This window comes from Sphaerodactylus townsendi, linkage group LG09 (genome assembly GCF_021028975.2).
Source record: "Sphaerodactylus townsendi isolate TG3544 linkage group LG09, MPM_Stown_v2.3, whole genome shotgun sequence".
In the NCBI taxonomy this organism is placed as follows: domain Eukaryota; kingdom Metazoa; phylum Chordata; class Lepidosauria; order Squamata; family Sphaerodactylidae; genus Sphaerodactylus; species Sphaerodactylus townsendi.
The window spans coordinates 75,957,629-76,245,986 of record NC_059433.1 but is presented as its reverse complement, the minus strand read 5'-3'; the positions used below and the strand labels follow the sequence as shown (position 1 = coordinate 76,245,986).

Here is a 288,358-nt window from a genome sequence, read left to right as displayed (position 1 = left end):
GGAGATCTCCAAGGAGCTCCTCCCACCCAGGGTGTCCATGCCTCAGAGCTGGAGCTACAGGGGAGAGGGCCTGGGTTCTGGTTGATGAGCCATTTATAAGAGGTGTGATGACCAGCAAATGGCTGTTAGAAGACTGTAGCTCGTGCTCAGGGACTTATGGAAGGAGACAGCAGCTTCCACTGGTTCAGTCAAAAGCTATCAACCAAAACAGAAACTTCTTCTTTACCCTTCAAAACAACTTTCATAAAGAGCTGTCAGTTTACAACAGAACTGCCAAATGACAAATGTCTATCTAAGCAGTTGTGATTTATCAGTTTTATAACAAAACCAACAGAGAGGAGCCCTTAAGTGAGCAGGGGAAATAACAAGGCCGCCCCTGTTTCTGGAGGGTACCTGCCTCACTTTTAAACAAGGGCCTGTTCAGATTATCTTATAGCAGATGCAGGAGTATTTTCAGGCAACAGGAGACAGTCGAGCCTTAGTTGAAGGCTTTTTTTTTAAAGCAACAAAAGTTGAGAGAAATGGCAGGCCCTGAGGTCAGGAAGGAGGAAGTTGCATCTGTTTAGGCAATATTTGATACCTGCAAGCATGTTGAATATTAAAATATATTATCTCTCCGTTCCCTTGTGATTCTGAAATTGCGGAGGGAAAAAATAGCGAATTTTCAGACCTACAGTATTGCCCAAGGAGGGTTTTACGTTTGCGAAAAGCCAGAATCACTTTTGAGACGTTAACCTTTTCTGACATGAGCTTCTTCTGTGCCTGGAGTTGGAAAGAAAACTTCTGGTGTATAATTGCCTCATTAGCCATGCTATGGATTGGAACCAGCAGAAGCTGATTGCCGACATCTTTGCTTGAGACATATGTTAATTTTTTTCCTGCCATACTGTGACTTTCAGATTTTCCCTTCCCCACAACATGGGAAGGCTTTGTGTCTGAGGCACATTGAACTATTTGACTGCCACCAGCTTTCTGTCTTGGCTTTTCCTCACTAATGTATATAAATATATGGTTCTCGGCCTTTGGAATTTTGCCCCGTTTCTCATCTGGAGTACCTTACAATTATGCCGGGAGTATTTGCCCTTGTTATTAAATAAATTGGAATATTTATCCCATCTTATCCCAAAGGCTCAATGTACTTTACAGAACTGTTCACTGTATTAATACAATATAGTCAAAGGAGATTTAAATTCTTTCCTCCATGCTTGGCTTTCTCCTGGTTTTCTTGGTACCCTGTTTCCCCGAATATAAGACATCCCCTGAAAATAAGACGTCGTAGAGGTTTTGCTGAAGTGCGAACTATAAGGCATCCCCCGAAAGTAAGACGTAGCAAAGTTTTTGTTTGGAAGCATGCCCGACGAACAGAACACAGAAAGATAAGACATCCCCTGAAAATAAGACATAGCACATCTTTGGGAGCAAAAATTAATATAAGACACTGTCTTATTTTCGGGGAAACACGGTAGGTGAACCAAAATCATTGGAATCAGTTTGGAAACAGTTGTCCTGCACATCTGCCCTCCCTGTGCATTTGCACAGTTGTAGTGTCAGTTTATTTTTTACAATGGGCAAGCCAGCTTGCCACAGCTCCTACCCAGCTCCTACCCTGCAGCCATACCCTGCAGCCATATCTAAGAAGAGACAGAGTTGCCAATTTCCAGGTGGTACCTGGTGATCTGCTAGCACATTTGATTTGAGTATAGTACTATAGAGTCCACTCTCCAGAGCAGAGGTGGGATCCAACCAGTTCTCTCCACTTCTCTAGAAGTGGTTACTAATTTTTTCTGAGTGCCGAGAAGGGGTTACTAAAGCAACCTCCCTGCCCAATAGGGACTGGAGGGGCGTGTGTGCGGCGGCGCCACTGTTTGAATCCCACCACCATCGGAACCTGCTATTAAAATGTTTGGATCCCACCACTGCTCCAGAGCAGCCATTTTCTCCAGGGAAACTGATCTTGCTTGTCTGGAGATCAAATGTGCTAGCAGGAGGTCTCCAGGTACCTCCTGGAAATTGGCAACTCTATCCCTTCTTAGATATGGCTGCTGGGTAGGAGCTGTGGCAAGCTGGTTTGCCCATTGCATGGGCAGGGGCTGGCTTCTTCTTTCCTTCTCCATCAGGAGGCAGAAGGAGAGCAGAACTGACTATGGCCGAATTCCCACTGAAAATTTAATCTAGATACAACCACATTTCAAAAGAATCGGCACTTTTTCGTCCAGGTTCCAACATCCTCACTGCAGCATGTTTCTAGTGAAGAAATCTAGGCCTGCCCCAGGGCTGTAACGAGGCAGCCCTGGGCAAACTGTAGCCCTGGGCAAAACCTGAGTTGGATGCCCCCCCCCAGGGGGGGCCACTCCACCATGACCAATTTTTTTTTGCACCAGGACATTGGTGCCATATCACCAGGAGACTGTCCTTATGCTACTCCCCAAGTTTGGTGAGGTTTGGTTCAAGGAGTCCAAAGTTATGGACTCCCAAAGGGGGTGCCCCATCCCCCATTGTTTCCAATGGGAGCTAATAGGAGATGAGGCTACAGTTTTGAGGGTCCATAACTTTGCCCCCCCCAAGCCAACCTGCACCAAACTTGGGGGGGGGGGTGCCATCATCTCCAGATGATACCCTGAAATTTTGGTGCCGATACATCCAAAAATGCACCCCCTGCAGGAACATCCTAGAAATTTGCCCAAGAATCTTTGTTCTGCATTGAGTTTTCTGCATTGCTGTCAATGGGGTTTGCAGACTGTGGGGGGCACATTTCTGAAGGCACAGTCTCAAAACTTTCAGGGTCTCATCAGGAGACTGCCCTAATGATACTCCCCAAGTTTGGTGCAGTTTGGTTCAGGGGGGAAAAGTTATGGACTCTCAAAACTGTAGCCCCCAGCTCCTATTAGCTCCCATTGGAAACAATGGGGGATAGGGGCACCCCCTTTGGGAGTCCATAACTTTGGACTCCCTGAACCAAACCTCACCAAACTTGGGGGGTAGCATAGGGCCAGTCTCCTGATGATACGCTGAAATTTTGGTGCTGCTAGCCTAAAAACTGCACCCCCTGCAGGCCAAAAATGGAAAACCACTAAAATACCCCAAAACGAACCCAGCATTTTGATGCCCCCCACAAGGTGATGCCCTGGGCAGCTGCCCACCTTGCCCAATGGGCATTACGCCAGTGGCCTGTCCCTTGGGGGGGTTGCCTGCTGTTAGGAGTGCAATTGTTAAGCTAGCAGCACCCTCCTGATGACACCACCCAGGTTTGGTGAAATTTGGTTCATGGGGGCCAAAGTTATGGACCCTCAAATGTATAGCCCCCATCTCCTATTAGCTCCCATTGGAAACAATGGGGGATGGGGCACCTCCTTTGGGAGTCCATAGCTTTGGACTCCCTGGACCAAACTTCACAAAACCTGGGTGGTATCAATAGGAGTCTCTGTTGATGACACCACCCAGGTTTGATGACGTTTGGTTCATGGGGGCCAAAGTTAGGGACCCTCAAATGTGCCCATCTCCTATTAGCTCCCATTGGAGTGTTTTTTCAAAAAGGTGTATATACAAGCAGGTCCAGGAAAATCCTGTGATTGGAGGGGGGGGGGGCGGTGTGGAGAGTGCCTGAAACGGGAGTGATCTGTGTTCTGCAGTTTGACAGTGGGAAGATCGCGAGGAAACCTGGATATTTCGGGTGACTATCCCAGGATTAATTGCCAGTGGGAAATCACCCTATGCCTCCCAGCTCACACCTGCAAATGGCAGTATATGGAAAAAACAACCTTAGAACTGTGGATGGTGGTTTCTAGCAAAGGGATGTCAGTCTTAAGGAAAAAGGCTTTTTTTAAATGGCAGGATATAATTTACTATTCTAACAACCAGCCAGCCCATATCTTCGTTTGTAATCAATCAATGAAACTTCTGGGCCAGATCGGAAGTTGCTTCATTTAAGCATCGGTTGGCTGAAATCCCAGGATGCAAACCAAAGATAACATAGAAGATGAAAGCAGCTGAGTAGGTCGGTTCCAAAGTGAAATCTTTGCTAAAGTAAACACACTGGATTAAAAAACAAAACAAAACTGTACATTAAGAGAATTCAGAAACACTTTTCGTTGCGTGAAAAAGTCCCAAGATTAATCACAGTGTGGTTATTGTGTAGTTGCGGAATCCCTGACTACACATACAGTTATTCACACAGTTTGCATGGTTAGATCCTTTAATGTATACTAACTGCCAAAAATGTATTCATCCCAATCCTTCTAGGGGCACCCACAAAGCCCTACGTGATCTCAGGTTCACAGTTAACTTTGCCAGTCTCTAGGTGGGGCCTGGAATTCTTCCAGAATGACAACTGATATCAATATTACAGCAATGGCGTAGGAGATTAAGAGCTCGTGTATCTAATCTGGAGGAACCGGGTTTGATTCCCAGCTCTGCCGCCTGAGCTGTGGAGGCTTATCTGGGGAATTCAGATTAGCCTGTGCACTCCCACACATGCCAGCTGGGTGACCTTGGGCTAGTCACCGCTTCTCGGAGCTCTCTCAGCCCCACCTACCTCACAGGGTGTTTGTTGTGAGGGGGGAAGGGCAAGGAGATTATCAGCCCCTTTGAGTCTCCTGCAGGAGAGAAAGGGGGGATATAAATCCAAACTCTTCTCTTCTTCTTCAATCAGTTCCCCTTGAAAAAGATGGCTGCTTTTGAGATGACACTATACCCCACCTTCTCCCAAATCTCTTGGCACTTCCCAACCTGGATTTCACAATGTTCGTCCATTTGCCTGAAGGGCCTTATCTCCTGATACGAACCCAAGCGGCAATTGTGTTCCTCACAACACAGTTTCCAAACAATTCTCTCCCTCTCACAAACATAGACCATGACAAGCTGGGCTGGAACATTTTCGGTAGCCACCCTGTTCCTGGGAAACAGCCTCCTAAAAAGGTGAGTCGGCTACATTCTCTTAGAGTTTTCCAGCGAGGCTGGAGAACAAAATTATTTAAAAGAGTAGAGCCTTTACTCCTCTTGGAGTAGAGTTTTTCCTCTGGGAGTAGAGCTGACATTGGAGGTAGGTTTCAAACCTTGCAGAACAGAGTTGTAGGCTACCAGCTACTGAGCTTGGTGAGAATGACCTGAAGTAAAGAGAGTGAAGAATGGTTGGTATTTAAGCATCTATTCCTGCAGCCACTGCAAATATTTACATGTGTTTTTTGTTCTTTGTCAGGTGAAAATCCTCTCCATTTTGTTAAAAGGTTCCACTCTCATGTTTCAGAAATAACTTGTGGCACTAAAAATTAATCTCTCACTGGAAGAACAATTCCCTATTCAGTCATAGCCACTGAACGGCTGCTGATAAGAAGCCACTAAATAGCACCGGGTAATATTACACCACTACAAATATTCCCAATTGGAAAACCTGCCTATAAATCTCCTTGAATTGTTATTATAGCATTTCATTCACAGTATGACATAGTAACGACTATTAAAATAAGATTTTTAAAAATAAATGCAACATTTGAGAAACACATTTTGCTATCCATCTCCTTTTCAGGGTAAAAGTAACACCAGATTTGCTGGACCATCCTTGTCCCAAAGTGCTCTATTTGGGCCCCGATCAGAGGTGGGATCCAGCAGGTTCTCACAGGTTCCCGAGAGTAGGTGACTAATTGGTGATTTTGCCACGTGATTTTTGCCTTAGTTACGCTCCTCCTCTCAGCAGTAGTGCGCAGATCTTGAAGCAGTCTAGCAGGAGGTGCACCGGCGTGCGTGGCAGTCTGCGCCTGCGTGCATTCATTTCCTGCCCAAGGACCGGCGCAGCGGCTGCGTCCTTGCCACAGCCCCGCCCAGGAATGCCACGCCCCCAGAATGCCCCGCCACGCCCCCATCGTGCCCCGCCCAGCCCCATTGGCACTACGCCACAGTTTGAATCCCACCACCATGGGAACCTGTTAATAAAATTTTTGGATGCCACCACTGGTCCCGATGCCTACCTAGTTCTGTCTCCAAGGCATTAGGACTCAAGCGGAGCATTTTAGAACAAAGACGGTCCAGGAAACAGTGGATGAATTCTCAAATCTGGGGTCACCTTTATCCTGAAAAGGGTATAGTAAAGAGAAAAAAAATAATTTTGCATGGACACTTGCCCGTGACATTTAGATGAAAAGCCACTAGGGGGCAGAATTGCATTCCAAATTAACTTTGGTTTGAGTGTCAAAACTGCAGGCTGCCTCCAAAATCTGTAAGGCCTGCAACTTCCTCGTTGCTATAGAAACCGGCCAAAGCAGAGAGTAAATAATTTGACAATCACCAGAGACAGTTTTAATTTTCTTCCCAGTTTTTAATGCTGTATTAAACAAAGAAAAACTCCTCCCTGAATTTTCACAGGCTCTGCCTGCTGGCCTGCCGGTAACGGGATCCTTCTCTAAGTGAGAGTGCCTGAAGTATACGGCACACAAGATCCTCATTATAGCCAAATGGGATCCCAGCATATCGGTCTGTTGAGACAGTGTGAGCAATGCATTATAAAAGACCTGGCGGCCCAGAGGGTCATAAAAGCCTCTTTCCCCCCCCTTGCCTCTCGCTCCATATTAAAAAGAACAGCTGTATTCTTCACATGGGGGCAGCGCATAAGGCTGCCTGTCTTTGCCTGTGAAAGACTTTCTAAGGTCAAATGCATTTCAAAAAGCAAAACTGAGGCTCGTTGGCATGGAATTAAAATTTAGAAGACAGCAAAATTTTGCACTCAAAGTTAGGAATGCAGGAGTGGAGAAACAAATCCAGTTCACCAGATAAGAGTCTGCCACGTATGTGGAGGAGTGGGGAATCAAACCAGGTTCTCCAGATTAGAGTCCACTGCTCTTAACCACTACACCATGCTGGCTCTCCTTTAGACAGCTGAAACAACTTTCCTGAAAAGTCTGGGACTTTTCAATTTAGAAAAGGGATGACTATCGTTCTGTAGATAGAAACTCATAGACTAAGGGTGGACATGAAAGGGATTTATAAAATGATGCATAGGTGGAAACTGCTGACAAAGGTAATTTTTTCTCCCTCTCCTGAAATATTTGAGGATATCCAAGGATTGTCAGTAGATTCAGGATGGGCACAAGGAAGGACTTCTTTACACAAGTGACTACAATGTGGAATTCACTGCCAGAGGATGGAGGCCACAGGCATTGACAGCTTGAGAAGGGGAAGGGGATTAGACAGATTCACGGAGGCCAGGTCTATCAGCGGCTACATGGGGAACGAAGGGAGTCTCCATATGCAGAGGCGGCAAAGCTCTGAATGCCAGTGCCAGGAAGCAACATAAGGTGAAGGTCTCAACTGTTGTTCAGTCTCCAGAGGAACTGGTTGATCGCTGTATGAGACAAGATACTGGACTAGACGGACCACTGGTCTGATCCAACAGAGCTCATTTTATCTTCTCAAGGAAGATGGATCTTTATGCACATTTGGTGCTCCTGCATCCTCCAATGATGGATCGCTCTGTAGATAGAAACTCATAGAATCATAGAGTTGGAAGAGAGCAGAAGGGTCGTCAAGTCTAACCTTTTGCCAGGCAGGAACACACAATAAACACACTCCTGACATATGTTCATTCAGCCTCAGTTTAAAAACCTAGACTCCACCACTCTTCAAGGCAGTGAATTCCACTGTCGAACAGCCCTGATGGTCAGAAAGTTCTTCCTAATGTTTAGGTGGAATCTCTTTTCCTGCACCTTGAATCCATTACTCCGTGTCCTAGTCTCTAAGGCATCAGAAAACACCACGTATGTGCTTCGTGCGAGGCTGAGACTTTGAAATAATTAGCAGTTCAAGCAGGTATGGCATGTAACAGGTATGGGATGTCAATCAAGGGATGTAACAGAAACTGCCAAACTGTGGTTTGCCGCTAGCATATTTACACCCTGTCAAACTCAACGCAATAGATGTACTGGCTGGGTAAATGTACAGCCATCTTTCCCTGCAACAAAACATTGTGATTGCTGGGGGACCAGAAGGAGAACCATAATCAATAAGAAAAACAATTCTTTTTTTTTGTACTAAGCAAGGCATTTGGTTGTGAACGCGCAGGTTTCAACAAAGGAAGCCATCGGTTTTCTAAGACAGTCCCAGTTTTCAGTTGGTGAGAGATCTAAGGAACCTTTCTGACAGCTCCGGGCAAATTTTACAGTACAAACACACCCGCATGGTCTGTGTTTCAGTCCGCTAATTATCCAGTAATTATTCCCTCAAAGTGCCTTGGAAACGAAACCAAACCTTTGACACAGAAGGATGTCGGCCTTTGACCGCGTCAGCGCCTCACTTCTGAGCGGCAGAACAGCCCAATTATGCCTTATAAAGCAGGGTCAAAGCACTGAGCTGGTGATACAAATAAATAAGATCCTGTTTTTGGTTCTGTCTTGACACGTTAATAGCTGAGCACGGCAGATGCCACCTTTTTCACTGGCGATGGAAAAGGCAACTCAGAAGAAGAAGAAGAAGAAGAAGAAGAAGAAGAAGAAGAAGAAGAAGAAGAGGAGGAGGAGGAGGAGGAGGAGGAGGAGGAGGAGTTGGATTTATATCCCCCCTCTCCTGGGCCCAGGAGGACTCAAAGGGGCTTACAATCTCCTTGCCCTTCCCCCCTCAATAAACAAAGCACCCTGTGTGAGGTGGGAGGTGGGAGGCTGAGAGCGCTCCGAGAGAGCTGTGGACTAGCCCAAGGCCTCACCCCAGCCTGAGAATGTGTGTGTGAAGCCAAAGTCAATACAGAAAAGGCTAATCTGAATTCCCCAGATAACCCTCCACAGCTCAGGTGGCAGAGCTGGGAATCAAACCCAGTTCCTCCAGATTAGATACACGAGCTCTTAACCTCCTACGCCACTGCTGTAGTCTAGTTGGATCATGGGAACAGGATTTTTGTCAGCCAGGACATTGAAACAGGAAGTATCTCCAGGATCCAATTCATATTTTTATCATTTGATGGCTGCAGCCGCTATGGCTGAGTTCCAAGTGTGCTGGGCTAGCCGGAGTACACTTTTGGTGGCCCAGGATAGCCAGTAGCACCCTCCAGCTGGGTGGGCATAGATCCATCACGACTTAGGTGCACTTAGGTGCACTCTGAGCTTTGAGCCGCTGCAAAGGAGGAGCACGGGAGACCCAGTGCTCACCTACTCATTCTCCGACTCTTCCTCCTTTGTGGGGGTGGGGCAAGCCGGGTTAGTCGCTGCACCTGAAGCCTCCACGAAGCAGGAGGGAGACAGCACAGCAGGGCCGTTGCTTTATACCACCTGTACACTTGGAGTCTCAAGCACAAAACTGGTAAATAAATAAAAAGCACAAGTAAGTAAATAATAAAGAAAATAAAGAAGGATGGGCTGACAACCACTGTACTCATTTGATCCCCCAAATGAAAAATGTTTGCAGCACAGTGGAGCTGGCATTTGCCTGCCCTCCTTCCCTCCTTCCCGTAGAAAGGTGGGTGGGGGAAGCAAGGTGACCCAGGTGACAGTGTGGAGGCAGGGCAGAGGCGGATCTGGAGAAAATGTAGCCCTGTGCAAAATCCCCCCCGTATGGGCCACCATCCTCCCACCCCCCACAACCAAACAACTTTTTTTGCACCAGGTCTTGAAGTCAGTGTATGCAGTGGTGGGATCCAAAAATTTTAGTAACAGGTTCCCATGGTGGTGGGATTCAAACAGTGGCATAGTGCCAATGGGGCTGGGCGGGGCATGACGGGGGCATGGCCGGGCATTCCTGGGCTGGGTATTCCCATGGGCTGGGTGGGCAAGGATGCAGCCGCTGAGCTGGGGTCCTTGGGTGGGAAACGAATGCATCGTGAGAGACAGGCTGCCACTTACTGGTGCACTCCATAGACTGCTTCCAAGTTCTGCTTACTGCTGAGGAGCTGGAGGACGCATGAACTAAGGGGGAATCACTTGGCAAAAATCACCACTAGGCAACCCCCTGCAATAATAATAAATAATTAGTAACCTACTCTCGGGAACCTGTGAGAACCTGCTGGATCCCACCTCTGAGTGTATGGACCCGGGGGGGAAGGAGGACAGATGTGGGGGGCGATTTTCCATGACTAAATGGCTGCAGCCTGGGGACATTTGATCCCATATGTTCCCCTGGGTGGTACGCCCCTGAGGCAGGGGCACTGCTTGGGGATGCCCCTTCAGGGGCGTAATGAGGCAAACTGGAGCCCTGGCAAAACCTGAGTTGGATGTCCCCCTTCCCATGGGCGGCCACCCCACCACGACCCAGAACAATATTTTGCACCAGGTCACTGCTGCCTGCAGGGAGTGCATTTTTAGACAAATCAGCACCTAAATTTCAGCGTATCATCAGGAGACTGTCCTGATGCTACCCCCAAGTTTGGTGCATTTTGATTCAGGGGGGCCAAAGTTATGGACCATCAAAAGGATAGCCCCCATCTCCTTAGAATGGAGGATGGGGCACCCCCTTTGAGGATCCATAACTTTGGCCCCCTTGAGCCAAACTGCACCAAACCTGGGGGGTATCATCAGGGAAGTCTCCTGATGAGACCCTGAAAGTTTTGAGACTGTGCCTTCAGAAATGTGCCCCCCCAGTCTGCACCCCCCATTGACAGCAATGCAGAAAACTCAATGCAGAACAAAGATTCTTGGGCAAATTTCTGGGATGTTCCTTCAGGGGTGCATTTTTGGACGTATCAGCACCAAGATTTCAGGGTATCATCTGGAGACTGTCCTGTTGGCACTGCCCAAGTTTGGTGCAGTTTGGTTTGGGGGGTCAAAAGTTATGGACCTTCAAAGGTGTACCTCATCTCCTATTAGCTCCCATTGGAAACAATGGGGGATGGGGCACCCCCTTTGGGAGTCCACAACTTTGGACTCCCTGAACCAAACCTCACCAGACCTGGGTGATAGCATCAGGAGAGTCTCCCGAAACATCTCTGAAGTTTTGGTGCTGCTAGCCTAAAATCTGCGCCCCCTGCAGGCCAAAAATGGAAAAAAATACTGAAAATAGAAAAACCCACAAATGAACCTGCATGTTTGGCACCCGCCACAAGGGGGCGCCCTGGGCATCTGCCCACTTTGCCCAATGGGAGTTACGCCACTGTGCCCCTTCCCCCAGGAAGTGCCTTTGGTGCTCTTGGCTCCTCACTCTCTAGCACCCGTGTCTATGGCTTAGGTCTATCCACTGGGAAGCCCACCCCTGCAAGGATGGCTAAACCATCACAGAGCGAAAACATCCAACAGAACATTGGTTCTCTTTGCATCATCTCCACTGCAGTGTTTTTCAGTGGTGTTCAGTTCTCATATTTAGCTTGGAACCCTCCGTGGCTGAGCAATAAAATGATAAGCATCCATTTGGCACCGCTGGAATCATGGGAGTTTGGATCTAGCATTGTTGATTTTGAACCCTCGTGGTTGCCCTAGCTCTGTCCGTCCTGGCTAATATACTTGATTGTAGGGGGTGCTGATTCATGGAGCATGGAGCCAAAAGCCGAGACAAGGGATGGGACAGCTGGTTTGGAAGCACCATCGGAGCAAAAAAGTTACAACGATGGCTTGTATCCAATTGGCTTTTCTGCTGGTGGGAAAGGAAGGAAGGAAAGAGTCCGGTCGTGGGACCTGCCTGGACCAGAGGCTTGTGGGACAGGGCCACAGGAAGGAGGGGAAGTGGGTGAGCTTGAGTGAAAACTCTGGCAGGAGCTCTGATGGAGGTAAGCTTTGGAAGAAGCACAGAAGTCTTCTTAAACCGTAGCTGCCTGAACCAAAAGAATAGCAACGGTTTCTATGGCTTAAAGACCCCACACAATCTATTCGATCCCAGCCTAGCAAAGCTGAGAATTCATTCAAAGCAAATGAACGGGAAGGATTGAAAGAGGAAGTAGTGGGGTTACAACTGTCTGATCATGCTGGAAGGCTCAAGTACGTCATTTGTTCTCCACCTCCACCACTCAAACACGACGGAAGGAAGATTGGTTAAAATGAATGGAAGTAATTGTTTCCCCTGCCATGATATAGAAGGAAAGAAGAAGAGTTTGGCGACCACCAAGGGAGGCTCAGCAGAGGAAGGTGATGGCAAACCACCTCTACTTCCACTTTTCCTGAAAGCCCCCTCATTGGGAACACCATAAGTTGGAAGCCATGCTGGTCTGCAGCAGAACTAGATTTGACTCCAGTCCAGATTTCAGCCATATATGAAGGGAGCATTGACTCTTGAAAACTTATTCCCAATTATCAATTAATCTAGTTCATTATGCATGGGGTAGAAAATTATGCATAAAATTATGCATGGGGTAGAAAATGTTGACAGAGAGAAATTTCTCTCTCTTTCTCACAATACTAGAACCAGGGGGCATCCATTGAAAATGCTGGGGGGAAGAATTAGGACTAAGAAAAGGAAACACTTCTTCACGCAACGTGTGATTGGTGTTTGGAATATGCTGCCAGTGAGGTAAGGTGGAGATGGCCACTAACCTGGATAGCTTTAAAAAGGGCTTGGACAGATTTATGGAGGAGAAGTCGCTCTATGGCTACCAATCTTGATCCTCCTTGATCTCAGATTGCAAATGCCTTAGCAGACCAGGTGCTCAGGAGAAGCAGCAGCAGAAGGCCATTGCTTTCACATCCTGCAGGTGAGCTCCCAAGGCCACCTGGTGGGCCACTGCGAGTAGCAGAGAGTTGGACTAGATGGACTCTGGTCTGATCCAGCAGGCTAGTTCTTATGTTCTTATGTTCATAGGTGTCAAACTTGCAGGCCTCCAGATGTTATGGACTACAGTTCCCATCATCCCCTGCCAGGATCATGCTGGCATGGGGATGATGGGAACTGTAGTCCATAACATCTGGAGGGCCGCGAGTTTGACACCTATGATCTAGTTGTTCATAAATTAGTTGCAACACGACGCTGCATCCATGTGTAGACATGCGCATAATCCAAGGTTTTTTTAAATGAAAAATTGAAGGTAGGACAAATGCTTGGGGGCAGAGAACAGGGCGAGATATTTGCTGGTGCAGACAGTGTGGATATAGCAGAAAAGTTTGTGACTTTCCCCCCTCCCAGTTGAGATCTTTATTGTTTCCGCAGACAAAGAGAAGAAAAGAAGGCACTGCCTTTCTGCTACGAAACCTGGGGCGTGGCCTAATTGTTGCAAGACGTTCGACAAGATGATGCTGTCACCAGCCAGAGTTTCTGGTATAAGTAGCTGGAGAAGTTGCTGTTGCCAACCGCGTCTTTGCTTTGGACTTGGAGGGTCAGTCTTTAGAAAAACTTGAGGAGCTTTTGGGACAGGGACCAGAAACCCACCCTTGCAATCTGGTTGAGTTTCTTGTACAGCTGGAGCCAGGAGGTGACCTTTACTAAGCACTCTCTTGAGGGTTGCCTTTCAGTTAGTTTGTGAGTCAGAGTGTTATTAGATTAATATTAAAAAGCGCCCCCCCCTCCCTGCTTTGACGTGTTTGACTTGGGAGGCCAACAGGGTGTCTTTTTTCTCTCCAGCACCAGCTGAAAATTCAGACATTAAAGACAGACTGGGAGGGGAGGAACTTGAAACGTTGGGAGATCTTACTTTGAAAGTGATTTCCTCCCCCCCCCCCCTTTCTCTCTCCAGACCCTGCCTGGGAAAGAAACAGAAAGGAAATATAACCCAATCCTGGTTTGTAATTTATGGGTGTAATCCTATTTGTAATTAGCAATAAGCAGTCCAATTAGTTGGTTTCTGATGGCTGTTTGGTGGGATTGATCACAGCTTAGTAGGACCTCCACTGACTCTTTCTAGCCAGATTGAAATGCTTGTAATTATTCAACAGGAGCTATCATGTTTGGGTGTGTACATGAACAAGATGATTTAATCATGTCTACCATCTGTGGTTCTGGGGTAGATCAGTAAATGCATATGTTTATGCTGTGTACAAATCCAGCTGTATATGCTGTGTGTGCTGAGGGCCCACGTTTGGAACACTGAAGTGCCCCAAACTTCTCCACATGCTAGAAATGCCCTGTAAGATCAAACCAGAGATCCATCTGGCCCCACAACTTTTTCATACAGTGGTCAACCAGTTATGCTTGAATGCCGATGAACAACCATAGAGGCCAAGGACTTCCCTTGATGCTGATATGCCTTAACAATGGGCCTTTCCCCACTTACCTTAAGCCCCGCGCTACTTGAGGAGAGTAGTGCGGGGTCCCCCGGCACTCCCCATGAGAAGGGCGGCGACAGCGCAGCCACCCCGACGCTGCTGCTGTCGCGCCCCCTCAGCGCGCGGCATCCCTGGAGCTCTTGCAAAGGGCACCTTTTGATGACCCCGCGCAGAGTGGGGGGGTCGGGGGGATGTCGGGGCGCGCGCCAGGGATGCCGCACACTGAGAGCAGCGCGCAGCATAGGGGGGATAGGGGAGAGTGGGGAAAGACCCATAGTCGCTGGAGTGTCAGACTATGGGCTCTTTCACACATGCTGAATAGTGCACTTCCAACTTCGATCCATTTTGCACGTGGAGTTCACTGTGTGAAACAATAAACCCACTAGCAAATGACTGTCAAAGTGCATGGAAAGTGCATTGATTGTGAAAGTGCCGTGAGCTGGAAGGACAGTGTTTGAATCTGCACTCTCCAGTGGTAGCTCACTGGGTCACTGTGGCCCCACCCTGGTGAAATTCTCTGTCAACTATGGCTCAAGTCCTGTGGGATCTGGCTCAATTCTCGGGGCCTGTAAGACGGGGATGTTCCACCAAGCCTATGATTGAGGCAGCAATTGTGATATCACTGCAGGCCTATCCTTCTTATTTGCTTTTAATTATGTGAATCCTGTAGCTGGTTTTGTTTTGATTTGTTTTGTTTTGTTCTCTGTCCCGTTGTCCTTGGTTGGTCATCCTGGGAACTATGAACGATTGACAGAATTGGAGTGCCAATGGGCATTTCTAAGGATGGGTTTTTAAAAAATTAATTTATGTACTTGAACTGATGGTGTTTCTATATTGTTAGCCTCTCTGAGTCTAACTTCAGTTGGGAAAGGGTGAAACATCAACCTAATTTTGAAAAGTTAGCAGAGAGAAGGCCTTTTCAGTGCTTTGGGGAGGGGGAGGGAGGACATAACTCTGGCCAATTAAAGCTGCCCCCTCCCAAGCTGTAGATTAAACTTGGGGGTATCTCTTAGAGAAGCTGAAGAGGGGGTCACCCATATATATTCCACAGCACTCTCGTAAGAAACAGCTTCGCCCCTGAGCATGATGAGGTCTGAAAGTATAACCGTAATGAATGTTTTTCAGCTACAATGCTACTTTCCTGATTTAAATCTCGAGTATTTCCAACAGGCCTTTGAACCTCGCTGCGAATCCTGCCCCCACCTAAAATTCTTTGCTCCCCCTTCACTAGATCTAAAATGGCACCCTCTCTTAAGCTACCGATTAAACCAATTAAAGCTTGAAAGTCCAGCTGTTTGGCAGTGTCAGAACACATTCCAGGCCGATCTTCAATTGGGTGTAATTAGTTCATCTACTGAAATGCCGCAACCAAAAAAAAAAAGCCACATGGAAAAGAAAGTGTGGAATCCTATCAAATAGAGAAGCCATTTTAATTCTGTCCACAAAAACCTGGATTATAATAGATGAATGCAGTTGGCATGAAAAGACCGTATCTATTTGGCTAAAGCTCTTCAAACATCATCTCTCTTTCCCCCCTGTCTCACTTTCTTATTTCTGCAGCTCGGTTGCAAATTGGTTCTCATCTTCCCTCTTCATGTACGTAGTGCTGGGTCTTTCCCCTCCTGTACCTTGATTGAAGGACCATGATATCCAAACACAAATAATATACAGTTTGGCACTCCCCTCATATTTGTCTTTCATGCTAAGATGAAAGGATAGCCAACTGTGCTCTTTTGAGCTTTTCAAAGTGAGCAGAAAAAGCCCTTGAGTATCTTGATGGCCAGATTTACTATAGCTTTAATTCAAATCTGAAACTCCTATAGAGCTCAGGTTTGAAGTTTTCCTATTCGTTAACCTCTTCATTGAACCGAATATTCCTCTGATTCTCTAATTAGTTACAGTCTAAGCTTAAGTAACATTTAGAATTTCCTCTTGGAGAGAGCTAAAGACCAAGGTTCAAAGAAGGAGCCGGAAAGGATACCTTATCTAGCCAGAGTTTGATTAGAGGACAGAAACTCCTACCTTGGCGGGTAGAATAGTGATTTTGCAAGATAAGATGTGAAAAAGTCTTGGAAGTTCCATTTTAACAGAGGAATTAATCCTTTCTTCTATGCAGAATTTCTATAGCCATTCAATGCTGTTATCCAGTCTAATATAGGGATGTTCATTTATTGTTAGGACTTTTTAAAGACAGAAAGACTTTTAAAAGACCATAACAAACACAAATGCCATAATAGAGGGGAGGGGGGGAAGGAAAGGGAAGGCTCCTAACTTCCTCTGCGCCACATATAAACAAAATTAAAAAAAATTGCCACTTGCTCTCTAGCTACAACTATTCTTATTATTACTAATAAGATTCACACTTATCAGGGTTCTTTTGTTCCTGAAATTCACATATCATCAGTTCATTTTTTTCCCACTGTTCTTCATAAAAATATATATATTGGGATTTCCAATTAGCAGTGAATTTAGATAAGTTATTTTCTCTAATCAAAGTATGCTTAGCCATGTCTGCCAATTGCAGTATATTTACAAGCCATTTTCCTATTGTACATATTTGTGAAGTTTCATCCTCCATCATTAAGAGCCAGCGGGATGCAGTGGTTAAGAACAGGTGGATTCTTATTTGGAGAACTGTGTTTCATTCCCCACTCCTCCACCTAAGGGATAGACTCTTATCCGGTGAACTGGATCTGTGTCCCTGTTCCTACACATGAAGCCTGCTGGGTGACTTTGAGTCAGTCACATTTCTCTTGGAACTCTCTCAGCCCCACCTACCTCACAAAGTGTCTATTGTGGCGAGAGGAAGGGATGGAGTTTGTAAGCTCCTTTGAGTTTCCTTATGGAAGAGAAAAGTGGGGTATAAATCCAAATTATTATTCTTTTTCATCCTGAGTAGAAAGCATGGATGGCAGAAATTAGACTTTCAAACAGAAACAGTGTGTTCATGAAATTTCGCAACATACCTTATCTGAAAATGCCCCATATGTGACCACCATGCATGCTGAGTGTTTATAGATGTGCATTTTAAAGTTCACAAAACTCTGACCCATTAAGTGAAATGTTGGCCATTTGCCTTTTTTTTCATGGTTTACAAGTTGTGCCTCTGCTTAGCTTAGCTGAAATAATCTCAAGGTCTGATCTGACAATCTGCTGGGAGTTCTACAAAGCAGCACCCAGCCTTAAAAAAAAAATACTTTCTAGGCATATGGGGACTACATTCAGATTGAGAACATGCCTGCATCTGAGGCTAAATGGGTAGCAACTGAAGGAAAAGGATTGCTCAGTCCTGGCACCAAAACTTTGGAACCACCCCCACAAGGAAATGTGCCTGTCTCCATCTATCAGTGAATTCCACTCACAGATGAAGATTTTTTTTTAATTGTTCGGCATATGCCGAATAATAGTTATTGGCCATCCTCCCAGATTCTGGTGTAGGTCTATGCATTTTAATTGAATTATTTTATATTTTTAAATGTTCTTTTCAATTGTTCAAATGTTTCCATGAGAAACTGCACACTTCTTTCTATTGCTAGTTTTTCTTTCATTGAAATTCCTCAGATTATTGGCGGCAACTATGATTAGGATGCTAACAGTGCAATCCACTGGGGTGGGGTTGGGGAATGATGTGGACATCAGTGCTAGTCCACTCAGCATAAGTGGCACTTCCACCAGGGAAAGGGACATCAGCACCGGGGAGCTGTTTGCAGAGGTGGGATCCAGCAGGTCCTCACAGGTTCCCAAGAGTAGGTTACTAATTATTTGTGTGTGCCAAGAGGGGGTTACTAATGGGTGATTTTGCCACGTGATTTTTGCCTTAGTTACGCCCCTCCTCTCAGCAGTAGCACGCAGAACTTGAAGCAGTCTAACAGGAGGTGCACCGGCATGCGTGGCAGCCTGCGCCTGCGTGCATTTGTTTTCCCCGCCTTTAATGATCATGAGCTGCCGCGTCCCTGCCAATAAGCGCCCCCGCCCAGGAATGCCCTGCTCTCTGAATGGCTGGCCACACCCCTGTCGTGTCGTGGGGCTCCCTCGGCCCCAGCCCCATTGGCGCTACGCCACAGTTTGAATCCAACCACCATGAGAACCTGTTACTAAAATTTTTGGATCCCACCATTGCCCGTTTGGCTCCATTTTGCCCAGGCACCTCAGGTGCCACTGCACAACTACACTACACTACATTACACTACAACTACACTACAGTTGCTCCTCTGCCTATGGGGGCATTCCCTGGGAGTAGAGCTGACTTTGGTCTGCTTCCTGAGGGTTTTCAGGCTGGGAACATTCTTTTTTGGTTCTGGCGACTGAAGCCAGCTAAAAGTGAGGCTCAATCCACTGAATTGTATAGGAGGCTTGCAGCCTACCTTTAGGATTTCCCCCATTCCCCCCCCTCTTTTCTTCCAGCCCACACCACTGGGAACCTCTTTAGAGGCAGTGGGGCTGTGCCAGACACCCCCCCCCCACCCCCCAATGGATCGGGCCGCCTATCATGCTTCTTACCATTTTTCACATATGGGAAGGGGAAAAAAATAGACACAAAATCAAAACTTGCCTCACTCCTTAGTGACTTGGCAAGGTATGTGTCATCTGTAGACCTTCCTCTCCTTCAATTGCCCAGAAAAGAAAATATCCTGTTGATGATGCCCACAACACTTAGCCCTGAAAAAGCCTCAACCGACATGCATGCTTGTATTATATGTCTGTGTATAACTGAATACATTTATGGCTCTATAAAACACAAAATATCTTGGTTGACCCACCAAATATGATTTACAGCCCCCAAATAACAGAATGTATATGTCAGTTTTGGTAGCTTTTCCCCTGATAGCGTTAACTCTGTTTATAGTCAGGATCTATTAAATAAACTAGCTTTTGAGGGCTCGCCTACATTCAGCACACTGTGTCACACAGAGGAGCAAAATCCCAGCTGAAACTGAAGCAAATGGAATTATGTTGAAGAAGAAGAAGAAAATTGTAATGTTGTCTGGGGAAGTTTAAAGAGTTATCTGGGGGTCTTTTCGGGGCCATCGGTGGAGAAGGAAAGTCTCATAAAAATGTGAGTGCATTTTGGGGGACGCTGCAAACTCTGGAGTTGTCATCAGTGAATCCTTTCATATTGGTTGAGGCCTCCTGCATGTTTCGTATGGAGGCTCACCTTTGCAGAGGATTGTGGGGCATATTTTAAGGTGCATGATGTCATGATGGGCATATGCTAGTAGGTCCCCTCTCCCACCCCACATGAAGTGAGAACAATGCCAGAAAAAAGAAACCTTTGGACAAATGAATTGACCGTTATAAGAAAAAGTATTAAAGGAACAGAATTGAGAACAATGATCCTACAGCAATGCTCATACATCTGTCTGTTGCAGGTTAATATAAGGTTAAGTGGTCAGAAAGGAAGGCTTTTCCATTTAAGTAATACTTGAGCACTACCAGGGTTCCTTGGAAATGTATCTGTTAGGCCGTTTCTACACAGTCAATAACACCATTGTGCCGTCGGTGTTATTGGCAGCGCTGCAGCCACGGAGCGTTCGCCTGGGCGGGCACTGCGTGGACAGGTAGCGTATTGGCTGAACCACGGTGCTTTGCACAGCTGCGCTTTGCAAACGGCGTTCTTTTTCCTCCAGGGTAGATGTCATGCACGTTTGGCGCCAAGATTGGCCGCCATTGTGGGGGCAGGCTCTGCAGCACCGATTCCTGGTGGGCGCTTCGTACGACGCTGGCTGCAGAGTGCTGTTGTGAAAAGACTTGCTCTGTGAGCAGTTTTCGAATAGACCATTGTGGGGCCGCTGGAGCACTGCTGCATCGCTGCATTGTTGTTTCTGCAGTGGCGGACATGCGAACTCTCCGCCCATAATGCTGTTTTTACCGTCCTTTTACCGGCTTTTCTGGCCCGTGCTGAAATGGCCTTAGAATAATTACATCTTAGATCTGGCATGAAATCTATGGTTACTAATTCCTTTGTCGCCATCAGATTAAGAAAACAACTGAACGACAGGTAACATATTAATAGGTAATATTTATTGGAAGAGACTGTCCTGTTGTAGTTGAATCTTGCATACTAATAATTTGTATACCACGACTTAAGTTTAAATTCTGCATTTCTGCTTTTTCAAGGTCATTTTCTGATAGCCGAATACCAGACTAAAGTTCCTAAACTCTGAACTAAATGTGACATATACTGTACAGTTGCTTCACATATTGGAAACTCCTGTGTTTGAGTTAACACAAAATCTACATGTGGATTGTAATAAGTACATGTGTTCTACCTGTATCCTAATTCAGGACAGGGGATCCCAGTACAGAGACAGGCTTCTACACATAGATTCTCTTGATGGATTGAGAACCCTGGATGTGGATTGAATGCAGATGCACATCTGGATGTGATCCACATTGCATCTGGACATAAAACGTCTGATTCATTCCTCACGTGCACTGCAGGGTATGGACGGAGGTGTACATTCTCATCTATTATACATGCAAATTGCATCCTCCCCACTGGTTGCCTAGACTACTGGTTGTGCGCAACACAACAGATGTGCATGAGCATCTCCAGATTAGGACCATGCTGGAGAGCTGAAGTTTCACCGAGGACTTACACATTGTGGAAAAATTCATCTGCAATATACTATGCAAGAATTTTACGCCATGAGTTTTTGTTCCATGGAACACACGACCTTTGTCCTTTCAGCTAGCTAGAGCCCCTTTCGCATTGTTTCTCGATGCGGACGCCCAACGTAAGATCCAGACCACCAACTCCTCTTGCATTGTGCAGCACATGGATCTGTATGGTAATTATGTTAGTTCACTACCTAGTGGTGAAAGACCCTATATCCTATTACAGATCCCTTGGGCTGTGGCGTCTACTTGTTTAGAATTCTGTCAAAAGAAATCAGGGATGTTTTTACAATACGGAGGGGGAGAGCGGTGGGTGTAAAAGAAAAACAGAAGTGCGCGCAGGATCTGGCATGTCCTTTCCCCAAGCTACTATTAGTTTTGGAACAAGGCCAAGAAAAGAAAAGATTACCTACTTACTTAACATCTGTGAACAAGAGATCATACTGGGCCCAAAAGTGAGGGGCTGAATTATGGCCCCTTGTGGGCGATGCTTTAGGTAGGTCTCCCTGTTGATTTTAAACGACACAGTGGAGCCTGGCAGATGTTGTGGCTCCTTTGAGTGGGGAGCAGAGGGCTATGGGGACTGTGCGTGTATTCTAGGGAAATTACCAAATTCAGGGTCAGCTTGAAATAACAGCAGTGTCATCCTAAGTGGAGTCACATCTTTCTGAGCCCCCTTGACTTCAGTAAACTTAGAAGAGTATAACTCTTCTAAGTATGGTAGTGCAAGTTTGTTCTGTGGTCGCTCATCTCTAGATGAAAGAGCAACGGCATTTCCTAACTGCCTCAACCATATTAACAAAATTCAAGAGGCGTAGTACTGTTAAAATTGATTCCCGTTATTTTGTCAATTGCAGGAAAATAGCATGTTATATATACAGGGTAAAAATGGTGGGGAAATATTGATGGCGTAAAAGGGGCGTTAAAATGAATGAAATTGGGCAAGTAGCAAAGAAAATAGGCAGAATGAGAAACTAGCAAAGAATATGCACAAGAGTGAAAAGCAACAACCGTAGATTCATATACCTCTGACCTAAAGCCAGGACTGGAGCGAGGGGAAATTGCGGCTGGGGCAAGCATGCACCCTATGCCCCTGCCACACCCTACCTGCCCCCGGAATGTCACGACCCCGCACCAGCATGTGCCCTGTGCGTCGTGCACCCCCCCGTCCCCTTGGTGCTACGCCACTGCCTAAAGCTGACATCCAGTTAGCTAACAAATTCCCCTTCATCTCTTAATGTGGCTTCTCAGAGAGCTTTCAAACGAGTAAAATATTTAACATACTTTATCTCACTGTAATTCTTACAAAAACTCTGAAAGGTAGGTCAATAGTTTTATCCTCTCCATATTGTGGTTGAAATGCTGAAGTTAAGAGAGAAAATGGCTTCCTTCAGGCCTCCTAGGGGGTTCATGGTGTTACTAGAATTGGTGATCTAGCTTCTAATAAAGGAAGAGCTGAAACTTGAACCAGGCTAAAAAAAAGAAGTAGTCAGGGATTTCCTGATATGCAGAGCCGTGCCTTACTCACTTCGTTACACAGTAGTTTATCACAGTTATGTTCATCATGACTGAGGCTAACCAGAATTGTTGCTCAGATGGATCCAAAACCATGGTTACTGAAGGTTGGCTCCCCGTTTGTTGACCATGTCTATCTGTTGCATAGTGCCAGAGCTTACTTATTCACTTATTTATCTGTGGTCTCTCAATTTGTAAAGTTCCTTCCTTGGAAATCATCTGTGACAGTTTTCGATTGTGGGAGCAACTTCCCTTGCCATGAATGCTGAACTCAACAGAGCCTGTGGCTGCTGTTCTGAAATGGTGCAACAAAATCTACACCTTGCACCAAATCTTGAGCCTCACTCAAAACCAAATCTAGGGTCACTGTCCCTCTGGGTGGCTCTGTGACCAACTGATCCAATGCATAATCTTGGTTGTCCTGCCTACATCTTGGGACATTTATCATCTATGCAACCCACCGTTCTTCCCCCCTCTCTGGGGAGGGTTTTTATTGAAATTTTAATGTCAGACGCTGTATGTAATGTTGTAATGTTGTATGTATGTAATGTTGTACTTATTGGGGTTTTAGTGATTTTAGGACTCATGGAGCCTATTATTTATTTCTAATTTTATTCTATTTGTGCTCTATTTGTCTGTTTACTTTGTTGTTCACCGCCCAGAGCCCCTTGGGGAAGGGCGGTATATAAATTCAACAATCAATCAATCAATCAATCAATCAATCAATCAATCAATCAATCAATCAATCAATCAATCAATCAATCAATCAATCAATCAATCAATAAACAATCACTTATAATATAATAAATAAATAGCCATCTGGCGATTTTGTAGAATCATACCGTTGGAAGAGACCACAAGGGCCATTAAGTCCAACCTGCTTCCATGCAGGGATATATAATCAAAGCATTCCTGACAGATGGCCATCCAGCCTGTTTTAAAACCTCCAAAGAAGGAGACTCCACCACACTCCGAGGTAGCTCATTCCACTGTTGAACAGCTCCTTCTGTCAGGAAGTCCTTCCTAATGTTTAGGTGGAATCTCTTTTCCTGTACTTTGAATCTATTACTCCTTGTCCTAGTCTCTGGAGCAGCAGAAAACAAGCTTGCTCCCTCTTCAACATGACATCCCTTCAAATATTTAAACATGGCTAGCATGTCACCTTTTAACCTTCTCTTCTCCAGGCTAAACATACCTAGCCCCCTAAACCACTCTTTATAGGGCATGGAATCCAGACCTTTTACCATTTCGGTCACCCTCCTCCAGACCCATTCCAGCTTGTCAATATCCTTCTTGAATTGTGGTGCCCAAAACTGGACACCGTATTCTAGGTGAGGTCTGACCAATGCAGAACAGAGTGGTACTATTACATCCCTCAATCTAGACACTCTACTCCTATTGGTGCAGTCCAGAATTGCATTGGTTTTCTTGGCTGCTGCACCACACTGCTGACTCATGCTCTCAGTTTGTGGTCTGCTAAGACTCCCAGATCCCTTCCACGTGTACTGTTGTCAAGCCAGGTGACACCCATCGTATGTCTGTACATTTCATTTTTTCTGCAGCTCAAGAGATGTCGTCAGTTCTTTTCCGCTTCCACAATGAGTTAGGCCAGATATTGCCACAGCTCACTTACAGCTTTTTGGCCCCGTCATTTACAACTGTTCCTCTATACTCATGTTTTTTATATATCTGCCAACTGAGGACAGTTCTTTGGGCATTTGACAGAATGGGCTTTGGCTGATGAAAGCGTCTGCTGCAATGAATCTTTTCAGTGGAGAGACCTTTAGCTTTCTTTTGCTGCAACAGACTACCTTTCTGGAATTTCAGAAGAGAACCCAGATGTTTTCTGGGTTAGTCCCTGGCAGAGTCAACTTTTGCGGAATAAAGGTCAAGAGGATGTAAGGCTATCTCAACGCAGCTGGAGCAGATTGAAGGCCAGCGAACTTGTGTGGCCTAGCTGAGGAACACAAGCCAGAGCTCAGGAAGAGGGAACAGCAGCTCAGCCCACAAGACTCATAAAATATAGCGATCCGGAAGAGGCAACGCTTCAGGGGGACAATGCTGAGCTCCACAGAGAGCCTTGCCTTGCAGTGTTGGCCTTCTCACACCTGGTTAAACTCCTCTGTGACACCCTGGCCCTGTTCAGTTCGCACTTGAGATGGGAGCGTGTTTTAATAACACAGAGAAGGTCTTTTATGTGAGGTTGCCTAGGAAGACGGTTCAGAAACTTCTGATGGGTCTGAATGTAGCAATAGAGTTATCAGCTGGCATTAGGGTTATATTGCCTGGCCTGACAAACATCAGGAGACCAGAAGGCAGAGGCGTAGCTCCAAGGGGACAGGGGGGTGCACGACGCACTGGGCGGGTGCCCCATGGAGGTGTTCCAGGGGCATTCTGGGGGTGTGGCGGGGGCAGGACAGGGCATTCCGGGGGCATGGCAGAACGTTCTGGGGACGAGCCAATCCAGGGGCTTGGAGGGGTGCGCGGTGTGCGCGTGCACCAGGCGCACTTCCCCCTCGCTCCGTCCCTGCCAGAAGGGTAGTGACACGGGGTGAGGCCATCAGCAATGGCGATTTTTCTGGCAAAAATCCAGAAGTGGCATGGCTCCTCACTAGGAATTAAGATTCCCAGCTTTCAGGTGCAGATCTTCCACTGCTACAATTGATCTTCAGATGACAGAGATCTGTTCACCTGGAGAAAATCGCTGCGTTGGAGGGCGGACTATATTTGTTTGTTTGTTTATTAGATTTCTAACCCACCATTTCCTGATAAGTTGGGCTCAGGGCAGTTTGCAACATAATTAAAATACATTGTTTGTTTACTATGACGTTGTACCTTGCTAAGGACCCTTTCCTCCCAAAACTCTACTCTCTTCAGGCTGCAGTCCCAAAATCCCCAGGTATTTCCTTACCAAGAGCTCACAACCCTACTAAAATTTATTGTCAAAGGCTTACATGACCGGAATCAACTGGGTTTTCTGGACTGTGTGCCCATGATCTGTGTGTAGGAATTGCCAGAAACTCTAGGGTAAAACAGGTTTTCCCTTGGAATTGATGTCACACCGTCAGACAGACAGCCATTTTTAATAAATGAACAAATGAACAAATGAATAAATAAATATTCTACTTCCAGAGACGTGGAGGTAGATCACTTCTCTGATCAGCAGCAGGAAACAAGAGTGGGGGGGGGGGGGAGAGCCTCTTGCCCTCCTGGGGGACCTGAAACCTTAACAGGCATAAACATCAGCCAGGAAGTAGTTTCAAAAGAGTATCTTTGGTAGTTTACTGTAGTAAAGTGAAACAGAAATCAATTGGCACCCTTAGCAGCAGTGGCGTAGGAGGTTAAGAGCTCGTGTATCTAATCTGGAGGAACCAGGTTTGACTCCCAGCTCTGCCGCCTGAGCTGTGGAGGCTTATCTGGGGAATTCAGATTAGCCTGTGCACTCCCACACACGCCAGCTGGGTGACCTTGGGCTAGTCACAGCTTTTCGGAGCTCTCTCAGCCCCACCTACCTCTACTGAGGGTGTTTTGTTGTGAGGGGGGGAAGGGCAAGGAGATTGTGAAGCTCCCTTTGGAGTCTCCCCTGCAGAAGAGAAAGGGGGGATATAAATCCAAACTCCTCTTCCTCCTCCTCCTCCTCCTCCTCCTCCTCCTCCTCCTCCTCCTCCTCCTCCTCCTTCTTCTTCTTCTTCTTCTTCTTCTCATGTAGTGACCATTGATCCATTTAGCAGGTTTTAAAAGGTGATATAGAGAAAGTCATGGAGGCTAGGTCTGTTGATGGCTGTTAGCTGTGACGACTGAATAGGCACTACATATTCAGAGACATGTCAGTATTAGAGGGCAAAGAAAGTTTTCACTTCTGTGCTCTGCTTATAGACCTTCCGCTGTGTGAAACAGCATGCTGGACTAGACAGGCCATAGTTCTGATCCAGGTCATGTTTCCAGCTGTTATACTGCATATTTACACAGATATTTTATCCTTTTAACTGCCTGTTGAGAGTTCTTTCAATGTGATTATATGCTGCTGTTTTAGTCATTTGTTATTGTTCAGTTTTTCATAATGATTTTTATTGATTTTATCTTATTTTGTAGGGTTTTTTTTAAAAAAAAATATTGTAAGCACCTATGGGGAGGCAGCTAAGAAATAGCTCAGATCAGTAAACAAGCAAAGAAATTGTGGGTAGGAACAGAGAAATCGCATCTCCTCTGGAACCTGCCACCCAAAACAACTACATCACATCACTTCATGCTAAGGCTGGCTGTTAGGAAAAAGTATTAATAATCATAATCATATTTAGCAGCATAATGCAATAAAAGCAAACAGAAGTGATACCAATGAGGTCTGACCAATGCAGTGATACCAATCATACATAATTTGGTCTACGTTACTAAATAATATTCGATAGGAAGGGAATACAAGGATAGAAAATAATAAGACAACTTTCTGTCTAGCACTGCAGCTTAACGACATAGTGACTAGTACAAAAGAGATCAGAAGTTAAAGTGACTGGGAACAAGGGTAATGAACTTTTACCAAAGTTCCCCCTTTCTGTGTATGTGACACAAGATACATTTTCAGGGATGCCTAATGGTCAAACAAGCATTTTACTAATTATGCTAGAGATACCTACATTCTAGAAAGGACTTATGCAGATGAGCTCCCAGTTGTTACAAGCTAACCTAACCGATCTGGTTAAAGCAAAGAAAAAAAACAAAACAACAGCAAGTTAAATCTTCCCTGACTGAGGGGGCTGGCACTCACAAAATCCAACATTGGCCCCACTGTAGCGCCCGCTTTACACAGCTGTGAATTAGGCTTGCCATTTGCCCACCCATGGTTAGTAAACCTATTATATCACTCCCGTCCCTCATAGTCCTGGAACGTGGCCTCCATAGCGACCCTCTAGGAATTTCCCCATGTCTCTATGATCTTTGCCACAGAGATTAGAAGTGACATTAAATTATCTGCAAACTCCATCTTTTCCGAGCACTTCCCTCAAATTTTCTCACATTTGCTGAGGTAGGGCTGGGGACCAAACTGTGAATACCTGTTTGCTTCTGCGTGCCCCTAGTTGGGAGTGGTGGCCCAGTGGCCTGCAGTAATGCATACACCTGACAGCCATGTCCCAATACCAATGATACATAATTTGGTATATGTTCAAAATACCCAACACACCAGGCATGCCAACCTCCAGGTGTAGCCTGGAGATCCCCCCTCGTCTTGCAACTGGTCTCTAGGCAACAGAGGTCAGTTCCTGGGTTAAAATGGCTGCTCTGGAATGTGGGCTTTATGGCATTATAACCGGCTGAGATCCCTCCCTTTACTAAACCCCACATTTTCTACACTCCACTTCCAAATTGCCAGGAAACTCCCAACCCAGAGCTGGCAACCTGAGCGCGAACAGAAATATAATGTGCAAAAGCTTGCTTTGTAGTTGTAGGATCAGATAAGCCTGGCTGGAGGAGCTGCTGCATCCGTTTCGGATGTTTACATGCTCACGTCCACCAGGTCAAAAGAACCTTTAGAGAAGATTGAAGAGAAGATAGGAGCCCCTGCAGGCCTCGGAAGAGCCAAAATGGTGTGCCTGATGCTTACACAGAACCCAACTCTTTTGGCCAAGAGGAAATGTAATACGATTACAAACAAAATTCTGCACAGATGGACCAGTATGTTGCACAGCGGCTGAGCTGCTTCCTATCCATATAGAGCGTGAATGCAATCATGCAAAAGGCCAGTTATGCTAAATCTGCACATTCCTTCTGCAGCAGTGGCTAAGAGGAGGCAGAGCTCGCGGTATCTAATCTGAGGAACTGGCTTGATTCCCCAGCTCTGCCTACTCCGGAACTGTGGAGGCTTTATCTGGGAATCGGTGATTAGCCTGTACACCTCAATAACATGCCAGCTGGGTGACCTTGGGCTAGTCACAGCTTCTTGGAGCTCTCTCAGCCCCACCTACCTCACAGGGTGTTTGTTGTGAGGGGGGAAGGGCAAGGAGATTGTAAGCCCCTTTGAGTCTCCTGCAGGAGAGAAAGGGGGGATATAAATCCAAACTCCTCCTCCTCCTCCTCCTCCTCCTCCTCCTCCTCCTCCTTCTTCTATTTTAGCAGTTTCATGCTGAAGACTGAAGAGTTTTTATTTTGTTGTTGCTGTTGTAGGTAATTCTCAGACTCCGTGACCTTGTTTGTGGAAACCACAGAGACTAAAACCTCCAATTAGGTAGGATAGCACTAAGCTTGAAAGCTTTTTAAAAAGCGGTGCCTCCATATTTAAAGGTACTGTACCTCTAAATATAGATATCCGGAGAGGACTTTTTCCAGTTTTCCCTGCTTGTTTAGCTTCTTGGAAGCATCTAGTGGAAACAGGGTACAGGATTGGAGAACAGTCTCTAGAGGCGCTCTTGGTTTGCTCTGAGGACATGAATACACATTTTGCATAATCAAGAGTTCAGTGAAACTCAAAAGCTTGCCCCATTTTTAACCTGAAAGTTGATTTAAGAAGATTTCTCCATGGCCAGGGGACCAACATAATGTCAACTCCAGACTTGGGAATTCCTGGAAATTTGGGGGTAGGTCCTAAGAGGGGCAGGGTTTGGGGAAGACGGGCACCTCAGTGTGGTAAAATTTCAAGGAATCTCAAACCAGCCATTTTGTGCAGGGGAACTGATGTCTGGGGTGCTGTGTGGTTTCCGGGCTGCATGGCTGGGTTCTAGTAGCATCTTCTCCTGATATTTCGCCTGCATCTGTGGCTGGTTTCTTCAGAGGATCAGACGGTTGTAAAGCAAGTGGAGTTTATATACCTGTGGAATGTCCAGGGTGGGAGAAAGGGCGGGAAACGGGAGGCGTGCGCCGGAGGCTGCTGCACTGCCTTGCGTCCCGGAAGGCAGTGCGGCAGCCTTCCAAAAATCAGGACACTTGAAAAAATCCGCGGGACAAATTGTTTTAAGGTGGGACTGTCCCGCCAAAAGTGGGACGTCTGGTCAGCCTAACCTAGAGACATCCTTTGTCTGGGTGGTGTTCATTAGTCACTGTCTTGATTCTAGTGTTTTCAGGACTGGTAGCAAAATTTTGTTCATTTTCATGGTTTTGACAATACACTGAACTGATGTCTGGAGATCAGTCATAATTTTGGGAGATCTCCAGGGACATCCTGGAGGCTGGTAACTGTAACTATTACGGGCCTGTTAATGGTGAAGAGGTTTATGGTCGATGATGCAAAAGATTTCCGATGTGCAACAGGCTAGCATGGCTGCCCAGACGCAAAAGGAAGTTCTACACTAGAGTGGGCCTAACTGCAGAAAGGGTACTTTCCCCTCCCCCAACTGATGGGGAAACTATAAAAAGAACTCCTGCCGACCTTAGCGAGAAGTGAAGGTTTGCTTTATTAAGGCATTCATAAGGCTGGAAGGTGTTAATGATTTCCAAAGCGCCCCGGTGCTTTGAGGGCTCTCTCTGGGCCCTCCATCTGTTTCCCTTCAATTTGTTAACACAGCTGGAAAAATTGATATGCACACACACACAAAAATTCAGCCAGTCCCCGAAGTCTTTAAAATCTAATCATGGCTGTTAATGGTGCAACTAAAACAATTAGCAAATGCCGTATTGGAAAAACAAAGACAATAGAAGCAACCTTTTGGCCAGCGGGAAAAATGTCTTGAAGGTCTTGTGTGATCAACCAGCATACAGAGAGTCTTGCCGACGGAAGGAGATTACTGACTAATTGGGATTTGGGAGGGGCTAATCCATAAAAAAGAGAGGATTAAGCAGCCTTATTTGCAATGTGGCTACAAGGATAACTTTAAAAAAAACCCGACAATGCCTTTTGTTTACAGTCACATTAGCTCCTACTGACTTAAGGCAGGGTCACAGCAACCCAGAGATCACTGCTGGGGGCGTGTGCCGTGTAACTCCTATGGCTTCAAGAGCAAGGCCGTGAAGCCATAACTGCCCATAATTAGGAAATAGGGCAGGCAGCTTCCAGTTGGTACCTGGAGATCTTTAGAATGACAGCCAATCTCTAGATGACAAAAATCAGTCCCCCTGGAGAAAATGGCGGCTTTGGAGGGAGAACACTGGCGTAATGCCCATTGGGCAAGGTGGGCCGCTGCCCAGGGCATCACCTTGTGGGGGGCATCAAAATGCTGGGTTTGTTTTTGGGTATTTTAGTGGTTTTCCATTTTTGGCCTGCAGGGGGCACAGTTTTTATGCTAGTGGTACCAAAATTTCAGCGTATCATCAGGAGACTGGCCCTATGCTACCCCCCAAGTTTGGTGAGGTTTGGTTCAGGGAGTCCAAAGTTATGGACTCCCAAAGGGGGTGCCCCTATCCCCCATTGTTTCCAATGGGAGCTAATAGAAGATGGAGAACTCTATGACATCATACCCTGCTGGTCTACCTCCCCTCCCCTCCCCTCATCCCACCCTCCCCAGGCTCCACTCTCAAAATCTCCAGGAATTTCCCAACCCAGAGTTGGCAACCCTATTGGCAAGCGAGTGTGCTTTAAAAGAAAGAAAACATCAACACCCTACACTGGGGGAAAAGTATTTTGTGAGCTTACTGTTTACGGTACGGCGGTGTTCTTTGCAGTCGCGTTGAGCTTATATGCTTAGTGGCCATTGAGATTTAATTTCTATTGATTGTTTCCAAATCGTTCAATGTTCTCTTAGCAATCCCAGGAATATGATACTACACAGGTATTGTATGCCAAAGGACCTTTTTGTTAGGCTGTGGCACAACACTATTCAGTTTCACTGAGTAGTCCTGAGTGCTGTGACATTGCAGAGGAGTAAAAATGTCTCAGAGGTCAATCTCTACATTGTTTGTGTAAATTTTAGATATCTTTAGTACCTCATCTGTTAACTTCCTTTCCCTATAAAGTATAAAGTCCTGATCTTATCTGCTTATTGGGGGAATGCAGTTTATTAATCAAAGAATGAAATGAAATGAAAGTATTTATTTATAGTTTATATTTGCAATACCGCCCACCCCTAGAACATAAGAACATAAGAACTGGCCTGCTGGATCAGACCAGAGTCCATCTAGTCCAGCACTCTGCTACTCGCAGTGGCCCACCAGGTGCCTTTGGGAGCTCACGTGCCCTGAAGGTTCTTAGGTAGCTCCTGGAATTACAAGTGGTTTCTAGACTACAGAGATCGTTTTCCCTGGAGAAAATGGCGGCTTTGGAGGGTGGACTCTATAACATTATACCCCACTGAGGTTTTTCCACTCTCCAAACCTCTCCCACTCCAGGCTCCACCCTCAAATAGTCAGGAATTCCACAACACACTGTTGGCAGCCCTATTGCTTCTCCTTTATAAGCCTTATTTAACTTTGTAACTCTGTGTTAGATCTCTCCTTGAGCAAAATTTAAAAAAAATTACTAAAACTTGAATTCAGATTTTTTTCAGGCTTCCAAATTATTGGGAGACCCGAAAAAAACCACACGAAAATATTCGGGTCCATTTAAGCCAAAGGAGAATTTTTTTGGCGTTTTTGGCGTTTTTCCACCTGTAAGGGGCGCATTTTAAGGTAGTGGCACCAAACTTGCAGGGTGGCTTCAGGAGACTCTCCTGATGAGACCACCCAAGTTTGGTTCAGGGGGTCTGAATCAAACCAGAAAAGGCTTTTTCAGGGTTTCCACCCCCCCGCCCAGATCTGGCTTTACCAAATCACCAAGCCTAGTTGGAACATGTAGAAAATTTCTGCAGATACAAGACAATCATTACCAGTTAATAACAAAAGACTGTAACAAGAGCCCCACTGAATCAGATCAGTGGTCCAACCAGTCCAACATCCTGTCACACATAGTAGACAACATGTTCCTCTGGAGCTCCATCAACAGAGTATAGATGTTGAGGCTTTCACCAGATATTCCCTTCTGGCTACTAAACATGTGTAGCTACTAGCCATGGTGGATACATGGTGAGTAAAAAGAACATTCTCATCCAGAGGCAATGGAGGTTCCCTTTACTCACCATGGCTAGTAGCCACTGAAAGACCTATCCACCAAAATATGTATTCCAGGGGTCTTCAAACTATGCCCCTCCAGATGTTCATAGACTACAATTCCCATGAGCCCTACCACTTGGCCATGCTGGCAGAGGATGATGGGAATTGTAGTCCATGAACATCTGGAGGGCCATAGTTTGAAGACCCCTGATTATACTAAGTGCTCACTTTAAATTGGGGGCTTGTGTTGTCTTTATAAGTATGGTGCAATTAGGATCAATTGTGTGATATCTTAGAAGACAGGCAGATATGAGAGAGAGAGAGAGAGAGAGAGTTGTAGGATATCCTTATGCAGGGCTGAGGTTTCAGGTACAAGGGGCAGCAGGGGAGAAATGAAAACAATCATTGAAGAAAGCAGACACTAAAAAGTCTATTAAGTAGCTAGAGTGTGATAGAGTGAGAGAAACCTTGCAAAAATATGACTCAAGCCAGCACCTTTTCAGTTTTTAATAGAGGGTAATGAATCGCTTGAGGGTAGGAAGGGAGGCATAAACCAAATTGCCATTGTTTAATTAGACTTTGACATGAGAGAAGCGTTTAGCTTTGAACCTGACCTGAGAAACCCTGTGTAATCACGGCTTCTCTTCTGTGAACAGATTCCCATGTTAAGATCACACACAGCGCTCTGGGGAGGATTAGCTCTCATCCAGTTGTTTAAAACATGATGGCATCCAGATTTATTTTCCTTGTTAATTAACAACTGCTCAGGTTTACAGCCATCGGGTGGACAAAGAGCATGGTGCCGTCAGCAGGAAGCATATGTTAACATCTGCTGGGTTGGGTGTGTTCATCATCAGGAAGACGTTCCTACACAAAGACCTGTGGCATCATAAATACTAACAAATGTACTGTGGATAGGGTTTGGGGCACTACTGGCCCACTTAGCTGCATGAAAGATTATGGCTGGTTTGCATATGGCTGGAACATAAAATCATGAACCTTATATTTATCTACCTGAATTGAGCAGGTTGGACTCCAGAGCACATTTGAAGTGGCCTAGGGAAGCTCAAAAGGGTCTGAGCAAGGTTAGGTCACCTCTTGGTGTTTTGAGGCAGAGCAGGGAACAGAGGAGAAGAGGGCTGAGCTTAACTCAACAAAGTGTGAAGCTGGGGCTATAAAAAGGGAGGAGGCTGCTGACAGCAGCAGCAGCATTTGTATCCCCCCTTTCTCTCCTGTAAGGAGACTCAAAGGGGCTTACAAATTCCTTTCCCTTCCCCCCTCACAACAAATACCCTGTGAGGTAGGTGGGGCTGAGAGAGTTCCAAAGAACTGTGACTAGCCCAAGATCACCCAGCTGGCTTCTGTTGGAGTGCACAGGCTAATCTAGTTCACCAGATAAGCCTCCACAGCTCAAGTGGCAGAGCGGGAATCAAACCCTATTCTCCAGATTAGAGTGTACCTGCTCTTAACCGCACCATGCTGGCTGTCATGGAGGCAGGCTGTAGCATTATCGTTCTTCTCCTATGTAACACTGTGTGGCCCTGAGGTGAGGTGAAGTGAACCACACCTTTAGTTGTCTACGGCCATTTATGGACTTGTTGTCCGTTTTGCATTGAGCGTCCATTCCCCTCAGGTTCAATTCTCTGTAACACACTCCCAAACTCACCTCAGATCAGAGAATCACTGTGGTTTCCTAATCCTATGGAAGTGTGACTTTTCCTCTTTTTTTGTAGAGAAAGTGAAGGGAGAAGACTTGCATAGGGTTTTGTTGCTTTCCCCTGTCCACCCAACAGTCGTTCCTCTCGTTCTTTGGGACAGCAATTCAGAGTGATAGGAAGAGCTCTCTCTCCCCCTCCCTCCCTCCCTCCCTCCCTCCCTCCCTTAAAAACTTTAACTGCTGCCAGGCCACAGAGTACCAATTCACGTGATATGATGTTGCAGTAGGAGCAGCAGTGGCGTAGTGGTTAACAGCAGGTACATTCTAATCTGGAGGAACTGGGTTTGATTCCCAGCTCTGCCGCTTGAACTGTGGAGGCTTATATGGGGGATTCAGATTAGCCTGTGCACTCCCACACACGCCAGCTGGGTGACCTTGGGCAAGTCACAGCTTTTCAGAGCTCTCTCAGCCCCACCCACCTTACAGGGTGTTTGTTGTGAGGGGGGAAGGGCAAGGAGATTGTAAGCCCCTTTGAGTCTCCTACAGGAGAGAAAGGGAGATATAAATCCAAACTCCTCCTCCTCCTCCTCCTTCTCCTCCTCCTCCTTCTTCAGTAGTTCCCTATAAAACCTAAAAACTACAGATGGGCTCAAAATATCTTGTTTCTGAATCAAAGCTTCAATATGAATGAGAGTATTAATATGGGCACAAACTCTTTACTCTTATCCATTTCCTATGAGAGATAATGCTATTATAAGCCATCTGTAAAAATCACTTTGTTCCCTCCATTGCCAGCTCACAAATAAGCAAAGTGACTTTAAAAGAAATAATAATGAAAATGGAATCAAACTTGCATTGGGGCAGTTGCAACAGGTGAGAGGAAAAATTAATTTAGTCAAATCTGGGGGTCCATGGAAACACAAGCAGCTTAGTAAGACTACTGATCTGGAAATTTAAAAAAAAGACCTCCTTGCAGAATAGATCATGTCAGCCAGACCAGAGAAAGAAAAATTAAACTGCTGTGTGTCAGGCAGATTCAGAACTATAGAGTGTGGCTCCTCTGCTTTGATACATAGGAAGGAGGGAGGGGGGAGAACATGCTGATAGACAGATGTGAAGAGGATGACACATCTGGATTGCATTGAACAACAAAGACCTTGCTCTTTCTCTCCCCACACTCCCAATAAGTCATGAGGAGTTATAAGTGATGAGCCAATAGGCATCTGCAGTCATAACAACGTCAGGTGGGAGTAAGTCCATGGAGTTCAGTGATGTTACTTCCCTAGAACTAGAGTAGAACTCAACTCAGGTCCTGGCTGTCAATGAGAAGGCTTGGACCAAATGCAAAGATTGGGCTGTCCATCAACATTTGGAAACTGAGAGCTTTTGTGCTACAGCCAAAATTTGATGTTAGAAGACTTCTTGGAATATTTCAGACCAGACGGATTTAGTTCTGCATATCTTCAAATTATATGTAGGTTTCAGCATTTTCTGATATGTATTTCTCTGGGAGTTTGTACATATTAAGTCCTGACCTGGATGACACAGGATGAACACAAGAACATAAGAACATAAGAAAGAGCCTGCTGGATCAGACCAGAGTCCATCTGGTCCAGCACTCTGCTACTCGCAGTGGCCCACCAGATGCCTTTGGAAGCTCACACGCAGGAGGTGAAAGCAATGGCCTTCTGCCGCTACTGCTCCCGAGCACCTGGTCTGCTAAGGCATTTGCAATCTCAGATCAAAGAGGATCAAGATTGGTAGCCATAGATCGACTTCATAAATCTGTCCAAGCCCCTTTTCAAGCCATACAGGTTAGTGGCCATCACTACCTCCTGTGGCAGCATATTCCAAACACTACTCACGCATTGCGTGAAGCAATGTTTCCTTTTCTTGGTTCTAATTCTCCCCCCACCCCCCAGCATTTTCAATGTATGCCCCCTGGTTCTAGTATTGTGAGAAAGAGAAAAAAAATTCTCCGTGTCAACATTTTCGACCCCATGCATAATTTTATAGACTTCAATCATGTCCCCCCTCAGACGTCTCCTCTCCAAACTAAAGAGTCCCAAACGCTGCAGCCTTTCCTCATAAGGAAGGTGCTCCAATCCCTCAATCATCCTCATTGTCCTTTTCTGGACTTTTTCTGTCTCCTCAATATCCTTTTTGAGATGTGGTCACTAGAACTGAACACAGAACTCCTAGTGCAGTCACACCATTGCTTTATATAAGGGCATGACAATCCTTGCAGTTTTATTATCAATTCCTTTCCTAATTATCCCCGGCATAGAGTTTGCCTTTTTCACAGCTGCCATGCATTGAGTTGACATTCCCATGGAACTATCAACTAAGACGCCCAAATCCCTTTCCTGGTCTGTGACTGATAGCACTGACCCCTGTAGCGTGTATGTGAAGTTTGGATTTTTTGCCCCTATGTGCATCACTTTACATTGAACTGCATTTGCCATTTCTGAGCCCACTCACCTAATTTATCAAGGTCCGCTGGGAGCTCTTCGCAATCCTTTGTGGTTCTTACCACCCTACATCATTTGGTAAAGATGGCCCGATCTTGCCAGATTTTGGAAGCTAAGCAGGGTTAACCTGCTTAGATAGGAGACCACCAAGGAATAACAGTTTTGTTATGCAGAGGAGGGCAATGGCAAACCAACTCTGAACATCTCTGGTCACCAGAGATTATCAGAAATTCAGAGTTTTAAACATCAGGCATTAGCGTTGTTTCCAGACATTTAATCTGCTACTAGCTGGGACTTGCTCCAGTTCATTCATGAATATAATCTGTCTGAATGTTATCCAGATTTAGAAACTGCTCTTCGAATATTTCTCTGCCTGCCAGTAACTGTGGCTTCTTGTGAAAGACATTTCAGTAAACTTAAAATAATTAAAAAGTACTTTAGATAATCCGTGGGTTAGGAGAGGTTAACAGACACGTCCATCATGAGGGGAGTGTACCAATAATTGCATCAAAATTAATATCAGCAACTAATATTAATTGTGATGCAATTATTGATGTAGTTGCTAATATTAATTTTAATATTAACTTTGATGCAATTTTGATATCATTGCTAACATTAATTTTAATATTAATTTTGATGCAGTTATTGATGTATTTGCCTCATTGAGAGAACCAAAAGCATAAAAAGTGGTCATGTCTCATATAGTTTTAATTTTGTTTTTTAATAATAAATTCTCTTACTTATGCATCATTTGATTGTGTGCCTGTCTCATGATTGAAATACATGTTGTGTTATTATTATTGTTCCTTGTCATTTACATATTTACTATTTCACAAAAAAAAAACTACTATGAAAGTATGTTGGGGGGGACGCAATTTTATTGTCTTGCCTTGACTGCAAAATTATCTAATTACTGCTCTGGCAGCCACGAAGGAGTTAGAAAAGAATCTTAAGTATCAGAATGTGTTGCTGTCAATTAGGACCAAGATAATTCATACCGTGGTATTCAGTGGTGGGATCCAAAAATTTTAGTAACAGGTTCCCATGGTGGTGGGATTCAAACTGTGGCGTAGCGCCAATGGGGCTGGGCGGGGCACGACGGGAGCCTGGCTGGGCATTCCGGGGGTGGGGCATTCCTGGGCAGGGCTGTGGCAAGGATGCAGCCGCTGCGCCGGTCCTTGGACGGGAAATGAATGTACGCAGGCGCAGGCTACCACGCACGCCGGTGCACCTCCTGCTAGACTGCTTCAAGTTCTGCGCGCTACTGCTGAGAGGAGGGGCATAACTAAGGCAAACATCACGTGGCAAAATCACCAATTAGTAACCCCCTCTTGGCACACACAAATAATTAGTAACTTACTCTCGGGAACCTGTGAGAACCTGCTGGATCCCACCTCTGGTGGTATTCCCCATTGTGATGCATGGGTGTGAAAATTGGAGAATGAAGAAAGCTCACAGGAAGGAAGTTGATTAATTTGAAATGTGGTGTTGGAAAAGAGTTGTATAGATACTTTGGACTGCCAAAAAGACAAATAAGTGAGTTCTAGGTCAAATCTAGCTTGAACTCTCCATAGAAGCTAACATGACTTACACTGGGACTATTGTCCTTTTGTTTACATGATAAGAAGACAAGACTCATTGGAAAGGACAATAACCCTGGGAAAAGTTGAAGGCAGCAGAAAAAGAGGAAGATCAGACGTGAGATGGATTGACTCAATGAAGGAAGCCACAGTCCTCAATTTGCAAGACTTGAGCAAAGAATGACAGGACATTTTGAAGGTCATTAATTCATAGAGTTGCCATATGTCAGAAGCAACTTGAAGGCATTTAACTCAGGCCCCTTCCGCACACGCAAAATAATGCGTTTTCAAACCACTTTCACAATTGTTTGCAAATGGATTTTGCCATTCCACACAGCTTCAAAGAGCACTGAAAGCAGTTTGAAAGTGCATTATTCTGCATGTGCGGAATGAACCATACACACATTAAGGGGAAGCCTCCCCTCCTCCTCCCCAAACTAGTTTGGTGAACTGACACATTTGCCACAGAAAAATGTTATATGAGACAGTGTTACAATACCAGCTATGTTGATTTAATGTATTGTCGAAGGCTTTCACGGCCGGAATCACTTGGGTGCTGTGTGGTTTCCGGGCTGTATGGCCGTGTTCTAGCAGCATTCTCTCCTGACGTTTCGCCTGCATCTGTGGCTGGCATCTTCAGAGGATCATCCTCTGAAGGATGATCCTCTGAAGATGCCAGCCACAGATGCAGGCGAAACATCAGGAGAGAATGCTGCTAGAACACGGCCATTCAGTCCAGAAACCACACAGCACCCAATATGTTGATTTACATTGTTTACCTGCTTTTCTCCTTTCTTGAGCTTTCCCCATTATTGTCCTTTCACCTACTTGTGAGGTATGTTCGGTTGTGTGATTGTGATGGGCTCAGGTTGTTATAATAACAATAGCAATGGATCACACAGAAGTGAAGAGGTAATTAAAGAGTTGTAAAGTTATATGTTGCCTAATAACTAATGGTAGACCGGACATTTCTTCTTTGTTTGTGTTGTGCTTGTTTCTTATTTGTTGCTGGCTGGATCTGTCGCAAACCAGGAAAGAGGTCTGAACTGTACCTATGCAGTTACTTGTTCTATGGGTCTGAAAAATAAGTAAAGTTTTTTTTATTTCTTGAAAGACTCTTCAGCTCGGACTCATGCTTATTTACAAAACAACAGCATCTATCAAGGGCCCCTTCCTCACAAGCAAAATAATGCGTTTTCAAACCACTTTCACAACTGTTTGCAAGTAGATTTTGCCATTCCGCACAGCTTCAAAGAGCACTGAAAGCAGTTTGAAAGTGCATTATTCTGCATGTGCGGAATGAGCCAAGGTCACTTCCACAGCAAAGGCAGATTCTAATCTGATCATCCCAAGTTTTAATTTAACACTCTAACAATTATGACATGCCACCATGATGCCGTGCCAGCCCCATACCTGACATTTGCTTTTTCAGCGTTTAATCCGTGAGAAGTTCTGAAGAAAGATATTGCTCCTATTCTAAGCCTTTAAAAAAAATCTACAGAATAAATTTGCTGGGCTCAACAGGTGTGTAAATCATGACTTTTATCACGAATGTACAAATTTACTAGAGGCCTCAGGTTAATTATGGGGTCTTTGGTGCTAGTGCCTACAACTGGCCCAGTGCATCTTCTCTTGAATTATACCCGGGGATTTTGTGTGCCCTCTGTTATCTCTTGAATGAGCATTTGGATCGTTTCAGCTCAGCCTCTGTTCCTGACAGCTCTCTGCTTCCTTTTATTCAAAGCAGGGTCATGACCTTTGGGCTATCTGCTGAAGATGTTTAAAATCGTCTTAATTAACCCGAAAGTGGCTTATCTGAAACACTCTCCAATATCAGCTTTACATTCAAGATAATCACAGAGGCTGCGTTTGGTGTTTAGAAGTAGAGGAACAGTAATCCTTCACCCGTAATGAAGGCTTCCCTTCCTTAATTGTCTTCTTTTAAGTCAAAGCTTTGTTCAAGCCAGTAGCCCCTATCACAAAAGGACACCATTGTGAGGGGAAAAAAGACTTAAGATCTACCGCTTTGTGTGAGGTCGCATTAGGTCAACAAGCCTTCCGCACTTACTTTGTGGTAAGGCTGTAGGAATCCAACCTAGGACACGGAAAGAAGAAAGGCTCAAGTATGGTCCAGTATAAAATGGTCAGCAGTGTGTGACCTACAATCATTGGGGGATGTAGAATCAACCCTATCAAAACATCTGCCATCCATCAGATGACTGAAGAGGAGAAGGCCTGTTCTGGACAATTTATCAAATAGTAAAACTTCCTGGGCTATATCACTGTGACTTGCAATTGAAGAGATCTGCATATTTGAAGGTTCCTGCTGGTGGGACACCATCTAGAAGAAGAAGCTGTTTATCTGATATGGTATTATCGTAGGGTTGCTTGGCAACTGAAAAGAGGGTTTTTGGGGGGGAGTGTCCCAGGAAAAAAGTTAAAAAGATAAATAAGGCATCATTTACTTACAGGAAGTTCTTATCATAGAGTTTGTGGTGTTTCCTAGAGCTAATGGGTCTAAGGGAACCAACACATACTCTGTCTTCCTTATGTATTATCTTGAACTGTGCTTACGTGAATTGCGATTTTTTGGCTCCGTCCATTTCCACCCAGCTGTGCTGATTTGGGCCCAGCCAATATGGCTCGAAAGAAGTTAATTTTTTCCCATCATCTTGTGCTTCAAGATGAGAGAGAGATAAGAGGGCTTAACAATCCAGTAAAATCTGAAATCTCTGTCTTCAAAGCTAAGGTTGCACTTCAATGCATTTTTTCATTGGAGGCAAGACCCACTGAACTCAATGAGACTTAAGACTGTCTGAAAGTTGTGGCGTTCAGCTTGCTTTAAAATAAGTCCCATTAAAATCACGGGACCAATTTAATGTGGGCCAGGGCGTCATGTGAGCCCGCTCTTGAGTACAGTCTGGAAAAACACTTTTATCATCTCGGTGAGGGTCAAACAACATACTGAAAAAGGATTCCCATGATTTGGACTCCAGATGGGTTATTTGACCCTAATGAAGCACTGGGAAGTGGGGAGGGAATACAGACTATGGAACATTTTTTGGAAATGTTGCCTTCGTGCTCTTCCCTTAGTCAGAAGGGTCCCATGTGGGCTGTTTTAAGTCCTAGTCAGGAAACAGGCTGTTCCCCTTGTCCCCAACTCAAAGACATCTAGTGATGACCACTAATTTGGTTGGCTTTCAAAGTGGATTAGACAAATTCAAGGAGAAAAGATCCACCAATGGCTATTAACTATGATGACTGAATGGAACTTCTGTGTTTAGAGGCAGAAACTCTTCTGAGTCCCCAGTGTTGTGGGATTATTTGGTTTCCTTGTCCTGTCTGAAGGCCTTCTGTAACATTTCTGGGACATAGATGAGACTCCTAGAATGAGGAATGGCTCAACATGAAAACCAACAAAAATATCTCTTAAGACTTCTTCTAGATGAACCAAGGTCATATGATCTTAGCACAAGTCCACAAAATTACCAAGTCCTTAACACTAAAATATAAGGGAATGTCTAACTGTTAAATTCTATCACAATTAGTATTTTGTAAGCAGTTGCATGAACTTGATTGCTGGATTAGATGTTGGTCTATTCCAGTACAGCTACTCTTAAGAGGTCATCACATACCCTGTCCCCATTTCCTGTGTTGCACCACTGCTTGGAGTGGTGATGAGAGAGAAAAAAAAATTAAAAATGGCTGACAGCATGATGTCACTTCTGGTAAAAAACTTGGTCATTACATTGCTGCTCTCTAGGAATTGCTGGAAACTCTATGGTTTACTTGGAGGCAATATCATGCCACCAGTGAGGTGTTCTTCTCATGTCCTTGTCCTCCTATTGGTTGCCATCCTGTGCTTGGAACCCAATCACATACCCAAATCTCATTGGCTATACAAATTTCATAGTGAAGCCAAATCACAATTAAGACAATCCTGTCTGTCTTCATTCAAGTGTGGGGAAAAATAGAAAAATGGCATCCCATAGCAGCAAGGAACAGAGCCAGGAACACATAATGGACATAGAAAGCAGTAAAATTTTCTAAACAGCACATGTTTTAAGCCTCCAAAGTTTGCCAATGAGCTTTTGGCTCTCCCCCAGCCTTAAAAGAAAGTGATATTCAGTGCTAACTGCCAGCATTTAATTGTTACTTTAGAGATTACCGCTTTGAAAAATGGTAACTTCTTATGTCTATGGGAACAGTTAAACCAGAAGGAAATATTCAAACAGAAAGTGCTCTGCAACTCAGTGACCGATGAGGGCTTTTTGGTTCCCCGCAATTGTTTCTTCAATGATTATTAAAAATTTAATAACACTTCAGTACAAGAAAACACAGTAAGATTTGGCTTGAACATGGAGTTATCAAATGCCTGGTGGAACCTGGAGATTTCGGTCGAATCCCCACTGCTGTCTTAGCCAGGTTTCAGAACACAAACGACACTTAGTTTGTGTTCTGAAACCTGGCTAAGACGGTAGTGGGGATTCGACTGGGGAGGTCGTCCCTCAAACCTGGTTAGTTTGTGTTCTGAAACCTGGCTAAGACGGTAGTGGGGATTCGACCTTTCTGGAATTACAACAGATCTCCAGACAAGAGAGATCAGTTTCTCTGGAGGAGAACGGTGCTTTGGAGGGTGGACTCTGTGGCATTATATCCTGCTGAGGTTCTGTCATTCCCCAACCCTCTTACCGTAGGCTGATTATGCAGGAAGCCCCCACGGCGCACTGGCAACAGAACTCCAGAGTGGCAAACTTCCTTGTACTGACGTACAAGGAAGTTGGTGCACGTGGGGAGCAGAAGTGGTGCACGGCAGTTCCTGCGTGCCTACTGCTCTTGCTTTCCCATGTAAAGCAAGAGCACTTCAGGTGCGTGCCTGATGCCATGGTGGGGCAGAGAGGAGTAAGCTCCCCCATCCTTAATTGCCCCTAGACTGTACTCCCTCGCAATTTCTAGGAATTTCCTTGTCCAGAATTGACAAGTCTAGGTGAACATCTACCAGTTTTCAGTGGGACATCTTTGTTAGTGCCTAAACTGATGTTATATCACACTCGTGTGCTCCCTCACACCATGACCTACCTACCTGGTACTGTTGACCAGATATGTGGTGACCATTCTGCTTATTCCTAGCTCTGTGCTGGCCACATTCGGATCAAGACCATTGTGTGTGGGGAGAAGGGCTTAACATTTCTGTCCTGAAACAGTCCCATGGAGCTACTATTTCCCCATTTGAGTAAATTTGCATTTCTTACTGCCCGGACATTGGAGGAGGGTGCACAAGGTCAATATTGAAAAGTTTGGATTTATACCCTGCTTTTCTCAACCACAAGGAGTCTCAGAGTGGCTAACAAACTCATTCCCTTCCTCCTCCCTCCCACACCAAATACCTTGGGAGGTAGGTGGGGCTGAGAATTGGGAGAGAACTGTGAATGGGCCAAGGTCACCCAGCAGGCTTCCTGTGGAGGAGTGCGGAAACAAACCCGGTTCACCAGATTAGAGTCCACTGCTCATGTGGAGGAGTAGGGAATCGAACCCAGTTCTCCAGATTAGAGTATACCTGCTCTTAACCACTACCACACACGGGATGATTTAGGCCTGAACTCTCCTGCAGCAGAACAGTGAAGAATCCTTGTGAGGCAACTTCAACTTAATCCTTTAGGGTTGCCAGCTCTGAATTGGGAGATATCTGGAGCTTTTTGAGGGGTGGAGCCTGGAGAGGGTGAAGTTTGGGGAGGGAAGGAACCGTAGCAGGATATAATGGCATTGTGTCCTCTCTCCAAAGCAGCCCTTTTCCACAGAGGAACTAATCTTGGTTATCTGGAGGTCAATTGTAACAGTGGGGAATCTCCAAGTGATTGGCAACCCTACTCCTCCTCTTCCTCATAATCTGTGTAAATTGGCCACGCTGGCAAGGGTTGATGGGAATTGTAGTCCACGGACATCTGGAGCACCATAGGTTGGCCACCCCTGCCCTAAAACGCGCTATTGTGACTTAAACATCCACTCCACAATAAATTTGTCAGTGTTTCATGTGTCTCAAAGCACTTCATTGTTTCCTCTTAGCAGAACTAAATCTTCATTTAAAAAAAAACCCAGCAGTACTCAGCTAGTAAATATGAGGTATATATTTTGATTCACAGCCCTCTCCTTTAACTTTTTGGGCATAATACACAACTCTTCAGCTCCTCCACCCTTCCTTCTGCCTCAGTGTTGTCCAGGACGTTTTCCGAGTTTCTGTGAAAATGTAACTGAATTTTTGGCTTGATGTATTGGACCACATAACTGTATCACAGGCACTCCCACCTTCTAATTGGGATCTAGCCTACATTTGGCTGTATTTTGATTGTAGACAGGGTGATAACACAGGTCAGAATCTCCTCTTATTTATTGCTGGCATCTGGATCACACTTGGCAACAAGATAGGTCTCCTCCCATGCTCTTCTGATTCTTCAAGCTTTGACAGAGTGTGAGATTTTCCCATTGCTGAGTTGACACACCAAATTAAATCAGTCTGCATATTGTCAAATCAGGAGGCACCTTTCTCATGACCTGGGATCCTTTTCCTGAGCATGCCAGAGATCTTGATAGATCAGGAGCCTTCAGCCTATTTGAGCCCGTGGGCACCTTTGGAATTCTGACACAGGGTGATAGGCACAATCACAAAATGGCTCCACAGGATATGGAGCCAATCTCAAAATGTCAGGATGCAAAGTTTCCTTTAAAACATATATCTAATAGTACCTCTTTAACACATCAGGGGAAAGCTCTGTTTAAACAGGATGGTTTTTAATCTCCATAGCCAATCAAAAGCCCTGCCAGTCTCGTCCATCTCCTGAAGTACTTCACAGACACGACAAAAAGTTCAGTCAGTGCCACATTGAGGTTTGTTGCTACAGAGCTTTCCTGAAGTTCATGGTACTTGTCAAAAAGATTATGTGTAGAAGCCACAGTATGGTATCTCTTTCAGAGGTGGGATCCAGCAGGTTCTCACAGGTTCCCGAGAGTAGGTTACTAATTATTTGTGTGTGCCAAGAGGGGGTTACTAATTGGCGATTTTGCCACGTGATTTTTGCCTTAGTTATGCCCCTCCTCTCAGCAGTAGCGTGCAGAACTTGAAGCAGTCTAGCAGGAGGTGCACCGGCGTGCGTGGCAGTCTGCGCCTGCGTGCATTCGTTTCCCGCCCAAGGACCGGCGCAGCAGCTGCGTCCTTGCCACAGCCAGGCCAGCAATGCCCCGCCCCCAGAATGCCCCGCCCCGCCCCTGTTGTGCCCCGCCCCGCCCCATTGGCGCTACGCCACAGTTTGAATCCCACCACCATGGGAACCTGTTACTAAAATTTCTGGATCCCACCACTGATCTCTTTGCATGTTGAAAGTCCCAGATTCAGTCTCTGGTATCTCCAGTTGAAAAGGACTTGGTAGGAAGTGCTGTGACAGACCTTGACTAGAGAGCCTGGAGAGTGCTGCCAGTCAGAGCAGGTAATACTGTCCTTGAGAAACCAAGGATCAGTCGAAGGCCGCTTGATGTGTCCATACATCCCTCAGTGCTGAGCTAGTTGCCTAAACCTCTCACAAAACATCTTGTGTTCCTCCAGTGCAATTAGATTTAAGAGTTTGGGCAAGCAGAGACCAACACAAACATTTTGACATTAGCAAAGATCCCACTGAGGTAATATGAAATAGCCGGCATTGTTTTGACTAGATTTCTCTAATGAGTGAAGGAAATGGGACACATGCTAAAATAAGAGTGTTTGGGGGACATGTCTGCCCTTTCCTTTACATTTTAAACAGGAGGAAAGCAACAATGGCCAGTGTGGTTAGGCACAGATATAAAAAGTAGGAGAGGTTCAAGATAATGTAAACAATCCGGCAAGGAGGCACACTGGGAAATCTGTCAAAATAAGCCAGAAGGAAGCTAAAAGGATCTTGTATTTAGAGAAGCATGGAGAAATACTCAGCGGTGACGTTTGGTGGATATCTCCAACAGCTGTAGTGGATTCGTTATATATACATATATAATCTATGCAGTAGTCCTGAGGGAACAAAGAGAAAATTGCTCCATTAAAGAAAAAAATATATGAAAGAATGGCAGCAGGGGCTCAAACAGCTGAAAAGGGAAAGGAAAGGAATTGTTTCTTTAGTTCCTTCTCTTCTGGCAGAATGCAAAAAAAGCCCTCTCAAATGTTAATTACTATAATTCGTAGTCAACAGTGAGACTATATATATATATATAGGGTTGGACCCAGCCACCTTTTCATTCTGTCTCACTGAACTCCTCTTCCCGTTCCTTCCTTTCCTATCCATTCCTGCCCGGAAATTAGGATTGCAGGGAGAGGTCCTCAAGACTGTCCCAGCAATCAAAGAAACTCATCTGGTGGGCGCCCGAGAGAGGGCCTTTTTGGTGGTAGCCCCTCAATTATGCAACAACTTTGCAGGGAGGTATGCCTGGCCCTTTCACCCTCACTCTTCAGGAGGCAAAGACAGTTTAATTTAGGACTGCAGTTGATTTATTTAGTTTTTATTATTGGCAGTCCTAATTGGAGTTTTCAAATCGTGTCTCTTAACTGGGTTTTATAATTGTTACTTTTATTATCTTTTTGAATCATGTTTTATTTGCATTGTTAAGTCACCTTGAGTTCAGCAAGGGGGAAAGTCAATTAATAGAGGTTTTAAATAAATAGATGGATAAATGACTGTTGTCTATGTGTATCCCATCATCCCAAACTTAGCTTGTTTGATGTTCAAAAGGAACTTGGTATACAGACAATCCAAGACATCACAGGGCTGTAGAAGTGTTCAAAAGTGTGCTGAAGGGAAGTAGCATCATGCTTTTCTGTCCTGATAAATACATTTTTGGCTGAATATGTTCAGAGAGCTTTACATGCATACCATTTTGCTGTGTTCCCAATTGCATTGAGGAAGGGATGATACCTGAACACTTGAATGTGTCATGGCTGACCTCCCTTTCTCCTCCTTTTCTCCTTCAATTCATTATCCTTAGCTAGTTATTGGTTACTGAGGCACCATAGTATGTTGATTGTAGGTTATTCTGTTTTAATTGTAGATCTACAGTTGTAAACCATCCAGGGGTGGGATCCAGCAGGTTCTCACAGGTTCCCGAGAGTAGGTTACTAATTATTTGTGTGTGCCAAGAGGGGGTTACTAATTGGTGATTTTGCCACGTGATTTTTGCCTTAGTTACGCCCCTCCTCTCAGCAGTAGCGTGCAGAACTTGAAGCAGTCTAGCAGGAGGTGCATTGGCGTGCGTGGCAGCCTGCGCCTGTGTGCATTCGTTTCCCACCCAAGAACCAGCGCAGCGGCTGCGTCCTTGCCACAGCCCTGCCCAGGAATGCTCCGCTCCCAGAATGCCCGGCCACGCCCCCGTCGTGCCCCGCCCAGCCCCACTGGTGCTACGCCACAGTTTGAATCCCACCACCATGGGAACCTGTTACTAAAATTTTTTGATCCCACCACTGAAACCACCCTGAGTCCATTGGAAGGGGGCCTATAAAGGAAACTGTAATACACAAATAAACGTATTGAACTGGATACACTGATGTGACAATTGTACCAACCTGAGTGATCTCGCTCCCTTCTACGTGTGATCCTGCTTTCCACACACGTATAGTACAAATGCTTTTCAATACTTCCATTGCCTTTAAGATTACTGGGCATATCTGAAGATGAAAAACAGGATATGTTTAGATGCTTTGTAATTGTATCACCAAACAATAACAACAGTACCTTTCACCACTTGCTCCAGACTAGGGTGGTCAGCTCCAGTTAGGAAATACCTGTAGTTTTAGGGGGTGGAGACTGAGGAGGGCAGGATTTGGGGAGGGGAGGGATTGCAATAGGTTATAATACCACAGAGTTCACCTTCCATAGCAGCCATTTTCTCCAGGAGAACTGATTCCAGTCACCTTTAGATCAGTTGTAATAGCAGGAGATGGCTGGCAATGCTACTCCAAACTCGTTAAACGAAGTCTGCCTTACAACAACAGTGGAAGAAATGTCAGAAATCAAATAATATGTTCATGCATCATTCATGGTGACAAACATAATATTATTTTTTTTAAATCTCTATGTAAATTCTTTGGTTTCTAAAAGAGAAGAATTCAGACTTTTTGCATTTGAGCCAAAGATAATCGCTGACCACTTTTAATAAACATTGCAACAGAATAAAGATTAGCATTCTTACAGCTGAGAAAACGTTATAAACTCATTAAACCTTTCAAGCAATGTGACATTTCCAGTTAGCCTGCAAGTATAAGCGTGTCTGGAACCACAACTGCCTGGCGGAATACGTCCACGAGGTTAATATTGTTCAAAGAGAATGCCTTGGGTTTTCTTTTTTCTTTCTTTGGGAGGGATAAAAGTGTGTTTCCTGGTTGTCCACATTCTGTAGAGAAAAATTAATCTTCCTAAGTTTTATCTTTTTGAGGTGATCAGTGTTCATTAGCCTGGCTTATGAATTTCCACTAGGCCCAGCTTGTAAATATCTGCTAGGCCCAATAGTCTACCAGGGTTACCTTGAATTGACCAAAACAGAGAGCTTTTGTATAATGGGTAGGTGTGGGTTCTCTCATTTCTTCTAAGTCGTTGACATGTATATTGGCAGATGAATTAACCCTCTGACGACTTGGTTACCCTTCTCGTTTCACTCGCCAAGCGGCATGAGGTATTATGTTGTCTTTTCCTCGAGGACCTATTTTTATAAGCAGATGACATGCTAGTCCAATTAAAAACTTACAGATTAACTGAGCATTCTGACTTCCAAATTCTTCTTGCGTGCTTCACTTGTTTAGATTCCCATGGAATATTTGATGAGGTGTATTATTAACTCAGTTTTATTATATCTATATACAATAAAGGAGTATTTTGCTACTGAATGGAAGTTGAAGGTTGCCGATAGAAAGCCAACTGAACTTGGAATACCTGCATTTGCAAAGGTGCAGGCAGAATTCATTAGTGGAATGTAGCAGTATAGGTAAACAGTATTTATCTCAAGGCAAAAAGTACTCAAACATCAACCAAATTCCAGCATGTAAGACACATGACTATATACTGTGAGGCTGAGTTCCTGTCATGCAGGGAAGTTAGTGTGAAGGAAAGAATAGGCTAGTCTGGTCAACACCTCTTCTCTTCTTCATTCCATACCTCATGTCACTTGGACACCTGAGGGCTATCACAATGCTCAATTCTTATTCAGGGGGCTCCAGTCAGTTGAGGCAATTCATGCCTCAATCATAAGCAAGTTTCTCCCTTAAACTGAGCTTGGTGCTGAAGTTACTGGAGCCTTGGGTATTTCTAAGCCAGGACTGCCAAAACCAGAACCAAGCTTCAAGCAAGTCCTCACTTCTGGTTCTCAGGTAAGTAGTTGAATGGACAGGTGTCCACAGGTTACAGGCTGCAGAATTTTCTGAGCAGGGTTCTAATTGAGGTTGCCAAATATGGTCAGGCAACCATCAGAAGTAAGGGGTGGGGAGACATGGCAGGTCCTGTTGGTGATCTCATGATGTCATTTCTGGGGAAACCATGGAAGTGATGCCACTATTCTGTAGGAATTTTGGAAATTCTATGGTAAAAATTTAGAGTTTCCAGCTTTTCCTAGAGAGGACTATCCACTTTGGAGGGTTCCTGGAAGTGACCTCATGCTGTCACCTGATGGCTGTTTTTCTAGATAAATTTTTAACACTGACTATGGAGGTGGAAAAGAGAAGCTGAAGGATTCTCTGCCCTGATAGTTATCTGGCAACCTTAGTTCCTACTGATCAGAACTGCAAGACCTGTAATTATGTTGGTCATTTTCTGTTTGTGACTCCTCAGGTTTGTCAGGAACTGCTGGTGACTGCATAAAGTTCTTTCAACTCTTCTTCTAAATGGCTTGCAAAAACCTTGTGGAATAAGTAAGACACTAGCCTCTCTGGTGGCCTCAGTTAATCTATGCAAGAGGGCTACTTTCCATCACAACAGACGATTGAAGGATTGGAGCACCTTCCTTATGAGGAGAGGCTGCAGCGTTTGGGACTCTTTAGTTTGGAGAGGAGACGTCTGAGGGGGGATATGATTGAAGTCTATAAAATTATGCATGGGGTAGAAAATGTTGACAGAGAGAAATTTTTCTCTCTTTCTCACAATACTAGAACCAGGGGGCATTCACTGAAAATGCTGGTGGGAAGAATTAGGACTAATAAAAGGAAACACTTCTTCACGCAACGTGTGATTGGTGTTTGGAATATGCTGCCACAGCAGGTGGTGGTGGCCACTAACCTGGATAGCTTTAAAAAGGGCTTGGACAGATTTATGGAGGAGAAGTCAATCCATGGCTGCCAATCTTGATCCTCCTTGATCTCAGATTGCAAATGCCTTAGCAGACCAGGTGCTCAGGAGCAGCAGCAGCAGCAGAAGGCCATTGCTTTCACATCCTGCATGTGAGCTCCCATAGGCACCTGGTGGGCCACTGCGAGTAGCAGAGAGTTGGACTAGATGGACTCTGGTCTGATCCAGCAGGCTAGTTCTTATGTTCTTATGTTCTTAGACAGTAACAGATTTTACAGACATGGTTGTACAGCACATTTGCATGTCAGCTTTAAAATGTAAGGTAATCTAACCTCCAGTTTGGACAGCGGGTAATATATTTCAGTGACATTCTGCCCAAGTCACAGGAATATTCCCAACTCTGAAAGAAATTCATCAGCACATGGAGAATTTTCTTTCATTTTCCACGGCTATGTAAGAAAATACAGTGTTTCAAACTTCTGCCAGAATCAACTTTCTCCAGCCAGATATTCATGCTGAAAAAGTTAGTATGAAAGATTGATTCTGGCGTGGTGGCCAACAGCATAAACCTGTCAGCTCTTCCCAACGTGCCCTTAGTATTGTGTGCCAGTCTTCCAGCCACGCCGGTTCTTCTCAGCCCGCCCCGCTTTTCCTATTGGCAAGGATACCGCTCAATCTCGACCCTACAGTAACAGACATCAGGAAATGTGCACATTCCAATGTCTGGATAATTTTGGGTTTTTTTACTATATGATGCTGGCATTACCTGCACTGAATCAGTTTCCTTTTTTTCCTTTAACTTTACAAAGAGGGTCTCGAGTGTAATAAGACATTTATTAAAACACAATTTATCCAGGCATGAATCATTAATCTAATAACTGTTGAGTAACGTTTGGCAGGCTAAGCTACGTATGCTTGTGCTATGTTAATTTCTCAATTAAATACTCTCTCATTCAGGGAGGAGCTGCGGCTATGCGGTGCAATGTCATCTCTGCATGAAGAAAGTCTCTGGTTCAGTTGCCAGTAAGTCCAATGAAAGAACATCAGGCCGCAGGCAATGCGAAAGATCTCCACGTGAGACTATGCAGAGCCAATACAAATCAGAATAGAAGGCCCCTTCCGCACACGCAAAATAATGCGTTTTCAAACCACTTTCACAACTGTTTGCAAGTGGATTTTGCTATTCCGCACAACTTCAAAGAGCACTGAAAGCAGTTTGAAAGTGCATTATTCTGCATGTGCGGAATGAGCCCATGTTATTGAGTTTGGTAGATTCAACTAAGTTCAACAATGATTCAACTAAGTCAGCTTGTTGGGATTTGCAAGGGTCTGTCACAATCAGTCATGAAAGTGTTAACTATATGTATGTGTGTATGTGTGTATTGTATACAGAATGTCGAGGTCACATTCTAACAAGCTGACCTATTTATTAGCTATTGGCCAGTTTGATGACCATTACTTTGAGCACATATACCTGGAGTTATAAAGTTAACTTGCTTTCTTTGTTCTTTGCTCAGTTCTTGCCATGTCCTGAGACAAGTGAAAATATGTAGCAGCACCATATAGTATTTATTGTTTTTCTCTATTTTACCCTGCCCTTTTAAGCTAGTAAACTTATATTAAGCATTTCACTAGTATCTAGGTCTTTATTAGTATCTACTAAACTCTGCTGCTAATGAAAATCTACCAACACAGTTTCATGTGTTTAAGTAGCTCATTGTAGTGGGCATGAATAAATGGTTTTTGTGTCATGCAAATGCAGTAAACCACCAACAATTCAGGAATTTTGCATGTTATTAAATTTCCTGCATGTGTGCTATAGTGTATGTTTTCCTAATGTCCAGAAATCACCTGTTTTTATACTTCTGTTGAAAAAATTAGTATCTTGCACCAAATTGTCTACGAATCAGATGTGAAAATATTCTAATTTTCAGGATTCTGAAACAAATGGGCCAACTGTGATGGAGAAACCCTTGTTAGATTATATTGGGAGGCTACCTCTGCCTTACCGTGGTTTCTATAGAAACCAGTGTTAAATAAACATCGTCCCAGGTCGCTGTTTGCCTGAATCAGGAAGATCTATGCTTGTACCCATCAAAAGTGCAGCAGCTTTGGGACCGTAGTGCAAGTGAAAATCTGACCTGAACTATGTAGCGAATATGTTGTGCCACTGAAAATCTGCCCTACCAAGAAGATAGGCTAGCTGCGTGTGTAACCTCTATCTGTGGGTTCTGTGGGGCAGAACTTGGAATGAGTTTGCAACAACAAATTTTAAAAACAAAATGGTTTACTTTCTTAACATATAACATCAAACATCAACATTTAACATCACACTTCAAGGTCCTGTTCAGGTTTCATTTCAAGTCCTTCTAGTTACAGTCTTCTGATATTTCCAAGTCCAATTCTTCCTGCAAGTGGGTTGGCTCCTGAAGACTCCAAGGGCTTGGTGAACAGGATTCAACATGATGAAGGTTTCCAGGAGAACTCTCATCCATTAAAAAAAACCCTTAACAAGGTGTTAAGGGCTTATAGAAATCAAGGTCCGAGTCTGGTAGCCTTGTCTCCTCCAAACTACATGAGCTCTGCAGCCTCCTGCTGCTTTGAGAATCCACCCCTTTTTGGGTCAACCCATTCAGAGCATGGGGGTTACACGTGGAGAAGCCCTGTGCATAAATGGCCGTTGACTCTTGAAATCTCATACCCCCCAAAACCTTGTTAGTCTCTTAGGTGGTACTGAACCTCGAATAACTGTCTTACTACAGACTAGTATAGCTACCCTCTGAAACAACCCCAACTCCTGCTCTTTATGTCAGGAATGAGAATAACTGAGAAAGCAAGGGGAGCAGCATTGTGTGCTAAAATAATAATTAATATCCCTCCACCCTGATCCAGAAATGCACAGAATGATGGATCAACCAGGCGCCTGTTGCTACTTGCTTCAGGCAAGAGTCTGCAGATGTTCACCCAAGAAACAGATGTTTGGAGTTCAAGGAAAGGGAGGTGGTCGCCAGAAGGTAAAGTAAGTTTAAAAAGGGAAGACTAAGCCCCCCCCCAAAAAAAATCAGAGAAGCAACAAATTAAACAGAAACTACTGGAGGTATTTAGCACGATCGTTATCTATTAGTATTGACCTTTTATACATTTTGTAAAGAAGGCGTAAACCAAGGCGAAGGAGAACGAACCTTCATTTCCTCCTGCCTTCCCATACCCAAGATGACCGGTTTCTCTAAATGAAGCGGGTGGCTTTCTGATTCCTCTCATGATTCGTTTAATGTCACGACCTTTGTGTCAAAGTGAGAGGCTGAATGTGGATTTCCCTTGTCCTTGAAAGCGACACTTTCTCCCGAGACAAAGAGTTCCTTTTAGATCGCTGTTAGGGTCTGCCCGTGAGGTGGGAGCGTGAGCCGGTGCAAGCCAGGGCAGTGAGCGTGTTGACATTTTTCATTCCTCATTTCATTCCTCATGTCTTTCTCTTTCAACGACTCTTCTGTGTGAAGGAGAAAAAAAGGAACTATTTTGTTAGTTCCAATCCATTTGAAAATCCTGACAAGGTTCCCAATTCCCTTTTAAGAAATTGCTGTGGTCATCCAAAATTATTTTTTTCACCTACCCTTTCTTCCTTCCCTTCCCTTCCCTTCTGTTTTTAACAGTAGAAAATACATATTGTTTCTCCCTGCCTACCAACGAATAGGACAATGAAGACGAATTTTCCCTACAGGATTCAGAGAAGGTCACCTAAGCTGTTTTGCCACAACAGACGTCTTTTGGGCCTACTCTTCAGCAATGTTCAAGTGGGCAGATCTAGTGCCCACCCCCAAATGAAGCATTTCAACCCCCACCCCTACCCTTTTGTAAACCCTAATGATCTATTCATGAGGAAAAGGGCAACGGTTTCAGACAAAAGGAACAAACATAGAGCAGACTGCCAAAGTCAGCAGAAGAAATTATGTAAATCAATTTGAGAGGAAATCAAAGACGTTTTGAAGAAACAAGAACGTTCTTTGCTACAATATGTGGACTAATTTGATTATTTATGGTCTTATGAATGGCACATCTCAATGAGCAGAGCGCTCAAAGTCTGAGGCAGACATGGACCCTGGAGATGCATATGGACTTGGGATGGAAGCAGAGGTGGGATCCAGCAGGTTCTCACCAGTTCCCGAGAGTGGGTTACTAATTATTCGTGTGTGCCGAGAGGGGGTTACTAATTGGGTCTGCTTTTCCGTTAGAAATTCCATTAGGTCCAAAAATCATAAAGTCCTGTTGTTTCCTATGTGGCTGGTTAGCGAAGGTAGAAAAACGGGATCATTCTCCCTGTTGGGCTGTTTTAAAAACATGAAATATGGTCAAGTTCCTTGTTTAAGGAAAGTATCCTTCTTTTGATTTCTAGAAACAAAATTAAGTATTTGAAAGTATTAAGTATTTGACAGGCAGTCAATTAGAGGAGAAGTAGTTGTTTCTGCTGGCAGTAGACGATAGGACTTGCTATAATGAGTTTAAATTATGGACAGAAAGATACCAGCTGGAAATTAGGAACTTTTTTTTACAGTAAGAGTTTTTTACAGTGACAGAGAAATTATTAATGCCCCGCCCCCGGAATGCCCGGCCACGCCCCCGTCGTGCCCTGCCCATCCCCATTGGTGCTACGCCACTGTTTGAATCCCACCACCATGGGAACCTGTTACTAAAAATTTTGGATCCCACCACTGGATGGAAGGCCCTTTTAAGCACTGCTATGCTTGACCTGCTCCAAAGGGTCTTTAGAAAGTTTTTCTACTCTCACTATAACCAGAGAAGTTCTTTGGCTAACAATCAGAACTGCATTGCTGCTTCCCCTATGGAAAAAAAAGCAGCAGGTAACTTCCCCAGATGGAGGCTGCACAGGAAGGACAAGAAAAATGACACATCAGTTCGACTAGGAACACTTTGCGGCAGGAAAATCCCCGTGTAATCAAAAACCCATGGAGAAAAACCCCCTGCAAAGCAAACAGTCTCGGGCTAAGTAGTGCATGTGTAACCTCAGACTGTGGGTTCTGTGGGGCAGTACTTGGAATGAGTTGCAACAACAATTTATAAACAACAAAATGGTTTACTTTTCTTTACAATTTACACTTTTAAAACATCAACATTTAACGTTACAATTCAAGGTCCTGTTCAGGTTGCATTTCAAGTCCTTCTATTTACAGTCTACTGATATTGCCAAGTCCAATTCTTCTTTGCAAGTGGGCTGGCTCCTGAAGACTCCAAGGGCTTGATGAACAGGTTGCAACATGATGAAGGTCTCCAGGAGAACTCTCACCCATTACAACCACAAAAGAAAACCCTGAAACAATAAACTCCAACATTTACAACATAGCAAAAACAACAACTACCTTCCCAGTAGTTCCCAACAATATTGCAATTACCTTAACAAGGTGTTAAGGGCTTATAGAAATCAAGGTCCGAGTCTGGTACCCTTGTCTTCTGCAAAGAGCTCTTGCAGCCTTTCTGCTGCTCTGAGTCTCCACCCCCTTACTGGGTCAACCCATTCTGGGCCAACCCATTCTGGGCATGGGGGTTACACATGCTCAAATGGCCAGTGTTTTTGTTCCTCTCTGAGTCCGTTCAGCATAAGTATCTGTGCGGTTAATTTCCCACCTGTTTCCTCATCCTTCAAATCTCATCTCAGAGCTCCTAGACCAATGCTTCTATTTCCACTGGCTTTTCAAGGCTCTAAGAAAGCATCACATGTTCCTCTGTCTCTGGCCGAATTCCCACTGAAAATTTAATCTAGACACAACCAAGTTTCAAAAGAATCGGCACCTTTTCATTCAGGTTGCAACATCTTCACTGCGGCATGTTTCTAGTGAAGACATCTAGGCCTGCCCCTTGGGGGGATGCCTGCTGTCAGGGGTGCCATTGTTAAGCTAGCCACACCAAAATTTCAGACTATCTTTAGGAGACCCTCCTGATGATACCACCCAGGTTTGGTGAAGTTTGGTTCATGGGGGCCAAAGTTATGGACCCTCACATGTGTAGCCCCATCTCCTATTAGCTCCCTCTGGAAACAGTGGGGGATGGGGCACCCCCTTTGGGAGTCCACAGCTTTGGACTCCCTGGACCAAACTTTACAAAACGGTGGTATCAGTAGGAAATTCTACTGATGATACCACCCAGGTTTGGTGAAGTTTGGTTCATGGGGGCCAAAGTTATGGACCTTCAAATGTGTAGCCCCCATCTTCTATTAGCTCCCATTGGAGTGTTTTTTTTTTCAAAAAGGTGCATATACAAGCAGGTCCAGGAAAATCCCATGATAAGGGGGTGAGGAGCGCCAGAAACGGGACTGATCTGTGTTGTGTGGTTCGGCAGTGAGGAGGTCTGGAGGGAACCTGGATATTTTGGGTGACTATCCCAGGATTAATCGCCAGTGAGGAAATCACCTCTGATCCAAGACTGCATTAAGGAACAGGGGAACAGGATACTGCATTAAGCATTTCTGTGTAGTAGGGAAACCAAGTCTGGATCTGCTGGTTACAGTTGGATATTTGGTGCAGAATCCCACTCACTTCGAAGGCTGGATTTGGGAAGCAGTGATCTGTAGGGAATCCTTTTTTTTCAAAGTAAAAAAGAAAGCCATTTTGAATGCTTTTCTGGTGTCAAATTTAGGATTTATACGCACACTCAACAGTGTGCTGGACTGTGGCCATACGTTACATTACCTCACAAGTGAAGATAGATGAACTGCCATGGACAGAACAATGGCTAAAGGTCCTGTTGTGTTGAGATAACGTTAATTTGTTTATAGAGTAGGCTTTTTTTATCTAGCGGCAATGCTACGTCGAGGACCTTTTTGCTGCAAAGTCCTGGAAGAATGTCCTCCAAAGCATCCTTCTGTGTAATATAATTGCACCAAACGTGCCAGATGTCAGGTCTATCCTCCTCTACATGATGGTTTGGAGAACAAGAAATGGAAACAACAAGGGGAAAAAATATTTTAGGTGCCAACGAGCAAAGATCTTTTCTAGGATTTTCCTGTCATTTTTTGACACTTGGAATGCAAGAGCAAAAGGCACATGTATGTATTTTCCAAAAATTGGTGTTGCCAACTTTCAGGCTGTGCCGGAAGATCTCCTGGAGTTCCAATAGATCTCTAGACTTCTTCTTTTCTTGTTCTTGGGCTATATTCCCCTTGAGGGCGTTAGCACTGACATTTTCTTAGCTCAATTTGGGGCATTTCCAGGGGTAAGGTTGAAAGCACGCATGTCTTCAGCAATGCTGTCCATCCACCATTTCTTTGGTCTTCCACATGGGCGGTGGCCTCCAGGGTCAAAGTTTAGGGCTTAGCAGACCAGGTGCTCAGGAGCAGCAGCAGAAGGCCATTGCTTCCACATCCTGCACGTGAGCCCCCAAAGGCACCTGGTGGGCCACTGCGAGTAGCAGAGTGCTGGACTAGATGGACTCTGGTCTGATCCAGCAGGCTTGTTCTTATGTTCTTAGGGCTGTTTTTTGCAACAGAAATCTCCTCCAGTCGCAAAATGTGCTCATACCGCCCGAGCTGCGTTTCCCTCATTTTCTTTGTTATTGGTGTAATTCCAAGTCTTTGTCGAATATCGGCGTTTGTAACACAATCAAAAAGTCAGGTCAAGCATCCACCGGAGCATCTTTAATAGATCTCCAGACTACAGAGATCAATCCCCCTGGAGATAGACCTGCTTTAGAGGGCGGACTCCAGGGACCACAGGCCAAAAATCTCCAAGGATTTCCCGAGCTGCAGTTTCCATTTCCATGAACTTCCATTTCACTGACATCCCGAACCAAGATTTGTGGGCGGTGTGGGGAGAGGCAGCATCCAAGGACAAAAATTAAAAATAATAAGGCCCCTATTGGTGGCTTGTCAGCCCTTCAAGAACCACATAAGGATGCAACTCCCGTCTCCCTTTACTCCCTAAACTTTCTTTAAAAGAGCAATTATTATTTTTCATAAAGCATGAAAACAATAAGAGAGATAAGGATGGAAGGGGAAAGATAATAAGTATGCAAACACCCAGTAGATGGATCAGTTATACTAAAGGAACATAAAATACTATTTAAAATAAAGGGTGGATTCTGGATGGGCCAAAAACAGTGGTGTGAAAACGGTGTGAAAACAGTGTAAACCCTTTTACACCGTTTTAAACCATTTTATACCAGTTTCACACCAGTTTCACACTGCTGTTTTTGGCCAGTGCAGAATCTGCCAAAGACAGACTTGATATATAAATTTAAATTCTGGGACGAACACTTGTGTTGTGGTTAAGATGGCTGCTGGATGCATTGCAATTAATATGTTTTCAGTCTCTGAAAACAGGACTGTTTGGAATCATCTAACCCGCCTATGTTATTTTAGTTTATATTTGCTGTTCTGTGGAACTGTGCTTGTTCCGTGGACTATCTATCAATTTATGATAGCCCTATATTTTTTTAATGGAAAATCAAGCTAACCAAGAACGTTTGCAAAGAAATATATCTCCTCAGCTGGGATGTCCTCTCTCCTGCTCTGATTTACATTCTGCTCCATCAACCAGCCCTGTCCATCCTACAGTGATGTGTGTCCCTTTGCACAGTATGCAGTTCCCATCTATTTCTTGTAAATTGGACAAGGCTTCATGTCCGGATATGATGATTCAACCCGAGAGAATTTTCATTTGGCTTTTGCAAGCTCTTGACATGTCAAGGCCTATAAGGATTGCTGCCTGGAGCTGCCAAAGAAACAACAGAAAGACAACCAAGGGTCTCAACAGCGTCCATGATGAAGAATGAAATGCGATGAGATTGTCCTTCCTCGTTACTTCTTTCCTGTCTTCTCCCATCCCTCTGGTTTCAGTTTACATGGGGACAAATGAAGTTCTCATACACTAAAATCAAACGCAAACCTTCAGTGAGCAATCGATTCATTCTGAATTACAATGTGCTGGGTGATCGCGGCTGACAGTGGCGATGAAGCTGTCAGTCTAACCGCTAGAAAACGGCTGTGGAGCTCATGGATTCACAGTCTTGGACTAAAACAATGAAGAACTGAAGGGCGGGAGATGGCAGACATGAAAGAGGAAAGCAAAACTAGTGAAAACCAGAGCAAACAGCTCCTGGCAAGTAGAAGCCATGTCTCAAAACTTCGGAATTAAGCGCAATACAAAATAATAAGACCAAAGGACCCAACCCCCAACCCAAAGGAAAACCTCCTGAAAAATAAACAAATGAAACAAACTGCACCCCCGCTGTATATTATGGGATGCCATGTAACTGATAGACAGGTGTAGGATAAAGAGATGATGTTAACCAATTAAAAACAATGCAAAGTTTGCTGAAACAATTTTCAGGAGAAAGGGGAGGGGGAGCATACAATTTTATGCCTGTCTTTGTAGATTTGCTGCTGTTTTTTGATATGCAGAAGACTGTTTATGATCACAAAGTTTTTATTCGCTTCATTCTTGATGAGGCACTCATTGGCTGAACAGCCACATCAAGTAAACAGAATTGGTACCTGAAAATTGGATGGAGGACCAATCAACATGTAACATTGGAGAGCTGTGATCTGAACCTTAAGCAGCAGTGGCGTAGTGGTTAACAGCAGGTGCATTCTAATCTGGAAGAACCAGGTTTGATTCCCCGTTCTGCCGCCTGAGCTGTGGAGGCTTATCTGGGGAATCCAACACACGCCAGCTGGGTGATCTTGGGCTAGTCACAGCTTTTTGGAGCTCTCTCAGCCCCACCCACCTCACAGGGTGTTTGTTGTGAGGGGAGAAAGGCAAGGAGATTGCAAGCCCCTTTGAGTCTCCTACAGGAGAGAAAGGGGGGATATAAATCCAAACAACTCGTCCTCGTCCTCGTCCTCGTCCTCGTCCTCGTCCTCGTCCTCGTCCTCGTCCTCGTCCTCCCATGGGGACTTGGAACACAACAAATAGGCAGTGCTAGCTAACATATATGCTCTGACTGGGATGGTTCAGATCAATTGATTGGAACGCAATAGGAGTGTTGCAGGTTTCGTGCCTTATGGACAATGTTTATGACATCCTATACAATGCCTTTGAGAATTTATTACTAAGTACAGTCCCATTACGTTTCTTAAGTTGCCTATGTGCCCTCATTATATGTTTTGTTATTACCTTTATATCCAGTTGAATATTACTTATCATATAAGCACAATATATCTTTATGAATAATCTTTATGAACGGTTTATGAATTATCTATTGAATTTATACTCAAAACTAATTGCAATATACCAATTAGCTCATTGCCTTGTAATACACTATATATACAGTCCATGTTTCTTAGGCTTGGCTGGCCTAACCCCCCCCCCCCCCCACCCCCCCCCCCCCCCCCCCCCCCCCCCCCCCGCCCCCCCCCCCCCCCCCCCCACCCCCACCCCCCCCCCCCCCCCCCCCCCCACCCCCCCACCCCCCCCCCCCCCCCCCCCCCCCCCCCCCCACCCCCCCCCCCCCCCCCCCCCCCCCCCCCCCACCCCCCCCCCCCCCCCCCCCCCCCCCCCCCCACCCCCGCCCCCCCCCCACCCCCCCCCCCCCCCACCCCCCCCCCCCCCCACCCCCCCCCCCCCCCACCCCCCCCCCCCCCCACCCCCCCCCCCCCCCACCCCCCCCCCCCCCCACCCCCCCCCCCCCCCACCCCCCCCCCCCCCCACCCCCCCCCCCCCCCACCCCCCCCCCCCCCCACCCCCCCCCCCCCCCACCCCCCCCCCCCCCCACCCCCCCCCCCCCCCACCCCCCCCCCCCCCCACCCCCCCCCCCCCCCACCCCCCCCCCCCCCCACCCCCCCCCCCCCCCACCCCCCCCCCCCCCCACCCCCCCCCCCCCCCACCCCCCCCCCCCCCCACCCCCCCCCCCCCCCACCCCCCCCCCCCCCCACCCCCCCCCCCCCCCACCCCCCCCCCCCCCCACCCCCCCCCCCCCCCACCCCCCCCCCCCCCCACCCCCCCCCCCCCCCACCCCCCCCCCCCCCCACCCCCCCCCCCCCCCACCCCCCCCCCCCCCCACCCCCCCCCCCCCCCACCCCCCCCCCCCCCCACCCCCCCCCCCCCCCACCCCCCCCCCCCCCCACCCCCCCCCCCCCCCACCCCCCCCCCCCCCCACCCCCCCCCCCCCCCACCCCCCCCCCCCCCCACCCCCCCCCCCCCCCACCCCCCCCCCCCCCCACCCCCCCCCCCCCCCACCCCCCCCCCCCCCCACCCCCCCCCCCCCCCACCCCCCCCCCCCCCCACCCCCCCCCCCCCCCACCCCCCCCCCCCCCCACCCCCCCCCCCCCCCACCCCCCCCCCCCCCCACCCCCCCCCCCCCCCACCCCCCCCCCCCCCCACCCCCCCCCCCCCCCACCCCCCCCCCCCCCCACCCCCCCCCCCCCCCACCCCCCCCCCCCCCCACCCCCCCCCCCCCCCACCCCCCCCCCCCCCCACCCCCCCCCCCCCCCACCCCCCCCCCCCCCCACCCCCCCCCCCCCCCACCCCCCCCCCCCCCCACCCCCCCCCCCCCCCACCCCCCCCCCCCCCCACCCCCCCCCCCCCCCACCCCCCCCCCCCCCCACCCCCCCCCCCCCCCACCCCCCCCCCCCCCCACCCCCCCCCCCCCCCACCCCCCCCCCCCCCCACCCCCCCCCCCCCCCACCCCCCCCCCCCCCCACCCCCCCCCCCCCCCACCCCCCCCCCCCCCCACCCCCCCCCCCCCCCACCCCCCCCCCCCCCCACCCCCCCCCCCCCCCACCCCCCCCCCCCCCCACCCCCCCCCCCCCCCACCCCCCCCCCCCCCCACCCCCCCCCCCCCCCACCCCCCCCCCCCCCCACCCCCCCCCCCCCCCACCCCCCCCCCCCCCCACCCCCCCCCCCCCCCACCCCCCCCCCCCCCCACCCCCCCCCCCCCCCACCCCCCCCCCCCCCCACCCCCCCCCCCCCCCACCCCCCCCCCCCCCCACCCCCCCCCCCCCCCACCCCCCCCCCCCCCCACCCCCCCCCCCCCCCACCCCCCCCCCCCCCCACCCCCCCCCCCCCCCACCCCCCCCCCCCCCCACCCCCCCCCCCCCCCACCCCCCCCCCCCCCCACCCCCCCCCCCCCCCACCCCCCCCCCCCCCCACCCCCCCCCCCCCCCACCCCCCCCCCCCCCCACCCCCCCCCCCCCCCACCCCCCCCCCCCCCCACCCCCCCCCCCCCCCACCCCCCCCCCCCCCCACCCCCCCCCCCCCCCACCCCCCCCCCCCCCCACCCCCCCCCCCCCCCACCCCCCCCCCCCCCCACCCCCCCCCCCCCCCACCCCCCCCCCCCCCCACCCCCCCCCCCCCCCACCCCCCCCCCCCCCCACCCCCCCCCCCCCCCACCCCCCCCCCCCCCCACCCCCCCCCCCCCCCACCCCCCCCCCCCCCCACCCCCCCCCCCCCCCACCCCCCCCCCCCCCCACCCCCCCCCCCCCCCACCCCCCCCCCCCCCCACCCCCCCCCCCCCCCACCCCCCCCCCCCCCCACCCCCCCCCCCCCCCACCCCCCCCCCCCCCCACCCCCCCCCCCCCCCACCCCCCCCCCCCCCCACCCCCCCCCCCCCCCACCCCCCCCCCCCCCCACCCCCCCCCCCCCCCACCCCCCCCCCCCCCCACCCCCCCCCCCCCCCACCCCCCCCCCCCCCCACCCCCCCCCCCCCCCACCCCCCCCCCCCCCCACCCCCCCCCCCCCCCACCCCCCCCCCCCCCCACCCCCCCCCCCCCCCACCCCCCCCCCCCCCCACCCCCCCCCCCCCCCACCCCCCCCCCCCCCCACCCCCCCCCCCCCCCACCCCCCCCCCCCCCCACCCCCCCCCCCCCCCACCCCCCCCCCCCCCCACCCCCCCCCCCCCCCACCCCCCCCCCCCCCCACCCCCCCCCCCCCCCACCCCCCCCCCCCCCCACCCCCCCCCCCCCCCACCCCCCCCCCCCCCCACCCCCCCCCCCCCCCACCCCCCCCCCCCCCCACCCCCCCCCCCCCCCACCCCCCCCCCCCCCCACCCCCCCCCCCCCCCACCCCCCCCCCCCCCCACCCCCCCCCCCCCCCACCCCCCCCCCCCCCCACCCCCCCCCCCCCCCACCCCCCCCCCCCCCCACCCCCCCCCCCCCCCACCCCCCCCCCCCCCCACCCCCCCCCCCCCCCACCCCCCCCCCCCCCCACCCCCCCCCCCCCCCACCCCCCCCCCCCCCCACCCCCCCCCCCCCCCACCCCCCCCCCCCCCCACCCCCCCCCCCCCCCACCCCCCCCCCCCCCCACCCCCCCCCCCCCCCACCCCCCCCCCCCCCCACCCCCCCCCCCCCCCACCCCCCCCCCCCCCCACCCCCCCCCCCCCCCACCCCCCCCCCCCCCCACCCCCCCCCCCCCCCACCCCCCCCCCCCCCCACCCCCCCCCCCCCCCACCCCCCCCCCCCCCCACCCCCCCCCCCCCCCACCCCCCCCCCCCCCCACCCCCCCCCCCCCCCACCCCCCCCCCCCCCCACCCCCCCCCCCCCCCACCCCCCCCCCCCCCCACCCCCCCCCCCCCCCACCCCCCCCCCCCCCCACCCCCCCCCCCCCCCACCCCCCCCCCCCCCCACCCCCCCCCCCCCCCACCCCCCCCCCCCCCCACCCCCCCCCCCCCCCACCCCCCCCCCCCCCCACCCCCCCCCCCCCCCACCCCCCCCCCCCCCCACCCCCCCCCCCCCCCACCCCCCCCCCCCCCCACCCCCCCCCCCCCCCACCCCCCCCCCCCCCCACCCCCCCCCCCCCCCACCCCCCCCCCCCCCCACCCCCCCCCCCCCCCACCCCCCCCCCCCCCCACCCCCCCCCCCCCCCACCCCCCCCCCCCCCCACCCCCCCCCCCCCCCACCCCCCCCCCCCCCCACCCCCCCCCCCCCCCACCCCCCCCCCCCCCCACCCCCCCCCCCCCCCACCCCCCCCCCCCCCCACCCCCCCCCCCCCCCACCCCCCCCCCCCCCCACCCCCCCCCCCCCCCACCCCCCCCCCCCCCCACCCCCCCCCCCCCCCACCCCCCCCCCCCCCCACCCCCCCCCCCCCCCACCCCCCCCCCCCCCCACCCCCCCCCCCCCCCACCCCCCCCCCCCCCCACCCCCCCCCCCCCCCACCCCCCCCCCCCCCCACCCCCCCCCCCCCCCACCCCCCCCCCCCCCCACCCCCCCCCCCCCCCACCCCCCCCCCCCCCCACCCCCCCCCCCCCCCACCCCCCCCCCCCCCCACCCCCCCCCCCCCCCACCCCCCCCCCCCCCCACCCCCCCCCCCCCCCACCCCCCCCCCCCCCCACCCCCCCCCCCCCCCACCCCCCCCCCCCCCCACCCCCCCCCCCCCCCACCCCCCCCCCCCCCCACCCCCCCCCCCCCCCACCCCCCCCCCCCCCCACCCCCCCCCCCCCCCACCCCCCCCCCCCCCCACCCCCCCCCCCCCCCACCCCCCCCCCCCCCCACCCCCCCCCCCCCCCACCCCCCCCCCCCCCCACCCCCCCCCCCCCCCACCCCCCCCCCCCCCCACCCCCCCCCCCCCCCACCCCCCCCCCCCCCCACCCCCCCCCCCCCCCACCCCCCCCCCCCCCCACCCCCCCCCCCCCCCACCCCCCCCCCCCCCCACCCCCCCCCCCCCCCACCCCCCCCCCCCCCCACCCCCCCCCCCCCCCACCCCCCCCCCCCCCCACCCCCCCCCCCCCCCACCCCCCCCCCCCCCCACCCCCCCCCCCCCCCACCCCCCCCCCCCCCCACCCCCCCCCCCCCCCACCCCCCCCCCCCCCCACCCCCCCCCCCCCCCACCCCCCCCCCCCCCCACCCCCCCCCCCCCCCACCCCCCCCCCCCCCCACCCCCCCCCCCCCCCACCCCCCCCCCCCCCCACCCCCCCCCCCCCCCACCCCCCCCCCCCCCCACCCCCCCCCCCCCCCACCCCCCCCCCCCCCCACCCCCCCCCCCCCCCACCCCCCCCCCCCCCCACCCCCCCCCCCCCCCACCCCCCCCCCCCCCCACCCCCCCCCCCCCCCACCCCCCCCCCCCCCCACCCCCCCCCCCCCCCACCCCCCCCCCCCCCCACCCCCCCCCCCCCCCACCCCCCCCCCCCCCCACCCCCCCCCCCCCCCACCCCCCCCCCCCCCCACCCCCCCCCCCCCCCACCCCCCCCCCCCCCCACCCCCCCCCCCCCCCACCCCCCCCCCCCCCCACCCCCCCCCCCCCCCACCCCCCCCCCCCCCCACCCCCCCCCCCCCCCACCCCCCCCCCCCCCCACCCCCCCCCCCCCCCACCCCCCCCCCCCCCCACCCCCCCCCCCCCCCACCCCCCCCCCCCCCCACCCCCCCCCCCCCCCACCCCCCCCCCCCCCCACCCCCCCCCCCCCCCACCCCCCCCCCCCCCCACCCCCCCCCCCCCCCACCCCCCCCCCCCCCCACCCCCCCCCCCCCCCACCCCCCCCCCCCCCCACCCCCCCCCCCCCCCACCCCCCCCCCCCCCCACCCCCCCCCCCCCCCACCCCCCCCCCCCCCCACCCCCCCCCCCCCCCACCCCCCCCCCCCCCCACCCCCCCCCCCCCCCACCCCCCCCCCCCCCCACCCCCCCCCCCCCCCACCCCCCCCCCCCCCCACCCCCCCCCCCCCCCACCCCCCCCCCCCCCCACCCCCCCCCCCCCCCACCCCCCCCCCCCCCCACCCCCCCCCCCCCCCACCCCCCCCCCCCCCCACCCCCCCCCCCCCCCACCCCCCCCCCCCCCCACCCCCCCCCCCCCCCACCCCCCCCCCCCCCCACCCCCCCCCCCCCCCACCCCCCCCCCCCCCCACCCCCCCCCCCCCCCACCCCCCCCCCCCCCCACCCCCCCCCCCCCCCACCCCCCCCCCCCCCCACCCCCCCCCCCCCCCACCCCCCCCCCCCCCCACCCCCCCCCCCCCCCACCCCCCCCCCCCCCCACCCCCCCCCCCCCCCACCCCCCCCCCCCCCCACCCCCCCCCCCCCCCACCCCCCCCCCCCCCCACCCCCCCCCCCCCCCACCCCCCCCCCCCCCCACCCCCCCCCCCCCCCACCCCCCCCCCCCCCCACCCCCCCCCCCCCCCACCCCCCCCCCCCCCCACCCCCCCCCCCCCCCACCCCCCCCCCCCCCCACCCCCCCCCCCCCCCACCCCCCCCCCCCCCCACCCCCCCCCCCCCCCACCCCCCCCCCCCCCCACCCCCCCCCCCCCCCACCCCCCCCCCCCCCCACCCCCCCCCCCCCCCACCCCCCCCCCCCCCCACCCCCCCCCCCCCCCACCCCCCCCCCCCCCCACCCCCCCCCCCCCCCACCCCCCCCCCCCCCCACCCCCCCCCCCCCCCACCCCCCCCCCCCCCCACCCCCCCCCCCCCCCACCCCCCCCCCCCCCCACCCCCCCCCCCCCCCACCCCCCCCCCCCCCCACCCCCCCCCCCCCCCACCCCCCCCCCCCCCCACCCCCCCCCCCCCCCACCCCCCCCCCCCCCCACCCCCCCCCCCCCCCACCCCCCCCCCCCCCCACCCCCCCCCCCCCCCACCCCCCCCCCCCCCCACCCCCCCCCCCCCCCACCCCCCCCCCCCCCCACCCCCCCCCCCCCCCACCCCCCCCCCCCCCCACCCCCCCCCCCCCCCACCCCCCCCCCCCCCCACCCCCCCCCCCCCCCACCCCCCCCCCCCCCCACCCCCCCCCCCCCCCACCCCCCCCCCCCCCCACCCCCCCCCCCCCCCACCCCCCCCCCCCCCCACCCCCCCCCCCCCCCACCCCCCCCCCCCCCCACCCCCCCCCCCCCCCACCCCCCCCCCCCCCCACCCCCCCCCCCCCCCACCCCCCCCCCCCCCCACCCCCCCCCCCCCCCACCCCCCCCCCCCCCCACCCCCCCCCCCCCCCACCCCCCCCCCCCCCCACCCCCCCCCCCCCCCACCCCCCCCCCCCCCCACCCCCCCCCCCCCCCACCCCCCCCCCCCCCCACCCCCCCCCCCCCCCACCCCCCCCCCCCCCCACCCCCCCCCCCCCCCACCCCCCCCCCCCCCCACCCCCCCCCCCCCCCACCCCCCCCCCCCCCCACCCCCCCCCCCCCCCACCCCCCCCCCCCCCCACCCCCCCCCCCCCCCACCCCCCCCCCCCCCCACCCCCCCCCCCCCCCACCCCCCCCCCCCCCCACCCCCCCCCCCCCCCACCCCCCCCCCCCCCCACCCCCCCCCCCCCCCACCCCCCCCCCCCCCCACCCCCCCCCCCCCCCACCCCCCCCCCCCCCCACCCCCCCCCCCCCCCACCCCCCCCCCCCCCCACCCCCCCCCCCCCCCACCCCCCCCCCCCCCCACCCCCCCCCCCCCCCACCCCCCCCCCCCCCCACCCCCCCCCCCCCCCACCCCCCCCCCCCCCCACCCCCCCCCCCCCCCACCCCCCCCCCCCCCCACCCCCCCCCCCCCCCACCCCCCCCCCCCCCCACCCCCCCCCCCCCCCACCCCCCCCCCCCCCCACCCCCCCCCCCCCCCACCCCCCCCCCCCCCCACCCCCCCCCCCCCCCACCCCCCCCCCCCCCCACCCCCCCCCCCCCCCACCCCCCCCCCCCCCCACCCCCCCCCCCCCCCACCCCCCCCCCCCCCCACCCCCCCCCCCCCCCACCCCCCCCCCCCCCCACCCCCCCCCCCCCCCACCCCCCCCCCCCCCCACCCCCCCCCCCCCCCACCCCCCCCCCCCCCCACCCCCCCCCCCCCCCACCCCCCCCCCCCCCCACCCCCCCCCCCCCCCACCCCCCCCCCCCCCCACCCCCCCCCCCCCCCACCCCCCCCCCCCCCCACCCCCCCCCCCCCCCACCCCCCCCCCCCCCCACCCCCCCCCCCCCCCACCCCCCCCCCCCCCCACCCCCCCCCCCCCCCACCCCCCCCCCCCCCCACCCCCCCCCCCCCCCACCCCCCCCCCCCCCCACCCCCCCCCCCCCCCACCCCCCCCCCCCCCCACCCCCCCCCCCCCCCACCCCCCCCCCCCCCCACCCCCCCCCCCCCCCACCCCCCCCCCCCCCCACCCCCCCCCCCCCCCACCCCCCCCCCCCCCCACCCCCCCCCCCCCCCACCCCCCCCCCCCCCCACCCCCCCCCCCCCCCACCCCCCCCCCCCCCCACCCCCCCCCCCCCCCACCCCCCCCCCCCCCCACCCCCCCCCCCCCCCACCCCCCCCCCCCCCCACCCCCCCCCCCCCCCACCCCCCCCCCCCCCCACCCCCCCCCCCCCCCACCCCCCCCCCCCCCCACCCCCCCCCCCCCCCACCCCCCCCCCCCCCCACCCCCCCCCCCCCCCACCCCCCCCCCCCCCCACCCCCCCCCCCCCCCACCCCCCCCCCCCCCCACCCCCCCCCCCCCCCACCCCCCCCCCCCCCCACCCCCCCCCCCCCCCACCCCCCCCCCCCCCCACCCCCCCCCCCCCCCACCCCCCCCCCCCCCCACCCCCCCCCCCCCCCACCCCCCCCCCCCCCCACCCCCCCCCCCCCCCACCCCCCCCCCCCCCCACCCCCCCCCCCCCCCACCCCCCCCCCCCCCCACCCCCCCCCCCCCCCACCCCCCCCCCCCCCCACCCCCCCCCCCCCCCACCCCCCCCCCCCCCCACCCCCCCCCCCCCCCACCCCCCCCCCCCCCCACCCCCCCCCCCCCCCACCCCCCCCCCCCCCCACCCCCCCCCCCCCCCACCCCCCCCCCCCCCCACCCCCCCCCCCCCCCACCCCCCCCCCCCCCCACCCCCCCCCCCCCCCACCCCCCCCCCCCCCCACCCCCCCCCCCCCCCACCCCCCCCCCCCCCCACCCCCCCCCCCCCCCACCCCCCCCCCCCCCCACCCCCCCCCCCCCCCACCCCCCCCCCCCCCCACCCCCCCCCCCCCCCACCCCCCCCCCCCCCCACCCCCCCCCCCCCCCACCCCCCCCCCCCCCCACCCCCCCCCCCCCCCACCCCCCCCCCCCCCCACCCCCCCCCCCCCCCACCCCCCCCCCCCCCCACCCCCCCCCCCCCCCACCCCCCCCCCCCCCCACCCCCCCCCCCCCCCACCCCCCCCCCCCCCCACCCCCCCCCCCCCCCACCCCCCCCCCCCCCCACCCCCCCCCCCCCCCACCCCCCCCCCCCCCCACCCCCCCCCCCCCCCACCCCCCCCCCCCCCCACCCCCCCCCCCCCCCACCCCCCCCCCCCCCCACCCCCCCCCCCCCCCACCCCCCCCCCCCCCCACCCCCCCCCCCCCCCACCCCCCCCCCCCCCCACCCCCCCCCCCCCCCACCCCCCCCCCCCCCCACCCCCCCCCCCCCCCACCCCCCCCCCCCCCCACCCCCCCCCCCCCCCACCCCCCCCCCCCCCCACCCCCCCCCCCCCCCACCCCCCCCCCCCCCCACCCCCCCCCCCCCCCACCCCCCCCCCCCCCCACCCCCCCCCCCCCCCACCCCCCCCCCCCCCCACCCCCCCCCCCCCCCACCCCCCCCCCCCCCCACCCCCCCCCCCCCCCACCCCCCCCCCCCCCCACCCCCCCCCCCCCCCACCCCCCCCCCCCCCCACCCCCCCCCCCCCCCACCCCCCCCCCCCCCCACCCCCCCCCCCCCCCACCCCCCCCCCCCCCCACCCCCCCCCCCCCCCACCCCCCCCCCCCCCCACCCCCCCCCCCCCCCACCCCCCCCCCCCCCCACCCCCCCCCCCCCCCACCCCCCCCCCCCCCCACCCCCCCCCCCCCCCACCCCCCCCCCCCCCCACCCCCCCCCCCCCCCACCCCCCCCCCCCCCCACCCCCCCCCCCCCCCACCCCCCCCCCCCCCCACCCCCCCCCCCCCCCACCCCCCCCCCCCCCCACCCCCCCCCCCCCCCACCCCCCCCCCCCCCCACCCCCCCCCCCCCCCACCCCCCCCCCCCCCCACCCCCCCCCCCCCCCACCCCCCCCCCCCCCCACCCCCCCCCCCCCCCACCCCCCCCCCCCCCCACCCCCCCCCCCCCCCACCCCCCCCCCCCCCCACCCCCCCCCCCCCCCACCCCCCCCCCCCCCCACCCCCCCCCCCCCCCACCCCCCCCCCCCCCCACCCCCCCCCCCCCCCACCCCCCCCCCCCCCCACCCCCCCCCCCCCCCACCCCCCCCCCCCCCCACCCCCCCCCCCCCCCACCCCCCCCCCCCCCCACCCCCCCCCCCCCCCACCCCCCCCCCCCCCCACCCCCCCCCCCCCCCACCCCCCCCCCCCCCCACCCCCCCCCCCCCCCACCCCCCCCCCCCCCCACCCCCCCCCCCCCCCACCCCCCCCCCCCCCCACCCCCCCCCCCCCCCACCCCCCCCCCCCCCCACCCCCCCCCCCCCCCACCCCCCCCCCCCCCCACCCCCCCCCCCCCCCAACTGGCAGGGGCTGATGGGAATTGTAGTCCATAACATCTGGAGTGCCAAAGGTTCGCCACCACTGTCTTAAACCTATTTATACTTGCTAGATTGCCAAATGTGGGTTGAGAAATTCCTGGAGATTTTAGGAATGGAGCAGGGGGAGGAGGGGATTAGAGGAGCGGAGGGGACTCAGTAGGGTTACCAGGTCTAGGGTGAGAACTACCTGGAGATTTTGGAGGTGGAACCTAAGAGGGCAGGGTTTGGGAAAGGAGGAACTCAGCGAGATCAGTCCCCCCCCCCCCCGCAGCCACTAGTGTGTGGGGGGGTGGGGGGTAGAGTTGCTAGAGCTCAGTTGGGAAGCTCCTGTAGATTTGGAGATGGAGCCTGAGGTTAGGGACCTCAGTGGGGTAAAATGTCACAGGCCCCTTCCACACACGCAAAATGATGCATTTTCAAACCACTTTCACAACTGTTTGCAAGTGGATTTTGCCATTCCGCACAGCTTCAAAGAGCACTGAAAGCAGTTTGAAAGTGCGTTATTCTGCATGTGCGGAATGAGCCACAGTGACATGGGAACATCCTCGCCCATCGTCAAAGCCCTCTCTTGGCTGGGGTGGGAGTCCGGGGGTGCGATACCTGGACGACCTGGAGATCAGTTGTAGTTGCGGGAGGGTCCAAACCCTACCTGGACACTGGCAAACCTAAGAATGAAGGAAAGGGAGAAAAAATGCACAAGCCTACATTTTATTTATTTATTTTTGAATTTTTACCCCACCCATCCTCGGAGGGGCTCAGGGCAGCAATACAACAGCATAAAACAATTATGTTTTATTCACATTGCACTAAAATATGAGTTGGCATCCCAGGTGAACTTAACTGAGTTGGTTACCCACTCGCCACGCCAGAATAATTTCCGCATAGCAAACATTAACATCGAGGGTGGGCAGTATAAAAGTGTAATAAATAACAACAACAACAAACAACAAACACCCTCATCGCAAGCCAAAGTATGTCAACATTCACAATTCCCCATGTCCAATAAATTTCATTACCACCTATAATCTAAACACATGAATAATCACAAATTGCCCATTTTGCTGGAGGGAGGGGGGAGGAGACTATTTCTACTGTTATGCACTGCTTGTACCCAAACTTAGGAGCATACCCAAGCATCGTTGCATTGCCAAATCACTTTCACTGTTCTCCAAACGTCCCGATTTTAGCTGGAGTTTTTCACAGTCCTCACGCGGATATCGAACCGTCTGCTTCTGCCCTCGGGACGTTCTTTGCCGCCAACAGCAAGAACGATGCACAAGTCCTGGTTTCTGTGCAAGCAAGCAAGATTTGGACGACTTCACCCTTCATTTGCAAAACACCCAACTCTGCTCTCCGAGCCGCCCCATTGCATTCTAGAAACTGTGTTGCTTTAAAGCTGCAATAATTGCGCTCTTTCAAATTTAAACCCTGTTTCTAACCAGGGGGACAGTATCTTTTATTGGATATTCAGGGCTCCAGCCATCACTTAACTGGTGATATATTTACACAATTGCAAGTCCTGTGGATTGTCATCCCAGTGTTTGTGACACAGAAGTCTGTTACATCTAAGGATGCCAATCTTCAGGTGGGACTTGAGGATTCCCCAGTATTAAGTTAATCTCCAGACTGCAGAGATTTGCTCCCCTGGAGAAAATGGATGCTTCAGAGGGTGAACTCTGTGACTTAGGGCAACACCATAGAGATAAACACAGGTGGTTTGCCTTTGCCGCCTCTGCTTAGCAACTCTGGACTTTCTTGGTGGTCTCCCATCCAAGAACTGGCCCGGGCTGAACCTACTTAGCAGCTGAGATCTGCTGGACTAGCTGGCCTTGCCTGGACTAGCTATCTCTTATCATACAATGCTCACAGTTTGCCTGTTCCGATATGATTGTGAAATAGGATAGTGATGGGAAAAGGGTCAGATGTTCACAAGATGTTTCCTAGTGTTGGGCCAAGCGGGGGCCTCGGAAAGTGTCAGTGACTTCATACCTGGAAGAACAATTGTTTTCTAGCCCAGGGTCCCTGTGTTGCTTTGCAAGAGCTGGAGTATGAGGCTCAGTGGGCAGAAGCTCAGGCAGAGACAGAAGGCTGGGATCCTAGTATTTATTGCCAGCAAGCCTTCATGCTGTCTGACAGTTTCAGAGGCTGACGTTGCAAATCCTTCTTCCTTTCTGCAACCAAGAAGGGCTTTGAGGCCTGAGCCCACACAGTCCCAGACAGCTCAATAATATAAGCCCCAGCCCGATACTATAAGCCTCAGCCATGACATTTTTCATCCGGCCTAGAAAACAGAAGAGACGGGAGTTTGCCATCTATAGTCCCTGCTATTAATTAGAGGTTGTAAATTTGTCAGAATGACAGGAAGACGCAAAGGGTCTATCCAGTCCAACGGCCTTGTAGTTTGGACTAGATTTCCTAAGCTTAAATCATTCTTAGCAGAGGTTCGTTCAGAGTTTTTTTTAAAACCCTCCAAGGAAGGGTAGTGCTCATTAATATCTTATTTATGCCTAAAGAATCTCCAGCTTGTTTTTAACTCTGAACTTCTCTAACACATAATGGGTAGGTAGGTAGGTAATTAGAAATGGGGGAAACCAGAGGTGGGATCCAACAGGTTCTCACAGGTTCCTGAGAGTAGGTTACTAATTATTTGTGTGTGCTGAGAGGGGGTTACTAATTGGTGATTTTGCCACGTGATTTTTGCCTTAGTTACACCCCTCCTCTCAGCAGTAGCGCGCAGAACTTGAAGCAGTCTAGCAGGAGGTGCACCGGCGTGTGTGGGCAATAAGCCTGGCGCACAGCGCGCATTGCGCTTCCCTCGCCTCAAGGATCACGGGCGCAATACTGCCGCCAAGGCCCCTTGCCACAGCCCCGCCCAGGAATGCCCTGCCCCTGAATGCCCGGCCATGCCCCCATCATGTTCCGCCCAGCCCCATTGGCACTATGCCACAGTTTGAATCCCACCACCATGGGAACCGGTTACTAAAATTTTTGGATCCCACCACTGGGGGAGACACATTTAAAAATTATGAAGGGACAGGAAGAAGTTTTTCTGTCCTTTAACTTTCCCCTCTTTACCACAGTCTCTCTGTGTGTATGTCAGTATGTTGGGGGTGCTTAATGTCTCAACCTTGCTAGTTCCTTCATGGGGCCTCTCTGGGTTGCTGAATCTTTCATCTTTCACTTCTCTCTCAGTGCTAGCACTTGTAGATAACAGTGGCATCTCTGGCCTTCCCCAGGAAGGGGGTTGGACAGATGGCTCTCTATCTTCCCAAAAGCCTTGGGGGATGGACTTTTGCTTTCTGCTTTTACTTCATGTAGCAAGGGGCAGGAGGGGGAGGAGGCAATAGAGGAAATAAAGCTAGGGTCAGTTGGGGAACGAGCTAGAACTCGATGTTCATTTCAATAAAGACTTCTAATTGCTGAAATCCAGAGTCTGTGTCATTGAGTGGGATCGTACACCTGACAGTATGTGTTTGTAAAGGGCTGTCAAGGCACAGTTGACTTATAGCAACCTCAGCAAGGGACTTTCAAGGCAAATGAAAAGCAGAAGTGGTTTGCCAATGCCTGGAGAACCTTCCAAGTAATAACTCCTCTTAGTTTCTGAAAATTGAGTTATAGAATGTTGCCAACCTCCAGGGAGATCCTGGAGGTCCTTTGGGATTGCAACTGAATTCAATCCTGCAGTGATCAGTTGCTCCGGAGGCTGGACTTAATGGCTTCACGTGCCTATTGAGATCTCTCCCCAAGATCCACCCGCAAATCTCCAGGAATTTACCACATTGGAGTCTGCAGTTCTTGGACTATACTAGAGGTGGCCAACCTATGGCGCTCCAGATGTTCATGGACTGCAATTCCCATCAGCCCCTGGCAGCATGGCCAATTGGCCATGCTGGCTGGGGCTGAAGGGAATTGTAGTCCATGAACATCTGGAATGCCATAGGTTGGCCACCCCTGGGCTATAGCATGTTGCCTTCACCAGACCACACTCTGCACATATGACTGCAGAGATATAAGTGTGGAAGACAGACTTCTGAGACCCACCCCACCAGAAAACTTTCCTGCTAGGCCCTTGTCCTCATTCTACCAAATAGTGAAGGAAAATGAATTACCTGCCTTGCCCAGCTCTGTGGACCCCCAAAGTGATCTGAGCCTAACCCCCACCCCCCACACACACCGGCTCTGGGGAATAGACGTTTTAGCATTTATCAGTTGCAGATCTAGAACTGCAGATCTTATCAGTTGCAGATCTGAAACTGAATCATTTGTGTATTTCATGTGAGGATCCTGAGCATGTCAGAAACAGAATGGAAATCATTGCTAGGGCCTTCAATCTTCCCAAGCATGCCTTCACAAAGCAAGACACCTTTCTCCATGTATTGGGCGCCATATTGATTCTAGGGCTTTGGCAAGTGCTCAAGACTACCAATTGTGACCACTGACCAGAAGTGATTCTATCAGAGCAGGACAGGTCATCATAACTCATTGATAAAAGCCCTCTCTTGCTCATATTTTCTTCTCATATTTCTTCTCACATTTTCTTCCATGTTTTCTTTAGCAGTTCAACATCTTATTTAAGCCTAAAGACTCGCTTTCATTCTTCACTGAGGTAACTTTGTCCAGGAAGTGTAAGGAAGATAATTATCAGAGTCAAAGCAGTATTCCAAAAGTAGGAGATGAAGCAATCCATGCATGGTGATCCCCTCATAGCTGGCAAAGGCTGAGATGTAGATGGTGTTCCTTGTTTGTGGAGCTCGTGGAAAAAAAAACCCCCAACATTGCTGTGCTTGTCTGCTGCCACGGAGCCACACAGAGCCGCTCTCAGCATGACATTGAAGAAGATAAATCAGTCACAATGTTTGGAAATAACAAGAAGGGACCTTTTTAACGTTGCACACAATGAACATTTTCCAAGCCAGGCCAACACAGAGATTCACAATGGACTGTTTGTTAACTTCCTAAAATATGATTTGGAATCGCTGAATAAATTGCTTTCTGCTAGGCAATAAACAAAAAGCAAAGCACATGGAATTGATTATATCCTGCCCCCACCCCCGAATGCTTGCAGATTCTTGACTCAGCTGCACCCTGGCAACCGTCATAGCGACGGTGCCAGTAAAGGGCCAGCTGTCTTGGCAGTAGCCACCATGTTGGACCAGGGCTGGCATATGAACAGCTGGCTCACTTGCAGCATTTGGACTTGTTCTTTTTGTTTGTGGAAGCCTTTGGGATGAAGAATGGGGCACCGTGACAAACAGTCTTTTGAATGAGGAGGAGGTGTGATAAAAATGACCATTGGGAAAGAGAAAGTGGGGATAAGTTTGGGCATGAATGACAAGATGTCAGACTGAAAATAGAGGCTGCAATGCTGGGAAAGGAGAGTTAGGACTTATTATTTCATTTGATCCTATTATTTTATTTGATCCTGCTTTTCTGATAATGATCTCCCTAAGTAGAAGCGCCATGGCACAGAGTGTGCTGCAGCCGAAGCTGCTGTACTGCAGTCGAAGCTCTGCTCATGACCTGAGTTCGATCCCCAGGGAAGTCAGTTTCAAGAAGATGGTTCAAGGTTGACTCAGCCTTCCAGCCTTCCTCCTTTCCAAGGTTGGTAAAATGAATACCCAGCTTGCTGAGTGTAAAGTATAGATGACTGGGGAAGCCAATGGCAAATCACCCTGAAAATATATTTTGCCTAGTAAACGTTGTGATATGATGTCATCCCATGGGTTGGTAATGACCTGGTGCTTGCTCAGAGGAATCATAGAATCATAGAGTTGGAAGCGACCACAAGTGCCATCAAGTTCAAACCCCTGCTATGCAGGCACACACAATCAATGCACCCTTGACCATCCAGTCCTTAAAATCCTCCAAAGAAGGAGACTCCACCACACTTGGAGGCAGTGTATTCCACAATCAAACAGCCCTTACCACCAGAAGTTCTTCCTAATGCTTAGGTGAAATCTCTTTCCCTACACCTTGAATCCATTATGTCTTCTCCTAGTCTCTGGGGCAGCAGAAAACAAACTTGCTCCATCTTCAACATGACATCGCTTCAAATATTTTAAACAGGCTATCATGTCACCCCTTAAATGTAAAGGATTACCTTTACATTTAAGTACCGGTAGTTCACATCAGTGGCATGGAACCCTGCACACAGATGGGACACAGATAGGGATGCCAACTCCAAGTAATGGCTGGAGATCTCCTGGAATTACAACTGATCTCCAGATTACAGAGATCAGTTCCGCTCAGAAAAAATGGCTGCTTTGAAAGATGGACTCTATGGGATTAAAGCCTTCTAAAGTCGCCCCACCCACCCACCCTTCCCAAACCAAGCCCTCCTTGGGCTTTGCCCCCCCCCCCCAAATCTCTAGGAATTTTGCAACCCAGAGCTGGCAACCCAATCCAAAATTGTCTTCCAATCTGAAAGTCCATTTGTGGGGTTGTGGAATTCATAAAGAGAAGGAAAAAGCATACAGGTTGGTAGGCTGAACACAGGAGAGACAAGGATGAACTCGAGAAAGGAGGTGGAGCAATTTCAGCTGTTGTCTTTCCTCAGTTCAGTGTCCCCTTGCGCCACAGTTCCTTTGTATGGGTACTGTTGTAATTTTGGGAGCAGTTATTGGGCACATCCACAAAAATGCCTGCCATATGGGCAGGGTCTGTCACAAAACATTTGGAGGCCCTCCTGTAATGGGGTCAACTATTTCTGAATGGGTGCTCCCTGCAGAGACGCCCTCTAAGCTCTTGTGAAATATTTCCTACTCCAGTGAGGTGGACAAGACAGAACAGGCTCTTTGGTATTGGAAAGAGATCCTGTGAGGAAGGATGTAGGTATCAAGAAACGCGTTGGCGTGTACCAAGGTGCCTGCACCAGCGATGTGCAACTTGAACTGAGAAATACTTGGAAGCAGAGGTGGGATCCAGCAGGTTCTCACAGGTTCCCGAGAGCAGGTTACTAATTATTTGAGTGTGCCTAGAGGGGGTTACTAATTGGTGATTTTGCCACGTGATTTTTGCCTTGGTTACGCCCCTCCTCCCAGCAGTAGCGCGCAGAACTTGAAGCAGTCTAGCAGGAAGTGCACTGGCGTGCGTGGCAGCCTGCGCCTGCGTGCATTCGTTTCACGCCCAAGGACCGGTGCAGCAGCTGCATCCTTGCCACAGCCTCGCCCAGGAATGCCCTGCCCCCGGAATGCCCAGCCACGCCCCCGTTGTGCCCCGTCCCACCCCATTGGCGCTATGCCACAGTTTGAATCCCACCACCATGGGAACCTGTTACTAAAATTTTTGGATCCCACCACTGCTCGGAAGTACTGAATAATGCTCATATTCAGAGTACTTATGAATAATTCTAAATCTGGATTTTATAGTTCTGGATATTCTGAATAATTCTTAATATTTGGAGTCCCATTGACTCCTATAAAAAGCAGTCTAGTCTACTTGTGGAGGAAAGTGAAACCTCAGACTTGGGCTGGCTTCTTGAGAAAGGAAAATGAAACACTCCCCAGGCCGCCTGGTACCAATGGTCGAGTAGGCTGAGAGCTCAGTGCGTCCTGATTAATCATGCCACTGTCTTGCTGTGGTGATAGAAATGAGTTGAGAACAAAGCTTCTGTCTGCACTTATGAAATCCTGAACAAGGCACAGACATCAGAAGATACTTTCACAACCGCCTTTCCAGCTGAAAGACAGGCATAGTGGCTCATACAATTCCCCTGAAGTTCCCTGACGATTTGCTTTGCCTGCTGAAACAGGGTTTTCTGTTTTCCTTGAGGCATTTGATTCCCTCTGTACTAGTAGGAATACATAAGGAATAAAATGGATTAAGTGGAATGAAGGCTAATAGGGATATTTTACATTAAAGTTAGACCCCCTCTGGGGTATATCAGACATAAGGTTTGTTTGCTAGATGTAGGTGGATGTTTAGATTAGATTAAGATAATAAATTTTGTCTGTATTTTTATTGACCAAACAGAACTTTCATGGGTTTATATTGGGGCTATGGTCTCGTGGTAGAATACATGAATGCTCAAAACCCTGTATTTTATCCCTAACCTATCAACATTAAAAATAATGCAATAGAAACACAAGGGTGTGTGTGGAATGGCATCGTATATCCCAATCTCATCAGAGAGGGCTAAGCAGGAAGCTAGGTAGGGTTGGTGCTTGAATGAGAAACCAACAAGGAAGACGCTGCAGTGCCAAACCACCTCTGCTTTTTCACCTGCCTTGAAAATCCTATGAGGGTGCCATAAGTCTCTCACTTGATAGCACTTGGCACAAAGAGAGAAGCACAGAAGAAGGAGGATGTTCCTCAGCCTGAGACCTTGTAGAGAATTTGCCAAGCAGAGTAAGTGATACTAAACATGATGGACCCGTGATCTGACTTGGCACTATGTCTGGTTAGGATATGAGAAATGAGATGCTCAAAAGCAACAGCAACCTAGAGGCCTTTTCCAGTTCACCACTGGAGGAGAAGCAGGCTGGGGGAGGGGTGAATCCAGATCTTTCACAGTGATTCTGTAGCAACATAATTAATCAGGAAATGTTCTCCAGAATGGAGCCCGTATCTTCCATTAGTTTCAGTAACACCAGGGGTTATCTGTGAAAGAAACAGGAACAGATATCCATTATCTCAAATGTGCTAGGAGCATCAGAGTAGTGAACACAGCACAGCCCAGTGAACACAGCACAATGTCTCTAGAAGAAGGAAAAGTTGTGGGAAGTCATCCCAAGACCACTCTGTTCTTATTTTCCCTGGCAAGGGGGGGACTACAAAGCAACATTCATCATGGAACAAAAATTAGAAAATGGCTAGAATATATCTGATGGTGACCTCTTGTTTATGCCACACTCTTGGGATGGGGACGAATGAATGGGAAAATGAGAATGAACTGCACAGTTCATATAAGTACCCCTCCCAACCAAGCAGACTCTAAAATTGGTCTGAAAAGAGCAGTTCCTCAAATCTGACGAACGACTCTAGATCAGTGGTTCTCAACCTTCCTAATACCACAACCCTTTAATACAGCTCCTCATGTTGTGGTGACCCCCAACCCTAACATTTATCCATTTTACAGATGGAGAACACTGATGCAGAGAATCTTAGGCGACCCCTGTGAAAGGGTCGTTCGACCCCCAAAGGGGTCCCGACCCCCAGGTTGAGAACCACTGCTCTAGATCAGGTCTGGATTTGCTCTAGCAGAGTTCTTTAAAGTGAACCCGCCTTCTCCTAAACAACAAACATTCCTTTACAAGGGTGTAGCTTAATAAAGTGGCATCCAGCCTTACCCAGGGCACTGTGTGCCCCCTGCAGCTGTGCCCCATCCCCAAGCTCCCCCCCCCAGTTTGGGATGGGGTGCAATCTCCATATGGACATGGGGAGCAGGGCCAGCCAGACTTGCCCTGCCCCCCATCATGTGGAGGTCAAGCTGGCTCACCTCACCCCAATCCCTGACAGAGTGTGGGGGGCAGAGTCAACAGTATAAAATTAGAGACTCCAGAGCACCTGCGGTCAGTCTGAGCCTGACTGAGGCCAGAGTTAAATTGAGCTATAAACTGCAGGGTGGAAGCCTGTAGTTTATAGCTTGATCAAAGCCTGGCCTCAAATGGGCCATTGTGCCCCCCCTTTCATCTGGGGATCGGGGGCGGGGGTGATCCTAGCTGGCCCTGTTTCTGATCTCCACATGGATATTGAGGGTGGGAAGAGCCCTTCTTACTGGCATGCCACTGTGCCCTGCCCCAAACTCCCTTGAGTTTCAAGAGGCATAGTTGCGAGGGGGGTTGCTGCCCTGCTGTGTGCCCCAGGAAGTGGCTTTTGGGGCTCCAGTCCCCTCACGCCCCCTAGCTACACCACTGTTCCCTTAGAGTGCCAACAGTTTACTGTAAGCTTCCTCGCATACTATGTGAAAGTTCTTTCCCTAAATTTTACATGAAGGTAAGATTTTCTCCCTTTCCTAAATGGCCACTGGGCAACCATACTCAGTGGCGGATCTGCCAGAGGGACATGTGTGGTCACATATCCCCGGTGCCACTCATGTGATCACATGGGGGGCACAAAAGCACTCCCCACACCACTCTGCCAACGTACCCCCTCCCTCCGCCCAGCCCCACTTACAGCAGCCCAGCTCCCTACACACTGCCAGGGGCCCGCAAGTCTGGCCAGGGAGGGGAGCGGTGCTTGATCCCCCACCAGCCTCCTGCTCTGGCCAAGTGGAACTTTCCCTTCTCCCAGAACCGGACCAGCGGCCTCCATACCTGCCTCTTCCCGCCTCTAGTGCTGCTGGTCACTCAATGCTGTATAGTGCTAGAGGCGGGAAGAGGTGGGCATGGAGGCTGCTGGTCTGGTCCCAGGAGCAGGGACGCAGGAGGCTGGTGTTTGGGCCGTCCTTCATCCTTAAGTTTAATTCAAGCATCTGAGAATATGAAATGTGTCTACATCCAGTGACCTAAATTAAATGTCAAGAAACTAAAAATCAGCCGAACACACACAGGCTCACAGAAACCCACCCACAAACTCCTCTCTGTCATTTTTCGGAAAATGTCTATATTTTCTAAACATTTGTCTCATGGTCCATTATAGGCTTCTTAGTAACGCCGTTTCACGCCATGCAACTACTGCATAGCAGCACAGAGTCAATCTAGATTGCAATATCAATATTTACAAAACATCGTTAGACAGTCTTTAAGGAACAATTGTGTAATGTTGTTACCAAACGCCGGCCAAAAAACAAAACAAAAAGTAATAAAGCCAACTCACGACTGATAAATAAAATCCTGTTGCCCTGCATTGTAAATTTTAATTCTTGTCTCGGTCGTTCTTAAGAGATGCAATAAAGTGCAACCACGATAGTGCTGAAGCAATATTAGCAGATGCCTCATAGATTGTGAATTTAAAAACATGGGATTGGATTCAATCAGCTCAGTGCTCGTGAAAAAGGGAGAAGAAGGGTCCCCAGTCAACCAGTGAAAAGGCTGTACTGGGGATTGCCCCGAAAAATTGGGAAAGAGCTATGATTGGATCACAGAGCAGAAGCATTGAATGCAAAAGTCCGGCCCCTACCATCTCCAGTTAAAGGCTATCAGGTGAAAGATCTACCTTTCTCTGCTTGAGAACCAGAGGTGGGATCCAGCAGGTTCTCACCAGTTCCCGAGAGTGGGTTACTAATTATTTGTGTGTGCCGAGAGGGGGTTACTAATTGGGTCTGCTTTTCCATTAGAAATTCCATTAGGTCCAAAAATCATAAAGTCCTGTTGTTTCCTATGTGGCTGGTTAGCGAAGGTAGAAAACGGGATAATTCTCCCTGTTGGGCTGTTTTAAAAACATGTTTTCGAAATATGGTAAAGTTCCTTGTTTAAGGAAAGTATCCTTCTTTTGATTTCTAGAAACAAAATTAAGTATTTGAAAGTATTAAGTATTTGACAGGCAGTCAATTAGAGGAGAAGTCGTTGTTTCTGTTGGCAGTAGATGATAGGACTTGCTATAATGAGTTTAAATTATGGACAGAAAGATACCAGCTGGAAATTAGGAACTTTTTTTTTACAGTAAGAGTTTTTTACAGTAACCGAGAAATTATTAATGCCCCGCCCCTGGAATGCCCGGCCACGCCCCCGTCATGCCCCACCCAGCCCCATTGGAGCTATGCCACTGTTTGAATCCCACCACCATGGGAACCTGTTATTAAAATTTTCGGATCCCACCACTGTTGAGAACTAATAATAATGATGATGGTGTGCCATCAAGGTCATACCAACTCACCAGTGACCTTTGGAGCATTGGGTTTTCAAGGCAACCAATGAGTGGAGGGGGTTTGCTGTTGCCTTCTGCATGACTACCCCAGCCACCCTTGATGGTCTCCCATCCAACTACCAATGACGGCAAATCCTACTTAGCTTTACAGCTTCAATGAGATTGATCTATTCAGGGCTACTGAGGATGCTTGAGCACTAGTACCACTCATAGTAAGAGTTCCGGGTCATTTTCAAAGCATTGGTATTGTTTGACGGTATTGTTTGATGGTCTAAGCATTGGTATTGACCTTTAAAGCCAGTGAGGCTATATCAGCAGTTCTTTACCACTGCACTATGCTGGCTTTCTCCTCACCTCTGGTGTGCTCTATGGTTTTGTAGTTTGTGCTCTGCCAACATTCAGTTTTACAGACTTGAGGAAATTGATGACATAGAATCGTCCACTCAAGAGGGCAAGCTGTATGACCCACAAGGTCCCCACCTCGTTGATGCAAAGGTTTATAGGAATACAATGGAATCGGCCAACTCTCTTGAAAGAGCATTGCAGGCGTGGAGAAGGGATGTCGATTTGTCCCTGGGAAAACATTCTGCTCAGGCCGTTTGGTTAAGCGTAAACATATTGTTGGCTAATTAATGGGACCAGATGTTTTCACAGTTCAAGGAAACCCATTGTCTGGCTGATTCTCATCACTGGGAATTGACAATCACATCCCTGCCAGAGAAAGGGAACTCTATGAAACAAGAAAGTGAGAAGTAGGGCTCCAAAAATCTCCAAAAACTCACTTCCAAAGGGATTTGCTCCCCAACTGGTTAAAATTTTGTTTTGTTTTGTTTTAAAAGAGGAGGGTATTTTCTCTTAGAAGGAATCACAACTCAACAAATTGTACAGAGGCTACAAGAAAAAAAGGAACGGTAATTTTCTTTTTACTATGATGAGCGGCTTCCCAACCTACGTCCTTTGATGTTCTTTCTCATTCACGTTTCAGACTCCTGCTCTAGGAGCAGCAGTGGCGTAGGAGGTTAAGAGCTCGTGTATCTAATCTGGAGGAACTGGGTTTGATTCTCCGCTTTGCCACCTGAGCTGTGGAGGCTTATCTGGGGAATTCAGATTAGCCTGTGCACTCCCACACACGCCAGCTGGGTGACCTTGGGCTAGTCACAGCTTCTCGGAGCTCTCTCAGCCCCACCTACCTCACAGGGTGTTTGTTGTGAGGGGGGAAGGGCAAGGAGATTGTAACCCCCTTTGAGTCTCCTATAGGAGAGAAAGGGGGGATATAAATTCAAACTCTTCTTCTTCTTCTAGTTCTGCCATACCCTCCTGACCTAGAATTCTTCTTCCTTCTTATTTGGATTTGGAGCTCAGTATTGCTCTGTTTTTTTCCCCTGCACATCACCTGGGATGCAGTTTGCATTAAAAAAAATACATCACACAATGGAGTCCTATAGAAGTAAGATGAGCTTTGCAAATTGATGCTGCTTTAAAAAAAAAAGTCCCTCCTGCCAATGTGATGCAATTTATTTATGCACTGAAGGAGCCAGATCAACTGAGTAGTAACTAAGAGCAAGAACATTCAAAAGTGATCTTCTGGCATGATTAAGGGAAGAGCGTGGTTTGTCAGACCCTTCTGTGTTAACTGAGTCTTGGCTAAAGAGAATGCCGTCTGTGGATTGCCAACAGAAACCCTCGAATGGGGCCAGATACTTTGCATGCTGTTTAGCACTAAGTAGTAAATATGGTTTAGTGGGGCTTTGAGATGCTTGTTAGAAACCTGAAAATATTAATGCGAAAAGAAGCAGGGGTCATGAGCTAGCCTATACTACTGGGGTTTCTTTTAAGGGCAGTAACGCACATGCAGAATAATACACTTTCAATCCCCTTTCAATGCACTTTGCAGCTGGATTTTACTGTGAGAAATAGCAAAATCCACGTAAACAATTGTGAAAGTGAATTGAGGCCTTACGGGGTCTGGGACCCTCGTACCTGCAGGACTGTCTGGCCTCATATGTCCCATCTCGGCCTCTGCGTTCAGCAGAGGCCAATTTGCTGGTGGTTCCCGGCCCCTCCATGATGCGGCTGGCTTCCACTCGGGCCAGGGCTTTCACGGTCCTGGCCACTGCCTGGTGGAATGCTCTCCCTCCAGCTGTCCGGGCCCTGCGAGACCTTAATGAGTTCCACAGGGCCTGTAAGACCAAGCTATTCCGCCGGGCTTTTGGGGAGGCTAGCCGCTGATGCCCCCCTCCCCCCTTTTTTAACAGCTGGGGCCCTGCTGTCCCCCCCTTTAGAGGAGTTTTAGCTGTTAGACGCCATCTATTGTTTTGAAATGTTATATCATGATTTGAACGCTGTTTTAATGTGCGCCAGTACTAAATGTACGGTGTTTGTTTATTTATTTGCCTGTTGTTTTGTTTGTTTGTTGTGAACCGCCCCGAGCCCTTCGGGGGAGGGTGGTATATAAGTTTAATAATAAATAAATAAATTATTCTGCATGCGCGAAAGTGCCCTAAGACTTGTAAGAATGCCTTTTTTCTGGCTATTGCACATGTAAACTAGAAATGGGAAACCATAACTGGCACTAACAGCTTGACAACATTTTACATTTAGCGCATACTTTCCATTTCATGCTATTTAAAAAAGATTTGTATGTGTGTGGGGGAGTGAATAGTCTACCTCTTCAAAGCCATGTAACTGTGGTGACACATGTTCATAAGTACCATATGGAATGTGAAAATATCTTAATTAACATTGCTGTGCAGTTTGACATCACCAAGTCCATCCCATGACATCACCAGATTCTACCCCATGAGTCTGGAATGCAGGAGACCCCTGGAATCCCCAATTTTCTTGACCATCTGCGCCCATTCACATCCATGGTTATAGCTTGCTGGTGATCTTAAACTGGTGAGCAGAATGATATCAGACGGTAAGTCTGACTACAAGGCAGTCAGTCAGCATCTGGAGGATGCATAAGGTTTGTCTCCTCCGCAAGACAAGAGGAAGACCCATGAGAACTTGCATGGGAAGGGACATCTTATTCCCAAACCCTCACTTCCTTCCCTCTTATTCCCATACCCTCACTTCCTTATTCCCATACCCTCACTTCCTTCCCTCTTATTCCCATACCTTCACTTCCTTATTCCCCAAACCCTCATTTCCTTCCCTCTTATTCCCATACCCTCACTTCCTTATTCCCATACCCTCACTTCCTTCCCCCCTTTCCATGACTTTTTCTCTCTGTTTACTCTCATTTATTGCCACTTCCTTATAATTTCTCAGCAGGTTTGGGAGCATTCAGGTTTGTGAGCAGGCAGGACAGAGTGAAAAGTGCGCTTCTGAGTGCTCTACGAATCAGCTGATGGGATTGGGTTGGAGGGGGAAGCCCCTCAACCTCAGACACTGCCTCAGCTGAATAGCACAGCAGTAGGCTTGGAGAGCGGGTGGGGGAAGTCAGAGAGAAAACAGCAGTGTGGGAGGGGCTTCTTTCTCCTCAACCCTGCCACCTCCCCTTTGTGTCCATAGTCTCTCTGTGTCTTTCTCCCTCTCCTACTCAGCCCTTCCCCTTCTATCTTGCCACCACAGTCTCCCTCCCTCCCTCTCCTTATCCCACTGTAGCCTCCTTTCCAGCTGTTATTGCTGCACTTTGCAACACTGTGTATTAGGTTGCTAGGCAACTCCCATGATGGAGTTTATGACCCTTTCATCATTTTTGAAGAGTTTTCAGCAAATCTAGGAGTTTGCCTTGGTTTTTTTTTTAAAAATCCCCTTTCTCTGAACATAGCCCAGTTATACAGGTTTTTTTATCCTTATTCTGTGTTCATAATTAAATGTATTGATGTAGAAACTCCAAACTGGGATGGATTAGTAAATAGTTGCTAAATTTGGCTGGAGGGGGAGAGACTGAGACCATGATTTTCTTCCTCTCTACTATTCCAGATACATAGAAATGACCATTCTGGGAAGCTATTGAAGAAGACAGTGTTTTTTTTCTGATATCTCATCCTTGATTGGGCACATTGGGCACAATCACCCTAGAAGTTCACTGTGACCCAGAGGTGTATCTAAACTAACTGGAGCCCAAGGACAAGACCTGAGTTTGGCACGCCCCCCCCCCATATGCACTGCGCCCCCTGCAGGCCAAAAACTGGAAAAACACTAAACAAATACAGAAAACACACAAACGAACCTGAAATTTTTGCACCCTCCACTAGGAGGCACCCGGGGTCACGGGTTACCCCATGTTCCCTAGGCAAATACGCCATGGCTGTGACCAACCACTGTCTTCTGCCTAGACTGTTTTGTCCCCGCTGGAGCCATGTTGATTCAAACCTTTGCTATAGAGGGGCATTAGCATTCTCACAACTGCCCTTAGGATCATGGGAGTCATCTGAGTACTAACAATCATAGTAAATAGCACACCCCAGGTATAATTCTAGGTTAGGAAAATAGGGAAGGGACCAGTGGTGGGATTCAAATAATTTAACAACCGGTTCCGGTGGCGGGATTCAAATAATTTAACAACTGGTGGTTTACGAGCACCATTTTAACAAACTGGTTCTGCCAAAGTGGTGTGAACCTGCTGAATCCCACCGCTGGAAGGGACCCTTAGCTCCTTCTCTCTACACTATGATCCTGATTTGAATCTGTCCCCTATGTTCATGGGAACTGAGTTCCCAGCGATGAACTCAAGAATTGTGAAATAGGGTCACATTGTACAAGCCTGTGTGGATCCTCTGGATACCCCAAAGGTTGGGGTTAGTTCCAAGTCTCATGGCATTCAGAAAATAAATCAAACGCTATTCCATCTCGGGTTTGTTCCTCCTGACGGATCATGTTTTGCCCAGCAAGATTGCTTCAGAGGGATATTCTGACAACAGGAAGCGGGGTGGGTCAGAGAAATGATGATCTACGAAAGCTATCACCAGGGGACCCTGAACACTGAAAGTCTGCAGCTCTTGCTCCTCTCGCAACAATGTGTTTCGCTTGCACACGGAGCAGTGCGGAAGCCTCAGAGAAATGCTGACGAATCAGTGCTACTCAAGGAACATTTTGGCAAGGGTGCGCTTCCAAATAGAAGGCTGGAGGCCCAGCTGTAGCAGCCTGTGAGGCTTTCCAATTTGCTGTTCTTCACTCTGACAGACCAAAGCAAGCCAAAGCCAATCATTTCAGAACATCCCAGCTGTGTGCAAAGACAAAAAAGATTAATGCTGTCTCTGCCGGATGCTTGATTAATCATTGTAGCCCTGAACTATGCTTGAGAGCCATTTCAGCCTGTGTTCTTCATCACCACAATAAGCTCATGGATCTCCTAAACTTTCTCATTCAGAAATCTAATCAGCACCTTCCGTCATGAGGACCACAATCCAATGTCCTGTTAGACAAGATATAGAAGAGGAGGAGGAGGAGGAGGAGTTTGAATTGATACCGCACCTTTCTCTCCTGTAAGGAGACTCAAGGTGGCTTTTCAAGTTCCTTTCCCTTCCTCTCCCCACAACAGACACCTTGTGAGGTAGTTGGGGCATCAAGAAATAAAAGAGAAAAGAGCAGGGATGGAAATATTTCCCAAGCGTGAGCCAAGAAACCGATGTGCAGAGAAAATGTACTGGGGTGCTGTGTGGTTTCCTGACGTTTCGCCTGCATCTGTGGCTGGCATCTTCAGAGGATCCTCTGAAGATGCCAGCCACAGATGCAGGCGAAACGTCAGGAGAGAATGCTGCCAGAACACGGCCATACAGCCCGGAAACCACACAGCACCCAAGTGATTCCGGCCGTGAAAGCCTTCGACAAAATGTACTGGGTTGGATCAGGTTCCCTTTTTGTTCAATCCTACCTATTCCTCCTTCATACCGTGCCTCCCATCCCACACACCCTTTTTGTCTGTGCTGGTACCATTATCCCCAGTGTGGCATTGTTTGATGGTCTAAGAGGGGACCCAGAGGTGGGATCCAGCAGGTTCTCACAGGTTCCCGAGAGTAGGTTACTAATTATTTGTGTGTGCCTAGAGGGGGTAACTAATTGGTGATTTTGCCACGTGATTGTTGCCTTAGTTACGCCCCTCCTCCACTCCTCAGCAGTAGCGCGCAGAACTTGAAGCAGTCTAGCAGGAGATGCGTGGCAGCCTGCGCCTGCGTGCATTTGTTTCCCACCCAAGGACTGGCGCAGCGGCTGCATCCTTGCCATAGCCCTGCCCAGCAATGCCCCGCCCCCAGAATGCCCGCCACACCCCCCCCCCTGTCAGTTCCCAGCACCATTGGTGCTATGCCACTGTTTGAATCCCACCACCATGGGAACCTGTTACTAAAAATTTTGGATCCCACCCCTGAGGGGACCCCTCGTTCCTTTTACACCAGATGAAATGGTAATTGGATCCAGAAGAAGATGAAGAGTTGTTGTTTTCATCTCACTTTTCTCTACCTTAAGGAGTTTCAAAGCAGAATCAAGGCAGTTCCCAGCAGGCACCTAGTGTGGTAGGTGGGGCTGAAAGAGTTCAGAGACAGAGACAACTGTGTCTAACCTAGGGTCACTATGCAGGCTTCGTGTGGAGGAATGCGGAATCAAACCTGGCTCTCCAGATTAGAGTCTGCTGCTCTTAACCACTACACCACACTGCCTCTCCAACCCATTATTTGTTTTTTTTTAAAAAACCATCAGCTGCAGTTTACACAATGAAGTTGATGCTGCTGAGATAGAGGAGCAATCACATTTTTAACTTTGGAGCATGATTGAATTTTTACAACCATAAATCTGTGAGACGAAAAGTTGGAGTGGAGCCTGTAAAAAAAATAAAAAAGACCTTTGGGTTGTTCTGGGATCCAAGAGTAGTTCCAGCAGCTGCAAATCTGTATCTGTAAGAAAGTCAGCATCTCCCCAAACAGCAGAGGAAGAAACAGCTGCAGGCAGGTGTTTCAAAGGGGAATCCTAACTGGGTAACCCTTTCTGTAATAAATCTTCCTTCTCCTTCACTGGGCAAAGACCATCCATGTGTGCTTTGGATGTGTCATACAGTTCTCGGGAACAGCATTTTATGGATATAATTTCATGGTCAGGAAAGGGGGGTAAATCTCCTGCAAAGAAGAAAAGTTTGGATTCATATCCCCCTTTCTCTCCTGCAAGGAGACTCAAAGGGGCTGACAATCTCCTTTCCCTTCCCCCTCCCCCACAACAAACACCCTGTGAGGTGGGTGGGGCTGAGAGAGCTTCAAAGAACTGTGACTAGCCCAAGGTCACCTAGCTGGCATGTGTTGGAGTGCACAAGCCAATCTGGTTCACCAGATAAGCCTCGGCAGCTCAAGTGGCAGAGCGAGGAATCAAACCCGGTTCTCCAGATTAGAGTGCACCGGCTCTTAACCACTACACCACACTGTAAGGAGGATGGTTCTCCCATTGATCTGAGCCATAAGGGCAAGGACATCCTTCTGATGTTCTGAGCTATAAAGTAGGTAAAAAAAGGCTACCTGTACTTTTGTTTGCTTGGGTTGGAGAGATTTCCCACGCTCCTTGTGGGATGGCTTGAAGGATTGCACAACACCTTTATGGTGGAGGCTCAAGAGCTTTTCTGAGCTTGACCCTTGTGGGAAACCCATTGTCTGAACAACTAGCTGGAACCTTAAAAGCAAACCTTGGGGATGTTACCATGCTGCTCCCTGCGAGAGGTGCTTTGCGTCTACAGCATGGGCAAAAAATGGCAGGATATGCTCCATTTTCATATAATTCAGTGTTTCTCAAGCTGGGTTCAGCTTCATGGTCCATAAGGATACTTCAGGATGCGGCCCGTGAATACTTTGCAAGAAATGAAGGTGAGTTCTTATTGTGGTTCACAACACAAAATATAATGTGCCAGTAATGTATAAAACTGATAATCTATATATATAAAAAGCTAACCGTGAGTTTATTACTCACAGTCTAACTCAGGAACTGCTGGAGCAAACGCCCTGAAACTTTCAGGGAACGCTGCTCATCCATCCAAGCGTGTTTGCCCATACTGAAAAGGCTCAGGTAACACACCTGAGCCAGGTAAAGACGCTTGGAAGGGTTGGGGTCCACTGCGCATGCCCCAAACCTTGGAGCTGCTCGAAACAGCCAGGGTGCCGGCGCTGGAGGAATGCGTGAACAGAGGGGCGGAATGAGGAAGCAAGCTGGCAAGACGCGGAAGGGCAGCCGATGGGCCCCAGTCCTGGCCCCGAGCAGAGTGGGGCCGGAGGGGAAATACCTGATATGTTGATCCTCCCCTGTATTTCAGATTTTGCACTGTCAGTTTGTTTTCGACTCTGTATTTTAAATACCGATTAAAGGTTTATTTGATTTGATTGATTTCCCAAATCTTGTATAATCGATGTCTCTGCGATTACCCCCCTCCATAAAGAAACTCACAGAAATGTTCACTAAGACGAGGGGGAATGGACAGTGAGCTCAGAAAATGGTCCGGAGAAGGAAATTCAGAGAAAGCAGAGAGGCATGGAAAATGTCTTTAAGTGTTTGTGCAGTGGTGAAGGAAAACATTTCAGCCTAAAGAGTCATTTTTAAAGGTGATTCGCTGAAAACATTTCGAGGCTGGAAATAAAAGTTTTCAGAACCAAAGGGAGGGGGGGGGAACAACGTAGAACTCCATGAAGGAAAAATTTTATTTCCTGCCTCGAAACGTTTTAAAAGGTTTGTGCGGAAAGGGCCAGAATCAACTGGGAAATCGTAGAAGACACATTATAGGGCCTTTCCCCACTTACCTTAAGCCCCGCGCTACTCTCCTCAAGTAGTGCGGGGTCCCCCTGCACTCCCCATGACAAGGGCGGTGACAGCGCAGCCGCCCCGACGCTGCCGCTGTTGCACCCCCTCAGCACGCGGCATCCCTGGCGCTGGAGAAAACGCCGCCTGGGGACGCCCGGGAGCGCGCCAGGGATGCCACGCACTGAGAGCAGGGGGGATCGTAGAGAGTGGGGAAAGGCCCATAGTCTTCAGGGGGTCACAACACTCATTCGAAACTTGTCTGTTTCATTATGACAAAGTGCTTGCAGAGCTGAGGTCAGAGGGAAAATTCCTTACTGTGTCCAGCTTGCTGCAAGAAGTAAAGGGCTCATGTCAAAGACATCCCTTCTCTTCTTACTCTGGATCCCAAGTGTCTCAGTTCTTGATTGACTGCTAAAATGCAAACTCCAACACAAAATCTGAAATTCACCGTGGTTCACTCAGGCTTAATTTGTCAAATGAAGCTTGGCTTACATTCTCAAGTGCTTCAGCTAACATTTAAATGTACTCCTCATTTACTTGAGATGAGCTGGTATGTTTTGTCCCGGTCAGAATAGTAACTCTATTTTTTTTTAATTTTTCATACTTTATTGAAAAATGTTAAAAGAAATACAAGTTATACTTTCGCATTTTAGTTTCATACATTCCATCTTAAACAATTAAAATTTTTCGTTTCCCTTACTTGGGAATTTCATGTAATTAAGTGCTTTAATCCAAAGACTTCTCTCCTAACTGGAGCATTCTACAATGAAATCAAATATGTGGAAATGATATGTTGTGAATCTGCATTCAATGAATCTCACGCAACAAACTATACATTTATCGTTTAAATTATCATTATTCAAACAATTATCTTACATAATCTACCTACTTGCTTATTTACAACATACAATATAATTCTTCCTATATTTCTATTTCATAATTATTCTATCTACTTCTATCTACTTGGTAATAATTTTGAAGTATTCTTCCAATGGTTTCCACTCCAGTTCTTTCTTTCTTGTCTCTTCTTCCTGTAATGTAAGTGAAATGCGTTCCAAGTCCATAAACATATATATCTTTTCAAGCCACGCCTCCATAGTTGGTATATTATTAGATTTCCATACCGACGCAATCAACATACGTGCCGCCGATATAAGGTAAGTAATCATTTTTGTATACATTGTCAGTTTCTTATCTTTAAATAAGCCTAACAAATACATTTCCGGTTCCATTTTAAATTGTACTTCCAGTATATTTTGTAAATGAATAGTAACTCTAGAAGAATTCTACAAGGTAAACGGAGTTGTGAAAAAGCCCCATCTACAAGCTGCTATTACAGCACAGGCTGTGTTTATTCCATGTTTGCATTATGGTTCGTTCAGGGACATCTCATTCAGAAAACAAGTATAAACATATAAAATCTAGCTGCTGGCTAAAGTTGACCTGTTCCAGCAACTCTACCTCCTTTTGTGGTTAGAACAGCTTGATAATTATTGGATGTTCTAAATAATATTTTTTAACGGTGCTACAATCAAATGCAATATTCACACACACACACACACACACACACACCCTGCCCTAAATTTCTGTTATAAAGGGCAAGCGTTCTCATGACATCATAAGATACATGAAAAGATGCATTTGTTTGTATTTCCAGTAAGATTTCCTTCAGCCTTCCTGTACCACAAGGTGGGCAAACATTGACATGTTATTCTCGGAGAGATGATTCTAAAACACCGGCAGATGCTGGTTAGAAAAGGGGCCGTATTTTCCTGTCTGAAGCCACACCAAAAAAATGTTCAGAGCTCCTGACTTACAAGGCCTTAATTGTGTTGATGCTTTACTCCGTGATGTTTTTGAGTTTTCACGCTGCTCACCCACAGGGATATTTTAAGAACTTGAATTTGGTGCCTCTTGGCTGGAAATAGTTTGCAACGGCTGTAAGGCTGGCCTTGATATTGTTTTAAATGAAGGGTGGGTTAAAAAGTCCACTGAGAGAACAGAAGAACTATTTTCTAACCTGCCTTCTTGAATTAGAAGAACTTCGTTTGGGATGAAAAAACCGCTGGCAACTAACTCTAGAAGCAAAGAAATCCTTCAGGAGCTCAGTCCAGAAACTTCTCTCAACCAGAGGGTGGCATGATAGGAGTTTACCAAGAGATCTGCCTCAGTCTGTGTGTACTGTACGCTGAGCTATTTGAGTCCTCTTCAGGAACAGGAAGTGTGTGGAATGATTAGCAGGCAGTATTGAACCTGTAGACTGACCAGGCTGGCTGTAATCAGTAGGGTACTAGGCCATGGGTCTGCAACCTGCGGTTCTCCAGATGTTCATGGACTACAAATCCCATCAGCCCCTTCCAGCATGGCCAATTGGCCATGCTGGTAGGGGCTGATGGGATTTGTAGTCCATGAACATCTGGAGAGCCGCAGGTTGCAGACCCCTGGCTAGGCAATATAATGATACCTATTGTGTGATGGACATCTGGCTCAAACCCTCTGATGTACCTTAGGCCTCTGTTTCAAGCACCCAGCTCAAACATCCAACTTCAGCAATGGACACTTAGGGAAAGAAGTTATACTCAAGGCCTAGATGTGTTCAGCCTCAACCAAACCCAAGCCAGAATGAGTGAGATCATTATGGATACTGGTGGAAAGTGCCTTCAAATCACATCTGAACCATGATGACCAGGTTTTCAAGGCAAGACGTGTTCAGAGGTGGTTTGCCATTGCCTGCCTTTGCAAAGTGTATCTTTCTCAACTTTCTTGGTGGTCTCCTTCTATCCAAGTGCTCATACGGGTGAACCAGTTTAGCTTCTAAGATCTGATGAGATTGGTCTAGTCGGGTCATTCAGGTCAGGGTGAGATCATTGTTAATGCATCCTAGTTCTGGCCATGAAGTTTGATTCTGTGAGGTGTTACACTAGCGAGGAATCAGTAAGCGATGTCTGGTGACTCTTGAATTGGGGATGCTACCACTGCTTCCACAACATCCACCTAACCAACCCTCTCCTCTTTTCCCCATCCCTGCCTCTGCCTAACCAAACCCTTGGCACTGTCCCAACCCGATGCTACTACATCAACAAACATTTTTCTCCAGTTGGTGGTTGTGGTGGGTTTTCCAGGCTGTGTGGCCATGGTCTGGTAGATCTTGTTCCTTAATAGCTACAGATCTGTGGCTGGCATGTTCAGAGGTGTTATCACAGAGGGAAGTCTGTTTCACACTGTATCTAATGAGAAGGGAAAGTTTAGTGGGATATAATAATTATAATTTCCCTACCCCGTTAAACTTTCCCTTCTCACTAGATACAGTGTGAAACAGACTTTTCTCTGTGATACACCTCTGAAGATGCCAGCCACAGATGCAGGCGAAATGTTAGGAACAAGATCTACCAGACCACAGCCACACAGCCCGGAAAACCCACCACAACCAGTTGAATCCGGCCGTGAAAGCCTTCGACAATACATTTTTCTTCAGAATTGTAAAACACTATCATATATTTCTCTGCCTGTATGTACTGGACTGGGATCTCTGTCAAACTGTTGGCACTGACACTTTACAGAGGGAAAGGTATCATGCAATGTTTTCTGCAAGCTGCGCAGCTGCGCATATACCATATTGGTGCGGCGCAGTTCGGGTGGTTGCCAGCAAGGGGAGTCCCAGTAGCTGGCTCACTTCCATGCAGATAGGGAACTTCCACGCAGTTCCTTACCATAGTTAAAGGGAGTGTCGATGTCTTTTTTTTCCATTTGAAGATCAGCTTGGAGCTCCTCGGATAAAAATATTTAAAAAATCAATAAGTGTCTAAAGAAAGACTCCAGTTTGCAAAAGTTTTTTTTAATTTTTGTAATCACACTGTACAATAAACAAAAAAGAAATACAAAAAAAGGTACATTTTCAGGTTATGTTTACATAATTGAAGACATATAAAACATTAAAGAAAATTATATAAAAACATAAAGAAAAAAAATAAAAATAAAGAAGAATAGTGTATTAAAGTGGACTTCCAGCTAGTAAAACATGATACACAATCTAATATCAAAGATACGTTAGTACATCTCAAGTTTCTGATTATATTTCATTTTAAGTTATAATTACATTAATTCTACCCTATTAGCTATCTCAGCCATTGATTAATCAGTTATATTTAGTACTTAATCCAGTGCTGTATCAGAGAAAATGTCCTCTTGATTATCTTACTTACAAGCTAGCCATTCTGATCTAAAAAGAAGAGAAAAAGAACGGATACAGTTTGCAAAAGTTGATTCTCTAGTACACAGATGTCAAACTCGCGGCCCTCCAGATGTTATGGACTACAGTTCCCATCATCGGCAGGGGATGATGGGAACTGTAGTCCATAACATCTGGAGGGCCGCAAGTTTGACACCTGTGCTCTAGTAAATCTGTTTGAGATGTGCTGTGATTCTTTTTTGTTTCTGCTACAGCGTAGATGCTGGGTGATTGGTGAGGATGGGTGTTGTATCACCCTTGAGAAACAGCTGAAAAGCTGTAGCTATTTTGGAGAATAGAACCTGCAGTTAACAAGGATGCCCTTTTTTCAAAGTTTGGTCACGCCGACTTCCAAAATCGTCCAGCGAAAAACGGTGGGGGAAATGCCTCTTTTCAGGCTTAAATTGGGGGCTGTGGAATTGCCTTGTCAAATTAACTGCAAGTGTTTACTTTAAAAAAAAACAGAGCTCAATTGAAGTGCTTATCTCTCTCCCCTCCCCGCTGCCCGGTAGGCCAGGATACTTTGTCAGTAGTCTATTGTCAAAATAATTCATTGGCCCTGGGGAATTCGTAGTTCAGAAGCAGAGCGGGCCTTCGGTTCAGCAGAGGTCAGCCACATCAAAGGGGGGGGCAGAGACATGTTCAGTCTCAGGGGTGGGGAAGATGGTCTTCGCTGCTCTTGAAGTTGCAGTCTTCTTTTTCAATAGAAGGCAGGAAATTGGCTTGAGAATGGGAATCTGGTAAAAGAAAAAAGAGGACAAAAGATAATGGGGTTTGATTCAGAATGTTTAATTGATAATTTACGGGGCTGAAAGGGGGGTTGACAGATCACCCTTGGCCACAGGCAGGGATGGGGAAGGGAAGTGTTGCTAGGTCCAGGTTGGGAAATTCCTGGAGAGTTGGGAACGGAGTCTGTGGGGCACGATTCCATAGAGCCCCCCCTCCAAAGTATCCATTTTCTCAAGGGGAACTCATCTCTGTAGACTGGGGATGAGCTGTAGTTTTATTTATTTAAGAAACATAAGAAACATAAGAACTAGCCTGCTGGATCAGACCAGAGTCCATCTAGTCCAGCACTCTGCTACTCGCAGTGGCCCACCAGGTGCCTTTGGGAGCTCACGTGCAGGATGTGAAAGCAGTGACCTTCTGCTGCTGCTGCTCCTGAGCACCTGGTCTGCTAAGGCATTTGCAATCTCAGATCAAGGAGGATCAAGATTGGTAGCCATAGATGGACTTCTCCTCCATAAATCTGTCCAAGCCCCTTTTAAAGCTATCCAGGTTAGTGGCCATCACCACCTTTTGTGGCAGCATATTCCAAACACCAATCACACATTGCGTGAAGAAGTGTTTCCTTTTATTAGTCCTAATTCTTCCCCCCAGCATTTTCAATGAATGCCCCCTGGTTCTAGTATTGTGAGAAAGAGAGAAAAATTCTCTCTGTCAACATTTTCTACCCCATGCATAATTTTATAGACTTCAATCATATCCCCCCTCAGACGTCTCCTCTCCAAACTAAAGAGTCCCAAACACTGCAGCCTCTCCTCATAAGGAAGGTGCTCCAATCCTTCAATCATCCTCGTTGCCCTTCTCTGCACTTTTTCTATCTCTTCGATGTCCTTTTTGAGATGTGGCGATTTATTTATTTTTAAATGTATAATTCAATTTATAGTTCCCATAGGGGTCAGGGCGGCAGACAACAAGCGATAAAACACTAAAACACTACAACAATAGCACAACAGGCATCCCTAGGCTGAAATTTGTAGGGCAGTACCAGTGTTCATGGTGCTTCATGAAGTTTGGTTTATTAGGTTTTTATGCTGCCCCCTCCCCTTTTGGGCTCGGGGTGGCTCGCATCATATCATCAAGACAACATAAAAAAAGTATAAAACAATATAAAAATTGAAATATAGAACAATGATGAACACATGTTACAATAATCACAAGACAGCGGTCAACAACCTTCCACACCCTCAAGGGATTGATGATGGAATTCAGTAGGAAAGGAGAGGGAGGAGGGGGAGGTTAGATGATATCATGGGGCAGAGGCTTATCTGGTGAACCAGATGTGTTTCTCCACTCCTACATTCCTGCTGGGTGACCTTGGGCTAGTCACAGCTTCTCGGAGCTCTCTCAGCCCCACCCACCTCACAGGGTGTTTGTTGTGAGAGAGGAAGGGCAAGGAGATTGTAAGCCCCTTTGAGTCTCCTACAGGAGAGAAAGGGGGGGATATAAATCCAAACTCCTCCTCCTCCTCCTCCTCCTCCTCCTCCTCCTCCTCCTCCTCCTCCTCCTCTTCTTCTTCTTCTTCTTCATTATTATTATTATTATTATTATTATTATTATTATTATTATTATTATTATTATTATTATTATTATATTGATACAAAAACAGTTATACACAGCAAACAAGATCAATATGCTGGATTTTGTATTACATCACACGTCGGACACTTCCCAAGCATCTAGGACTGTGTGATGTATTGACGAATAATGTGTGCAGAGCCGAGTAGGGTGGCCTTTTGCATTATTGTTTATTATTATTATTATTATTATTATTATTATTATTATTATTATTGATGATGATGATGATGATGATGATGATGATGATGATGATGATGATGGAGCCAAGGAACTAAAACCTTGAACAATTTCAATTTCTTCATTCATTCTCTTGATTTTTAAAAAAATGGTCACCACACCTCATTACTATGCTCAGTGAGATTTACGGCCACAGTGCAGGCAGTCAACTATAAAGCTAAATCTCAAAAAAGAACCCAGTAACCAAACCATCCTTGTCCCCCATCATTTCAGAGGATCCGGTTTGTGTAAGTGAATGATTACCCAGCACAAATGAATGATTACCCATGCCATTGTTTGGCTAAATCAGTTGTTAATTGGGATTTGAGGCTGCAGTCCTTAAACAATCCCCTGAGGTGTTTAGTGCTAAGAAAAGCTTTCTTAAAATGTTCAGAGACCTTTTGTGATCATTGAACTTACTGATTCCTGGATGACAATATTGTTTCCTTTTCAAATGGTTTTAGTCTATTTCAGTTCCAACAGCGGGTAGCCATGTTAGTCTATTGTAGAGAAACAAAACAGAAGTCCAGTGGGTACCTTAAAGACTAACAACATCCATTCCAGTAAGAGGGTTCATGTCTGAAGAAGTGAGCTCTGTCTCATGAGAGCTTGACTGGAATAAATGTTGTTAGTCTTGAAAGTACCACTGCGTTCCTGCTTTGTTATCCTGTTACCACAAGGCTACCAGGAGAAATCAATTGGTGGTAGTTTAGGAGATAAAAATTCAGAAGTCTTGCCCATGCATAAGTCAATTGAACTTAAGCCCTGTTTAACTTGAGCACTAGTGTGGGCTTAATCACGTGCTAGACTGCCCCCTGTTTATTTTAGCACCCCGACTGCATCAGGGAAAATCCAGGGATGAGTATAATTTAATAAACTTAATCCAAGAAGCAAGACGGTGGTGTCAAAATCTGAGAGATGTGCTGATATCAGACTAGGTGTATGATCTGTCCTGGAATAGCTACCTTGGGCCTCGAGTCACATAGTGTGTTACTCTGAAATGTGGTACAAAGGAGCCCCGGAAAGCGGCAAGATGCTTTACTGCAGTCAAAGCTCAGCTCATGGCCTGAGTTTGATCCTGATGGAAGTCGGTTTCAGGTAGCTGGTTTCGGGTAGTTGACTCTTCTAAGGAGAAAACATGTGCTGGTTCTGGAAAGGACCCAGAAGTGATATCCTCTCTCTCTCTCTCTCTCTCTCTCTCCTCTCCTCTCCTCTCCTCACCCACAATACTCTAGAAATTGATAAAATCGATATGGCCTTCACCATAGAGTTGTGGAGATTTACCATAGAGTTGTGTGCCTTGAGTCCTCCTAGAATTACAAGTGATCTCCAGACAATAGAGATTATTTCTCCTGGAGAAAAAAAAGCCATTTCAGAGGGTGGACTCTATGGAGTCACAGCCCTGTTGAGCACAGTCCCCTCCCCAAAGTCCCTCCCTCCCCAAATCCCTAGCAATTTCCCAGCCCAGTATTGGCAACCCAGCTCCCCAAAAATCCCCAGGGAGAAGAGGTGCAGATGTAGCATTCCAAGTGTCACCACTGTATAGGTAAAAAATAAATAAATCCCAAACTGGTAGAATTTTCTTCACCTCTGAGGAAATTCTCAAATTTGCAAAGAAATCCCAAAAAACTTTAAAAGGTAGGAATTAAAAATCATTTCAGAAGTTGCCTGTCGTGATGTCACCCATCTCCAGTTGACATAAGATGTACTTCTGGCTAATGTGTGAAATCTGTGTCCAGGCTATACCACTTCTGACTACTAGAGGAGCATTATTAATGGAATGGTCCACTCACGAGCAGTGGTGGGATCCAAAAATTTTAGTAACAGGTTCCCATGGTGGTGGGATTCAAACTGTGGCGTAGCGCCAATGGGGATGGGTGGGGCATTCCGGGGGTGGAGCATTCCTGGGAGGGGCTGTGGCAAGGACGCAGCCGCTGCGCCAGTCCTTGGGCGGGAAATGAATGCATGCAGGCGCAGGCTGCCACGTACGCTGGTGCACCTCCTGCTAGACTGCTTCAAGTTCTGCGCGCTACTGCTGAGGAGCGGAGGACGGGCGTAACTAAGGCAAAAATCACTTGGCAAAATCACCAATTAGTAACCCTCTCTCGGCACACACAAATAATTAGTAACCTACTCTCGGGAACCTGTGAGAACCTGCTGGATCCCACCTCTGCTCTCGAGGGAAAAAAACCCCCTTCCCATCGGAAACAGCCATGTTGGGACAAAGACCTTTTTATGTCTGTGGTAGGGATGGCAATGCTTTGAGCTCCCATCTGAATTAAAAAAAGGGTCCTTCCCAGAGACAATTTGGCAACTGAGCCCTGTGGGGATAGGGCAGGATAGAAATCGAATCAAATCAAATCAATCAATCAAATAAACTTTAGTGGGAAAGAGAATTGTTGTTGACTGTCTGAGATGAGCATTTGCCCTTCCCTTTATGTGGGTACTTGAAAGCCTGGTTGTGACCCGAAGCAGGAGCCTCTAGCATGAACCAAATGGCAGCAGCTGAAGGGTTCTTGCCCTTTGACCTCAGCTGGAAGATCTCAGCCTGTGGTCCTGTGTGTACCATGCTGACAGAAGCAGCACCAGCTTGAGTTATCCTTGTAACTCATTCCTGGCCTGAAATTTGTATTAGGGGCTTGTTGGGGGTGGGGGTGGGGGGTGGGCGGGGTGGGGGGGGGTGAACATTCTCTTCTATGTTTCCTTTTTGGAAACCGCTTCCAGTGCCCGGTGGGGGAGAAAAGCAAGACTCAGATGTTCAAGCAAAAGAAATAACCATCATATGCAGTGGTGGGATCCAAAAATTTTAGTAACAGGTTCCCTTGGTGGTGGGATTCAAACAGTGGCATAGTGCCAATGGGGCATGGTCGGGCATTCCGGGGCGGGGCATTAATAATTTCTCTTACTGTAAAAAAAAAGTTCCTAATTTCCAGCTGGTATCTTTCTGTCCATAATTTAAACTCATTATATTAACTTAAACTCATACTGCCAACAGAAACAACTACTTCTCCTCTAATTGACTGCCTGTCAAATACTTAATACTTTCAAATACTTAATTTTGTTTCTAGAAATCAAAAGAAGGATACTTTCCTTAAACAAGGAACTTTACCATATTTCTAAAACATATTTTTAAAACAGCCCAACAGGGAGAATTATCCCGTTTTCTACCTTCACTAACCAGCCACGTAGGAAACAACAGGACTTCATGATTTTTGGACCTAACGGAAAAGCAGACCCAATTAGTAACCCCCTCTCGGCACACACAAATAATTAGTAACCCACTCTCGGGAACTGGTGAGAACCTGCTGGATCCCACCTCTGATCATATGTGATGCATGTAAAATATATTGCACATGCGACTAAAAAACAAAAATTAAATGTAAGAAAGATCCTCCGGCTTCAGCTGTATGAGATGGCCCATTTTAGGCTTGGAGTAAACAAAGAAAATATGTTTTTCTTATATCCTAGCAATGGAAAACAAACTATGAACAACCTAAGCTTGTAGGTTCATCTCTTAACCCAAAATTAGAAACACAGCAGATTTAATTGATAGCTTTCTTTAAATTCTCACCAAAGGAACACAAAGTTGATTTAAAAAGAACTTCACTAAATACTTGCACTCTGGGGGGAAAAAAAAACCATTGGCAGGTCGAACATCCCTATTGTTTTTTATCCTTCCTCTGAAACTGTGTATTAAAATAGAAAGTACTTTTTTTTATATAGTGGATCCTTTTACATAATCCTGATTTGCATGCTCTGCCTAACTTTCCTTTCGCTCCTGAAAAGCGTAGAGATCAGAAACACAGACTCGCATGCAGAGGATTATAAATGATTGCACGCTGGAATACTTTTGGCAGCTGATGAATGATGGCATCTTTGCCCTCCCTATTAAAAAAAAAAGCCTGCTAAAATTAGAGGTTGTTCTCTTTTTTTTTAAAGGGCCCTTTTGCCTCATCCTGAGTTGCAGCTGAATGAAAGCACGCTGCAATTAGGGAGGCCTGAAAGCATTTGCTTCCTGTCTGCTACACCTGTTGTTTTCCCTGTTCGTAAAATAGGATGATGTATGCTTGGCCCTTTTTAGCAATATTCAAAACACGTACAAACTGCTTTCCACCAAGTCTAATATCCTGTCGGTTTAACAAGAGTTGCCAACTCCTGCTTGCAAAATACCTGGAGATTTGAGAGGTGGAGGAAATGACGCCCGGAGACAACTCTTTCTCCGGGTGCCCCCCCTGCTCCGACCACGCCCCTGAGTCTGCCCCACCCCCTGGCCTCCGTGCTTTTAAAAGCACGTCCCTGGAGGTCGGCTGCTGCTCTCCCCAGACTCTGGGGAGGGAAGAGGCTGGGCTGCAGGGAGCCTGAGGGGGCGGGGCTTGTGGGGATGGGTGGAGCACCACTGACCTTTGAAGCACCCTCCCCCCCCCACATCCCTGGAGGCTGGCTGCTACTCTCCCCAGGGTCTGGGGAGGGCAGAAGCCAGACTTCAGGGAGGCCAGGAGGGGGGCGGGGTGCCAAGGCGGGCAGGCTCATGCTGTTACGTCACATGACCGAAAGGTGGGCGCCCGGGGATATGGCTAGTATGGCCCTGGGTGGAGCCTGAGAAAGGTGGGTTTTGGAAAGGAGAGGGATCTCAGTAAGGTATAATGGCATATAGTTTGTCCTCCAAATCAGCTATTTTCTCCAGGGGAACTGATCCAAAAAGCCTCTCTTAAAGAGAAAGGATTTTTTTTTTCTTCTGGCCTGCTGGAAACCATAGATATGTAAGATGCATGATGTATCCACTTTGCTGAAACTAATCGAGTCAAAATCTGGTCCGTGTCTTGAGGAGTCTCTCGGGATCTTTACGAACCCTGCCTTTGCTTCTGTTCTGGAAGGAAGGCAGAAAGTAAATGAAATAATAATAAATGCCCTTGTTGTTAGCTTGCATGCAACAGGTCACACTTGCTCAAAACCAGGCTTCCGGGCTGGCTTGCTTAAGATTAATCCATGACTGTTTGGCTGTGCTGAACTTCCCAGTTGACAGCACGATGGCTTTACCACTGGGTCACCCCCAAATGACTCCATACTAAAACTGTCCCTGAACATCTGTCTATACTGTACGCTGCTGTCCTTCCATGTTGCTCTGGGCAGTAGAGACCATTCTTTATCCTTATAACAAATCTGTGAGTAAGATTCGGCTGAAAGAGTATGAATGGCCCAAGATAACCCAGTAGGTTTCATAGATGAATAAGAGATTGGAGTTTCTCCAGTGCTAGTTCAACAATAACTGCAGATTTCTTTATTAATCTTCCAGGGCAGCCGGTCCACTAGGCAGCCCTAGGTAATCAACTAGGGGGCCGTGAATTGGTGGCTGCCACCAACCAGTCGGGTTGCCTCCCACGTCCCAGCTCAGGGTAGCCTGCGGCTCTCCAGATGCTCAGGAATGGTTTGTCAGCCCCTACCAGCATGGTCAATTGGCCATGCTGGTAGGGGCTGATGGGAATTGTAGTTCCTGAACATCTGGAGAGCTGCAGGTTCCCTACCCCTGAACTAGCCACTCACCCACCGAAATGGGCTGTGCTGTGTGTTGGAAGAGAAGGACTTTACGCTGTTTCCTGCCTCGACCTACAGAGGGGGTTTCACTAGATAGCCAGTGGCTAGATAGGGACCTAGGGATTGACACCTTTACTCTATCATGCGGGTTCTATCCCTTTGATCTTAGACTGATAACTCTCAGGGACTTCCTTCCTTTCCTTCCGCCTTCTTCTCGACCTCTTCTCCATCTTTCTCTTACCACTGCATTGAAGGCCCTCCCTTCCCCAAGCCCCACCCTCATCAGGCTCCACCCCCAAAATATCTAGGTATTTTCCAACCCAAAGCTTTTAACCCTACTGGTGGGAGACAGGGTGAAGGGAATGGGCGCCATTGTTCTCCCTCATAGCATGGCAAGGTGAGAAGGATGGGTGACTTGGGTGTCCTATTTTAAGGCACCCAAACCTTTGGGCCAGTCCTGTTAGTCCTGATTCTTTATTCCTAATCTAGAGGCGGCTCAGTTTGGATTTGAACCCAGGTATCCCACAAGCCAGAGGTGGTGTTCTGTAGTGGTCAGTCAGACTAGGATCTATTCTAGGAGATCCAGGATCCAATCCCCACTTTGCCGTGGGATCTCACTGGGTGACCAGAGTTGTGAGGATAAAATGAAGGAGAGTCAAACAATATAAGGTGCTGTGAGTTCCCAGTGACAAGAAACACAGGGGATAAATGAAGTAAGTAGATAAAATAGCAAGCAGGTATAAGCCACATCAAACACATGGCCTTTTCTGAAGATCTCAAACTGTTTCTGGTGTGACTTGTGTCCTGCCACTCTGGGCCTTTCCCTACTTTTCCCTCTACCACCGTCGCTGCACGCTACTCACTGAGCGTGTCATTTCTGGCGCGCGCCCTGGCTTCCCCACAACCCCGCGCTCTGCGCGGGGTCGTCAAAAGGCGCCGTTTTCTCCAGTGCCAGGAATGATGCGCGTTAAGGGGCGGCAGTGTCGGGGCGGCTGCGTTGTCGCCACCCCTGTAGTGGGGAGTGCCCCAGGACCCTGCGCTACTTGGCCCGAGTAGCGCGCAGCAGAAGGTAAGTGGGGAAAGGCCCTCTGTTAAGGGGCCAGTGGTCTGACTTCTATCCACATAAATTATGCTTTCCATGTTCAAGCATTTGTGTGCAGCAATGAAAGGCTCTGCATGGGTCCCCCAACGTTGCTAAACTCGTGGAAATGTTTGGATTTTGAGGACAGTTAGGAGGAGACTCAGACACCTGGTGAGGGAGGTGCAGCTGAGAGAGTTCTGAACAACCTGTGACTAGCCCAAGGTCACCCAGCAGTGGTGGTGGTGGTGCGGGGTGGGTATCTGGTTCACCAGATAAGAGTCCACCACATGTGGAAGAGCAGGGAATCAAACCTGGTTTTCCAGATTAGAGTCCACCTGGTCTTAACCATTACACCATACTGACTGTCCATCGTAACTTGGCTGCCAAGGTGGGAGGTGTGCAGCCAACCACAAATGGCTCACATGGGGCCATGGCCAATGCAAATATGCTGGGAAGTTCCCAGCCAGGTGTCTTTCTATGATGGGAGGCAGCTATTTCCAAATGGGTGCTCCCTGCTATCACAAAGCTGATCTTCCTTAAGACTTTTATTGAAGCTACTCCTGCTTCAATGAGGTAGAGAAAAACCAAGATTGGCTCTTTGCTTTCAAGAAGAAGGCCCAGTAGTTGGCCCTATGGCATCCCCAGGTGCCATATCGGGGAATCACTGAGCTATCAGTTTGATGGGAGCAGATGAATATTTTGATACAGATGGGAATGCAAACCCAGATATACGTTTGTGTCAGTTGTCTGTGAAAAATGTGCATCTATGAGTAGATCTTCTCTGTAATTCTTTCTTTTCTTCCTTCCAAAGTAAAACAACAATACGATACTCAGGAAAGAACACAAAATGCTCCCAGTCTTATAAAAAATATTTTATTTATGAAAGTAACAATCGTACTAAACAACCTATACTTGAAATGCATTGAATAATTGCTAGAATAAATACAGGCAATTGATTCAATCTTTTATAGAATGTGGGGATTTCATTTTGACACTTGACATGGCATTACCCCCAAAGCTTTAACTTATACAATATAAATAGTTAAAAGGCAAAGTCAAGTTTCTTTCTTTTCCCATTTGTGTCTTTTGATTTTGAAAGTTTAATACTGATCCATTTGGTTATCAAAATGGACTGAAGGTCTGTTTTTCCCTCCCATTTGTGAACATACATCAAGGTCAGTATGCAGGCAAATGCGTTACCTCCACTTTCTCAGGGAGTAAACGGTAGTAGATGTGTTACACATTATACAGCAGGGATATCTAACTCATTTCTGCATTCTAAGAAAGTAAAGAGATCCCCCAGATGCTTTTAAATGTCAGGCGGACTTCTGATTTACCACAGTGGTTTTTAATGCAAGAATCCAAAAGGCCCTAGATTTTGTGTATGTTACTACTCGGTAAGTATTTTTAGGGATTAGTGCAGTTCTAAATAGAGTTACACCCATCGGAGCATATTAATGGAATTAGCAGGTTGTAACTCTACTTAGGATAACACTGCTGTGCTACTTCCCTTTAGCTCTGCAGGATCTGGGCCCAAAATGTTCATTTTTTGCTTTCCTGAAGAAAAAATACATTTTGGCTTATACATATAAATAGGTCACCTATCTGCCAAACAGTGTCAGCAGACAATAGTGATAAAATGGGTTGCTATAATACAGAACTGTAGTAATTCCCACTGTGTGACATACATATAAAACCTCTCCAGAAGCAAAGATATTACCATTCCACCCAACAAGTTTTTTTCCTCTCTCTTTTCTCCTTCTTAAATCCTGGTCCTTGTTCTAGGCTGCCAATGATTTCTTGGTTGCTAGGCAACTGAGCTGCTCACGGCCATATTTAGTTGCTTTGCCAATGCTGAGCATTCATAAAGTGAATGCCCATCTCTGATCTTCCAGTGGTAGCCTGCCCCCTTTTATTTTTGATTCCTCTTGATTCTCTCTCCTCATGCAAAATATTTTACCCTCTCTGAAGCTGCCTTCCTCTGCAGCAATGTGCGTTACCGATGCAGACCTATTGCTTGTCTTCTGACTGCAAAGTTAGTACCCTATCTGGAAAGCCAAGCAAAAATCTCAAAAGAACAAAACCTGTGTGGTGACGGAAAAGATTTGTAGTAGGGTTGCCAGCTCTGGGTTGGGAAATACCTGGAGAATTTGAGAGTCGAACCTGAGGAGGGCAGGCTTTTAAGAGGGGTATAATGCCATAAAGTCCACCTTCCAAAGTGGGCATTTTCTTCAGGTGAACTGATCTCTGTTCCCTGGAGATCAGAGATAGTAATGGGAAGTCTCCAGCCATCACCAAGTTCGTAGCCAGAGCTGGACATTGCCAATTTGATTCAAGAGGACAGGAAATGATGTCGTTACCGTGTTTCCCCGAATATAAGACAGTGTCTTATATTAATTTTTGCTCCCAGAGATGTGCTATGTCTTATTTTCAGGGGATGTCTTATTTTTCCTGTGTTCTGTTTGTCGGGCATGCTTCCAAACAAAAACTTTGCTATGTCTTACTTTTGGGGGATGCCTTATATTTCGCACTTCAGCAAAACCTCTACTATGTCTTATTTTTCGGGGATGTCTTATATTAGGGGAAACAGGGTAGTTCCCTGGGATTACTGAACATGCTGTTCCACGAGTCTTATACACAGGTAGAGTTCACTCCATTTGCAAAGGTTTCCCCATTCACTTCAGTGGCATGAACATAAAGAAGTGACTTGCCCACAGGACTGGATGCGGAAACCGATTTTTGTAGGAACACGGGAAGTTATAAAAAAGAGTGTTTTTGAGCATGTATTGTTCCTCACCCCTGCTATAACAATAAGGCCACAATATTTAAATTAACCAGGGAAAAGACTCATATTGCTGAACATCTAGTAAGATGGAACTCTAGGACCGCTTCATTTTAGAATGTAAACACTACTCTTCACTGTCAAAGGAGTAACTTGCAGTATCCACTTTAGATCTGTGGACGAAGAAGTAGTCCTAAAGCTAACCTCTGTCATCCAATGAAACCTGTTACCGCATTCAGGATTTCACTCAAACTCACAAGGTTTTGAAAATGGAAACCAAAAATGTTACTCTACAATGGAGCTCAAGAAAGAGGGGAAGTAGGGTTGCCAACTCTGGGTTGGTAAATTTCTGGAGATTTGGGAGCGGAGTCTGGGGAGGACAGAGTGTGGGGAAAGGTGGGCGGGGGGAGAGCCCAGCCAGGATATGATGCACGACAGTCTACCCCTCAAAAAAGCTGCCATTTTCTCCAGAGAGACTGATCTCTGGAGTCTGGAGATCTGTTGTATTCCAGGAGATTTCAAGACCCCACCCAAAACTTGGCAACCCTAAGGGAAAGTCAACGTTTTGTTGAAGAAAGATGAATACTGGACGACTCTTCAATAAAAACGGAAAACACTCAGGTTCTTAATATAATGGCTATTAAGGCCTATGTTTACTCCTCAGCTGCGCAGTGTCTGCCAAAATTTATGCTCTCTCCTACCAAATTTCAGGGAGGGTTGGGGAGGATTGCACGTAATTATCCCTTTGGCCTTTATGGGCATATTCCTCATAGACGTTCTCCTGAGCACTGACAAGTCTGGGAACTAAGCGCAAACACCTACACACTGTTTCCCGTTCACTTTGACAAAGGTCTCTTCTGCACATGCGGAATAATGCACTTTCAATCCACTTACAATGCACTTGGAAGCTGTGTGGAATATCAACATCTACTTGCAAACACTTGTGAAAGTGGATTGAAAGTGCGTTCTGCCTGTGCAAAAGGGGCCAAAGTCAGTGTATGAAAACTATTGGGGGGGTTGTGCTGTTTATACACATAACAGGGTTTGTCTCTGAAAGTTAACAATGGCATTGGATATTTTTCAAATACAAACTGAAACCAAAAGCGCACATTTTAAATACTTTCACAGAAATAACCATTCATCAGCTGAAAAGTACAGAAGACATTTTATTCTTTTGCATTGTGAGAAAATAATAATAATAACAACAAATCAGCATCCATGTTCACATTGTGGGGTTGACGGGGGTTTGTTTCTTTAGTTTGGAAAAGTTAGGAGTTCTTCAATGCCTATTTAGAAAATAGAAGAAAATGTAAAGAGTGGCAGGGGGATGGAGATGTGTACTTTTTTTTTTTGGCAGAAATATAAAATATAAAATATGAGATTTTTTAAAAAAAATGGTGTAAAAAGTAAACAAAGACAAAATAATTACAATTATAAAAATACAACTTAGACAGCAAAACCTCATAAAATTTGACTTTGGAATTACATTTGGCAGCCTAATGCATAAACGCAGACAAACACACTCGCGCACAAGCACACACGCATACAACCTTCCTAGAAAAAAAAATATCACAGAATGAGAAGTTCATAAATTAGGTCGCAAGGGTTTGCCAAATCCTTTGCTCGAGACTCCCTTTCTTCCCTGTCCATCCACATGAGCATGGCCAATGAGGTATATAGGACATTAACACTTTTGGGTGTATGCACAACAGAAGAAAAGTGCATCATCAGAGACCACCCACAACAATGGGTTGAATCCATGTAAAACAAATTTTCCAAAAAAAAAAAAAAAGGCACAATCACATTTTAATTGTTTTTCTCGTTTTTGTTTTTTGTTTTGCTTTGGCATGGTCATGAAATCTATCACGTGTTCAAGTCCCAGCAGCAGCGATCCTTTTACTTCGAGGAGATCTTAATTTCAGTGCCACAATCGCTAGAAGGTTCGTCGGGTCACTCGGAAAACCTCCCGCGGGCAGCGGGATAAAAGAAACAGTAGTCGAATCATACGTCAAGTACCATGTCGTACTGTTGCTCTTTCTTCCTCCGGCCGCACTTGGTGATGAGCACCAAGTACAAAGTCAAGAGCATCACCCAGTAGCACGCGTAGAGTATCGTGCCGATGATCAACACGGTCTGTTTCGATTCAGAAAATGGCTTTTTGGATTCCTTGTAGATTGTGAAGATCACCCCGCCTAAGAGGATTGTAAACCAAATGGACACTGGGATCAAGCCGATGAAGTTGACCACAATGGTTTTCCTGCCCGACGTGCCCCACCCGGCCTTGTTTATGGTGGCTATTGCAAACATCTTGGCCGGAAGTAAACTTGACATGTACAACACTGAGTAAAGGGACATGAACACCATGACCACGTTCCCTCGAAGGCAGCTGGCAAAGGAAGACTTTATAAGACCCACAAGCTGAACGGTCAGCAAGAAGAGAAGGATGTTCCACAACTTCCCTCGATAGAAAAGCTGAATTACAGTGGCAATCAGGAAAAATGGGAAGAAGCCCGTGATGACCGCCTCGTAAGTCATCCACAAGTGATGCTTATGGAACCACATAGCATTGTACAGCCACTCTCGGAAGTAGGACTTACTCCAGCGGGTCTGTTGGTTCAACCACCTGAGATATTCTATCGGCGTCTCCGTAAGGCACTTGGATCGAGCCGTGTATTTCGTTGCATAGCCGAGGCTCAGGACTCGGTTTGTGAGATGCCGGTCGTCTCCGAAGCTACACTGAGACCCCATGAACTCCTGATTGTACCAATCCTCTACAAACTCATGGAGCAAGGAGTTCCTGTACATCCCCAAAGGTCCGCTGATGCACTGCACACAGCCGAAATAGGACTGGCATGCTCTTTCAATGTTAAACGCCATCCAGTATCTCACGCTGCTGAGAAAGGAGATCCACGAGTCGTACTTGTTCAGTATCTGTAAGTGGCAGCAACAGAAAGGAAGTTATATTAAAATTAGTTCATAAGAATAAGGATCGAAGATTGGTTTTATGAAAAAGTATAACGCACAAAGTCATGCTGGTAATACTCATCTATGTACCTATCTTCATTCCGAGGAACATCTGACCTCCTTTTCTACTAAAAATTGCTCTTAAGACAGCTTTCAAGTAAACAAAAGGAAACAAATATTATCATCAAAGACGGAGCAACAGCTTTCTAAATCCAGCCGGGTACAACTCCAGTAGGGTACAATCCAGTAGGATACGACTCCAATTCAGGGTACAACTCCAATTCAGATTGCACAACAAAAACCCAACATAATGGGGAAACTGAGACACAAGCACCGTTACAGCAGCATGCCATAAAACAGTATTATACCTGTTTAAGGCCACCTCCTAAAAACATTTACTAGGGAATAAGTCCCATAATGCAGATATGCCCACTGCTTCATGGTTTTATTTGATTATCATACTGTTCCTTCAGCTTTCTCTGAACGTGTTTCTAATGTATAGGTATAAACTGAATGTGGTCTGGCTTTTCATAATTTGTTTTAAAGAAACAATAAATGTTATTTTAAGTATTGTGTTGTATGTTAGGGTTGTTAGTGAGAGCAAGCCTTTATTGGCATAGACAACAGTACAACAATAATAAAAAACGGATTAAAAAGCATATACAATACAGGAAATAAATGTTAGGTCGAAGGTTAAAACTGAATCCATCGAAGACGAAGATCCTTTGGCTGGGCCGCAGGGGGGAGGTAGGGGATTTTAAGCCGCCAGAGTGGGAGGGGGCTGTATTGGCACCGGCCTCCTCCGTCGCAGTCTGGGGGTCCACCTGGATTAGTCTCTTTCAATGGAGACCCAGGTGGCCCACACAACCTGGACTGCGTTTTTCCATCTTTGACAAGCCCGGCGGTTGGCCCCTTTCCTCTCCCAGGCAGACTTTGCCACTGTGATCCATGCAACGGTCACCTCTAGGTTAGACTATTGTAACTCGCTCTACGCGGGCCTCCCCTTACGTCTGCTCCGGAAGCTGAAACTGGTTCAGCATGCGGCGGCGCGTGTTCTCACAGGTGGTGCCTTCAGAGAACACATTCAACCTGTGTTGTGCCGCTTGCATTGGCTCCCAGTTGAGTTCCGAATCATTCATAAGGTATGGGTGCTTACCTTTAAGGCCTTACGCGGCCTGGGACCTTCGTACCTTCGGGACTGTCTTACCCCATATGCACGGCCTCTACATTCATCAGAGGCCAATTTGCTGGTGGTCCCTGGCCCCTTGATGATGCGGCTGGCCTCTATCCAGGCCAGGGCTTTTACAGCTCTGGCCCCGGCCTGGTGGAACACCTTACCACCATCTATCCGGGCCCTGCGGGATCTTGGAGAGTTCCGCAGGGCCTGTAAGACCGAATTGTTCCACTGGGCCTTTGGGGGGGCCGGCCGCTGATGAGCGCTCCTTTCCCCCGCCCCTTCTCTTCCCCTTTTACACTCTGGGTCTTAATACTTATGGGGGCCCTTCGCGCTCTTATCTTATTTTCTTCCAGGGTGGGTTTATGAAGTTTTATGCTGGACGCCAATGTAATTTTGTTAATTTATTGTTTTAATGGGGTTTTAATGTAATTGTTGTTTTATTGTGTTGTTCACTGCCCAGAGCCCTTCAAGGGAGGGGCGGTATATAAAATTAATTATAAAGAAAGAAAGAAAAATAAATAAATAAATAAATCTACTGGCTTTTAGTAATTTCCAGGAGAAAGTCTGCCACTATCATACTGAGAGAAAGATCAGGATTGTCCAACAAGTAGTGTAATCTAATTAAATCGGGGAGATTGGGTAAATGTAAAGGAGTAAGATTCACATACTTGGATCTGATTTCCTTGAATCTGAGACAGTGTAGTAATTGGTGGGCCAGAGGGTTGTTAGTAGTCCCTGGCCACCAGTGGGAGCTAGGGAAATAGGGTTGTCAGATTCATGCTGGGAAACACTTGGAGATTTCGGGGTTGAGGACAGGGTTACAGTGCCACTAAGTCCACCCTACAAACATTGATTTTTTTCCAGGGGAATGAATCGCTGCAGTCTAAAGATGAGCCATAATGCTGGGAATCCCCAGGACGTGTATGGGAACTGGTATCCCCATTGTATGTAGATCTCCAACAGATGGAAATGCTCCTTCATTTGGAAGCCTCAAATTTTGCAAACTTCTTCACAGGGAAATGTTTTATAGACACCTAGACTGCAATATTTTCAGCAGATATCAAAAGGCAGAATAGATTTTAAAATATGCATCTTTCCACAGTCAACCGTGCCTCCGATATTGCATTTCAGGCTGAAACCTTCTCAACTATCTGGATGATTTCTGTTTTGGTTTGTTTACGGAGCCTTGAGTAACCTGATCTCTTCAGCAATGATTTGTAAGTCAATGAAGGCACTTCCTGTGCAAAGCTTTCTGCTCCGACTAAATTAACGTCAGGTTGGCCGCACACTTTTAAGGCTGAGCAGAAACGGCACTTCACTGTTGGGTACTTGTGACCTATGCCACACTGAGGCCGATTACCCACTGCAGGCTGTTTGCCGCCCTCTCCTTGCTCTGGTGGGAAAAGTCGTGCCAGAAGTGCTCTCACTTTCCCCGTGGGAGGTGAGAAGCACACATGGGACAAGAGGAAGTGCATCAAGAAATTTAGCCCTGATGCGCCTCCTCTCGGTGTGCCACAAAGAGGAAATGCATCAGGACAAGCCTTTTACCCCAACATGCCTCCTCTCCTGGCACGCTGCAAAGAGGAAGCATGTTGGGACAAGATTTCTTGCCCCGCAGCCCTTCTGGTCCCGCCGTGCGCCAGAGCGCCGGTGGGGAATCAGTCTGATAGTTCCTTATATGGGATAGCACATGATTTGCAAGAGAAACTAGGCCATGTGACTTCAGTGGGAGGGGAGAAGAATACAAAAAGAATTAGGAATTTTTGATAAATAAAGGGAAGATAAACTGGTTCAATCACAATGCAAAACCACAGTTTATTGAAACTATCAAAGTGAAAATGGCTAGGCAGGAGATGCATAATTTCATTCCCTTCCGCTGCACTTTCCGTGGTCAGGGAGAATTCACCTGCTGTCGTCTTCCTCCTGCAGGGAGGCCACTTTATATTTTTTGCAGGCTGCATCTGCATATTGTGAGACGATCGCCATGGCGGTGGGGGTTCATTTCTGCACGCCTGCCTAGCTATGCAAGCGTTGCAGGAAATTTTTAAACAGAGAAAAGGGTCTCCCGTGCAACTGCGCAAAAGCAACCTGGATTGTTTTTTGTGGGATCTAATCGCTGCCTGCATGGTATGCAAGTGAATGGGGAAAAGAGCAGCTGCGACTTACCGCGGCCGCCACTGCTGTTGGGGAAGGGACAGCCTCCTCGGTGGCTGCTGCCTTCCCCCAGTCGCCTCGCGAGCTCCCATTTGCTTGCGAGGTTTTCTGTTCGAGGGCGCCAAGCAGTGACGCTGGGTGCCCTGACATCAGAGGGGAGGTGGGCCGGGCAGCCTATATAAGGCTGGGCCCGGCCTGCAACCTCCCCATTTTGCCAGAGCACGCGAGCACGGGAGACTTACCAGGATGGGGGGTGGGGGGTGGTTTGCTAATAATAATGCTCGTGTCACTTCTGTTACAACTGAGAAGTAATGTCATTGCATTGGGGCAACATTCTAACACTCACCAAACACTCTATGGTTAGGTGCTGTGTGGTTTCCGGGCTGTATGGCCGTGTTCTGGCAGCATTCTCTCCTGACGTTTCGCCTGCATCTGTGGCTGGCATCTTCAGAATCCTCTGAAGATGCCAGCCACAGATGCAGGCGAAACGTCAGGAGAGAATGCTGCTAGAACACGGCCATACAGCCCGAAACCACACAGCGCCCAAGCGATTCCGCCGCGTGAAAGCCTTCGACCACTCTATGGTTAGTTTAAATATCAGGGAAAGAAAATGAAAGGCGAGGGTGGAGAAAAGGAAAGCACATAAACTGGATGAGCTATCTCCAGAAAAACACTGCACTTCCCAAACAGTGTAAAGTACAAACAAAACTGATTTGCATAACATGAATAGCAAGTCTAAACACATTAATAGTATTATAAACACATTCATTATTCAATGACATTGAATTACCAGCTGGGAATCAAGTTCATTCACAAACGGGCTCCTTCAAGCGAGAGGAAGCCATTCATGAGTAGAAGCAACACTTCAATAGTCAGAATGGCCCCCCGTTTGCGGGATTTGTGAATGAACTTGATTCCAGCGTAATTCAATGTATTGAATAAGAATGTGTTTATAATACTATTAATGTGTTTAGACGTTATAAATTAGTTTAATATCAGAGCATCACCCCAACACAATGGAATCAGTTCCAGGTTGTGCCGGAAGTGACATCAGCATGTGTTGGCACTAGCAACCCCCTGCCCCCTCGTTTTCCTCCTGCTATGCCAGGGAGTGGCAGCAGAGGAAGAGGGATTTCAGAGAGAAGTCTTCCACTAAGCTAGGAGACGTAGCAGCCATGCCTAAATCCTGCCATTTTGTTGCACTTGAGTGTACAAAGTAGTTGGCACGACCAACATAAAGTGCTCTTAGGAATTTGTAACTGAAGTGTAACAGCAGTTATATTCTAAATAAAACCAAGTGTAACAGCAGATATATTCTAAACGTTATATTCACCTGCACGTCTCCTCCAACACCACCAACCATTGGGTCTTCTTCCAACACTTTCACCATTTCCACCGATGATGCTGGATCGAGCATTGTATCGGAATCACAAACCTGTCCATAAGAAGGATATAGGGAATTGGTCAAGTTAGCAGAGTTGGGAATGTCAAAAAGTAAAAGAAGAAACAATCAAGTGGCCAAAGATGATGACATCCTGTTGCTCATTTTTCAAAAAGTCTGGTTAAAAATGGCATGAGCATCACAACTGTTGAAATTCAAGGCAAATACAAGAATTCTTCTGTTCAGTCATCTACTTATTTATTGACTTCATTTGCATATCTTGCCTTTCTTCTCAATGTGGACTGAAAGCAGCTCACACTGTTGTCCTGGCCTCACTGCTTATCCTCACAACAACCCGATGAGGTAGGTCAGCATGTGTGACTGACCAACTAAGGTCACTCAGCAAGCTTCGATAGCAAAGGAGGGGTTTCATCTTGGACCTTCCAGACCCCAGTCTGACACTCTAACCCAGAGGTCTTCAAACTATGGCCCTCCAGATGTTCAGGAACTACAATTCCCATCAGCCTCTGCCAGCATGGCCAAGTAGCAGGGCTGATGGGAATTGTAGTTCCTGAACATCTGGAGGGCCATAGTTTGAAGACCCCCTGCTCTAACCACTGTACAACATTGGCTTTTCTATGGGGAATTATTGCTAGCAGGTGGCAAGACTAGGAACAGGGATTCTGTCACTCAGCAATTCTTTTTGATAGGCAGCTCAACAGATTCCCATTCAATGTATTGTCGAAGGCTTTCATGGCCGGATTCAACTGGTTGTTGTGGGGTTATTGGGCTGTGTGGCCGTGGCCAGCCCAGCCCAGAAAACCCACAACAACCAGATCCCAATTCACTTTCAAACCTGGCCTTTGAGCTGCAGATGCTAAAACATACCTATTTGCACAGGTTAGGATTCGAATTTACCACTTGAATATTCATTTGCTTTTTTGTATAATAACTCTTTTTTTTAAGTAGAGGGGAAAAAATCCCATCCTGTTTCCTCCTTGTTTGTATTGTTACTTCTTTTCAAAGACTGTTTGTATCAGACGAATGGGCATTGAGTTAAATGAAACAGCAGTCACAGAAATTCTCTGGCTATAAAGAAAGCCTGTTCCCAGAATCAGCTATATTTATTTTATTAGTATATTGGGTTGACTTTGTTTGAACAAGGAACATGTTTTTGAGGATGGGGCATCGGAAACTCTGCGGGTGTGTGCAAGCAGAAACACTTTCTGCACTTCTGTTCCCAATTGACGGTGTGTGTGTGTGTGTGTGTGTGTGTATGTATTTGATGCCCCCCAGTTCTAAAGTTTCCCACTGTTGCAAAGGGGAAATGAATGATGAGTGAACCCAAAGAGACTTACAAAATTGGCAGAGGGTCAGGAAGAAACACGGCAACGTTTTTAATCACTGAAAAGTTCCCCCATTCGTGCAAAATGTGTATGTTGGATTTCAGAAGCCGTTTGGCCTTCCACGCCCTTCGAATGTGCACTTGGTACGGTTTGCCAGTGAGTGGTTATCAATCACGTGCATTTTGAAGAACGGGGGTAGCCAAATGGTGCCTTTCAAAGCAAACTGGTCAGGCTTCCGGTGTCTGCTGTCACATTTTAATCATGGTATAGAAAAAGCTATAGATGCTAGACCTATAGAGGACTTCAGGGGAAAAGCTGTATTTCAAAGCTAGAGAATACAGAGACAGAGGGAGAAACCATCCTCTTACCAGGGGTGGGGTGGTGAGGGGAATGATAAGAATGAAGAGAACCCCCCCCCCCTTTTGTCTCCACCTATTCTCAACCCCCTCCTAGACTTTACTCTTATTTCCTTCCCCCTTTTCTTCTCCACCCGTTTTTCCCTTCCTATGGCTTTTCCTTCGACTTTTTGGGCTTGCAAGTACTTGGTCGTTGGTTGTCTCCCTAATTACCACTCCTATGACAGGTGTAAGGATGTGGCATAGTACGCACAGAAAATGCTGTGTTTCCCTGCAAACCATGCATCCGAGAATCCCCCTGCCTTACCGACACAAAATGGCGGCTGCCTAGAGAATCCACCATAATGGTGGATGGGAGAGGGGGAAATAGAACGTTTCCTGCTTGCCGTAGTCTGCACAGGCAAGCAGGAAGTGTCCAAAACCTGGGTTAAAGGGGAAAAGTCGCTAATTTAGTGACTTTCCTCTAACCTGGGTTCAGCCAAACATAATGGGTTGGAAGCATTTGGGGGGTGAGTTCTGTGGGAACTCTCCCCCCATAATGCTTTCTTCACATCCCTGAACCCTTTATATTTGGCTTGAGGAGAATCACTCAATGTAAGACAGAGAGTCAGTGTTTTAAATTGTGATACGCTGGTTTTATATTGTATATGTTAACTGTTGGAAGCTGTCCTAAGTCCTGCTTGGCTGGGAAAACCAGGGGGATGGGGTGGTAAAAGCTGAAGAAAATAAGTAACTTATTTCTGGACAACAACACAAGACAGAATCCATATGGGAGAGAATCTCTGTTCAGGGTTGGAACATGGGAAGCAGTAGGAGAATCCACACGCAAGAAAGCCTATTTCGTGATGTAAAGATATTTTTGGGGAAAGGGGCTGTATCTCAAGGCAAAACTGAGGAAGCCATTGAAAGATATGGGTCTCTAGTGCATTTTTATTGCTCAATACCAGCCTTGGGAGAATCTCGGTGTAGATTAGGACTTTGGAATGGGAAAAAGGGCTTTGCCGTCACCTTCGTGCTGTTTTCCCAATTTCAAATGCTTCCCAAGTTGCTATCTTGTCTCTCTGGGACAAATCTAGCTGATGGAGGTCATCTAAGGGCGATTCAGCACACGAGTAAAATAGGTTCGACCCAGTTCCCTGAGAAGGGTACTAACCTAGGTCGAAGCCATTGTTGTTCCCCACTGCAACCAGCTTGATCCCAGCTTGGAGGGTGGGATCATCCTGTGCCTCTTCGCCGCTCCATTCCGATTGGCTACTGTTCTACGGCCATGTTCCATCTATCCCCACACACGTTATAGAAAAAACTGCCACAGGAATGGAGGGACGAAGGTGGCATTTTTTGATAGGCCAGCTGTACGCATGCCCGAAACACTCAGCTGTGATTGGCTGAATGGGGGACTCCTGGCACCAGAGACTCCGCACTTTACTGGAATCGAGCTGAGTTTGAGCGTGGTTCCCTGAAAAAGTAGTAGTTCCCAACTGGAGTCGGAAATTTGACCGTTACATGGGGCGAAGCTGGTACAAAACCATGTCGATCCCAGTGGTTGTGCAGAGCACAGATCGAACGCAGCTCGAACTTAGGTCGATAACGCAAGTGCGGAATCGACCTGAGGTGAGGAAATTACAAGGGAAAATTACGTTCCCCTCCTCCTGTGACGTGGTCCTCAGATCTAAATCAAAGACTTGGGTGGCTGCTTTTTAGCAGCTAAAAACATGCTGGAGACCAAGTTCTTTGGACAGCTTGTCCAATCCGACCCTCAGAGGATGTGGGGAAGTTCACCTGGTAGAGAAGCTATACTGTTAGTGGGACTGCAGGAAATGATTTGTTTACAACAGTTATTTCCCTCAGGCATCGGACACTCTGCATGGTTATTTCCCTGCAGGAACTGCAGGACTATTTAAATTCCAGCACAACCTCAGAGAATCCTCACATACACCACCCACCTTGATGACTGGCACCTCTCTCTGGTGTTTATTCAACTGGGCCTTACACGTCAATAAAGCATTTCTAGATTGTACCATACACCGGACACTTCTATCTAGTGGAAATAACAAGTATGAGATGAAGCTTTAGGATTCCCCTTTATAAGATGAACATAGGTAGCCTTCTTATACTAAGTCAGTCACACTGGTCCTTTAAATGGAGATACTAGGGACCAAATCTGGGATTTAGTGGTGCAAAGAGTGCATTATATTATCGAGCAAATGGGAGAAACAGAATGGAATAAACTGGTTGTGGTGGGTTTTCCGGACTGTGTGGCCGTGGTCTGGTAGATCTTGTTCCTAACGTTTTGCCTACATCTGTGGCTGGCATCTTCAGGGGTGTGTCACAGAGAGAAGTCGGTTACACACTGTGTCTGTGTCTAGTGGGGTATATATTGTCCATATATACCCCATTAAACATTCCCTTCTCACTAGACAGTGTGTAACAGACTTCTCTCTGTGATACACCTCCGAAGATGCCAGCCACAGATGTAGGCGAAACGTTAGGAACGAGATCTACCAGACCACGGCCACACAGCCCAGAAAACCCATCACAACCAATTGAATCCGGCCATGAAAACCTTCAACAATACATAGAATGAAGAAAGATGATGAGCATATGCAGATGTCTTGGGGCCAAACTACAAGCTACATTTTCTGGACGCAGATATCTTTGGGGCAACCTACATGTTACAGATTCTGGACTTTTCCAACCGGACTGTGACTCAGGAAGTCATACAATACACGTGCAACAGGACTCATTTCCCAGTTGTACAGGGCCCTGCTTATGATCAGGATCTTGGTGCAGGAGGAAGAGAGGAATTCAGCCCTCCCTCCCCCTGCAACATATTCCCCACTGGAGGGACTGCACATGTATTGATACCCTGTATTGATACATGTATTGATACCATGATACCATCCGGGCCCTGCGGGACCTTAATGAATTCCGCAGGGCCTGCAAGACAGAGCTGTTCCGCCGGGCCTTTGGAGTGTCCAGTCGCTGATATGTGCCCCCCACCCCCTTTACTCATTTACTTTTACCATTATTTTGTTTACATCTATGCTACCCTCCTAAGGAGGAGTCCGGCCGTTCCCTCTTTTCGGGGAGGCTTTTTAATTAATCGGGTTATGGGACGCCTGTTATTATTGTATTGACCGCTGTTTTAATGATTATAATGGATTTTAATACATGTAATAATTGTTTATTTCGTTGCAAGCTGGATATATGTTGATGTTGTTGTACACCGCCCAGAGCCCCTAGGGGATGGGGCGGTCTACAAATCTAAACAATAGATAGATAGATAGATAGATAGATAGATAGATAGATAGATAGATAGATAGATAGATAGATAGATAGATAGATAGATAGATAGATAGATAGATAGATAGATAGATAGATAGATAGATAGATAGATCGATCGATCGATCGATGGATGGATCGATCGATGGATAGATCGATAGATCGATGGATAGATCGATGGATCGATGGATCGATCGATCAATAGATAGATCGATCGATCATTAAGAGATTGAATCTGGGACTTTCTAGGTACAAAACACGTTCTTTATCTCTTAGCCATCGCTATATGAATGAAATGAAATGACAACATTAATGCCAAGTCAAGGTCAAATTGTGACAGATTTGCCCATTTTCCAGTGTGGTGTGAAATTCCGCTTCTGCTTTTCACTTTTTACCTCAGCAGCTTCTACCTTCTGGGGCCAGCCGCCGACAACCTGACAATGGCATTTCACAACTCACTTACATGGCCGAGAATATTTTGTGAAATCTTTTGAGGGGGGGGGGGGGGGCTTCAGGTCTAGTAGAACAGAGGAGCCGGGGGCGGGGGGAGAAATGTCTGCCAGACGCCCCACAGCTGGCCAGTAATCCCTGCCTGCAGCTTGTGCTTTTTGGAAATGGAGGAGCAGGCCCTACCTAATTCATTTTTAAGTGAACGGTGTGACAGAGGCTTTAAAAGCCAAGCTTTTTTTGCCTTGAGTGAGGTAATGCAGCTGTAAGCGGTGAAGCCGGCCCTGCTTGGCTGAAGGATCTCTCTTGTTTGTATTTCTAAGCGCAGACCCCGCAACCCACTCCCCACCCCGCCCTGTCCCCCTCCCGGCTTCTTAACAAGTTTTTATAGGGCTTTAAAAACTCTCCGTTTTCACAGACTCTGCCAATCCTTAGAGATACTCTTTGAGAAGAGTGCATGGACAGGGGGCCTCCAGGCTTTTCACAGGAGGAATAATGGCCTTGAAGCCCAGTTTACATCTGGCAACGAGGGGAAGTTTTTAAGATGTGGTTTTGTTCTGTTTCGTAAAAAAAAAAGAGAGGTCATTTCTGATGAGAAATACTACCCTGTTCACATGTTACAGTGAACGCCCATGCATCCATGTTTACTGTCTGTACATAAGAGAAAGTCCACATATGTTCACTTCGCAAATAAAACCAGGCGCTGGTACTGGATAGACATGTGGATTATGTCACCCATTCAGCTATGCATGCATTGAATGTTGTGTGAGAATTTTTCAACACGTGTGTGGGTGTGTATGGATATATATAAATCCAGTATACACTGCACATGGATTGTATGTGCATTCACTGTAACTTGCAAATAGGGATACAGACAGTGGTGGGATCCAAAAATTTTAGTAACAGTTTCCCATCGTGGTGGGATTCAAACTGTGGCGTAGCGCCAATGGGGCTGGGCGGGGCACGATGGGGGCGTGGCCGGGCATTCCTGGGCGCGGCTGTGGCAAGGACACAGCCACTGCACCGGTCCTTGGACGGGAAACGAATGCGCGCAGGCTGCCATGCATGCTGGTGCACCTCCTGCTAAACTGCTTCAAGTTCTGCGCGCTACTGCTGAGAGGAGGGGCGTAACTAAGGCAAAAATCACGTGGCAAAATCACCAATTAGTAACCCCCTCTCGGCACACACAAATAATTAGTAACCTACTCTCGGGAACCTGTGAGAACCTGCTGGATCCCACCTCTGGATACAGGTAAATCTCAGGGAATATTCTCTGCAGGTTTGCCAACTCTGCGTTGGGATGAGATTTTTGAGTTGAAGTTGGGGAAGAGAACAACTTCATCAGGGTATAATGCTGTAGAGTCCAGCACCTATTTTCTCCAGGAGAACAGATCTCTGTAGGTTGGAGATCAACTGGAATAGTAGATCTCCACCTGCTACCTGGAAGTTGGCATCCCTATCATGGAGGCTGCTTGCATAATGTGAACAGGTAAGTCTTCTTATTTAAGTCTACAGTGCAGGAGATTCACCTGAACCTTTCTAAAAGTGCTGCTGAACAGAGAAACAAGATAGCTGTAGATTCAGTGGTGGCCAACCTATGGTGCTGCAGATGTTCATGGTCAACAATTCCCATCAGCCCCTGCCAGCATGGCCAATTGGGGTTGATGGGAATTGTGGACCATGAACATCTGGAGCACCATAGGTGGCTACCCCTACTGTAGATTCTCCAGTTGAGTTTTCCCCTGGTCCACTTGACTGCATCTTCTCCCCTTTACAATTTGCTGTACACAACAATCCTGCAGCTGGCAAGCTTTTACAAATAGAAGGGGAAGAGTATAAAAAAGGACTGGGTGGGACAGAGAAACTGCCTTCCCTCCTGATTCAGCACCAGTCCTACACCTAACGCGAGTATGTGCCAGAAAATTTAGGGATACAGTCCAGTCACACAGTGAAGATCCTTGTACTGTGGTGGTAGTGGCGGACAAAGCAACGTTTTTTAAAAAATCTGCACAGGCAATTAAATTCCCAGCGGCCAGAAGCCCTGATGGGCAAGACTCGCCTTTGGCCTTGTCCACTTTCTAAAAAAATCCTTGGTGTTGGGGCCACCATGGTGCCCACTGGCGCCATGTTGGGAATCCCTGATCTGGACTATATTCTGGAAAGTCATTCTGGTCTCCAAGTCCTTATGGCCCAGCCCTTCTGGTTCAATCCGTCTAGTTCAGCATCTTATTTCCCCCCTTGGCTTCTCACAGTGGACAGCCCACAAGCAGGGCATAGAATCCAAGAGTCCCCAAAGTGATGCCCTACTTCTGCCTTTGAAGATGGCAGTTCCATTTAGCTATCAGGGCTAATAGCTCCAGATGGCCCATGGATTTATTTGGTTCTTTCTGCGATAGGACTTTTACAGTACTGATGTCACTTCCTAAGCCCTTGACTTCAGTGGACTTAGAATGGTTAGACCCTGCCAAGCATGGTCTTGTTAGTGTGTTTGTTTTCACAAGTGAACTATTAGTGTGCTTGCTTTCATGAGTGACACAGAAAGCACCTTTGGCTTCTCACACTATACCTATACCCACACGTAGGGAGCAGCAGTGGCATAGGAGGTTAAGAGCTCATGTATCTAATCTGGAGGAAGCGGGTTTGATTCCCAGCTCTGCCGCCTGAGCTGTGGAGGCTTATCTGGGGAATTCAGATTAGCCTGTGCACTCCCACACACACCAGCTGGGTGACCTTGGGCTAGTCCCAGCTTCTCGGAGCTCTCTCAGCCCCACCTACCTCACAGGGTGTTTGTTGTGAGGGGGGAAGGGCAAGGCGATTGTCAGCCCCTTTGAGTCTCCTGAAGGAGAGAAAGGGGGTGGGGGATATAAATCCAAACTCTTCCTCTTCTTCTTCTACTCTGATTCTGAAGAAGCCGGAAATTCACAGAGCAAAGGTTTGTGTGATGCTGGCAGTGGGGACTGCTGCAGAAGCAAAGAACCAAGTGGAAAGTTTGTGTTTTAAAGTGGAATGAATGAAGGGACTACTGAAAGGCGAGCCAGGACAAATCTTCACTTAGGGCCAGAGGCAGAAGGAGCTGTGAACTGACAAAAAAATACAGAGAGGCAAAAAGCTACATTGTTGTGGGCCAAGAAAGCTCATTTATTTATTGCACTTATACCCCACTTTCTCCCCCAGCGGGGACCCAGGCTGGCATAGATTTGGGGCACAGATTTGCTTTGATGCTCATGTGCCTAAATTTAAAAGGGGGCAATTCTGCCAAGTCAAACAGTTTCCAGACCTGCAGCTCTGTGAAAAGAAAACCACCCAGTAAAATTCTGCATTCTATGAAGGGTTGCTAACAGGCCGGGCCAAAAATGTCCTGTACCTTTAAGAGAAGGGGCAGTTGTGGGGACATTGGGATTCACTTTTGTTCTCTCCAATAACAGCAGTGGCCACTTTGCTTTAGGAAACCGCAACTGTTGTGACAAGTGACCTGTTGGGGAAGCTCCTGTTTGGTCCACGCCTTCCTCCCTTCTTTCGGAGCTAGTATCTCTCCAAAGGTCCACAGTAGCAGTCTTCGGTCACATTGGTCATTTTTCAATGTATTGTCAAGGGCTTTCACGACTGGAATCTACTGGGTTTTTTTGTGAGTTTCCGGGCTGTGCAGCCTTGGGCTGTGCAGCCTTGCCCGCATCTCTGGCTGGCATCTTCAGAAGCATGACATGGTGGGACATCCAAGGAAAGAAACATATTTCACCAGGACACGACTCTGAAGAGGTGCAAAAACTACCAGACCATTGTCACACAGCCCGGAAAACTCCCAACAGCCCATTTCAATCTGTTTATATACACTGTATCGGTCATTGCATAGGTGAACTCCATGAGATTGTGGATAGTGATAAACGTGTAAGTTTATTTACTGAGTGTAAACAAAGATGGAAGAGGAGGAGGAGGAGGAGAGGAGGAGGAGTTTGGATTTATACCCCACCTTTCTCTCCTGTAAGGAGACTCAAGGTGGCTTGCAAGCTCTTTTCCCTTCCTCTCCCCTTGTGAGGTAGGGTGGGGCTGAGAGAGTTCCAAAGAACTGTGACTAGCCCAAGGTCACCAAGCAGGAATGCAGGAGTGCGGAAACACATCTGGTTCACCAGACAAGCCTCTGCCACTCAGGTGGAGGAGTGGGGAATCAAACCAGGTTCTCCAGATTAGATTCCACCTGCTCTTAACCACTACGCCACGATGACTCTCAAAACAAAACCAGTGGACCCAGTTTGGCTAAGCTGGCATATGACTATTCTTGATTCTGAGCCAGTTTCAAGTTAGTGGATACAAGTTAGTAGATACAATGAAATTCAGGTAAGCTTAAGTGGATGAATAATGGGTTGCAGTCATTATAAAGAAACCTGATTTTTTCCCCCCGTTCATCGTGTGCGCTGTGCAGGCAGCGATTGGAGCCCGTGGAAACAATCCAGGTTGCTTTCAAGGCTTCGCATGGAGACACTTCTGTTTCTTAAAAAAAATGTCCTGCTACACATGCGTAGCTGTGCAGGCATACAGAAATGAATGCCCGACAGCCATGCCAATTGTCCCACAACACAATCAGCTGCATCAGCATAGCTGCACGTGTGCAACCTGCAGAATAATAGAAAAAGAAAAAGGGATCTCCCTGCAATGGGAGGGCAATGCTGAATGCATTGCTGTGTCAGGCAGATTCTCCCTGATTGTGGCTGGCGCGGGTGGAAGGGAGGCAAATAAAGTTCCTCCTGCCTGGCTGTTCGCACGGGGGTGGCTCCAACCTGGGATTTGGTAAAAGAATCACTGGTTTAGTGATTTTCAAAAATCACAGGTTGAGGGAAATAAAACGGGGCAAACTCATTTTGGGGGTGGGACCTGCGCTAAGTGTCCCCCCACAAAAAACCCCAATTTGTATTGCGTTCTACACCTGTTCTATTTGCCTGTGCGGAATCCACACTAAGATTGCATTGGCACATTTGAAATGGAATTCTAAGCAAAGCTAAATCGTTCTACGTTGATTTCAGGTCAATGTCACTCTGATTACAGGGGTGTGAACTTCCTGGCTATTCCCTGGAATTACAACTGATCTCCAGAGTACAGAGATCAATTTCCCTTGGAGAAAATGGGTACTCCGGAAAGCAGAACTTGTGGCATGATACCACATTTTACCCAACTACTGCCTTCCTCATGTTCTATCCCTATATCTACAGGAATTTCCCAACCTGAATGCGGTAACCCTTTCTCCTTAGAAAAGTACTGTTGGGGTACCAGTGCCCCATTTTATGCTAAACAATAACTTAGTACAGCCTAAAAGGTAAAGTTCCCCCTTCAGTCGTGTTCGACCCTGGGATACCACTGCAAGCAGTGATTTCACAGGCAAGCTGTTTTTGTGGGTAGTTTGCCATTGCTTTCCCCGGCTATTCTTTACCCCCTAGATGTGTGCTAGGTACTCATTTACTGACCAAGGAATGGATGGATGGCTGAGTTGACCATGAGCCAGCTGCCAGGATATCTGACCCCCAGGGAGCTCGAACTCCTGACCGTGTGAGTGGCAGTGCAAGCACTTAACCACTACGCCACGTGGCTCCTTAGTACAGCCTACAGGGATCCAAAACTGATTGACCTACTGTGAAATCTCAAGGACTTGGGATGTACTGGCAATGGGATCAGCCCAGCCAGGGCCTTAGAAATTTCTACAAAATCCCCAGTATTGCTAAACCTCAGTGTCACAGATTTATCCTATTCTGCTACCTTTTCTCCTGCAGAATAAAGTGTGTTTTACAATGACTGATGTCTTTGAGGATGTCATGCACAAGGTAGCGATGCTTATGTTTCTCTCATCAAAACTTAGGCTCATTCCGCACATGCAGAATAATGCACTTTCAAACTGCTTTCAGTGCTCTTTGAAGCTGTGCAGAATAGCAAAATCCACTTGCAAACAGTTGTGAAAGTGGTTTGAAAATGCATTATTTTGCCTGTGCGGAAGGGGCCTTAGACTGCAGAAAGGTTGTAGCTTAAAGGCTAAGTTATAATCTTCAATATTATACAAATTTCTTAGCTTTTAAGGTTTTGTTCTTTCGTTTGTTTATAAGATTTCATTTTTAAAAGTATGTGTTTGAATTTGTTGACTTATTATTGCCTTAATTTCAGTGGCCAATGGCCATCAAGTAAAGATTGAACTTCTCCTGCAGAATAATTTGTAAATAGCAGAGGCTGCAGGGGAAGTTGTTCTGATGCCACGATCGCTGATCTGTATTGAATGTGGCCTCCACGTTGATTTCCAAATTCATTATGGCATGGGGGAAAATAAGACACTCATCCCCCCGCAGATACTGCAGGCTCTGTCCCTGCACCGGCGTGACACGTCATTGTGTCCACTGGACAGTTAACTGTTTAAGGAGGGAACGCTTTTCAACAGGGCTGCTGTTTTCAGATAGAGAGTAAAAGGGCCACTCTGTTCACAGAAGAGCTGCAACACCCAGCCCAAAATGTACAAGACGTGCTTTCTTTGGAGCCGTGTTTGGCTTGGCAGCGAGAGAGGGCTTTTAATACCTACCTGCACATAATCCACGCTTCTCCCCAGTGCTTTGAACGCCGTGTACATAACTTCTCTTTTTCCGCCCCATTTCTGCATGATGCAAACACTTTTGTTGGACAGCACCAGTTGGGTGACGTGCTGCATGCTGTCCCGGTGGGACTCGTCGGTCTCCTCCGGACCTTTGTGATGAAAGTTATTCCTCCAGATGTACGTGGCAGATCTGTCTCTGCCCATGATTTCGCTGAAAATGTCCATCATGTAAACATCGTCTTCCGAATTCCCATCAATCACCATAATCACTTTAATTCCAGGATAGGTCAGCCTTTTCACTGACAGTAAACATTTCCTTAAGTAGTCGGGGTCCTCCTGATAGGCAGCAATGCACAGGGCCACCGTTTTGTTCAGCTTGATGGGCGTCTCGAGGGAGCGCTTCATCTTCCGGTGCTCGAGAAAGGCAAACAGGCTTTGGATGATGAGGTGCGATGCCAGGATAGCACCGTAGAGTCCGAACGAGAAATAATAGTTGTCCGTTTGGATGAACTGGTAGCCCACAATGTAAGCAGCCGAGATGCCGAGCAGAAGGGACACCCCAAACAGCGTGGTTCCGAGTATTCTCAAAATGCATATAAATCTCTCGCAATGCATCTGCAACAGAAAGGTCACCGTCACAAACCCAAGCAAAGTTACAGCATAACAATAGTCATCACAATTTGGTGAGTATACGAATACATAAAGCTGCTGCGGGCTGAATCAGACCACTGGTCCATTTAAGTTTTTAACGCTAAGTTATGGACTGGATGTATTTTAATGTTAAGTTACTGTATGTATGGGATAAGTGAAACAAATTAGGCCTCAGTGTTGATTTTAGGGTATATTATATATTACAATTACACTGGGAATTACAAGGTTGAGAGTGTGTATAGAATTTGTTGATCCTTGACTGTAATTTGCTGTATAGAATTTGTCGGTCCCTGACTGTAATTTGCTGGTCTTTGACTGTAATAAGTTGAATTGAATTGACCACGGGTCCATCAGTCGACTCAGACCAGAAGACCTATTCGATCTACTCACACAAAGAGAAGAGGACAAACGTTTTGGATTTATATCCCCCCTTTCTCTCCCATAAGGAGACTCAAAGTGGCAGAGGCGTAGCTAGGGGAAATGGAGCCCGGTGCAAAATCTGAGTTTTGCGCGCGCCCCCCCATGGGCAGCCACTGTGATGCTGGAATCCACCCCCAAACAGCATCACTTTCAATGGTGTTTAAGCTAGGGCACCCAGATTCTCCTTTTAAATCCACCTTAGAGAATCTGGGGTCCCCAGTTAAAACAAAATTGAAAGTGATGCTGTTTTGGGGTGGATTCTCCCCCACCCTAAAACAGCATCATTTTCAATGGGGGGGATATGATTGAAGTCTATAAAATTATGCATGGGGTAGAAAATGTTGACAGAGAGAAATGTTTCTCTCTTTCTCACAATACTAGAACCAGGGGGCATCCATTGAAAATGCTGGGGGGAAGAATTAGGACTAATAAAAGGAAACACTTCTTCACGCAACGTGTGATTGGTGTTTGGAATATGCTGCCACAGGAGGTGGTGATGGCCACTAACCTGGATAGCTTTAAAAGGGGCTTGGACAGATTTATGGAGGAGAAGTCGATTTATGGCTACCAATCTTGATCCTCCTTGATCTGAGATTGCAAATGCCTCAACAGACCAGGTAATCGGGAGCAACAGCCGCAGAAGGCCATTGCGTCCACATCCTACATGTGAGCTCCCCAAGGCACCTGGTGGGCCACTGCGAGTAGCAGAGAGCTGAACTAGATGGACTTTGGTCTGATCCAGCTGGCTTGTTCTTATGTTCTTATGTTCAATGTTTAAACTGGGGACCTCAGATTCTCCCTTTAAATCCATGCTGAAGGGGGTGGATTTAAAAGGAGAATCTAGGGAAAGTTGGAGGGTGCCTGCTGTCAGGCATGCAATTGTTAAGCTAGCAGCACCAAAATTTCAGGACATCTTTAGGAGATTCTCCTGATGATACCACCCAGGTTTGGTGAAGTTTGGTTCAAGGGGTCGAAAGTTATGGAGCCTCAAAGGTGTAGCCCCCATCTCTTATTAGCTCCCATTGGAAACAATGGGGGATGGGGGCACCCCCTTTGGGAGTCTATAACTTTCCCTTCCCCCCTCACAACAAACACCATGTGAGATAGGTGGGGCTGAGAGAGCTCCAAATAACTGACTAGCCTAAGGTCACCCAGATGGTCACACACAATTGGCCATGGTGGCAGGGGCTGATGGGAATTGTAGTCTGTGAACATCTGGAGAGCCATAGGTTCGCCACCATGGCTCTAGGGACTTAATTTGGGACCTTCTTCATGTCAAACAGACGCTCTACCACTGAGCCATGGCCCTGAGGATTGGGCCTTCCTGGGATTTTTAAATGGCCAGATTCTTCTCTAAATTGGTGTTGGCATCCATGGGTCAGAACTGTGGATGCCGTAACATCTAGTCCGGCCTACAATGGCGAGCTCTTCAAGAAACTAAGGAGGAAAAAGGACTTTAGATTGAAATACAAGGAGGTCTCGCACTGTGGCCAAAGTGACTGTAAAACATCATGTGGCCACTGGTTACTTCTCTAACCAGTTGATTAAAATGCTAACACCCATAAACCATTGAGCGCTAGAAACAGGGCAAATTAATTAGAAAAGATGGCTTTTCAGCTGAAAGTTCATTCCAATGGAGACCCAGTTCATAAGCATAATAGTGGTTTAACGCTTGCAAAAGAACTCTTCCCTTGCTGATGTGGTTATTCAAACTTGAAATGTGTGGGGCTTTGCCAATGAAGGTCAGCTTGCGAGCATTACTTGCTCTTATTTGATTAGATAGATTTGAGTGTACTAGAGCTTTAGAGACAAACAAGATTTTTCGGATATAAGCTTTTGAGTCTTTTGACTCCCTTCATCAGATACCATGGATGGATTTCCACTACATGCTGCTGAATTTGGTGCCTTCCATGAAGATAGTTTCAGAGAGCAATCATGGTGGTCTCCAGAAGAAAAGCTAGATTTGAGTCCAGTAGCACCTTAGACACCAACAAGATTGGGGGGTATACGTTTTTGAGAGCCAAAGCTCTAACAAAGAGACCACTGACTCTCAAAAGCTTATACCCTGCTTCCTCAGACACTAGGTAGGACAAGGAGTAATGGATTCAAGGTGAAGGAAAAGAGATTCCACCTAAACATTAGGAAGAACTTCCTGACCGCCAGGACTGTTCGACAGTGGAATTCCCTGCCTCAGAGAGTGGTGGAGTCTCCTTCTTTGGAGGTTTTTAAACAGAGGCTGGATGAACATATGCCGGGAGTGCTTTGATTGTGTGTTCCTGCATGGCAGGGGATTGGACTTGATGTTGGACATAGAGTTGGACTCTTCCAACTCTATGATTCTACCCCCCAAAATATTGTTCATTTCCAAGGTATTATTGGTCTCCCACAGACCAACACAGCTACCTTCTGAAGTTATCTTATTTGATCAACCTTGATTTGTAACCAGATTTCAGTCCCTGCTTAGCCATGGACCCAACTACAGACCTCAGAGTCCCTCCGTGTTTTAAAACAGCAGCATGTTTTACACAAACCTGCAAAACAAACACAGGTCACTTGGCTGGGATCCTAAGAACACTAAGGCCCCACTGAAAACAATGAGATTTACTTCCCAGTAGACCTGTATGGTGTTGCTCCCGCTGCCTCTCACTCTCAGTTTCCCATCTGATATGTCGTTCCTCGCCATTCATTCTATGCCAGTACACGTCCTTCAGATAATCCGAGGGCTTTTTTCCCTTGATCAACACCATAGTGGTGGCTGCTGCATTGTGTTCTGCGGTCAGCATAGCCTGTGATATATTTAGCAGACAATTGAAAGCAGCTGCAGAGAAGGCGCAAGCAGGCTAAAATCCTGGATGGCATTCTGAAAGTCTCTCAGGCCCTTTCCGCACGGGCCAATAAACACGGGTGCAGCCAGGGTACATGAGCCTGGTGCAGCCTTGGGCCATTCGGCACGGCTCTATGCGGGTGGCCCTGGAGCTAACATGGGCCACCGATGCGCCTTCACACGGAGGCGGTCGGGTTTTTTTGTACCTACCTACCACCGATGTGCAGCTACACAGGCAGGAACATATGCACCCCCAGAGCCTTGCTGATGCCAGAGGAGCCTGCCTGCCTTCGCAGATGTGAGTCGGGAGGTAAAGAAACAGGGGAAAGTGTAGCTGCATTAAAACAAAAGAATCGAAGATACTGCAATTCTTGAAAAACCCGGGTTGGGGAGGCAGTGATGGAAAATGTGAAGCGGACACACATTAGGAGCGGGATCCATGCGAAGTACCCCCACACACACGCACCCAGGTTTTATCCCGCCTTTAACCCATTTTTATGGGCCCGTGTGGAAAAGCTTCTCTGAGACAGTGGTGTGGCATAATTCTTTTTAAAACAACTGTATGGTATAGTGGTTAAGAGTGGTGGACTCTGATCTGGAGAACCGGGTTTGATTCCTGACTCATCCACATGAACAATGGACTCTTCTCTGATGAAATGGATTTGTTTTCCCATTTCCTACACATTTTATTTATTTTATTTATTTATTTATTCGATTTGGTAAACCGCCCTACCCCCAAAGGGCTCAGGGCGGTGCACAACAAACAACAATACAATAAAACAAATCGAATAACCCCAGTTAAAATACAAAACCTTAAAACTATAAAACTACGGCAGCAGTAGTAGCCTTCAATAAATAATTTGATTAATAATAGAAGACGTCTGGCACCCAACCCCAGTGATCAAACCCTGGGAAGGGAGGGGATTGGCAGATGGTCCAATAGATAGCCAGTGTGCAGGACAACACGAGGGGCGGGCTCAGCGGCTGGCTCCCTCCAAAGCCTGGTGGAACAGCACCGTTTTGCAGGCCCTGCGGAACTCTCCAAGGTCCCACAGGGCCCTAACTGCTGGAGGAAGGGCGTTCCACCAGGCAGGAGCCAGGGCAGTAAACATCCTGGCCCAGGTGGAGGCCAGCCGCATCATGGAGGGGCTGGGGACCACCAGTAAATTCACCTCCGCAGAGCGGAGGGCACAACTTGGGACGTAAGGGGTGAGACGGTCCCGTAGGTATGAGGGCCCCAGGCCGTAAAGGGCCTTAAAGGTCAGAACCAGCACCTTGAAGACATGAAGCCTGCTGGGTGACCTTGGGCTAGCCACAGCTCTCTTTGAACTGTCTCAGCCCAACCTATCTCACAAGGTGTCTGTTGTGGGGAGAGAAAGGTCTGTAAGCTGCTACGGGATTCCTTACAGGAGAGAAAGGCGGGGTATACAAACCAACTCTTCTTTTACGTTGCACAAACCAGAATCTTAAAATGGCCATGTAAATCAAGTTGCCATTTAACCCAAAGATGACAATGCTTCAAATGAATAATTAGAGCAAAATGTCCTATTCCAGATATTCATTAAAAATGGCCCTCTTTCTCATCAAACTATCATTCACGGAGGGAGGAAAGATGTCTGAGCACAACAGATCTGAAAAGCTAAGAGGGGTTGATACTTAGATGAAGGACGACTAAGGAAGAACCTGCTACAGATGGCAGTGGTAAACTGCCTCTGCTTATCACTTGCCTTAAAAGCCCCTTGCTGAGGTCACCATAAGTCATTTGTAACTGGAAGCACTTATGTACATACATGCCATTCTTGGCCTGTAGCTTGCAGCCAACTTCGTGTATGTCAAGCTGCTGGGAACTTTGATCGCTTAGGATATCCTTGAGGCTTATTATATCATTCATATACGGAGCTGTCGGATTATATTATTGTAAAATTGTATCTTTAAGTTTAATTTGCTTTGTAAGTTGCTTTAAGTCCCCCAGTGTGGGTGATAAATAGGAGAAAAGTATTCCAAATAAATGAATGAATTAAACTCTACCTAGACATATCATGGCCAGGGTGACTGAAAGTACAACATTCCAGGAGTTCAGGAAACCCCTCAGGATACCATTGGAGGAACAGTAATAACATTCATATTCTAAACAAGAATCTTGTTGTTTTGTTTTGAGTTTGTAGAGAGGCTAAATAATGTGCTGGGACTTTTTGGTTTAACAGCCTGGTGGCAGTTCTTGGCAGCTCTGATCATGACGTCAGTATAATCTTAAGTGCCATTATGATATCCAGTGTTTTATTAAAGTCTCATGATAAGACAAGATCATATTTCAAACAGCAGAGTCCATTATAATTAGTTGGTTAGAGCCAGATCCTTCAGTACCAGGGAGAGCTCCTACAGGTAGCAGGAGTGGACTCTAGAGTCCAACAATCATTTCAGGGTCAAACAAATCTCAGCAACTGCAGCTCTTACATTTAAACATGGATCTGCTGCTATGTAGAAGGTGGGGTGGTGTGTGTGTGCTTATATTAAGAACAAAAGAGGGATGCAACTGCAGGACAAAGTCCACCAGGTGCAGTTCACCAGTGCCACCTTGACAGATCTGCCTGCCAGGACATTACATAAGAAGCATCTTGCTTGATTGGATCAGAGGTCTACCCAGTCCAGCATCTTGCCTCACACAGTGGTCAACCTGTTCCTCTGGAGGGTCAAAAATAAGACTTAGTGGCCATGGGCCCATTTTGCTTCCCAGCATTTGTATTCAAAGGTTTGCGGTCCCCAAACAAGAAGGTCCCCTATAGTCACCCTGGCCAGTAGCAAGAACTAGAACAGGGGTCTGCAACCTGCAGCTCTCCAGATGTTCATGGACTACAAATGCCATCAGCCCCTGCTTGCAATTGGCCATGCTGGCAGGGGCTGATGGGAATTGTAGCCCATGAACATCTGGAGAGCCACAAGTTGCAGACCCCTGAACTTGAACCACAACAAAATAGTACCCCTCTGAAACCAATTTCAACAACTTATGAGCAATTCAAGGGAGCTTAGAGTGATGGACTACCCTGAACCATCCCTTTAAGTAGGTCTAGAGACCAAAATACTGGATCAAGGCATATGAAAAGGACCTGGCCACAAACTCACTGGATACCATTAAGTCTATACAACCCTGTTAGATAGGTTAGCAAAATTCTCATATTACAGATAGGGGTTTTGGGGGGGGGGGGGCAACTGAGAGACGGTGGCTTATTTAAAATTACCCACTGAACTAAAGCGAGAATTGAAGCTAGGACCTCCCAGACAGCATCTCGTCTTGACACTCACTATATGACACCAGCGCTCTTCGAGTCTGAGCTTGCCGATAAAGCCGTAAGTGGCAAACCAGCTTCCTTAGCTGTGGAGCTCAGTTCTGCTTATACTAATATTAGAAGGATTTGTGGCAGGGAGGGAGAGGTGACAGACGATGTCTCCGACTCCTTTCAAGGACTTGAAATAGAATCTGACAACTTCTGGCATTCTCAGCTCAGCTGTCTCAGGAAAATCCGTAATGCTAAACTCTGAGTTATGCATGATCTAGCAGGAATGCAAGATCTGACATGAGTTTAAGATGCTGAGACACCATAATAATGAACAAAGTGTAAATTGGGGAGGGGGGGGGAGAGGAGGCTCTCATGGATAAAGAGACTAAATAGTGCAAAAAAAAATATCAGAATTCCTCCATTTCGATGGGGAGCAGGGCAACATTTAGCAACACCTGCTAAAGATGTACTATTTATCTCGGATAAACCCAAGACTAAATCGTGAAAAAAGTATGACCGTCTAAACGTCAAAGTATTGTATTTTGTTGTGATTTAAAAAAAATAGAATGCATTATGCGGAGTATTTGGTTTAACTCTCCTCTGTTTATTTGTTTCGAGATACAATCTGTTCTTTTGCCACTAAGGCACTGGAACAAAATCGGGCACAATGTTGGAACCCAAGCCACTTGAACATTATATTTGGCTAATTACATCCATGGAACTATAGCAATGTTATCAGCAAGTTTAACCCCCAACCACTCTTTTCAGCAAAGGGATTTTATGTGGTTTTTTGCATGTATACCTGTATCTATCATTTCTTTCTGCAGCCTGACTTTCTGCATGTTTAATCTGCAGTACGTCTCAGTTAACTGTGTACAGGATTGCAGCCTGGGGAAATTTAGGGCTAACACCTTCACCACAATCCTATGCCTTAGTGAACCTATACATACTTCTCAGGATAACACATGGGACTTATTACTTGCAGCTGTGCCGGCGACTGTACAGCCTTCCACATATCCTTGAACGGAAGCCTCCGGTAGTATAGCCAAAGCGATCTTCAAACTCTCTCCCTTTCCCATTATTCATCTTTTCCTTGTATTTATCAAGGTCCATATGGATGCTGATAATTTTCAGCCCACCATCTGTTGGGCTCCATCTGATTTTAGAACTACGCCCTCTGACATCATACGAGCCGAAGGACCATCCCTTTGAAAGGCTGGGAAAATGAGTTCCTCTTTAACCAGAGCCATACAGAACTCATCAAATGTTTACATTTCTGTCTGAAAACTTGCAGCCTTTTGTGTGGGGGAAATACATCCTTTTAACTTAGAACTGCCCACCAATGTAGAACAACAATAATCCAAGCAGATCACAGGGTTAGAAATGATAAATGTGGGACCTGTTTTGTTTCAGAGACGTTCAGGCTGTGTGTTTTAAGGAAGGAGGTAAACTTTCAGAAATTTATTGCTTGAGAGACCAAAGCTTATTCCAAAATCTGGAACGTGGAAATTCCCAAAGAATTAACCTCTGTCTGGCCAGTGATGCAGAGTCACGCCCTACGTTTGCAGCCAGCAATTTGATAGTTTTAGGCTGTTTCATTCAAGCATGTTAATAATTTGGCTGATCAGTGCCATATGAGTCATAAATTCTATTGCCCTCTGCCGATCTTATGGTGGCATTTTGTTCACACATTGGGGGTGCCTAGTTTTAGAAGTACAATACCTGCAGTGCCGTAACCTTGGGCAAACATGTGCGTTTTCCATGCGGAAAAAACTTCTGTTCACGCTAACTGGTGGTCCCTGTGTGAATGGAAGTTGAACGCGCACTGAACAATTCACATGTTATGGGATCACATATATTGGGGGGCTTGCAGGGACCCACCTGTTCCTAGTCCATGAAACTGCCCAACTCGTGGAACAACATCATATCATCTGCAGAATATTGATACCTCAAGCAAAACATCCTTTCCCACCAATTACTGTGGATGCAGGTACACTCTGTATAAATAGAATTGTCAGCCCTGGATTGGGAAATACTTGGGAGATTTTGAGGGTGAAGCTTAGGAAGGTGGGAAGAGTTTGGATTTATATCCCACCTTTCTCTCCCATAAGGAGACTCAAAGTGGCTTCCAAAGTCCTTTTCTCTTCCTCTCCCCACAACAGTCACCTTGTGAGGTAGGTGGGGCTGAGAGAGCTCCGAAGAACTGTGACTAGCCCAAGGTCACCCAGCAGGAATGCAGGAGTGCGGAAACACATCTGGTGCACCAGATACGCCTCTGCCACTCAGGTGAAGGAGTGTGGAATCAAACCTGGTTCTCCAGGTTAGAATCCACCTGCTCTTAACCACTACGTCACACTGGAGGGACCTCAGCAGGGTATAACTCCATAAAGCTCACCCTCCAAAGCTGCCATGTTCTCCAGGGAAATAAGTCTGTAGTCTGAGATCAAATATAATAGTTTAATAATTATAATCTTATTTATGCAGTATACACTTAAGATTTCTTTACATGTGTGTCAAGTAATCCTCATGCTATATTCAATACAGATATAGCTGAACATGTGATTGAAACCACCAGTAACTGGTAAAGTGAACAGACTTTGGGTCTTTCACACAAACAGACATATGGATATCTGTGCAAGATGTATGGGCTGTTGGGTGTTGCTGTGCTCAGATCGTGTGATGCGTGTGCAGAACTGGCAATTGTCAGCAGAAAAGGGAAGAAGAACTGGAGATAAAGAGTTTGAAGTCAGAAAGGAGAGCAGCTCAAGAGGGTTAGACGAACTCCATCTGGGGAGGTTAAGAGGGGAGGAAATTATTCCACCAAAGCTGTGTGATTACTTCTCTCTGTGTGTACTTCTACAAACCATATACTATTCTACATCATTGAACGTGCTCGTGTACTGTGGCTGTATTGCCGCAATGCCAAAAATCTTCTGACTAAAAGGGATGGGTGAATTCCCCTGTGCTGATAACATCATTGTAGATATTAGGAGGCATTTACAAATCAGAATGTAACAGATATCTTTACATATACGTTTGTTTGTTTTTTTGGCAAACATTTATATATCAAAGAGTTGGCCTTTGGAACGTGTGTATGTGTGTATGTGTGTGTGATGTTCAGAGGTGGTTTGACATTGCATGTTTCTATGTGAACTGAGATAGTCCTGAGGCAGGGGTCTGCAACCTGTGGTTCTCCAGATGTTCATGGACTACAAATTCCATCAGTCCTATGGCATATGAGCCAATTACCTGCAAGAAAAAGAAGCAAGGAGGCTGATGGCATTTAATCCATGGCTGTATCTGAATAACGAGTTACAGGCTATCTGAGGGAACGGAGATTGGCCCAAGGTCACCCAGTACTCTTCCTGCGGAGGAGTGAAGAAACCAGCCCAGTTCTCCAGATTAGAGCCTGCTGCCCTTCACCACTATACCGCGCTGGAATTTATTTAGATATTTATATCCCGCTTTTCTTCCCAGCGGGGAGCCAAAGCAGCTTACAACATTGCCCCCTCCTTCGTTTTGTCCTCACACAATCATAGCGTTGTGAAGAAGGTGAGGCTGAGAAACCTGCCAACAACCTGCCACGGCTCAGGGTTGGCGGAGTGTGATGAGGTTCCTGGGCGGAAGGCCATGTACTTGACCTCACCTCAGATTGCATCCCTTGGGACTGACCTAGAGTAGCACAACATAACTCCTATTGCCACTCTAGCTCACCTGCCAAATCTCTTCTGCTCCACACTGTCCACTGAAAGTAGCTCACAGATAGGCCACTGATCTGCAGAGTTGAACACTGGCTGCTGGGACTGGCAAGAACTCTGGCGATGTCACAGATACAGAAAGCATTTTTTTTCAACACCTGACATGTAGGCTTGCAAACTCCAGGTAGGGTAATTCCAGGAGATTTGGGGTTAGAGTTGGGAAGGGCGAGGTCTGTCATCTAGAGATCAATTGTAATCCTGGAAGACCCCCAGGTGCACTTAGAGGTGAAAAAACCTACTGGTACCCTTTAACGAGAGCAGGGGTCTGCAACCTACGGCTCTCTAGATGTTCATGGGCTACAATTCCCATCAGCCCCTGCTCTGATGGGAATTGCAGTCCATGAACATCTGGAGAGCCACAGGTTGCAGATCCCTGAACTAGAGATTCCAAGAATTTAACCTAAACCCTTCAGCATGAAAACACAGGTTCTATCGCTAAGGCACAACTTCTCCACTTCCTTTCATTTATCTAAAAAATGGCACCCCTGTCTGTATAAATAGGCAGGGGGAGAAAAGGAGTGCTTCTGGGTTAACAACTCAGGGAGGAACTCTGGGGCTTCTCATCCCATGAGATATTTGTGCCAAGGGGAGAGTTCAGCTCCGTGTGTGTGTGTGTGTGTGTGTGTGTGTGATATCTTTCAGACATGATTACTCAGCACAGAAAAACGCTGGCAACCCTTCCTTAAAAGTTTACTTATTCTTCTTCCCTTAATTTCAGATGCAAATCTTTCTTTCTCCTTGCAAAGTCTGATTGATATACATGGAACAACATGTAGTATCTACAAAGGAGAAGGCTCCCGTCCAAGCGAGTCACTGAGCCATGTGAAAAGGCCTGGCGTGGTAGCTGATTAAGCCCCTTGTTTCAAACGAATCAGACAGAGAGATACAAATTTGGCTTCCTCGAAGTCTGTGGGATCTTTGCCACTTATTTAAACCAGAGCCCAGTCTGTGGGAATATACATTTACTTCAGCAGGTTTTCCATCAAACGGAGCTTGTGAATTTTGCCAAAGTCTGCAGGCTTTGGACTACAACGTGATCATTAAAGCCCTTCATGTTGCCGGTGCTGCTGTATTATAACTATCCTGTATTAGAACTATTAAACACAAAACAAATTTTGTATGGAGATAGCAACAATAGTATGCAGAATTAGTCCATTTGAAAGGTCTCTCGGCCATGATTTGCCTTCTCGCTGCCGCCAAGAATATTGCACTTTCAGATCCCACTTTCAATGCACTTTTGCAGCTGGGTTTTACTGTTGTGGAATAAGCAAAATCCACTTGCAAAACAATTGTGAAAGTGGATTGAAAGTATGTTATTCATGTCGAGAGAAGGGAACAATCTCACTGACCCAAACTCACTTTAACCAAGCACAGTTTATTTGTGACTATATAGGCAATGACCAACCGCATCAGACCAAGGGCCCATCTGCTCTAGCATTTGGACTTCCCCAGTGCATGAGCTAGAAGAAGTGCTGTAGCTTAGCGCCAGAGCATCGGTTTTGAATGCAGGAATGTCCAAAAATCCCCAGCAACTCCAGTTAAAGGGTCAGGTAGCAGGTGATGTGAAAGTCCTCTGAGAGTCAGCACAGCCTTTACCCAAAAAAAGTAGACAGTACTGAAATGGATAGAACCATGGTCTGACACAGCAGAAGGTGTCTTAGTGGATAGTTCCATGGGAATGTCAACTCAATGCATGGCAGCTGTGGAAAAAGGCAAACTCTGTGCTGGGGATCATTAGGAAAGGAGTTGATAATAAAACTGCAAAGATTGTCATGCCCTTATATAAAGCCGTGGTGCGACCGCACTTGGAGTACTGTGTCCAGTTCTGGTCGCCGCATCTCAAAAAGGATATTGAAGAGATAGAAAAAGTGCAGAGAAGGGCAATGAGGATGATTGAGGGACTGGAGCACCTTCCTTATGAGGAGAGGCTGTAGCGTTTGGGGAGGCTCTTTACTGTAGTTTGGAGAGGAGGCGTCTGAGGGGATATATGATGATTGAAGTCTATAAAATTATGCATGGGGTAGAAAATGTTGACAGCGGCGGTATTTTTCTCTCTTTCTCTGTAATACACTAGAACCAAAAGGGCATACATTGATGAAAATGCTGGGGGGAAGAATTAGGACTAATAAAAGGAAACACTTCTTCACGCAACGTGTGATTGGTGTTTGGAATATGCTGCCACAGGAGGTGGTGATGGCCACTAACCTGGATAGCTTTAAAGGGGGCTTGGACAGATTTATGGAGGAGAAGTTGATTTATGGCTACCAATCTTGGTCCTCTTTGATCTGAGATTGCAAATGCCTTAACAGACCAGGTGATCAGAAGCAAAAGCCGCAGAAGGCCATTGCTTTCACATCCTGCATGTATGAGAGCTCCTCCAAAAGGCACCTCTGGTGGGCCGGGCTGCCACTGCGAGTGGCAGAGAGCTGGACTAGATGCTCTGGTCTGATCCAGCTGGCTTGTTCTTATGTTCTAAGGCAACTCCATGGGCTCATGTGTACTCAGTTGTCTCCAGAGACACTAACCAGAGCACAGAAATGATGGCTATCTCTAGCCCCAGCATCTGCTTACCAAATGCACAAAGCAGCTCCATTTCCGTGGGTCACATACCTATCCTCCAAAGATGAAAACAAAGCCACCACAAACCCTTTTCACAAATTACAGCGAAGGCCCATACAAACCATGGACTCTTGTTTTTGTTTTTTTAAAAAAACATATGGTGTAATTTTTATGCTAAACTTAATGGATCTACAAATGGAAGTATGATGCAAACTGCACATTTAACTAGACATTGTTCCCTGGTTTCAACAACACATTGAGTGCCATTTGGCTTGGTCTTACAAGCAGATGTCCATGTATACACGCCGGTGAACACATGTTCACTGTATCATTAGAACAGGGCTATAGTTATCGCTAGACCTTGAAGTAACAAATCCCGTATGCTAGTTACCAAGGATTTCCAGCTCTGGGTTGGAGATTTGCAGGTAGAGCCTGGAGATTTGCAGGTAAAGCCTGGGAATGCAGGGTATGGGGAAGAGAAGGATCTTAGTGGGCTATAATGCCATAATGTTTACCTCCAAAGCAGCCATTTTCTCCAAGGGAACTGATCTCTGTTATCTAGAGGCTAGCCGTAATTCTAGGTGATCTTCAGGCAGAGGTGTAGCTCTAAGGGGACAGGGGGGCGCGATGCACCGGGGGGTGCGCCCCTGTGTGGGTGTGGCGGGACAGGGACAGAGGACGCACCAGGCGCTTTCCCCCCCTGCTACGCCTCCGTCTTCAGGCCCCACCTGGATCTGGCAACCCTATTAAGTTACCTGGTGTATGGAGCTCTAGTTCAATTTATTTTTGGCTTGAATGATTTGTGTTCAACCACATCATGGCTTCTGAGAGAGAGAGAGAGAGAGAGAGAGAGTGAGAGAGAGAGAGAGAGAGAGAGAGAGAGATAGAGAGAGAGAGGGGGGGTGGGTTATGGGATTTTTCTCCAGGTGCTTTCAAGTCATCTAAAATTCAACTTCTTCAGTTGCCCTGTGATTGTAACTAACTGCCCAATTTGGGGAGGAAGGCTAAAACCACGTGTCACACATACCTGGAAAGCAGGAAGCCAAAGACTTTTTACCTTCTTTTCTCCCCCTTTCTCCCTGTTTTATGTTAACAATGGATTAGCATTGAGGCTGGACAATATTTGCTAATATCTTCAAGGATCAGCTCTACTCTGGAAGGATCTGACTGTGTCCAAGAGTTATTTAAAGCTCGCTTGAATCCCTGAACAGACTAGCTGATTAGAAAATCCCCTACAAGAGGTCCAGCGGGACGTTAATCCAGCCGAAATATATATGTAACTTGCGTCTGCAAGGTTGGAAGCCCCATCTAATAAATGAAAGTTGATGTGTGATACTCAAATGGGCTATTTGGCACTGGATATCCAGAATTTATTCAGCAGTCAGTAATGCTGGTTCCCTGCTGATGCTTGGCCTTGTTCCAGCAACCAATCTGCTTGTTTCAAATTTGATAAGCCTACAAAGGACGGGGAACGATGGTTGGAACCGTTCCAAACAGCAAGGAGATCCTACTTGAGGTCAAACACAACAGCATTAGGAAACCCGTGGTTCGTTAGTCTAGCCAAAGCAGGGTTTAGCCTCCAACAAGCTGCAAGGAAGTTGTTTCTCACACCGAAATACTTCACAAAATACAAAAAAAAAGTATCCTGAGATTGTAATATAGAAAACATTACCTCACAACTTTTTGATTGATATCCTGCTTTCCCCTCCAATGAGCGCCCAAAGCAGCTTACAACATCATTCCTTCTTCTTCCATTTTATACACAATTACCTCATGAGATTAGATTAGGCTGAAAGTATGCAACTACCCCAGGGTCACTCAGTGAGCTGCCATGGCAGAGTGGCAGTCCAAATTTGGGTTCTAAAGATCCTAATATGACGCTATAACCACTATACTATGCTGCCTCTAGGTGTTATCAAATATTGTGGGTACAGAAGCATTACGGCAGCTAGCTTACCTGGCTCCCCCCACTCCCAATTTTAAGAACATAAGAACTAGCCTGCTGGATCAGACCAGAGTCCATGTAGTCCAGCCCTCTGCTACTCGCAGTGGCCCACCAGGTGCCTTTGGGAGCTCACGTGCAGGATGTGAAAGCAATGGCCTTCTGCTGCTGCTGTTGCTCCTGAGCACCTGGTCTGCTAAGGCATTTGCAATCTGAGATCAAGGAGGATCAAGATCGGTAGCCATAGATCGACTTCTCCTCCATACATCTGTCCAAACCCTTTTTAAAGCTATCCAGGTTAGTGTCAGTAATGCTGGTTCTTCTGTTAACAAAACCCCAATTATGTCTTGCAATAATAGAAGACCAAAACAAGTAACAAAGGAGTTTTTTTTAATTGAAGAGAATATCTAAGGTGGATTTCGCATGGGCAAAAAACAGCAGTGTGAAAACAGTTTAACCCTTTTGCACTGTTTTAAACCATTTCACACCATTTTCACACCACTGTTTTTGGCCCATGCGGAATCTGCCTAACACTTTGCACCCTAGCTCAAGGTATTCTTTTCTCAAAAATGATTTGAATATACAAGGGTGGAACTAGAAATTCAAAAGGCAAACGTGGATTCCCTCACAGTGCTGCTTTTTAGATGTTTGGCAGCGGCCCAAATTCTCTGGTATGGGCCTGTTACCAAACATCTAGTCTGGCCAAATTCCATCCCAGAGTCTCTAAATAATAGACCTCTTCATTCAAACTGGTGACCTTTTTCCAAAATAAGAACAGCAGAGAAGAGGCGGCTTTTAATACATATCTGCCTCCAATACACAAATGAATACCAATGCATAATCTACCTCTCTGCTCAGCAAAGCAGGAAACTTTAATCCAGCCTGAAGAACTGATATCCTACTTGGCCTGTTAGGATAGAAGAAGACTTCCAATTTTGTTGAGCTGAGTGGTAGGATACAGGCCATGGTTTGGTTGCAGCCGCCAGTGGAAGCATAAATGGACTTAGCACAGTTCCATAAGTGCAAAATCTCATTCAATGCCTACACTTCCCTCCCTACATATTACATTGCCCAGAAATAGTTCGCAAAACTTCTTGCATGAGCGCAAACTCAAGTGGGGCAATAAAGTAAATGTGATTTAGCCCAAGCAGCCACCCCCCCCCCCCCCCCCCCCACCCAAGCATTTCCACTTGCAGAAGAGCTCTTGCACAAGTTTGGGTCCAACCTCAGCATTGTTAATATTCTCAGCATGTCAATATTTCTCCCTCACCCTCCTTTGGAAGTAGACAGCTGAATTATTCCTGTCCACACTACAATGGCCTGGGACATTTCCACTTAAGACAAAAAGAGTTTGAAGTGCACATCTAAAACATAGTACGTTAATATGACAAAGGCTGAAAAATGCATACAGACACATTCATCAGAGAGCTGCCAATGGTTATGATTCCTGGCCGAATGCCCACGCAGCATAATCAGGAGTGGAGCAGCAGGAAAAAGCAAGAAAGGAGTGCTTTAAAGCAAATCCAGACCCAGACATTTGGGGAGAGAAACGGTGATCAGCACCAAGACCGAACTTGACCGTGCCAGTATTGCCAAGACTGGCTTGTCACTTTCGTAGAGCTCCTTTCTTCTCAAACACACGCCTCTTCAGAGGGGAACTGGGTAGGGGTAGGGGCAGAGGTGGGATCCAACCAGTTCTCATCACTTCTCTAGAAGTGGTTACTAATTTTTTCTGAGTGCCAAGAAGGGGTTACTAAAGCAACCTCCCTGCCCAATTGGGACTGGAGGTGCGTGTGTGCGGTGGCGCCACTGTTTGAATCCCACCACCATCGGAACCTGCTATTAAAATTTTTGGATCCCCCACACTGGGTAGGGGGGCAGGATTCAGTTCAGGCTCTTGTGGAAGCTTGAATTTACAAGTAGGCTGGAAAAAATGTGTCTAAGAATGCCAGAGTCAGTGCAACTTACAGGCAGTAGGAACCACAGTAACGAGACAAAATGGCTGGCATGGAAGGTGGACTCTGACATTATACTCCACTGACATCTGCACCCTCCCCAAACCCCTCCCACCTCAGGCCCCACCCCCCAAACATCCAGGTATTTCCCAGCCTGGAACTGGAAACTCTTGTCCATGGGTACAAAGTGCCTGCCTACATTTATCTAGCACCGTGGTGGCGAACCTATGGCACTCCAGATGTTCATGGACTACAATTCCCATCAGCCCCTGCCAGCATGGCCAATTGGCACCTGATGGGAATTGTAGTCCATGAACATCTGGAGTGCCATAGGTTTGCCAACACTGACCCTAGCACCTGCCAAGTATTTTCAGGAAATACGTTGCATCAGATAAGCCTCCACAGCTCAAGTGGCAGAGTGGGGAATCAAAGCCGGTTCTCCAGATTTGAGTGCACCTGCTCTTAACCACTACACCATGCTGGCTCTACTGCTGCCAGTCAGGATAGACCATAATGACCAATACCCTGACTCAGTATAGGCAGGTCCCAGGGCCAATTTAGATGAAGGGAGGCTCTAGGCTATTCCACTTGGTAAGGCTTTATTTATTTATTTATTTATTTATTTATTTATTTATTCATTCATTCATTCATTCATTCATTCATTCATTCATTCGATTTGGTAAACCGCCCTACCCCCAAAGGGCTCAGGGCGGTGCACAACAACAACAATACAATAAAACAAATCGAATAACCCCAGTCAAAATACAAAGCCATAAAACTATAAAACTATAAACTAAAGCAGCAGTAATACTTGCAATAAATAATTGAATTAATAATAGAAGACGTCTGGCGCCCAACCCCAGTGGTCAAACCCTGGGATGGGAGGGGATTGGCAGATGGTCCAACAGATAGCCAGTGTGCAGGACAATACGAGGGGCGGACTCAGCGGCCGGCTCCCTCAAAAGCCCGGTGGAACAGCACCGTTTTACAGGCCCTGCGGAACTCTCCAAGGTCCCGCAGGGCCCTAATTGGTGGAGGGAGGGCGTTCCACCAGGCAGGGGCCAGGGCAGTAAACGCCCTGGCCCGTGTGGAGGCCAGCCGCATCATGGAGGGGCCGGGAACCACCAGTAAATTCGCCTCCGCAGAGCGGAGGGCACGACTCGGGACATAAGGGGTGAGATGGTCCCGTAGGTATGAGGGCCCCAGACCGTAAAGGGCCTTAAAGGTCAAAACCAACACCTTGAAGATGATCCGGAATTCCACTGGGAGCCAATGCAGGAGGCACAACACGGGGGTGATATGATCTCTGACTGAGACCCCCGTGAGAAGACGAGCCACCGCGTTTTGGACCAGCTTCAGTTTCCGGATCAACTGCAAGGAAAGGCCCGTGTAAAGCGAATTACAATAATCCAGTCTGGAGGTGACCGTTGCATGGATCACCATGGCCAGGTCAGTCTGGGAGAGGTAGGGGGCCAGCCGCCGGGCTTGACGGAGATGGAAGAAAGCAACCCGGGTTACATGTGCCACCTGGGTCTCCATGGACAAGGATGAATCCAGGTGGACACCCAGGTTGCGAACGGAAGGGGTCGGTGTCAAAGTGACCCCCTCCAGCACCAGCGGCCGAAGACCCTCAGCCCCCCCTTCACGACCCAGCCAGAGGACCTCCGTCTTCGTTGGATTAAGTTTTAACCTGCTCTGCTTCAACCAACCAGCAACCGCCTCCAAACAATGCTGTAGAGCCGCAAGGGTGGCAGCCATCTCTGCCTCCATCAACAGAATGAGCTGAGTGTCATCAGCATATTGGTGACAGGTCAGCCCAAAGCTCCGCACCAGCCGAGCAAGGGGTCGCATATAGATATTAAATAATAGCGGGGACAACAAAGCTCCCTGAGGTACACCACAAGTGAGTGGGCACCGTTGGGAAGCCCGGTCCCCGCACCACACTTGCTGACTACGTTCCCGGAGAAATGAGGCAAGCCATTGAAGGGCTATGCCCCACACTCCGGCAACAGCCAGGCGGTGGGTCAAAAGATCGTGATCGACCACATCAAACGCTGCGGTGAGATCCAAAAGCACCAGCAGCGCCGATCCGCCTCGGTCAAGCTGGATGAGGAGCATATCTGTGACGGCAACAAGGACGGTCTCCGTCCCATGCCCAGCACGGAAGCCGGACTGGAAGGGATCGAGGGCCGATGTGTCCTCCAGGAAGCCCTGAAGCTGCTCCAACACCACTCTCTCAATTACCTTCCCCAGAAACGAAAGATTCGAAATGGGGCGGTAATTGGCCAGATCACTAGGATCTAAGGATGGTCTTTTCAAGAGTGGGCGGACCACTGCCTCCTTCAACCCACCAGGAAACACTCCTTGCTCAAGGGAGCAGTTGATAATATTCAACAGGTGGGACCGTAATTCCTCACGGCAAGTTTTAATCAGCCATGAGGGGCACGGATCCAGAGGACAGGTAGTAGGTCTAACAGCAGCTAGGACCCTGTCAACATCAGCCTCAGCGAGCAGGGAAAACTGGTCCAAGAAAGGACCTGAAGACGGCCACGGGGCCTCCAGTTCATTTATTGTATCAAGAGTGGCAGGAAGGTCAAGCGAAGCGGAGCGACGTGATTCTCTTATCCGCGAAGAAGCTCATAAAAGCCTTCACAGCCAAGAGCCAATTGAGGATGTTTAAAGCCCCTCATTTAATATGAGGACAAGGATCAGTAATGATAATTTCAACAATTGTAGTGGCTGGGCTTTAGAGCTATGGCGGATGCAGCGAGAGAAAAATAATCTCTCTTGCTGTCCCCTTCGGCCGCCATCTCATAGGCTTTCATAAACGCCCTATAAGATGCTTTCGCGCAAGCGGCGTCCACTTTTGTGACTTCCCCTCCATTATCATTACCGCTCTAGCCGTCCCTGCAAGCTCTGCGCTTCATACGGGCGGCAGCTCCTCGGTGTATTGTACCAAGGAACGCAAGCCGAAAAGCGACAGCCGCACGAGGGCGCCGGGGATAACGGCTCACCTCGGAGTAGCATCATCGTAGAAAGCCTGGAATTCCAGTCTTTCACTTGCTCATCAAGGGTGCTTGTGGGTTCAGGGATCCCGCAGGAGCATCTCCAGGAAACCGATTAATAGGGATCCGTATTAGTCTCCGTGGTGGGCATAAATCAGCCCGGTCGCCTAGCACAAACGGGTTGGCGCGATAGGTCAACTCGAAACTTCAGAAGAACAGCATTAGGGTCGGACCATGGCACTCTGGTAACAGAGGATACGACCACATCAACTCCCGACCCAAAGACCAAATCCAGAGTGTGACCGGCTTCATGATAATACTTAAGACAGTATTATTCTGAAATAGAGAGCAAGGGAAATTACGGAAGGGTTCTTATCAGGAGTTTCAATAGCACCTTTGGCACTCCAGATGTTAGTGATGGATACTATCAGCCAGCCCCTGCCAGCATGGCCAATTGGTCATGCTGGCAGGGGCTGATGGGAATTGTAGTCCATAACATCTGGAGTGCCAAAGGTTCGCCACCACAAGCCTACAGAGCATTATGACAGCATGTATAAGAAAGGCCTACGACAAGTATCAAAAGCAGGATACACCTTGGCTGGAGGCCCCCTAGATTTTGAAGCCCTAGGCTTCGGCCTGCCAAACCTCTGTGTAAATCTGCACTGGCAGGTCTATGCATGCCATGCTAATAATGATCCTGAATTTAACCCTTTTATATGACCAAATGCACTCCCTTTGCTTCCAGACTGACTTATATCTGATCCACGTTCATCAGTGACAGTGGGATGTTCAGAGAGCAGGAATTCACATTCGCACTTACTGTATACACACGCAAAACTCTATACGGACATATGTCGATTTAAACATTAGCTCATGGCTAATAAGTGGCATTCCCTTTCTGGGAAAGGAGCTGAGCCTTCTTTTGGCAGCTGAGTAAGTCAATCCATCTTTTGAAGTATAAATGATTCCCAGCGTTCATTCATTATGAACATAAAATAGCTGTCAGCGTTCCCCCCCCCCCCTTCCAGTTTAACAGCCAATGGAGGAAACCGAACAGTTATGTTACATCTGTAGAGATTTACTGCCCCAGAACAGTTGCCTTCTCCCGCTACACATTTATCACTTCCAGATTTTACATGCCATTGATCTTCGCGGCAGGGTTCAGAAAGAACCGACGTCAGGTTTCTGTTTTAAGTGCAAATTAAAGAACGGGAGAGGCCAGGCTTCAATAATGCTAAAATATCAGGTTATTATAAACATGAAACCAGCTGTACTTTCTCATGTCCTGGGACAGTCCCCATATGGGGTCTCCCATGCAGTGCTGACTAAAAGAAACCCGTGTGTATTATTATTATTGTGGCATGTGTTATTAGGGGATTCTGAACATGTCTACTCCAGTTGTTGAACACTTATAAACAAATGAAGTCGCCTCACACAGAATCACACTATTGGTCCATCAAAGTCAATATTGGCCTTTTGTGCATTTGCTGTTTGCGGTGCGGCTGTGCGCTCCGCAGCGGGGGTTCCCCTGCGGTTTCCCGTTCAAAAGGGAAGTCTCCTGCTGCAAAGTGTCCCTAGACAACGAGTTGATTCACCATTCTGCCCGCCCACCTGCTGCTGCCTCACTTGCTTCCTTGCGACCCCCTTTATAATTCCTTTTTTCTTGTTTCCCGTCTTTGATCTCGCATTATTTTGCGATATTACAGTTAGACTGATAGATGTTCACTGCGGATGTAAAAAAATACTTTTAGATAGCTCTTAATGTAATGGTGGAACAGACAGAACTACTGTCCGTCTGCCGCTTCCTTGTTTCCGTTGCCTGCTACGTTTGTTTGTTGACTTTTTTTGCTTTTTAAGAAACGACTTCTGTATTGCTTTGCTGGCTCAGTTCCTTGCTGCATTGATCAACCTTTATGCTCGTAAAAAAGCTTAAAAGAACCCCTTCCTGAAGATCTCAGGTGGAGGAACTAAGGCAAGGGAAGATGGGGAAGACCAAGAAAACCTAAAGAGGGTGAAACCATCTGTTTCACCTTCTCTGCTTTTGAAAACCACAAGGATTCTCTCGTCTGAAGCACAAGGACAAAGAAGAGTTTAGATTTACACACACCCTTTCTCTCGTGCAAGGAGTCTCAAGGCAGTTTAGAAACTCCTTTCCCTTCCTCTCCCCACAACAGACACCTTGTGAGGCTGAGAGTTCTGAGAGAACTGTGATTAGCCCAAGGTCACTCAGCAGGTTTCAAGTGTAGGAGTGGGAGCAGCAGTGGCGCAGTGGTTAAGAGCAGGTGCATTCTAATCTGGAGGAACCGGGTTTGATTCCCTGCTCTGCTGCCTGAACTGTGGAGGCTTATCTGGGGAATTCAGATTAGCCTGTGCACTCCCACACATGCCAGCTGGGTGACCTTGGGCTAGTCACAGCTTCTTGGAGCTCTCTCAGCCCCACCCACCTCACAGGGTGTTTGTTGTGGGGGGGGGGAAGGAAGGGCAAGGAGATTGTAAGCCCCTTTGAGTCTCCTGAAGGAGAGAAAGGGGGGGGATATAAATCCAAACTCTTCTTCTTCCTCTGGGGAAACACGTAGAGTTTGGGAGCAAGGAAAATACACGTGTAATCGAGAATCTAACCCAAAGGTAATGTACCCTTGCTGTACAAGTTTCTATTGTCTACGCAGATCAGCAGGGCACTCCAGGGTCTCAGGTGATGTCTTTAGCTGGAGATGATGGGGAATTAATGACCCCCCCCTTCCCAAAACAACAACTGTCTGCCTGATGAGCAGATTCTCCAACACTGAGCCATAATCTCTCATTCCTATACCTTTTTATGTTATAGATTAAAAGGCGGGTCTTTCCCATAAAACAAATCCTTAACTGTGCTGTTCTCATGGGCAAAGTGGTGGATTTATTGATTCTGAACACATGAAGATATCATTGGTACTTGCTTCAGAGAACAATGTGGCAGAAAGAAGGTTAGTGGGAAGTTTTTGAAGGAGCCTCCACAAGGGTGCAGCAATACAGATGCAGCAATACAGATGCCCCTGTACTTTTAAAATGCTCCAAAATACTTTTTTAGAACATCCAGCTAAGTCAGCAGTGAAAGTTTCTGTTCCCATGTCAGTTTCTCTTGCCGGAAAGCAGAGAAGGGATTGGCAGAGGAAATGGTCCATAATAGGTGAATGCAGGAGGGGTCACCAACCATTCTTACCAGGTGACAAAGTAACTCTAGTCAGTTTCCATCTAAGTGTCACATTTCATTTCTTAGTCCACAAAGAAGAGCTTGGGGGTAAATGGATAACAAGCGAAAAACAAGAATGCAGCCGTTTGGAAGGAGTGTTGTCTGGTAGCCACAACTGAGCATGTGCAAAGAAAGACTTGTGTGGGCGCAGAAGAGAAAAGATGGATTTATACCCCACCTTTCTCTCCTGTAAGGAGACTCAAAGGGGCTTACAAATTCCTTTCCCATCCTCTCCCCTTGTGAGGTAGATGGGGCTGAGAGATTTCTGAGAGAACTGTGATTAGCCCAAGGTCACCCAGTTGTAAGTAGAAGTGGGGAAACATATCTGGTTCACCAGATAAGAGTCCGCCGCTCATGTGGAGGAGTGGGGAATCAAACCCAGTTCTCCAGATTAGAGGCCACCTGCTTTTAACCACTACATCATGCAGGTCTGTTAAAGTGCCTTTACTGAAAAGGGGAAATGATGTTAAGGAACATGAATGCTCATTTATATAATACATAATAATGTGTATATTATGTTTCATCAAACTTATGCCAACCTTACAAATTAATGTCCCTCTCCCCACTCAAAAAAAAAAAAATAAGTCCTATCGTTAACAGCCTGTTCAGGTCTTGAAAACTCAGTGCCATGGCTTCTTGGATTCAGTCAATCCCTCCAGCAGTGGTGTAGGAGGTTAAGAGCTCATGTATCTAATCTGGAGGAACCGGGTTTGATTCCCAGCTCTGCCGCCTGAGCTGTGGAGGCTTCTCTGGGGAATTCAGATTAGCCTGTCCACTCCCACACACACCAGCTGGGTGACCTTGGGCTAGTCACAGCTTCTCGGAGTGCTCTCAGCCCCACCTACCTCACAGGGTGTTTGTTGTGAGGGGGGAAGGGCAAGGAGATTGTCAGCCCCTTTGAGTCTCCTGCAGGAGAGAAAGGGGGGATATAAATCCAAACTCTTCTTCTTTTACTGCTACCTTTCACTTTTCCCAGCAGTATTGCCTTTTCCACTTAGTCTGGTCTGTACAGTCATTTTAGCTTCTATTGGTACAGCTAAACAGGTATACCTCTATACCTCTTTGAGCCTTGAAAGCACTTCAAATGCACCACTATCTGCATAATCCTGGCAAACAGTCCTGTAAGGCAGGTCAAATATTACTCCCAAATTTCAGGTGCGGATCTAAGAGATGGAGGCTTCCTTGAGGCCATTTAGTTTGTGAATGGCTCAGCAAGCCCCAGATTTGTAGTCTGTTCCCCCAGCTGCTATGCTGTATCAGATAACTGTTTCATGCGTAATGCTGTGACCTTCTATGTGTTTTCAAAATTGATTGATTTGCATTGTTTCACTGAGTTTTTATTATCATTTTATTTATAAGAAACTTTAAGTTCCACAAGGGAGAAAGGGGGCTAATATACATTGTAAGAGACAGAGACACAGTTAAGAGAGACAGACAGAATTAAATAAGATAATCAGAGAGTACTGAATGTGCATAGATGCACTTCTCTGAAGAAATTTGTACTTAAGAGGAGAAAAGTTACAAAATATGATTTTTTAGAATGGACAAAGACAAATCTGATCCCGGAAAAAAGTAAAGTTCAGCAACCAGATCTCATAGGTGTTAATCCATAAATCTGTTGCTCGAGTAAGTGGCTAAAGAACCAATCAGAACCAATAGAATGAAGCCCTCTGACAAGGCCAAAGAACAGCAGTCTGTAACATACACAGAAGTGTATAGCCAGGAAAGGTTATTTAGAGCAACATTCTTTATACACCACAAAGTGAAAACGCAGTGCATCAATTGATGCATGGATGTGAAAGCCATTGATGGCTATGAGTCATGGAGATGAAAGGGAATCTCCCTGTGCAGAGACAGAAAACCTCTATGTATTAGTGTTAGGAGGCAATGTATTTTTAAAGGCTTTCAAGACAGAATCAACTGTTGTGGGTTCTCTGGGCTATGGGGCATTAATGTACAGATTAATAGATCTTCGTCTCCTCTCTTTCTATTCCTACTGAAAACAAATATTCCTTAAAAAAGCATGTGAACTGCAGAATGCAGAAGAGAGGTATGTGATCTCCAATTTCAGTCTATAGCATTATTTGCTGGCTTTATCCTATGTACGGCTTTGAGATTGTGTTGTCTAGCATTTTGTCTACCAAGTAATGGTTTAATTTCCCCACATGGTTAAGATATCAGTACTCTAGGGATTGAAGGCACTGGTCTGTCAAAATTACAGAGCAATCTTATACAAATGTTATCCCTAATTTGAGCACCTTTTGCATAGGACCTGTGCTGTTTACAATCCCATGTGAAGTTCTAATTATCGTTATTAATTATTAATAATCCTAATTATTCATCCTATTTTCTAATTTATGCAGGAAAACTTTTATATCCCATCTTTCCTCTTGGCTCATATATCTAAGTCTATAAGAGCCAAGGGGCATAATTCTGTTTAGGACTGACCTGTTAATGGCCTCCCTAAATCTCTACTAAAAGACCAAACCGATGGGATTTGATTGACTGGCACATGGCCCAAGTTGCTTTGACACTTTTGCCTGAGCGGAACACGTGTTTGCACGGCCCCCATCCGAATACTGCACGCTGAACACACCGGGTATCCTCCCAGCCCTCTCGCGCGCCAGCAAAAGTCCCCACCGGCGTTTCCGTTTCAGGCAGATTCTCTGGCCGGGGAACCCCTTCCCAGCGCCTCGAGCCAATCAGGAGAGGGTGCGGCGCCGCGTCACAAACGAGAGGCGGGCATTTCCCCGCCATGACCTCATCGCCGGCATTCCCGGCTCTTTGGTCTCGCCTGGGCTGCCACGTGGGTCCCCCGCCAGCCGCGCAAAGAGGAGTTTGGCTCCTGCAGGCGCGGGAGGGGGGGGGCGCTCGATGCAGCGCTTGGGGGCGAGGGGGGGCGTCTCGCTTGCACAGGGGCGCTCGATGCAGCGCTTGGGGGCGAGGGGGGGCGTCTCCCCTCCCTTCCCACCGCCCCAGATGACAACTGCAACGCAGGCACTTGGGGAGCCCCGGAGGAGCACCTCTGCGCCCCATCCAGCGCGCCCTTTCTTCCTGCCAGGACCATGCCTTCCCTTCCCAAGAGGAGCTTCGCCGGGGAGGGAAGGAGGAGGCCGATCCCCGAACAGAAGCGGGTGGGAAGCAAACAATGGAGTGGCTGCTGGCCAGAGGATGCAGATAGGCGTCTTGGAACCAAACCAAGCCAGGGCCGGCGAGCGTCTCCCGCCCTCTCTTTGCCCTGCTGAAGGCATGGCCAGAGAGAAGGGCTGGGGCAGCGTGGCCTGGCCTGCGAGGCAGCTGCCACGTCGCCCAGGTCGCCGCTTTCCACCCCCTCCCATCCTAACAAAGAGGACCCCCCCCCCCCCGTTTAAGATATTGCTTGATATTCTGGCCGAACTCCAAAGGAGTGGCTGCCTCCTAACCGCCCCCTCCGGGGTCATCCAGGGCAAACGCTACAGGGGCTTTCCTCTGTCCTTTCCCATTCAGACCCTTAGCACGGGGCTACCTGTCCAATTGGACAGATTTCCTTCAGGGCCCTTCGATGGATCAGACCACGAGGCTGTTCACGCCTGCTTTCTGTTTCCAGAAGAGATCAGCCAAAGGCCTAGAAGCTCCCGACTAGGGGTGACGGGCGACCCTCATGTCTCCGCTGCCCCCTCCCGCGCACCTGATATGCGGAGGTAGACTGCCCCCAAACAGGGAGGCTCCACTCAGCTATCGCGACGCGGCCTTTATGAATTTGTCCAGTTTTTTTAAAGCTAGCTAACGGCCACAGCCACATCTTGTGGCCGTGAGTTCCAGAGGCAAATGGTAAAAATAGTCGGGGGGGGGGGGTTCGTGGCATCCGCTTTGTCGGCCAGTCTCCAAAGAACTTCTGTGTTCCCACCCCCCCACAAGTACTTCACTGAGACATGAAATAATTTTAAAAAGCAACTGGGAATTTGACACCCGCCCCCCTTCTCTTCTTGCTCCTTCCCGGGTTCCGTCTCCTACTCCCAGCCATTTGAAAAAGGGAGGGCGGGACAAAGTCACGTTTCATGTCTTCACAAGTGTCTAAATAGCTACAGTGTCTGCAGTCCAAGGGGGGGGGGGGGGAGCCCCGCCTTCCGGGACACGACCGCCTCTGAAATTTGGATCCGGATCAAGGACTCCAACCTCCAAGGGACCTTTATGACTTAGGCGAATAATTGAAAGAAAGCACTATATAAATTGGAAGGGGTGGGGAACACACCCCTTGGGTCAACGCAAGCCCCTTACTCGCGAGTAAGCGCACCGATTCACACTGTTTCCGTTAGAAGCGCGGTAATAACGAGGGAGAAAAAAATGAAACCTTGATATCGTCGCTTGATTACAATGGGTCTTACTCACGAGGAGGTTCAGTGCATTCTTAGAACTGGAGGGGAGGGGGGCTAGTGTGTGGTCAAATACCAGATGGGCAGGATCGAGCCCAAATCAGGCTCAGTGGAGTCCTGTTTATTTCGGGGACAGAAAGAGGCAGTCGGGTTCTATCACGTTTACTCGGAGGGAAACCCCATAAAAATCAATGGGGCTTGCTTCCAAGTAGGACTGCGCCATCAAAACGCATCCCTCTGGCTGGATCGCGCCCAATAATCGTCCCGCTTGCCCAATGGCCTGGGTCAGCTGTGATTTCTCGGGGGGCTGAGAAAGTTTGCAACTACCCAGGAGTAGACACGCCTCCGTGGCCATAATAAAGACAGGGCATCGTTCCGAGAAAAAGATTTCCTTTCGGGAGGAAAAAAAAAAAGACCCTACAAACCGATATTGCCGGAGACTCAATTTAGATTGTAATGCCCTTCGGGGCAGAGACCACTTTGGGGCTACACTCGTTCGCACAGGCTGACCCACCCGGCCCTTGCAGTTAAGAATCAGCAAACCCGGTCTGTGCAGACGGTTCCACCCCCCAGATATGGGAACCCCAGACTCCCCCACTCCAATAATAGCCCCCCCCCCCCGCGCAGATTCCATCACTCACTTTGCAGCCCGTCCGTCCGTCCGCTCATCCAGGGGCTTCAACAGGCGCGTCTGGGCTCGGTCGCCTGGCCGGAGCGGCCACGGATCACGCTGGCGGCAGGACTGGGGCAGGGCAAGGACCCCAGCGGCCCCATGCAAAGAGGGGCGGGCTGGCTCGCCCCCCACCTGGGACGCCGGTGGCCCTAAGCGGCGGGATCCCGGTTGCTTGCAGGCGCAGCGACAGCCTCCCGAAATGCAACCGGGGGGCTGGCGGCTGGCGACGGCGCTCCGGGCGGCTTCTGCAGGCGCCCGCCAAAGTTGCACAAAAGTTGCACTAGGCGTTGCATCGGTAAGAAAAGTCTCTTTGGTCCGGGCTGAATGAAGCTTCTATCTCAGCAGCCCGGGCAAGCCGGAGCAGCGGCTGGATAATATTTTCCAGACGTCTCTCTCTTTTTTTGCTCGCTCTCTCGTTCTCTCCCTCCTTCCACTCTCTTTCCACCCCTGCCCCCTCTTTCGACTCCTGCGTCTTCTTCTCCTCCTGGGCTGCTGCTTTCCTGCCTCTTCCAAGTTAAGGGGGTCTTTTCACAAGTGAGCCTTGGAGGTTGTTTTAATAGGGTGGAGGGGAGGGGGAGGAGGGGGGGAAGGAGGGGAGGGAGGAACTTCTGTAAAGGGGGGGGGGAGGGAAAGAACTGCCCATCCAGTGTTGGATCGGAGGCCGGTTCAAACCCGAGTGAATTCAATTAAGTTAATTGCAAACATTTGCACAGAAATGCGATGCGCGCACACACGTTCGCGCCACCTGATTTCCTCTTCGTGTAGAGAGGAAAGGCGAAGGTGGCCTGTGGAAGCCCCTCCATTCCCCCCCCTCCCCAAATTGTACGTTCGGGCAGTAGCGAAGGATTTCTCTTCCACTTTGCATAGAAGCCGGGGGGGTGGGATTGCTTCGGATGATTTCTTAATTCGTTGCAATTGCTTGACACCCGTTGGCTTTAGTGGCTTGATCCGCCCCGGCTTTGCAAGATAATAAGCGACACGGTTGGAAGTGACTTCAGGCGTTGGGAAGGGAGATGTAACTTATTCACGGTCCCCCAGACTAGGAGGCTGACTTGGGAGAGGAAGCGGTTTGGGGGGGGGGGGGGGGAGCCAGAAACAAACATTTGAATGGTTGATCCTGATTCCTTTTCTGCATAAAATGTCCCGGGTGTTAAAGCGTGCTTTTGTGCCCGTGCAGCCACCATACGTGGGCATTCTCACATCCATCTGTCGCCACTAAGTGTGGTGCTTGACTCAAAGTGCTCCATTAGATGTGGATGTGAGGATCTCTGTGGATGCAGAGAATTTAACAATCCAGATGGGGGCTAGACTTGGAATACACAAGGTGGTTGTTGGTGGCTCAGTTCATTGTATACAGTGCTATCTAATTATAGTTCTATTTAATTGTTGTAATCCCACGGTTACATATTATGTTCGGTCTAACTTTAGTAGATTGTTTTCCTAATTTTGTGATCCATCAAGGGGAAAGGTGGACTGTCAATCACTCAAACATAGATTCAGATCTCTAGGCTTACAGAATACATAGGATACACTCTGGACAAATGTGGATGGGAAACAGAGAAATTCCGATCCCTGTTTGACAGTTCTGGCTTCTTTTTGGTTCCAAGGGATTATCTGCCTTTGGGTACGAAATTGTTAATTTAAGTTCTTAAACCTTATGCCTTCTTGGCTTAAACACAGATCTATCTAATCATTGCCTTTTGATATTTGGGGATTTTTTTCTCCCCAGAGGAGGTTTAGAAGAAAATTTACCACCAGGTGTCACTGTTTAGAAAATAATAAGCAATGATGTTCCTCTCTGGCCAAAGGTTACAGGATTTTTGCTAATACATATAGGCTGGGCAAGTCTAAGTGGGAAACATATATCAGTCTGTCTCCCTTGGAACGCATCCAGCTCAAGACAGCAGCAAAATACTCTCAGTGAGTGAAGTGGATCAGCGTTACAGCTCTTAACGGTTGCTCATATTCATTCAGCATTTGGGGCTTTTAAACATACATGAATGTCTATGCCGATTTGGCCTCCTGAACAGAAGCTGGGCACGTTTCCCCCGTCATTTGCTTCAGAAGAGTCTCCGGAATCTTTCGGGACATGGGGAATTTCACCCATCTATTATTTTGCTTTTCCGGACATCTGATGTATAATGTTTTAATCTTCTTCAAAGTGACAACTTTGCTTTCCCTCACAGCAGTAGGACTGCAAACATCCTGCCCGCTTCGTGTTTGAAACATATGGCGTGTTCATGATCAGCAGTTTAGCCAATTGCTGTCTGGAATTCATCAATGTAAACACGGCAAAATTAGATCGGGCCGCTGGGCAGCCAGTAGCCCGGGTTATGATTTGTTTGTTTATTTATTCAGAAGATTTATATTCTGCTGCGGGTTGCCAGTTCTAGGTTGGGCAATTCCTGGAGATTTGGGATGGAGTCTGGAGAGAAAGATCTCAGCAGAGTATAATGCTGTAGAGTTCATCTTCCAAAGCCACCGTTTTCTCCAGGGGAATGGATGCCTGTATTCTGGAGGTCAGTTATAATGCTGGGATCCACATCTCTGAGTCCCACGCTACTTTAGTAGCCAGTGTGGTGTAGTTCTTTACCGAGACATGGCTAAGAGCCCATATTTGAACTGTGCTCCGTCAGCTGTACTTGAGTAGTCAAGAACCTTCGTACCTGCAGGACTTCATCTCCCTATATCAGTGATGGTGAACCTTTTTGAGACCGAGTGCCCAAATTGCAACCCAAACCCCACTTATCACAAAGTGCCAACCCGGCAATTTAAGCTGAATGCTGAGGTTTTCATTTAGAAAAAAAATGGTTGGCTCCCTCTTCCTCCGCCCCACCCGCTTGAGCAGGGGCCAGCCTGTTCTAGCCTCCAGCAAGTCCCATGCACACCACTCTGTGCCTCTCTAGCATCTCTGCCTCCTCTGCGCCCCCCACCCCACCCCGGGCAGCAGCCACCCAGAGCACAGGCACCAGGCCCGCCAGCCGAGTCTTCCCTGCTCACCGCGGTGCGCACACGTCGTTCTCAGTGGCCCAAGCCTGCTTAGATGTGTGTGTGGGGGATGATTTTCTGCCCCCCACATGACAAACTCTGTGTGCGCGTGCCCACAGAGAGGGCTCCGAGTGCCACCTCTGGCACCCATGCCATAGGTTCGCATCACTGCCCTATATTGTCCCCAGAGGACGCATTGCTCCTCCGGTGCTAACCTCCTGGCAGTCCTTGGCCTCAAAGATGTCTGGCTAGCCTCAACCAGGGCTTTTTCTACCCTGGCTCCAGCCTGGCGGAACTCTCAGTCAGCTGACACCAGGGTGATGCAGGATCTGAGTTCTACAAGGTCTGCAATTCAGGAATGTTCCACCTGGCCTTTGGTTTAGGCAGCTATGGTCTTTTCCATCTCGGTGGCTTTTCGATCTGCCCCTCTTTCTCCCCCCCTCCGCCCCCATTTATCCAATTTGCTTATGATGGATGGGAGAAAGAAAAAAAAAGGCTATTGGGACCTGAAAATGGTACCTGCAGTGATTTAATTGTCGCCATCTATAGAAGTTTTGATATTAATGTTTTTATCTCTACTTTTTATATTTTACATGGAATTTTGTATTCTGGTGTGTGTGAGTCTCCCTGAGCCTAGGTGTGACTGGAAAAGGGTGGAATAGCAAGCCCAATAATTTTTTTAAAAAATACTACTGAATTACACCTGGGCATAAGAACATAAGAACGAGCCTACTGGATCAGACCAGAGTCCATCTAGTCCAGCTCTCTGCTACTCGCAGCGGCCCACCAGGTGCCTTTGGGAGCTCACGTGCAGGATGTGAAAGCAGTGGCCTGCTGCTGCTGCTGCTGCTCCTGAGCACCTGGTCTGCTAAGGCATTTGCAATCTGAGATCAAGGAGGATCAAGATTGGTAGCAGTTTATTTGCTTTCTTTATTTGCATTATTTAATAATCCACCTTTTTCATGGAGAATCAAGATAGATTACATAGTGAGTTAGCACAGTCACCAAAATGGAATATTCAGTAACCCCTGCGTTAGGATTTTAGAAGTCTGAAACTGCCACAAAGAACTGAAGCAAAGTATCAGTATTCCCATGACACATTAAGTGGTGCAGAAATTACATTAATAGCATCCTACTTACAATAAGCATTTGCAGCAGTATAGACCACAGTCCTTAATAATTTGTCTAAGCAAGCTTGTTAAACCGTTTTGTGCGGCGCAACACACCCCCTGCATAGAAAAGCCCTCTTGAATAATTCAGTTTTGCATACTTTGCAGAAACCCAGGGAGAATGGGAGACTTTCTGATCTTCTCAGGTAGGCCATTCCACAAGATGGCGGCCACAACAGAGAAAGCATGCATGCATACGGGCAGTTGTCAAGTTTGCCCATTTGTAGGTTGGCACCTGCAGAAGCCCCTGCTGACTTGAGCAAAGTTGGTGAGGCAAAGGAGGCAGCCCTGCAAAGGGGAGGAGCCAAGGCCATGAAGGGCTTTGTATGTTGTCGTCAACACTATAAACTGATCCCAATAACAGATGGGCAGCCAATGAAGCATCTGCAGAATGGGAGTAATATGCCCACTTTGTCATGCTCCATAGTGGAGCTTCAGCATTCTGGACCAGACGGCTCCTCCTAGTACAAACCCGGACCAAACCTGCTTAGCTCCTGAGATTTGGTGAGATTAAGTTAGCCCGGGCCATCCATGTCAGGGTGTGTCCTGTGATCCAATCTAGGGAATCTTTGAGAGTTGCAACAGCAGAGCACAAAGAAGATAATACCAGTATTTCAGCTTCTTCACAAACAAAGGCCTTTTACTTTGTAAAGCCTCACTTGATCAGTTCAATTAGTTGTGGCTGATTTGACCACATACTTAACATTCTCTACCGATATCAATGCACTAGTGGTGATATCCTAGAATTCTCTGCTGTCCTGCCTTCCCAAAAGTAAAATTTTAGGCCCACTTATCTCTAATGATCTTCTTTGATTTGACTAGGGCAGAAAGGTCTGTTTCATATGACTCCGAGCAGCAGTTTTTCTGACACTTTTAAGTCACATGGCTCACAAGGGTACGTGACCAGCTAAGCTCTTTAAGATGTTGTTAAATCAATTAAGAGTCTCCAAGGTGTCAAAGGGGGAAGGAGATATGCAAATTCAGGTTGGTAAACAAGCTGGGGTCAGGCTGGTAACTCAAGCAAATAATCATCCAGGTTGCCCCCTGCTTGGCTTTTCGTTTGCATTTTGATATTTCTGCTATCCTGTAATGATTTAAGATAGGGAAGAGACTAAGACCAATTGGAGGATCTTTCGGAAATAGGGCTGTTCTGTGCAAAACACTGCAATTGCAGACATGCAAAAGACTTTATGTATTTTTACAGTGTTGTTCTCCAGTCTTGTAATTCCTGCATAATTGTGTCTGAATTGTATTGTATTTTTAGTGCAGTGTTCTCTGAGTCTTTGGATTGTGGGTATCCTACTCTTTTTATGGCACTGATTTTTAGTTGCCGTCTGCCTCAAGTCTTGTTGAGAAAGGTGGACTATGAAATAAATAACTGAAATGGATGAATAAACTACGCAGTGGCGTAGGAGGTTAAGAGCTCGTGTATCTAATCTGGAGGAACCGGGTTTGATTCCCCGTTCTGCCGCCTGAGCTGTGGAGGCTTATCTGGGGAATTCAGATTAGCCTGTACACTCCCACACACACCAGCTGGGTGACCTTGGGTAGTCACAGCTTCTCGGAGCTCTCTCAGCCCCACCTACCTCACAGAGTGTTTGTTGTGAGGGGGGAGGGGCGAGAAAGGGGGATATAAATCCAAACTCCTCCTCCTCCTCCTCCTCCTCCTCCTCCTCCTCCTTCTTCTTCTTCTTCTTCTTCTTCTTCTTCTTCTTCTTCTTCTTCTTCTTCTTCTTCTTCTTCCCACAGCCAATAATCTTCATGGGTATCGCTCTGCATAGCCCTGGGTGGTCAACTTTCCTTGTGAGGATGGCTACTCATGTAAGATGGTCAGTGCCTCCAGGCAGATTACAGTCATTTGAGACAAAGACTTAGCTGGACAATCCAGGTCAAGACAAAATTATCAGATAAATTTGGACCCCCTGCACCAAACTTCACCAAACCTGGGTGGTACCATCAGGAGAGTCTCTTACTGATACCACCCAGGTTTTGTGACGTTTGGGGCCCAGTCAGAGGAATCGAAAGATACTCAGGCTCTGCGAGGTGCTTGTCCCATCATTATTTCCAGTGTGAGCTATAAAAGATGGGGACTACACCTTTGAGGGTCCATAACTTTGGACCCCCTGAACTAAACTTCACCAAACCTGGGTGGTATCATTAGGAGAGTCTCCTAAAGGTACCCTGAAAGTTTAGTGGTGCTATCTTAACAATTGTACCCGTGACAGCAGGCACTCCAAAAGTGTCCCCAGATTCTCCTTTTAAATCCACCTCCAACCCCCCCCCCCCAATAAAAAATCTCTACCTACGTCCCTGGCCTGATGAAGGAGAGAAGACGTGTGTTTGTGGGTGAGTAACTTGCATGTTGCAGAGTCAGAAAGGCGGAGAAATGGGAGGCTATGGCTCCTCACACGGCTTGCGCATATCCATACACATTGGCCAATTATAGACAGGGTAGCTTATCTCCTCTCTGCCCCACCATGGCATCCGGCGCGCACCGGAAGTTTTCTTGGTTTCTGTGGGGAAAGCCGAGAGCCAGAGCAATAGGTGCATGGCAACTTCCTTGTACGTTGGCGCAAGGAAGTTTGCCGTGCACCACTTCTGCTCCCCATGCATGGCAACCTCGTATGTTGGTACAAGAAAGTTTGCCACGCCAGGTCCAGTTGCCAGCGTGCCGTGGGGGGGGGGGGGGGCTGCTGTGTATTTGGCAACTTAAAGCATTAACTTTAAATGTGGCAAAGCTCAGGGTTGGTTTTACATAGGCATATCACTTAATATATTGTCTCGATAATTCAAAATCTCACAGCTCCTTGTGTGAACAACACACTTGGCTGAAACTGGGCAGTAGCAGTTGATCCAACTTAGGGTGGCCAACTCTGGACTAGGAAATTCCTAGACATTTGGAAGTGGAGCCTCGGGAGGGAAGGCAGGACAGTGGTGGGATCCAAAAATTTTAGTAACAGGTTCCCATGGTGGTGGGATTCAAACTGTGGCATAGTGCCAGTGGGGCTGGGCGGGGCACGACGGGGGCGTGGCCAGGCATTCCGGGGGGGGCATTCCTGCGCGGGGCTGTGGCAAGGAAGCAGCAGCTCTTGAAGTCCTTAGGCCGGAAGCTAGCAGATACCGCGCCGAGAGCAGGCTGCCATAGCACGCCGGTGCACCTCCTGCTAAGAACTAAGCACAGGATTCTTGCAGCGCTACTGCTGAGAGGTGGGGTGTAACTAAGGCAAAAATCACATGGCAAAATCACCAATTAGTAACCCCCTCTCGGCACACACAAATAATTAGTCACCTACTCTCGGGAACCTGTGAGAACCTGCTGGATCCCACCTCTGGGGCAGGGTTTGAGGAGGAGAGAGACCTTGGCAAGGTATAATACAGGGGTTCTCAACCTGTGGGTCATTTCACAGGGGTCGCCTAAGATCATCAGAAAACACTTAATTCCGGTGGTCTTAGGAACCGAGTCACAAATAATTTCATGGTTGTGTTTTCACTGACTTCACGGTGGCTCCTGGGACAATTCCACATTCACCTTCTCTGCAATAATGATGACTATTTCATGCAATACAATTTTAAGGTATACCCCTAATAATACCAAATACGAACCTATCAAATAGAGGTAGCACCAAGATATGCTAATTGAAGAGCTGCTCGTAGTTTCTTGATAGCAAACCCAAGTCAGCTTCTGTGTAATATGAGAAGCACCTCCCAGTACTTCATAGGCCTCGTAGGTGTTGTTTACCATCAATTCTGGACAAAGATTAAAGTAAGTTGGTACAAACTGATCTGGAGTGCCACTAAGTGGATCCCACATCTTCTGCTTCAAGCATACCCCCCACCGTGGTCCATAGAACTGCCACCCTTCAGGAGATCTCCAGGGATTACAGCTGATCTCCAGAGGAGAGAGATCAGTTGTCCTGCATAAAATGCCTGATTTAGAGGGTATGGCATTATATCCCACAGAGCAGTGATGGCAAACCTTTTCGAGACCGAGAGCCCATATTGCAACCCAAAACCCGCTTATTTATCGCAAAGTGCCAATACGGCAATTTAACCTGAATACTGCGGTTTTAGTTTAGAAAAAACGGTTGGCTCCGAGGCGCGCGTTACTCAGGAGTAAGCTTGGTGGTAGTCGGAGGGTTTACTCAGAAGCAAGCCCCATTGCCAACAGCCGAGCTTACTCCCTGGTAAAGGATTGCGCTTTAGTTCTTCACATGAAAATCAGTGGGGTTTAACAGCGCTTAACAGGGTTACCTACACTGCTTTCCCAAAACTAGGCCTTAGGTTTAATTCTAATAATCGAGCCCAGCGGCCCAGGCCAGCCTAGGTGTGTGTGTGTGGTGGGGCGGGGGGAGCGACTCTGTTTGCCCGTGCCCACAGAAAGGGCTCTGAGTGCCATTTCTGGCACCCGTGCCATAGGTTCGCCACCACTGTCACAGAGGGACCTGCAGGGATTTCCCAAGTAGGACCGGGTAACCCTAAATACCAGTAAAAAAAAAAAAAAAAGTAAGCTGCTTTCTCCCCTCGCGTTCATTCTGGGTGTCAGTGTGCTTGCTGCCAAAAGAGTAATTCCTCCACAGAAGGAATGCTCGCCAGGAACAGTCATTGGTTTCTTTGGCTGTGCAGCTCTTCCGAAAGAGCAAGAGTATCTGAAATGACCCCCCTCGTTGGCGCTGAGGGACACGATTTCACAACCAGCCCGACCGTGGAAGTTATTTTTCCAGTTTCAGCAAATCAGTGTTACGACCCCTTTTTATTTTTTTTGCATGTACTGATCGTGTGTGGCTTCTTCCCAGCCCGCCAAATCAACTCAGACGTAACTTCCTGCCGCATGTTATCCTCTTTGCCAGAAAAGCAGTCAATCTTCTTCCCGGGGATTTCGGTGTGGGCCTCTTGAGCTGGCCACAGCAGGGGGAACCTCCCCTCTGCGAAGGGCCTTTTCGGCCTTATCTTCTGTGGGCCTCTCTGGGAACCTTTTTTTCCAAAAACCCCCCCCCTTCAGACTCCTTTGCCTCCCCCGTGCACTGTGGGAGAGATCAAACCGTAAAAAGCATTGCTAATTGCCTGGTAAACACCAATCCATTACAACCCAGGGAAGACTCCGCTGTGTTTGTGCGCCAGTGTGAGGGGGAAGAGGTTAAGAGCTCTCTGAAGCCACGTTTTCTGGACGGCGCTGTCAATTTTTCACGAAAACCAAACAAAAAGGGTGTGAGCCGGTGGAGAGCCCCGGCCAAGATTTATGAGATGTGAAATCAAGAACCCTGATATCCTTGGGTCCAGTCCTTGTCTCCCTATTTGACTTCCTCATTGAAGAAACAAAAATAGCACCTTACCATATAACGCTCCTTTTTAAAAAAAACTACCTTTTTAAAAATTCCGGCATCCGTTTTACAGACTGGAGACCCTCTCTTCAAATATTAGCATTTCTTCGTATTTAATTTAGAGGTTTGAAGAACAAAACAAACACGTTCAAGAGGTTGTTGAGGGCAGGTTGTAGAGGAAGGTTTCACAGCCCGCCCCCCCCCCCCCCATTGAATCATTCAGGATTTTTATCGCTAACTGTGACTATCTTACACACTATCACTATCTTAACCAAACGTGTGACTCCCCAATCATTACAGTTGTTGTCAAACTTATCACAACTCTGAATTTTTCCTGATTAGATTTGCACCCCCTACATTTCGTGGGTCCTTGAGCCTGCGTTTTCTGTTTGCAAACTTTCTGCAACTATCTAGTCGGGATTTACTGACCCGGCTCTCCTCCTAGACCAGTGATGGTGAACCTTTGGCACTCCAGATGTTATGGAGTATAATTCCCATCAGCCCCTGCCAGCATGGCCAATTGTAGTCCATAACATCTGGAGTGCCAAAGGTTCGCCACCATGGCCCTAGAGATTTGCATTGGGCCGGGGCCCTTAATGAAAGCATCAGTGGTAAAACCTGGTCTTGTTTTAAATGAACCAAATAAAAGTGACTGGTTTGCTGTAGAGGTTAAAGTGTCAGATTAAGATATGGGAGACCTGACTTCAAATTGCCATTCTGCTGTGAAGCTTGCCCGAGAGGACCTTGGGCCTGAGGTTGCCAGCCTCCAGGTGGTGGCTGGAGATCTCCTGGGATTACAGCTGATCTCCAGATGACAGAGATCAGCTCACCTGAAATGGCTGCTTTGAAGGATGGGCTCTATAGCATATACCTGGCTGAGGGTACCAACACCTAAATAAATAAACAGAGGCTCATTCCGCACATGCAGAATAATGCACTTTCAAACTGCTTTCAGTGCTCTTTGAAGCTGTGCGGAATGGCAAAATCCACTTGCAAACAGTTGTGAAAGTGGTTTGAAAACGCATTATTTTGCGTGTGCGGGAGGGCCAGAGATTAGGGCCAGGAAAACAGAGTTTAACTCTGGTTTTTCATCAATAAGTAACACATGACTGTAAACCGAGTCTGATTGACCAAGATACATACAAAGCTAGGGAAGAATAAACTTAGACAAACCTTTTGCTCTGAACAGCAACTAAGTGAAACATATTCCGTGATTTCAATCTCCCCTAAAATTCAAGAACATAGCCTGTCTTTGCAAAACTTTGAATTCCCCCCCATCCAAAAAACAGCAGAAAAGAATGCTGGATACCTAGCAAGGGAAAATGCTTTCCTATGATGAAAAATCTTCAAATGGGAGCGAGAAGCAGCCAGGGAAACCAGGTATCTAGAAGTTTCAGAAAACAGGAAAGCATGATTCTATGTCTATTTGCTTGGTCTTAATAAAAGTCTCATACGGCTTCTGTTTTGGAGCTTTGCAACTAAATCTCCACACTGAGGAAGCTGATCAGAGATTCCCAGGATCACATGAAGCTGTCCTTTAGTCAGGATCAACTGGATCCGGGCCACACATATGTAATTTGGAGCACGTTTCTTGGATTTTTTTTTAAAGCTCTCTTTCTCTCTCTTTCTCGCAGCCCAGTTGCTTGCTGGCCTTATCCCAACCCAGTAGCATCCTCTTCCCTCTGTTGTGGAGTTCCAGGGAGAAAGAAGAAATTGCTGAAACCTGAGCCGTGTGAGTGGATGGCAGAAGAGGAGGACACAGCCAGACAAAGGTGGTAATTTGACCCTCCCCCCATATTTATTCATCTGAAGGAAGCGTCTTTGAACAGGCCCCTCTGCCTGGGAGCTTTCCAAAGTTCAAAGCAAAACCAAAAGAGAGCCGGTGTCACTCTGGGGCCTTAATCTAATCACAGCCTCTCCTTTGATTTAAAAGTCCACTTGGGAGGTAGAGAATACCTCTCCAGAGCCTTTGAAAAAGGGAGGTTGAAGTTGTTTCTGCTTATCACTGTCTCGCTCTCAGAACGCAAACCCAATAGTGGCTTATTTAGAAGAATAAAAAGAGTTCAGATTTATACCCCGCCTGTCTCTTCTGTAAGGAGTCTCAAAGCGGCTTACAAATTCCTTCCCTTCCTCTCCCCGCAACAGACACCTTGTGAGGTGGGTGGGACTGAGAGAGTTCTGAGAGCACTAGGACTGGCCCACGGTCACCCAGCAGACTTTGTGTGTAGGAGTGGGGAAGCAAATCCAGTTCACCAGATTAGAGTCCGCCACTCATGTGGAGGAGTGGGAAATCAAACCCAGTCCTCCATGTGTTACTCAGGTGTAAAACCTGAGAGAAAGTCAATTAGGGGCAATATTCAGGTGACTGTTGGAACTCCAGAGCAAGAATTTGTTCTAAAAACCAGTTACAGTATCTCCTAATATGCAGTGGGCCTGGAGTACTGGGAAAAAGAAAGGCTATCAAGGAGAAAAACAAAAATTAGAAGGAGGGTGTTTCCAAGAGCGCAATGGCTCACTCATACTGCTGATTCTGGATTTTCTCAGAACTAGGGGGTCTAAAATCCAGGCCCTTCCAGCCCACCTGTCAAATTCAAGGTCCCCAATAATTGGGGAGGTGCGAACTAAGAAAAACCTGTTGTACAGCCGGCTAAATAACCCTGATCAGCAATGTGTATTCTGGGATCTCTCAGAGGTTCAACCAGATTGAAATGCTATTCCACTGGATGTCCCTAGATTTGGATGGGAACCAAGGAAGTTTGATTGGCAGAGGCAGGCAATGGCAAACTACCTCTGAACATCTCTGGTCTTGAAAAGCCTAAAAGGATACCACAAGTGGGCTGCAATTTGGAGGGTCTTCTCATCTCCTCTACCAGGGAAAAAGACTGACACAATATTACTGCCTGTCTTTTTTCTCTAATGGGATTTAAATTATCCAGATGGTTCCGTGTTTGATAAGGGAAGTTGTAGGTGGGCAAACCCCTGTGTGATTGCTTTTAAAGGCAAAATTAGATTGTTTGAAGCCATAACCACCCAACTCCAACATCCCATGTAGTTGGGTCTCCAGGGCAAAACCAGACAATCCTATCTTTTTCTTCCTTAGAACAGAATGAGGAGTCTGGTTTCAGTCAGCAAGAACTGAAGGAGGCTTAAAGTATTATATTGCTTTTTCCCTTCCTGCATCATCCTAATCTTGATGTATGTTCAATGTGCCTTTTATGGACAGATGGGGAGCCATGATCTTTCATCTTGTCTGTTGTGGGCATCAGATGTACACTGTGAATCCACGCTTTGGCCAATAGTGTTGATGCAGTTTGCCACTGATGATATATGAGTGAACGGTTTTAGCTGTGCCCAACAGAGATTTCAGTATTGACCCTGAATCTGTATGTGCCTTCCCAGAACTTTCCTGGGTTAATGGGGGGAAAAATTAGCCAATTTCAAAACTTAGTGTGAAATCAAGTAAATGCTCTCCATTTATACTCATAGCTGTGTATTGCTTATTTATCAGTTCATTTAGTTACAGTTACATTTAGTTTATCCTGCCTCTGTACCTTTAGAAAGGTCGCCAGACTCTTCACCCAGGTGAGCCTCCCCGGAAGCTGCTGGGAGTGGGGGACTGGGGTTATTTTAATGTGATTTTAATTGCTGTTGCAATTGTTATATTTTATTCATTTTTATTGTGGTTTGTATTTTTTAACTTTTGTAAGCTGCCTAGAGACACTAGAATAGTTGGTAATAACTTGCGGCCCTCCAGATGTTATAGATCATAGTTCCTATCATCCCCTTGCCAGCATCCCCCCCCCCACCCCCCCCCCCCCCCACCCCCCCCCCCCCCCACCCCCCCCCCCCCCCACCCCCCCCCCCCCCCACCCCCCCCCCCCCCCACCCCCCCCCCCCCCCACCCCCCCCCCCCCCCACCCCCCCCCCCCCCCACCCCCCCCCCCCCCCACCCCCCCCCCCCCCCACCCCCCCCCCCCCCCACCCCCCCCCCCCCCCACCCCCCCCCCCCCCCACCCCCCCCCCCCCCCACCCCCCCCCCCCCCCACCCCCCCCCCCCCCCACCCCCCCCCCCCCCCACCCCCCCCCCCCCCCACCCCCCCCCCCCCCCACCCCCCCCCCCCCCCACCCCCCCCCCCCCCCACCCCCCCCCCCCCCCACCCCCCCCCCCCCCCACCCCCCCCCCCCCCCACCCCCCCCCCCCCCCACCCCCCCCCCCCCCCACCCCCCCCCCCCCCCACCCCCCCCCCCCCCCACCCCCCCCCCCCCCCACCCCCCCCCCCCCCCACCCCCCCCCCCCCCCACCCCCCCCCCCCCCCACCCCCCCCCCCCCCCACCCCCCCCCCCCCCCACCCCCCCCCCCCCCCACCCCCCCCCCCCCCCACCCCCCCCCCCCCCCACCCCCCCCCCCCCCCACCCCCCCCCCCCCCCACCCCCCCCCCCCCCCACCCCCCCCCCCCCCCACCCCCCCCCCCCCCCACCCCCCCCCCCCCCCACCCCCCCCCCCCCCCACCCCCCCCCCCCCCCACCCCCCCCCCCCCCCACCCCCCCCCCCCCCCACCCCCCCCCCCCCCCACCCCCCCCCCCCCCCACCCCCCCCCCCCCCCACCCCCCCCCCCCCCCACCCCCCCCCCCCCCCACCCCCCCCCCCCCCCACCCCCCCCCCCCCCCACCCCCCCCCCCCCCCACCCCCCCCCCCCCCCACCCCCCCCCCCCCCCACCCCCCCCCCCCCCCACCCCCCCCCCCCCCCACCCCCCCCCCCCCCCACCCCCCCCCCCCCCCACCCCCCCCCCCCCCCACCCCCCCCCCCCCCCACCCCCCCCCCCCCCCACCCCCCCCCCCCCCCACCCCCCCCCCCCCCCACCCCCCCCCCCCCCCACCCCCCCCCCCCCCCACCCCCCCCCCCCCCCACCCCCCCCCCCCCCCACCCCCCCCCCCCCCCACCCCCCCCCCCCCCCACCCCCCCCCCCCCCCACCCCCCCCCCCCCCCACCCCCCCCCCCCCCCACCCCCCCCCCCCCCCACCCCCCCCCCCCCCCACCCCCCCCCCCCCCCACCCCCCCCCCCCCCCACCCCCCCCCCCCCCCACCCCCCCCCCCCCCCACCCCCCCCCCCCCCCACCCCCCCCCCCCCCCACCCCCCCCCCCCCCCACCCCCCCCCCCCCCCACCCCCCCCCCCCCCCACCCCCCCCCCCCCCCACCCCCCCCCCCCCCCACCCCCCCCCCCCCCCACCCCCCCCCCCCCCCACCCCCCCCCCCCCCCACCCCCCCCCCCCCCCACCCCCCCCCCCCCCCACCCCCCCCCCCCCCCACCCCCCCCCCCCCCCACCCCCCCCCCCCCCCACCCCCCCCCCCCCCCACCCCCCCCCCCCCCCACCCCCCCCCCCCCCCACCCCCCCCCCCCCCCACCCCCCCCCCCCCCCACCCCCCCCCCCCCCCACCCCCCCCCCCCCCCACCCCCCCCCCCCCCCACCCCCCCCCCCCCCCACCCCCCCCCCCCCCCACCCCCCCCCCCCCCCACCCCCCCCCCCCCCCACCCCCCCCCCCCCCCACCCCCCCCCCCCCCCACCCCCCCCCCCCCCCACCCCCCCCCCCCCCCACCCCCCCCCCCCCCCACCCCCCCCCCCCCCCACCCCCCCCCCCCCCCACCCCCCCCCCCCCCCACCCCCCCCCCCCCCCACCCCCCCCCCCCCCCACCCCCCCCCCCCCCCACCCCCCCCCCCCCCCACCCCCCCCCCCCCCCACCCCCCCCCCCCCCCACCCCCCCCCCCCCCCACCCCCCCCCCCCCCCACCCCCCCCCCCCCCCACCCCCCCCCCCCCCCACCCCCCCCCCCCCCCACCCCCCCCCCCCCCCACCCCCCCCCCCCCCCACCCCCCCCCCCCCCCACCCCCCCCCCCCCCCACCCCCCCCCCCCCCCACCCCCCCCCCCCCCCACCCCCCCCCCCCCCCACCCCCCCCCCCCCCCACCCCCCCCCCCCCCCACCCCCCCCCCCCCCCACCCCCCCCCCCCCCCACCCCCCCCCCCCCCCACCCCCCCCCCCCCCCACCCCCCCCCCCCCCCACCCCCCCCCCCCCCCACCCCCCCCCCCCCCCACCCCCCCCCCCCCCCACCCCCCCCCCCCCCCACCCCCCCCCCCCCCCACCCCCCCCCCCCCCCACCCCCCCCCCCCCCCACCCCCCCCCCCCCCCACCCCCCCCCCCCCCCACCCCCCCCCCCCCCCACCCCCCCCCCCCCCCACCCCCCCCCCCCCCCACCCCCCCCCCCCCCCACCCCCCCCCCCCCCCACCCCCCCCCCCCCCCACCCCCCCCCCCCCCCACCCCCCCCCCCCCCCACCCCCCCCCCCCCCCACCCCCCCCCCCCCCCACCCCCCCCCCCCCCCACCCCCCCCCCCCCCCACCCCCCCCCCCCCCCACCCCCCCCCCCCCCCACCCCCCCCCCCCCCCACCCCCCCCCCCCCCCACCCCCCCCCCCCCCCACCCCCCCCCCCCCCCACCCCCCCCCCCCCCCACCCCCCCCCCCCCCCACCCCCCCCCCCCCCCACCCCCCCCCCCCCCCACCCCCCCCCCCCCCCACCCCCCCCCCCCCCCACCCCCCCCCCCCCCCACCCCCCCCCCCCCCCACCCCCCCCCCCCCCCACCCCCCCCCCCCCCCACCCCCCCCCCCCCCCACCCCCCCCCCCCCCCACCCCCCCCCCCCCCCACCCCCCCCCCCCCCCACCCCCCCCCCCCCCCACCCCCCCCCCCCCCCACCCCCCCCCCCCCCCACCCCCCCCCCCCCCCACCCCCCCCCCCCCCCACCCCCCCCCCCCCCCACCCCCCCCCCCCCCCACCCCCCCCCCCCCCCACCCCCCCCCCCCCCCACCCCCCCCCCCCCCCACCCCCCCCCCCCCCCACCCCCCCCCCCCCCCACCCCCCCCCCCCCCCACCCCCCCCCCCCCCCACCCCCCCCCCCCCCCACCCCCCCCCCCCCCCACCCCCCCCCCCCCCCACCCCCCCCCCCCCCCACCCCCCCCCCCCCCCACCCCCCCCCCCCCCCACCCCCCCCCCCCCCCACCCCCCCCCCCCCCCACCCCCCCCCCCCCCCACCCCCCCCCCCCCCCACCCCCCCCCCCCCCCACCCCCCCCCCCCCCCACCCCCCCCCCCCCCCACCCCCCCCCCCCCCCACCCCCCCCCCCCCCCACCCCCCCCCCCCCCCACCCCCCCCCCCCCCCACCCCCCCCCCCCCCCACCCCCCCCCCCCCCCACCCCCCCCCCCCCCCACCCCCCCCCCCCCCCACCCCCCCCCCCCCCCACCCCCCCCCCCCCCCACCCCCCCCCCCCCCCACCCCCCCCCCCCCCCACCCCCCCCCCCCCCCACCCCCCCCCCCCCCCACCCCCCCCCCCCCCCACCCCCCCCCCCCCCCACCCCCCCCCCCCCCCACCCCCCCCCCCCCCCACCCCCCCCCCCCCCCACCCCCCCCCCCCCCCACCCCCCCCCCCCCCCACCCCCCCCCCCCCCCACCCCCCCCCCCCCCCACCCCCCCCCCCCCCCACCCCCCCCCCCCCCCACCCCCCCCCCCCCCCACCCCCCCCCCCCCCCACCCCCCCCCCCCCCCACCCCCCCCCCCCCCCACCCCCCCCCCCCCCCACCCCCCCCCCCCCCCACCCCCCCCCCCCCCCACCCCCCCCCCCCCCCACCCCCCCCCCCCCCCACCCCCCCCCCCCCCCACCCCCCCCCCCCCCCACCCCCCCCCCCCCCCACCCCCCCCCCCCCCCACCCCCCCCCCCCCCCACCCCCCCCCCCCCCCACCCCCCCCCCCCCCCACCCCCCCCCCCCCCCACCCCCCCCCCCCCCCACCCCCCCCCCCCCCCACCCCCCCCCCCCCCCACCCCCCCCCCCCCCCACCCCCCCCCCCCCCCACCCCCCCCCCCCCCCACCCCCCCCCCCCCCCACCCCCCCCCCCCCCCACCCCCCCCCCCCCCCACCCCCCCCCCCCCCCACCCCCCCCCCCCCCCACCCCCCCCCCCCCCCACCCCCCCCCCCCCCCACCCCCCCCCCCCCCCACCCCCCCCCCCCCCCACCCCCCCCCCCCCCCACCCCCCCCCCCCCCCACCCCCCCCCCCCCCCACCCCCCCCCCCCCCCACCCCCCCCCCCCCCCACCCCCCCCCCCCCCCACCCCCCCCCCCCCCCACCCCCCCCCCCCCCCACCCCCCCCCCCCCCCACCCCCCCCCCCCCCCACCCCCCCCCCCCCCCACCCCCCCCCCCCCCCACCCCCCCCCCCCCCCACCCCCCCCCCCCCCCACCCCCCCCCCCCCCCACCCCCCCCCCCCCCCACCCCCCCCCCCCCCCACCCCCCCCCCCCCCCACCCCCCCCCCCCCCCACCCCCCCCCCCCCCCACCCCCCCCCCCCCCCACCCCCCCCCCCCCCCACCCCCCCCCCCCCCCACCCCCCCCCCCCCCCACCCCCCCCCCCCCCCACCCCCCCCCCCCCCCACCCCCCCCCCCCCCCACCCCCCCCCCCCCCCACCCCCCCCCCCCCCCACCCCCCCCCCCCCCCACCCCCCCCCCCCCCCACCCCCCCCCCCCCCCACCCCCCCCCCCCCCCACCCCCCCCCCCCCCCACCCCCCCCCCCCCCCACCCCCCCCCCCCCCCACCCCCCCCCCCCCCCACCCCCCCCCCCCCCCACCCCCCCCCCCCCCCACCCCCCCCCCCCCCCACCCCCCCCCCCCCCCACCCCCCCCCCCCCCCACCCCCCCCCCCCCCCACCCCCCCCCCCCCCCACCCCCCCCCCCCCCCACCCCCCCCCCCCCCCACCCCCCCCCCCCCCCACCCCCCCCCCCCCCCACCCCCCCCCCCCCCCACCCCCCCCCCCCCCCACCCCCCCCCCCCCCCACCCCCCCCCCCCCCCACCCCCCCCCCCCCCCACCCCCCCCCCCCCCCACCCCCCCCCCCCCCCACCCCCCCCCCCCCCCACCCCCCCCCCCCCCCACCCCCCCCCCCCCCCACCCCCCCCCCCCCCCACCCCCCCCCCCCCCCACCCCCCCCCCCCCCCACCCCCCCCCCCCCCCACCCCCCCCCCCCCCCACCCCCCCCCCCCCCCACCCCCCCCCCCCCCCACCCCCCCCCCCCCCCACCCCCCCCCCCCCCCACCCCCCCCCCCCCCCACCCCCCCCCCCCCCCACCCCCCCCCCCCCCCACCCCCCCCCCCCCCCACCCCCCCCCCCCCCCACCCCCCCCCCCCCCCACCCCCCCCCCCCCCCACCCCCCCCCCCCCCCACCCCCCCCCCCCCCCACCCCCCCCCCCCCCCACCCCCCCCCCCCCCCACCCCCCCCCCCCCCCACCCCCCCCCCCCCCCACCCCCCCCCCCCCCCACCCCCCCCCCCCCCCACCCCCCCCCCCCCCCACCCCCCCCCCCCCCCACCCCCCCCCCCCCCCACCCCCCCCCCCCCCCACCCCCCCCCCCCCCCACCCCCCCCCCCCCCCACCCCCCCCCCCCCCCACCCCCCCCCCCCCCCACCCCCCCCCCCCCCCACCCCCCCCCCCCCCCACCCCCCCCCCCCCCCACCCCCCCCCCCCCCCACCCCCCCCCCCCCCCACCCCCCCCCCCCCCCACCCCCCCCCCCCCCCACCCCCCCCCCCCCCCACCCCCCCCCCCCCCCACCCCCCCCCCCCCCCACCCCCCCCCCCCCCCACCCCCCCCCCCCCCCACCCCCCCCCCCCCCCACCCCCCCCCCCCCCCACCCCCCCCCCCCCCCACCCCCCCCCCCCCCCACCCCCCCCCCCCCCCACCCCCCCCCCCCCCCACCCCCCCCCCCCCCCACCCCCCCCCCCCCCCACCCCCCCCCCCCCCCACCCCCCCCCCCCCCCACCCCCCCCCCCCCCCACCCCCCCCCCCCCCCACCCCCCCCCCCCCCCACCCCCCCCCCCCCCCACCCCCCCCCCCCCCCACCCCCCCCCCCCCCCACCCCCCCCCCCCCCCACCCCCCCCCCCCCCCACCCCCCCCCCCCCCCACCCCCCCCCCCCCCCACCCCCCCCCCCCCCCACCCCCCCCCCCCCCCACCCCCCCCCCCCCCCACCCCCCCCCCCCCCCACCCCCCCCCCCCCCCACCCCCCCCCCCCCCCACCCCCCCCCCCCCCCACCCCCCCCCCCCCCCACCCCCCCCCCCCCCCACCCCCCCCCCCCCCCACCCCCCCCCCCCCCCACCCCCCCCCCCCCCCACCCCCCCCCCCCCCCACCCCCCCCCCCCCCCACCCCCCCCCCCCCCCACCCCCCCCCCCCCCCACCCCCCCCCCCCCCCACCCCCCCCCCCCCCCACCCCCCCCCCCCCCCACCCCCCCCCCCCCCCACCCCCCCCCCCCCCCACCCCCCCCCCCCCCCACCCCCCCCCCCCCCCACCCCCCCCCCCCCCCACCCCCCCCCCCCCCCACCCCCCCCCCCCCCCACCCCCCCCCCCCCCCACCCCCCCCCCCCCCCACCCCCCCCCCCCCCCACCCCCCCCCCCCCCCACCCCCCCCCCCCCCCACCCCCCCCCCCCCCCACCCCCCCCCCCCCCCACCCCCCCCCCCCCCCACCCCCCCCCCCCCCCACCCCCCCCCCCCCCCACCCCCCCCCCCCCCCACCCCCCCCCCCCCCCACCCCCCCCCCCCCCCACCCCCCCCCCCCCCCACCCCCCCCCCCCCCCACCCCCCCCCCCCCCCACCCCCCCCCCCCCCCACCCCCCCCCCCCCCCACCCCCCCCCCCCCCCACCCCCCCCCCCCCCCACCCCCCCCCCCCCCCACCCCCCCCCCCCCCCACCCCCCCCCCCCCCCACCCCCCCCCCCCCCCACCCCCCCCCCCCCCCACCCCCCCCCCCCCCCACCCCCCCCCCCCCCCACCCCCCCCCCCCCCCACCCCCCCCCCCCCCCACCCCCCCCCCCCCCCACCCCCCCCCCCCCCCACCCCCCCCCCCCCCCACCCCCCCCCCCCCCCACCCCCCCCCCCCCCCACCCCCCCCCCCCCCCACCCCCCCCCCCCCCCACCCCCCCCCCCCCCCACCCCCCCCCCCCCCCACCCCCCCCCCCCCCCACCCCCCCCCCCCCCCACCCCCCCCCCCCCCCACCCCCCCCCCCCCCCACCCCCCCCCCCCCCCACCCCCCCCCCCCCCCACCCCCCCCCCCCCCCACCCCCCCCCCCCCCCACCCCCCCCCCCCCCCACCCCCCCCCCCCCCCACCCCCCCCCCCCCCCACCCCCCCCCCCCCCCACCCCCCCCCCCCCCCACCCCCCCCCCCCCCCACCCCCCCCCCCCCCCACCCCCCCCCCCCCCCACCCCCCCCCCCCCCCACCCCCCCCCCCCCCCACCCCCCCCCCCCCCCACCCCCCCCCCCCCCCACCCCCCCCCCCCCCCACCCCCCCCCCCCCCCACCCCCCCCCCCCCCCACCCCCCCCCCCCCCCACCCCCCCCCCCCCCCACCCCCCCCCCCCCCCACCCCCCCCCCCCCCCACCCCCCCCCCCCCCCACCCCCCCCCCCCCCCACCCCCCCCCCCCCCCACCCCCCCCCCCCCCCACCCCCCCCCCCCCCCACCCCCCCCCCCCCCCACCCCCCCCCCCCCCCACCCCCCCCCCCCCCCACCCCCCCCCCCCCCCACCCCCCCCCCCCCCCACCCCCCCCCCCCCCCACCCCCCCCCCCCCCCACCCCCCCCCCCCCCCACCCCCCCCCCCCCCCACCCCCCCCCCCCCCCACCCCCCCCCCCCCCCACCCCCCCCCCCCCCCACCCCCCCCCCCCCCCACCCCCCCCCCCCCCCACCCCCCCCCCCCCCCACCCCCCCCCCCCCCCACCCCCCCCCCCCCCCACCCCCCCCCCCCCCCACCCCCCCCCCCCCCCACCCCCCCCCCCCCCCACCCCCCCCCCCCCCCACCCCCCCCCCCCCCCACCCCCCCCCCCCCCCACCCCCCCCCCCCCCCACCCCCCCCCCCCCCCACCCCCCCCCCCCCCCACCCCCCCCCCCCCCCACCCCCCCCCCCCCCCACCCCCCCCCCCCCCCACCCCCCCCCCCCCCCACCCCCCCCCCCCCCCACCCCCCCCCCCCCCCACCCCCCCCCCCCCCCACCCCCCCCCCCCCCCACCCCCCCCCCCCCCCACCCCCCCCCCCCCCCACCCCCCCCCCCCCCCACCCCCCCCCCCCCCCACCCCCCCCCCCCCCCACCCCCCCCCCCCCCCACCCCCCCCCCCCCCCACCCCCCCCCCCCCCCACCCCCCCCCCCCCCCACCCCCCCCCCCCCCCACCCCCCCCCCCCCCCACCCCCCCCCCCCCCCACCCCCCCCCCCCCCCACCCCCCCCCCCCCCCACCCCCCCCCCCCCCCACCCCCCCCCCCCCCCACCCCCCCCCCCCCCCACCCCCCCCCCCCCCCACCCCCCCCCCCCCCCACCCCCCCCCCCCCCCACCCCCCCCCCCCCCCACCCCCCCCCCCCCCCACCCCCCCCCCCCCCCACCCCCCCCCCCCCCCACCCCCCCCCCCCCCCACCCCCCCCCCCCCCCACCCCCCCCCCCCCCCACCCCCCCCCCCCCCCACCCCCCCCCCCCCCCACCCCCCCCCCCCCCCACCCCCCCCCCCCCCCACCCCCCCCCCCCCCCACCCCCCCCCCCCCCCACCCCCCCCCCCCCCCACCCCCCCCCCCCCCCACCCCCCCCCCCCCCCACCCCCCCCCCCCCCCACCCCCCCCCCCCCCCACCCCCCCCCCCCCCCACCCCCCCCCCCCCCCACCCCCCCCCCCCCCCACCCCCCCCCCCCCCCACCCCCCCCCCCCCCCACCCCCCCCCCCCCCCACCCCCCCCCCCCCCCACCCCCCCCCCCCCCCACCCCCCCCCCCCCCCACCCCCCCCCCCCCCCACCCCCCCCCCCCCCCACCCCCCCCCCCCCCCACCCCCCCCCCCCCCCACCCCCCCCCCCCCCCACCCCCCCCCCCCCCCACCCCCCCCCCCCCCCACCCCCCCCCCCCCCCACCCCCCCCCCCCCCCACCCCCCCCCCCCCCCACCCCCCCCCCCCCCCACCCCCCCCCCCCCCCACCCCCCCCCCCCCCCACCCCCCCCCCCCCCCACCCCCCCCCCCCCCCACCCCCCCCCCCCCCCACCCCCCCCCCCCCCCACCCCCCCCCCCCCCCACCCCCCCCCCCCCCCACCCCCCCCCCCCCCCACCCCCCCCCCCCCCCACCCCCCCCCCCCCCCACCCCCCCCCCCCCCCACCCCCCCCCCCCCCCACCCCCCCCCCCCCCCACCCCCCCCCCCCCCCACCCCCCCCCCCCCCCACCCCCCCCCCCCCCCACCCCCCCCCCCCCCCACCCCCCCCCCCCCCCACCCCCCCCCCCCCCCACCCCCCCCCCCCCCCACCCCCCCCCCCCCCCACCCCCCCCCCCCCCCACCCCCCCCCCCCCCCACCCCCCCCCCCCCCCACCCCCCCCCCCCCCCACCCCCCCCCCCCCCCACCCCCCCCCCCCCCCACCCCCCCCCCCCCCCACCCCCCCCCCCCCCCACCCCCCCCCCCCCCCACCCCCCCCCCCCCCCACCCCCCCCCCCCCCCACCCCCCCCCCCCCCCACCCCCCCCCCCCCCCACCCCCCCCCCCCCCCACCCCCCCCCCCCCCCACCCCCCCCCCCCCCCACCCCCCCCCCCCCCCACCCCCCCCCCCCCCCACCCCCCCCCCCCCCCACCCCCCCCCCCCCCCACCCCCCCCCCCCCCCACCCCCCCCCCCCCCCACCCCCCCCCCCCCCCACCCCCCCCCCCCCCCACCCCCCCCCCCCCCCACCCCCCCCCCCCCCCACCCCCCCCCCCCCCCACCCCCCCCCCCCCCCACCCCCCCCCCCCCCCACCCCCCCCCCCCCCCACCCCCCCCCCCCCCCACCCCCCCCCCCCCCCACCCCCCCCCCCCCCCACCCCCCCCCCCCCCCACCCCCCCCCCCCCCCACCCCCCCCCCCCCCCACCCCCCCCCCCCCCCACCCCCCCCCCCCCCCACCCCCCCCCCCCCCCACCCCCCCCCCCCCCCACCCCCCCCCCCCCCCACCCCCCCCCCCCCCCACCCCCCCCCCCCCCCACCCCCCCCCCCCCCCACCCCCCCCCCCCCCCACCCCCCCCCCCCCCCACCCCCCCCCCCCCCCACCCCCCCCCCCCCCCACCCCCCCCCCCCCCCACCCCCCCCCCCCCCCACCCCCCCCCCCCCCCACCCCCCCCCCCCCCCACCCCCCCCCCCCCCCACCCCCCCCCCCCCCCACCCCCCCCCCCCCCCACCCCCCCCCCCCCCCACCCCCCCCCCCCCCCACCCCCCCCCCCCCCCACCCCCCCCCCCCCCCACCCCCCCCCCCCCCCACCCCCCCCCCCCCCCACCCCCCCCCCCCCCCACCCCCCCCCCCCCCCACCCCCCCCCCCCCCCACCCCCCCCCCCCCCCACCCCCCCCCCCCCCCACCCCCCCCCCCCCCCACCCCCCCCCCCCCCCACCCCCCCCCCCCCCCACCCCCCCCCCCCCCCACCCCCCCCCCCCCCCACCCCCCCCCCCCCCCACCCCCCCCCCCCCCCACCCCCCCCCCCCCCCACCCCCCCCCCCCCCCACCCCCCCCCCCCCCCACCCCCCCCCCCCCCCACCCCCCCCCCCCCCCACCCCCCCCCCCCCCCACCCCCCCCCCCCCCCACCCCCCCCCCCCCCCACCCCCCCCCCCCCCCACCCCCCCCCCCCCCCACCCCCCCCCCCCCCCACCCCCCCCCCCCCCCACCCCCCCCCCCCCCCACCCCCCCCCCCCCCCACCCCCCCCCCCCCCCACCCCCCCCCCCCCCCACCCCCCCCCCCCCCCACCCCCCCCCCCCCCCACCCCCCCCCCCCCCCACCCCCCCCCCCCCCCACCCCCCCCCCCCCCCACCCCCCCCCCCCCCCACCCCCCCCCCCCCCCACCCCCCCCCCCCCCCACCCCCCCCCCCCCCCACCCCCCCCCCCCCCCACCCCCCCCCCCCCCCACCCCCCCCCCCCCCCACCCCCCCCCCCCCCCACCCCCCCCCCCCCCCACCCCCCCCCCCCCCCACCCCCCCCCCCCCCCACCCCCCCCCCCCCCCACCCCCCCCCCCCCCCACCCCCCCCCCCCCCCACCCCCCCCCCCCCCCACCCCCCCCCCCCCCCACCCCCCCCCCCCCCCACCCCCCCCCCCCCCCACCCCCCCCCCCCCCCACCCCCCCCCCCCCCCACCCCCCCCCCCCCCCACCCCCCCCCCCCCCCACCCCCCCCCCCCCCCACCCCCCCCCCCCCCCACCCCCCCCCCCCCCCACCCCCCCCCCCCCCCACCCCCCCCCCCCCCCACCCCCCCCCCCCCCCACCCCCCCCCCCCCCCACCCCCCCCCCCCCCCACCCCCCCCCCCCCCCACCCCCCCCCCCCCCCACCCCCCCCCCCCCCCACCCCCCCCCCCCCCCACCCCCCCCCCCCCCCACCCCCCCCCCCCCCCACCCCCCCCCCCCCCCACCCCCCCCCCCCCCCACCCCCCCCCCCCCCCACCCCCCCCCCCCCCCACCCCCCCCCCCCCCCACCCCCCCCCCCCCCCACCCCCCCCCCCCCCCACCCCCCCCCCCCCCCACCCCCCCCCCCCCCCACCCCCCCCCCCCCCCACCCCCCCCCCCCCCCACCCCCCCCCCCCCCCACCCCCCCCCCCCCCCACCCCCCCCCCCCCCCACCCCCCCCCCCCCCCACCCCCCCCCCCCCCCACCCCCCCCCCCCCCCACCCCCCCCCCCCCCCACCCCCCCCCCCCCCCACCCCCCCCCCCCCCCACCCCCCCCCCCCCCCACCCCCCCCCCCCCCCACCCCCCCCCCCCCCCACCCCCCCCCCCCCCCACCCCCCCCCCCCCCCACCCCCCCCCCCCCCCACCCCCCCCCCCCCCCACCCCCCCCCCCCCCCACCCCCCCCCCCCCCCACCCCCCCCCCCCCCCACCCCCCCCCCCCCCCACCCCCCCCCCCCCCCACCCCCCCCCCCCCCCACCCCCCCCCCCCCCCACCCCCCCCCCCCCCCACCCCCCCCCCCCCCCACCCCCCCCCCCCCCCACCCCCCCCCCCCCCCACCCCCCCCCCCCCCCACCCCCCCCCCCCCCCACCCCCCCCCCCCCCCACCCCCCCCCCCCCCCACCCCCCCCCCCCCCCACCCCCCCCCCCCCCCACCCCCCCCCCCCCCCACCCCCCCCCCCCCCCACCCCCCCCCCCCCCCACCCCCCCCCCCCCCCACCCCCCCCCCCCCCCACCCCCCCCCCCCCCCACCCCCCCCCCCCCCCACCCCCCCCCCCCCCCACCCCCCCCCCCCCCCACCCCCCCCCCCCCCCACCCCCCCCCCCCCCCACCCCCCCCCCCCCCCACCCCCCCCCCCCCCCACCCCCCCCCCCCCCCACCCCCCCCCCCCCCCACCCCCCCCCCCCCCCACCCCCCCCCCCCCCCACCCCCCCCCCCCCCCACCCCCCCCCCCCCCCACCCCCCCCCCCCCCCACCCCCCCCCCCCCCCACCCCCCCCCCCCCCCACCCCCCCCCCCCCCCACCCCCCCCCCCCCCCACCCCCCCCCCCCCCCACCCCCCCCCCCCCCCACCCCCCCCCCCCCCCACCCCCCCCCCCCCCCACCCCCCCCCCCCCCCACCCCCCCCCCCCCCCACCCCCCCCCCCCCCCACCCCCCCCCCCCCCCACCCCCCCCCCCCCCCACCCCCCCCCCCCCCCACCCCCCCCCCCCCCCACCCCCCCCCCCCCCCACCCCCCCCCCCCCCCACCCCCCCCCCCCCCCACCCCCCCCCCCCCCCACCCCCCCCCCCCCCCACCCCCCCCCCCCCCCACCCCCCCCCCCCCCCACCCCCCCCCCCCCCCACCCCCCCCCCCCCCCACCCCCCCCCCCCCCCACCCCCCCCCCCCCCCACCCCCCCCCCCCCCCACCCCCCCCCCCCCCCACCCCCCCCCCCCCCCACCCCCCCCCCCCCCCACCCCCCCCCCCCCCCACCCCCCCCCCCCCCCACCCCCCCCCCCCCCCACCCCCCCCCCCCCCCACCCCCCCCCCCCCCCACCCCCCCCCCCCCCCACCCCCCCCCCCCCCCACCCCCCCCCCCCCCCACCCCCCCCCCCCCCCACCCCCCCCCCCCCCCACCCCCCCCCCCCCCCACCCCCCCCCCCCCCCACCCCCCCCCCCCCCCACCCCCCCCCCCCCCCACCCCCCCCCCCCCCCACCCCCCCCCCCCCCCACCCCCCCCCCCCCCCACCCCCCCCCCCCCCCACCCCCCCCCCCCCCCACCCCCCCCCCCCCCCACCCCCCCCCCCCCCCACCCCCCCCCCCCCCCACCCCCCCCCCCCCCCACCCCCCCCCCCCCCCACCCCCCCCCCCCCCCACCCCCCCCCCCCCCCACCCCCCCCCCCCCCCACCCCCCCCCCCCCCCACCCCCCCCCCCCCCCACCCCCCCCCCCCCCCACCCCCCCCCCCCCCCACCCCCCCCCCCCCCCACCCCCCCCCCCCCCCACCCCCCCCCCCCCCCACCCCCCCCCCCCCCCACCCCCCCCCCCCCCCACCCCCCCCCCCCCCCACCCCCCCCCCCCCCCACCCCCCCCCCCCCCCACCCCCCCCCCCCCCCACCCCCCCCCCCCCCCACCCCCCCCCCCCCCCACCCCCCCCCCCCCCCACCCCCCCCCCCCCCCACCCCCCCCCCCCCCCACCCCCCCCCCCCCCCACCCCCCCCCCCCCCCACCCCCCCCCCCCCCCACCCCCCCCCCCCCCCACCCCCCCCCCCCCCCACCCCCCCCCCCCCCCACCCCCCCCCCCCCCCACCCCCCCCCCCCCCCACCCCCCCCCCCCCCCACCCCCCCCCCCCCCCACCCCCCCCCCCCCCCACCCCCCCCCCCCCCCACCCCCCCCCCCCCCCACCCCCCCCCCCCCCCACCCCCCCCCCCCCCCACCCCCCCCCCCCCCCACCCCCCCCCCCCCCCACCCCCCCCCCCCCCCACCCCCCCCCCCCCCCACCCCCCCCCCCCCCCACCCCCCCCCCCCCCCACCCCCCCCCCCCCCCACCCCCCCCCCCCCCCACCCCCCCCCCCCCCCACCCCCCCCCCCCCCCACCCCCCCCCCCCCCCACCCCCCCCCCCCCCCACCCCCCCCCCCCCCCACCCCCCCCCCCCCCCACCCCCCCCCCCCCCCACCCCCCCCCCCCCCCACCCCCCCCCCCCCCCACCCCCCCCCCCCCCCACCCCCCCCCCCCCCCACCCCCCCCCCCCCCCACCCCCCCCCCCCCCCACCCCCCCCCCCCCCCACCCCCCCCCCCCCCCACCCCCCCCCCCCCCCACCCCCCCCCCCCCCCACCCCCCCCCCCCCCCACCCCCCCCCCCCCCCACCCCCCCCCCCCCCCACCCCCCCCCCCCCCCACCCCCCCCCCCCCCCACCCCCCCCCCCCCCCACCCCCCCCCCCCCCCACCCCCCCCCCCCCCCACCCCCCCCCCCCCCCACCCCCCCCCCCCCCCACCCCCCCCCCCCCCCACCCCCCCCCCCCCCCACCCCCCCCCCCCCCCACCCCCCCCCCCCCCCACCCCCCCCCCCCCCCACCCCCCCCCCCCCCCACCCCCCCCCCCCCCCACCCCCCCCCCCCCCCACCCCCCCCCCCCCCCACCCCCCCCCCCCCCCACCCCCCCCCCCCCCCACCCCCCCCCCCCCCCACCCCCCCCCCCCCCCACCCCCCCCCCCCCCCACCCCCCCCCCCCCCCACCCCCCCCCCCCCCCACCCCCCCCCCCCCCCACCCCCCCCCCCCCCCACCCCCCCCCCCCCCCACCCCCCCCCCCCCCCACCCCCCCCCCCCCCCACCCCCCCCCCCCCCCACCCCCCCCCCCCCCCACCCCCCCCCCCCCCCACCCCCCCCCCCCCCCACCCCCCCCCCCCCCCACCCCCCCCCCCCCCCACCCCCCCCCCCCCCCACCCCCCCCCCCCCCCACCCCCCCCCCCCCCCACCCCCCCCCCCCCCCACCCCCCCCCCCCCCCACCCCCCCCCCCCCCCACCCCCCCCCCCCCCCACCCCCCCCCCCCCCCACCCCCCCCCCCCCCCACCCCCCCCCCCCCCCACCCCCCCCCCCCCCCACCCCCCCCCCCCCCCACCCCCCCCCCCCCCCACCCCCCCCCCCCCCCACCCCCCCCCCCCCCCACCCCCCCCCCCCCCCACCCCCCCCCCCCCCCACCCCCCCCCCCCCCCACCCCCCCCCCCCCCCACCCCCCCCCCCCCCCACCCCCCCCCCCCCCCACCCCCCCCCCCCCCCACCCCCCCCCCCCCCCACCCCCCCCCCCCCCCACCCCCCCCCCCCCCCACCCCCCCCCCCCCCCACCCCCCCCCCCCCCCACCCCCCCCCCCCCCCACCCCCCCCCCCCCCCACCCCCCCCCCCCCCCACCCCCCCCCCCCCCCACCCCCCCCCCCCCCCACCCCCCCCCCCCCCCACCCCCCCCCCCCCCCACCCCCCCCCCCCCCCACCCCCCCCCCCCCCCACCCCCCCCCCCCCCCACCCCCCCCCCCCCCCACCCCCCCCCCCCCCCACCCCCCCCCCCCCCCACCCCCCCCCCCCCCCACCCCCCCCCCCCCCCACCCCCCCCCCCCCCCACCCCCCCCCCCCCCCACCCCCCCCCCCCCCCACCCCCCCCCCCCCCCACCCCCCCCCCCCCCCACCCCCCCCCCCCCCCACCCCCCCCCCCCCCCACCCCCCCCCCCCCCCACCCCCCCCCCCCCCCACCCCCCCCCCCCCCCACCCCCCCCCCCCCCCACCCCCCCCCCCCCCCACCCCCCCCCCCCCCCACCCCCCCCCCCCCCCACCCCCCCCCCCCCCCACCCCCCCCCCCCCCCACCCCCCCCCCCCCCCACCCCCCCCCCCCCCCACCCCCCCCCCCCCCCACCCCCCCCCCCCCCCACCCCCCCCCCCCCCCACCCCCCCCCCCCCCCACCCCCCCCCCCCCCCACCCCCCCCCCCCCCCACCCCCCCCCCCCCCCACCCCCCCCCCCCCCCACCCCCCCCCCCCCCCACCCCCCCCCCCCCCCACCCCCCCCCCCCCCCACCCCCCCCCCCCCCCACCCCCCCCCCCCCCCACCCCCCCCCCCCCCCACCCCCCCCCCCCCCCACCCCCCCCCCCCCCCACCCCCCCCCCCCCCCACCCCCCCCCCCCCCCACCCCCCCCCCCCCCCACCCCCCCCCCCCCCCACCCCCCCCCCCCCCCACCCCCCCCCCCCCCCACCCCCCCCCCCCCCCACCCCCCCCCCCCCCCACCCCCCCCCCCCCCCACCCCCCCCCCCCCCCACCCCCCCCCCCCCCCACCCCCCCCCCCCCCCACCCCCCCCCCCCCCCACCCCCCCCCCCCCCCACCCCCCCCCCCCCCCACCCCCCCCCCCCCCCACCCCCCCCCCCCCCCACCCCCCCCCCCCCCCACCCCCCCCCCCCCCCACCCCCCCCCCCCCCCACCCCCCCCCCCCCCCACCCCCCCCCCCCCCCACCCCCCCCCCCCCCCACCCCCCCCCCCCCCCACCCCCCCCCCCCCCCACCCCCCCCCCCCCCCACCCCCCCCCCCCCCCACCCCCCCCCCCCCCCACCCCCCCCCCCCCCCACCCCCCCCCCCCCCCACCCCCCCCCCCCCCCACCCCCCCCCCCCCCCACCCCCCCCCCCCCCCACCCCCCCCCCCCCCCACCCCCCCCCCCCCCCACCCCCCCCCCCCCCCACCCCCCCCCCCCCCCACCCCCCCCCCCCCCCACCCCCCCCCCCCCCCACCCCCCCCCCCCCCCACCCCCCCCCCCCCCCACCCCCCCCCCCCCCCACCCCCCCCCCCCCCCACCCCCCCCCCCCCCCACCCCCCCCCCCCCCCACCCCCCCCCCCCCCCACCCCCCCCCCCCCCCACCCCCCCCCCCCCCCACCCCCCCCCCCCCCCACCCCCCCCCCCCCCCACCCCCCCCCCCCCCCACCCCCCCCCCCCCCCACCCCCCCCCCCCCCCACCCCCCCCCCCCCCCACCCCCCCCCCCCCCCACCCCCCCCCCCCCCCACCCCCCCCCCCCCCCACCCCCCCCCCCCCCCACCCCCCCCCCCCCCCACCCCCCCCCCCCCCCACCCCCCCCCCCCCCCACCCCCCCCCCCCCCCACCCCCCCCCCCCCCCACCCCCCCCCCCCCCCACCCCCCCCCCCCCCCACCCCCCCCCCCCCCCACCCCCCCCCCCCCCCACCCCCCCCCCCCCCCACCCCCCCCCCCCCCCACCCCCCCCCCCCCCCACCCCCCCCCCCCCCCACCCCCCCCCCCCCCCACCCCCCCCCCCCCCCACCCCCCCCCCCCCCCACCCCCCCCCCCCCCCACCCCCCCCCCCCCCCACCCCCCCCCCCCCCCACCCCCCCCCCCCCCCACCCCCCCCCCCCCCCACCCCCCCCCCCCCCCACCCCCCCCCCCCCCCACCCCCCCCCCCCCCCACCCCCCCCCCCCCCCACCCCCCCCCCCCCCCACCCCCCCCCCCCCCCACCCCCCCCCCCCCCCACCCCCCCCCCCCCCCACCCCCCCCCCCCCCCACCCCCCCCCCCCCCCACCCCCCCCCCCCCCCACCCCCCCCCCCCCCCACCCCCCCCCCCCCCCACCCCCCCCCCCCCCCACCCCCCCCCCCCCCCACCCCCCCCCCCCCCCACCCCCCCCCCCCCCCACCCCCCCCCCCCCCCACCCCCCCCCCCCCCCACCCCCCCCCCCCCCCACCCCCCCCCCCCCCCACCCCCCCCCCCCCCCACCCCCCCCCCCCCCCACCCCCCCCCCCCCCCACCCCCCCCCCCCCCCACCCCCCCCCCCCCCCACCCCCCCCCCCCCCCACCCCCCCCCCCCCCCACCCCCCCCCCCCCCCACCCCCCCCCCCCCCCACCCCCCCCCCCCCCCACCCCCCCCCCCCCCCACCCCCCCCCCCCCCCACCCCCCCCCCCCCCCACCCCCCCCCCCCCCCACCCCCCCCCCCCCCCACCCCCCCCCCCCCCCACCCCCCCCCCCCCCCACCCCCCCCCCCCCCCACCCCCCCCCCCCCCCACCCCCCCCCCCCCCCACCCCCCCCCCCCCCCACCCCCCCCCCCCCCCACCCCCCCCCCCCCCCACCCCCCCCCCCCCCCACCCCCCCCCCCCCCCACCCCCCCCCCCCCCCACCCCCCCCCCCCCCCACCCCCCCCCCCCCCCACCCCCCCCCCCCCCCACCCCCCCCCCCCCCCACCCCCCCCCCCCCCCACCCCCCCCCCCCCCCACCCCCCCCCCCCCCCACCCCCCCCCCCCCCCACCCCCCCCCCCCCCCACCCCCCCCCCCCCCCACCCCCCCCCCCCCCCACCCCCCCCCCCCCCCACCCCCCCCCCCCCCCACCCCCCCCCCCCCCCACCCCCCCCCCCCCCCACCCCCCCCCCCCCCCACCCCCCCCCCCCCCCACCCCCCCCCCCCCCCACCCCCCCCCCCCCCCACCCCCCCCCCCCCCCACCCCCCCCCCCCCCCACCCCCCCCCCCCCCCACCCCCCCCCCCCCCCACCCCCCCCCCCCCCCACCCCCCCCCCCCCCCACCCCCCCCCCCCCCCACCCCCCCCCCCCCCCACCCCCCCCCCCCCCCACCCCCCCCCCCCCCCACCCCCCCCCCCCCCCACCCCCCCCCCCCCCCACCCCCCCCCCCCCCCACCCCCCCCCCCCCCCACCCCCCCCCCCCCCCACCCCCCCCCCCCCCCACCCCCCCCCCCCCCCACCCCCCCCCCCCCCCACCCCCCCCCCCCCCCACCCCCCCCCCCCCCCACCCCCCCCCCCCCCCACCCCCCCCCCCCCCCACCCCCCCCCCCCCCCACCCCCCCCCCCCCCCACCCCCCCCCCCCCCCACCCCCCCCCCCCCCCACCCCCCCCCCCCCCCACCCCCCCCCCCCCCCACCCCCCCCCCCCCCCACCCCCCCCCCCCCCCACCCCCCCCCCCCCCCACCCCCCCCCCCCCCCACCCCCCCCCCCCCCCACCCCCCCCCCCCCCCACCCCCCCCCCCCCCCACCCCCCCCCCCCCCCACCCCCCCCCCCCCCCACCCCCCCCCCCCCCCACCCCCCCCCCCCCCCACCCCCCCCCCCCCCCACCCCCCCCCCCCCCCACCCCCCCCCCCCCCCACCCCCCCCCCCCCCCACCCCCCCCCCCCCCCACCCCCCCCCCCCCCCACCCCCCCCCCCCCCCACCCCCCCCCCCCCCCACCCCCCCCCCCCCCCACCCCCCCCCCCCCCCACCCCCCCCCCCCCCCACCCCCCCCCCCCCCCACCCCCCCCCCCCCCCACCCCCCCCCCCCCCCACCCCCCCCCCCCCCCACCCCCCCCCCCCCCCACCCCCCCCCCCCCCCACCCCCCCCCCCCCCCACCCCCCCCCCCCCCCACCCCCCCCCCCCCCCACCCCCCCCCCCCCCCACCCCCCCCCCCCCCCACCCCCCCCCCCCCCCACCCCCCCCCCCCCCCACCCCCCCCCCCCCCCACCCCCCCCCCCCCCCACCCCCCCCCCCCCCCACCCCCCCCCCCCCCCACCCCCCCCCCCCCCCACCCCCCCCCCCCCCCACCCCCCCCCCCCCCCACCCCCCCCCCCCCCCACCCCCCCCCCCCCCCACCCCCCCCCCACACACCCCCCCACCCCCCCCACCCCCCCTCCCCCCCACCCCCCCCCCCCCCCACCCCCCCCCCCCACCACCCCCCCCCCCCCCCCCCCCCCCCCCCCCCCCCCCCCCCCCCCCCCCCCCCCCCCCCCACCCCCACCCCCCCCCCCCCCCCCCCCCCCCCCCCCCCCCCCCCCCCCCCCCCACCCCACCCAGCCAGCCAGCCAGCCAGCCAGCCAGCCAGCCAGCCAGCCAGCCAGCCAGCCAGCCAGCCAGCCAGCCAGCCAGCCAGCCAGCCAGCCAGCCAGCCAGCCAGCCAGCCAGCCAGCCAGCCATTCATTCATTCATTCATTCATTCATTCATTCATTCATTCATTCATTCATTCATTCATTCATTCATTCATTCATTCATTCATTATTGGATTTTTATAGCGCCCTCCCCTGGAGGGCTCAGGGCGGTGTACAAATAAATATATGCAGACAGGGGGAAGTTAAAAACCAGTTCAAATATAATACAAGCCCTGTCTCCTTATTAAAACCAATAACAGCAATACAGTCAGCATCCGAGAACTAAAACCGACCCCCCTCAGGGAACCCCAAAAGGCCCCCCCCTAAATGGGCCACATAATAAACAGAGAACAAGGGGAGGAGGGGAGGGGACCTTCAGAGTGGCCATTTTCTCCAGGGAAACTGACCTTGGTCATTTGGAGAATAATTGTAAAGTAGCATGAGATCTCCGTTTGTCAACTAGAGTTTGGCAACCCTAACTATGTCTTTAAAACAACAATACTTACCTTTACCTGGGGGGAGGCAGATCCACTTGTGGAGGTGGTGTGGGTCCGTGCTGGTGGATTTGCTCTCCTCAAGGCACTCATCCCGGTGGAGGGGCAAATGCACCGACAGGTGGACACCGCAGCCTTCTGGCACGCCTGGATGTAGCAATGGCTGCCGTGTCAGTCAATTTCCGTGCCACCAAGCCCATCCCGGGGTGCCGAGTGGGGGCATTGCCGAAGAAGAGCTACATGCCCACCAGGAGTAGGGAGCTGGCTTTGGTTGGGTTCCACCCCATGCTTGCAACCAGGTACACCACGCCCCGAAGTGTATACACCACCGTTTTGGGTGGCATGAGTCCATGAAGTCCCATGGAGGGTTTTCCGGTGATAGGTTTTTTTTAAAAAAATCCTTCTGCCTCCCCACGCTGCCAGAAAGTCATCTGGAGGCAGCAGGGTAGCTGCAGCACTGTCCCCGTCTGCCCGGGGCCCTGGATTGGGTTGCTCGTCAGGTACACTTCCTAACAAAACCGCATAAGGCAAGCCAGTTGTATTACTGTATGCTATTTCACTTCTGTGCAGATTGTTTGCCAGTGAACAGTTGTTTGCCAAACTTCTTTGTGAGATTACTGCGAAAGAATAAAGTGAGGAATTGTGAATTTTGTAAATACTGGCCGGCTCAGACAAACTAAAAAACCCAGTACATCCAAGGGCAACAAAAGTCTCTGTCCACTTAGTAGGGAGACAAAGAAGATTAGTGAACTTGGCCCAAATCACAACTATTATAAGCAAGGCTGAGAATCAAAAAAAATAAATAACTGCTATTTCTCTGGCGCTATGTTCTGTCAACAAAGAGGTGACAACAGTCCACAGTAAGAATGGGTAGTTTTATGTGCCAAAGTACCACTTTGACCTATCAACATAGTCAGAGCCAGTGTGGTGTAGTGGTTAAGAGCAGATGGATTCTAATCTGGAGAACCGGGTTTGATTCCCCACTCCTCCACCTGAGTGGCAGAGGTTTATTTATTTTTTATTTATTTATTTTTTAAGCTTTTATACCGCCCCATCCCCGGAGGGCTCTGGTGAACCAGATGTGTTTCCACACTCCTACGTTGGGTGGCCTTGGGCTAATCATGGTTCTCTTAGAACTCTCTCAGCCCGATCTGCCTCACAAGGTGTCAGTTGTGGGGAGAGAAAGGGAAAGGAGCTTGTAAGCCACCTTGAGTCTCCTTACAGGAGAGAAAGGTGTGATATAAATCCAAACTCTTCTTCTTCACAATAGAGCCCACATTTTGTTGGTTCTATTCCCCTCCCAATCTTTATCAGTTTCCCAACCTAGAGTTTACAACGCTACTCTATTCCATTCTGCTGCCAGTCTAACCCCTCTTCTGTCAAACATTGCTGGTCCTGGCAACTAGCAGGAGCTCATGGGAACTGGGTAAAGGGGGCTATGATCCATATCCCTCCATGATCCACTTTCCTACGTGATGACATCACTTCTGGTGTGATGTGGAAGTGCTGGGATCACACTGGGGGACACTAGCACTCGCCTAAAACTCTATAGCTCCCTGCTCTATGTTAATGGCTGGATGGCCATCTGTCAGGCGTGCTTTGATTGTATGTTCCTGCATTGTAGGGGGTTGGACTTGATAGCCCTTGAGGTCTCTTGCAACTCTATGATTCTATGAATGTCGATGTTACATATGCATAGGAAATGGACGTTAGTCCAGAAAAGCTCCTGCCACAGATCTGCCAGTCTTTATGGTGCCATGAGATTGTTTTTTTGTTAGAACCAAAAGGCTAATGTTTCTTCAAGAGAAAGAGCACCAATGAAATCACTCGATGAGGCCAGCATCAGAGAGCAGATGATGTGAGCAGCTGAGCCGTGTTTGGACTCTGTGGTGGGCCCAGGTTGGCTTTTTGAAGCTGTTGTGGTCTCTGGGAAGTTTGTTTACCTTTCGTTTTCCTCTTCCTTTCTTTATTTGAGAAGACAGCACACAGCAAAAACAAACAGCAATTATACCCAGGTACCATTAAGCGCCCTTCTTTGAATCCACAAACACAAAAGAGTCTGTGTATGTGTGTGTGTCTATGTCATTAAACCTGGAAACTCCATTGCTAAGTCATTTGTTTAAGGGCTCTGTGACAAATACCCAGTACCCAAAGACAACCCCCTCCTCCTTTGCAAACAATTGCAGAAGGAAAACACAGAACAGCTAAGGAGAGAGTCTGAACTTTAACTCTTTTCCTTTGCTGAGATTAATACTTCAGAGTCTACTAAGAAGTAGAAAATAGTGAATCTTCCAGACTCTTAATTCCCCAGCTTTAAGGCTTATGAAGATCTGTTCTTCTAGGTGTTAGCAGTTCAAAGGAAAGGGTTAAGTGAATTTATGTTGACCAAATAAGTGCAATTTGCATCGATTCAATGTGGGCAAGCAGGGCTCTTTGTAGGACAGGAAGGAAAAGGATTACATCAAAGGGTGCTAAAAGGTATCTTGTAAGTTCACAGAAGTAAAAGAGACCTGAGGCCCGGCTATCTGTGGGAGAAATCTCCTGGGAACCGGCTTTCGCAGAGCATTTCCAGTGGCTCCTAATTCTGCTTGGATCAAAAATCAACATTTCTCATGTTGTCTCACTTCCCCTGGTTTTGGTGCTTCTGGCCCCGCTCAGGGTGGAATGGCATGGCTATATGTTATTCCAAGATGATGTTTCAGTGGTGAAGACCCATGTGCCTTTCCAGTTTGGGACATGGTTATGCTGATTTTTGAGCCCCACCCTCCATTTTCTAGGGCTCATAGTGGCTTGGCAAAGACATTAAAATGTCATGCGCTAGTTTTTGTCAACTTAGATATTTTGTTTGCAGTGTTTTCCTTCTCTGTAATCCTAGACCCTATTGCAGTGGTGGCGAACCTTTTTGAGACCGAGTGCCCAAACTGCCACCCAAAACCCACTTATTTATTGCAAAGCGCCAACACGGCTATTTAACCTGAATACTGAGGTTTTAGTTTTTAAAAAAACGGTTGGATCAGAGGCATGCGTTACTCGGGAGCAAGCTTGGTGGTTGTCGGTGGTTTTGCTTTGAAGAAACCGTGCAACTCTCCCAATGGGTGAATCACGACCCTAGGAGGGTTTACTCAGAAGCAAGCCCCATTGCCAGCAACTGAGCTTACTCCCAGGTAAAGGATTGCACTTTAGTTCTTCACATGAAAATCTGTGGGGTTTAACAGCACTTAACAGGGTTACCTACACTGCTTCCCCAAAATTAGGTCTTAGGTTTAATGCCAATAATCGAGTCCAGTGGCCCAGGCCAGCCTAGATGTGTGGGGTGGGTGGGGGGTGGGGGGGTGACTCTGTGCATGCCTACAGAGAGGGCTCTGAGTGCCACCTCTGGCACCCGTGCCATAGGTTCGCCACCACTGCCCTATTGCTTCATTGATTGGGGATCTTTGCTATCTGACTGAACTGCTTCTCGTCCATTTTGTAATCTGCCTGGCGTCTCAGTGAGAAAGGCCAGCGAGAAATGATGTTAATAATAATAATCATCATAATGTATCAGAAGAGCCCTCCTGAAAGGTCGTTTATGGGCTACAAAAAGAGTAATAACAAACTAGTTGAATCACAACAAACACCCTGTGAGGTAGGTGGGGCTGAGAGAGCTCAGAAGAACTGTGAGTAGCCCAAGGTTACCCAGCTGGCGTGTGTGGGAGTGCACAGGCTAATCTGAATTCCCCAGATAAGCCTTCACAGCTCAGGAGGCAGAACTGGAAATCAAACCCAGTCCCTCCAGATTATAGTACACCTGCTCTTAACCACTACGCCACTGCTGCTCCTTCCTTCCCTCGGCTCAAACACCAAACTGAGCCAGTCTGCTTCACCAACTTATCGCTTGCTCGCCAGACTGCTCATAGTTTTTTGGGACTATTTCCTACTTTGGAAGCACACATTTTTTCCGCTCCACCACTAACGACCGCACTTTTATCTTTCTGTGAGACAGAGTGTAGAAAGTTCTTTGGGTGCATACCGTCTGGCCCAGGGGATTTGTCCTCACCAAATGCAGCCAGGTGCTTCTCAACTACCTGTCTGCCCATGGCAACCAGCAACCTGGACGCCCCACCTTGCCTGCTACCAGCTCTAGATCAGCACGTTCTGTTCTTCAGGGGAAAAAACTAAGGCAAAATAGGCACTGGATCTTTCTGCTTTCTGTCCCCTGTCAGAGGTCTCCATTTTCACCCAGCAGTGGGCCTCCTGCCTCTTCTTGTTTGCTCCTCACCTATCAGAAGATGTCTCAAAGAATCAGGAGTCGGAGGAACAAAACATGGTGCTTTATTTCAAAGCTGCTACTCACACATAGCCTAAAATCACTCTGCAGCTGTGCTCAATATAACACACCTACTGATTACCAATTCCAGTGCAACAGCTGCAGACTCTTAAAACAATACAGTACCTCACAATCAATACAATACATTACACCCCTTCCCCCTAACTCCTGTAATAATCTGGTGGGATTCTCTTTCGCTGAGATCGTCTCAGCTCCCGCTCTGGCTCCTGAGTCTGTGTTTGTTCCTGGTTCTGCAAAACAATTGGACCCTTTGCTGTTTCCTTATCCTGCATCTCCATCTGTGCCCTTAACGCCCCAGGTTCCTCTGGGACAATTGGACTATTACTGCTTCCCGTCATCCCTGCAGCTCCATCTGCCCCTTAACGCCCTAGATTCGAGGACCTGGGGTTCCTGATCTACTGTTGGATACAGCGTTTGCTCTCTTCCTTACTTGGTCAACATGTCTGCAGATCACCACGCCCTCTTCAGTTTCCACCCTATAAGACAAGGGGCCCTGTCGGCTGCCTCACAACTGCTGGGACCCAACATGGACCTATGCTGCTCCATAATTTCGGACATACACCCGTATCATCCCTATCAAATGTCCGAGGTGCTTTTCAACACCTGATCTTCTTTCCGTGGGCGATCATCAACTGAATCGGGGATGCATTAGGTCCAGCACAATGTTGTAAGTTTCGATTCATTAGCAACTCGCGGGACTCACTCCGGTGGCTGTGTACGGTGTTATGTGCTGTGTTAACAAAAAAGTGCGTAACCCGGGCGGTGCCAATCCCCCCTCTACTATTAGCTGCAATGCCATCCTTCCGTTGTACGCACCATCCTTTCTGCCTGCCCATTCGTGGCGGATGAAAAGGGGCCGAAGAGGTAACCTGGCCGAATAACGCCATTGGCCAGGAATACTCTAAACTCCTTGGATACAAACGGCTGTCCATTATCCGATACCACCGTGTCCGGGAGGCCATGGGTTTTGCGCAAAATAACTTGCGCCCAGTGCCCTAATAACTGTTTGTGATGTCATTGACATTACTGGCACTACTTCCTAGCCATTTGGAATATGGAGTCCACTACGATGAGAAACACCTGGCGCTTGGAAAGGCCCTGCAAAATCAATATGTACCCTTGACCACGGTCTTTTTGTGGACTCCCATTGATAGGTAGGGGCCTGAGGTGGGGCAGAATGCGGCGTTATCTGACACTCCTGCACCTGGCCACCCATTCTTCTATTTCACTATCCATCTTTGGCCACCACACGCCAACTACTGAGGGCCAATGCCTTCATTCTCACTATTCGGGGTGCCCTACGTAGCAAGGCCTCCAGCACCCTAATCGCCAAAGCTGCTGGGATCACTACTCTATTTCCCCACAGTAATGCACCCCTTGTGGACAGATATCTCGTGCTGCCTCATTCCAAATGGTCTGAATTTTTCCTCTAACTTACCCAATGGCCAACCCTTCCATGCCCCGAATTTCAAAGCTTCGGGCCAAGCACTGCGGATCGCTTAGCTTGACCTTTCTTGCTATTTCTGCGGCTTGCACTGGAGGCTCTGATAGCCGATTCCAACATCAAAACCTCCAAAGGAGTGGGGGGAATGATCTTCCTCCCTCCCTTTGTACTGGCAAACGACTCAACGCATCTACATGACCAATTCTCTTTCCTGACTGGTGCTGCAAAGACATAATCATACGCATTCAGGAACATTGCCCACCGCGGCATTCTACAGGGACAATATCTGTAGGTGTCTGGCGCTCTGAGGAAAATAATCCCAACAGCGGCTTATGGTCTGTAACAATCATAAATGGTGCAGCCCATACCTGCGTAATCATGAAACTTCTTAACCCCAGCCACTGTGCTAATGCCTCCTTATCCAATTTCGCTTGGCGTAATTTAAGCTATTCGTTGGTGAATAAGCGTCCTAGAATAATCACGCCATGGTGGAGCTTCCCGCATATCCTCCAATTGATGGCTCAACACTGCTCCAACTCCATACGGGGAGGCATCGCCCGTCAAAATTAATGGCTTCCTCTCATCCAAAATGAACCAATACACTTTCTGATGACAACAATGGATTTTGACATCTCCGGAATGCCTTCTCATGCTGACTTGTCCGCACTGCCTACACTGCCCGTTTATCCTAATAAGCGGCAGTTTACCAGTAACTCCGCCATTATTGGCCTTATGCTTTAAGAATGAATGGTAAAAATTTAGCCAATCCCAAAAATGCCTGTAACTCTTTAGCTTTGCGACTGTGGTGCTGGGGCATCCTGGATGGCCCTCACCTTTGCTGATGTCCGGGTGGATTCCCCTTGCATCTACCATGTATCCCAAAAACTCTACTTGCAGCTTCTCCAAACTACGCATTTTTCGGCTTAGCAGCGCGGCAACCCTACATCTGAGAAGCACTGCAGTACTTTCCGTACCCGTGTCATCAGTTCCTCCTCAGTTGCACCCACTATCAGAGACATCATCAAAATATGGGTATGACTCCACAGGCAGAAGTTTCTTAATATTTCTTCCATCAAGCTCCTGGAATATCCCAGAATTTCACGCTCACTCAAATTGCAGCGGCTTTTTACTCTGAATGCCCCTGGTGAGGTCACTATGGAGTCTGGGCGCTTCTGCAGTGGCATCATCCACTTCCAGCTGTTGGGTATGCCTGTGGCTAGATCTAATTTTACCAAAACCTTTCCCCCTGCCAATGTTTGCTAACAACTTGACTGACAGCAAGCTGGCACTGGAGTAACGGATGTTTTCTGCAATGCCTTGTTAATTGTGCACTTATAATCAGCACAAATGCGCGACATCCCCATTGGCTCTTCAGGGGGGTCACAATTGGAGTTTTCCGGCATTTTGCATTTACCACTGGCTCCAATATTCCCCTGTTCCAATAACCGCATCTAGTTCTGCATCCACTTTTAGAAGCTTGTGCTAAGCAAATGGAATACCTTGCATTGATTTTAGACGTATTGGGGGGTACTAAAAGCGATCAAGGTGCAATGATATAGGTGGGACCCTTTTTATACTGCCCCAGTCCCTCAGCAAAACACACTCTTAAATTCCTCCCACTAGCACCTCCCATGTCCAACTTCTTTGCTAACCTCTATGCCAATTCCAGTAATTACAATTCCCAACCCCTCCCAAACCAGTTTCAACTCTGGCCAATGGGCTCGTCCGCCTTCCTTCCACTATTAACAATTTCAAACATCCATCAAACCATATGATATTTCCTTCACATGGACATTACACATGCCAACCACAGGTACTCTATTTGCGTCCTTGATATTAATCCGTGGTAGTGGTAAGTCACAAGATTGAATGTCCAAATCATCCCTTGTGGGCGAAAATGTTTTATAAGTGTCCCATGAAACGATGGAGAAATGCTGACCCAGAATCCACTTCCCATCACACAAAAGGGACATCCTGGATCTTCACAGTCACCGACAACTTACGCTGGATCTCGGGTTGCATCGCGGCAGTTAATTACATCTAGCTGCGTAAACACCATCACACTGCTCATGTGGGGGTTGGCCAGTCAAGCCAGCTACATGGGGGACAGCAAGGTGCATCCACAGAGTGTGTAGCAGATGAGCCGGGAACATGTCTTCTTGGTCCCTGATGCCTTTTTTCTCTGCACACTCTCCCAATATGCCCCCAACGTTTACAACAGAAACATTGTGCCTCTCTTTAAGAATCATTACACCTTTCTCTCATGGGGCCCACCACAACTCATACATTTCTCTGTTAACATCCCCCCCTCTGTTGTGGGAGCCTTCCCATCTTCATTAAACACCATGCTGCAGTCTCTGAATTTCACCATTACCCGGGTCCTACAAGTCCCACTGCCAGCTGTTTGCAATCTCTGTGGGCTCCTGAAGCATGTCGCACCTCCGGTAGAGGGCTGCAGCAAGTTCAAAATTCAAAGGCCTTCTTGGTATGCCGTTTGAAAAGTCAAAGTCTGTCTTTGCCAGCAGCAACTTTTGCAATGGTGCCTCCTCTCAGGCCACAGACCAGACGATCCCTTTAACATTTCTTCCAAATTGGAGAAATTACATTGTTGTGCCAACCGCCGTAAGACTGCAACATAATCTGCAATGCTTTCAGTCCCCTCCTGATCATGTTTATAAAAAACACTCCGTCTAGCTATTTCTGACGGTTGGGGAATGAAATGGTTCCTTAATGCAGTCAGTATCTCTACAAGCGGGGTTGCTGATAAGTCTCTTGGCGCTATCAATGCTGAGGCGAGGTCAAACACCCCTTCACCACAGAGGCTCAAAAACACGGCTCTTTTCCTTTTTGGGTCTGTTATGCCATTTGCCAGAAGATAAAATTCCAATCGGGCCTCATAACTCTGCCACTTCAAAGGAAACTCCAAATTAAACTGTTCCAGCTGCCCTTGAAAAGCCATAATTTACTCACAGTCCTTGCTTCACAAAAACTTGCTAGACTCGTCATAAGTTTATCCTCGTCGCCAATATGTTATGTCTCAAAGAATCAGGAGTCGGAGGAACAAAACATGGTGCTTTATTTCAAAGCTGCTACTCACACATAGCCTAAAATCACTCTGCAGCTGTGCTCAATATAACACACCTACTGATTACCAATTCCAGTGCAACAGCTGCAGACTCTTAAAACAATACAGTACCTCACAATCAATACAATACATTACACTTTTCTTGTAGCAAGCAAGTCTCCCTGGCCAGTATCAGCTCGCTGTGGATCACTGAATCATAGAGTTGGAAGAGACCACAAGGGTCATCCAGTCCAACCCCCTGCCGTGCAGGAATGCACAACAGATGGCCATCCAGCCTCTGTTTAAAAACCTCTGAAGGAGTCCCCACCACACTCCAAGCTGTGCTGTAGAACCAAGGCGGCGGAGGGTGCACGATGCACCAGGTACACGCTCCTGTGTGGGCGTGGTTGGGGCGTTCCGTGGCATGGTGGGGGCAGACGGGGGGCTTGGCAGGGGCAGAGGGCGCACACGTGCCCCGGGCGCAGTTCCCCCTCGCTCTGCCCCTGACTCCAAGGCAGTGTATTCTGCTGTCAAGCCGCCTTTACTGTCAGGAAGTCTTTCCTAATGTTTAGGTCAGTGGTGGGATCCAAAAATTTTAGTAACAGGTTCCCATGGTGGTGGGATTCAAACTGTGGCGTAGCACCAGCGGGGCTGGGCGGGGCACAACGGGGGCGTGGCCGGGCATTCCAGGGGCGGGGCATTCCTGGGCGGGGCTGTGGCAAGGATGCAGCTGCTGCGCCGGTCCTTGGGCGGGAAACGAATGCACGCAGGCGCAGGCTGCCACGCACGCCGGTGCACCTCCTGCTAGACTGCTTCAAGTTCTGTGCGCTACTGCTGAGTGGAGGGGCGTGACTAAGGCAAAAATCACGTGGCAAAATCACCCATTAGTAACCCCCTCTCGGCACACACAAATAATTAGTAACCTACTCTCGGGAACCTGTGAGAACCTGCTGGATCCCACCTCTGGTTTAGGTGGAATCTCTTTTCCTGTTTTTTGGATCCATTACTCCTTGTCCTCGTCTCTGGAGCAGCAGAAAACAAACTTGCTCCATCTTCAACATGGCCTCCCTGATGGCTGACCTACAGTTCCTAGCAACCTGCAGAATGGGGAATCAGGAGTCACCCAGAATCAAACTGGGGCACATCTAAGACCTCTGAGTTATGGTTCTTTCTCTCTCTCTCTCAGGCTTACTTGACTTCCACCATTTTCAGACCCTTCCTTCCCTTTCCACGCTGCCATTCTGATTTTAACAAATTTGCTGCAGTTTTGTTCCTTAAAAGCTGGAGTGGGTCTTTTTTTTTCCTTTGTCACTTTAGGCAGTTGGCCAGTTGAATGCAGACTAAACAGAGGATATTAATTTTACTTTCTCATGCTCATGAATTGCACAAAACCAGAAGTACAAAGTGGGAGGGGGAGGGGAGACTGCAAACACCAGCGAGGGAATTCCTGGCCTTTTGCAAGCATCTTTTTAATTTTTTTAAAGCAGCAAGAACTGAAGAATGAGTACAGGCTGAAACTATGAATGAGGCATGTTGTGGAGTAGTTTGGCTGCTGGACTAGGATTTGGATAAGAAGGGGATTTTGGATTTATATCCCCCACCTTTCTCTCCTGTAAGGAGCCTCAAAGGGGCTTACAATCTCCTGTCCCTTCCCCTCCCCGCCCACAACAAACACCCTCTGAGGTGAGTGGGGCTGAGAGAGCTCCAAAGACCTGTGACTAGCCCAAGGTTACGCAGCAGGCTTCATGTGTAGGAGCAGGGAAACAAACCTGATCAGAGTCTGCTGCTCATATGGAGGACTGGGGAATCAAACCTTGTTCTCCAGATTAGAGTCCACCACTCTTAACCACTACACCTGGACTATAGCTTTTGATTAGATCAAACTTGCCTGGCCCATCTGCTTTAGGCAGTGTCCAATTGTGTGAGTGTAATGTGCTGTGATGTCATAGTCATAGTCACAGCACAATGTGCTGTGATGTCATAGTCAACTTACAGCAACCCCAGCAACAGGCTTTCAAAGCAAGTGAGAAGCAGAGGTGGTTTGCCATTGTCTTGTTTGGCACAGTCTTTGTCTCCCTCCCTTCCAAGTGCTAACCCTGCTTAGCTTCAAAGATCTTCAAGATCAGGCCGCTAAACCATTCCACCACCGTCCCTCCTCGGTATCCAATTACATGACCTTTATTTGTTTCTGTATTTTTCTGCATTTATATCTCACCTTTTCTGCATTTATATCTCACCTTTCTCTCCAAAACAGTTTAAAGCATTCACCACTCCTCCATTTTATCCTTACAATGATCCTGTGATAGAGATTTTATTCGGCTGAGATTAGGTAGATCGTATTAGGTTGAGATTAGAAAGATTAGATTAAGGTGAGCTAAAGAGTCTGGCCCAAGGTCACCCAACAACTTTCCATTGCAGATCAGAGACTGCAATCTGGGTCTCCCAAATCCTTGCCTGACACTCTAAACTAGAGGTCTGCAACCTGCGGCTCTCCAGATGTTCATGGACTACAATTCCCATCAGCCCCTGCCAGCATGTTCATGGACTACAATTCCTATCAGCCCCTGCCAGCATGTTCATGGACTACAATTCCTATCAGCCCCTGCTAGCATGTTCATGGACTACAATTCCCATCAGCCCCTGCTAGCATGTTCATGGACTACAATTCCCCTGACACCACATAGGGTCATCCCAATCCAATGTTTCCTTGTATACCCATGAGGTGTTTGATTCATAGTCACCTCAGACACAACACAAAAGACCCACTCTTCTGCAGTTTCCTGAAAGCTAATTGGCAACCCCAGGAGGACGGTGTGATGATCCAGATCAGAGAGCCACATTCCTAATGCCATCAACCAAAGAAGTCACGTTTACTTCCATTCCTGACGTAAGTCTTGTAGCTCAGGGGAGGCTCACAGTCTACCTGTCCCTCCAGCAGCAGCTGTTTCATGGTGGATACCAGCTGCTAGGCCTCATCTTCAAGGTCTTGCTCACATTCCTGAAACATAGGAAGAGGGCAAATTGTGGACAGTGCTCAGAAGAGCCACAAATAGCATATCAAATAAGAAGAGGAGTTTGTATTTATACCCAGCCTTTCTCTCCTGTAAGGAAACTCAAGGTGGCTTACAAGCTCTTTTCCCTTCCTCTCCTCACAACAGACACCTTGTGAGGTAGGTGGGGCTGAGAGATTCCTGAGAGAACTGTGCCCAACCCAAGGTCACCCATCAGGAATGTAGGAGTGCGGAAACACATCTGGTTCACCAGATAAGCCTCCGCCGCTCAGGTGGAGGAGTGGGGAATCAAACCCAGTTCTCCAGATTAGAATCCACCTGCTCTTAACTACAACACCACACTGGCTCAAAGAATTACCTGTGGCTCCAGAACTAATAAGTGGGTATCTTTGATCTAGAATACTTTGACTGGCTGCAGCTGTACAAAATCTCAGGCAGAGAAATGTCTCCCCAAACTTCTGTTACTTAAGATCCTTTAAGAAAGAGACTCGAAGCGTCTTACAATCACCTTCCCTTCCTCTCCCCACAACAGACACCTTGTGAGGTAGGTGGGGCTGAGACAGTCTGAAGAGAGCTGTGACTAGCCCAAGGTCATCCAGCAGGCTTCATGTAGAGGAGCAGGGAATCAAACCTGGTTCTCCAGATAAGAGTCTGCAGCTCATGTGGGGGAGTGGGGGATCAAACCCGATTCTCCAGATTAAAAAAAAAACAGTCTACCACTCTTAACAAGAATGCCACACTGGCTCTCCTTAGTCCTAGATTCCTCTAGATTCCCGAAAAGACACTTTCTTCAGGCAAACCGTGTGCTTTTAGCATCCCAACCTCTCCCGTTATAGTTACTATTCCTTGGGGTGGGAGGAATCCCGAATTCTATTTTAAAAAAGCACTGTCAGGCAAAATGAGGGGAACTGAGCCAATTTCGGCCAAAGAAGCAGAAAGCACAAAAACGTATGCATTCATTTGCATAATTCACATTGAATGAGAGGTGTTAATTTCCTTGGTGCAGAACTGGCAAACGCCTGTTAGGATTAACACACACAATAGTCCCTTACGGCTTCTGGGCCCTGATCCAGGAAAGGCAGTGGCATGTGTACAGTGCTAGTTTTATGCCTCAGTTTCCCTTGGTGGGTAAGAAACTGCTTGTGCTAGTGGGTTTTTAAAAAGAGATTTGTATATAGTAAAAGAAAATGAAAGAAAGAAAGAAAGAATGAATGAATGAATGAATGAATGAATGAATGAAAGACCCTTTAATAAATATTTGAGTAACACACATAAGAACATAAGAACAAGCCAGCTGGATCAGACCAGAGTCCATCTAGTCCAGCTCTCTGCTACTCGCAGTGGCCCACCAGGTGCCTTTGGGAGCTCACATGTAGGATGTGAAAGCAATGGCCTTCTGTGGCTGTTGCTCCCGATCACACAGTCTTCAGTCACAGTTGCTGCAAATCTGCTAGTCTCCTATCACTGATAGAGATAAAATTTAAAAAAGGAAAGCAAATCAAAGTAAAAAGGAAAGGAGAGTTCTATGGTGCCACTCTAAGAACATTTTCCTAGGAGTAAATCCCTTGAACAGAACTGAGTAGGATTCTGAGGAATCCTGGGCTTATGCCAAACAGAAATATGTTATGACTGCTGGGCGGGAGGAGGGGGGGAATTCATGAAATAATTTATGAAATGTTTCTGTGAGCTCAAAGCTCCTTTCCAGGAAAGAGGCTGCCTGTTATATCTCTGCATGATTCATGGCTCTGGCCTTGCTGCTTTCTTGTCATCTTGCGCAGGAGCGGATTTTTTTTCCACATCTCAGTATTACAAGTAGATCATTCAATCCCTCCCAGTCCAAAGGTGAAACACAATCCCACACGTACAGAGGAGGCTGTCCATTATGTTCCTGTATGAGTCACTCCTTGCCCTGGGGTAATCTCCTTCTGCTCAGGAGATAAGTCCTATTTCGCAAGCTTGGCTGTGCTACCATGTGGAGAGCTTCACCTATCAGATTAACGCACCCTAAAAGGAAACGTTTGGAGGGATATGTGTGGAGCTTGACTTTTAGACAAGTGGACCTCAAATAGGAGAAATGTGGTGTCATATGCTAATCAAATTTGCAGATGACACCAAATTAGAAGGGGTAGCTAATACCTCAGAGGACAGAATCAGAATTCAAAATGACCTGGATGGATTAGAGATCTGGGCCAAAACAAACAAAACGAATTTCAACAGAGATAAATGTAAGATACTACACTTAGGCAGAAAAAAATGAAATGCACAGATATAGGATGGGTGACACCTGGCTTGACAACACTACATGTTAAAGGGATCTGGGAGTCTTAGTAGACCACAAACTGAACGTGAGTCAGCAGTGTGATGTGGCGGCCAAAAAAGTAAATGTGATTCTGGGTTGTATCAATAGGTGTATAGTGCTTAGATCGAGGGATGTAATTGTACCTGTTTATTAGACATTGGTTAGACACAAGGGTGGAGCAAGGGGAAACTGCGCCCGGGGCACACGCGTGCCCTGTGCCCCGGCCGCAGCATTGTCCACTACCACCCCACCCTGGAATGCCCCAGTACACCCACTACACCCCCTCGATGGCCCAGCCATGCTTCCACCACTGCTCTGCCCGGGGCATTGCCCCCCCGTCCCGTGGGCACTATGCCACTGGTTAGACCTCACCTGAAATATTGTGTACAGTTTTGGGCACCACAATTCAAGAAGGATATTGACAAGATGGAACAGATTCAGAGGAGGGCAACCAAAATGGTAAAAGTTCTGGAATCCATGCCCTACGAGGAGAGACTGAGGAAGCTGAGTTTGTTTAGTTTGGCAAAGAGAAGGTTAAAAGGTGACATGGTAGCCACATTTAGATATTTAAAGGGATGTCATGTTGGTGAGGGAGCAAACTTGTTTTCTGCTGCTCCAGAGACTAGGACCAGGAGTAATGGGTTCAAGGTGAAAGAAAAGAGATTCCATCTAAACATCAGGAAAAACTTCCTGACAGAAAGAGCTGTTCAACAGTGGAATGCACTTCCTTGGAGTGTGCTGAAGTCTCCCTCTTTGGAGGTTTTTAAAGAGAGGCTGGATACAGTGGTGGGATCCAAAATTTTTAGTAACAGGTTCCCATGGTGGTGGGATTCAAACTGTGGCGTAGCGCCAATGGGGCTGGGTGGGGCACGACGGGGGCGTGGCCGGGCATTCTGGGGGGGCATTCCTGGGTGGGGCTGTGGCAAGGACGCAGCCGCTGCGCTGGTCCTTGGACGGGAAATGAATGCACACAGGCGCAGGCTGCCACGCACGCTGGTGCACCTCCTGCTAGACTGCTTCAAGTTCTGCGCGCTACTGCTGAGAGGAGGGGCGTAACTAAGGCAAAAATCACGTGGCAAAATCACCAATTAGTAACCCCCTCTCGGCACACACAAATAATGAGTAACCTACTCTCGGGAACCTGTGAGAACCTGCTGGCTCCCACCTCTGGCTGGATGGCCATCTGTCAGGAGTGCTCTGATTGTGTGTTCCTGCATTGCAGGGTTTTGGACATGATGGCCCTTGGGGTCTCTTCCAACGGTATGATTCTACGATTCTTTGATATCTGGAAAACACAAAACCCCGCGAACCAAACAGATCTTCTCCTTTCTTACGTGACAGCATGGTCCTGCCTAAAAAAATTATTGCATAGACACATCAGGAAACCTGTACTAGTGTTACTAACTAGGAAAAATCAATTCTATGGAAGCTTCACCAGAGACAAAGACCCGAGGGGTGGGGGGGTGGGGATTCATACTCTGTATGTACTAATGCGAAGGGGAACAAAATTAGCCTTGTTTTACAGTTGGAACAATATTCTGGGAAGCAAGTCCACTGAGGGATGTCGACCCAGACTGTGAAGTGAGAAAAGGGGTGGAAATACGTTGAGCCTGTTCCACAGGTTTTAAAAGGTCTTGGAATTTTAATGCAGTCTAATTCGACTGGCTGCGCTGTGGTCAAGGGAGCTGTTGGCATGGGGGAGAATGGAGGTCTGCCAGGCCCGGCTCCCGACGGAGGTCCCGGAGCTTTCCAAAGAGCCACAGCTGGCAAATATCTACTCCATTTTTTAAAGATGCAGGAATCGCAAGTTCTCAGACTAGCAACAGGGAAACGGAGGGGGCCAGATCGACAGCCTGACTGTGCATCTTGAAGCATCTTAAAGACAAACAAGCTTTTATTCAGGCATAAGAGAGGAGAAGAAGAGTTTGGATGTATACCTGCCTTTCTCTCCTGTAAAGAGACTCAAAGGGGCTTACACATTCCTTTCGCTTCCTCTCCCCTCAACAGACACCATGTGAGGTAGGTGGGACTGAGAGAGTTCTGAGAGAACTACAGTCTCTCAGTTCTCATCACAGTCTCTCAGCCTAACCTCCCTCACAAGATTGTTGTTGGAGGATTATGTGGAGGGGCAAAAAACCGCTTGAGGCTTCCCAATGTGGAAGAAAAGTAGGATATAATTTTTCGCAAGCTAATTATTTAATATGATGATGTTGATAAAGAAGAGTAGAGGTTTGGATTTATATTCCACTTTTCTCAACTGTAAGGACAGTTTGGCTTTATTTTTCTCTGATAGTGCTTGGAGGAGTAGCAGATGATAGAGACAATCAGAAGAAGAGTTGGATTTATATCCCCTCCCCCCTTTCTTTCCTGTAAGAAGACTCAAAGGGGCTTACAAACTCCTTTCCCTTCCTCTCTCACAACAAACACCCTGTGAGGTGGGTGAGGCTGAGAAAGCTCCGAAGAAATGTGACTAGCCCAAGGTCACCCAGCTGGCATGTGTTGGAGTGCATAAACGAACCTAGTTCACCAGGCAAGCCTCTACAGCTCAAGTGGCAGAGCAGAGAATCAAACCTGGTTCTCTAATTTAGAGGGCACCTGCTCTTAACCACTACACCACGCTGGCTCTCAGTAGTGGAAGTAGGCCTGGCAAACCTGTATCACAAGGTTTGCCAGGCCTACTTCCACTACTTTCACAGGGTTGTTGCAAGGCTAAAATATCTCTGAATTCCTGGCTAAAATAATAAAACATAGATGCGACAAATGGATTCATTCTCTCAGCCCTCTTCTCTGATGTTCCACGCTCACAAATGCACACTGCAAGTGGCAACCATTTTGCATATCAGGGCGACGGGCCAAAGTTCTGTCCCTCCTCACAGAAAATCAAGAGCTATCACCAGCGAGTAACAACTTGCAGATACGACTCGCTGACTGGAAAATGTTCCTGACAGCCACAAGGAAGCTCATGCTATCCATCCCTCATATCAGTGGGAAAAAAAAGTTTAAATCGAGTATGCCACAGCGTCGGGGTGACTGATCAAAGCAAATTCATTCCAGACCAAAAAAAAGAAAAGAAAAAAGAGGGTCAATTATTTCCTCATAGGGCTTTAATGGGCTGCAATTGAGGAGAAGCATTTTTATGAATTAAGGGGCTGAGTTAGGGTGATCAATGAGGTGCCAATCAAAGGGCCCGTCCTTGCTAGCAGGTGATGAGGGTTGTCGGCTACGGTACAGCTGCAACACAAGAGATGACCTGGACTCTGGTTAGCAGTTGGCAGGGTGCCTACGCCATCATATTCCATATTAGCAGAGCAGATGTCAGGGCAGTGGTCCTTAGGGACTTAATTATTCCTTGAATAATTTCCAAGGAATAAGAGGGGAAGTCTTCCTATGGATTAAAACGTGGTTGAGGAACAGGAAACAAAGGGTGGGTATAAATGGGAAGTTCTCACAATGGAGAGATGTAGGGAGTGGTGTCCCCCAAGGATCCGTTTTGGGACCAGTGCTCTTTAACCTATTCATAAATGACCTGGAAGTAGGGGTGGGTAGCATGGTGGCCAAGTTTGCAGATGATACCAAATTATATAGGGCGGTGAGAATTGCAAAAGATTGCGAAGAGCTCCAAGCAGACCTTTATAAATTAGGTGAGTGGGCTAAGAAATGGCAAAGGCAGTTCAGTGTAGCAAAATGCAAAGTGATGCACATAGGGGCAAAAAATCCAAACTTCACATACATGCTACAGAGGAGAGTGATATCAGTCACAGACCAGGAAAGGGATTTGAGCGTCTTAGTTGATAGTTCCATGGGAATGTCAACTCAATGCACGGCTGCTGTGAAAAAGGCAAACTCTATGCTGGGGATAATTAGGAAAGGAATTGATAATAAAACTGCAAGGATTGTCATGCCCTTATATAAAGCAGTGGTGCGACCGCACTTGGAGCACTGTGTCCAGTTCTGGTCGCTACATCTCAAAAAGGATATTGAAGAGATAGAAAAGGTGCAGAGAAGGGCAGCGAGAATGATTTTTATACTGTAGATTTTCCAGGATGGTTAAGTGCTGGGATTTGGCAAGTGCCAGTCACACAATCCAGTAATGAAGGAGTTAATTGTTGCGTGCAAATTAGTAAGTGAGGTCAGAAGTCCGTGACCAGGTAATTGATACCTATTGGTCAAGTAGACCTGGCATGGGCTACATGCCAGTCTGCACGTAGGCTTTAGATATATATTCTTTGTTACACTCTGCACATGCTCAGTCAGTCTTAGTCACAGGCTCAGTTGCAGGTTCAGTCTAACTCTCTGTGTGAGTAGTAGCCATGTGATAGTCTAAGCAGTAAGCTGGGAGTTGGAGCTAGCTAGTTAGAAAGATGTTTCTTGTTTTCTTCCAAGTTACCCTTCCCCGTAAGTAAGTAAACTTTATTTCAGTAAAGCAACTGTCTCTGCCTCCTTATTGCACTATCTGCTTTATATTTCTCCCAACATTAAGCCTACAGTGTCTTTCATGCTCCTTAATACGAGTCTGAATGCTCCATTTTGTGGTTCCTTTCCACAGCCTTTCCACAGCTGCAGGGTATGCGATAGACTCCTGCAGAAGCGAGGGGGTCTCTCTTGTTCTTTGCTGAGCGCAGCATTTATACATGTAGGTTAAACATTCTCTGAATGAAAGTAAATCTGCTGTATTTTCCTGGTAGGTTTGAAGATGGTTTGTAGATTATGTTTTTTCATCCATTTCCCTATTTGATCTGTGATTCCCTTGATGTATGGTAGAAATATTTTTCCTGAGGTGGGCTGTTTCTCCTCAGTCCTCAGTTCATGGCCAGTCTGCCTAGGACAGGAAGTAGCTCAGCAGATATACAATGCCATAGGATCTGATCTTGCCCTTCCCTTAAAGTTGGCAACCCTAGAGTCTTGCTGGATAGTATTCTTCTGAGAATTTTGTTCGGGACCCTAAATGTCTACCTAAAAGGACCATGAAAACAAGAAGGAGGTGCGGTTGTGAGGAACGGAGGTCTTGTGGGCTCTCTCCCCTCACCGCCCACCCTGCTCCAAAGTAACTTGTTCCAGCTATAATATCGGAGCAATCACTCAGCAGTAAATTGCATAGTTTAACCTCCCTGTCCTGCAAGAGAACACGGATTATTGATCACTGTGGCGGCAGCGGTTTCCTGGTTGAAACCCAAAGCAGGCACAAGATACAGAAAATGCATTTTGCTTTAATTTGGTAGCTTTCCTTTCCAAATGCGACTTCAGCTGAACTTTGGGTGGGGGTGGGGGTGGCATTTTAAAAAATTAATTCCTGGAATAACAATTAGCAAACACCAAGCCAGTCCAAGCAAGGCTGCACGTGCGAATACTTTAGTATATCAATTGCCTGCTAATTGTCAGCGATTTCTCTTCAATACTCTTTTTGGGGAAACGGTTGTGTTTTGGTAATCATTTGGGTTCTTAAAGGAGAGAGAGAGAGAGAGAGGAAAGGAGAGAGGGCGAGAGAGAGGAAAGAAAGACAGCGTGTTGGGGAGTTTCTCGAAAATGAATAATTCATTGAGACCAGCGTCTGCGTTTCTTGGCACTGTCCACTGCGAGGCAGCTGGCCTGTAATGGTGTTTTAATGGTGTCATAATACGGTGCTTCTCTTAGGTGTGTCAAGCAGTAATATTTCATCACACTTGTGTGGTGTGTGTTTTTTTTTGCAGGCTTAGTAATAGCATTTCTTGGGGCGGGAGAGAAATAATACACGCACATTTTCTCTCTTTCTTCACTGGCACATTATTTCAATAGTTCTGACTTTATATGATTTAGGCAGCTGGCTGATTTCGTTTATTTGGGTGAAGTAATTTAATTACCTGCTACACATTTCTCTCCGCCCTTCCTAAAAGGCGCCCTGGCAAGCGCTTTTCCCCAACTGCCCATTGTATTCTTTCTCACAACAACTTTATAAGCTAGGTTAGGCTCTGAAATAGCGGCTGACCCAAGCTCACAAGGTGAGTCTGAAAACCAGGTGACTTAGAAGCAAATTCAGCAGCTGACTGTAGGAGTTACAAAGCAACTTTATATGGGGATAGACCATTGGTCTAGCACAGTGATGGCGAACCTATGGCACGAGTGCCAGAGGTGGCACAGAGCCCTCTCTGTGGGCACACGCGCACAGAGTTCATCATGTGGGAGGCATAAAATTACCCCCCCCCACACACACACATCTAGACTGGCCTGGGCCGCTGGGCACAACGCCCCGCAGTGAGCAGGGAGGACTCGGCTGGCAGGCCTGGTGCCTGTGCTCCGCATGACTGTTGCCCAAGGGGGGGCAGAGGAGGCAGAGATGCTAGAGAGGCGCAGAGCGGTGCGCGCAGGACTTGCTGGAGGCTAGAGCAGGCTGGCCCCTGCTTGAGTGGGTGAGGCGGAGGCAGAGGGGTGGGGTGGGGTGGAGGCACTGGAGCAGCACAGGGCAGAGAGCACAGGACAAAACCCTCAGTATTCAGGTTAAATTGCCGTGTTGGCACTTTGCGATAAATAAGTGGGTTTGGGGTTGCAATTTGGGCACTCGGTCTCGAAAAGGTTCACCATCACTGGTCTAGCAAGATCAGTACTGGCCAGGTAGAGGTACTACACATTAACTACTACCTGAGCCATTTAACTGGAAATACTGGGGGTTGAATTTGAGGCCTTCTAAATGCAAAGCAGATGTGCTACAATGGAGCCCTGGCCCTTCCAATGTCTAGAGCCGTGGGTAGAGTTTTATGTCTGAGATTTCCGATTTGTTAGGGAAATCTGTGTCAGCATCCTTCATGTCTTGGTATCTCTAATGTGTGTGAACTTGTGTGGATTTCCCTGTAGATAAAGAAGAAACCTCATTGCGTGGACTGAAATTGGTATCTCCAGAATAGAGTTGCTAGAATCACAGGTGTCAAACTCGCGGCCCTCCAGATGTTATGGACTACAGCTCCCATCATCCCCTGCCAGCATGATGCTGGCAGGGGATGATGGGAACTGTAGTCCATAACATCTGGAGGGCCGCGAGTTTGACACCTATGTCAGCTAGATCCTTCCCAGTCACCACTGGGGACTAGGTAGGGGTAGGGTTGACATTCAACAACTCCTGGTTGGGAAACTCCTGGAGATTTGGGAGTGGTCCTGAGGATGACAGATAGCTCAGTGAACTACAATGCCATGAGTCCACCACAGAGGTGTTTGTGTGTGGGGGGGGGGGATGGTGCCTTCCTCTGCACCCCACTTATCTGCTTCGGTGGCGACCCAGTCAGGCTGCTCCTTCGGCTGGCAGAAGCTGCACTTGCTGAAGGAGCAGCCTGGTGGGGCCGGGCCAAAGGGAGGGCTGTGGGCAGTGGTGGGATCCAAACATTTTAGTAACAGGTTCCCATGGTGGTGGGATTCAAACTGTGGCGTAGCGCCAATGGGGCTGGGCGGGGCACTCTGGGGGCGTGGCGGGGCATTCCTGGGCGGGGCTGGGGCAAGGACGCCGGTCCTTGGGTGGGAAACGAATGCACGCAGGCTCAGGCTGCCACGCACGCCGGTGCACCTCCTGCTAGACTGCTTCAAGTTCTGCGCGCTACTGCTGAGAGGAGGGGAGTAACTAAGGCAAAAATCACGTAGCAAAATCACCCATTAGTAACCCGCTCTCAGCACACACAAATGATTAGTAACCTACTCTCAGGAACCTGTGAGAACCTGCTGGATCCCACCTCTGGGTGAATTTGAAGGAGCAGCAGTGGTGTAGTAGTTAAGAGCAGGTGTACTCTAATCTGGAGGAACTGGATTTGATTCCCAGCTCTGCCGCTTGATCTGTGGAGGCTTGTCTGGTGAATTCAGATTAGCCTGTACACTCCAACACATGCCAGCTGGGTGACCTTGGGTCGCAGTTCTTCTGAGCACTCTCAGCCCCACCTACCCCACAGGGTGTTTGTTGTGAGGGGGGAAAGGCAAGGAGATTGTAAGTCCCTTTGAGTCTCCTATAGGAGAGAAAGGGGGGATATAAATCCAACTCTTCTTCTTCTTCTCCTCCTCCTCCGCCCCCATGTGACCTGCTGGTATGTACCTGGGGACATGTGACCCCACATGTCCCAAAGAGCACTCTGCCTCTGGTCTGCCCTCCTAAGCAAAGCATTTTCTCTGCAGGAACTGATCTTTTTAGTCTGAAGAGATCAGCTGTAATTCCAGTGGATCCCCAGGTCCCACCTGGAAGCTAGCATTCCTCCTCCAGAATTTTGTGGCATAATCACAGGGTTAGCATTTTGACAAAATGATCTTGGTCTAGACACTCCCATTCTCAGCTTAATCTACTTCACAAGGGACCTAATTAAGGGGTGAGGGTGGGAAGAAGGATATTGTATTACCCCTTTGTCCCTACTCGGTCCCTGTGTTCAGCAGAGGCCAACCTGCTGGTGGTCCCCGGCCCCTCAATGATGCGGCTGGCCTCCACGCGGGCCAGGACCTTTACAGCTCTGGCCCCGGCCTGGTGAAACACCCTTCCTCCAGCTGTCCGGGCCCTGCGGGATCTTGGTGAATTCCGCAGGGCCTGTAAGACCGTGTTGTTCCACCGGGCCTTTGGAGTGTCCAGTCGCTGATGTGGTGTGCCCCCTCTCTGCTCTGCTTTTGCGCTGTTACACCAGGGTGCCCCTCATATGTCCCTCCTTCTTGGGGTAGGTTTTAAAATGTGGTTTTTTGGACGCCTCTTGTTTATTTATCTATTAATTATTAACCGCTGTTTTATATGATGTTTTAGGATATTTTATTGGTTAGTTATTGGATGGAGCCTATGTAATTGTTTATTGTGTCGTACGATTTGCTCCTTGTCCAATATTGTTTGAATTTTATGTTGTACACCGTCCGGAGCCCTTCAGCGGTATAGAAATTTAAGAAATAAATAAATAAATATTGTAAGGTGCTGGGGAGAAAACTATTTTAAAAACTAACTATAAAATCAATAATTAAAATCTTAGGTGGACTGAATTGTGGCTTTTTCTGTCAAACTATCAGTTGTCTAACAAGTCCTTCAATATCTGAAAAAAATGGTGTTGTATACTGGAGTTCTGGAAATATGCAGGTTTATTGGACTGTAATGAATTATTTGATTAAAAAGCAGATGGTGAAGCAATCTCTAATAAGCTCGAACAGCTTATAATCTTAACAGAATTTCAGCTTTACTGAAAGGCAAAGGAAATGACCTACTTCCTGCCACTTGGTACTGAAGGTCAAAGAAGGAGACTGCTAAAAACGTATAGAATATGAAACTAAGGGGGTCACTACAGGCTATTATCCAGGAACACTGACAGAGCCATGCAGCGAAATTAATGTCTGCCTTGAAACAGTTCCACTAATATGGGTTTCCTCTTAGCTCTGTATAAAATCAAGTGGATAGGCTAGTGTCTTATTTCTATTGAAATGTGTTTTCAATTTAGAATTCCCTTTTTTCCCCTCCCAGCTCCAGCCACTAATATCCAAAGGAGGCAAAATGGTATTCTGACAAAATGTCCCACTATAATACATGGATAATGAAATGCAGGCTGTCTAACTGTCCATTAGAGTAAAGGAATATGGTTTTCCCCAAAAAATATGTGAGTACAGTCAAGGGAAGAAAGGACTGAATATCACTTGGACAAGCAAAATGAAATGTCAGGCTTAGTAAAGACGGTAAGGGAGGGATGCCAGAACACAAAAGGCCTCAGTTGTCGCCCTGGATTTCAGCAAACTCTGGACACATCTCTGAAAAAAGATGCTGGGTAAAATGTTAAAGGCTGGGATGACAAAGTCACCCATTAGAAGATAGAAAATGGAGCAGCTGGAAGGACGAGTATATAGTAAAAAATCTTAGAATCATAGAGTTGGAAGAGACCACCAGGGCCATCAAGTCCAAAATCACGCAATCAAAGCACGCCTGACAGATGGCCATCCAGCCTCTCTTTAAAAACCTCCAAAGAAGGAGACTCTACCCAGTGGTGGGATCCAAAAATTTTAGTAACAGGTTCCCATGGTGGTGGGATTCAAACAGTGGCGTAGCACCAGTGGGACTGGGCGGGGCACGACGGGGGCGTGGCTGGGCATTCCGGGGGCGGGGCATTAATAATTTCTCTGTTACTGTAAAAAACTCTTACTGTAAAAAAAAAAGTTCCTAATTTCCAGCTGGTTTCTTTCTGTCCATAATTTAAACTCATTATAGCAAGTCATATCGTCTACTGCCAACAGAAACAACTACTTCTCCTCCAATTGACTGCCTGTCAAATACTTAAGACTTTCAAATACTTAATTTTGTTTCTAGAAATCAAAAGAAGGATACTTTCCTTAAACAAGGAACTTGACCATATTTCTAAAACATGTTTTTAAAACAGCCCAATAGAGAGAATTATCCCGTTTTCTACCTTCGCTAACCAGCCACATAGGAAACAACAGGACTTTATGATTTTTGACCTAATGGAATTTCTAACGGAAAAGCAGACCCAATTAGTAACCCCCTCTCGGCACACACAAATAATTAGTAACCCACTCTCGGGAACTGGTGAGAACCTGCTGGATCCCACCTCTGACTCCACTACAATCCGAGGTAGTGCATTCCACTGTCGAACAGCCCTTATTGTCAGGAACTTCTTCCTGATGTTTAGGTAGAATCTCTTTTCCTTCCCCTTGAACCCATTACTCCTGGTCCTAGTCTCTGGAGCAGCAGAAAACAAGCTTGCTCCCTCACCAACATGACATCCCTTCTTGTCAAACATTCTTTCCTTAATCAATGTATATATTGATTTGCTTTGTACGCAGTCGGTTACAACTATAGCAGAAAGAATAGAACAGCAGAGAGTTAAGGACTGCCTGAACATCTCTTTCAGGAAGCAGGATGCACAGAAGTTAGAAGGAGAAGAGTTTGTTTTTTTACTTCTCTTTCTTCTATCATAAAGAGTCTCAAAGTGGCTTACAATCATGTTCCCTTGTTGTCTCCACATCAGGCATCTTGTGAGGTAGGTGGGACTGAGAGAGTTCTGAGAGAACTGTGACTAACCCACGGCCACCCAGCAGGCTTCATGTGTACAAGTAGGGTAACAAATCCATTTCACCAAATAAGAGTTCACTGCTCACATGGAGGAGTGGAGAATCAATCCAGGTCCTCCAGGTTTGAGAGCGAACTGCTTTTAACTACTACACCACACCATTGCTTTTAACCACTATACCACACTGGCTGAGCAACACTGGAGCACCTTCCTTATGAGGAGAGGCTGCAGTGTTTGGGACCCTTTAGTTTGGAGAGGAGACATCTGAGGGGGGATATGATTGAAGTCTATAAAATTATGCATGGGGTCGAAAATGTTGACAGAGATAAATGTTTCTCTCTTTCTCACAATACTAGAACCAGGGGGCATTCATTGAAAATGCTGAGGGGAAGAATTAGGACTAATGAAAGGAAACACTTCTTCACGCAACGTGTGATTGGTGTTTGGAATATGCTGCCACAGGAGGTGGTGATGGCCACTAACCTGGATAGCTTTAAAAGGGGCTTGGATAGATTTATGGAGGAGAAGTCGATTTATGGCTACCAATCTCGATCCTCTTTGATCTGAGATTGCAAATGCCTTAACAGACCAGGTGCTCGGGAGCAACAGCCACAGAAGGCCATTGCTTTCACATCCTGCATGTGAGCTCCCAAAGGCACCTGGTGGGCCACTGCGAGTAGCAGAGAGCTGGACTAGATGGACTCTGGTCTGATCCAGCTGGCTTGTTCTTATGTTCTTAAGGCTGCTAACAGTAGGACATTTTGGAAGTCATTAATTCACCGGGTCACCGCAGGTTGGAAGCTGCTTGACAGCACTTAACACACACATAATTAAATAATTATGGTCGTACCAGCCTTGGTTTACCAAAAATGGTCCAGCCAGCTGATTAGATACAGGACAGATGAAGCAGAATAGAATATTTGGGATACAAAAGGCCATTACACCAATCAGTAATACCATCCAGGCTGTTAAAGGGATAAAACTGAGAGTGATGTGATTACTGTCAAGAATAACATGATGCCTATAATGAAATCCTGAGGCCAGAAGAGCCCTTTTCCCTGACCACCAAAGCGGGTTTGCTGAACCGTCTGAAGAAGGGATGCAGAAGGGATGGGGGCAAGCCCTGACCTTGACCTGTGGACATGTAGTTGAATGTTGGGACAGAGCAGAGGTGGGATCCTGCAGGTTCTCACCAGTTCCCGAGAGTGGGTTACTAACTATTTGTGCGTGCCGAGAGGGGGTTACTAATTGGGTCTGCTTTTCCGTTAGAAATTCCATTAGGTCCAAAAATCATAAAGTCCTGTTGTTTCCTACATGGCTGGTTAGCGAAGGTAGAAAACAGGATAATCCTCCCTGTTGGGCTGTTTTAGAAGCATGTTTTAGAAATATGGTAAAGATCCTTGTTTAAGGAAAATATCCTTCTTTTGATTTCTAGAAACAAAATTAAGTATTTGAAAGTATTAAGTATTTGACAGGCAGTCAATTAGAGGAGAAGTAGTTGTTTCTTTTGGCAGTAGATGATAGGACTTGCTAGAATGAGTTTAAATTATAGACAGAAATATACCAGCTGGAACTTAGGAACTTTTTTTTTACAGTAAGAGTTTTTTACAGTAACAGAGAAATTATTAATGCCCCGCCCCCGGAATGCCCGGTCACGCCCCCGTCGTGCCCCACCCAGCCCCATTGGCGCTACGCCACTGTTTGAATCCCACCACCATGGGAACCTGTTACTAAAATTTTTGGATCCCACCACTGGGACAGAATCTGCACACATACAAGTGTTTGTGTTGGATCCCACGGTATTTCAGCTGGGAAAAGACGAATGGTAGCCTTTCACTTCCAAAATTTGCTTCTCTGGGAATCTTGAGACCTGCATGCACCAAAGTTAAAAAGAACAGAGGCCAATTATTCACCGGTGCTCTGCCCCACAGTGAGGATAAGTTTCCTCCAAGGAAACGGAGATTTCTGTACAGATGTGCTCCCACTTATGGTGCTGCAGTTCCTGCAAGCCCGTGGTTGTTGAGTGCGGGGAAACCCCTATTGTGAGAATGGGAGAACCTCCATATTTTCCAGCCTTGATACCCACAATCAGGCGCATGTTTTTGTGTTCCGAAGCTGTAAAAAGCAGGGCCCTAGCAATACAAAATGGTGACCGTGCATTAGGTGGATGGCAGGTAGCTCAATCTCCCCTGGCAGATGATTTGGGCACCAAAATTATAGTGACTTAAGTCTCAGCAGAGGCGGACCTCCCATAGGGCAGAAGAGGCAGCTGCCTTGGGCATAGAAATTTTAGGTCACATGGGGGCGACAAAATGTCCGAGCGGCCCCACCCACTCTGGACCCGGCCGCCCAGACCACAAGCTGGAAGTCAAACTCAGGACGGGGGAGAGCTCCGCCTCCGCAGTTCAGTGTGGTTGCCCTGACCCCGCCCACCATCTTCCCCTGCCCGGCTGGCCGGCCCCTTGGCCCGGAAGGCAGCGCAAGGATCACTCCAGTCCCCCGAGGCCTGCCTGGCCAACGGCCACTCACGGCCCCTGCCTTGGAGCAGCCGCCGCCGCCGCCGCCGCCCTCCCCGTGTCCCCCACATCATGCCGTGGCGCCGCTGCGCTGCCGCCCAGGCCGCCCGGCCAGCTTCCTCAAGGCCTGCCTGGCCAACGGCCACTCTGCCAGCCGGCCCGGCCCGCCCTCTTCCTCTCCGGAGTTGCCCTCTGCTGCGCGGCCCTCGGGCAGCGGCGGCGGCGCTCCGAGAACCGCGAGGCCGCCACTTGCTTCCACTGCGCAGCAGAGGGCAACTCCGGAGAGGAAGAGGGTGGGCCGGGCCGGCCGGCAGAGGCGGCGGCATGTTGTGAGGGTTCCCCAGGGGGAGGTCTCAGCCAGTGGACTTTCCAGCCCCCATAGTAATCCTCCATCAAACAGAAATGCTAGGGATTGAACTGGAGGGGCACTGTGCTTGTCGCCATGGTTTCTCTCTCTGAGCTGTGGGCCTGTCTTTTCATATACACAAACTTTTCTTCACAAACCACCGCCTCAGGCCCATCATGAAATCCACATCTCCCTTTCAGTATCTGCAGAATGAAGGACGAAGTCATTTCAACCACACAAGCGAGGCATCTGAACACCCGCCTGCACCCCCTTCCTTGCAACGGAGGCTACTATTTCACCTTTAAAGACAGTTCCTTTCCCAGACCGGAGGGTTTTTCATTCCCATCAGTATGTTTGATCTAATCCAAACACACTGACAGTAAACCAGAGAGCTTCATGCTTGATACCGTTCCCTTGTCACTTTCCAGGGACTTCTTCAGAAGAAACCATAATTTATTACCAGATGTGGGATGGGAGGGGGAGATGTTTGCTGTCAAAACCTCAAGTGACAACTTGGGGCCAGTGAGTATAACCTTTCTATCATACATACTTCAACTACTGACAGAAACTTTCTTCAGCGTGAAGGTGTCTGAAGAGATCAGGTGGGAAATTGGAGGAGGAGGGAAAGGTTCTTTAAAAGGTCATTTCTTCTCCCCCAGCTGACTAAAGTTCCCTCACCCAACTTGTCTTAACTCAGTCACTGGGTTTCCTCATCCTCAGAGAAATTCCTTGACGTTAAGCACCTGTTGTATTTTATTTTTACATATATATTAATTCATTTACCAAAAGGCATGTGTGCTTTCCTGACAAGGCAGAGGAGAGGGGATAAAAATTACCCCTGTACCTGGAAATTTTAATTCCATGCCAAGCAAAAGGTGAAATCCAAAACTGAGAATGAAATCTGCCTGATAACTTTATGTATTTATTTATTTGTCATATTTTTTATCCTGCCTTTTCATTGGGACCAACCAAACGGATACAGAAAGACTGTTTGCAGATCTCTAGATCAGGTTGTAAACGATAAAATTGACAGATCAGGCTGTAAATTACAAAATTTACAGTTTACAGATCTCTAGATCAGGTTGTAAATTACAAAATTGTAAAAGCAAAAAGGATGAAAAGCAGATTCCTCCGGCCTTGGTATTAAGATCTGACAGTTAATGCTGCTGTCGGCATAATTTACAATTTTACTGGTCATGGACAAAGGACAAAGACTTATTTATTAATTTATTAAAACATTTATATCCCCCATTTCCTCAAAGTTCAAGGTAGCTGTTGGGAGTTCATGCCCAGCCCCAACTTAACCCCATCCTGGCTGCTTGAGCTGAAGACAACTGTAGAGCCTCACTCACCTATATAAGGAAAGCCACAGATGGAACTAGTCGAGTTGAACTGGTTTCTACCTAGGTTCGCCTCAGTGAATCCCCACTGCCACTGAGCTCAACATTGTTTTGTCTCAGCCCCCCCCCCCCCGAAGTGTGACATCCTTGTTGCAGTTATGAACTACACTTTTCTGCCGGAACAAGGTCGATACCGCTTCAAAGCTTCGAAGTGGGGAAGCATCGAAACGACACCTCATCCGTTCAACCAATCATGAGCCGCTTTTGTGGCATGCGCAGAACGGGAGAATCGTGGCGGGCAGAAAGCGCATGTAACTGTAAACTGTAAACTGTAAAAAAAAAAAGAACGCTCCCGTTTCCCGCCGTAACACAAGCGCCAATCACAATCGAGGAGCGAAACAGGCACCAAGATGATCCCGCCCACTTAGCTCGGTTCCAGGGGGCCAACTCAGTTGCTGTGGGGACAGCCTGGAATTGCCCTCCACTGAAGGGAACCGAGTCGACCTTAGCTCCCTTCTGTAGTGGGGAAAGCCCCTACAGACAGACAGCTCTAGCACAGTTGAGAGTAAGACCAGCAGCCAGGCAGGAACAGGGAAGGTGGGGCTGAGAGAGCTCTGAGAGAACTTTGACTAGGCGAGGGTCACCCAGCAGGCATCATGTGGAGGTGCAGGGGAACAAATTCAGTTCATTAGATAACAGAACCCTCTCAGGTGGAACAGTGGGGAATCAAACCCAGTTCTCCAAAATCCACCCTTCTTAACCACTACACCATGCTGACTCTCCATTGCTTAGCAACCACACATGGGGAACTGCTGCTGGCTTGGTGGTTCCCTTGTCGGAAATGGATGGGTGCCTCAGAGAATTACCTCTGTGGTAATGAAGATGCTTCTAGGCACCAGAGGTCTTTCTTGGGGGCAACCTGGCCAATTATCTCTTCTGTGAAAAGCAGATAAATTTCTCTTTCCCTTTCTTCAAGGATTCAACAATGATTCTTTTGTTTCTTTTGGTCAAAGCCAGAATTTCCGGACTGATATGTTGCAGTTCCACACCTCGTTAAGTTAGAGACAGGCTATAGATGATAATTAACCACTTCTCATGGTTTTTGGAAACCTTCCTCTCTCTCACACACACAAAAGGAAAGTTGAGTCGGGTATTGTTTGCCACCCACCTTAATGGTCCAGAACAGATTAACCGGGCCTGGATCAAAAATTTTGCCCGACAAGCACCGAGTATCCCTTCCATTGCACAGAGAGAAAGAGAAATTTGAGAAGAAAGGGAGGGAAATGAGACCGGTGGGAAGAAAAACAGTTCCTCCGTTGTGCAATGGATTCTCTCCCTCTCTAATGAATCCTCTTTGAAAGCCACACTTCGTAATAAATGAGGACATAATATAATGCAGATGGATCAACAGGGGCACATATACAGGATCTGTCACTGGGGGCGTTGAGTTGATGGTTGACAGCCAGTCAGGAGTCATAAGGGTAGATGACTTCCTGTAAGGTGACTAGGTGAGTGGATGGGCCATACAAAAGGCATGGGTGTTTTAAAAAATTTTTCAGAAAGCCTCTCTAACTTGAGCCTCTGGGAATTGGTTCACTCTGCTGTCTAAGGGAGCTGAGATTCCTTTATCTCCTATGGTGAAACCACAATATGGCCACACCAGTCCCGTACAATTTTTATGACCAAACGCTACACACCAGCCCTGTCTGTACGATTCTTTGTGCAAGCTTTCATGTCCTCCAGAAAACTTCTTTTATTCATTTGTTGGTTTTTAGTTTTAATAACTGATCTGCAACTAGTAAAAACATGTGCAGCCATCCTAACAGGCTACTCAACAGAAGAAGAGTTTGGATTTATACCCCGCTTTTCTCAACTGTAAGGAGCCTCATAGCGGCCTACAAACTGGAATAATACAATCATAGAGTTGGATGATTCCATGATTCTAGTTCCCTTCCTCTCTGTGCAGCAGACACTCTGTGAGGCTTTCCCCACTACAGAAGGGAGCTAAGGTCGACGCCTTTCCCTTCAGTGGAGGGCGTTTCCAGGCTGTCCCCACTGCAACTGAGTTGGCCCCCTGGAACCGAGCTAAGTGGGCGGGATCATCTTGGTGTCTATTTCACTCCTCGATCATGATTGGCACTTGTGTTACGGTGGGAAACGGGAGCGTTCTTTTTTTTAACAGTTTTTACAATTTACAGTTTACAGTTACATACGCTTTCTGCCCGCCACGACTCTCCCGTTCTGCGCATGCCACAAAACCGGCTCGTGATTGGTTGAACAGATGAGGTGTCGTTTCGATGCTTCTCCACTTCGAAGCGGTATCGACCTTGTTCCGGCAGAAAAGTGTAGTTCATAACTGCGACAAAGATGTCGCAGTTCTGAGGGGGGGTGGAACTGAGACGAAACAATGTTGAGCTCAGTGGCAGTGGGGATTCACTGAGGCGAACCTAGGTAGAAACCAGTTCAACTCTTATGAGGGAGGTGGAGCTGAGAGTGTTCTGATAGAATTGTGACTAGCCCAGGGTCACTCAGCAGGCTTTATATGGAAAAGTTGGAAAACAAACCTGTTCTCCAGATTAGAGTCCACCACTGTTAACTACTTCACCACCACCAACGTAACAAGCAACTCCACCCTGGCTCAAACCATAGGGCAACAGCCTGTGCCCACACACCAACATCGTGCCAAGAGATTCAGCCCGTTAAAGCTATTGCCCAGACCTGGATCATGGGTCTTAGTCTGACACTCTAACCATCCGAGGCGTAGCAAGGGGGGAAAGCCCTCAGTGCATTGGTGTGTCCTGCTACACCCCCACCACGCCCCCACAGGGATACGGGCCCGGTTCATTGTGCACACACAGCCTGTCCCCTTGGAGCTACACCTCTGCTAACCATTGCATTACATTGGTCATGATTAGCTTCTTGCCTACAGGAGCATGTTGAATCTGATGGCTTTACTGCCTATCTGTGACTGAAGAAACCGGCAGGGGAGACTGGTACGGATACGGATAAACTTAATATTGGGGTCTGCAGTGTATGGCTCCAGAATTAAATGTGGCTCAGTAAGCAATCAAATATGGCTCTTTAAAAATGAAATGTTGAAGTGAAGGTATAGCTGAGGTGCCTTGACTTGATGGTACAGGCTAGCATGATCTCATCAGATCTTGGAACTTAAGCAGGATCATCCCTGGTTAGTGCTTGGAGGGCAGACCACAGAGGAAGTCCAAGTTTGCTATGGAGAAGCAGACAATGATAAACCATCTCTGATTGTCTATTGCCTTGAAAACCAAACAGGGTGACTATAATTTGGCTATGACTTGACAGCATTTTCCACCAGCACTACCACTTATTAGAGGGGTAGATGGGAAGCTAAGATAACTTGGAGGTGCTGGTAAGGACAGGGAAAGATTTTTTTTATAGGACTAAAGGTACCTTCTAAGAGATGCTTTGCAGAAAAGGAAATGACCAAGGTGAACAGTTGCCAGTTTGCGAACACAAATCATGCACAGATTTATTCTGAACAATCAAGGAGGGTGTCCTCACATTTACTTATTATTTATTGTAAGACCTTTTGTGTGACACTTCCTACCAAACAATTGTAATCCTCAGTGGTTGCAGAAACACAACAGACTTCTCTCTGTGATACACATCTGAAGATGCCAGCCACAGATGCAGGTGAAACGTTAGGAACAAGATCCACCAGACCACAGCCACACAGCTCGGAAAACTCACAACAATTGGAGGGCAAATTGTTTTGGCAGATCTGGCTGTGCTTTAACTATATGTATCATTTTTAACTGCATGAATTGCTTTGAATTCATTTTCAGACTCTTGTGACATTTTTGTATCCTTTACATCTTTTGCCTTTTTTTTAAACTGGCTTGAATCTAAAAAGAAAAGATGGAGTTTAAATATTTTTCAATATTTAAATAAGCACTATGACCAGTGGTGGGATCCAAAAATTTTAGTAACAGGGTTTCCATGGTGGTGGGATTCAAACAGTGGCATAGCGCCAATGGGCTGGGCAGGGCACGATGGGGGCGTGGCCGGGCATTCCGGGGTGGGGCATTAATAATTTCTCTGTTACTGTAAAAAACTCTTACTGTAAAAAAAAAAGTTCCTAATTTCCAGCTGGTATCTTTCTGTCCATAATTTAAACTCATTCTAGCAAGTCCTATCATCTACTGCCAACAGAAACAACTACTTCTCCTCTAATTGACTGCCTGTCAAATACTTAATACTTTCAAATACTTAATTTTGTTTCTAGAAATCAAAAGAAGGATACTTTCCTTAAACAAGGAACTTGACCATATTTCTAAAACATGTTTTTAAAATAGCCCAACAGGGAGAATTATCCTGTTTTCTACCTTCGCTAACCAGCCACATAGGAAACAACAGGACTTTATGATTTTTGGACCTAATGGAATTTCTAATGGAAAAGCAGACCCAATTAGTAACCCGCTCTCGGCACGCACAAATAATTAGTAACCCACTCTCGGGAACTGGTGAGAACCTGCTGGATCCCACCTCTGACTATGACCATACATATGGGGCAGGGGCGAACCTAGGCAAACTGGAGCCCGGGGACAAAACCTGAGTTTGGCGCCCCCCCCCTCCCAGCGAATGGGCAGCCACCCTCCCTCACCATGAACAAACAATTATTTTTTGTACCAGCTCACAAAACACCTCCCACTCCCAGCAAAACATACATGGCTCTCTCCCCACCAACTCTTTTCCTAATTTCCTAATCACAACAACCCTATGAGGTAGGCTGTTAGCCTGAGAAACAACTCCAAGCCAATGCAAGTGGGTATTAAGCATGTAAATCTCTCACAAACCACCCCCCAGCAAAACATTTACCAAACAAATGTCAGCATCATCTCTCACAAAACACTAGTGATTCATTTCCAAACAGCATCACTTTCTTAATGGTAAGCTTAAACTTAGGGTTTCAGATTCTACTTTAAATCCACCTTAAAGGGGAGAATCAGGGTCCCTAAAAGTTAAGATAGTTGGAAAGTGATGCTGTTTTGGGGTGGATTCTCCCCACCCTGAAACAACATCACTTTTGAGGGTTGAGATTTAGATGAAACAAATACCAGATTCAGCCGAATCTGGGCAATACTTGGGGCACATTTGGACAAAAAAAAAGTATCCACTATGTCCCGCCCAAATATGAACAAAATGTGAATGCAAGGCATTTGGGTCAGGGGGGGGTATTTTGGTGTTTTTCGGCTCAGTAGGAGGGTGCATTTTAAAGCTAACAGCACTGAGCGATTTCAGCATCATCCAGAGACTGCCCTGATGATAGCCATCCAAGTTTGATGTTTGGTTCAGGGGAAGCAGTTATGGACGCCCAAATGGAATGCCCTCATCCCCATTGTTTTCAATGGGAGCTAACAGGAGATGGGGGCTACCCATTTGAGGAACCATAACTTTGGTCCCTGAACCTAACTTCACCCGCCAAACCTGGGTGGCATCATAAGCAATAGCGTTACCAGATGATGCCCTGAAATTTGGTGTCACTAGCTTTAAAAAAATACACTCTTCCAGGCACCCCAAGAAAGTTGCCCAAGACTCTTTAGTTTTGCAGTGATTTTCACCAGCATTGTACTAATGGGGAATTTCTGAGGCATTTTTTGAAGATAGAGGCACCAGACTTTCAGAAGGGTGGCTCCAGGAAGCCCTCCTGGTATCAGTATCCAGGCAAAGAGACCTTGCTTCTGAGGGTTCAATTCTTATGGGCCCCTAAAAGGCTTATTTTGTTTCCATGCTCCTGCCCGTGAAGCCTGCGGGCTGAGTTCTCTCAGAACTCTCTCAACTCACCACTCCAGAAGCAAAAGCTCACCAAGCTTGGATGCTATTACTCATACCTCTTTGGAGCCACCCCTTGGAAAGTCTGTGCCCTCTATCTTCAAAAAATGTGTGGTCAGTGCTACACACTCAGAAATTCCCAGAATCGCCAGCTCTTTCTAGCAGTCTCTTGCATGGTGGAAACATTATTTTTCCCACCATAGACTTCAGATAATGGGCTTTCTGTTGGATGCCCAGCTGGTGCTGTGGTAGAGGTTTCAACAGGAGGCAGTGTGGTAGTGGTCTTGCTCTGGGTGGGGCACTAAAGTTTGCCTGGGATGGTCAATGCTGTGGGCAGCCTGCCCCACCTCTCAACTTGGTGCCCACAGCATTTTAGCAAATTTGGCTGGTTCCTTCAGGAGACTCACACCCAGCAGCTCCCGCAGGAAATGCCCCCACCCAGAGCAAGACCCTGCCACAGTGCCTCCCATTGAAACCTCTACCACAGAGCCATCTTGGGCATAACAGAAAGCTCCCATTTCGAAGTCTATGGTGGTAAAGTAATTTTTCCCACCACAGAACTTGCTGAAGAGCCTGGCAGATTCTGGGAATTTCTGGAGTGTGTAAGCACTGGCTGCACATTTTTGAAGATAGAGGCACCAGACGTTCAAGGTGGCTCCAAGAGGTCTTGGGGAATAGCATCAAGGCTTGGTGAGCTTTGTTTCAAGGGAGGGGGGGGGACGAGCTGTTGGAGAGAGTTCTGAGGAGAACTCCAGCCACACAGGCTTTCTCATGTGAAGGAGCAGGGAACAAAATAAGCCTTTGGGGCCCTATAAACTGACCCTCAGAAGCAAAGGCCTCTATGCCTGGATGCTCTTACCAGGAGGGCCTGCTGAGCCACCTTGAAGTCTGGTGCCTCTATCTTCAAAAATGTGCAGCCTGCCTACACACTCAGAAATTCCCCCCCATTGGCTACAATGGAGCAAAGTCACTGCAAAACAAAGAATCTTTAAGCAATCCTCTTTGGGGTGCTTGTAAGGGTGTATTTTGTGTTAGTGACACCAAAATTAGGTATCATCTGGTAACTATATTATGATAAGTCATTCCAGGTTTAGGAGAGGTTCAGGACCCTCAAAGTTATGGTTCCTCACCGGGTAGCCCCATCTCTCTGTTAGCCCCCCATTGAAAACAATGGGGATGGGGGCACCCTCTTTGGGGGTCCATAACTTTGCTTCCCCTGAACCAAACATCACCAAACCTGGGTGGTATCATCAGGACAGTCTCTGGATGGTATCCTGAAAATTTGGTGTAGCTAGCCTTAAAAATGCGCCCCCTGCAGGCCAAAGCGTAAAAAACACTAAAAAAATTAAAAATCACACAAACGACCCTGAAATGGTGGCGCCCCCCCACGTGACCAAATGCGGGCGCCCGGGGACATAGGGTACCCCCTGTCCCTAGGCAGGAACGCCACTGATATGGGGAACGTTGTGGGTAATGTGCATTCCAGATATTTGTGGTTTCTATGTTCTGGTATGCATGGATGTAGCACCTGAAAAAGAAAGAAATGCATGTGACGAAGTGGGTTCTAGCCCATGAAAGCCCCTGTTAGTCTTTAAGGTACCACAATAGTGCTGTTTATTTTCACTATGAATTAAATCAGCTTCTGCTGCTCACACACTCTGAGCCCATAAAGGGACAAGGAGTTCCAATCCCTTTCATGTAGCCTTGCCAGTTAAGGAATAAACCCCTTTATTTTAACCACAGATTTATGCCTATTTCCCTTCTTGTCTGATTCTCAGAAAAACTGGGCTTGAAAAAAAATAAAAGCAGTCTGGAATACACGGCTTAGGTCACCGCAGCAGAAGAATTGTCTGTATCATAAGTACAAACTCACTTATGACATCACAGCACTGCCTGCTGGCCTATTGTGAGTGAACTTTTGAATCTCTGATATCCTGCCCTCTGACAACTTGAAACTTCCACCATTTTTTTTCACAGAAACCCCAAAAGCCATTAAAATAAATAAACGTGGGTAGATTTTCTCACACATCAATCTTGCTCTTTCCCCCATCTAACCCCATCCTTCCCTTTCTCTTGCACAGTGATATATAACCCTGGTGGCTCCTTTGAAGGGTTTAATGAGAAGAAGAGATTATGCTGTATAAATGAACAGTGTTGGGCTTTGAGAGGTTGTGGCTTTGGCTAACCATTTCTGTGTGTGTTTTGGGGGACAAATTATTCTTCCACTATTGGTATCTGCTCCTCTTGGTCCTGATAGCGTTCCTGAAAAAAGCCAGGCCGTCTGAAAACCACTCTACTCTTGTTAAAAAGTAAGAGAGGGCTTCTCTTCAATCCCCCCCAGACCTCTCCAGGGACTGCAAATAAATAAACCTTTCCTTTGGTGGGTAAAATATATATTCACTTTTGAATATTATATGTTTAATAGATACAGATGCTGAATGGTAGCAAAGATGCATGTAGTCTGGCATCCTGGTAAAGAGTGGACTGCAGAAACATCTGGAAAGCTAACAGGTCTTTCGCCTAGGCTTGGTCCCTTCAGGCAGTGGTGGGATCCAAAAATTTTAGTAACAGGTTCCCATGGTGGTGGGATTCAAACTGTGGCGTAGTGCCAATGGGGCTGGGCAGGGCAGGACGGGGGCGGAGCATTCCTGGGTGGGGCTGTGGCAAGGGCGCAGCCGCTGCGCCGGTCCTTGGGCGGGAAACGAATGCACGCAGGCGCAGGCTGCCACGCACGCCTGTGCACCTCCTGCTAGACTGCTTCAAGTTCTGCGCGCTACTGCTGAGAGGAGGGGAGTAACTAAGGCAAAAATCACGTGGCAAAATCACCAATTAGTAACCCCCTCTCGGCACACACAAATAATTAGTAACCTACTCTCGGGATACTGTGAGAACCTGCTGGATCCCACCTCTGCCTTCAGGTCAAGAATACATTACTTTTGGGTCAGATTCTCAGTTGCGCACATGCTTTGCCCTTTTCAGAAGCCACCATGCTGCAGATCGGAGAAGCTCCACAGTTTCCAAGAGGGGGCAAAGTGTGATTCTGCCTCCCCAGTTCCGCCGGCACAAGGAAAGTGAAGTACAGCATTTGCATTTTACTTCATTCGGCTTTTGCACTCCTCCCTGCCTCTCTGTGCACATGCAGGAGCAGTTCTGCCAGCATTTCTAGGGGAGGGGGGTGGGGTGGGGGTGGGGTGTTGATAGGGCTCCTTTTAAAAACAAAAACATGTAAACACTTTTTGATCTATCCCAGGAGCAATAGATTGAAGATACAGCCTTTTAAAAAAAATAATGATGAACAGGCAGCAAACAACCACCTGAACCTTGTAGCATTCTCCTAAGAGGGCAGGCAAAATGTTAGCTAGGCTTGGGGGAAGCAGCAGGGTACCTCCTCCTTGTAAATGACAAACCATGAGGAGACCCACCCCCTGCAAAGGACACAGCTGCACCAAAAACTTGTAAGTGCACAAGGCCTCATGCAGTGGCCCCAAACTTGTTGAGCTTGTGGGTACTTTTCAAATTTTGAGAACAAGTTGTTGGCCTATTGGAAGAGACCACAAAGGGCCATCAAGTCCAATGCCCTGCCATGCAGGAACACACAGTGAAGGCACTCCTGACAGATGGCCATCCAGCCTCTGCTTAAAAAGCTCAAAGATTGAGACTCCACCACCCTCTGAGGCAGCGTATTCCACTGTCAACCAGCCCTGACCATCCAGAAGTTCTTCCCAATATTTAGGTGGAATCTCTTTTCCTGCACCTTGAACCCATGACTCCGTGGTGGTGAACCTTTGGCACTCCAGATGTTATGGACTACAATTCCCATCAGCCCCTGCCAGCATGGCCAATTTATTTATTTATTTATTTATTTATTTATTTATTATTTAATTTAATATGCCGCCCTATCCCACTGAGGGCTCAGGTTTGTTTGTTTGTTTATTTATTTATTTAATATACCGCCCTATCCCCCTGAGGGCTCAGGGCGGTTCATAACAAGGTTAAAATATACCTTAAAACATAATTTAAATATCAATTACATAAAAACAGAACCCATTTAAAAATGTGGATGGTGTCTGGCTACCCCCCCTCCCACCCTTGTGCCCACGGGAGGCCAGATGACATGGTAGATGTATTTTTAACCAGGCTGGCCAAACGCCTGGCGGAACAGGTCCGTCTTGCAGGCCCTGCGGAAACTCTGTAAGTCCCACAGGGCCCTGATCTCCCTAGGGAGCCTGTTCCACCATGCTGGCAGGGGCTGATGGGAATTGTAGTCCATAACATCTGGAGTGCCAAAGGTTTGCCACCACTTAGTCTCTGAAGCAGCAGAAAACAAGCTTGCTCCCTCTTCATTGTACAGTTTCTGCCTTGGGCGCTGGGTAACCAGGGACCCCCTTTTCAGATGTGTGCTGTCTGCTCTGACTTCATCTTGGCTAAATCGGCTTTGGCAGCCATTTTAGGAGCTAGAAAGGCCATGCTGTAGAGTAGGCGAGGCCAAAACTCTCTTCGGGCTGTGCTAACAAGCGGACAAAACTTTGGGCAAGTATCTGATTCACTGACGGAACATCTGCACGCCCACCCATTGCCCTGGGGGTTTGCAAAACCAGGCACCCTCCTAGAGCTATTAACATGATTCCATCAGCAAGCCTTCCTGAGCACCAGACCTAATTTGCTATCAAGCGACAGGGTGGGACTGATTACGTTAGCTGACCTTGTCTGAATGTCTCCTCCCAGACTGTCTCAGACAAGGCAAGGGGAAGCCTTTTGTTACCTTTCTGGGAACCTTTCTTTCCTAACTCAACCCAAGTGAGGAAACCCACAGATTCTCACCCTGAACTTTTACAACTATTTGTTTGATTTGGGTGCTGTGTGGTTTCCGGGCTGTATGGCCGTGTTCTAGCAGCATTCTCTCCTGACATTTCGCCTGCATCTGTGGCTGGCATCCTCTGAAGATCCTCTGAAGATGCCAGCCACAGATGCAGGTGAAACGTCAGGAGAGAATGCTGCTAGAACACGGCCATACAGCCCGGAAACCACACAGCACCCAAGTGATTCCGGCCGTGAAAGCCTTCGACAATATATTTGTTTGATATTTTATTATGCCGGCCCTTATCACTGTTGCTGTTCTGATAGCCAAAAGTGTGCAGTTTCCCCCTTCTGCTGGCTCAGAAAATATCCACTCTTCTTTCTCTAGGGCACTGGGATATTGTATTGCCACACAACAGCAATCTCTCTCCTACACGGAATCTCTGGGTTATGTACGCAGACAACATACTCAAATCCAGATCAGCAGACTGAAGAAAGGTAGACTTCTTCTCCGTCCGTTCTTTTTCTCTTAAAAGCCCTTCTTTAAATCCCCGCCTCTGGTGTCTCCTTTAGGTCATTTCCTGGCGCAGAATTCCCAGTCCCTTTTACTTTCTCTCTCTCTTTCACTCTAGCCAATTAACCACAGCCGGCTCTGCCCTGCGCCAGAAGTGCTCTCGGCCTGCTACAGGGAGGAAGCACGTCGAGACAAGATATTTTTGCCCCGATGTTCTTCTGCTCCTGGCGCATACCGGGAAGGAAGTGCACTGGGACAGGATTTCTTGCCCTGACGCGCCCCACTTGCTAGGACTCGGCAGCTGCCCTGTGGGAAATCAGCCTCTCTCTCTGTCCCATATAACTCTTCATATACACTTCTTTCTGAACACCGCAATTGTTCTGTTCATATGCTGGAGAACCCTTCAATTTTTGCACCCCTATATTACCCTCAGTAAATCCTAAACCATGATTTGGAAAAGATCTGGTTGTTTTGTGGTCACTGGTCGCCTATTAGAGGCACTTTGAGCTTGCTTGCCCAATACAGTTGCCAACCTCCAGATGGTGGCTGGAGATCTTTCACTATTACGACTGATCTCCTCTGGAGTAATTGACTGCGTTGGAAGGTGGACTCTGTGAAGTCCCTCCCACTGAAATCCCTCCCCAAACCCCGCCCTCCTGAGGCTCCATCCCCAAAATCTCTGAATGTCTCCGAGAGCTCACAAACCTGTTGCCCACTGTCCATGTAAAGATTCCTTCTGCTCTCCCTAGTTGGTAAGTCTCATTTTTCCCAGCTGGCCAGGATGTGGAAGCAGGAAGGGGTTTCCCCTTGACACTGCCCTTAATCCCCCCCCCCCGAACTGGTTCTAGATCTAGGTGAGTGTCTGAACCTATTAGAGAGTCCACACATGTCTAAGAATACACATGAGAGAGACCGATGGTAACAGCTGAGGTGAATCCCCTTGTTGGAAGGTGAATTATGATGGAGGCATCTATTTCCACATGAAGTAGGCATCTTTACCGTCTATTTCTATGATAAAGACCATAGAGCTTGGGGGGGGGGGAATTCCCAGAGCATCACCTTTAACTGATGTTACATTCATTGACCTTCCACCTAGAAGTGATGTCACATCCTCCATGCCACTCAAGGAATTTTCCCAGATTCTGTGGAAAGGACCATAGAGATTGGGGAAATATTTAGATCATGCAGAAGCGATGTCATATGCCTCCAAATCTCTGCTCTTCCTAGGCATTGCCCCCCAAATCTCCTTGTCCTTGCTGGTACAGAGCTGGTATGCAAATATACCACAATGCGGTGGGAAAGCAGGAAGAAAAACCCCTTTCCCACTAGCCTCAAACTCCAGGCAAACAACTTGTGTGAAAATGGCCTACATAGTTAACATGGGTGCAGAAACCCAATATCCACATTGACCCAAGACTTAGCTATATGCGCCAAGCAACAGCGGTGGATTTACAGACTACACAATGGCATTCCAGAAACTGCATGTATTATATCACCGCATTAAATTCCATCTGGATGTATTTTAGTGTTTTTTAGTATTAACATGTTCAGCATCAGTTCGTTTCTTGCGCTGTTCATGTACATTTCACTTGTCATTATATTCTTTGGAGTGTTGATGTTACTCTGACAGCATAATATACCTATGGCTGTTTGAGTCATGGTTTTATGTGTCGCTCCTATTACAGTTCTATGCAGAGGACATTTCTCTACGGTGGTCTTTTTGCTTTTTTTGCTTTAGTTATTGTCTGGACCGCTTTTTATTTTCTCTCTCTTGTTATACCCATGCAATCTTTCAAAGAGATTTTGCGAGCCACTCTTGGAAGGATAATGTTGGTCTTGACAGACTTTCAACCTGATCCTGTAGGAATGTTGTGATGCAACAACTGAATCCAATTAGCAATTCTCCATCTACCCATATACAGAAAAAGACATCCTTTGAAGTTGACGTATGCATATGAACATTGTTGAGGTGATGAGAGATGAAATTCTAGACCTATTAGGGAAATTAAAAACCAATAAATCTTAATGGCACACATCCAAGAGTTCTTGGGGAATGCAAATGTGAGATAGTTGATCTACTAACCCATGTGTAACCTATCGCTAAATTTGGTGTACCAGAAGAATGGAGAGTAGCAAATGTTACACCAGGTTGTTTTTTTAAAGGAGTCCAAAAAGAAAACAGGAATTGCAGTGAGTCTAACATTTGTCCCAGGCAAATAATAGAAACTGTAATTTAAAATATATATATAATGGACACATAGAGGAATAAAGCCTACTGAAAATCAGCATAGCTTCTGCAGAAAGAAGTCCTGCCTCACCAACATTTTGGAGTTCTTTGTAAAAGTGAGCAAGCACATAGACAACGGTCACCAGTAGACATTATATCCTTGGATTTTCAAAAGGCTTTTGACAAGAGAACCCAGAAAAGACTTCTGAGCAGACCTAGCGATCATGGGATAAGAGTACAGATCCTCCGATGGGTTAAAAATGGGTTAAATAACAGGAAGTAAAGATTAATAGGAAACGGACAGTTCTCACAATGGAGGGAAGTAAGCAGTGGGGTCCCACAAGGATCAGTACTGGGGCTGGTACTATTTGATTTGTTCATAAATGATCTGGAACTATGGGTGAGTAGAGTAGTGGCCAAGTTTGCAGATGACCCAATATTATTCAGGTTGGTGAAAACCAAGGATGACTGTGAAGAGCTTCAGAAGAATATTAACAGGAGGAGGAGTTCTACAGTCGAATTGGCTGCCTGGGGAGGCAGAGAGCTCCCCCTGGCTGGTAATCTTCAAGCAGCAGCTGGACAAACACTTGTCAGAGATGCACTGGAGCAGGGGGCTGTTTTTACCCCAAACAGCAAAATGGATATTCATTCATGACAACTGTCACTTCCCAAAGGCAGAGGAAAGAGAGTTCTAGGAATGTGTTGCCTTTAGTGTTCCTCTTTTGTTAAGCAAATTGCTTGGTCTCCCATTGGCCTTAACTGTCTTTTGGTCTTGAAGCGCAGCGCAATTCTCAGCATAGTTACACTGTTCTAATCCCACTGGCTTCCATGGACATGCGCACCTAGGTGCCATCAAGTCACAACCAACTTATGGCGACCCCAGGAAGGGGCTTTCAAGGCGAGTGATAAGCAGAGGTGGTTCGTCATGACTTTCCTCTGCAGAGCCATCCTTGCTGGTTTCTGATCCAAGTACTAACTCAGTGTGGGTGAAGTGGTTAAGAGTGCGTGGATTCTAATCTGGAGAACCGGGTTTTATTCCCAACTCCTCCACCTGAGTGGCAGTGGCTTACCTGGTGAACCAGATGTATTTCTGCACTCCTACATTCCTGCTGGTCACAGTTCTCTCAGAACTGTCTCAGCCCCACCTACCTCACAAGGTGTCTGTTGTGGCGAAAGAAAGTGAAAGGAGTTTGTAAGCCACCTTGAGTCTCCTTACAGGAGAGAAAGGTGGGGTATAAATCCAAACTCCTCCTCCTCCTCCTCCTCCTCCTCCTCCTCCTCCTCCTCCTCCTCCTCCTCCTCTTCTTCTTCTTCTTCTTCTTCTTCTTCTTCTTCTTCTTCTTCTTCTTCTTCTTCTTCTTCTTCTTCTTCTTCTTCTTCTTCTTCTTCTCAGAGCTGACAAGATCAGGATATGCCATGCCGTCTTCCCTCGCAAGTTTTTCCTGGTAAGCTAGTCAATATTTGCCAACTTAAAAAAGGCAAATTGAGTTTTCTTAGAGAGATGTCTATTTCATCTTCACTGGCTCACTCGGATCCTTCTGTTGAATAGCATTAGAAATAGTATATCTGTTCTGATTCATGAAAGGGAATTGTGTAGAGGTTAGCATTTTTATCGTTTCCTTACTTCCTCTCTGCTTTGCTTTCCTTCCAGCCGTTCCTTCCCTGAAATATTTGTGGTAGGCCCTCAAATCTAAAGGATGAGCCTTTGCAAAAGGAAATATGCTAAGGTGACTTGATTGCTGCCCGATCTTAAAAAGGGCTGGTTCAGATAACCTGTCGGAAATTTTAATCTTCCATTTAGAACTCTTCAAATTGTACAGCGAATTTCGATTCGAAGTTATACAATATTCAGTTTGTACATCACGGGTTGTGGGTTGTGCGTGATCTTTACTTCTTGACAAGTTCAAGGGAGATCTCCTTCTATTAGAATTGACCTCCAGATGACCAAGATCAGTTGCCCTGGAGAAAATGGCTGCTTTGGGTGGTTGGCTCTATGATATTATACTTTGTTGAGGTCTCTCCCCTTCCTAAATCTCACCCTCCCCAGCCCCACCAAAAGCTCCAGGTATTTCCCTGCCAAGAACCAAGGGAAGATACTGCAAGAACATCATTATGACTTGCACCGTGTACTATTTCACATATGTTGTCTATAGCAACCACCGGGCCTCCTGCATTGTCACAAGAGGAAAGGGTTAAAATAATAACATAAAGTGGATGAATATTTAGGAAAAGGAGGGTTTGGTGCACTACTGTCTCTACCATGTAATCCTCCCATGTTTAGATTAATATGATGTTCTGGTTAAGAGTGTCAGGTTAGGGGTTGATCTACCCACCATTTCCACTGATACAAACAGGGGGACTGGGGGTGGGGGAGGAGTTGCCTCCCAAAAGTCTGTGCTGGGGATCATGGGACCTGCATGGAGAAGCAGTGTGTGGAATTAGAGCTACAGTAAGGAGGAGAATTTGATAAGAATCAGTGATATATATCGATGGTCATACGAACATAAGAATAAGCCTGCTGGATCAGACCAGAGTCCATCTAGTCCAGCACTCTGCTACTCGCAGTGGCCCAGTGGTGCCTTTTGGAGCTCACATACAGGATGTGAAAACAATGGCCTTCTGCTGCTGCTGCTGCTCCTCCAGAACACCTGGTCTGCTAAGGCATTTGCAATCTCAGATCAAGGTTGTTTCTGCATGGTCCAAATATCCTGGGTTGAGCAAGGGAAATATCCGGGTTTGGCCAAGAAGTCCACATGGTTCCCGGTCCTAAAGCAGGGTTGTCCCGCGATATTTCCCGCATCCCAGGTTTTTCAAAAACTGCTAAAATCGCAATCTTTTCCCAGAATCCCGCATTGAATCTGCTTCCATGCAAAAAAAGGAGCAAAAATGATGTATTTTTCCCACCCCATTTCCTGATCTCCCCCCTTACATCATGACAGTTACATTTCTGCTGAGTTGCAACCCACCCTTTCCAAAAAGTTCCCCACGCATGTTTTCAGCCCTTTGACACTCTTCCAGGATCCAGGCAAGAGACCCCATGTGGTCGCCCCACTGCTGCTCGCTCTCGCCAACCACCGCTCGCTAGCCAGTTTTTAAATACCAAATGTAACCCGGTATTATTATGTTGTGCGGAATCGACATCCATCCATCCATCCATCCATCCATCCATCCATCCATCCATCCATCCATCCATCCATCCATCCATCCATCCATCCATCCATCCATCCATCCATCCATCCATCCATCCATCCATCCATCCATCCATCCATCCAAGGTGTAGCAAGGGGGAAAGCGCCCAGTGTGTCCTCCGCCCCGTCCCACCCCCGCCACGCCCCGGAATGCCCCATCACACCCTCGCCACACCCCCACAGGGGTACGTACCCAGTGCATCGCACCGCCCTGCTACCTTGTAGCTACGCCTGTGCTGTCTGTCTGTCTGTCTGTCTGTCTGTCTGTCTGTCTGTCTGTCTGTCTGTCTGTCTGTCTAAAGTTGGGCATTTACCAATCTTAATTCCAGATTGCACATCAGTTTAATTATTATTTTTTTACGGCTAGGTATGCAGTCCAATTACTTGCAAGGATATCACCCCTTTGAAATTATCACTCAAAGCCAAACATGTAAAACCCTGGCTGATCAAAGTGCCGTCACTGGCTGTTGTAATTTGACCTTCTATCCTTCGGGCAGATTCACAACCATTTTAAGATGGCTGAAGCCGCCAAATCTGTTAATATTGGAAAACAGCATCCTTGCCAAGATCAGTGGACGCAGACATTAAGGACAACAGACTCAGTCAGATTTTATTACTGAGATCATTCCCGTGCTGCGTGTCTTTCACTTAACTTTTCCTAAGAAAACACTCGCTCCTTTATCTCCTGGGATGACTGAAAAGAGCCATCTGCATCAGCGAAGATTAAGTGGCTGGAGTCAGCAGAGAATAGAGCATGCCCTTCTAGTTAAAGAACAGCAGATCAAACAATGCGAAAGAAACGGGAACTGTCCTTTTCAGAGGTGGCACTTTGTATTTTTCATGCTTTCACTCACTGATCTGTATCTCTGGGCTCAGTTCACTTGCTCGACGGGAGTGTCTCCTTGCAGAAGATGTGCATATTTCCGTTCTGAAGATAAGGTACCACCATGTGAGTAAACTGAGACGTGGGTAGGCAGGGCAGCAAAGGTTTTTTTAGTACTCCAAGGTCGAATCCCCACTTGAAATTTGCACGCAGATCCAAACCTGTTCGTTGTGAAACCGTGTCCTCTTCATTGGAGTTTCTCCCTCCCCACCGCAGCAAGCACACAGCAGACACACCCGGTTGCAGAACTCTTAGCAATCCCCACTACCAGGCGAGCTTGCTTTGCCGGACTCCCCTGATTGGCTGGCGTGCCTTGATGGGGCGGGACCTTTTCCCACTGTGGAAACACACATTGTAGGGGCATGATAAAAAAAACAGCGTGTAAAAGTTTAACGTTTAACCGTTTAACTGTGCAAACAGTTAATCGTTACCTGTGTAAACCATTAACGATTCAAAGTTACACGTTACATGTTTCAACCCTCATCCCTCCCCTCGGATCAGCTCTGGACTGTGTTAATGGGGTCTATGCCACTTGCAACCAGGTCCTGCCGGAACGCGGATTAATGGGGAGAACAAGCACCAGAAACGGAATCTGCCACGCAAGCAATGGGGAGGTCATCCCTCAAACCTGGTTAATTTGTGTTCTGAAACCTGGCTAAGATGGTAGTGGGGATTCGACCGAATGACTCTCTTGGCCATTCAATAGAAGGAAGAATGAGAAGTCTAGAATGAAGTTATGCCACAACGTATTTTACTGTATCGGCACTCACAGCCGGTCTTAACAATGTGAAAGAAATCATATAACTCAAGTTCTGATGTGACAAAGATGTACTGTTTTGGATGTACAATTTTGAGACCTTTGAAGAAAACAAATTTATGTCCATTTCTTTTGGTTCTTCCTTAAATCCTTGGATCTGTGGGTGAGCTTAGAGTGAATCTGCAGATCTGCTCATTTCACATGTTAATGTGCAATGCTTTCTCACATGTAGCATTTTAAAAAACTATTGGAACTGTGGATAACCGCTTCTGTCTTGGCACACCCTCTCTGGAATGCATGAGTGAGGTCTGGATCCACACAGGTATATGATGCTAGCTTTTTTAAAAAACCAGGATGTCTGTGGAAGGATGTGAAGTCTGCTGCCATCTGCTCTTTGCCTGTAAAGAAGTACAGACGATAATATTTCTGAGTCCAGAGACAGACTAATGGAATAAGGAAAGATTTAAGACGATTTTAATGTAAACAGCAATAAAGAAAGCAGTGTAAAGCAGGCCTGCTCATAATTCTACACAGATCTGTTGTAAAGGGCGGTGAATAAACCCAAAGAAATAAATCAGTCTGTTCAGTGGGGCTTACTCCTATTATTCTAAGGAGAGATATTGGTCCATTCTGCACAGCACAAAAAAAATGTCTTGAGGACGTTTAAAAAAAGTGTTTTGGGGAAGAACTCCGCACAGCTTTATCTCCACAGCTTTCCTCTCCCCACAGCTCAGGGTGTCTTGTTTGAAAGTTGTTAAAATGTGGACTCCCCCCACCCCCCAGGAGAATCAGTGGCGTAGGAGGTTAAGAGCTCGTGTATCTAATCTGGAGGAACCGGGTTTGATTCCCCGCTCTGCCGCCTGAGCTGTGGAGGCTTATCTGGGGAATTCAGATTAGCCTGTACACTCCCACACACGCCAGCTGGGTGACCTTGGGCTAGTCACAGTTCTTCTGAGCTCTCTCAGCCCCACCTACCTCACAGGGTGTTTGTTGTGAGGGGGGAAGGGAAAGGAGATTGTAAGCCCCTTTGAGTCTCCTGCAGGAGAGAAAGGGGGGATATAAATCCAAACTCCTCCTCCTCCTCCTCCCCTTCTTCTTCTTCTTCTTCTTCTTCTTCTTCTTCTTCTTCTTCTTCTTCTTCTTCTTCTTCTTCTTCTTCTTCTTCTTCTTCTTCTTCTTCTTCTTCTTCTTCTTTAAGATGTCTCCTGCTTGGATTTTGTGGAATGCAGCCCAGGTGATGCCTTATTCTTCCCTCCTCCCCCCACCCCATTAGAGCACTAACTTTCATTTTCACTGCAGCTTGTTCCCGCCATTTTCTGCTGCTTGAGATTCCCCACTGTCCCATTTGCTGCATTTGTTTCCCTCAGAGGTGTCCTCTGCTTGCAGCTCTTCCTATTGCTATTTCCTTGTAAAATGTTCATGAATAAACTCTGGTTTCCCTGTGCACCCGTGCTCAGTAGGTTACTGATGAATTTCACGACAATAACACACACCCATGGCTCAGAGCTATTGTACATATGTAGAACTTGGTGAAACATTGCGTGTCTCCACATAGCCATCATTCTACAGAATAAAACAACAACAACAAAACCAGAGGCTGCGCAATTGCTTTTGGAGAGGGATGTCTCTTTCAACGGAAAGTTTCTTTAAAGTTCTAATTATAACAACAAAATTAAATGAACAAATGCAACTGTGCCAGTATAAACAGGAAGAAAATCAGTTGTAGGACTTTAAATTTGTATGCGAGGACCTGCTACACTTTGCTTTACAGCAGGAAAGTAGAAAATTAAAAAGATGCCTCGTTAATTTATCTTCTCAACCATCTCATGAGACAGGAAAGCATTCGTGTCTTCTCATGCCTGCATTTGACTTAGGGAGCAATTCTAGGACATCTTGAATGGATAGACATGGTGAGTTGCTATCCAGATTTTATTTGCTGAAATAATTTGTTCCCCCCCCACACACACACAACTGATTTCTCACAGCGTTTTGTAGAAGGAAAAAAGAGGGTGTGTCCTCTATAAATTAGCATTAGTCATATCCGTCATGGTCAGTGCCATACTTGGACACTTTTTGCTCCCGAAACAGTCACCACCCATTTTTCAAAATGACACACAGGCTCAGTGCCATACCAGGACTAAATTGCGCCTAGGGGCATGACCACCTCCCCCCCAGCTCCCTGCGCCCCACTTAGGGAACCAGGGAGCCAGCAAAGAGGGGCAGGACTTGGACGGGCACTGTGGCGGCAGGTCGGCTCCTGGGCAGGCCGCCGCTGAGCCCCGCCCTACAGTTTCCCTGCAGGCCAGCTCCTGCCATCCCCAGGTCCTGGGGATGGCAGGAGCTGGCCTGCAGGGAGGTCAGGGGGTGGGGCTCGGCGGCGTGTGCCTGGGGACATGGGATACCCCATGTTCCCATTAGCGGTACACCACTGCACGGGCTGGAAGTTGGAAACTGTGCTGTCCAATGAGAATGCCTTGCTTCTAACCTGGCAAATTATGGGCAGTGAAAGTCATCTGCTATATCAGAAGGCCAAAAGTAGCATCAAAGCTAAACTAGCCCCCCCCCCCCCAAATATAGACTGTACAGATTTCAATCGTTGGGAAGGAGATGGAGATAAGAAAGGACTGAACTGCAGCAGGCAGAAGGTTGACCTAAGACAGGTATTGGGACAGCCTTTCTGATCTAGTGGAAAGATAATTTTACCATAGAGTTTCCAGTGATTCCTGGAACTACCCTCCATCCCATCCAGGTTTTCACAGGAGATGACATAATGGCACAAGCAACGGTATTTTAAATTATTTTCTTCTACTGCCATTTGGAGCAGTACCCTGCAATGGGAGCTGGGGGCAGTGAATGCCCTGCCCCAGAGAGGAAACTGGCAAACCCACTATGTTCTCACTGAATGAACACAACTACTTTGCAATGTGTAGATAAGCCCTAATGCATAGCTGATGTAAAATGTACAGTCACTGGGGTTGGTTATTTCGTTACATATGTTCCTAGTTTGTCCCTCTGGGATTCCCGTTGACTGAGGTCTACCCTTCTGAGGGCTTTGTTGACTAGAGCCTATTTCTGTTATTGAAGACTAAAAGAAGACATTTGCTGGTTTTCCAGACCTCATACTGGTTTTACTGGTAATACAACCATCCGTCAACCATACTTACGGCAGGGTGGTCAAGGATGTATCAGGCTTGAGTGTTTCCAGAGATGCCTTCTTCAGTTTTACGTCTGGTCTCTGTAATTCTCCCCACATCAAGGGCAACTGAAGCTCTCAGAAACTTCATGTTCCTTTCTGACCATAAACACGATGACCTTCTTCACCCAAGTGGCTGCCCCACCTGTTTTCTCTTTCTCTTTATGAAGTTCTCTCTCCCAGCTCAGACATTGCACACTTTGGTATTTTGGAGGCAGCCAAGTTTCATCTGTGGATTACATCATTTTTTTCCCCTTCTTCTGTGAACACATCTGCTTTTACTTCCATTCACTCCTTGTGACCGCTTTCCCTGACTGTAAAAAAAAAGTCTTTCCCTGATAAGCCATCTTCAAAGCATTTAATGACCTCTATTCCCCATTCCCTCCCTATCCCAGTTAAGTAGTATTTTCTAAACCATTCCTTGTATTTATTTTAAAAAATATCTATACACTGCTTTTAACAAGCTTCTTAAGGTGGCTTACAAACATTAAAACACACTCAAACACAGTTTCAAACTTCTGAAATACCCACTCAGTTATATAGCACGAGAAACAAAATGAGCTGTTTCTTAACAGTTGCTTCCTCCCTCCCTGTATCATTCCCTCAAAGGTCTGTGTCAATAAAGAATTTGCCAGCCTATGAAAAGTCTTAAACCATCTGTCTTGATGAGTTTCTTTTGCTAAGGAATCACACAGAGGTGATATCACTAACAAGGCCCTGCTCCTTACAGCCATCCTCATAACTTCAGATAACAGGGAACTCTCTGAGCAAGGCCTCCTTCACTACTGTAAAGCAGCAGTGGCGTATGGCATATGGAGCAGCAGTGGCATAGGAGGTTAAGAGCTCGTGTATCTAATCTGGAGGAACCGGGTTTGATTCCCAGCTCTGCCGCCTGAGCTGTGGAGGCTTATCTGGGAAATTCAGATTAGCCTGTACACTCCCACACACGCCAGCTGGGTGACCTTGGGCTAGTCCCAGCTTCTCGGAGCTCTCTCAGCCCCACCTACCTCACAGGGTGTTTGTTGTGAGGGGGGAAGGGCAAGGAGATTGTCAGCCCCTTTGAGTCTCCTGAAGGAGAGAAAGGGGGGATATAAATCCAAACTCTTCTTCTAAAGTATGAGAAGCATATGAAAAGCGACATCCGTTTTCTCTTGACGTGGATTCAGGTCTTCAGCTCAATCATATATTGACTTTTACAATGGTCAACATGTATGGCTCAGGGACTGTGGCAATAATTCACATGATGTGTGAACAGGGGAGGGTCAGTGCATTGACCAGGGGCATAGCTAGGGAAAATGGAGCCTAGGGCAGTCTCTGAGTTTTCTGCCCCCCCCCCCATAGGCCTCCACACCTCACTTACCTTAGCTGGCAGTGGGGCCTGGTGGGGTGGGACCGGGCAGGGATGTGCGCAGCGACCTCTGCTGGGCCTGGCCATGTGAGGTTGGCCTGGCAGCAGCCTCTGCCAGGCCTGGCGAGGCAGGGGGGAAGGAGGAGGGATGTAGGGTCGATTCCCCCCTCACATGACCGCAATGACATCTGACCAGGGTGCCTGTCCCCACCCTGTCCCGTGGTAGCTACGCCACTGGCACTGAGGTATCCACAGCCATATCTATGTAACTCTCAAAATATCTGTATCCTACCTCACTGGCTAGGTCCAATATGAGTTTTGGGTGGGCCAAGAACTTCTCTGAAACCCTTCCACCATCTGTTGTTGATCTTAAAACAATTCTCTTTTTGTCAATAGGCTGCATTCCTTTTCTTCTTTGTGCTACCCTTACTGGACTCTCCGGTCTCCGCCGCCATCTCTCAAGAAAAGAAGGAAACTAAACATTTGACAGACATCTTTTTGCGCATCGTTCCCAGGAGTTAGCTAGCATGTCCGGCAATTGGTTCTAGCCGAGTGGATTTTATAATGAAAAAACCCACCCAATCCTGGAAAGCGAAAAAAAGCCTTACAGTGAAAACATGAAGCACACTGGTGCCCATTTTAGGCCAGAAACTGAATTCTAGATTTTGTTTTTAGGGTTGCCAGCTCTACGGAATTTCTGGAGATTTGTGGGTGGAGTCAGGGGTTTTTTGAATGGGGAGGAGCTCAGCAGGGCAGGGGCGTACTGCCCAGGGGGACATATGGGGTCAAATGTCCCTAGGCTGTGGTCATTTAGTCACGTTGGGACACAAAATCACCCCCCATCCCTCCTCCTTCCCCCTCAGTCCATACACTGACTTCAAGACCTGTTGTTTGGTCGTGGTGAGGGAGAGCAGCCACCAATATGGGGTGGGGCCCCCCTGAAAACTCAGATTTTGCACTGGGCTACATTTTCCCTAGATATGCCTCTGCAGCCTTAGCATAAACCCTCCACAGCAGCCATTTTCTTGTCCGGATATCAGCTGTAATTGTAGGAGATCTCCCAGCCTCATTGGGAGACGGGCAACTCTACGCTAGGCCCTGTTCCCATCAGTCATGATCTAACTTTTGAGTTGTGAGTTAAGTCCAGATTTAATTGAAGGCTAGTGAGAGAACCTGTGGGACTTAATGCAAATAAAGTGAATAGCTGTCAGACTTTTCGTTCTGTTTTCGAAAGCTCTTCCCCTCTCCCCTTTGCCATTTGAGGCTTGCGATTTGGTTTCTCGTTATTGCTGGGTGGAGCCGAAGAGAAATATTGATGTCATTCCCATGTCCTATTGTGCTGCAGTTCAGGCAAGGGTAGCATTTAATCTGTCCAAATAATTGGCTAGAGTAGAAGGGGAGGGGTTTTTTTGTTGTTATTCTCCTAATATGCTTTTAAACGGATCGGTTTCACAGAGCTCCAGACTGCTCAAAAACTGTCTGGCATGAGGATGCAACCCAAAGTGAGCAAGGACTTCTTGGGAATTCTTGTGACGTTTCCTTGCAAATATCATCATGGGCTGGGTCTCTCTTCTGTCAAATAGGTCCACTTAGGTAAGAAGATTAATGCAGTGCGTTGTCTGCCAGGGAAACTGGGATTTCACCTTTTAAAACAGGAAGAAGCCCCGTATTTTGTATGTTTACAAGCTCTGTTGGCTGGTTAAAAACTGTGCTTAATTTTTTTTAATCGGTAAACAGCGCACATGTGAGCAGGCAAAAGGAAAACTGGTTCATTTATAACAATTGCAACTCGTTATAAATATGCTGCATGGAATCTGGATAGCTCTAAAGGGGGCTTGGACAGATTTATGGAGGAGAAGTCGATCTACGGCTACCAATCTTGATCCTCCTTGATCTGAGATTGCAAATGCCTTAGCAGACCTGGTGCTCGGGAGCAGTAGCAGCAGCAGCAGAAGGCCATTGCTTTCACATCCTGCATGTGAGCTCCCAAAGGCACCTGGTGGGCCACTGCGAGTAGCAGAGTGCTGGACTAGATGGACTCTGGTCAGATCCAGCAGGCTCTTTCTTATGTTCTTATGTTCTAATCCACCACTGAGCACATGAAATTGCCGTAAACCAAAACTGGCAGTTATTCCAATACTGGGTTGATCCAACCAGCTCTCAGCCAGTAGAAAAGGAATAAGGGACGCCCTTTGACCATCATAACTTACTACACTGGGAATTTATTCTAGCACTACTCACACAGAAGTGTAACCACATTGTAAAAATGTTGGAAGCACGTATATATTTTTTTCATTTTTGTACAAGTTTATTCGACCATTCTCCCAAGGAGCTCAAGGTGGCCTATATTTTTCTCCCTTCTTCCATTTTACCATCACAACAAACTGGTGAGGAAGTATAGGCTGGGAAACGACAAAACCTGAGGTCCCCCAGTAAACTTCATGGCAGTGCAGGGATTCAAACTTGGATCACCCAGTCTTCAGTCCCACACTCCAACCACACTCTAACCACTGGAGCAGCAGTGGCGTAGGTGGTTAAGAGCTTGTGTATCTAATCTGGAGGAACCGGGTTTGATTCCCAGCTCTGCCGCCTGAGCTGTGGAGGCTTATCTGGGGAATTCAGATTAGCCTGTACACTCCCACACAGGCCAGTTGGGTGACCTTGGGCTAGTCCCAGCTTCTCGGAGCTCTCTCAGCCCCACCTACCTCACAGGGTGTTTGTTGTGAGGGGGGAAGTGCAAGGAGATTGTGAGCCCTTTGAGTCTCCTGCAGGAGAGAAAGGGGGGATATAAATCCAAACTCTTCTTCTTCTTCTACTATACCATATTGGTCCTCTCATTTTAGATCAAGGAAACACAACTTCTTCCCCTTATAGGTATCCTGAAAAGTTACCACTGTGTCAGACGTGTTTTAGAGCCCGGTTTTTATCTCCAGGGGGAAAAAACAGTACCAACGAGCTGTCAAAGTGCTCCCCAGAAATCTCCTTTGCTCAGCCGTTTACACGGACTTGAAAGGACTTGCTCTCTGCCCTTTGCTATGCATGTTTCTCTTTCCCATTACTTTCATCTCGTCTCACTAAATCCCACTCGGTCTCGTTGTCCTTGATGTTTTTAATTTGTACCTCTCTATTAGATTTCTTTCATGCTTTGCTGTTGGACTCTGAATCACTGAGATATGAATTAGAGAGGCTTCATTCAGAGAAAGCGCCGGCACACCAGCAAACCAGCACATTATTGATTGAAAATAAATATGTGGTGTCAGGAGGCTTTTTTTTGTTTCGCAGCAGAGTTACTGAGAGTCCCCCCCTCTAATATGAAACACATGGCAGGATGAAACCTGGTTGTTGCAGATCATATGTACTTACTTCCATAAAATTATTAACGATGATCTACAGTAGTGCAGTGGAACGTTTGTAGACTAGCAACACTCAGAGAAGTGCTACAAAATCTATGGGAACGAGACAGTCCTTTCCCAGGGTCCATAAATTGTATTAGACAGACAACCCTTGGCACGGGGTGAGGGGGAGGGACAGAGGCACTTGGAATCAGAGACTCAGTCAGGGCAGTGGTTCTTTTGAATTGATGAAGCAAGCCTTTATTGGCATAGACAGCAGTACAACAATAATAAAAACAGATTAAAAAGCATATACAATACAGGATATACATGTTAGGACGAAGGAAATCTACTGGCATTTAGAAATTTCCAGGAGAAAGTCTGCCACTATCATACAGAGAGAAGGATCAGGGTTGTCCAACAAGTAGTGTAATCTAAATAAATTGGGGAGATCGGGTAAATGTAAAGGAGTGAGATTCACATACTTGGATCTGATTTCCTTGAATCTGAGACAGTGTAGTAATTGGTGGGCCAGAGATTCAACTGAGCCATTGTTCCATGGGCACAATCTTTTAGTTCCACTTGAGTGGCAAACTCTTATCTGATGAATGATGTTGGATTCCTCCTTCCTCCACAAGATGCTTGCTGGGCTAGTCGTAGTTCTCTCAGCATTTGAAACACACGGCACATCATGAACAATTATTGATGATTTCTAAACAACGGGTTGAATCCTGCAAATGGCCAGCAGAAGACGCTTGTGCTCCAGGGTTTTTTTGTTGCGACTGGGCCCACAATAAAACCCAGGAGCATAATACTGCCTCTGCAATACCATGACCGGGACATTTGGGATGTTTCTGGGCTGGACTAGTAGTTGGACTGTACCACTTCAGCCTACAGGGTGAGGGTTGACTATTTAATGATCTTCCTTTAGAAAAATCTCACTACAAATACAGGGCAAGCATTTCCGGGAGAAGAGTGGTGTTCTTTTGACCAGGGAGCTTTATGGATCTGATAGTGTCTCAAGATTTCTTTTTGTATGATACATGTGTAACCTCTATCTGTGGGTTCTGTGGGGCAGAACTTGGAATGAGTTTGCAACAACAAATTTTAAAAAAAACAAAGTGGTTTCCTTTCTTAACATATAACATATAACATCAACATATAACATCACACTTCAAGGCCCTGTTCAGGTTGCATTTTCAAGTCCTTATATTTACAGTCTACTGATGCTGCCAAGTCCAATTCTTCTTTGCAAGTGGGTTGGCTCCTGAAGACTCCAAGGGTTTGGTGAACAGGATTCAACATGATGAAAGTTTCCAGGAGAACTCTCACCCATTACAAACATAAAAAACCCTGAAACAATAAACTCCAACATTTACAACATAGCAAAAATAAACAACTACCTTCCCACCAGTTCCCAACAACATTGCAGTTACCTTAACAAGGTGTTAAGGGCTTATACTTATCAAGGTCCGAGTCTGGTAGCCTTGCCTCCTCTGGTAGCCTTGCCTCCTCCATGAGCTCTGCAGCCTTCTGCTGCTTTGAGTCTCCACCCCTTTCTGGGTCAACCCATTCTGAGCATGGGGGTTACACATGCAGCTCCAGATTGGGAAAAATCTAGAGATTTGTGGGGTGGAGCCTTAGAAGGGCAGGGTTTGGGGAGGGGAGGAACTCTATGGGGTATAGTGCTATAGAGCCCACCTTTCAAAGTGGCCATTTCCCCCAAGCGAATTGATTTCTGTCACCTGGAGATCAGTTGTAATCCCAGGAAATCTCCAGCCACCCCGTCGCGGTTGGCAACCATCACACCAAGGACTTTTTATATCCACGCATTTATGCCCCAAGTTCTGCCTGACTTGGCATCATTCTGAAGCAGATTCATTGTATAAATGGTTAATATATAGCTTGATTCTTAGGTGAACATATTGCATAAAGACATTTCAAAGGTTCAATAAGAGGCATAGCAAAGGGGAAAAGCGCCTGGTGCACTCGTGCGTCCTCTGCCCCTGTCTTGCCCCAGAACGCCCCCACCACACCCCCACAGGGGCGTGCGCCTGGTGCATCGCCCCCCCGTCCCCTTGGAGCTACGCCTCTAGTCCAACATAATTCATATGTGTCCAGGTTGAACTGGGGACTCCGCCTCTGGAGTCCACATGGACTTTGGAGGGGGAGCTCTCAACTCAGTGCTTGATCCAGGCCAAGCTGAGCCCACAGGTCAACTCTGAGCTCTGCCTGGCCAGCACTGGAAAAGCTCGGGTGTATGTTTGACACCCCTGCCTAAGATTTTACAGACTTTTACTGTGAACCCACAAAACAAAAAATTCCAGTTGGGCACTGCAGCTCCTAAAACCAGTCCTGTAGCGGCTGGGATGCATGTTAGTTTTGAAGGTGCCTGGCTGCACCCTCCTGTTTTATTTTGATTCTCTATCCGTATCTCCTCCTCATTCGCACTGCAGACTGCCTTTTCTTCACACATAAACTACCTGTCCCCCCATCTCCTCAATTGGAAGCTGTCAGCTTCTTCACTCTCTGGTGGGTTCTTGAACAAAGGGAGCTACCTGGAAATGTGTCCCGACACTGACCTCCCATTGAGCAAACATCCTCTGCAATTAAGGAACATTAGATCCTTTTGTCTTGAACCCCCGGCTCTGGTGACAGGCCCATTCACACCACTCAGATGGCAATCTCAGCAACAATATTTTGGGTAACTCCAATTGCAGAGGAGAGGCAGCGATTGGTTTAATGCCATGTCTGGGCAAAGTGCTTCCCTCGCTGACTTTTCCCCCCGCTTCTTTGTCAAGCTCCGTCAAGCTCACAAAACGCAGCGGAGAGGAAACCTTTCAAAGGAGATGGCTTCTGGTGATATTAGGTTCTTAGGGAAGAACAACTGCAAGATTTATTAACTGGACAAGGTGCGATTGCACAGTAAGTTGAAGGAGTAAATGAAGTCATTGTTAGCAGATTATTTATGCCTACGGAGAACAGCTTGGTTTCCCTGCCACCAACGAAGAGCTCCATCTGAATTGAATCTGGGATTAATTAGTGGAGTGAGAACTCCTCAGTTGAGGGGGGAGTCCCTAAGATCTCCCTCCCACCTTCTTTGCTCCGAAGGGGAAGCATAAAAGGAGTGTATGGAACTGCCTCATACCCCGGCCTACAAATTGTAACACAGCCTCTGAAATAACACCAGCGGCCCAAAATCCTTTTAATCAGAGAATTGCCTCTGGGACCTCCATAGAAAACACTATGCCACTGATAACTCAGTATCACCTAGCTGCTGGTGGTGGACAAACTCTGCTTTGTTGAAGGCTTTCACGGCCGGATTCAACTGGTTGCGGTGGGTTTTCCGGGCTGTGTGGCCGTGACCTGGTAGATCTTGTTCCTAATGTTTCGCCTGTATCTGTGGCTGGCATCTTCAGAGGTGTATCACAGAGAAACATGCCAGCCACAGTTGCAGGTGAAACATTAGGAACAAGATCTACCAGACCACGGCCACACAGCCCGGAAAACCACAACCAAACTCTGCTTTGTTGTTACCCTCCTTGGATCCTGATGGTCAGGAGAAAGAGGGAGATATAAATATTGCAAATGATTGCATAATTTTTATTTTGACCAGAAAGACCCAGGTTTACTGTGGTAATCACATGTTCTCTCCTCCCCATCAAATCTGTAGAACCAAACCTGAAAACCTCCTAGTTTAGGAAGTCTTTAACTATAATGAGACCTGAGATCTGAATTTAACAAACTGCAGCGTTTGCAGGTTTTTCGGCCACAAACCAGGATTTTGAACCAGGATTACATGAGCCCAAGAATCAACCAGGCTCATTCTTATCACAATAAACCAACATTTGTGCTTGATGCCTGAATACAACATGTGGCAAAAAGATCAAGATAATCTCCTAATAATATGCCACTTGCCACAGAACTTCCTAACAGAGGACTAGAACGTAACAAATGCAACAGTGGTTTTAAAAAAGCACTTGGAGGGTTTCAAAAAACAATTACATGCCACACTGGTATGGGTAAATTAATGGAAAGGTTTTTAAAATGTATGAAAGATATAATTATCAAGCATATAGAGGAACAAGCCCTGCTGAAGAAGAAGTATGAGGAAGTCCTACTTCCTGGGTCTTGTGGAGTTCTTTAAGAGTGAACTCCAGTTACTTGGGCTTCCAAAAGTCTTTTGACAAGGATTCTTGTAGCCACAATGACTTGAGGCTTTTGCATAAAATACCACCTCCATCAACGAGCACGTCTGCCACACCCAAAGAGACTTTCCAGTGGCATGAGGAAGGCAAAAAGCCACCTTGTCATTGAGAAACCTCAATGGGCCGTACTGAACTTACACCAGCCAGAAGGTGGGCTTAAGTCCAGATTCCAGCACAACTCCGGCAAAGGTCGGGAGGAAGACTAACGACCGCTCCTTCCCTGGTCCTGCTCTGCCCCGCTATGCTGGTGATGGCAGTGGAGGCACTGGGATACTGCCACAGCATCCTGCACTGTGCCCACCACTGGGGGAAGGTGGTAGCGGCTGCACAACAGTGGTTTCTTCCCTTCTCCAGGATCTGTGCACCTGTGGCTGGCATCTTCAGAGGATCTGATGGTAGTAAAGCAAGTGGAGTATATATACCAGTGGAATGTCCAGGGCGGGAGAAAGAACTATTTGCCTGTTAACAAGGCCAGGCTACTACAATGCAGATGCCCTCACTAATTGATTGCTATCTTCATAATGGGTGGATCCCATCCAACACATGCATATTAAGCTTTCTAATTGCACCCTTCACACTTGTTAACAGGCAAATGATTCTTTCTCCCACCCCGGACATTCCACAGGTATATATATTCCACTTGCTTTACTACCATCAGATCCTCTGAAGATGCCAGCCACAGATGCAGGCAAAACATCAGGAGAAAATGCTGCTAGAACACGGCCATACAGCCGAGAAACCACACGACACCCCAATTGTGAAAGTGGGTTGAAAGTGCATTATTCTGCATGTGCAGAAGGGGCCACAGCATGACAAAGATTTCACGTTCATCAAGTTCCAGATCAATCATTTCAATAACTTCCCCAAAGAAAGAGTCTTTTGCCTACAGTCTTAACTCCTCTTTCCCTCCTTTTTCTTGCATACGTTTCCTTTGTATTCTTCCCAGATTCTCTCTCTCTCTGCAACTCATGCGTACAGACACAATTAAAAACCTTCCCAGCTAAACATTATTGAAGCTCTCAGAAAGCAAGCCAAGGTGATTATGCTGCTGTTTGGCTCATGCACCCGCTGCGTTTGTTCTCTGCTCATGCACTGCCCCAAGACACCTCTTTTGACTCCATTCAGAAATCTCTGCTCTGGGTGGGACAGCTGCCGGGAGTTGCTCAGTGGAAACATGTGTGGGAGGAAGCCAGCATCCCTCAGGGGCCACCCAACCCCTCCGCTTGGCAGATAAAGGATCCTGTCCAAGCTTGCCGGTGAAAAACTGAGCTCAAACAACTGTCAGGATCATAAAAGGCGAGAGATAGACGGAAAATGCCACATCGAATGCGAAGCGGATGCACTAAAACTGGTCGTTGGGTCTCTTTTTTAGACTTTCGATGGTGGGGCTGATGGAGAGAACATAAGAACATAAGAACAAGCCTGATGGATCAGACCAGAGTCCATCTAGTCCAGCTCTCTGCTACTCGCAGTGGCCCACCAGGTGCCTTTGGGAGCTCACATGCAGGATGTGAGAGCAATGGCCTTCTGCGGCTTTTGCTCCCGAGCACCTGGTCTGTTAAAGCATTTGCAATCTGAGATCAAGGAAGATCAAGATTGGTAGCCATAAATCGACTTCTCCTCCATAAATCTATCCAAGCCCCTTTTAAAGCTATCCAGGTTAGTGGCCATCACCACCTCCTGTGGCAGCATATTCCAAACACCAATCACACGTTGTGTGAAGAACTGTTTCCTTTCATTAGTCCTAATTCTTCCCCCCAGCATTTTCAATGAATGCCCCCTGGTTCTAGTATTGTGAGAAAGAGAGAAAAATTTCTCTGTGTCAACATTTTCGACCCCATGCATAATTTGATAGACTTCAATCATATCCCCCCTCAGACGTCTCCTCTCCAAACTAAAGAGTCCCAAACACTGCAGCCTCTCCTGATAAGGAAGGTGCTCCAGTCCCTCAGTCATCCTCGTAAGAGAGAGAGAGAGAGAGAGAGAGAGAGAGAGAGAGAGAGAGAGAGAGAGAGAGAGAGAGAGAGAAGCCAAAGGTAATAGAGGGAGGTCGTCCTGGAGCATGGAAAAGTGAGAACAATGTTTCAAGGGTTTCTCGAGGCCATTTCTCACATTTTCCCTTAAGTGGTTATCAAGGCGAAGACAACATGCTCTGTGACCCACCCATTCCCAAACAGGACTACTGCAAAAATCAGGAAAAGTAAGGGCACATGCCATGTGTAGGGTATAACTGCGGCCATTTGGGAGCAAGGACATAGCTTACTGAAGCAGTGGCGTAGTGGTTAAGAGCAGGTGTACTCTAATCTGGAGGAATGGGGTTTGATTCCCCGCTCTGCCGCTTGAGCTGTGGAGGCTTATCTGGGGAATTTAGATTAGCCTGCGCACTCCAACACATGCAAGATGGGTGACCTTGGGCTAGTCACAGTTCTTCTGAGCTCTCTCAGCCCCACCTACCTCACTGGGTGTTTGTTGTGGTGGGGGGGAAGGGAAAGGAGATTGCCATCCCCTTTGAGTCTCCTTACAGGAGAGAAAGGGGGGATATATATCAAACTCTTCTTAAAGCAGCACCCAGGGCTCACCTCGGGCACTGAGACCACCACCCAACTTCCGCCCTGTGAAGTGCAGCTGAGACTTCCCTAGGCTGCCTCCCATGAGGTGCAGCTGGCCAGCAGGGCCTAAGTGACCCTGCCCCCAAACTCCATCACTCTTAACCATTACACCTTGCCGACCTGACTCTTAGTGCCTTCCAAATATGTGATTCTGCAATGGTGTCACTTATTTGTGACATGACAGCACTCATGAGACATTACCCTTAGATTAATTTCTCACCTCCCAACATCCAAATCATTGGTTTTGATTTCTCAGAGGCTGTTTCCGCACGGGCGGAAAACAGTGCCCTAGGGACGGTTAAAACACCATCTCTGGGACGCTGTTCGCACGTTGCAGCAGCACCATGCTGGGTCCGCCCAAGCGGCGCAAAGACGCCACTTTTGAACCTCGCTCCCTGAGCAAGGTTTCCCGAAAGCGGCGTCTTCGGGCCGGCATGGTGTGAACTGCACCAGCGTGAGGGCGCCACTTTCAATCCCTCTGGTGTGTGCAAGGGACTTACCTTGCCATCCTGTTCAGCTCCGGGCCGCTGCAAAGATATGCTCACACTGCCTTCTGAACCCTGGGGGTCGGAGGACAGCATGAGAGTGTCTGTGCAGCCGCCCAGATCTGAACAGGATGGCAAGGTAAGTTCCTTGCACACACCATGGGTGGCTCCATGAAGAGCTGCCCCTACGGGAAGCGTCGTCGTCGGGGCTGCCCGTACAGGATCGTGTGAGCAGTCCGAACGCCCCACCAGCTTTATTTAAGCCGGTGGGATGCCGCTGCCGCTGGCTGTGCGGAAACAGCCTCAGTGTTTGGCAAAAAGCTTGCTTGCAACATATTTTTTAATTCTCACCAGGAATTCATTTATGTCCTGACAGGAAACATGGCCACTTGAAAACAGTAAACCAGTGAGAAGCGATACAGATACCCATATGTTCCTCAGTCTTTTATAACAATTGTGACAGCCATGGCTCAGCCTGACCAGTCTGGAGGCCTCAATAAATCTCCTGAGGACCTGTTGTCTTTCAAAATACACCCTCAGAGAATGTTGTTATGCTTGATGCAAACTGAGGTGCACTTCCTGAGAGGTGTATAGAGCCATTAGGCTAATGAAGAAAGAAGACATTAAACACTTTGGGAGGGGGGCAACAGCTCCTGGAATGACAAATCACCATCCCTCAATTGAAACTGTTAGAATAGCATTTACCAAAGAGCAGTACATTTGGGAATGCATACTAGACAACAAGAGTGTTTCCACACTCCTACATTCCTGCTGGGTGACCTTGGGCTAGTCACAGTTCTCTCAGAACTCTCTCAGCCCCATCTACCTCACAAGGTAACTGTTGTGGGGAGAGGAAGGGAAAAGAGCTTGTAAGCCACTTTGAGTCTCCTTACAGAAGAGAAACGTGGGATATAAATCCAAACTCTTTTTCTCTACTGCGTGATCACACAGCCCACTATATGTCAAACTTCACGTAGAGTACTTGAGATGATTTAAGAGGCCATTATATAATGGCCTAGTGTAACCTCAGCTTGTGGGTTCTGTGGGGCAGTACTTGGAAGGAGTTGCAAAGAACCAAATTTAAACAAAACAGTTTACTTTACTTAACAAATAACACTTTTAAAACATTTAACCTTTACACTTTGCAGTCCTGTTAAGTTTGCATTTTCAAGTCCTTATTTACAGTCTACTGATATTGCCAAGTCCAATTCTTCTTTGCTGGTGGTTGGTTTTGAAGACTTCTGAGGCTTGGTGAATGGGCTTCAAGATGATGAAGGTTCCCAGAAAACTCTCACCATTTACATACACAAAAACCCTGAAACAATAAATTCTAACATTTACAATATAGCAAAAAAATAAACTCCCTTCCCACTAGTTCCCCACAACATTGCAGTTACCTTAAACAAGGTGTTAAGGGCTTAATAAAATCAATCAAGGTCCCAGCCTGGTAGTCTCGCTTCCTCCAACCTCATGAGTTCTGCAGCATTCTACTTCATTTCAGACTCCACCCCTTTCTGGGTCATCCCATTCTGACACAGGGGTTACACTAGCAGAATAGGACCAACTTGCCCATGGTTGGTTGTGGTGGGGTTTCTGGGCTGTGTGGCCGTGGTCTGGTGGATCTTGTTCCTAACATTTTGCCTGCCTCTGTGGCTGGCATCTTCAGAGGTGTATCACAGAGAGAAGTCTGTTTCACTCTTGATGCACCTCCAATGGCCCTTGTGGTCCCTTCCAATGATTCTATGAAAGTCTGAGGTTCCCATTCCCACACATTAATACTCTATTGAAAGAGACATCACATTTCCCTTCAGGTATACTAGCAACCCTAGGCATGCGGCAAAAAGGATTACCAGCCCCACCACGTGCTCAGAGAAACATTACACCTAGACCTGTAATTGCAGCCATTTTATACATCGTGACAAAAACCAAAACAGAATTGGGAATCTTGTGTTTGTCGCCAAGCCCGTAACTCTTCGCTGAGTCCAAGTCAAACCGAATTCAGGTTAATTTGCGTAATTCCATTTTAGGGAGATTTGCTAGCCTACATCAAATTACTTGGGGAACAAGGAGAAACTTTGCAAACGGCAGAGGCCAAGACTGAGAGAATGGATTGCCAGCATCTCCAGATGAAGAGCCAAACTCAGATAGCAGATCTGGGAAAGAGTCAGACTCACTGATAGATCGCAGTTGTTGTCACATCAAAAGGTATCCAGGCAGCAAGGAGAGGGCGAGAGCCCTACTGAAAACAATGCTAGCTGATTTCCCATTTGGAGCAGGAGAATTTGAGCACCCCTAGTACTAACAGGGGAGCAGCAGTGGCGTAGCGGCTAAGAGCAGGTGCACTCTGATCTGAAGGAACCGGGTTTGATTCCCAGCTCTGCCACTTGAGTTGTGGAGGCTTATCTGGGGAATTCAGATTAGCCTGTGCATTCCCACACATGCCAGCTGGGTGACCTTGGGATAGTCACAGCTTCTCGGAGCTCTCTCAGCCCCACCTACCTCACAGGGTTTGTTGTGAGGGGGGAAGGTCAAGGAGATTGTAAGGCCCTTTGAGTCTCCTACAGGAGAGAAAGGGGGGATATAAATCCAAACTCTTCTTCCTCTTCTTCTAACTAGAACAGAGGCGTAGCTCCAAGGGGACAGGGGGGGTGCATGATGCACCAGGGGCATGCCCCTGTGGGGGTGTGGTGAGGGCATTCCAGGGGCATTCCGGGGTAGGATGGGGCAGAGGATGCTTTCCCCCCTTGCTACGCGGCTAAACTAGAATGAGGTATCTTAACATTTTTGAATGCATTGGGGGTATATGGTTCAACCTGCTAGATATTAAATGGCATGAAAGGGGTTATTCTAGGCATTCCAAGAGTCCTGTTTCCCTTAGGGGGCATCAAATGAAATCACTGGGTATCACTACAAAGCCAAGAGGCCTTCATATTGCTACACCCCTCCATGTTCTGCTCAGGTATTCCCAATTCCCCTGTGGTTCTGATAATGCAACTCTGGAAGGACCTGATTATAGAACAGGAGGGATGTAGCATTTGAAAGTTTCTAGTCCATGCCCTATTGATGTCACTGGATTTCCTAAGGATTTAAAGACATTTCAGTCGAGACTTGAAATCCGAGACCTTCACATTAATGGCTACACGTCTCTGGATATGTGTTATTAATCTGTTTTCATCAGCTGAATCGTGGCTCAGATTTGGCTCCTCATCCGCAATCCTAAGTAGCGGAGCAAACTTCAAAACAAGCAGCGGCCCTTTCGCCCTGTTTGTTTTCCCCATCCACACCCGTTCCTCTTTGACTTCCATATCAGGGTCTTACCTGCATCTGTTGTTTCAGTGTTAGTAACCGTAATAGTGGCAACAAACCAATCATCTGCAGAAAATTAGAAACTGTTTCCAAGAGGTTGCAGCTGCTGTGCTCCCTTGGGTGAGCATGTATTGCTGGCTTGGCGTGCCAAGTCTCAACCCAGATTGCTTTTTAATGGCAGAAAGCTAGGAAAAGCCTTTTGAGCAGAAGCATTTTACACAACCGAGTTCTGACATAGCAAAAGGTTGCAGTCGGGTCTCCCGAAGTAACCGTAGAAGGGCCCCGCCAACGTTGTTTCTCAGATGATGCACTCTCCTGGAACCTGTCTCAGGCTAATATTACCAATTGCAGTGCACTTGCTGTGCTGAACAAGAGATGGTATCAGCAAATGCGCCTCATGTCTCATTCATGTAGCATATTATCTGGTTTCTTCCAAGAATCAACAGCTGAGACTTCAGAGGCAGTTCATGACTTCCACGCCAGGTGCATGTAAAACACTCTGCCCATCATAAAAGGCAACATCCTGGAAAAATGAGGCAATTTTGATACACAGTCCAGATCTATGTAGGTTTACTTGCAAGAACATTTATGGATCGATTTATTTTCGATTTGTATGCCGCCCTCCCCACAAGGGCTCAGAGCGGCTTACAGCAGTAAGTAACATACAAAATTTTAAAACAAATAAGACAATTAAAACAGTTCTATTAATTTAAAACCAACCTCGTCTAATTAAAATACATTTAAATTAAAATTGACTAAAAGCATACTTACAAATCAGAATTAAAATAAGACAGGTGCTATTTACGGCAGATAGGGAATTAGGATTTGGGCAGGCAACAAATGCAATTGAAAGCAGATAATTACAATTTCAGTTTCCAGTTTTTCGGGACTCAACCAAAAGCCTGGGGGAACAGCTCTGCCTTAAAGGCCCTGGAGAATTGCATCCAATTCTGCAGGGCCCGGATGTTAGGTGGCAGAGTGTTCCACCAGGTAGGAGCCAGGGCCAAAAAAAACCCGGTTGAGGCCAATTTGACAATAATCCAAATTGTACTGAATTCAGTAGTGCATCATCTTCTGTGAACATGGCAAGAATTGCAACCTTAAGGCAGAGGTGGGATCCAGCAGGTTCTCACAGATTCCCGAGAGTAGGTTACTAAGTATTTGTGTGTGCTGAGAGGGGGTTACTAATTGGTGATTTTGCCACGTGATTTTTGCCTTAGTTACGCCCCTCCTCTCAGCAGTAGCATGCAGAACTTGAAGCAGTCTAGCAGGAGGTGCACTGGCGTGGGTGGCACCCTGCGCCTGCGTGCATTCGTTTCCTGCCCAAGGACTGGCGCAGCAGCTGCGTCCTTGCCACAGCCCCGCCCAGGAATGCCCTGCCCCTGGAATGCCCGGCCACGCCCTGTTGTGCCCCACCCAGCCCCATTGGCGCTACGCCACAGTTTGAATCCCACCACCATGGGAATCTGTTACTAAAATTTTTGGATCCCACCACTGCCTTAAGCTCATGCCACACTTTCTCTTTGGAATGGATGGAACCAGAGGGTATGGCCTACATATGGGGCAACCCAAGGCAGAGAACCATTATACATTCTTCTACCCACCATGGTAATAAGGTTCACTTAGCAATTCAAAGTCCATGCCATGGTATGCATTCCCCTGCCTAGGAAGCCGCAGGCAATGAAGTGGATGGGTAAGGACCAGACATGGGCAGGACTCACGGGAGACAGCAGAAAGCACAAGTTTTGCCTGTGTATTGACTGTATCAGATGGTCCCATCATGTTCCTCCTCCAAGGTGGGGGGTACTTGACTTGTGAGTACCAAATAAAATTCTACACCCTGTTTTAAAAAAATTAGCTTACACTCTGAGCAAGTTACAAGACATTTCACTATACGTAAGACAAATCCAAATTAAAAAACTATCCAGAAAACATGTCATCTTGCACCCATTTCCTAACCTCATCCCATCCATTTTTGGTGTCCAGCAACTGGACCCAGAAGCCCTCTTCCAAGTTCCTGCCTAGGCTTACCAGGTTCTTCTTACCCACCAGTGGGGGACGGGGGTAGGATTTAGGGACGTGCATTCAATAAAGCCAAACTTTTCAAACTGTAGCTGGTAACCCAGATCCCATAAAAGCTGGAGAAAACTGGCTTTTCTTGGCATCATTTTGAGATCACCGACTACAGCAGTAGTACCCCACTTTAAAAAAAAATCAGCAAATTCGCACCAAACTCTGCAGAGCTGTAAATATTAAATCCCCCTCCCTTCTTCTCTATTATAGTCTATGTAGAATCTTTCTGGAGCTCTGAAGGGGTATGGAATTTTCAGCATAGCTTCTGGTGACTCGCCTTACAAGTATCCTCTTTAAAAAAAATTAATTGTATCATTTGAATATTCCATTTTATATTAATACTCTTCTTCATTCATTTTTAAACAATACATTTCCCCCTTTCCCCCCTCCACCCTGTATTTTCTTCATAATGTTATCAAACAAACAGCAGTAAGTTCATTCTTTGTAATCTCTTCTCCCATATCTCCTCATTGACTCCAGCTTCTTTCATCCAGTCCGCATGTATTGTCCATATCTTCAAAATTTCGCTCTGTTTATCTTGCCACAGTTTATTTTTTGTTATTATTTCAAAAATGTCCAGTCTTACTTGTTTCCAGATTTATTCCAACCATTTCTGGATTGTCCATTTTTTCTTTTCTTTCCAGCTTAAAGCTATTGTTGCATGTGCTGCTTTGATCATTATTTTATACATACAGCTACATTTTTTATCTACCCTTCTATCCTCCATTACACCCATGAACATGAAATCATTATTTATCCCTCCTTACAAGAATCCTTGTGTTTGGTAAAGAAGGTGTCAGGGAGTCCATCTTTATGGGCCCTCAAATGGAGGGACAGTGGGGACCAATAAAACGCCCCCCTCCCATCTTTTAAAATGTTTGCCAAATATTCAGAAGCTGGTGGAGCCCTTGAAGTGTATTTCTCCGAGCTCAAGAAACAAGCAATGATTCCCTTGCCTTCCCCACCCCTCTCATTAGTAGCAAATCTTTTGTGGGTGTGAGGAAGGAAAAGTTGTCTACGTAGCAGTCTCTACATGTGGTTGAAAAGCAAAACCATGTGGATGAGTTGATGTCAGACCTAAGCCTTGGAGCGTGAGGGAGACCACACTGGAATTATCCAAAGCAGTCATATGCGTCTCAAGCTGGCCATCTTGTTCTCACACGGACTGGAGAGAAATACAGTTGCAGTTCATGGCTTATAAAGAAATAATTAAAGACATGGGGGATAGGTGGAGTTTACAGATCTCACAGCAAATTTAGTCAAAAGCAAGGGAGTGGAGTGTTTTCAGTTTTCTAGGGACTGGGGCTGGGTTAAATTTGGGAAGGCCAGAATGGAGGGAGGGGGCCACAGAGGTTAGTTATCATGGTGGGCCTACAATTTTGAGGAAGCCCATTCCCTGAGGTAAAGAGAGTCAAGGGGGATCAGAGGCGTAGCGAGGGGGGAAAGCGCCCAGTGCACTGGTGCGTCCTTCGCCCCATCCCGCCCTGGAACGCCCCTGCCCCATCCCACCCCGCCATGCCCCCTGGCCCCCTTGGAGCTATGCCTCTGAGGGGGATCCTCTAGCACAAAATATTATTATGTTAAAGAAGATACATAATGTTAAAGAAGATACATAATCATAAATGATTAATACAATTAAAATATAGATAAATAAATGCAGATAACTGAAACCAATTTATGTGTTTTTTAAAACAGTTTTGTGGGACAATGAAAATACGAAAGTGTATGACACATAAATCATAAGTATTTAGCACTGATTAAAAAAAACGTAATGAGCATCTTGAAATGGGGCCTATATTTGCCCCCTGGCCTGGGCCTATTACCAGCTTTGCACAGGCCTGAACTTGGGAAATGCCCTAGTAGTCCTGAGTGTGTACTATAAATCAACAAAACAGAAGAACAAAAAGTGTTCAAAATAATCAAGAAAAGCAGATTATTGTTTCATAGTCTTTCAAAAACAGAAGTAACACTGAGAATCAGAAGAAATGCATCCAGCATACACACTGCTAGAAGTCTTTCACACAGATTGTATTTCTTCTCATTGGTGTTTTCTGAACAAATCCATACATTTCAACAATAAGCACCATCTCTTAAAAGGGCTTCTAGATGGACGGCTTCTCTGATCTGCAGGGCAGTGATTTCTGAAGGGGGGAAACACGTTCATAACTCAGAACCAAACCAAAGGGAATGGACGCGCCCAGTGGTGGGATTCAGCAGGTTCGCACCACTTCGGCAGAACCGGTTGTAAAAATGTTGCTTATATACAACCAATTGTTAAATTATTTGAATCCCACCACCGGAACCAGTTGTTAAATTATTTGAATCCCACCACTGGGCACGCCATGCAAAGATCACAAGTGCGTAAATATCTTTGAACTGAGCTTCAGCCTATGGGAAACTTGTTCTGATGAGCTCCAGGAGTAAGCTAAATTTCCCAGACAAATTTCCCACACAAGGGAGAAAAATTTCTACTCCTTTGTTCTGGTGGCTGTATAACGACATTTAACAGTTCAATCCTGTGAGCGTTTAAAAGTGGTTACTTTACTGAGATGTTCATTGGTAAAGCAGCACCTTGGGAAGGAAATTTCAAAATACATTTGCTCCTGTGTATCCTGCCCTTCTTTCCACTGAGGACCAGTGGTGGGATCCAAAAATTTTAGTAACAGGTTCCCATGGTGGTGGGATTCAAACTGTGGCGTAGCGCCAATGGGGCTGGGCGGGGCACGGCGGGGGCGTGGCTGGGCATTGCTGGGTCGGGCTGTGGCAAGGACGCAGCCGCTGCGCCGGTCCTTGAGCGGGAATCGAATGCACGCAGGCGCAGGCTGCCACGCACGCCGGTGCACCTCCTGCTAGACTGCTTCAAGTTCTGCGCGCTACTGCTGAGAGGAGGGGCGTAACTAAGGCAAAAATCACGTGGCAAAATCACCGATTAGTAACCCCCTCTCAGCACACACAAATTATTTTTTTCAATAAGCCTTTATTGGCATACAGAACATACAATATCACAAATAATCAGTAACCTACTATCGGGAACCTGTGAGAACCTGCTGGATCCCACCTCTGCTGCTCCCAAAGCCACCTCACAGTACAAAATATGAAGCATAACCTGGGGCAGACGGTGAACGTGCCACACTTCCTCCAGCTATAGAGCAGGCTCATGTGCTTCTTGTGAACTGCATTGCATCACTTCGTGTTCCACAATGAATCATACTTGTATGGTTCCCCCAGGGCTGCTCTCCTCTCCTGACTGATCAGCCTCTTTGCCTGATGACTTCTAACCTGTGTGAGGTCTGGCAATTAGAGACTTGCCCAGCTAATGACCAGCCTGGTCTAGTCTATCGTATAGCCGTCTAGGGCCTCTGTGGTTGTCCCACCCTCCCGCTGCCTTGAAATGAAAATTCCATACGTTACGAGTCTGCAGGAGCATTCCATTCTTTTGGACCCTTTTAAAAATTCCCTTCCCAAGTTGCTGCTTTACAAATGAACATCTCAGTAACCACTTTTAAACACTCGGGAGTTTCGTATGGACCTGCGTTCCACATGCAAACTCTTCTCAGCGAGGAAGCATATCAGAAATAAAGAGAGACGGTGTGGTGTAGTGGTTAAGGTTCAGCATTTCACTCACATCATGGAAGCTTGCGAGGTGACCTTGAGCCAGGCCCTGATTCTGGGTAATATTTGGATGGGAGACCTCCAAGGAATACTTGGGTCATGACATGACACAGAGGCAGATATTGGCAAACCACCTCTGAAAGTCTTTTACCTAGAAAACCCAAAGGGGTCACCATAAGCCAGCTGTGTCTTGATGGCAATAAATAAATACTCTGACCTAGAGGGCACGGGCTAGCTCGATCTCATCAGATCTCAGAAGCAAAGCAGGGTCAGGCCTGGTTAGTACCTGGGTTGGAGACCACCAAGGAGTCCAGGGCTGGTCTGCACATGCAGGCAATGGCAAACAACCTCTGCCTTGAAAACCCTACTGCACAGGTGTCAAACTCACGGCCCTCCAGATGCTATTGACTACAGTTCCCATCATCCCCTGCCAGCATCATGCTGGCAGGGGATGATGGGGACTGTAGTCAATAACATCTGGAGGGCCGCAAGTTTGACATCTATGCCCTACTGGGTCACGATAATTGGCTGCGATGTGACATCATGTCCCGTTCCACAAGAGATAAATAACAACTGAAAAGCATTGCCTCATCACATAGAGCCACTACACATTCATCCATTGATTCATTCATTCATTTGTGGAAATTATTTATTTCCACACTTCTAGCCTGCCCTTCTCTGACAAAAAACTAGAGGCTGGTAACAATGAATCTTAAAAACCATTACACATAATCAAGGATGCAATAAATTAACATACCAGCAGCCACTGCAATGGTCCTTTTCCAACAGACAAAACCATTTAAATACTGGCCAGCAGACTTATTGATGGGAGTCGGTTTAATTTATTTTAGTCTTAATAGTTCTTCTATTTTTAATTTTTGGAAAAAACATTACTATGTTGGAGGGAGAATATGCGGCATCACACCCTTGTGGAGGTCCGTCCTGTTCTGGATTTAGATAAAGAGAGGGCCTAAGTTATTCCATTTGTGAGGCCCCTCCCAATCCCCCACCTTCACAACTAGAGGAAGATGGGTTTTTAAAAAATATATGGAAATTACTTTTAATAATCATTTCTATAGACTATATTTGTTATTTTACATACAACTATATACTATGTTATTTCTACAAATTATATCTAATCTATATAGTTATCCCAATCCTCCCATTTAATCGTTTGAGTCTTAGCTGTTTCTTGAAATTGATTTGTCGCTCTTACATACTGCGATAATATATCTGCAGTACTCATTTCTTGTACTTTATGAATCCATTCTTTCACATTCGGGAGTGTTGGTGATCACCATTTTGCCGCCAATAATATCCTTGCTGCCGTTGCTAAGTAAAAAACAACAACCTTTGTGCATTAGCTGGGAAAGGCAGATCTGCAATCACCGGACTCAACAGGTATGTTTCCATATTAAGTTCAAATTATGTATATATAATTTTCTGTACTTGTTTAAATATTGTTTGCCAATACTTTTTTACTTTTTTGCAGGGCCACCATATATGCATGTATGACCCTACTGCTTCATCACACTTCCAACAAATAGGTGAATAGTTTTTATACATCCTAGCCAACTTCTGAGGGGTATAGTGCCATCGATAAAACATGTTTATATTATTTTCTCTTATAGATACACATGGGGTAAATAAGAATATATTCTTCCAATAAGTAGTCAATTTATGCTCATTTTTAAATAGAATTTTGTCTATTGTATTTTCATTAAGGTCAAAGCCCCAGAAGATGGAAGAGTGTGTTAAACAAAATGGAGTAAAGCTGAAGATGATGATGAGTATTTAAAATTTCCACGATTCACAACCAATAGAGAAACTGATGCTACTGTTATTGGCCTAAGGCAGTATTATTCTGAAATGGAGCACAAGGAACATTGCTGAAGGGTTGTTTAGAGTCTACAGTGTACGTGTAAGAGAGGCCTATGATCAGAGGCATAGCAAGGGGGGAAAGCGGCCAGTGAACTAGTGCGTCCTCCACCTTATCACATCTAGGGACGCCTCCGCCACGTCCTCACCACACTCCTATAGGGGCACGTGCCCAGTGCGTTGCACCCTCTTTCCCCTTGTTGCTACGCCTCTGCCTATGATAGTGTCAAAATATTATACACCTTGACTGGAGGCCTCCTAGATTTCGAAGCCTTAGGCTTTAGTCTGGCAAGCCTATAGGTAAATCTGGCTTTGGGTCCCTCCCCTATTTAAACTTCACCCTCCCCAGTGGCCAGTGTCAAATCTTCATGAACTTACTATCCTGGAGTTGCAACCTTGATGCATCATGTTGGCAAAGGCTTTTGGCTTCATGTTTATGCTCTCATTGCCCAGATAGGGACAATAGCTTTGGTCAGCATAACCGCACACATAAATGTGTGGTTTTCCCATGCAAATGGCAGAGGGACCTGAAGCCAATCTCCGTCCTTCCCACCCTATCTCGGCAGGAGCCTATTCCTGCCTGAGAAACAAGAGCATCTAATATCATCGTTGATTTTACTATGCAGAGTTCCTTCTTTCTGTGCCAGAAAAACAAAGCACATCATCTTGGGACTCCTCCCTTAACAGCGAAGGAATCCTATGAGGGGCGATTGTTGTGGCTCGTATCCATGGCAACCTTGAACTGATGATGGGAGTAGGGCAAGATGTTACGCATGTTTAGAAGCAACTGTACAACCCCAGTGCGTTTGCACTGACCTGAAGAGTCCTGGAACAATAATGACTTTTCCACAGCTGGTCCACACTCGCCAAACCTCCACAATAGATTGTGTCTGTCAAGAATGTTTCTCATTTTCTATTCCCTATTTCTTTTTAGGATGAAATAAAACAGATACAATTTAAAGGACATTCTGGTTGTGGGTGCGTGCCCAGTTTGGCCTGCCAGTGTGTGTATTTTATAACGGTGTACAATAGGATACAAGCCACAGCAATTGGTATTGAGATTTTCTGATTTTTTTCATTTTATTAAAAAAAGAAAGCTTATACTCCTTCTGGGAGTGAAGATCGTATGCCTGGTAAAATCTCCAAAGACAGGTGGTGTGGTCCACACCTGTGCTGGGTGGGTGAAGGTTAATGCCAGGATTCTGAAGGGGGAGGGGGGGAGATTATCAGATTTTGCTTACCTTCCCTGCGAATAGCGCAAGCAGAGGGATTATTATGATCTTAACATGCCTAAATTATACAGTTCTTGGAATTTGGCTTTGTGTAATCCATAATTTATATTACTTTGGTACAAAATTGTGATTATTGTTCTTATTTGCACAGGAAGCCTATCTCTGCTAAACTTACCGAGAAATCCTGTGCAGAGTTACACAGAGCTAACCCCTTTGAAATCTGCCTATGATTGCACTGTTACTGCTGCATGGTGTATTGTTGATGAGCGGGCCTTGCTGATCTCAATTCACTATCCTGTTTTCTCCCCTTTTACAGAGGGAGAATCTAATCATCATCATCATCATCATCATCAATAATAATAATAATACCAATACCAATAACAACAGCAACAACAACAACAACAACAACAACAACAACTACTACTACTACTACTACTACTACTACTATTATTATTATTATTATTATTATTATTATTATTATTATTATTATTATTATTATTATTATTATTATTATTATTATTCAGTTTGGTAAACCGCCCTACCCCCGAAGGGCTCAGGGCGGTGTACAACAAGACAGACAACAAACACCATAAAACAAATCGAATAATACAAAACCTTAAAACTATAGCAGCAGTAACCTTCAGTAAATAATTAATAACAATAGACGTCTGGCATCACACCCCAGTGATCAAACCCTGGAAGGGGGTTGGCAGATGGTCGAATGCACAGCCAGTGCGCAGGGCAATAAGAGGGACTACATATAGGGCTACATCTCCCTGGAAATACCTGACACATTTGATTTTCTTGTTCTGGTACAAGGGAAAAGAAAGTTAAGAACATAAGAAGAGCCTGCTGAACCCCACCAGGGGTCCATCCAGTCAACCTCCTATACACAGTGATCCACTGTGTTACTCTGGAGGGCCAATAACCGGTCATAAAGGCCTTCTGCTGACGCTGTCTCCTGGCACTGGCATTCACAGGTCTGCAAGATGTGGTACTACGGCTGCTCCACACTGCCAACTCCAAGAGGGCTTTTTGGCAGGGTGGGGAGGCAAAAAACAAAGGAAACCTTCCTGCAGCTGAAAAGCCTCCATTTGGTTTGATGGACTTACACCACCCAAAAGGTGGCATAAGTCCAAAAGCCTGGACACAGAACTGCCACAAACCCAAGGTGGAAGCTGACAAATGTAAGTTCCATCCCTGGGACCATCCCCACCATACCTCCACCACACTGATAAGGTTAGTGGTGTTGTGGGAGCATTGACACGGTGCTGGGTGCTGTGTCTGGGTGTTGCAGGTCATGGCGGCAGCCATCCACAGGCTTCCTGCCCCTCCACTGGGGTAATTCCCCTGGATCCACCAGCACAGGTGTGCGTCACTTCCACAGCATGGTTTGAATGGGGCTGTCAGAATCCAACAACCAGATGGTCAAAAGGAACTTCCCGCAATATTCAGAGAGCCCTTTCTTTGTATCAGTCATGCTGGTTCCAGTTTCTTTCCAGGCTCCATATAAAGTTTTGGTTTTGATGATTGAAACTCTGAACAGTTTGAGTCCATGTTACCTCAAGGACATCCACTACCTGTAATAAATTGGTCCATACTCTGATATTTTCCCAGGAGGCATTGCAGCAGGAACTCACAATTAAAAAGATGTGTTATCTGAGAATCTGCAAAAGGACCTACCTTCTCAGCCATCACCTACAGTTTTGAGTTAAGAACATAAGAACATAAGAACAAGCCTGCTGGATCAGACCAGAGTCCATCTAGTCCAGCATTCTGCTACTCGCAGTGGCCCACCAGGTGCCTTTGGGAGCTCACATGCAGGATGTGAAAGCAATGGCCTTCTGCTGCTGCTGCTCCTGAGCACCTGGTCCTCTAAAACATTTGCAATCTGAGATCAAGGAGGATCAAGATTGGTAGCCATAGATTGACTTCTCCTCCATAAATCTGTCCAAGCCCCTTTTAAAGCTATCCAGGTTAGTGGCCATCACCACCTCCTGTGGCAGCATATTCCAAACACCAATCAGACGTTGCGTGAAGAAGTGTTTCCTTGTATTAGTCCTAATTCTTCCCCCCAGCATTTTCAATGTATGCCCCCTGGTTCTAGTATTGTGAGAAAGAGAGAAAAATTTCTCTCTGTCAACATTTTCTATCCCATGTTTCCTCATTCTAGATCTTCTGATACCACTTGAAGAAACAGAGCCCTTCGGGGGTAGGGCGGTATAAAACCCCCAATAATAAATAAATAAATTCTTTTATTTCAGAAGGGTTTTTTCCCCCAAAACAAATCTTACTCCGTTTTGAAACGTTTTGCTTAAATTCTTACCCTCCTGAATGTTTCAGCTCTTTATGGCAGTAATAATAATGATAATATGCCAATGTTTCATTGTTACTCAAAGCTGCCATGTACCTTAACAACTTAAGTACATCATATAAATATTCTACACAATATTCTACACAAATAACAACCCGTGAAAGCTTTTATCTGCAGTCGCCTGCAGTGAATGTGTGACAGCTCCATCGTCCATGAAAGTCATTCCTTGATGTTACAACTGACTAGTGAGGAGCACATGTGCTAAAAATCATGGTTGTTATTTAGCTCTCTGACCAAAGACTTGCTATTTTGAAAGTAAAATTTATGTCTCTTAATAGATGTATGGAAAGAAGAACTTAGCGAAAGGTGCTCAATCAGAGGAACATACATTCCTAAAAACCTTTAATTAAGACTGAATGATGTCTCTGTAATATTCAGGCCTGTAGGGGAACGGAGTGAAAAGCAGATGACATATGTAATGGGTTAAAATAACCCATTTTAGGTTTTAGGTGGGTTCCCTACAATCTAGGGAGCCTTTTGTAGATGTTTTGACTGCAAGGGAGAACATCTGTTGTTATTCAGCCCTTGCGCGAGAGCTATCTATGCTCCCATGCAGTCATTGTCAAAAATCTCTGAACAGATACTACTGCTTAGAGTGTCTGTCAAGAGCTCTTGGGGGGGGGGGGGTGTTTCTGCCATCTTATTTGTTAGTTATGACACCAACAACATGCAGGGCTGGATCTGCATTTTTTTGAAGGAGGTAAAAAATACAAAATGATACCCCAGTTATATTCATATTTTTCTTTATATATAAGTATACCATCAACAAATTTCCCCCTCCCTTTTGTCCATAGGAATCTGCTGGACGCAAACCAAATGTTTCTCCTAAATTGTTAGCCAATAGGGTATACTAATAACTAACAGTATAACCCTATACAAAGTTACTGAAGTCTAAAGGCACGAAAGACTATATGATCAGTTCATAGGATATCGTTTCAAAGCTGTAATCCTATGCATTCATACCCCAAACTAAACCCTATTGAACTCAGCGGGATTTACTTACAAGTAAACACACATGGCACCTAGCTGCCAGTTAGTTAAATAAACAAGATGGCTTACAAAGGCTGACTTGTAGGTTTTAGTCATCAAAGAAAAAAAAAGGAAATGGAAATATGCTAGTTTCTGATCCAAAGAAAGGACACCAAAGTATATTTTTATGACCATTCAGCCTGAACGGAGTAATTGCTCTGAGATTTTGATTCTTTCGGAAACCCAGCCAAACCTTCTGGAGATGTGAATCATGTATCAGTGTCTGCCGTCATTATGTTTCTCTTTTAACATTCCACTTCTTAAAAAATATTATATTCATGGGCATTGATCCAGACGAGGAGCCTAAAGGAATGGGTGAGAAATCTGAGAATTGACCACATTGTGGATCATCTTGAGAAGAGTGTGACAAATTGCAATGACAGGGCTGATCTGGAATAATGTAATTCAGACGAAGAGATGTGGACCACAACTAAAGATCAAAGCACTCTGGGATGTGAACATTGTCATTTAAGTTCACATTTTTTAAAAATCTGAATTTGCGAGAATTGTAGATTCACACGTTTCAAAATTTGGGATACAAAATCTGATGAAAAGTGACCCTCTCACAACCTTGCACTAGACGACAAATATTATGTTTTCAACACGATTTAGAGTTCCGCTGGGAAATCTGGGGACAAATGAGATGGTTACTATCTTACATTCCAGATAGTTTCAGTGTAGTCATTTATTTATATTTTATTAAATTTGATACCCCACCCTTTCCTGTCTAACACCAGACTCAGAGTGGCTTACACACATTGTAATAAGACCTCATTTATTTTAGCTTGTAGGGAGAGTTCAGACTTGAATTAATCTAGAACCCACTTATTTGTCCTTTGTGTGGTCCTTGGTGTCCCTAAAACAGTGATGGCGAACCTATGGCACGGGTGCCAGAGGTGGCACACGCAAACAGAGTTGCCCCCCCCCCACACACACACACATACATCTAGATTCTAGGCTGACCTGGGCTGCTGGGCTCGATTATTAGCATTAAACCTAAGACCTAGTTTTGGGGAAGCAGTATAGGTAACCCTGTTAAGTGCTGTTAAACCCCACTGATTTTCATGCGAAGAACTAAAACGTGATCCTTTACCTGGGAGTAAGCTCGGTCGCTGGCAATGGGGCTTGCTTCTGAGTAAACCCTCCTAGGGTTGTGATTCACCCATTGGAAGAGTTGCACAGTTGCTTCAAAGCAAAGCCACCGACTACCACCAAGCTTACTCCCGAGTAACGCACACCTTGGAGCCAACCAATTTTTCTAAACTAAAAGCTCAGTATTCAGGTTAAATTGCCGTGTGGGCACTTTGTGATAAATAAGTGGGTTTTGGGTTGCAGTTTGGGCACTGAAAAGGTTCGCCATCACTGCCCTAAAATCTCTTCCAGCACCACATTTCAGATGAATCAACTTTCTTCCTATCGGGTTTCTTCACTGTCCAGTTTTCACAACCATACATAGTAACAGGGAATACTATGGTATGGTGTATTGTCGAAGGCTTTCACGGCTGGATTCAACTGATTGTGGTGGGTTTTCTGGGCTGTATGGCCGTGGTTTGGTAGATCTTGTTCTTAGGAAGAAGATCTACCAGACCACAGCCACACAGCCCAGAAAACCCACCACAACTAGGGTATGAATTGTCTGAATCCTGCTCACCAGCGATACATGCTTACCCTTAAGAATCTTTTCTAGCTTCTTCATGGTTCCCCTTCCTCCTCCTGATTTCTTGTTTGCAGTTTGTCGTTGTCTTTTGATGGATGATGAAGCTGTGGAATAGAAAATCTTGAATAATTTCAATTTCTTCATTGTCAACCTTGAAAATACAGCACAGGTCAAAACAGGCACCCATATTATGGACTAGAATCTGAAAGCAATGGAACCCCCGTGAGCGGTTCTGATCTGGTTTCCCTGGATTTCAGCAACCAATCTTGGTTCAGCAGATGAATGGAAGCAACCCCTTGAGCAGGCATAGTTGATGCTGAATCCCACCGCTGAGTTTAACTTTGGCAGGTGGGCTGCAGGACTAGGGCAGATAACACATTGAGAATGACAGACAAATTGTCTGTTGCCAGCAGAGCAGTAATGACTCTACAATATACATGAGAAGGTCAATGATACGGGCTTAAAAGAAAACAAACAAAAGTGCATTGAGGCTGGGCTTGTTTTTGTAAGATTATCTCAAATGCTGACTTTCTATGACCACATTGGATTCTTTTGTTTATTTGTATAGCCAACTTCCCCTGTTAAAACTGCAGCAGACTGGAGTGCGGGGGAAGCAGCAGAGATCTTCCAGATGTGTGAAGAAAGGTGGTTGGTTAGGCAAGGCTTTATAAATCACAGGACTAGCCCTTCTTTTAAAACAAGCAATATTAACTCGCCCATCATCATTTAGAATGTGAGGATTGCCCTTTGCAAAACAAAAGCCAAAGAGATGAAGCTAAGACCCCCTCTCTGCTTCCCATAATGCCATTAAAACTTTGGTGCCCTATCAAAGCCAAGGTGGTTTCAAACTCATCACAGTATAAACCGGTGGTCTGATCTGCACCATTTTGGCCCCTTCCGCACATGCAGAATAGTGCACTTTCAATCCACTTTGCACAGTAAAATCCAGCTGCAAAGTGCATTGAAAGTGGATTGAAAGTGCATTATTCTGCATGTGCGGAAGGGGCCTTAGTTTGGAATCCAGGTGAGGTTTGTGGGAAGCACGACATGAGGATCTAAAAGAAGGTTATCAATTCATAATTTAAAAGAATAGAGAACCTGTTTTGTTCAAGCCCTCTCCATCAGTTGGCCATGTACATGCATGGATTTCCCCAACATACCAAATAGTATCCCACCAGACTGTTTCAAGATGGTAGACATGGTAAGGCTGAAGTTCTTTTTCTGCACATACCACACTTGTAAACTGAACTTGGGACCATACCCATGGAAACTGACTGTGACACAGAATATGGGGTGGGACCCCCAGGCCCCACCTGTGTTCTCAATAATGTGTCTCAGCCTAAAACACCTCACAAAGTTGTTGTTGAAAAGAGGGAAGAACAATATTGTAAGCAACTCTGGGGCCGGACTGGAGGAGAAAAGTATAGCTTAAATAAATAAATAAGAGTGGACATGAGTCATTATTGTATATTCAAAGGAATGGTAACCAGCACTTAATTGTTTGAGAGAGAGAGAGAGAGAGAGAGAGAGAGCGAGCATGTTTCTAGCAATTACCCTCAAAGGTCTTTTTAAAAAATGGAACACTTTGCCCCCTTCTGAGATCTCCAAAGCGTTTTCTCTTTAGCAGTACATTTGACCGATGCTATAGGCCTTGACCTCTGAGTTTGTAATAATCTGGTCTTGGTGAAGAGCCCATGTGTTCCTCTAAGAAATGCCTTTTGATGAGTGCTCCCTGGGTATAACTTCTTCCACTGCCCTTTGATGCAATACCACTGATGTTGGATTGACGTGGTTGAATTTAAGGAAAAGGGGCAGTGCCAGGAAACTGGATTTCCCAAGAGTTTGCAACTATTCCAGAACATCTGAACATGTTTCTGCGTTTTATGTCATTCCTTAATAAGTTTTAAAATGATTTGAAATTGAATTACTCATATAATGAAACAAAGGCACTGAAGACTCTCAGTCTGTTACAAAATTGAAAGCAAAGAGTGCATCATGTCGCAGGGTGAACAAGCAAGAATATACTGCTTCCCTGCCTCAAAAACATCATGGCTTTTGCATGCAGTTATATTTGCAATTTACCCTAGAAAGTGAAATCACCCAAATCTTGCGCCATAATTTGGCTTTTGCATGTGCTACATGATAAAAGGGGAAGGGTCTTATTGAAGACATTGGGGAAACCCATAAAAATTCAAGGAGAACAATTGCCATTCAAAGAGAAAGTCTGTTTTGGGTCCAGCCATGGACTGTGGTGTGCAATGGTTTTCATATGGGATCCTTTGCAGAGATTCTTATAAGTACCCCTATATACAGATGCATGACTAGACGTAAGAACTGACGAAGATTATCAAAAAAGCAAGTTTACCATGGTGTTCTTACCATTTACCAACTTGACAGAAGAATGTGAATTATTAAGCCTTGTTATCCCATGATCATACTCTGGAAATAGCTGAAGTAGCTGAACATTGATGGTATTTATGTATGGAACTGAATAGTACAGATTGGCAGAACCTATAGATAGGACGCTTACACTTGCTGCAGATGAGTTTTGTTGAATATACTTGGTCCAATATACTTGGATGAATATACTTGCCCAAGACACAGAGGAGGACTTCTGAAGATAGCCTAAGACATCTAGAAGAAGGTCCTCAGCCGTTCCTGGTATGCATAGCTGCAACATCTGAAAATGGGTGATAGTAGATGCTGGTGGGTATGAAGAAGAGTGAATGGCGTGCAAATGTGGCGTGTTCCCAGGGCAATTGACTGGGGCACATGATGGTAAATAAACACATTAGTTAATAATTAATACAGTAATACCACCACCCTGAGAATTTTTGCAGGTCTTCTGAAATCCCAGTAGATATCAGCATGGATGAATCTACGACACAGAATCTCTGTCTCCTTGGTGGCCCCAGTCCAGTTCAAATGAGTCACAATTAATTTGGTGAGCACTTTGACATGCTAGGAAAAGCCTAAGAGGCATCAAAATCACCTAAAATAGGTCAAACATGGCCATTGTATCATGGCCTAGCAATTTTCTTGAAGCATTTTAAATCAGCTATAGTTTCCAGGACCTGAAATGGATGGCCCAGGCATATCTGATCTCACCAGATCTTAGGAGCTAAGCAGGACTGACTTTTGGGTGCTGTGTGGTTTCCGGCCTGTATGGCCGTGTTCTAGCAGCATTCTCTCCTGACATTTTGCCTGCATCTGTGGCTGGCATCCTCTGAAGATCCTCTAAGATGCCAGCCACAGATGCAGGTGAAACGTCAGGAGAGAATGCTGCTAGAACACGGGCATACAGCCCGGAAACCACACAGCACCCCAGTGATTTCGGCTGTGAAAGCCTTCGACAATACATAAGACTGACTCTGGTTAATACTTGGATGGGATATTATACCACAAAGGAATACCAGGATTGCTCTGCAGAAGACGGCACTGGCAAACCACCTCTGCGCGTCTCTTGCCTTGAAAACCCTACTGGGTTGCCAGAAGTTGTCTACAACTTGATAACACTTTACAAACACATAGCTTCCAGATGGTCTTCAAAGAGACAGTGCATTGCTGTAAGTTAACCTTGGTATGACTTGCATTCTTGTGTCAAGATTATTCCTTTCAATTAAGTTATGCATCTGGAATTGGCAAAGTGCACTTACAAGATGGGTTAGCAACCTGAGTTCTGTGAGAGCACTTTTAATTTGTGTTATGATTGTGGCTTCCCTTCAAGGAACCATAAAAATTGTAATCTTTTATGGGATCATTTGGCATCACCCACCATTGTTTGGGCTAAAATCTACAACTCCCAGCATTCCTTTGATGCTCTTTTATTTTACATGTTCTCAAAGAATAACCACAAGAGTGGCATCTCTGGAATCTTCCTGATGAGTCATTTGCATTCTGGGCATCTTCTTTGTTGGAATGGCTGAGCAAAAATCGCCGCTGCAGGATCTTGCTTTGACTGGTTCTGCGTGCAGCCATTCATTCTGGAACGATCCTATTGCATCAAACAGGGGGAGAAAGCAGAGTGCTGCATGCCCGAGCCGGAAGAGAAGAGCACAATTCAACTCAATTCTACTCAATGCAATCCAACAAATTAATTGTGACTCATTTGAACTGGACTGGGGCCACCAAGAAGACAGAGATTCTGTGTCGTAGATTCATCCATGCTGACATCTACTGGGATTTCAGAAGACCTGCAAAAATTCTCAGGGTGGTTGTATTACTGTATTAATTATTAACTAATGTATTTATTTACCATCATGTGCCGCAGTCAATTGCCCTGGGAACACGCCACATTTGCACGCCATTCACTCTTCTTCATACCCACCAGCATCTACTATCACCCATTTTCAGATGTTGCAGCTATGCATACCAGGAACCTGGCAACAATATATATTGGGAACTTGTATTACCATAATGTCATGTTGTATGAACAGGAGAACACACATATTCTGCAGGCATGTTCACCTGCAGTATGGAAAATACTAAAAAATCATTGGTTTCTGCTTGCCGAAGCTGGGTGGGCATTTAAAACACATGTATTGCCCCTGTTCAGATAGCACAGAGTCCACATATATGGAGGATGTTGCTTCCCATTCATCAAATGCACTCCCACACATCCAGCTGGGTGATCTTGGGCTAGTCACAGCTTTTCGGAGCTCTCTCAGCCCCATCCACCTCACAGGGTGTTTGTTGTGAGGCGGGAAGGGCAAGGAGATTGTAAGCCCCCTTGAGAAAGGGAGAGAAAGGGAGGATATAAGAGAGAAAGTGAGGATATAAATCCAAACTCCTCCTCCTCCTCCTCCTCCTCCTCCTCCTCCTCCTCCTTCTTCTTCTTCTTCTTCTTCTTCTATCTAGGGTTGTATCTCTTCCTGGATCTTGGATGCTGGCAGTTGAAAGGTTTGAGAAGTTAAATGCCTGAGAATGTTTATAAATGCTCCATAACACTTTAGTGTCTGATAGGGAGAGGTCATTTCTATTACCTAAAATGAACCCAATTTTAAAGCAAACCATTGTTGAAACTCCAGAAGATCTGTTGATCTCTATGTAAGACAGAAAGCTGGAATAGATGGACCACTGGTCCGATTCAGTAGGGTTCTTCTTATGTTCTTATACTTAGTGCTTGAGTTTATTTCAATTTTTTTGTCTTCTGGTGAATTCATATGATGAGAGTAGGGTTGGGCAAAATGCTGCTAATCCAACTTTGGTAGGCAAATTCATGTTTTCATTTATCTCTAAACAGCCACAGCCTTGATCTAGATACACAAATGTGGGTTTGATGACTACCAGATTTTTTGGGACTGCATCCATGATCAAGTTAGGGTCTCTTTCCATAATCCAGTCTGATCCACTCTTTCCATAATCCAGTCTGATCCTAAATTGTCCCATTCTCTGAACAATTGCCACTGACTTATGGGCCCTCTACTGTCTTCTTCCATGCTCACCACTTGTCAAGATGATGGAGGACCTAGGAGGAATTCATAGAGCCTTGATACAATAATAGCTCAGGATTTTGGCTTCAGCTGGTGCTCCAGTCATGCAACTAAGGCTAAGGGAGCATCTTCCTACTGTTCCTGGAGTCATCACTCCGGCCAATCTTTGGTAAGTTTCAGAAAGGAAAGGGAGGAGAGTTATTAGCAGGAGGGCCAGGTGGAAGGGCCAAGGATCCCATTCCTCTACAAGTGGCATCATAATGCAGCGGCAAGGAGGTTGACCAATTTGAAATGGGACCAATTGGAAATTCCATTAATTTAGCAGCTCCATCAGGACAAAAAGTCAGGTCTGTCTGCAATGCTACCTTATCTTTATGGAAACTGCATAACTTTGGTTGGAATGATAAGGCACCCACCTTTGACACGCTCCTGACCAATGTAATCGCCATTAGGAAGAGGGTCATCATGCTGAGCCATTTGATAGGTTCTTGCGTGATTGGCTCAAAAAGAGGTTTGGTAAGTGCAGTAAAAGTGAATACATTCTCTATGCATTCTTCATCTATGGAGGACATTTAAGCATTATGCCCTTCAGAAAGCATCTCATATGTGGATGATTGGAGATACTGCTACAAGAAACTGAGACATTACAAGCTGTCTTCTCAGAGTGGGCTCTTTAAACCCAGAGGTTAGCCTTGTTGGTATCTCTGGTTAAGATTCCTTTTCATTACAGCAGAGTGCACAGTAGCAAAACACAGGGAAGCTTAGCCAGACATGTGTGTATACTCACAACAACAACAACAACAACAACAACAAAAACTTGGAGCCAGTTCATAGTTTCAAACAAATATAAGGAATCTTTATTAGAGAACTGCATTCTAGAAAGGAAAATAAAGAGACACATTCTCTATTATAATATAACTAACTAGTTGGACATGATTTGAATTAGATCCATGAGTGCTGAAACACTTTTTTATTCTCTTCCAAAGTCCTCTGAATTCTAGTCATCATTTTTTTAAAAAAGTTTAGATATACTATCAAGGGCTTCCAATTGTCCAAGAACTTAATCAAGTCCTTTTCTTCAAGAATACAAATTTAACTGGACCATCTCGGCAAGCTCTAATACTTTCACTAGTAAAACAAGATCTAATAGAAAAAAGTGAGATTTTGTAAAAAAAAAAAATCAATAACGATGTTAAAGATTTTATTTTATTTTGATGGTTAATGGCCAAGTCCTGAAATTTTAGGGTTTAAGGGTTAATATTCATGGTAAATGGAACTGGAAGTCTCTATGAAATAAATACTCTATAATTTGATCAACTTTTGTCTTTCTACATGTTTTGGGTTTTGATTTTAAAGTACAAAGAAAAACCAAATCACAAAGTTCTCAAAATTCTGTCTGTTTCTCAACAGTCAGAAGAAATCTTCCTTCAGAGACACTTCAAAAGACAAAATTACACATTCAGCCAGAACAGGAACACCCTTACCTTGGGAAGTCAAAACAATCACACTCCATGTGTCGCACAAGCAAATACCCAGCTCAAGAAAATAAGCAAATAGTCCCAACTCCCAAGCACGATGTGGGATCAAAAGAAGTTTGAGTCTGGATTAAACAGTCAAAGCTATCAACAAATGCTCCAACATGGCTCTTCCTAATCAATGTCAGGGCCTTTTCACACAGCCCTTTATGGTGGAATGTCAGTTGTCTACTTTAGTTCACGCAGATGCTGGCTGAATGGCCAAGTGAGCATTCAGTTACTTATAGTATGAATCCAAATCAGTACACAGTGAACTATTTCTGGAAAGAACTGGTCAAGAGGGTGAGATCTCATTCATCTTATTCATCTTCAACAGCAGGACTGTACGGGGTTCATTTAGACTGACTGTATAACAGAATTCAGCTGCTGCCCAGACTTTGGTTTTCAAGTGTTTTTAGGACCACTTATCCATCTTCCCTCATTCTTTTCCCCCAGTAGCCCTTCAACCTTTCTCCCCAAATATTCCCTTTCCTACTTCACCAGCTCATTATGACAACCCCTGCTAAGATAGGATAAAACTATATAAAAAGGCCCTTTCACAGGTACTTCCTCCATTAATAGGTATTTTGAAAACGCAATTGAACGCGAAGCAGCGTGACTCTCCAATTTAGTATTTCCTTCTTACCGCCCCCTGGCTTGGCGAGAACAGGACTACAGACAACCCCATGACTCCCGCCATTTCTCAGACCTTCCTCAGCAGGGTGCAGTTTTCAAAAGCAGGCCATAAAGGAAATGCAGCTCAAAAGATTTATCTCAGGAAGAGAGTGGCCCTTACCTTTGAAGAACCAGAAGGTTACTTGCAGGGCATCCACTTATAGGGGCATGAAAATAAACAGGAACAAGCGAAGACCTGTAAAAATTCACAGACGTGTTTTCATCCTTACAGTACCTTTCTTTGTCCATTCCCCTGGACTGGATCTACATTTTTTTTAAGGCAGGCAAAAGTACAAAATGATGCCCCTCTGTATATTATATTCATATTTTCCCTTAAATCAACTTAAATAATCAGAAATTCTTTCATATGATAGAATAAATTATGTTGATTTCTATGAACTGTTAATGAATAATTACACTTTTACATTATTTCATTATTTCATCTTTCTATAATGTTTGAATATTCCCTCAACCCTTCTGCACACATAAAAACCCAACCCAAGGTGAAAGTTTTTCACTCTAATCTTTTCCTGAATTTTTTTAAAAACAGAGTCCATGTAATATTGACATGGGAAACATCAAACACGCCTCATGCTACTTTGCAGCCTGATTAAGTACAGCTCAAGAAAAGCTCTATCGTTGTGATGTTTGAAGGTAAAATGACTAAACGGAAGCTGCTGAACTTTAAGGACTCACCAGGAAAGACCATATCACAATGAAATATTGAGTAGGAAAAGAAGAAGACCCACCCAGAGGTGGGATCCAGCAGGTTCTCACAGGTTCCCGAGAGTAGGTTACTAATTATTTGTGTCTGCCGAGAGGGGGTTACTAATTGGTGATTTTGCCACGTGATTTTTGCCTTAGTTACACCCCTCCTCTCAGCAGTAGCGCGCAGAACTTGAAGCAGTCTAGCAGGAGGTGCACCGGCGTGCGTGGCAGCCTGCGTGCATTCGTTTCCCGCCCAAGGACTGGCGCAGCAGCTGCGTCCTTGCCACAGCCCCGCCCAGGAATGCCCCACCCCCGGAATGCCCGGTCACGCCCCCATCATGCCCCGCCCAGCCCCATTGGCGCTACACCACAGTTTGAATCCCACCACCATGGGAACCTGTTACTAAAATTTTTGGATCCCACCACTGGACCCACCATGATACGGATTGACTCAATCAAGGAAGCCATGACCCTCAGTTTGCATGAACTGAGTAGAGCTATTACCAAGAAGATGTTTGGGAGGTCATTTGCACTTGATGATACATAATGCATGTGAACAGGCCCTCTGTTCTTCCAAGCCCATTAGATGAGAGAACAAGTCTACTTGTGGCCTTTGACAAAGCTAAGCATAACAGATTCCAGTTTTAAAACTGGGGCAGGGCAAGAGAAGAGGCCATCTCTTTCCCTTCCATCCCATTTGACTTCAGACTGCTCCAGTGCTTGCAGTTTCTCAGTGGAGCACAAGGCAAGGGGGCAGGAAAGAGGGGCAGACCGGATATTGTAAACCATTAACAGTCACCAGCCCCCAAAACTCTTTTCCCCCTATGAATGTTTGGAACATGCCCTGAGCTCCCCCCACTGAAGTCTCATGTGCCCAAAGCGAACCATGGCCACTGTCAACATACAGTCCTTGAAAGGGGAGATGGGAAGACAAGGCATGGAATGGTCCTGTAGGTAGAAGAGGGGAAGGTGCCTCAGCTGAGGGAAGGAGGGAGATTAGCAAAACCAAACAAGGTTGCCTGGGGGGCGGGGCTCCATATCTCCCACTGCATAGCATTTAACATCTTTGAACATCTCAGGAACCTTTAGTTCCCCCTCCTCTTTGCTCAGCATAGCCTCACCTGACTAACAGCTGCAGCTTCTACCTCACAAAGGGCTCCCATCTGAGATCTAGGGTCTCCCTTTCCCTCTCTCCATCTTCTAGCTAGCAGTAGCCCAATTGGGGGAGCAGGGTGTACGTGTGCTGCAGAACAAGCCATTTCTGACCAACTCTTGGGGTACCTGCCCCCCTCACCCCTTAGATCTAGCTCTGCCATTCCTTGTTATCTTATTTACACAGAGAGAGTGTGTAGTCTTGCCCACGAGGCCCCAAGGAAGAGACGAGACGTGGAGATTCCATCTGGTGGAGAGCGCCAGCGGCAGGAAGCGCGGGATTCCGTGATCCTGGCAACTCTGCCGTGTGCTAGGCTCTGCCTCCTTTGATTAGGGTTTACAAGAGTGGGGGCGATGTGGGCGGACCGGGAGGCAGGAGAGCGGGAGAGCGGGAGATCATCATGTGATGCATGATCTCATCGGGCTACTACGTGCAGGAGGAAGCATCCGTGTCTGGGTCTAATCCACACCTGAGGGCAGAAGCCTCTTTGTCCCTTTGTCTGGGACATCTGGTGACCGTGAGTCAGGCATCTCATGACCTGTGACTCACGGGGGAACGGGGGTTGGGGGAGCGTGTGCGCCCAGAAGGCCGTAGCCGGCACCGGCATGCCTGGCGCTCCTTCTACGGTTCTGCTGGGTTCGCGGGCTCACCCCTACAAGAGAGGACCAAATTATGAATTCTATAGGGGTCCTGAGATTGGACTAGGAACTTTTATTCTTACTTTAATTATCACAATAATGGTGCTTAGCGAAGAGGGCATGTAACCTATTTCTTCACAGCATTCCCCCAATTTACGACTGTAATTCGATGCACACTTTACTTGGAAGTAAGCTTCACTGAACACAGTTGGATGCTTCTGAGAGAGCATGAAAAGGGCTGAGCCGCAGATCACAACATGCAGCTTTTCCTAGTGCCGAATGTGCTGCTGCAACGATATCAGAACAACCTCTAGCTTCGATGGGGTTTTGAAGAAGATGAGGCAAATAATTTGTTCCTTGATGAATTCTGCTGAACATCAGTGTTCAAAAGCAACATAACTCCTGACATAGATGATAGGAACAAATAACAAGCGGATACCTTCATGCTCAGAAGAATTTAGTAGGGCACTGTTAGTAAGGGAAATCAACACTACCGTGTTTCCCCAAAAAGAAGACAGTGTCTTATATTAATTTTTGCTCCCAAAGATGCGCTATGTCAGTGATGGCGAACCTATGGCACAGGTGCCAGAGGTGGCACTTAGAGCCCTCTCTGTGGGCACGCGCAGAGTGCCCCCCACACACATCTAGGCTAACCTGGGCCGCTGGGCTTGATTATTAGCATTAAACCTAAGACCTAGTTTTGCGGAAGCAGTGTAGGGTAACCCTGTTAAGCGCTGTTAAACGCCACTGATTTTCATGCGAGGAACGAAAGCACAATCCTTTACCTGGGAGTAAGCTCGGATGCTGGCAATGGGGTTTGCTTCTGAGTAAACCCTCCTAGGGTCGTGATTCACCCGTTGGAAGAGTTGCAGGGTTGTTTCAAAGCAAAGCCACTGACTACTAACAAGCTTACTCCCGAGTAACACAAGCCTTGGAGCCACCCGTTTTTTTCTAAACTAAAACCTCAGTATTCAGGTTAAATTGCCGTGTGGGCACTTTGTGATAAATAAGTGGGTTTTGGGTTGCAGTTTGGGCACTTGGTCTTGAAAAGGTTCGCCATCACGGAGCTATGTCTTATTTTCAGGGGATGTCTTGTTTTTCTGTGTTCTGTTCGTCGGGCATGCTTCCAAACAAAAACTTTGCTACGTCTTACTTTCAGGGGATGCCTTATATTTCGCACTTCAGCAAAACCTCTACTACGTCTTATTTTCAGGGGATGTCTTATATTCAGGGAAACAGGGTAGGTGGATCTTGGTGTGAACCAGCTGGGTGAGGTTCTTGAGAAAGCACACCAGAGGTCCTAGGCAGAGGTGTATCATGGGAAAATGTAGCCCAGTGTAAAATCTGAGTTTTCTGCCCCCCCATATGTGTGGCCACCCTCCCCCACCATGACCAAACACCTATTCTTTTGCAACAGGTCTTGAAGTCAGCGTATGGATCCAGGGGGAAGGAGGAGAGGAGTGGGGGGCGATTTTCTGCCCCCACATGACTAAATGACAGCAGCCCATTGACATTTGACCCCATATGTCCCCTTGGGTGGTACGCCCCTAGTCCTGGGTCAGTTTGGATATTCAGTCTGGTTCCTCATGTTGCTCTGGCCAGCACTCTTTTTTTCCATATTATTTTTTGTTAATTTTTTTGAAGATATATAGAACACATTATGTACACTACATACCAAATATTGTAACATTATGATTCAGCAATACACGTATAGTGAACTCACGAAGAAAATGTAAACAAAGCCTTCAAGCCAAACCCTCTATGTCCTCTTAGTAATACTCTACGTCTACCATTCTTATCCTCTTTTTTAATTTACAAGATGTTTTAATCTTAATATTCCGTAGAAACAATATGCACCCTATCTTTCAAGTTAATATATCCTGTCCAATACTCCCAATTCTGTTTATGTATGTTTTTCATATGACAAATGATTGGCCAGCACTCTTAAGAATGAATGAAGGTTATTTACTTATTTTTTTAAACTTATTTTCATACCTGTATCCTGCCTTTGCTCCTGCCAGAGGCACTAACAAGTCATATGTTCATGAACAGGGTTAAACACTCCATCTTTCAAAAGAAAATTCTACTGGCAGGTACTGGCAGGTTCAGTTTCCTTTGGCGATTTATGCCCTTGCAAAGTTTGCTTTCTTTTACAAGTCTCCAAGCAGAACATAAATGGCAGCACAGACATTCTCAGCTGCCTTTGAGTGAACCAGACCATGAGTCCATCAAAGTCAGCATTGCCGACTCAAACTGGCAGCAACTTCCTAGGCCCCAGGGCTCTTCGGCAGAGGTCTTTCACATCCCCTACTGCCTGGTCCGTTCAATTGGTGATTCTGAGGACTGAACTTGGCACCAGCTACATGGAAAGTAGGTGCTCTACCCCGGAACCGTGGCCCCTCACTATTCCTGTAAGGCAGGCAATGCATTACTGCATATCAAAACCTTCCACATATGCAGAATAATGCACTTTGAATCCACATTCACAATTGTTTGCAAGTGGATTTAGCTATTCCGCACAGTTGCAAAGTGCACAGAAAATGGATTGAAAGTGCATTGTTCTGCATGTGCGGAAGGAGCCAGAGAAAGAGAGGTTTATTCATCCAAGTGCTTTACTTTTCAGTCCACATCTTACCCTCTGTTTTTCTCTTTTCCAAAATGCAGACTGCCATTTTTCCTCCTCCTCGTCCTCCTCGTCCTCCTCGTCCTCCTCCTCCTCCATCACTCTCTCACCCAGCCGCCCCCCCCCCCCATATATATACACACACATACATTCCTGTACTTTTCCTTCCACTCTGCTGGAAGAGGTCAGCTTACTCAAGTTCTGATGAGTCCTTGAACAGTATAACTCAGGGGTAGGGAACCTTTAACACTTGAAGAGCCATTTGGACCCGTTTTCCACGGGAAAAGAAAACACTTGGAGCCGCAAATAATTTTTGACATTTAAAATAAAGCTAACACTATATAGGGTTTTTTTACCTTTTACTCCGCTCATTCTGAGAAGTGCATGGATGTGCCCGCCCTGCTGCCTGCAGGGCGGGCAAGGATGAAGCCAGCGGCTCGGCCTTGCCGGCCGCCGGGAAAGCATCCGCCCCGCTCCAACGGGGCGGGCGAGAGGGGAAGCCGGCAGCGTGGCAGACCGTGGGCAGTTGGTGCGCCTGCCCTGCTGCCTGCAGGGCAGGCAAGGATGGGGCCGGTGGCTCGGCTCGTGGAGCCACAGTGCAAGGGCAGAAGAGCCGCATGCGGCTCTCGAGCCGCAGGTTCCCTACCCCTGGTATAACTAAAACCACCACCTGACCATGGGCTCCTGTTGAGAAAATACCTGAAGGTGTTAGGGGATAAAGGCCTTGATTGTATGTCAGGTTGGTAACACTATCCCCATGGTAGCTGGAATCAGGGACCAAATGATAGCAGCTGTGCCAACAGTCTCATGCAGGATTCACCATATTTGTACAAATGGCATCCTCCAAGAGATGCCACTTTCAATCCACCAGTCTATTGGCCATCTCATATGTTCCCGGGACACTGACATGTGGGCCATTGTTCCATCCATGCTGGAACTCGACCCAAATGTCCATTTGAATACCACTTCCTATGTTGTCATTGCCTTGAAATGTTGCTTACTTTCTCACTGTTATCAATGTTACTATTACGCCATTTTTAACACTATAGGCATTCCACGTTACACCAATTTTACCCCACATTATACAGCATTTATATTCATATTTGACCAATGCAAAAATAATGTTGAATAACATGATCATTGTAGAGCAGGAAAGACTTGTGTAAAGAAAGAGAAATGGGGATATTTAGATAGAAGTAGCCAGATCTTGAGATTTATTCTGCTCCCTAACTAGTGCTTTGCCAGCTATGGTTCATGAAAGTGTCTCGACTAAACTCAGCATCCTTCAAAACTCTTCCTAGCGTGAAAATGAATGAGATGAACTGGGAGATTTCCATGCCCTTTTAACCATGCCCTTTCTTGGCGACACCAAGCACTGGCAGTGCTGTGTGTATGCGCAAGCGCATATGTTTGTGGGTTCTGGGAAAGTCACAGAATAATAAGGCCTCTCCAGAGCTGGTTAAAAGCAATCACAGACAGAGCGGACAAAAGATCCAGTATAACACACACAAGACCTCAACCAACCCATGCGTCCTTATTTCTTTGTTTGGAAAAATTTCCCATGTAACAATTTGGGGGTGGAGGAATAGAGAAACGCAGCTCACTACTTCTGTATACAGAGATGGGGTGAAGTTCATTGTTGGGAAGAAGACATTTGAGGAACGACTGACCCTTGTAACAGGATATGCAAGATACCCAAAAGCAGTGCATTCATTGAGTCAGATGACAGGGAAACCCGCCACTGAGTTGTGGGGAAGGGGGAGGAAACTGGTACAGGAAGGGATTTGGGAGAGAATGCAAGCAGATCTGGGGGGACAAAGCTGAGTCAAAGGTATGGCTGCTTTTGGGGCCTGCCAACCAGCCTTCGCATTCTAATTACAGGACATCAAAGGCAATCTCAGCCATGTGTCTTCCATGCTGCTTGGGACCCTGATAGAACTGTACGTGTATCTGGCTCATAGTGGCAATTACATGTTGTAAAGAGATGCATGGAAAGAATGCACAACAGATACAATGAAGACGTCAATCAAGACTGAAGTGTGGGAATTCAGAATGGGGGTGGGATCTCAGCATTTTTACTGTGGTGCTTTGGCTAAAAGATCCGTTGGAAGGGAGAGATCGCTCGGTAGCAGCAGCAACGGATAAAAAAAATCTGCACAGCCAATCAGATCTCCAGTGGCCAATGAAAAGCTCTGCTGGGCAAAAGCCTCACCTGGCCCTGTCTATTTTATAAAACCTTGAGTGTATGCTTTATTATTTTGGCTCTTTAATAAAATTATTAAACTTCTCATTGGTTCTGGTTTATTGCAGATTTCTAAGGGGGAAAACCTCTGTGAAACACAGGTGGTAAAGATCCCAGTTACTCTCTTCTCGCGGCACAAAATCTGCTCCTTGCCAATTTTCCAAACGAAGAGGGAACAGACCAGACTAATTTGGGTAACAGTTGTGAGGATAAAATGGAGAGGAGGAGAAGGATGTAAGTGGTTTTAGGTACCCCTTGGAGGGGAAGATGGAAACCAGATAGAATAAAGATCACTTCTGCAGGAGTCTATCGCATACCCAGCAGCTATGGAAAGGTCTACATAGGAACCCCAAAACGCAGCATTCAGACTCGTATTAAGGAGTACGAAAGACACTGTCGGCTTAACCATCCTGAAAAATCTGCAGTAGCAGAACATGTCTTAAACAAAACTGGACATAACATCTTATTTGAGAACACTGAAATTCTGGACAATTCGAAAGGTTACTATGTCAGACTGCACAGGGAGGCCATTGACATTCACAAACACCAAGACAACTTCAACAAGAAAGAAGAGACTCTGAAAATTAACAAAGCTTGGCTATCAGTACTTAAAAACAACAGAAGCAACAGCCAAGGTCATGCTAAGTTCATGGACAATGGACTCCACCCAAACACAGGATTTGCATTCACCAATACTGCTGCTGCTGCAGGGAATGCTAATGTGAATCAGTCCCAGGACTGAAAAACTCCACCTGCAATACTATACTATCAACCACATCTTTACATAGCAAGTTCCACCCGAACACTTACTGATTAATTCTCTACCCAGGGACATGAAAATTTATATCCCACTAAAACATTCCCTTCTCATTGGACACAGTGTGTAACAGACTTCCCTCTGTGATACACCTCTGAAGATGCCAGCCACAGATGCAGGTGAAACGTTAGGAACAAGATCCACCAGACCCCGGCCACACAGCCCGGAAAACCCACCACAACCAAAATAAAGGTTGTTGAATAGTGAATGGGACGGAAGGAAGTAGATAGAGGAGAGGATATGGGGGCCACCAGGAGGAGGAAAGAGGAAATAGTGTAGGGAAGGAGAAACAGGGGGAATGAGATGACCTCCACAAGTCCTTGCAGGTTTCCCATTTGTAAACAAACCTGTCTCTTTACCAATGGTTTAGTTGTTGTTGAATAATTCTTTTTCTTCTATGGGATGCTCAGAACAAGTTGGCTCTAGCAAACTGAATGGATAAACACCCATTTCAATGGAAAGAGACACAAGTCAGCACTTTAATTGAGCTGATTTTTTTCCCTTTCTCAAATTACCAGTTTAACACCAATTTGAGCCATTAGTGTGTTGCTGACTCAAAAAAATCTCATAGCCCACACACCAGGAAACATATTCTGAGTATCCAGGTTGAAGAAAGCCGCTCTCTCTCTGGCAGCCCCAAATATCCAACACATTTGAAGTTCATGACCTGATTAATTTTTTAGGAAATGTCAACCAACACTATAGAATGAGTGTTCCCCATCCCCAGTCCATTTCAGCAGGAGCCGGATCACCAGACACCATTCATATTGACAGTAGACAGTGAGAGGGGAAACTACAATACAACACAATAACAACACAAATAAACAACATAAACGATACCTTCTTTGACTTTTGTAATGGCAACTGTTTATAGAGACAGAGGGTACGGTTTCCTCACCCTTCCCTTTGAAACCTCTGTCTACACACAGTATTTCAGCTTCTTATGAACAATGCATGCCTTAAATTTCAAGCCATCTAACTATTTCTCTGTTTGACAGCACTGTCAAGTGTTTTGAAGTGTGGGGAGGGGATACAGTCAGCTTTGGCTTTCTAATGGGTGCTGCTGAATCACCCAAATCTAGCCATTCTAGGAGCAGCAGTGGCGTAGGAGGTTAAGAGCTCGTGTATCTAATCTGGAGGAACCGGGTTTGATTCCCAGCTCTGCCACCTGAGCTATGGAGGCTTATCTGGGGAATTCAGATTAGCCTGTGCACTCCCACACATGCCAGCTGGGTTACCTTGGGCTAGTCACGGCTTCAAGGAGCTCTCTCAGCCCCACCCACCTCACAGGGTGTTTGTTGTGAGGGTGGGGGGAAGGGCATGGAGATTGTAAGCCCCTTTGAGTCTCCTGCAGGAGAGAAAGGGGGGATATAAATCCAAACTCCTCCTCCTCCTCCTCCGCCTCTTCTTCTTCTTCTTCTTCTTCTTCTTCTTCTTCTTCTTCTTCTTCTTCTTCTTCTATTAAGTCCCCCTTTGGCAAACTTGCAACTCATGAAAACAAGGATTTCACATGGTCTACATGTGAATTCCTTGAATGGAAGAGCGGAATGCCATGACCTACCACGCACACTTTCTGGGAAGTTCTTAATTGTCCTATTTCTCTGACCAATGAAAGGGTGGTTTAAAATCCGAACCCATTTTAAATGACAGAGATTGCTAGGCTTAAGATGTATTAAAACTCTTTCCCAGGTGTATTTTTAAAGCGTACATTGGATTCATAGAGTCAGACTGTCATTTCATCAAGATTTATTCTGATCATTTAAAAAAATGAAAGTAAAGAGGTCTCACATGGTTATTCCTTGTGATTTCATTGCCACTTGTGCTTCCTGGCACAGGAAATGGATATGAATTAAAACACTTCTTTAGCAAACAGAAAACTCTGAAACTTTTTCTCCTGGACCTTCTTCTTCAGACTTGTGTCTCCAGGCTGACTGCTGGAATGCCCAAATCTTTTTGAGAATTAAAAAAACCTACCTTTAAAAAACCCTCAAATTGGAATTTTCATTTCTCGTTACCCTAGCCTGACAAACACCTTCTGACTGTAAATGCTTGCAATGCTTCAAGAACCCGAAGGTCTCATGTCAAGGGAAAAGAGTGCCATCTCTAGGTGCTTGGTAAATTAAATTGTTGAGGGTCTTTTGAAAATTGTTGAAGGTCTTTTGAAAAGACAATGAAAGATGCTTGTTTGGTGGCTTCTGGTAGCTGTTGGCTTCTATCACAGACCTGGCTAGTGGTTGCACTCTGGGAGAGTTTGGCAGTTTTTAAATGAGAAAATGACTTTTTCAACTTGCTAGAGAGCCTACGTGGAGTAGTGGTTAAGAGCAGGGGCACTCTAATCTGGAGAACAGGGTTTGAGTCTCCGCTCTGCCACTTGAGCTGTGGAGGCTTATCTGGTGAACTAATTTAGCTTGTGCACTCCAACACATTTCAGTTGGGTGACCTTGGGCTAGTCACAGCTTTTTGGAGCTCTCTCAGCCCCACCCACCTCACAGTTCCCCATGTCTCTTCAATTGCATTTATTCACACACTACTGCTGAAAACGTATTATTCCTACTGGGAGTGGGGTGTCATCCATGATGCAGAAAAATAACCCTCCCATTCAGCCATTTTTTCCTCCCACTTGTCCTTTGTTTCCGAAAGGATTCATTATTATTATTATTATCTTATTTCTATCACATTAGCAATATAATGTAAAGGCACAGAACAATCCAGGTTGATGTACCAACTTTGTTAATGTCATCCTAAATGAGCAATTCAAGGTGAAGATACACTGTGTCTGCAGTTATGCGCAAGTGAAATTGACAAGGGTTGTTCCTTTTGCAGGGGGAAATTGAACAGGGACTGTTCGAGTAAATCGCCATCATTCCTTTGGCAGTGCCTTGTCAATTTCCTCCAGCAAAGGCAGCCTCCGTTGTCAATTTCAGACAAGCCGAAGTGTGGACATATTGTTTCTTCTACCAAAAAGGGGGGGGGGGGCTACAACCAACTTCACAAAGAGGGACACAATTTATAAAGATAAGGTGTGTTGAAGAAACATCAACAATACAAATACCGTTTTACATACAAAACTATGATAACGCCAGCGATTGATGAACAATTACAATGCTGTGCCATGCTACTACAATAAATGCTGTAAGTCAACACAGCAGCCCAAAAGTATTTTCAAAGATCCGTAGTCCTATTATCACAGAGCCATTTAAGTCATCTGACATGTTTAGTCATCCGACATGAAGAATTATCTGATTGAAGAGAAGATCTGGCAACCCTAAATGCAACCTGGCAACCAATGGAGATATGACTAACTTAGATCTCAATGGTAAAAGCTCAGTGGTTCCCATAACATTAGAAGATTTAAAAAAATCTGGAACACAGCTGACTGGGGAGGGGGAGAGGGACCTGTTTAGTAGTCCAGAGAGACATTTGGGGTAGTTAG

At 50.6% G+C, this 288,358-nt stretch overlaps 2 protein-coding genes and 1 long non-coding RNA gene across 3 annotated transcripts; 1 reads left to right on the top strand and 2 right to left on the bottom strand.

Moving 5' to 3' along the window:
• Positions 1–105,210: 105,210 nt before the first annotated feature.
• Positions 105,211–155,972, bottom strand: HAS2 (hyaluronan synthase 2). Its single transcript, XM_048508260.1, has 4 exons — positions 155,410–155,972; positions 126,790–127,416; positions 114,764–114,865; positions 105,211–110,066 (listed from the first exon to the last, which is right to left on the bottom strand). The coding sequence occupies exons 2-4, from the start codon at positions 127,414–127,416 to the stop codon at positions 109,137–109,139; spliced, it is 1,659 nt and encodes a 552-aa protein (XP_048364217.1). The 5' UTR covers positions 155,410–155,972; the 3' UTR covers positions 105,211–109,136.
• LOC125439490 lies at positions 154,057–242,540 on the top strand. Its single transcript, XM_048508591.1, has 6 exons — positions 154,057–154,096; positions 155,396–155,736; positions 155,827–155,975; positions 166,551–166,688; positions 229,607–229,716; positions 241,725–242,540. The coding sequence occupies exons 1-6, from the start codon at positions 154,057–154,059 to the stop codon at positions 241,805–241,807; spliced, it is 861 nt and encodes a 286-aa protein (XP_048364548.1). The 3' UTR covers positions 241,808–242,540.
• Positions 242,541–269,170: 26,630 nt separating this feature from the next.
• On the bottom strand, positions 269,171–281,935 carry LOC125438708. The gene is made up of 3 exons (XR_007245388.1): positions 281,879–281,935; positions 276,866–276,940; positions 269,171–269,227 (listed from the first exon to the last, which is right to left on the bottom strand). It is a non-coding gene; the product is annotated as an uncharacterized LOC125438708 (long non-coding RNA).
• Positions 281,936–288,358: the final 6,423 nt, after the last annotated feature.

Excerpts from the sequence above, each read along its gene's own strand:
- LOC125439490 (XM_048508591.1), top strand. The coding sequence starts at position 154,057 with ATGTCTCCGCTGCCCCCTCCCGCGCACCTGATATGCGGAG. Across the intron at positions 154,097-155,395 it reads CGCGCACCTGATATGCGGAG|ATTCCATCACTCACTTTGCA; the intron begins GTAGACTGCCCC and ends CCCCCCGCGCAG. Across the intron at positions 155,976-166,550 it reads TTAAGGGGGTCTTTTCACAA|CCCAGTTGCTTGCTGGCCTT; the intron begins GTGAGCCTTGGA and ends TCTTTCTCGCAG.
- HAS2 (XM_048508260.1), bottom strand. The coding sequence starts at position 127,416 with ATGCATTGCGAGAGATTTATATGCATTTTGAGAATACTCGGAACCACG. Across the intron at positions 114,866-126,789 it reads GAAGCGTGGATTATGTGCAG|GTTTGTGATTCCGATACAAT; the intron begins GTAGGTATTAAA and ends TCTTATGGACAG. Across the intron at positions 110,067-114,763 it reads GTGTTGGAGGAGACGTGCAG|ATACTGAACAAGTACGACTC; the intron begins GTGAATATAACG and ends TGCCACTTACAG.